At 33.2% G+C, this 288358-nt stretch overlaps 7 protein-coding genes and 4 long non-coding RNA genes across 21 annotated transcripts; 7 read left to right on the top strand and 4 right to left on the bottom strand.

The window, feature by feature from the left end:
* Positions 1 to 25303: 25303 nt before the first annotated feature.
* LOC143043058 (uncharacterized) lies at positions 25304 to 26446 on the top strand. Its single transcript, XM_076215552.1, has one exon. It carries the CDS (start codon positions 25418 to 25420, stop codon positions 26360 to 26362), a length of 945 nt encoding a protein of 314 aa, XP_076071667.1. The 5' UTR covers positions 25304 to 25417; the 3' UTR covers positions 26363 to 26446.
* Positions 26447 to 45955: 19509 nt separating this feature from the next.
* Positions 45956 to 50762, bottom strand: LOC143084823 (uncharacterized). Its single transcript, XR_012981176.1, has 3 exons — positions 50589 to 50762; positions 48786 to 48987; positions 45956 to 47866 (listed from the first exon to the last, which is right to left on the bottom strand). It is a non-coding gene; the product is annotated as an uncharacterized LOC143084823 (long non-coding RNA).
* Positions 50763 to 68478: 17716 nt separating this feature from the next.
* Positions 68479 to 71345, top strand: LOC143084822 (uncharacterized). Its single transcript, XR_012981175.1, has 2 exons — positions 68479 to 68611; positions 70481 to 71345. It is a non-coding gene; the product is annotated as an uncharacterized LOC143084822 (long non-coding RNA).
* A 16079-nt stretch (positions 71346 to 87424) lies between these two features.
* LOC143084821 (putative divalent cation/proton antiporter TMEM165) lies at positions 87425 to 96880 on the bottom strand. Its single transcript, XM_076260885.1, has 7 exons — positions 96577 to 96880; positions 94626 to 94851; positions 93389 to 93487; positions 91371 to 91447; positions 88715 to 88891; positions 87997 to 88102; positions 87425 to 87493 (listed from the first exon to the last, which is right to left on the bottom strand). Exons 1-7 carry the CDS (start codon positions 96712 to 96714, stop codon positions 87426 to 87428), a joined length of 891 nt encoding a protein of 296 aa, XP_076117000.1. The 5' UTR covers positions 96715 to 96880; the 3' UTR covers position 87425.
* Positions 96881 to 97113: 233 nt separating this feature from the next.
* LOC143043057 (uncharacterized) lies at positions 97114 to 100265 on the top strand. Its single transcript, XM_076215551.1, has 3 exons — positions 97114 to 97218; positions 98755 to 98805; positions 99662 to 100265. Exons 1-3 carry the CDS (start codon positions 97183 to 97185, stop codon positions 99770 to 99772), a joined length of 198 nt encoding a protein of 65 aa, XP_076071666.1. The 5' UTR covers positions 97114 to 97182; the 3' UTR covers positions 99773 to 100265.
* A 16298-nt stretch (positions 100266 to 116563) lies between these two features.
* On the bottom strand, positions 116564 to 133759 carry LOC143084818 (uncharacterized). The gene is made up of 6 exons (XM_076260883.1): positions 133663 to 133759; positions 126625 to 126690; positions 125044 to 125252; positions 123440 to 123735; positions 120341 to 120398; positions 116564 to 119800 (listed from the first exon to the last, which is right to left on the bottom strand). The coding sequence occupies exons 3-6, from the start codon at positions 125219 to 125221 to the stop codon at positions 117702 to 117704; spliced, it is 2631 nt and encodes an 876-aa protein (XP_076116998.1). The 5' UTR covers positions 125222 to 125252; positions 126625 to 126690; positions 133663 to 133759; the 3' UTR covers positions 116564 to 117701.
* Positions 133760 to 133766: 7 nt separating this feature from the next.
* LOC143084820 (lipoyl synthase, mitochondrial-like) lies at positions 133767 to 155841 on the top strand. Its single transcript, XM_076260884.1, has 11 exons — positions 133767 to 134004; positions 136298 to 136530; positions 136970 to 137063; positions 137658 to 137738; positions 148994 to 149150; positions 149962 to 150019; positions 150685 to 150813; positions 151412 to 151557; positions 153675 to 153745; positions 154299 to 154410; positions 154869 to 155841. Exons 1-11 carry the CDS (start codon positions 133936 to 133938, stop codon positions 154940 to 154942), a joined length of 1224 nt encoding a protein of 407 aa, XP_076116999.1. The 5' UTR covers positions 133767 to 133935; the 3' UTR covers positions 154943 to 155841.
* Positions 140976 to 144840, top strand: LOC143043056 (uncharacterized). The gene is made up of 5 exons (XR_012968164.1): positions 140976 to 141094; positions 141603 to 141756; positions 142760 to 142836; positions 143294 to 143491; positions 144059 to 144840. It is a non-coding gene; the product is annotated as an uncharacterized LOC143043056 (long non-coding RNA).
* A 7823-nt stretch (positions 155842 to 163664) lies between the features above and the next one.
* Positions 163665 to 262805, top strand: LOC143084815 (uncharacterized). 9 transcript variants are annotated; one of them, XM_076260873.1, is made up of 37 exons: positions 163665 to 163756; positions 167413 to 167516; positions 170033 to 170133; positions 170927 to 170992; positions 171656 to 171740; positions 174048 to 174440; positions 186973 to 187245; positions 187689 to 187854; positions 188497 to 188622; positions 189641 to 189766; positions 191927 to 192161; positions 192741 to 192861; positions 194251 to 194381; positions 201968 to 202132; positions 202395 to 202412; positions 205637 to 205775; positions 206722 to 206843; positions 207725 to 207745; positions 213832 to 213865; positions 214251 to 214368; positions 215090 to 215116; positions 228705 to 228765; positions 232570 to 232672; positions 246754 to 247504; positions 247750 to 247872; positions 248567 to 248668; positions 249195 to 249355; positions 250060 to 250121; positions 251133 to 251234; positions 252064 to 252213; positions 254266 to 254334; positions 254782 to 254902; positions 255408 to 255552; positions 256541 to 256675; positions 257086 to 257238; positions 258644 to 258676; positions 260515 to 262805. In XM_076260873.1, the coding sequence occupies exons 2-37, from the start codon at positions 167445 to 167447 to the stop codon at positions 260763 to 260765; spliced, it is 5061 nt and encodes a 1686-aa protein (XP_076116988.1). In that variant the 5' UTR covers positions 163665 to 163756; positions 167413 to 167444; the 3' UTR covers positions 260766 to 262805. The 9 variants fall into 9 exon arrangements, with proteins under 9 accessions (XP_076116988.1, XP_076116987.1, XP_076116994.1 ...); XM_076260872.1 differs by having other exon boundaries at positions 163750 to 163886; XM_076260879.1 differs by lacking the exon at positions 189641 to 189766 and having other exon boundaries at positions 163750 to 163886.
* Positions 234587 to 244868, top strand: LOC143084817 (uncharacterized). 2 transcript variants are annotated; one of them, XR_012981172.1, is made up of 5 exons: positions 234587 to 235169; positions 236391 to 236454; positions 242634 to 242715; positions 243409 to 243542; positions 244291 to 244868. It is a non-coding gene; the product is annotated as an uncharacterized LOC143084817 (long non-coding RNA). The 2 variants fall into 2 exon arrangements; XR_012981173.1 differs by lacking the exon at positions 242634 to 242715 and having other exon boundaries at positions 234591 to 235169.
* On the bottom strand, positions 236731 to 242306 carry LOC143084816 (integrase/recombinase xerD homolog). Of its 2 annotated transcripts, XM_076260881.1 has the most exons (2): positions 241138 to 242306; positions 236731 to 238827 (listed from the first exon to the last, which is right to left on the bottom strand). In XM_076260881.1, the coding sequence occupies exons 1-2, from the start codon at positions 241607 to 241609 to the stop codon at positions 237836 to 237838; spliced, it is 1464 nt and encodes a 487-aa protein (XP_076116996.1). In that variant the 5' UTR covers positions 241610 to 242306; the 3' UTR covers positions 236731 to 237835. The 2 variants fall into 2 exon arrangements, with proteins under 2 accessions (XP_076116996.1, XP_076116997.1); XM_076260882.1 differs by lacking the exon at positions 241138 to 242306 and having other exon boundaries at positions 236731 to 238950.
* Positions 262806 to 288358: the final 25553 nt, after the last annotated feature.

Here is a 288358-nt window from a genome sequence, read left to right as displayed (position 1 = left end):
TTATCTATCCCAAACTCATGTATTTGGTTTTGATGTTATATTTGTTATTCTCATAGGATTTTGTCTAATGCTTAGTCCGTTTCTGTGTGTGTTACATTTTAATGTTGTGTCGTTGTTCTCCTCTTATATTTAATGATTTATGAGTTTCGAACAGCGGTATACTACATGTTGCCTTTATTTACACGAGCGACACACAAAAATCAAATGGTGCAAAGTAAAAAATCCTATGTTTATCAGATTTGTTGTGGGCAACATAGATTGTCTGCTCTGTATCATCATCGTTTTTTTTTAACAAATTAAGATTTAAATGCCGCATATATATTTCCCAAGATTATTGAAGATACTCTTCGATTTCAATTCATTTGATACTTAATGACATTTATACAAGAAAGGGTATGTCGAAGGAATAGAAAATACTCAAAATCAATATATTTCTGGAATATTTACACCACAAAAGCACTTTTAGGCAGAACAAAAACATTGCATTTGATAAAATGGAGAATATCAATTTGGTTGAATACCTTCTTGTTTAACCATTTGTCCTCAGTACAGGTATAATGAAAAGTATTTATCTCTGTCTATATAACCCTTTGATGTTCCATTTAAATCTTTTCAGCAGGCAACAAAGGATTAGTGATGATAATAAGGATTGATTCTAGATAATCCAGAGAATTCAATTTGTTATTCGTCATCTCTTGATTTTTTTTCCACTTGCTTTTCAAGTAAAATTGATATTCTTGTATTTTCATTGCATGGTTCCATAACAATCTACAAGATACAATAAAAGTGCAGTGTATTATTATTTTGCGTTGACAAAACGAAGACAAAATTCAAAACCCATTAGACGTGATAAACTTACAATAACATAACAAAAATCATACGAAAATACAAACATTATCACAAAACACTACCTAACTAAATGAAGTCAAAAGAAGTGTTCAAATATATGTCGGTATTTCTTTTCTAATATGACTAGACATTTTATTCGATTTACCTTATTTTGATGTTAGTGGCATATAATTTCTAATTCGATTGAATTCTTTATTGATTGTGCAATATCCGTGTTTTATATGTTGTGTCTGTTGCTCAATCATTTTCATATCTTAATGAATAAAACATGTTTAAAATAAAAACCTTGTTTGAAACAGAAATAGTGTTTATGATTTAATAAGCCGTAGTTATTTAGAGTACCTGGTTTCTTATTAATATATAATACGATAGTAAATTAATGCTCTAGCAGGCATTGTATTTCTGATCTCTGATATAAAATAAAGAGTTTTGTATACAAACTTATGGAATCATATGGACAATCAATTTAACTGGATACAATAACATTTGTAGAAAAATGCAAATAAGCTGATACGGAATCAAATATTTCAGAAGCTTCTATAGATATATGGGTATTGATTCATATCAATTTAACAGCTTATTGATAAAATTACAGTTTTGATGATAATTCAACAACCTTTGCTTCCTGTGTCGGGAATATCAAGATCGTAGAATCATTCAAACTTTAAGTAGAAAGATTGCAGTGAAATTATGATTATGAATAATGATCATTGAAGATACTCTTTGCTTTCAATTCATCTGATACTTAATGACATTTATACAAGAAAGGTATGTCGAAGAAATAGAAAATACTTAAAATCAATATGTTTTCTGGACATTTCTGAAATACTTATTCGACTAGATCCGGTAAAGACAAATTATTTGATCTGGCAGCCAATGGCGATGATTTTCAGTTGGTTGTGCTTACAGATGTCTCATTTGGTTTAATAGTCATGTTTAAAGTGACGTCTAATATCTTACAAGAGCATTGTCTTTCATTCAGACAAAAAAGGATTTCCTTTGCCTTTTAAAATTAATTAACGCGGAATTTGTAAATGATGTGTTATTTTGAGTAGTCAATTTCATCCGACTGTCGTACAAGAGAAACAGGAGATACCAGAAAGACATTTTAACTCATAGATAAAAAAAAATGACAATGCCATGGCTAAAACAGAAAAAGACTTAAAAAAACCAATATAACACAAGACACAACAGTCTTACAAGTAAAAGGTTTAGCTAGCTATAAACCAGGTTTAGTTCACATTACATGAGAAAATGACTGTACCAATTCAGAAATATGACAGTTGTTGTATATTCGTTCCATGATTTCTTTTTTAATCTAGAACATATACATGAAATCAACAATCCCAGAAAAATCGGCGTTTTACCAATGCAACAGGGATGATGCTATCATAAATAGAATTATTATTTTTTTTTAATTCTAAAACTTGTACATGACAAATGTGATGAATAAATCATTTGAAAAAAAGTTTATGTTGTTATGGAAACTATCCATCCACAAGTATATGGTAATTCTAAACATAAATTATTAATAATCAACAGTTACATCAACCCTTAGTTGCCAATGTAGGAAATCTCATTTGTCGGGGAAAAAGAAATCAGGGAAAAAACTCCCATTATACAAAATTAACATCTATCTTATTTATTACCATCTATCTATATACAAATGTAAATGTAATTATCATCTACCTACATATATGTAAACATCACATGATACATAATCATTTGAATAAAGTATTTTATCTGTATATTTCTTTTTCTGACAAGAACTAGCTGTATTTATTAAGCAGTTTCAATTTATAGCAATTCACCCCGTTCTTATAATATGTTAATTTCTATGACAAATGTTGATTATATATTTTACCTCGACATTTTTCTTATATCTAAAATTACATTGCTTTAAACTGACAATGAAATGTGAGCGAAAATATGGTGTGTGGGTTTTGATATATCGCAGTTTACATTTCTTAATTCTGAAATAGTTTATTTATCATAAACCTCCCTTTAAATATATATTTTGATGTGTTTTTTTTCAAAAAGAAAAGGTATGCTAAACTAGATATAAAAAAAATTGATGAATTGCATAATGTTTTATGGTATTTTTAAAAATCTTTGTAGTTTATTCGAAAACGTGCCCATAAAAAATAAAAGGGTCTTCTCTTTAGTAGGTTAATGTCTTTTGAATTTAATTGTCAACTTTTTAAATATGTCTATGTCATGTTTGTTTACCTTCTTCGCAACGTATCTTTAGTTCGTGGTTGAGATGCAAATTCAGTATAACTTCATATCAGTATGACCTCTTGCCTCCATGGAACTCAATTTCTGCCATTGTTTAGGGGAAATTATAAATACTTATGAAATAGTACAGCCGAACAATGTTTGAATTCAGAAAATATTTCCGTATCATGAATTTGACATTGTTAAAACTTCATATAGTCTTAAAGCTTGTTTCTCAGCTTAACTTTTGGTATGTACTTTTCAGAAGTAATATCTCTATATAAATGTGGTATAGAGAAGAAAGCCTTAACTGTCTCAGTCATTACAGCTGAACGGACGTGCTGGGCCAGCTCTCCTTTACCCGCTATCTTCGATGAGGGTTTACAGTTAGATATCAACGACTTACTACTTAAGATGACAGAAACCGATCCATGCCGTACAGATAGACGTAGTAGTTGGCGTACCCGCGTTAACATGCACTCCAAAACCATTGTATTATGGGGAGTGTTATGCCGATTAACGTCCGAGGGCTGTATCCTAGGCTGTTGGGTGATACGACCTTCAATTCACTGCCTCACGGCTTTGGTCCTGATAATGCTTCCTGTCATCTTTCGAACTACGTCCGAGATCATCTACCAGTACTCCATCATCGAGGCTAGCGGGCTGCCAAGCTGACCAAACTGGCCCTGAAAGCAGCCGTTAGTGAAGAATAAACAACAAAATAGTCAAAAACCAAAAACAACTCACCAAAACCAAGATGGCGGCCTCCATATTGCGACCTCCACTACTTGTTCCTGACCCATGGCTCCAGAATATTTAAAGCTCACCAAACGCCTTCGGGCACTGAGCCGACCGTGCGAGGGCTGAAAGGCCAGTCAAGGTCGTTAAACACCACCACATATATAGCCTTAACTGTATTTTAAACTATTTAGTTAACTAAAATGTTATGAAAATAAAGTTGTATGGAAGGAATTGATTTTGTTTTATAAATAAGGCTATATATTTATAAAAATAAAAGAAAAATGAAAAATATCAAAATACCTAATTCCATGGAAATTTTGAAACGAAAAGTCCTTTATCAAATGGCAAAATTAGAAGCTCAAACACATCAAATGAAAGGAAGTTGAAAAATAGACTGCTGATTGCTTGCTTACCGCCCAGAAGTTACTTATTTTGTAAAGATTATATTTATATGTAAACAGGTATATTCTTAATAAAAAGTCCTCATCTTTCCATTAGGTGTGATAGCTAGCTGTAAGTTTAAGAAAAGGATATAACAAAATTATTGAACTTATTAGGTTGAGGATGTTCACATATACCAGCCTCAGGCATTACTCTTCGAAATGTCCACAAAAAAGTAAAATAACGAAAATAAAGAACTCTAGGGAAAATACAAAACGGAGAGTCTCTTATCAAATGACGTAGGCAAAAACTAAAACATATCAAACACCTGGATAACAACTGTCATATTCCAGATTTCGTACAGACATTTTTTATGTAGAAAATGTTGGTATTAGAATAAACCTTGTTTTCTAGCTAGCTAAATCTCTCACTTGAATGACAGTTGCAAATAATTTGTGTGAACAAAACGAACAGACATAATAGGTAAAAATGTCAAAAATAGGGGTACAGCAGTAAACATTGTGTTTTTATTACAACTGGAAATCAATGTTATTCATCGCAACCAATGTAATAATAATGTTTATCTTTATTATTATAAAGTCTCTTATTTTTTAACCCTACTTGCAGCGATCTTCTACTATTGCCTTTTATTTACTCCACTTAAATTAAGATTAAACACAATGTTGACTGCTGTACACCATGTTGTCTTCAAAGCAAGAAATTACAACAGTAAAAAATCGAATTATCAATTATACAATTCATTTGCATAAATACATTTATTTGTACCTTTCAATTAAAAATGTTTTAAATGACCCACTAGAATAGTTAATAACTAAAATAGCATTCTTTCTCTTACGAACTACTAATTCTCAAATTATTATAAGTTATTCCCACTTGCATCATACAATCTTCCACATTGCACTACAAAATCCATTTACTACAGATTTTATCAATTTGAATCAAATCAATTAGATGATATGTTTTATTCATATATTAATATCTGAATGCTAGTTGGAAAATGATTCATGCAAGAACAATTCTAATAAACTTGTTCGATCTAGGTCAACAGGACATTGTTTTCATGTCAGGAATGTTCATAAACCGATGATTTTAGATAATACAGCAAAATGTTTATAGACTTTAATATTTATAGGTAAAATATAAAAAAACATATTAGTTTGTACCGTCTAATTTGTCATTATTTGCACTTTTGATGATGGTTCCTCCGAAACTAAATAGTTTTAATCTGCGATAGATGTTCTTTTTATGAATCACAGATGAACAATTTCCTTCTTTTCTATGAAACCTCCAGATAAAAATGATAGGTGGTGGAAAAATAACACAGCATTTGTTGAAATACTCTTGTCTAGAGAAAAAAGACGACGGAAAATACTGAACTCCGAGGAAAATTTAAAACGGAAAGTCCCTCATCAAATGGTAGAATAAAAAGATCCTACATATCAAACAATCTGTAAAAGGTAAAGGGTAAACATTTTCAGAATGTTGACCTCTACAAATTGACTATATATGTAAAAACTGTCAGATGATTTTCTGTGTGAGTAATTGCCCTTCAATGACAAATTTTACAACTTTTATTTTCATTGTTGACTATAATCTTAAAAACTGTGATACATAGAGAGAAAATTATTTGAATTGCGAGAATGACCAGAAGAGTTCTACAAAAAGTCTTATAATTGAAATCATCAGTTGACTCCGTATTAGGGTTATTGCCCTTTGATTCTGATTTAAAGATCAAACAAATAAAACGAATAGATAACAACCGAATATTCCTGAATTAATCATTTTGAGAAAAAAATCACTGACTTGATTTCATCTCTGATTAGTTTTTATCCCATTAAATAAAATGTTTTGTTATATTTTGTAATGTAAAATTTAAATTGAAGAAGGTTTAAGAAAAAAATAACATGTTTACCTACTTTGTAATAATATTGAACCTTGTAAGGCGTTTAATGTTAATTTTTCGTCTTCAGAGGGAAATGATTTATATTCAATTAAAAGCGAATGAGTGATTATATAAGAACTTTTACAAATGAAATTTAATATGTTTTTACAATGGCGATATTAATATAGTTATAAAACGTATGCAAATTTTTATCTTAACAAATGAAACGCATAATGTTCAAGTTGTATGAATTCATGGTTCATATTTTAAGTTTCAGTTCTAAAGATATCAATGGTTTTAGATTTCTTTAAAGCATTTGATTTATTCCTTAGTAACATTACATAACAAAAATACTGAATTCCACGCTAAATTTAAAAAAAACCGGTAATTTGACAAATATGTCCGTTATATCACCAAATTCTGTGAGCAACCCAATTGCAAACATACATTAGTTTATGTGAAAATTATTGGGATCTAGCAGCCTAAACTGCATAATCATAAATCGCAAATGCACAACATAATAGACATAAACATGAAAATATAACCAACCTCAAATCAAGGTTTCTGAAAGAAGAACATACTAAAAGATCACTTCATGATACTGTCGTTTTGTTTTCTTAGTTAAAATCATCGTTTTCGTACTGAAGTAATTTTCCTTAACTTATGAATACCGAAATTTAATCAATATTTTACAGCGTGATTTTGTTATTTGTTATATTTTTAATGTGGTAGGGCATATCTGACAGGCGACACTTCGATGCTCCGAAACAAAAGGCAGTAATCCCTTTTAACAAATGTTATTCTATTATAGATTTGTAATACTAAGTCAAAGTTATCTATAATTATAAATCTACTATTCATCGTGTATTGAAACGTGCTGATGCATTCATTGCTTTCAGTGATCTATTTTTCGTTGTTTTCCTCTTATAGTTTGTGTGTCCCTCGGTTTTAGTTTGTGACAGGGATTTGTTTTCTCGCAATCGATTTATGACTCTCGATCAGCGGTATACTACTGTTGCCTTTATTTAAGACAAAAATTCTCAATATCCATAAAATAATTGGAAAAATTTCTCAATGTAGCAACATTTCAGCAGCGCCTGCATGTATAGACTATTTCTTCCAGTTGAACAGATAGTTTAGACATGAATATTTTAATTATATGGTCATTTGTTTAAAAAAATTTATGTTACAAAACTATTAACTTTTCGAAAAACTAAGGATTTTCTGATACCAGGAATAGATTACCTTAGTCGTATTTGGCACATTGTCTTGGAATTTCGGGTCCTCAATGTTCTTCAACTTTGTACTTGTTTGGCTTTATAACTATTTTGAACTGAGCGTCACTGATGAGTCTTATGTAGACGAAACGCGCGTCTGGCGTACTAAATTATAATCCTTGTACCTTTGATAACTAATGAGGACCATTTTAAACTAATAAAAAGTGCCCTATCTGCTTTCAGTAGAACAACCTTAGTGTTTTAAATTAATTAATAAAAGTGTTTTAGCCGGAAATAACCAAAAAAAAACATCATTTATGCATGCAACAAAACCAGGTTCAACCCACCATTTTTTTAAAATCTCCTGTACCAATACAGGAAATGGCCATTGTTAAATTATAGTTCGTTTCTATGTGTGTTACATTGTAATGTTATGTTTCTGTGTCGTAGTTCTCCACTTTGATGTGTTTTCCTCAGTTTTAGTTTGTAACCCGGATTTGGTTTTTTTCTCAATCGATTTAGGAATTTCGAACAGCAGTATACTACTGTTAACTTTATATATATATATGAAGGCTACAATGAATATCATCGGGGACGAAACATCCATCAGCAGCGGTAATGACCAAATGTTTTTTACAAACCTCATAAAAAATGTCAAACTCGTATCACGCTGCGCTTGTCGCGCCTTTGTCTACATTAAACTTTCCAGCGATGCTCAATAAAAATTGTTGAAAATTAATTAGATCTGATTAATATAGATAAACTCATCGTAGATATCATGATTGAAATTTCATTTTTACGCCAGACGCGCGTTTCGTCTACAAAAGACTCATCAGTAACGCTCGAATAAAAAAATGTTAAAAAGGCCAAATAAAGTAAGTAGTTGAAGAGCATTTAGGACCAAAATTCCTAAAATTTTTGCCAAATACAGCTAAGGTCATCCTTTCCAGAGGTAGAAAAGCCTTAGTATTTCAAAAATTCATAATTTTGTTAACAGTAAATTAATAATTACGAACACATCAATGATAACTCAAGAATAGTCTCATCTGACCTAAAGATTACAAGATTCTAAAGTCTAATTAATGTTATCTTCAAACTATATTAAGTAGACCACGATTGTCACAAATATTTTATTCCAAACTTTACCTACCAAGGAACAACCACACGTGAAGCGACTACCTTACTAGACCCCAAGTTACAAGGACTAATATCATCGGTTATGTATAATCTATCAGATTAAATTACCCCATCAGAACTATAATTATCCTTAACTATAACTTATTAGTTCAAGATTGTTTTTGAAAAAGGTGTTGACAATGACTAACGAAAATTAAAACCTTATTTGTATTTAATGAAAGGAAAAACTATCCATTGTGTGTTATACAGATGCTATATGAAATATAATTATTCATCTTAAAGAGTTTTCTAATTTTTAAATGTGTATTTATTAGATAGCATCAGGTTAAAAAACTTTCTCACAATCATACAGTTGACATAAGAACCATTAGAGCGGAGTAAAAATTTAAAAATATAAAAGAAGTTCATAAATTGACTACTTTTTATATAAGTTAGATGGAGGAACAACGGAATGAATAAGTCTTATATAGCATGTACCCAGTAATAACGGTTGTAATATTGCGTATTCTATAAAAGTATTTATTAACTGGGAATGTTTAAGTTAGAATTCTATTGATTGCTATCGACATTGTACCTGCGCCGTGGTACATTTGTGAGCTCACTTATTAATGAAGAAATCAATTAAGCAAGTGTCAATCTCTTCCTGTCATTGGATATAAGTAGACTCCAAAGCACATTCCGAGTATACTATGAAATATTCCGAAAGTGTATTAGAAGAGGTATTCCAATCATCGTGATATTATTTCCTCAGAACCTCATGCAGATATTTATAATACTATTGTCATCCAAGATATGGAAATTTGATGGCAACTGTTTCAGACTTTCTGCTCTGACGAATTACAACAAAACTATCAAATTGGAATCTACAATGACTTATTGAATTTTTTTAGTGACTGTGTTTCATCTATTAAAAGCCTTGAAACCTGATTGAAATTGAGATTACAAATCTGTAGTTTGCAGTTTAGAAAAGAACTATTACATAAAGTTATTGGAAATTGGTTTAAATTATCTCCGACACTACATGATGCGAATAACAATAAATGTACAATCAATGTGCCAAGGAATATATCAGATTTAAGAGAAGGAAATTACTTTAAGCTTCTTTTTATTTGACACTTCACAAAGAATTAATTACAAATTGCTGCAAACATTTGAAATAATCGTGCTAATTACTCGTCTGAGCTAAGCAAAGTAACTATCATACATAACTTAACAATATGACGATGACAACTAAAGGCAAACACAGAGAATTGCGAGTAGAAACCAGGTCTTCTTCTAGACAATCAAATCACTCAGGAATGTCTTCTCCAAAATTATTATCCCCAAGGGATAGGAAATTTAAAGCAAACTTTCCTTTATCGCCTGCAATGGGAACAGAACTTGAAAGACTTAAACAGGCATACACTCCAGTGGAAAAGGTGGCTAAACCGGAACCAGAAGAACGACCTCTAATACGAAGTTTCTCAACAGTTCCGCACCGTGTGCCGGGAACAGCGACTGTCAATACAAAATTCCGCTCACTTGGTGGAAAAGTTACAAACCTACTTCGTGTAAGAAAAGCTTTTGCAACATCAAAGAAAGATGAGGATGATATTATTACTTCAAACAAACATCTGCCTAAAGAACCAAGATTCTCTTCGTCACTTTCCCCGGCAGCACAATTCGCCATGATGAAAGGATACGAAGATGCCGTGTATGAAAATCTATGTAAACATTACCCTGCCAGCAAACTGTTTCTAAAAAGAAGTAAAACGCCCCCTAGGGGTTATATTGATATCGGAAATGTTGGAAAATTATTGCAAACTACGATACCCGAGGACGGGCAGAATGATTTTGGTAGTGAAAATGCCTTGAAGAAACTTGATATTACCATGGAAAGTCGATGGGAACGTAAAGAAAGACTCACTAGAATGAAATCAGAAACACATGCTAATGCGTCTAAAGATTTGTTAAATCGTAGGGCTAATTTTCAAAGGACAAAAAGTATGCCTTTAGTCGTTATACCTTCCGTTCCTCGAGAGAAACGATTGATCTTGTCTCACCGGTTACAAAGTGCTATGGATATACTAGACACTGTCCGGGGTAATGTCGGACAAAACTCGATTTCTCCTCGGATTCATAGTTATCCAAGACAAATTCAGCCGGTGTCAGACTTTAATCAGTGGTCGTCCATTTGGTCAAATGAATTTAAAATCAGTAGGACCACCGGTAAGACTTGAGATTCATTTGGTTATATTTTGTTTACATAACTATACTTAAGTATAATTATATTTTATATCAATTCCAAATTCGATTTTATACTTTTATTGTGTTATTTTAATTAAAATTTATACAGGAGTAGATGTGGTTGTTATTTATTTAAAAGATCAGAAAAGCAGGGAGTAGATTCAAAGATATGATATTCATCTACATGTTTCGCAATTAAAATAATCAAATAGAATTATGAATTGGTTTTTAAAAATAAAAAACGAAAAAAAAAGGGAATGACAACATTTTACAATACAATAATACTAAGAATATATAAAAAATAAAGCATAAACAAAAGTTACCTGGGATTTCATACTGTATTTTTGAGAATTGAAATATGTTAATGATTTATAAGATTACTGCATCAACAATTATGACGAAAACCCGGCTTCAAATCTAAATTTTACCAATACAAAAGTTCTCATCCGTTACAGATAGAATCTTTTTTATACACGTTTAATCAAACCGGTGATTATTTAGGTATAACATATTACAAACATAAACGGGTGCTTTCAACATAGATGTTATTTGATCAAATAATTATTCTAAAATATGTTTTATGATAAAAGGAATCTTCATATTTACTTTATATACATATGATTTAGAGTCTATTTAATATACAACGTATAATTTAGTCAGTTTGTTAAATGGCTAGGAGAAAATGAAAAATAAGTACTAACACTTTTTGGTAATGATAAATGTTTCTATGTTGATAGTAGTACTTCTCAAAAGTCACTGTAATTGTGATTTATACTTATTTCAAATCAGCGTATAATATCATTTAATCATCTATGATGAGTTTATTTACAACCACTGGGTCGATGCCACTGCTGGTGGAGAGTTATTTCCCCGAGGGTTTCACAAGCCCGGTAGTCAGCACTTTTTGTGCTGACATGAATTGTCATTGATATGGTTATATTTATGAATTTACTGTTAACAAATTTTTGAATTGTTTTAAAAACTAAGGCTTTTCTACCTCAGACATCGATTACCTTAGCTGTATTTGGCAAAATATTTAGGAATTTTGGTCCTCAATGGTCTTCAATTTCGTACTTTATTTGGCCTTTTTTGCTTTTTTGGATTCGATGGTCATTGATGAGTCTTTTGTAGACGAACCGCGCGTCTGGTGTATATACTAAATATAGTCCTGGTATCTATGATGAGTTTATTTAAATGCATGTAGAACTATTTTTCAATTTGTTCTTTTGGTTGATATTTTTAGCGTTTGATTTCGTCAGTGTTTATAGTCTCCACCCTTTTTGAATTTACCATATTTAAACGTCAATGATGTACACGAACAAGACAAAGTCCAAAAGTTATCATATGACCTGAAAGGACCTAAATAAATTCACATATAATTATTTTTCTTCTTTTTAATATGCCTAAGGTATTACGTATACCAATTATGTGAAGTTCTTTTGCTACTATAGCTGTTCAAATCTTTCGACTAAATAATTTTCAAATATTTGATTGTGAGCTTTCCTGGTAATGATGAATCCTGAAAGGAGCTTCGGGCGCATGGTATTTATTTAAGGAATGACTATAATATTTTTTCTGTCTATGAAGAAATAACATAAAAAATGTGGTGCACACTGAATAACGCGCGTAGCGGGTTATTTAACAGTGTGCACCACATTTTTTAATGTTATTTCGAATAGACTAACAAAATATTACAGTTATTTCTTATAATTTGATACTTAATTCCATTTTAAACTGGCGTAAATCATGAAAAATTGTGTCGATGATATGATAAACAAAACGACGTCAGCCAATCAGAAGACGCGTTACATTCAAAATTAAATCATTAAGTGTTGTTTTCATTTTATCAATTCTTTTCCATAGATTAAATGACAACGACGAATTATTCGTTCACCGATTTTCAATATTATATAGGGTTTGACCTTTTTGTTTATTGATTTGATTTCAAAATGTAGGTGATATATTTGTGTGTTTAGGATTTTCCGCATTTGATCGTGAGACTAGTAAGATTGTCAACAAAAGACTAAGGCTATCAGAAAGATGACAGTATAACATAAAAAGATTCGTACGGCAAAGCAAACGCATTATGAAAGATGAATAAACTTAGAGAAATGATACGTATGTATTTATCCAAAAACAACGACAAGTCAGAGGGCAATCATTATAAAAAAAATACAATCACAAAAATACTTAACTGCGAGGAAAAGTAAAAACGGAAAGTCCCTAATCAAATGGTAAAATGAAAAGCTCAAACACAACAAACAGATGGATAACAACTGTCATAATCCTGACTTGGTACAGGCATTTTCTTATGTAGAAATAGTTATCAAAGGTACCAGGATTATAATTTAGTACGCCAAACGCGCGTTTCGTCTACATAAGACTCATCAGTGACGCTCATATCAAAATAGTTATAAAGTCAAACAAGTACAAAGTTGAAGAGCATTGAGGATCCAAAATTCCAAAAATGTGTGCCAAATACGACTGAGGTAGAAAACCAGTTAACATTGAAAAAAAACAAAAGACATTCAGACATTATCCGTATATATCATTTTTTTTTAAGAAAGCATGAGCCCCATAGAACATATTTTATTTTGTGCCTTAGAGTGTATTGTTTTAAGCTCATTGCTGTCCAATTAACGTTTATCCCTCATATCGATTTATTCAAATCTTATTGCTTGGGCACTAGTACACATACCGGGATTATATGAAGTAAATGTCAGATATGACAGAATCATGTCAGGAATACGACAGTTGTTTCCCATTCGTTTGGTGTGTATGAGCTTTTGATGTTGTCGTTGATTAGGGATTTTCCGATTTGGAATTTTCCTTGGAGTTTGGTATTTTTGTTGTTTTACTTTTTATATATTTATTATATTTGCTAGCTTTCATCTGTCTGATGCATTAAATTTAAACCTAGAAAGACTAGTTTAACAAACACTGAGTCAATGTCACTACTAGTGGACATTTTGTACCCAAGGATATCTCCGGTCTTGAAATCAGTGCTCGTGTTCGACTATAAATTATCATTGTCTTTTTAGATCTGTCGATAACTAGTTTAATAGATATTCTCTTTTTTGTCCCATGAAAAGAAGTCATCAGCCAGCTTCTGAAACATTTTTTTGGTTTGAGGTTTTTACTGCAATTCAGCTTTGTAAATGATTTCCATTAGTTTCTATTCAGTACCACTGGGGAATTCTATGCAGATAAAACGTGCATCTGGTTTATTAGACTATTAGTATTATCCTGGTATCGTTGATGAGTTAAACATATTGATTGATAATATTCATTTTATAAAGTCATCCTATTATTTCTTTTCTTTCTTTTTAGAAATCAAAATGAAATGAATACAAAGTATTACAACATTTACAAAGTTGTTTTAATACTATAATTATGAATGATAAAATTACGATACAATACAAAGACAAGCTCGGCTTCTATAAAAGAAATATACTATTGTTATGGACCATTAAACTATTAGATTACCTGAACGTTATGGTAATACAGTATAAAGACGATATGACATCTTTAAAATTAATTTTAAAATAAAAACTTAGCATTAAAATTAACGGTTTAAGGTAGCACAATACAAAGATTTTTCATCCCCAATCAGACATATTTAAACTGATGTAATTCCACTCATCTTTCTTTAAATTTTATAAATGAGGTACCAAAAGAAAGAAGAAGGATTAATCTTTCAAATTGTGATAATTTCATTATGACATAATTATTACATAATTAATTTGTTATTCATAGCATCCCAAAATACTTAATAGATTCTTGCACAACACAGTTTGACCTCCAAAACTGTGTCTCACATTTTCCCTATTGTATTTCATTCTCTCATAAATCTTCAATGAAGTTTGCAACATCAATTCATAATAGACCACTAAATGCAATTGGGTATAAAATTTGTTCTATTGATGTTTTTAGAAATCTGAGACACAGTTTTGGAGGTCAAGCTGTGTTGTACAAGAATCTACAAAATATTTTGGGATGCTATGAAGAACAAAGACGCTAAATTAATTCAAGTGTGGACATCACAATATAGCAACTAATTACATAATAATTAATTATGTAATAATTATATCACAATGAAATTATCACAATTTGAAAGATTAATCTATCTTCTTTCTTTTGGTACCTCATTTATAAAATATAAAGAAGGATGAAATGAATTTCATCAGTTTAAAGTTGTCTGATTGGGAGTGAAAAAATCTTTGTATTGTGCTACCTTAAAGGTAGTGTTATACCAGTTATACCTTAAAGTATAACTGGTATAACACTACCTTTAAGGTAGCACAATTTAAGGTTTTAATATGATTGTATTGTAAGTATTCCAACACTCTGTGTTGTTTATTTTAAAAAGATGTTACTATATTAAGATGTTTAGATTTTAGGTTACTTTATATTCTTTTAATTGAAATACACATATAAGCGACAAACACGAAATAGCTTTTAGCTTTAAAACTTAACCAGAAAAATAGGAGCAGAAAATACAAAATGGATTTCGGAACGTGTACGTCGAAAACGAACTGACAATTTCGTGGCTTAAAACGAAAAACGACAAGAAGGAAAGGTAAAAGTTAACCAAACACAATACAGAAAGCTAAAACTAAGCAACACGATTTCCTCCTCCCAAAGGTGATTCGGAAAGGTCTTCAGATTATGCAAGACATGTGGTAGCAGCCATGCTACTAATGTATGTACAGTTGCCCGGTGATAAATTTGATTTGGTAAATTTCAAAGAAAAGATCTCGGGATAGTGAATACAACAACTAGAACATAAAATTAATAAAGGAAATGGGGAATGTGTCAAAGCGACAACAACCCGACAATACAGCAGACAACAGCCGAAGTCCACCAATGGGTCTTCAATGTAGCGAGAAACTCCCGCACCCGTAGGCGTCCTGCCTTCAACTAGAAAACTGATATATCCATAACGGCCAGCCAGCTTGTGGTGGCACCGAACACATTTAAAAGAAACATGCAGAAGATAACAAAGGCGATTCAAACTCATAAGTCGAAAATAAACAACGCCATGGCTAAAACAAAAAGGAAAATAGACAAACAAAAGTACACAAAGCACAACATAAAAACATAAGAGAGACAATAGAAATCAAAACCAAGGATTAAACAAAGACTCATAAAACCAAAAGACATTTACATCAACAGTTACAAATAATAAATAAGAAACAACACGAACTCCACTAAAAACCGGGAGTGAAATTAGGTGCTCCGGAAGGGTAAGCATTTCCTGCACCGTATATGGCACCCGTCGTGTTATTTCTTTGTTCAGTTCGGTAATGATGGAAGGTTATTATGACTGAGGAAGAATATTAGATATGATTTCTGACACACTTTTGTCATAATGGCTAATCAGCTCAGTATGGCGACCGTAAAAATTTTTGAGTGATGACCTTAATTTGATTGATTCATAGCCCTGTCTTAGCAACTTTTAAGATAGCAGTAATTCTCGTTCAACAAAATCAACGTACTTTGAGCTAGCTCTAGAGTAACGTATCAATTGAGACACATATACTCCATATGCTGGTGCCGCTGGGATGTTGCTACACAGAAATGGAAAGTTGACTATATGAAAATTAAAATCATCGCGTTTGTCATAAACTTTGGTATTTAACATACCCTCAGTAGTCATTTCGAGAAAAATGTCTAAATATGAAGCAGATTTATCTGTGTCGGTAGTATCTTTAATTTCAATGCACTTGGATATATTAAATGTAAGTGGTCACTGAATCTGTTATTATTAGAGACAGTACATCATCAATATACCGAAAGGGAAATTAAAAGACTGGGCTAATTTCTTTTCTCCTTTCTGTACAAGCCTTTGGATACATTCTGCTTCATAGGAATACAAAAACAAATCTGCAAGTAGAGGAGCGCAATTGGTACCCATTGGGATTCCAATAGTCTGTTGGAAGACCAAACCTCCAAATTCAACAAATATGTTGTCAATTAGAAAGTCCAGCTTGGCAGTGATATCCTCGTATTTTTACGCTGAATTCCTGCCCCAAGACTAGATATTTAAAACGTCTAGGGCCCTTTTTGTTAATGAAACATAAAGAGTTGAAAAATCAAAGATTTTAATGTTGGAACAATGTTTTAATGATTGAGATTGTAAATTCACCAATAACTCTCTTGAATTTTTCAGTATCCACATCTGATTAACACCACTTCTTGAATATGCCATTTCGGAATATTTCTGAAATCCTTCTTTAACTGCAGTGAGTATGGCAGTAAGAACTTTAGAAAGGTGTTTAGTGGGACACTTGGAAGAACCTGCAATATACCTTTCCTTATAATGATTCTTGTGAAGCTTAGTAATCCAATATAAGGATTGAAGATTCTGGGGGTCATCCTTTGGATTAACACCAAAAGAGATTAGAACTGATTTGTGGTTTTCAATGATTTCCTTCTTCGTAAGCTTACTTAGTGTATATGTAGGATTTCCAAGTGTGTTATTTATCCCGAGTTCCTTAATCAGGCAGTCAATGTATTGTTTCTTGCAAACAAAAACAATATTGTTTGAGGCTTTGTCAGCTGGAGCGGCAACATATTTGTCATGGAGGCACGACAACTCCTCTATGACCTGAGGGTCTTTAAAGATGGAAGGAGCTTTGCTGCTCATTGACCCTTTAAGCTTACTAACTCTTATCTGAATCAATGACCTCACTGATTTTACCCACTTCGAAAGAGTGTCAACTTCAACCTTTTCTCTTTTTGTCCAGTCTTTTGCATAATCCTCAACAGAATCCGTTAGTAGTTTGAAGTTCTGCTTCCAATTGATTGGCTGTGGCTCTCTGTATTTCGGACCCTTGGACAAAAGTTGTCTCAACTTGTAGTTATAGACTATGTTAAGGTCTCCATAAATTACATGGCCAGCAGGAGTATACACGAAATGGGAATGTGAACAGGCACAATCAGGTGGTTTAGCTTTGAGATCATCAATATTTAGATTCTGCAACACTTTTTTGTGATTAAATTTTTTAGATGCAACAGGGTTGGTGTAGGAATACGATACTATAGGAGAAGAGTGTTCCTTAAGAATGAGCAACACGAACCCAACCAAAAATTTTGGGTGGTCACAAGTACTCCGGAAGGATGTGCAGATCCTGCACTATATGTGCCACCCGTTGTGTTAATCATATTAGTAAAAATAGTATACAAAAGTCTGATTCGGTCACATTCGGAGAAAACGGGACGCGACTGTAGTTATGGCAATTGGAACATATACGCTTTCATCTCTGAAAATGATGTTTCATAACGGTCAAATGTGATAGACAAAAGGTACTGAAATAGGAGGACTCGACGTAACTAAAAGCTAGGTCAAAGCCAGCTACAACTTTAATATAAAAAAAATCTTGTTCTCCCAATCTTAAGTATCAATCATTACAAATCCAACGATTTAGTGTAAAGACGTTATCACAGTTAAAAAAACGCATGAATTTGTGCATTGTCAAAATATGATTATCACAAAACGACAGGATGTAGAATCACACATAGCAATTTATGTTTAGTTAAAATGATTTAAATTTATGTTTCAAAGTGGGTAGACAGAGCATAAGTTAAACACATAACATGCACAAATTGTAGCTAAAACAATTAATATAGCGACATGGCTCGTTTAGCCAATTAATATGTTGTGGTTACGGATGGAAGTATGTTTTACTACTTCTTTGTAAAATAAATTAACCGTATTCCTTTATAGTAGTGTGAATGTATTTACTGTTTATTGCATTATATACTTACATTTTTGATCAACTTTATTTACTTGTAATGTTGACTCAATTGATTTAAATTACCAGTTTGAAATAACTTAAAATAAAAGTGCAATGCAACTTTGTTCTACAGTATTAAACTATATTGTATAAATCATTTATTTATAAAGTTTACTATTTAACAGAAGATTTGGGCGTTCCTGATGAATGGTATTTCGGACGCTTGAAAATTTTAAAGTGTTGAATTCATTTTTGTCGTTTGACATAATAGACTTAAGTAAGAAAAAAGCCTCAAGTTATGCTGTTATTTTCCAATAGTTATGACGGTATCAATTTTGGAAACAACATCAATTAGAGTATTCATCATAGAAAGTGAAAAAGTTGTGTTAACTTTCTATTTCTTAATACAAATTATGTACAGTGTATAAAAATAAATAGGGGTGGTATAATTGTTAATGAGACAGCTATCCACCTGAGTCAAAATGTTCTACATGTAAGGTCACTGTATGACCTTCAACAAGGTTTCATTTTGGAAATGCACAAGGTCGCGTTATAATGTCTATTTGATATAGTCCATTAGTCGAGATAGAAAGGGAGAGTGTGGCGATTGCAGAAACCCAATTGTAGGAATAATAATTTTAAATGTTGCACTTTGTTAATACAGCTGTTTCACGAACCGCGTCTCTTTTTAATAAAAAAAATATATGCATATACATTTTGTTTTGTTTACTAACTGGTTCCCAGATATGATCTTTATGCTTCATCTCGTAGTGATAAGAACTTGCGAATGTTACAAGTATAATAACATATGGATAGCGGCCACATTGAATCCTCAAGAATACCCAAAGTGAAGGAAGGGAAAGTACAGACTTTCAGTTTGAGTTTAAACTCTTGGAAGTTCAAGGCATATAAGTGATAAAAAGATATGCCACACAGCCCTATGTTTTGACAATTTTGAAAAGAAATAGTAGTGCATATAAACTTTCCATTCTAGGATATAATTGTTTACAAATCTTCATAATAAAAGTGGCACAGGTTAAGCCGTTAAGGGAGTTATGATAGGAATTTGCATTGTCAATATTTACAGAAGTGTAACTGATAGACGCTCCTCAACATGACTAAAACGTCTCCCAATGATACCGCGGAGGGTTATCATCTTTTAGGATGTAGTGAAACTTGTCTCTATGACATGTTTTAGGAATTATGAACCAAACTAATTTTTTTTCAATATGAAGTGTTTGTTCTAAGTTACATCGTTCAGAGTAGATACTTATCTTTAAGCATCTTTCAGATATACCCCGGAAATACTTTTAGTAAATTGAGATACTGTATTTTCTAGGCCCTAGCTCCCGGGCAAAAGATAGTAATGCAGTTCCCATACTCGTATATACTACATGACAATATACAATTCTCTGGTCATTCGTTTTCATATAAACAATACATAAGTTCAATTTGATTTCAATGCATACAGTAGATAGCTTGCTGTTAAAGTATTGCGCACTTGAAATTTACTCCAATGCTATTTTTATTTTATAATAAAAACTCGGATTCTTAGTATATCCAGTACCTATATCGTAGTTAGGTTATGTCAACATCATTTTAAATTAATGATATCGCCTCTTGTTATTTAATACAAATTTGCTAACGGGTGAGTTCAGGCCATTTAAAATAGGAAAATATTTATCTCAAGTGTCATTTAATATCAGAATTCAATCATAGGTAGCTGTGAAAAACAATCAGCTAAGTTCGATCTTATTGGTTTTATAACAGTAAACAATACTTCAGTACAAGTATGTGTCTGTTCATTGCAATAATATTATTGCATAGTTAATCAATCTGTCACCAATATAAACTTACTGTAATTTATTGTCATAGCGCGAGTAAAAGTTACAATTTCATAATTAGCATATATATTATATCAGATATAATACATATTGGGAATCCAGATGTGTCTCTTTTCTTCTTTTTTCCAGAATACGGGAGAAAACAGCAAGCATCATGAACTCGTGTAACACTCATACAATTTTGTTATTTTACAATATACCCGTTTAACCTGCCAATCAACGTCAATAATCATTGAAAACCTGAGGATAGAATTATAATGAAAGCCTGCCATCGATGTATTTAGTACAATAGTTATGTAGATAAACACATTTTAGGAGATTAACAATATTTATAATCACTTGTAATGATATACATTGATATAAGTGGCCTTCAGTAGATCCTCTATTATCATGGCTTACGTGTTGGATAACAGGTACTGCAGGACCCGGACAAATAGAAATATTTATAATTGTAATAAGTAAATTTAGATGGTTAAATTTGACATTAAAGTAGATGTTTTTATATATTGTCATTATTATTGTTCAATCCCATATATCTTGAACTGAATAACCTTGTTTACTTCTTACAGTAGTGAAATAAAATAAAAACTTTCAAACAATTTTTCAATAAAACTCTTTATTTTACGTTCATTAATTGACTTTAACTATGAAGACATTAAAGCAAGTATACGATAAGTTAAAAAAAAAAACCAAAAAAATGCAGCAGCTCATTAGAAATAATGTATGACGCGGATTAAAAACTAACTTATCATAAATTGTAAAATTGTGCTATATATATGGCACGCCGTTATTATATTTATTCAATTTCGAGATATCTTATTTAGTCAAATAAGATATCTTATAAATTAATTGAGATATCTTAATAACAAAATGAGATATCTTATATATTAATTGAGATATCTGATTTATTAAATAAGATATCTTATATATTAAATAAGATATCTTATATATTAAATAAGATATCTTATTAAAATGTTTATAAAGATATCTTATTAAATATATAAGATATCTTATTTAAAATATAAGATATCTCTATTAATTTATAAGATATCTTATTAACTATATAAGATATCTTTTATATAGTTAATAATAGAGATATCTTATTTACTTAATAAGATATCTCCATAAGTTAATAAGATATCTCTATTTGTTTATAAGATATCTCTATTACTTAATAAGATATCTCTATTAGTTTATAAGATATCTCTATTAATTAATAAGATATCTCTATTAATTAATAAGATATCTTATAAAGTATGTATTTAAAAGATATCTTTATAAAGAAGTAAGATATCTTATATACTTTATAAGATATCTTATTAATTAATAGAGATATATTATTAACTTATAGAGATATCTTATAAACTAATAGAGATATCTTATAAACTTTTAGAGATATCTTATTAACTTATAGAGATATCTTATAAACTAATAGAGATATCTTATTAAGTAATAATAAATATGCTATCTTATTTACTTAATAAGATATCTCCATAAGTTAATAAGATATCTCTATTAGTTTATAAGATATCTCTATTACTTAATAAGATATCTCTATTAGTTTATAAGATATCTCTATTAATTAATAAGATATCTTATAAAGTATGTATTTAAAAGATATCTTTATAAAGAAGTAAGATATCTTATATACTTTATAAGATATCTTATTAATTAATAGAGATATCTTATTAACTTATAGAGATATCTTATAAACTAATAGAGATATCTTATAAACTTTTAGAGATATCTTATTAACTTATAGAGATATCTTATTAACTTATAGAGATATCTTATAAACTAATAGAGATATCTTATAAACTTTTAGAGATATCTTATTAACTTATAGAGATATCTTATTTAAGTTTTAGTTATTGACCAAGCAAGTCGGTATATAGAATTGAATCTGCACAGCTCAGGTGACCCTTATTAACCCGAACGACGTAGGAGTTCGGGTTTAAGGGTCATCCTGAGCGCGTGCAGATTCAATTCTATATACCGATTTGATTGGCCAATAACTGTTTTAACACATGACGTCATTAATTTACGTGAACGTTTTAGATGTGGACGATGTTCCTCAATCCACGGAACCTAGGAAAGTTTATTGTAGGGTAAAGAAAGGGGGAAATACGACTTTCATTAATAAGTTTCAAATTGATAACTTTTTTGGGGGTTTAGACTTATTGTAAAATTGCGATTTAATGGTAGATTTTTTTTTAATGTTTCTGTTAAATCTATTCCCATTTTTATTTAATAAGTGACGTTTAAGACTTTGACAAATTGAGTACTTTCAAATCGTTGTATGAAGAAAATCATAACCGGAAGGGTTATTGAGTTTAGATTAATTGCTTTTGAATTTCTTTCCATCAATGATATGCTTTAATAGAGAAAGATAAACCGAGGAAGATGTTAGTTATATTACCTAAATTTTTAATGTTGAATAAACGGAAAATACGTTTCTCTTTCCAATGTTTTACTCCCCCCTTCCCCAAATTTCTTTGTATCTAGTGTATTACTTTTAAGACACGTCCATCTAAATGAAGTCTGATTGATCTCCAGCTAATCTCCCTGTTTTCAAACAAACTTAAATATGATCCCCTTTAAATTCGATCCAAAAATATGGGGAATAGATATTCAAAAAGTCGTTATAAATTCCATTGAGTCTAAAACTAATCCAAATCAGATTTCTTTTATTCGGATATTCTTAGATACATTTCTTTTTTGGCGGAAATTACCAAAAAATGTTTTAACTATCTTTCTGACTTTAAAACACTGATTTAAGATTTATGTTGTACGCAAAATATAATAAAACATTTTATGTTCAAGCTAAGATGTAAATAAAAGAATGAGAAACCTTTCTTTTTTCCTATTTTGAAACTACGATGTTTGTACAAAGTTCAATTGTGTCGTAATTTCAAGACAGATGGCGGATTCGGGGTGGGGACGAACATGTCGTTCACCCTAGGATTGGACAAAGTATCGTGTTTTGCCTTAAAATCGTCAATATTGTTTTTAGTCTCGCTACACTCGGTGATATATTTTTTTAATTTGATAGAATAACGCCCCTTTCAAAATCTAGGAACCGCCCCTAAAGGTAAAAATAGATTTGAACTGTGCAGTATATCAGAGGTAGTTAATGCACACCTTTGCTGTGCATTATCCAGATTATACCACAGTAAAAACAAAGAGATTTTACCCATGTCATGTGTTAATTGGTTATAAAGATATCTTATTTAATATATAAGATATCTCCATAAGTTAATAAGAAATCTCTATTAGTTTATAAGATATCTCTATTAATTAATAAGATATCTTATAAAGTATGTTTTTAAAAGATATCTTTATAAAGAAGTAAAATATCTTATACTTTATAAGATATCTTATTAATTAATAGAGATATCTTATTCACTTATAGAGATATCTTATAAACTAATAGAGATATCTTATAAACTAATAGAGATATCTTATTTACTTTCAAATTTAATAAGATATCTTATAAAAATTAAAGATATCTTAATACTTAATAAGATATCTTGTTAAATAAATAAGATATCTTCAAATTTGAATAAATATAAAAACGGCGTGCCATATATATATGTGGAGTAAGTCAAAAATTATTTTTCAGAATGCCGGATCCGATTGATCATACCAAATTAAAGCCTGGTTATTTTTTTAAATAGTAAATTAAAGTTGTTAGAATACTTATAAGGATATTCTAAATTTTGTGTCTAAGACATTGAAAAAAATTCTACACGTTAAGCAACATATACAGAAATCGACTCCAGAACGTAGGCAAATCTCAATTTAATTCACAGTTATCTATCATTTAAAGCTTCCAAATACATGTTTATACAAACACTGAATTGAAAATCTTTAAAGTATATCATAGTGTGAAACTAAAATTTTAGGAAAATATTGCTGTCTCATTGTTGAATGCCCCTTATCCCATTGTATGCAATGTGCATTATGAACTTATCGTATCAATAATTCTGGAATACATATTCTATATTAATCAATCGTCAAAATTTTTATTATTTTTGAGTTTTGAATATGTAGTTTCCAGAAGACAAATAATCTAAACAGATTGAAGTAAATACAATTTTACAAGGATACTGCAGGTTGGCGGAATATACCAAACAAATAATCAGACTCATAAATCGAAATTTAAACGAACAACTGACAATGCCATGGAAATCCAACTAAAATACAAACAATAGTCAACAAAATACAAGAAAGAAAACTTAAGCTTTTGATTATGAGTAACAGGTTCTCCAGAAGGGTAAGCAGAACCTACTCCTGGTTTCCGTCGTGTTGCTCATGTAATTACAAAACCGGTGAGACTTATTCGGTTTTGATTTAGTATTACTAACGCGTGTGAATACAAATACATCCTTCTTGAGTCGTGCCCGTTAAAAAGTCGAATAGGTTGTGGAATCATATAGAACTAATTTTAGGATAAACTATATGCCATCGCTAATAGCTGACAAAAATTTAGCGAGTGTTGCTTCGTCTTCAAAAGTGTAGTATCATATAAAATAGTCTACGTATATAATACATCTACTTTTAAATGTTAAAACTTAACCTTGGGTTTCTTTTGTGTGTAAAAGGGGGGGGGGTCTTGTTTCTGTTCAAAGAAAAGTATAAAACACAGCAAGCCATATGTATTTATCTATTTATTTCTGTTAGTCTAAATTATTGGACTGTTGTCTCATTCACATAATTCGAGTTCGCCTCCCTTATATAGTAAGATAAGGTAATGGCTTATATGAACCATCCGAGTGAACCAAATTGTGGTTAAGAAATATTTGTTAACAAATCTTTTTTATGAGAATACGAATTTGTATAAAAATCAAATTAATGAAATTTGAACTGACATTCAAATGGCAATGTTGAAAGTATTTTGTAAAATTTAAATATATATTTACACCATTATTTAAAGGGATTAAAAGTTTAATCAGAGCGGTAAACAATATTTTGATATCCATTTTGTAGGATTTTTAATTTTCAATTTACGTAAATACGATGTCATTTAAGTGTTTAATAAAGAAAATAAACAATTACTACATGCTTTAAGGCATATCGGTCAAACCTATATTTCGTTGACTTATATCTTCGGAAGGAGTGAAAAGAGAAGAAGCTTTAGAAAAGTTTTAACACTTTTTCATAATGGACACTAAATTGTTTTTGAATAAACGGACATCTGTGAGTATGGAAAAACGGAAATCTGTTGCAAAATTAATTATGCCACCAATAGCTAAATCGACATCAAAGAAACCAAGTTCATCAAACTCTCAACATATAATTGGAGATAATAAGAATTTTAGATCACTAGGAGGCAGGGTCAAGAACCTTATCCGATTCAACAAAGCGTTTGGATCAACGGGAAACGAAGAGGATGATATAATTACATCTGATAAACTTTTACCTTCGGAACCACGCTTTTCTACGTCACTGTCGCCTGCAGCACAGTTCGCCATGATGAAAGGATATGAAGACACGGTGTACGACAATATCTGTAAATATTATCCCGCCAGTAAGGTGTTTCTAAAAAGGAATAAAACGCCTCCGAAAGGCTATGCTGATATAAACAATGTCAAATTGACAGAAAACAAGACAAATCATGACGTCACTCAAACGTCTGACAATGCGTCAATGAATGCTGGAAACAATTCTGATATACCTTCTGAACATTCTGATCAGGAATTGAACCAGCAAAAGGAGTCAGAGAAAAACATCGATATAAATGGAAATATCATGAATCTCAAACTCGAACCATTAAAAAGGCAAAATTCACAAATGGGACTGAAGCCAGTGGGATCTGTGCAAACTGTAAGACCAAACAGCTTTCCCCTGATCAGTAAACCTGGTGTCCCCCGGGAAAAGAGACTTATTTTATCACATCGTCTACAAAGTGCCATGGACATATTAGATACAGTGAGAGGGAACTTCGGTTGTCATTCAATCTCTCCAAGGATCAAAGGTTATCCCCGGAAAATTAAACCCGTCTCCGACCGACTATTTGGTCTGATGAATTTAAAATCAACAGGTTTAATGGTAAGAAATAAAAACAATATTGATCAAAACTGTAAACATCTATATTTGTTGTATTGACTTTTTAATTCGGTGATTTTTATCATTTAATTTGTAAATAAATTGTAAATTATAATTGTAAATTAAAGTTCGTTCATACCAAAATTGTATTATTCTTTTAAAAGTTTGAACTTTTAAAGCAATCCTTTTCTGGATTAGTTACCATCGTGAACATATGAGGGGTTGTGACCTTTTTGGTACGTCGGAATCGGGTGTTTTTAAGTACGGAATTTCGGGATTGGTCCTTTCGTGATCCGGGAATTCTTCTTTCGAATTTCGGGATGTCGGGATTTAAATTTCTTTAAATTCATGTTTTTAAGCCCGGGATTTTGGGACCAGGACCCCATCGAACCCCCTCCCCTCTTTCACATATGGTTTGAAACCATGATGATAAAGACTATAAAATGTATAGATTAAGTGTTCTTCTTCATTAAAGTTGAATTGAAAAACATTTCAGGGGTAAATTATAACACTTATGGTCATGTGAATGTTAACGTTTATTTTTGTCAGTTTTTATGGACATCAATTTTGAATATGCCTTGAAGTTCGGTATTGTTGTTATACTTTTTTTCATGACGGTTTAAAGCGTACTATATAATGTTTATACACATAATCTGTCGATACAAATATTTTGGCATTACACAAAGTCTTTTTATTTTTCTGACTGTTAGTGACGTCTTTTGACTAAATTCATTGGATGTTGGATGTGTTCTGATTGATATGTTAGTCTTAGATATATGATTTTTGTTATGAGTAGTTATTGGCTTTGAACTACCTGCCAGAAACTCCGAGTACTCTCAGACCTTTGCTGTGTTTCTTTTTTGTTGTTAGGGATGTATAAATACCCTGCCACGCCCTGTCTGTGTTTTTCATAGATGTTGTTCTGCTTATTATTTTAATGAGTATAGCCCTTTTCAACTTAATTTTATAGGTTGTTCTTATGTTATGCTGTTACACCCCTATGAAAGGCCGATCATGTCAAAAACCCGATAAAGTAACGCGTTAACATTTAACGCGATAAAATCACATTTAACGCGATAAATACAGTTTTAACGCGTTAAAACAAGATTTTAACGCGTTAAGAAATCAATATATTTAACGCGTTAAACTTTGCAATTATCAAGTTTGGGATTTAACCCGTAGGTGAAAAAAGACGTTTATCGCGTTAAAATACCCGTTGCACTGGCCACATGTGTCATAATGAATCACATTAACGCGTTAAATTCAACACAATTACGTTGCTACGATACATTACTTTAACGCGTTAAAACATCATTTAACGCGTTAAAATATCATTTAACGCGTTAAAACATCATTTAACGCGATAAAACATCATTTAGCGCGTTAAAACATCGTTTAACGCGATAAAACATCCTTTAACGCGTTAAAACATTGTTTAACGCGATAAAACATCCTTAAACGCGTTAAAACATCGTTTAACGTGTTAAAACATCGTTTAACACGTTAAAACATCGTTGGATGGAGTTATGGAATAATGTTGCTAACGCATACAATGATCTGTTCGCATTTATTTGGAGTACCGTGGTGTCCTGGACATTACATCCTCTCACGATTAAACCATTCTCTTTAACAAACCAGATTTCAAAATAGCAAACACGGTTTGTTAACTGAAAACCATACAAGTTCTAATGTCCTATTTGTAACAGGTATCTTGAACAACATACTATCAAAAACAAGTGTTGCAAATGAAAAAAAAACACCACAAACACAAGAAGATGACACCAATGAAGACGATAACATTTTAGCACACTCGGAAATGAATTACAGCCTTCAACGTGTAGCCTTGGTTCACACCGAACAGCAAGGTATAAAGGGTCTTAAAAAAGACTAGTGTAAAACCATTCAAACAGGAAAGCCAACGGTCTAATCTATAAAAAGAAAATAAGAAATACTTATGAAGCACATCAACAAACGACAACCACAATACCAGGTACCTGACTTAGGACAGGTGCAAACAAATGCAGTGGGTTAAAACGTTTTAATAGGCACCAACCTTTGTCCAACTTGAAACAATAGTGTGATATCACAACGTAGAAAGACACACTTTAAAATATCAACTGAAATGGCTTTACTCAATCAAGTGACATATTAAAATAACTAATGAAGATACACTGAACGAATAAATTTGATCTATGACTCAATGTAAATACAAAATAAAACAATGGGGTTAGAGGCAAACAATATCAGAAAGACAATCATAACCTTAAACAAAATTCAGAACTGATAACGGACAGAGAAACGGACGGACATTCAGAGAGAGTCTCTTTCAGTTTCACAGGTAGGGCATTAATTATAGCGCCCATTTTAAGGGGAGGATAAATAATCTGTTCTCCATACATGCCATATTACAGAACAACGCAGTATTTAGAGGTAAAAATGTCGAAAATGAATGATTGCGCGGCAATAAAAAAAAACCCTACTTAATAAGTAGTAAAAATAAAGAATAACATCCTCTTTCCCCAATGGATATCAAATGGTCATCCTCTTACGTTTGGCACAGATTCATTACCTAATTGGGCATGGTTTGCTAGATACTGAATGCCTGCTCTTAAAAACCTCTTGTTTTAAATATGTTTAAACGATTGCTAGCTGATAAATTCATAATGGATACCAGGTTTGAAATTTTGTATTTGCGCCAGACGAGCGTTTCGTCTACATATAAGACTTATCAATGACGCTCGAATGAAAAACTAGAGGCTCGTAAGAGCCTGTATCGCTCACCTGACTCTACTTAGGTTTTTGAAAACGTATAAAAAAAGATTTTTTGGTTTAATATTGCATTCTGTTCTGTGGTTTTCTAAAAGAAGACATTTGTATGTATTTCACTTGGGTCCTATGTTAAACTAAGTCCCTCGCTTGCGGCCATCTTGGATGATGGATCGGCTACAAAGAAACAACACTTGGTCAGCACCTCATCAGGAACATTCATGCCATGTTTGGTTCTATTCCATTCCGTGGTTCTCCAGAAGTAATACAAATGTAAAAAGTTAACGACGACGACGACGGACGACAGACGACGGACACCAAGTGATGAGAAAAGCTAACTTGGCCCTGCGCGCCAGTTATTGTAATGTTTAACTGAGGTATGGTTGATAGATATAGTGAAGATATGTCATGTTTTCACCATCTGCAGCAAAAAACTTCACTTGTTAAGTAGAGACTTATGTAAGTATACGTCAAACTAACATAGTTTATGTTAAACCCTAATGTTAGATACATACACCAAAAGATGCAAAAAGACCAAGTAAATTATCTGAAAAACCTGACTTATAAACAAAATTTATTCAAGACGAAACGTAAAGACAGGTTGACAAATTTAAATTTAGCTGGCCTTTTTTAAATTAACATCATCAGTCCATGTAAGTAAGGTTGAATTAAATTAAACGTTGCTTTAAACGCGTTACAGTAGCTTTTAACGCTGTAAATTTGCATTAAACGCGTTAATAATAATAATAATAATAATAATAATAATAATAATAATAATAATAATAATAATAATAATAATAATAATAATATTTAAAGAGAGTAACTCATTTGGATTAAACTAATTTTCAATAAGGCTCTCTACATACAATGTTAACAATATGAATAAAAAATAATTAATCTACTATTACACACATGTAAACAATAGACGTATATAAAGTAATATAACAGCAACAACAAAAACAACTATGGTATACATTGTGGCTTAACTTATAAATTCAACACTTTTAAAAATAAAATGACTTGTAAGAGTTTTTGAATGCAGATATACTTTTTGATTTTTTAATTTCACTGGACAGTGAATTCCACACTTTTGGACCACTAAAAGAAAAACTTGATTTGTATAATTCTGTATTTGATTTATGGACAATAAAATTATCCGATGATGAAAGTCGAGTATTGTACGATTGTTTACTACTTGTAGGCACAATAACATTGAATAAAGTTTCATTCAACGCGTTAAAGTTGTTTTTAACGCGTTCAAGTTGTTTTTTAACGCGTTAAAGTTGTTTTTTGTAACGCGTTAAAGTTACATTTAACGCGTTAAAGTTGCATTTAACGCGTTAAAGTTGCATTTAACGCGTTAAAGTTGCATTTAACGCGTTAATGTTGCATTTAACGCGTAAAAGTTGCATTTAACGCGTTAAAGTTGCATTTAACGCGTTAAAGTTGCTTTTAACGCGTTTAAGTTGCTTATTACGTGGTAAAGTTGCATTTAACGCGTTAAAGTTGCATTTAACGCGTTAAAGTTGCTTTTAACGCGTTAAAGTTGCTTTTTACGCATTAAAGTTGCATTTAACGCGTTAAAGTTGCATTTAACGCGTTAAAGTTGCATTTAACGCGTTAAAGTTGCTTTAAACGCGTTAAAGTTGTATTTAACGCGTTAAAGTTGCATTTAACGCGTAAAAGTTGCATTTCACGCGTTAAAGTTGCATTTAACGCGTTAAAGTTGCATTTCACGCGTTAAAGTTGCATTTAACGCGTTAAAGTTGCATTTCACGCGTTAAAGTTGCATTTAACGCGTTAAAGTTGCATTTAACGCGTTAAAGTTGCTTTTAACGCGTGAAAGTTGCTTTTTACGCATTAAAGTTGCATTTAACGCGTTAAAGTTGCATTTAACGCGTTAAAGTTGCATTTAACGCGTTAAAGTTGCATTTAACGCGTTAAAGTTGCATTTAACGCGTTAAAGTTGCATTTAACGCGTTAAAGTTGCATTTAACGCGTTAAAGTTGCATTTAACGCGTTAAAGTTGCATTTAACGCGGTAAAGTTGCATTAAACGCGTTAAAGTTGCATTTAACGCGGTAAAGTTGCATTTAACGCGTTAAAGTTGCATTTAACGCGGTAAAGTTGCATTTAACGCGTTAAAGTTGCATTTAACGCGGTAAAGTTGCATTTAACGCGTTAAAGTTGCATTTAACGCGTTAAAGTTGCATTTAACGCGTTAAAGTTGCATTTAACGCGTTAAAGTTGCATTTAATGCGTTAAAGTTGCATTTAACGCGTTAAAAATGCTTGTCACGCGTGAAAGTTGCATTTTTCTTATCTTTTTACGCGGTAACCTTCTTTTAACGCGTTAAACCCTCTTTTAACACGTTAAACCTTCTTTAACGCGTTAATTCTTATTTCAACGCGATAAGTAATTAATGACGATGATATCAAAAATGTGCTGAAAATCAATAAACTTTATCGCGTTAATTGAAAAAGTTATGACACATGTGGCCAGTTCATTAAGTAAGTTTCGAGTAAAATCTGACGCCTTAAATTGTAGTTATGGTGAAAGAAGAAAGTATTTTCGGTATTTTTTTGTAGTTTTGTGCTTAACGCGTTAAAAATTATCTAAACGCGTTAAAACTGTATTTATCGTGTTGAATGTGATTTTATCGCGTTAAATGTTAACGCGTTTTTTTATCGGGTTTTTGACATGAACGGCCTTTCATACACCCCTATTCCAAGTTCATAGATGGTTGACCGCTCACAAACATGTTTAACCACTCCACATTCTTTATGTGTCTGTTCCTAGTCAGGAGCCTGTGGTTGAGTGGTTGTCGCTGCTTTATGTCTGTCATATTTATCGTAAACTGTTTTGTTGTGAATTAGACCGTTAGTTTTCTCAAGTGAATTGTTTCATATTTGTTTTATGGGTGGACCTTTTAAAGCCGACTATTTGGTATGAGGGTTTCACATTGTTGAAGGTAGAATGCTTGCCTATAATCGTTTATATCCTCTTCATTTGAACTTTGATTGATATTTGTCACATTGACAATCATATCACATCTCCTTTTTTTTACATCATGGTTTATTATTAATATTTCAATAAGTATTTTTAGAGAAAACAACACTTGCTGATCATATGAATAAAAAGTTTATAAACATACTATTTTGTCTTACACCTAACGAAATATAACACAAATCGGTTAGAACTACAGCACAATTCTTTGTTCTCATTGAATGCAACAAACACTTTGTTCTTTAAATACAACAATACGTTTCTTCTTGCTCTTCGTTGAATACAATCCACAGTTTCTTCATTGCTCTTCGTTGAATAAAATCCAGTTTCTTCGTTGCTCTTCTTTGAATAAAATCCATAGACCACAGTTTCTTTGTTGCTCTTCTCGGAATACAATCCACAGTTTCTTCGTGGACAACACCGCAAAAAGGATGGAAAAAAACATAGTAGAGAGAACACTATACAGAAACTAAAAATTGGCAATATAAAATATTTTTGATATGTGTTATATGCATATGGTGCTGTTAACTGCACAAAAATAGTAAGTTTACAATGATGTAAGTGGTTTAATCGTTAAGGTGTAATACCACCATTGGTTTTCCCCTATTAGTCTTTGTTAAATTGGCACTTTTAAAGAAATTGTACAGTATTTACCTTTATTTCAACCAAAGAAATACTTTGCATGTATAAAGTTTAATCCTTTCCAGTGCTACAGTGAAAATTTCACACTACATTTCATTGCATATAAGAAAGTAACCATCACCGAAAGTAAAGAACCCAATTTTTACACTGTTATTAACTGGTTACCTGCTTTAGTAACTATGTAACCTTAACTTTCCAAAATATTTTATAGGACCATCAAATAAAAAAGGAGTGATACTTTCAGACACCCAACATACATGTTTATGACTCAGAAAAATTTAAGTGCATTGAAATGCAGGGTTAATTTTCTACAACTGTCAAATTCAAGGGAATATTTTTTTAGACCTACTTTTGTATACAACCGGATGTGACGTACCATGATTTGGTGGTATTACACCTAAAGGAGACACTCACGTTCATTTTTTGTTGTTGTTTAGATTAAGATTATGAAATAGATGTAACTGTGTATCAGGAATCATGTGTTTCTATCAAAGATGAATAACATATACTTTTTCATGGGGTCAGCCAAAGAACGCCACGGGGTGCGGGATTTTCTCGGTGTATTGAAGACCCATTGGTGGCCTTCGTCTGTTTTCTGGTCTTTGGTCGGGTTGTTGTCTCTTTGACACACTCCCCATTTCCAATTTTATTCCTTACTTTAAAGCGGCCTATTCATGAAGATGTCTTATATTGATAAAGGGAGTAACCGAAGAGATGAATAACACTGTTATGTTCCTATTTCTGCACTTATAGATGTAAGATCATGTAAATGTGACCGTAACATTGGAATACCTCAGCTGGAAATAGCTTAATTAGGAACCTCACACTATGTTTCATGCGTTTTAATTCCAAATATTTTAAAATATCTTCCGACAAGTCAAACATTAAGAAAGGAGGAAAAAAAACTTATTTTGGAAGAACCTAAAATGTCGCCAAAATATTTTCGCTGGTCAGAGGTGGCTTATCAAAATTTTTGTATTTTGTCCACAATTTGTGTATCACATTAAAGTGATTTTTTTAATTACCTATATTTTCACACTTATTCAAACTTATCCAAATATTTTTACTTTGTTCAAAATTAATGTATCATATTATAAGAAGTTTTTATTTTTTTCGGCAAAATAGCTATATGTTTTTATCTTTAACTGTAACTACACAATTGAATTTTCAAACAACCTATGTTTCAGACGTTGTTTTATTCATTTAACTTTTATATACATCATGATTGAGTTAAGAAAGAAAACGATCGAAACGGTTTAAATACTTGACAGAAAACGAAACTGATAGACGAAAAAAGTATGCATATTCATAATTTTAAACCAAATTTTAAACTTCATACAGTTTGTGCATTAAGTGCATTTGAACGTTTAAACCATTTAAAAATAATAGAGCGTGATTAATAGAATTTATAATATGTGTATCAAAGAATTAATGGTGTGCATTAAAAACAGAAATTAAAAGATGCGTGCATTGCATTTATTTCTTTTTAAAAACGACTTCAATCTAGAGGCTCAAGGAAGCATGCGTCGCTAACCTTGGTAAGAGTTCCTATCATGAATGTTAATGAATCAGCTTTTATTTTTAAGTTTTGCTGCCAACAAATAAACTGTAGGTAGACCGCGTTCCGTACATTCCGTTCATTTTTCCTGCAATATTTGGCTAACATTGGCCTTTTTTTCAGAAGAGATGACGAAAACGCACGATTTCCAACATGCTTCACCCAAACATATGTGTCACCATGGCCACCAAATATGCCGTATTATTAGAACGAATGAAGAATCTTGTAGCGGGTCCCCAATCATTAATCCTCTAAATTTGAAGACATTTGACAAATGTAGTTTAAGAAATATTAACTTATTAGATAAAATTGAGAATGGAAATGGGGAATGTGTCAAACGACAACAACCCGACCATAGAACAGACAACAGCAGAAGGTCACCAGCGGGTCTTCAATGCAGCTAGTAACTCCCACACCCGGAGGCGTCCTTCAGCTTGACCCTAAACAAATATATATACTAGTTCAGTGATAATGAACGCCATACTAAACTCCAAATTGTACACAAGAAACTAAAATTAAAAATGATACAAGACTAACAAAGGCCAGAGGCTCCTGACTTGGGACTGGCGCAAAAATGCGGCGGGGTTAAACATGTTTATGAGATCTCAACCCTCTACCTCTAGCCAATGTAGAAAAGTAAAGAACCGAACCAACAATTCCCTCTTGTGGCAATGTTTTTCGACCGAAATAACTTCCCTACATTATTCCTGCATTGTTGGTTTTACCGCATGTTTTTGAGCAGATGATATACATGTGATTTCCAATATGTTTTAATGGAAACCTATATGCAATTGTAGCCACCATGTATGCCACCTAATAAGAACAAAAAAGACAGCCACCATGTATGCCACCTAATAAGAACAAAAAAAAGACATTTTGTACAGTGTTCCAATCATCAATTCTATAAAGTTTTAAACATTTTGCATCGTATCTAAAGAGGAGAAGGAATTTATACAAGTTTGATCAATCAGAATTAAAGAACAATATATAAACACTGTGCAAAATAAGGTTCGATTTGGCCCAGTAGTTTCTTGTAAGTTGATGCATTGTCTCACTGTAGACGGACGGACAATGGACGTTAATTAAATAATGGCAATAGCTCATATAGCCCTATTAGCCAGGTAAGGTAAAACGGTGAGGTATAGCAGTATCAATTTTTTATAATTTTAGTTAAACAATTACCGTACAGACTACGGTTTTGAGCAATAGACAGATACCTACATGTAAACGATATGTCAAGCTCGAAGTCACACTGGATCTTTAAGTAGTTAAGAGTGGTTACCACACATCTGCAATCAACAACAATTCGGTATGAATCGTAATATGCTGGGTGTTTTTTATATTGAGTTTTGTCTGCGAAATAAAATCCATTTTAAATATTGATTTAAAAACTCTTTCTATTCAATTGATCAAATTCACTGTGGCCAGTTTCAGATATTGATTTAAAAACCCTTTCTGTACAATTGATCAATTTCACTGTGGCCAGTTTCAGATATATGCGCAACATGAATGCAAGAGGATTACCCACATGTTCCTTTAGAAGGTTAAGTTTTGATCGTTTACATAGAAGATCTTTCCAGAAAATCTCTTCGAACGCATAAAATTTGTAAAGTGTTTTTCCGAAGTGTTCATTCCTTCAAATAAGATCGGTTGCATCTGATCATTATTACAAATGGACGTTTAATCATAATTAATCCCCCATCAAAGTGAAAATAGACAAAATGCATGCTCTTACAACATCTAGTTATATTTAAGTTCTAAAAATATAGAGACCGTCTTATTTCCATCTATAATTCTAATCCGTCAGATGACGCAAGAAATGTTTCAGTTATTAACGTTCCATACAATCATACAACTTTAAGAGTTATTTATAGTATGATGAGGATTGGTCAAAGTAGTAAAGCTTCACTTGACCTTTATATTGTTCTATCAATTGACGCCCATGATCACTTCAGTACAAGAATTACGACAACTTTACGTAAATATTTGTCATTTGTCTATTGGGTTTTATATACCAGTGCTGTCATTTAAACTTCTTTTGTTATATAATGTATGTATGAAGTTTAGCAGAATAAGGTAGTATTTTCGTAGACGTGTCAAACTTTTCAACCAATACTCAATATTTTTTTTAATTTTATATTTCAGAGTTACCCAATGTTCATTGTTCTGGGCAATATGTTATACATATATATATATATATATATATATATCTCAAAAGCACTAAATATAGATAAAATGTGGTATGAGTGCCGAGGCAATTGTCCATCCAAGTCAAATTTGTTAAAGGTAAACCTTTATAGGTCGAAGAACGGCCTTCAACACGAAGCCTTTTATCCCACCGAACACCAAGCTATAAAGGGTCTAGGTTGGTCCCCGTCATAAACTATCCAGTATGCCTTCGGAATATACAAATATTAAAGTATTGTCAAGAATTTCAATAACGACCTGGAAACAGACTATAAAGGGTCAAACATCCCTAGCGAAAACAATTCAAACAGGAAAAACAACAATCCAATCATCTATATTAAAAAAAAATACGAGAAATGAGAGACACTTATGAACCCCCCCCCCTTCCCCCCCCAACAAACGACTACTACTAGCCAACAGGCTCCTGTGTTTTCATTGTCAATTTTCCTTTTGGAAAAATGGGGGACTGTTAATTTTACTTTATAAGTTGTTTTTTGTTATATAATTTCGTCTTTGCTTCATATGTATTTTCTAATTCCTCTTATTGTTATCAAGTTTTATAATTTTTATTTTGCTTCCCGATTTTAAGTTAAGAAATAAGATCAAATATGCATGTCACCTCATAAATTATTCACAGGATTCAATTCCAGAGTCCAATAAAAGTTATTATAAACATACAATGTCCGAAATGATCAATATTCTATACTCGTAAAAGACATTTATTTTAGTCGTTTATGGATATTTATATGTTCGCGGTATATACTAAGTCTTTAGCAACGATATTGCGATGTTGGAATTCCTTTCAATTTATCATAATAACACATGATCTGATGTCGTTCTAATTCTATACATTTGTTAGTGTTTGTCTTTGTTGTAAACAGTGAAAGCAGTAAAGTTTGAAGCTACGTGTAAAAGACCTCTTTTATTAAACGGACGTTTTGGTTAGACATAAATTTTCAACTTACTCTAAAAGCCATAATGTGCACGTGATATGGCTCCGTTTTAATTTAGAATTCGAGAGATAAATGTATTTACATATTTTGCTAACGTCAGTTGATTGATCATGGAATTTTTCTAATCGGTTGTTCATCCGTAGACAGTAATTTATATAATTAGTACTTTGGGTTTCTATTCGATTATTTTCTCATTGATGTTGGCAATGAACTCAAAATTTCTTGTATTCGTATTTGTTTGATTGTCGAACACCAGCGAAATTGTGTCGGTCATGGTGTGCCAGAGGAGAGGAACGCCAATCTACATCTTTGTTGGGTTTTCTTTTTTGGTTATTTTTGACAAATGTCCTACATTTATTAAAAATTTTATGACTTATCGACATGTTCCCATTACTTAGAATTTTGATTTCCTCAAATAAATGGGAAAAAATGTAGTTCCAATTAATGAAACACCTCATACTATTTCCTGTTATTACGAATTCAATTATAATCAAAGCAGAAATGATTTAGTACTGCAATCATACAGATGTACTTATTTCCTATTTGATTTTTTTCTATCGTTTAATTAAAACTGATTACTGGTTTAGATGTCAAAGAGGATATGATGTAACGAGAGATTAACCATAAAAGAGGGACGAAAGATATCAGAGGGACAGTCAAACTCATAGATTGAAAATAAACTGACAAGCCCATAACTTTTATCTGGACAAAAAAGGAGATTCCTTTAAAGTGATAATTTGTCGAAACATAAGTCGCCAATACCATGTGTAGGGTCCAGGTATATGAATGTACAGAGTAGCAGTATACACCTCATTAATAGTAGCGGCAATAGATTGTTGGAATTTCAACCAAAGATGATGATCTAGATGTCCCATCACTGTATTGGATACATAAACTACATAAATGTATCTGCAAACAATGGTATATTGCTGGGTCTTCCATGTGCTCCACGAAACCTCTTTCTAATTCTTTAACATCAATTTATCTGCGATCAAAGCTATTGTAAAACTTCCTATTCTGGAGGTGGCGTGAATTAGATATGGATACTAAAATTTTCCAAAGATCTACTAGAGCTCGGACTTCTTAAGAAGAAAGAACATTTAGCAGTATCCTTTAACTTCACTTTGCGTTATATAGATCATGCTCTCTCACTAAATAATTCAAAATTTGGTGACTATGTTGAATGCACATATTCCATCAAACTAGAGATAAAATGTAAAATCACAATAGTACTGAACTCTGAGGAAAATTCAAAACGGAAAGTCCCTACTCAAACAGCGAAATAATAAGCCCAATCACATCGTAGGAATGGATAACAACTGTCATATTTCTGACTTGGATTGAACATGGTTTTATAGCTAGCTAAACCTCTGACTTGAGTTGCATTAAATTCAAATATATTGACAGCGATGTGTGAACAAAACAAACGGACATAATAGGTACAAATGTCAAAAGTAGCGATACAGCAGTCAAATTGTATTTAAATCTAGTCACTATAAAAACAAACAAATATATCAACAAAGAAAAACAAAAAAGACATGTCTCATTGGCAATTACATCTTCCTATATCTATATATAGACAAAACACATAAGAAAAAAAAGACTAGAATACAAAATATAACCATAGCACAATAAAAGCGCTTTTATAAATTTTCCTTCATTTGGAATGCTCGTATCAAAAACTTAAAGTATGTATTGGATCTGTAAGCTTCAATTTGAACGTGTTTTCGCAAAGATCGCGCCTGATTAACATCAACACAAAAATACAGCTGGTGACAACTGCTTTGAAAATTTAAACCAGATAATTTTAGAAATTAATGTTAGTTATAATGGCTCTCTCAAAATTAATTAATTTCAATAATATTACATTTAAATCTAAGGAGAGAACGTTTGTCCTTGATGAAAAAATAATTATTTTCGTCGAACCTGGGAGTTTTGAATGCAGATGTTGATTAAATATTAATGAATAGAGATATGCCTGTTTTCACAAACACTAAAATTCATTTATATATATATCGTAAAAGTACATAGACTTATTTTTCATTACCTTAAGTAAATCAAATAGCATATTGATATTTTGTTTCAGATATGAAATGGTACATATAACGTTGTATAATCAGGAATTGAAAATCACAGCTGTCAAAAGGACTAGACAGAGTGGCCGTGGTATATATATGATCATCAACTTTGTTCTTGATATGAATTTATTTTTTTCATACAAGTTTACCAGTCTAATGTAGACGAAAAAACGCGTCAGAACACAACATGTTAAGCCTGGTATCTTCTTTAGATATATACACAGCAATACTTAAAACAAAAAACACGTATATCGGTAATAAATATATATCAATATTCTTAGAAAATAATGAGTTTCGAACAATATTAACAACAAAATCACAAAAAAATGCACTGGAATCTTTTTTTTTTTAAATATGGAACTAATGTTTGCTGTCAATATGAAAGGAATAATGAAACTGTGGCCATCAGTGACTTATTTTTCAGGGAATTCTGTTTCTGTTTTTGGTATGCTATTTAATCTTAATTCTGTCAGAAATTCTATGTTTATAGTCTGCCATCAATATCAGATTTAATATATGACTCTGGGTCTATAATCAGCAATCCTTAAGAAAGTTTTGGCATAAATCTGCTATCATTCCTAAATTCCTAAATGATTTCTGTGATTATTATTTGTTTGAAAAGGATAAATGCCTAAATAAATTGAGTGTTCAGAAACATCCGTGAAAACTTCCTAAAAAAAAGTCTCTTTTAATAATCTGCTATCAATGATAATTTCCAAAAAGAATTTTTTGGTTTATAATCTATCATCAATGATAATCTCCTGATGGACCTCATGATTATTTATTTGCGTCTACTGCTACATTCTTACTTCTCTATAGGCTGGGATCAATATCATATGTATCTGTTTATGATAAGGGTCTTTGGAGTTATATAAAACTGCCCTCAATACCAAAATACACTTCGACCCGCTCTAGCTCAAACTTTTTGTTTGTTTAGAAAAAGGCAATTATATTAAAATCTTTTTCGTGGTTTATTAGTTCATTTTATAGTAATTACAAATGAATATAGGTTACATTTGTTTTTTTATTTCATTAAAGACCGCGATTATTATCATTAGCTATAAAATCATCCTTATCATTCAAATATATTACATTAAAGTTAGTTTTTATTTTTTCTTTCATATAATGTACGACCGATAAGAGTTTTTAAAGGCAATCTCCGTGATATTTGTGACCTAATATTCAATCGTTGTTCATGAGGATTTCAATTGCTCTAATCGTATCTTCTATATATATATATATATATATACGTATATGAATTTTGAATCGTAGTTACGTATTTTACCCGTACGTCAAAAATAAATTATGCAACAAAAAAACCGAAGTCGAGAAAAAATCATACCGGGAAAGTCCCTTATCAACTGAAATGATCATAAGCACAAACACATCACACAAATGGACAACAATTGTCAAATTCCTTACTTGGTACAGGCTAGCTAAACCTCTCACTTGCATGACAGTCTTTTACAATTTCAATATATTGACAACAATGTGTGAACAAGAGAAACAGACAAAGTAGGTAAAAATGACAGCAGTTAATAATGTGTTATAATCCTAGTAATCACTGTAAAAAAATATATCAACTAAGAAAAACAAAAAGGTATGTAGACAAAACACATTTGCAAAGAAGAAAGAAAAGAATACAAAACTTTATCATCATATAATAACACAATGACGAGATGTTTAAGTACCGAACAACGTCAAAAAGATATTCCCAAAAAAAAGCTAAAAAGTAAAAGAAATAATTAACAAAGACAAATAAAAGAACACTATAATACGTTATTAAGAAGATGACAAACTTCAGTACCTAGAATCTATACTTCTTTACTTGTGAAGTTGATAATTAAATAAAGAAAGGAAAGGATTTTTTATTAGCAAGGTCTTGATATCTTCCAATGTTTGTTTTTTTTTTTTTTTTTGCTTTTTTATAATTTTGGAAAAAGGAAGAGACGTTCTTTGACATAACCGTAAACTTTCTGCTCAGACACAGGTGACGTTTGATAAAGTCCTAAAAGCTGCTGCAAGCTATTGGATTGATAATATAATAATAAAAATAGTTTCGTTTGTCAGAGTCTTGTATTGAGACCGATTATGTAATAAGATTCGAGGCAGACGTCTTAAAATGAGGCAAAGGAAGCCGTGTTTGTTGTTTTGTTAATTTCTAGATCTAGAGGATTTATTATTGGAAACAAGTTTAGATTGATAAAAGAGAGAACATCATCAATATATTTGTCCCTTTAACATATACTATGTTTTCAAGGCGATCCATAGAAACAGTCCTTAGCGTAGCCTTCAATTTAATAATGAATATTTAGAGAAAAAAATACAGAGAAGACCATATGCAAGAGTTTACTGTAAATTCCGTCATGGATCTTGATGCCTTTCTACACAATCCCTTATGTGTTGCCCGACAGCACTAAATGGCTTTCTACAAAACTCTCATGTGTTGCCCGACAGTACTAAATGCCTTTCTGCAACACAATACCATGCGTTGACAGACTGCACAAAATGCCTTTCTACAAAACTCTCATGTGTTGCCCGACATCACTAAATGCCTTTCTACAAAACACTCATGTGTTGCCAGACAGCACTAAATGTCTTTCTACAAAACTCTCATGTGTATGCCCGACAGCACTAAATGCCTTTCTACACAAACTCTCATGTGTTGCCCGACAGCACTAAATGCCTTTCTACAAAACTTTCATGTGTTGCCCGACAGCACTAAATGCTTTTCTACAAAACTCTCATGTGTTGCCCGACAGCACTAAATGCCTTTCTACAAAACTCTCATGTATTGCCCGACAGCACTATAAATGCCTTTCTACACAAACTCTCATGCGTTGCCCGACAGCACTAAATGCCTTTCTACAAAACTCTCATGTGTTGCCCGACAGCACTAAATGGCTTTCTACACAAACTCTCATTTGTTGCCCGACAGCACTAAATGGCTTTCTACAAAACTCTCATGTGTTGCCCGACAGCACTAAATGGCTTTCTTCAAAGCTCTCATGTGTTGCCCGACAGTACTAAATGCCTTTCTGCAACACAATATCATGCGTTGACCGACTGCACAAAATCATAACTTTGGATACTAGAAACAGGTAAAGTCCCGATTCTAACTATAGTTTTATCTGTAAAGAACATATGTGTTTCGCTCTATAAACATCAATAATCAGTTTCTTTTTTACGGCGCCAATTATTTTTATAATGGGCGTAAACAAAATTCAAGTGCAATATTTATTCTGTTCGTCTGAGATAAACACACCAGTGTCATATCGTATTGATCTGATGTACCCGGACGCCATTAGGCATGCCTGTATGATTACTTTTCTAAAACATTTTAAATTTATTTTTTATTTCCCCCATAAGAATCGATGAGGCTGATATTTACAAACGGTTCAATACAAATATGATTTATATGTTCTAATGAACTCCGCTGTAATGAAGTTTTGGTCGTTCTTTTATAGAATGTAAATATAAAGGTAGATCGGCAATACAAAACAACTTTAACTGATGCATTTTCAATTCGTTTACCATTTTGGCTGACACTAATGTAATATGTTATTAAGGATTTCAATACACTAAATCATTCTTATTGTTGATCATCCTTTTTGTAAGTTTTCTCAATACCACTTCAGCTTCATGCCATTAAGACTTGACTATAGTGTAACACGGTCTCCTTTGTCAAGTCAATAATTGACAATAGTTACACGTGTCTCCTTTGTCAATTTATTTACTTAAGGTGGCACGGTATAGTAGTATTTCCTGGCCCATAAGGGATAATGATAGCCTTTTTAGAATTTTCACCACTTTCTAACACTGCAAAAAATTCTACATTCACAGTTAACTGAAGTACTTTCATTTTACCATTCAGAAATGAATTTGAATATGTGTCATGACCGTTTACTTTTTTTGCTATTTTTAAAAACCTTAGGCCACTAGTACTTTTAGGTCTTTTATGGTGCAGTGAATACAACATTAAAAAAAATTCTCAGAAATTCATTTTCATCTGTATGTAAAATCATTTCATATTTTTTTACACCTGATTCATCCCTCAGTTTGGGAAAGTATGTTCAGTTGATACTGTATTTTTGTCCAATCACACTGTTTTGATACATTAACCTAAGTAGGGTACACAAAAGAGCAACCTAAATTCTGGAATGCAAATACTACCGTGCCACCTTACTAAGACCTGCAACTGGAGTATATATCTTCTCCAAAAGATAAAAGATAATCAAAAATAAAGTTATAAATAAAGACCAAAAAATATATTAACTTTGATAAATTCTTGGAAGGGTTTTAGGAACATGATATCACAATTGATTTACATAGAAATTACATTGTCTCGTTTGACTATTTCTGACCACCTGAATTAACCTTACCTGTGCTCTTGTGCAATCTATAGTTTTCTTAATATTGATTTTATGACTGTTGTTTTGGGTCTGATTGTTTCGTCATTTTGTCTGTTGGTCATGTTTTGTGTTGTTTTTACAGGTCCTTTTTAGTACCCTTTGTGTATCTCTGCTGGTTTATTTCTACATTCCTTTTGTAGTGTTTCATATTTTCTTTTTTTCAATACTGTATTATTGATATATATCCTATACATTTTTTATTCGTATTTTTTTCTAAAAAGTGTATAGAAGTATTCCCCCTTTACTTTCAGAAAGAAGATTTGCAGTGACCCTTTTTAATATGTCAGCTCGTATACTAATGGAATGTACTGTAAGCATTTAAAAATGAATAAATCACTTAACCAATCGTGTAACAACTACCTAAAAGTACTAAAACAGCATATAATGATGTATCCAACACGGTTTTATAATTGTTTAAATTGAGTGTCATCGTAACATCTTATAAAACATATAGTTATTTAACCATATTAACAAATAAGAAAGTACGAAACGTATCTCAAAAGTAATTTGTATATAACCAAATGTAAGGAAGAATATTTAAATTCTGATAAACAACCGAATATAAATTGTTGATCAACACCACTTTAACAGTATGTGAGTAATTAAATGTCAAATAGCAGTAAAATGTGAAAAAAGAAAATGTACTTCTTTACTGAACCGATCAAATTGTTTTAGATTTAAATGGCTATTTTGTGATAATATTATGAATTCATTTAAAGTTCAAGTGCCAATATATGTTATGGGTTAACCTCCTTTAAAATACTTACTCCCCAGAGTTTCTGAAAGATAAGTATTAATTCAATTTATACATTAACAGATATTGAATAATTGGAAATATCATATAAACTGTTTTTCCAAATTTTGTTAATTGTAATTGAATACTAAAAAATAAAATTACAAAAATACCGAATTCCAAGAAAATTTAAAACGGAATTGTCAAATTCAAAAGCTTTAAAGACACCAAACGACTTATTCCTGAATTTGTAAATGCATTTTCCTTATGGTTTATTAAACTTAAAGCTTGTTTAACCTCTCACTTGTATGACAGTCGCATGAAATTCTACATTACATATTTTTTAACTTCTTTCGCTACTAATTTCATTTACCATTAATATTAACATAAACATTCTAACACGAAGAAGACACTGTTAAAAATTGTCATCATACTTATATAAGCATATATATCTGAGGTACTCGTTAATTAGAAACAACCCAAAAGAAAAGATACACGACACAATTGGTCTTCACTTTAGACATTTTAGAACATACATATGAAGATAATGTGCTTACAATGCAGCTTGTCATGATTTTATGGATTGTGTCGTTAAACTATAATCATTAGCTCATATTTACGCCTCAAACGCTTATCAAAGTACTATCTTAAAGTACAATGATCACAAACTACTTACATTTCTACTTCAAGTTCTGATCTTACGTAATGCCTTATCTGTATTTCTACTTCAAGTTCTGATCTTACGTAATGCCACATCTGTATTTCTACTTCAAGTTCTGATCTTAAGTAATGCTATATCTGTATTTCTACTTCAAGTTCTGATCTTACGTAATGCCACATCTGTATTTCTACTTCAAGTTCTGATCTTAAGTAATGCTATATCTGTATTTCTACTTCAAGTTCTGATCTTACGTAATGCCACATCTGTATTTCTACTTCAAGTTCTGATCTTAAGTAATGCCTTATCTGACTCGTGTAAAATGAAAAGGAGATTTCGCTTTCAAAATGTGTTGCACTTAGTTAAATCAGTGTAAAACTACTAATAATATTTCAGTTTGAGAAGTTCTCAAGTAGGACCATATTGTATTCGGATTTCTATATTTGTTAGAGATCTCATTTATTTGTAAATCTGTCTGGTGTTAATCAATTATTCAATGAACTGAGGTTAAGTAAATTTCTTTGTAGTATTTAATAAAATATATACGTTTTACGTGTAGAAGTAACTGAAAAGTTAATGTAGAAGGTGAATGTCAAAACTGCTCAAGAAAATATGTTTCTCTAATGAATTAAAAGGCGTGGTTGATGTTAAACGAACGACATGTGACATAACATTTATTCTTACGTAATTTATTGAGTTTATTTTTCACAATTAAAATGTTAACAATGCAAGTAGAGTTCATATAAAGTGCATTTAAAAAAAAATTAAAAAACATTCAGAAAATAAAAGTTGCAGATGAAAATAGTGTTAAACTTTTAAAACGCAATAGAGATAAAGAAGTGATTAGACGTCGTGGGCAAAACACTGTCTTCAATCAAAAAGAAGCGTCCAAATTATATATGTCAAATTATGAACTGTTTCATTACAAGCCGTGATTAGTTCAATAGATTACCGAAAACAAATAAACTATGATTCAAGAACAAAACTGAACAGAATTAATAAAAAAACGACAAGAGATACACAACACTTTACCACAATCGCGATTTAAAAGTAAAGCTAGGATAAATGTGTATTCATTTATCACATGAATAAAATGAAAACATTTTTTTCAATTTCAGAATTTCCCTTTATCAGGTCCTTTCAAAACCGAATATTTGAATCGATCGGAACATCTGAAGAGCTAGATGACCAAAAAAAAGACGTTAAAATTATTAGCAAGTCAACGTCGTCTGACGAACTTACTAACCTAGGTTCTAAGATAATTTCTAAATCTCTAACCAAAACCTAATTAAAGAACCTTGTTCTTTCTTATTCTTTCCTCAAGTATCTGGAGTGCCACTACTTTTCTAATGTAGCACGGATAATCAACTTGTATTACTGTATTACTGGTTAGCTTGTCGAAAAGATAAACAACGATTATAAAAGAACATCTAGATCGGAATCAAATATTCTAGAACAGATATAAAATTAGGTGTATTTCTAGTAATGTATGATACTCATGAATAGCTCTAGTTGTTGCTATCATCAGGTCGATGTTACTTGATGTAATATCAGTTGTGCAGTTAATCTCTTATAATATACCATTATAAAATATCAAAATTCATTCATAACACATGGGAGTTTTCTACCACAACACTAGAGTTGGTCTAGGCCAGATTCTTGTTGGTTTTTTTTAACTCTTAAGCTTCATAATTCTGGTTTTCCAACAATGTAATTGTCAATATACAGCAATTATATATGACTTTTATAGCAGTAAGAGGTTTAACTAGCTATACAATCAAACAAAAAGTCCCTAATCAAATGACAAAATCAAAAGCACAAACGAATGGAAAACAACTGTCATATTCCTAACTTGGGGCATGATCAATTCATCCTTTTCTATTTATGTTTCCATTCGTTTGATATATTTGATCTTTTTAATTCGCCAGTTGATACTGTATTTTCTGTTTAGAATTTTACTGGAGTTCGGTATGTTTACTTTTGTACTTTTAATCTATATAAATGGGAACCACACCTGTATATAGAATACAAATTATCACTCGAGTTTGAGACACATCTTTATAAAAACGAATAATTCCTCAGACTTATCTAAATAAGTAATACTGTAAACCAACTTAATTTCGCGAGCGATTATTTTCGCGACTTTCGCGAGTAGAAAAATAACGCGAAATTAAATGGCCGCGAATATGTATAACTGGGATCTTTCCTTATTAAACTACATCAATTTAATTAGAAAATCGCGAAATTAAATCGCCGTGAAGTAGACTAGCTGGATATAAACGCGAAATAAAGTATCCGCGAAAATAAGTTGGTTTACAGTATAGAATTCAGATTAATTATAAAAAAAAATATTCAAGGTTTGTTTTTTTTAAATATATTCTTGAAATGTTCTCAGAAAGCTTTACAGCAGCAATAATTAGGCCCACACTGGTTAGGACTCCAACTACATCCTTTACTTCCATATCCGTAAGTTATCATATTCACTTTTCCGGCATCGGGTTGGGTATTAGAACTGTCAATTTGAAGACGTGCATGCTGCTTTCTAACGTGGTATGCATCGAAACAAGCAACGCTAGAATAAAAACCGGTTTATAATATAATAGACATGGATTAAAATCAAATTTCTCCTAACCTTGATTACTAAACGCACAGAACAAATAAGAAACACTAGCTGTTCGAGTGAAATTTTGAAACTATATCACCTTTGATGTATTTGAAAAAAAAATAAAGAATCTTGGATGGAGAGTTGTCTCATTGGACCTAATACCTCATCTTCCTATGTCTATTGAACTTCGTACTTTATTTGACCTTTAACTTTTTGATTTGATAGTCATGGATAAGTCTTTTGTACATCTAACACATTTCTGGCATACAAAATTTGAACCCGGGTATAAATTATGACTTTACTAAGTAGAGTAGTAAGGGATATGGGCCGTATGAAATGGAAAAGTTCGGAAGAATTATTTTTTTTGTCATTGTTCTTTTTACCATAATATATTTATATTTCAAAAACCGGAATGAAACGGATGAAATGTATTTTAGTACGTGTAGCTTTACTCTATTAGTTGATCTTTTGTATCTTTTAACTTGTGTGGGTTTTTTTTTGTTTTTTTAATTTGTCACATTCATGTATTCATTCTAGCTTTGAACTGTTCATTTAAATAAATCCTGTTTATGTTTTCAAATAATTGTATTATTCAATGATAACAAAATAACAAGACAAGTAAACTTATCGGTTCTATTCTGTGTATGGAAGTGTGTTAATTCAGGCAGCACTATCGAAAGTTTACTGTCTGTTTGTATATAAATCATTCAAATAAAACTGCAACTACTTTTTTTTTCTTTCGCTCGAAATTGGAATATCAATGTATTTTTTTCAGACATTGGTAGACCTTACTAAAATGATAATGATAAATCCCATATTTTCTCACATAGACCATCAGGGTAAAGAAAAAATCATTATATTGCATTATAATTGGGAAAATAAATACCTGTTTCCTTGGTTTTTGATTGAAGTAAGCATATCATGTTTTGCTGCAGTACACATAAAGTTACAGGTTGGTGCTGTTCCGTTACAATCTCTTCTTATTGCAAATACCCAGTTACCTACGCCTTGAATTGTGCAGTAGGTCTGTGCCATCTCATCGAAGTAATTATAGCTGAGACCAGATGCATCACTTGATGTAATAAACACTGAAATATGACGAGTTGACAATTTAAAATCTGGTGGCAAGAAATATAATGACACAAACATCGTTACATATATCCCTTTATTATTTGACACGTTCCTTTTGAAAACCCGGTATTTTTTTTTCTCCATAGATTTATGAGTTTCAAACAGCGGCATACTACTGTTGCCTTTATCTGGCAGTGATAATTTTTTATTATAAGTTAACAGAAAACGTTCTGTTGAAAGAGTTTCCTCTTAAGAAATTGCTGTTTCTCAATGCCCTTCACATTTGTATTGTTTTAGTCCTATTATAATATTTCATTTGTTTGAGCGTCGCTGATGAGTCGTTTGAAGATTAAACACAACTGTGGCGTATACTATTTAATTTTGGCATATCAAATGAGTTCGTTAATATGAAAAACTATCAAGAGACAGATTTTGGTATTGTAAAAAAAGAAATAGACAAAATCGATTGATATGCAATCTATACTATTAAACGGGAAGACCTCATTGTATATGTCGCTTTTCGTTCATCCACAATAAATTAATCATCATGCCTCTGTGTTCTGTAGGTACCATACATAGTCGCATTTGTCATCTGTTCTTATGACTATTCAGTTTGGGAGAAATACGAACATTAGTGTCGTCCGGATATTGTTTCCGTCATCAGACAAACTTTTAAGTCATATAAGACTCCCGTTTTTAATCTTGCACATAATTTTCATAAGAGTACTCTTGACAGGACTATAATGTTCGTGTTGATAGATACTCTCTATATAATATTGCAGTGATCGCCGTGGAGAAGAAACTTGAAATTGATAGTAAAAAAACTTCTTTATTGACAATATATGTATGTTCAAAGTATACAGAAACGCGCAAATAATGAAATTTAACAGAAAACAAAAAAATAACGGACTTTAGAAAAAAGGGAGAGGGCTTTAAAAATTGTTCTGTTTCCAAGTACCTATGAATTTTGATACATTTTCTTAATTTCTGTACACATAATATCTTTAACAAAACATCTCCTTACAACAGTTAACATAATTTTTAAAAGTAAAATCACAAAAATATTAACTCCGAGGAAAATTCAAAACAAAAAGTCCCTAATCAAATGGCAAAATCCAATAATAAAACATATCAAAAAATGAACAACAACTGTCATATTCCTGACTTGGTACAGGCATTTTCAAATGTAGAAAATGGTGGATTGAGCCTGGTTTTATAGTCGCATCAAATTCAACAAAGCTCTAAATGTGCGCGATTTCGCGAGTGTGTTCTAGTAAAGATTTAAATTACTAGGCAAATCAAATTATCATTGTTCACGTAATTCTAAAACTTGTCTTAATGCTAAATGTCTCTTTACTTATATTTTATATTGGACATGTTGATACCAACATTGAATTACAGTGACAAAAAAAGCAAGAACATATTTTTTTAATAAGAGTAATGCCATACTAGTAATAATATATATATATATATATATATATATATATATATATATATATATATATATATATATATATATATATATATATATATATATATATATATATATATAATTAAACACAATGCATCAATTGAGATAGACAAACATTTGTTTAAATAGTAAAAAATATATACTTACTTGCACATAAACCGGTCAACAAAATATTAGAAAGATACATCATTGACAGTGAAATCTGTATGAAGTAATACAGTTTGTCATTTTGTAGACTTATTTTATACCATGCAATATCCTGAATGATTTCGTTGAAACAATCTTTCATACAGACTGACATTTACGAGATGAGCCATTTCCAAGAAAATATATTCGGATTTCTCAGTACAGGTGTTGGTAACTATGTCACAAGGGAAGATAACGGGAATTACATCATATTTCGTGTGATCATAGTTCATGTACATGCTATAATGATGAATACAACAATATACGACAGTAAAATAATTATAGAAAATAAAAATTAACCACATGCTTTGATACCGGGACAATACAGAATTAAACATTAGAGATCTACGTTTATAAATGTCGGGAAAAAATTCCATTTGTCAAATGACAGAAAAAAAGAAAAAAAGTACAATAAGAATAGATTTGATAACGATAGTTGTTGGTGGTTATGTTTTGCTATCTAAACAATACGGAATTCTTTTTACCTAAAATAAACTCAAATCATTTTACTTCTAGGTATGAAGTCAATAACACAGGGTAATTCCGGTAGTTTTATCTTCAAAGGACAGACAGTCTGCTAAGAAAAAGAGTTTATTCCGTATGTCTGAATAAAAAATGAGGCGCTTGAGTTCATTTCCTATTTTCAGTAGGGGCTCGTAGGGACTCGTATTTGCAATAATGTAGTTTTGTCAGAAAAAGCATATAAGAAACTAGTCTAATTTTAAAAAACAATCCTACGCTCAACTGAAATTTTGCCAATAAGGTAAATATTTGTGTTAATTTGGTATTAAATGAAAGTTTTAGGACTTGGGATCACTGCATGCCACTCGTTGACAGTTTATTTTGAATAAGAAAAAAAATATATGACATTGCATATTATAGTGATATTTATAATATATAATAGGAGGGCAATTAGTCCTGTTTTTCAGATTGGAAGTTCCTGTGTTTTGCACTACGAAGCTTTCGAGAACAAGTGCGCTCTAATATACAATTAAAAGTGTATTGACTGTTCAGCACAATTTAGGATAGGGTATAGTTTTGAAAAGAAATGACTAATAAAGTATCACTTTATTGAAATTTCAGAAAAAGTAACCAAAAGTGCTTCAAATTGCAGAATTCAACATATAATGCCATGGGCTATGCATTAGTGTTTTTTCTTCTTATTAAAGGCAAAGTCCACAAAATACTACACATTCAACTATTGCTCAACAGAACCTATTAGAAACCTTCCTTTATCTATCATATTGCCAACACCAACTAATTGACATGTACGTATATGCTTGTAATAAGTCTGTGAATTCAGTCGGGGCCTTGATTATTACAAAAACAACTTGTCCTTTGTTAGCTTTAAAAAAGTCTGATTTTAGAACCTTAACTAATTTATAAAAGAGGGACGAAAGACACCAAAGGGACAGTCAAACTCGTAAATCTAAAACAAACTGACAACGCCATGGTTAAAAATGAAAAAGACAAACAGAAAAACAATAGTACACATGACACAGCATAGAAAACTAAAGAATAAACAACACGAACCCCACCAAAAACTAGGGGTGGTCTCAGGTGCTCCGGAAGGGTAAGCAGATCCTGCTCCACATGCGGCACCCGTCGTGTTGCTTATGTGATTACAAATCCGGTAAATAGTCTAATTCGGTAGGTCAAATTCATGAAAGGGAAGGGGATTGTAGTTACGACGTAAGGAACATATCCGATATCATTTGTGAAACGGTCATTCCATAACGGTCAACCAACTCGTGATGGCGTCCGTAAAATTTACGAACTATAACTATTGGATTGTCATTCGACGAATTTTGTATCAGGAAATACTTTTGTGGATTTAGAAATAAGGGACATAAAAAGTATTCTCGTCTGGATATTTTGTTATTTTATTTGTTTTAAGAAACAAGAGAAATATGATGCAGATTATATAAGTGCACCAGACATTTTTGACACAATTTTGAAAGATTACAACATCCTTAGAATTGAAAATGAGAGCGAATTAACGTGTTTTAATCTGTCAGATTTACTTGTATTGCCGGTACCAAGTCAGGAATATGACGTTTGTTAAACCTGGTACCTTTTGTAAGCTATTATTCGTGTGTTTCTCTGTCCTATATTTTCTCTCATTTATTTGTATTGTAGGTCTGTCATGTAGTGTTGTCATTTTAATGGTATATTTAACATTGCCATTAAAGCGGGAGGTTTGGAATGCCACAAACACAGGTTCAACCCACCATTTTTTTCTTAAAATGTCCTTTACCAATTCAGGAAAATGGCTATTGTTATATTATAGTTTGTTTCTGTGTGTGTTACATTTTAATGTTGTGTTTCTGTTGTGTCGTAGTTCTTCCCTCGCCGGATATTCGAACCCATGCTACTGAGATATCGTGACACCATATCGCCTCCACTGTAGCTGTCCCGCTAGACCACACGACCACCTGGGCTTCACAAAAATAAAGCTTAAGGTGGCCGTGTGTTGCCTTTCCTCGTTTATATATATATATGAGGTACTCAACAATCAGACAGAACCCCAAAGAAAAAATACACGACACAATTGTTTTTCATTTATGACATTTTAGAACATTCATGTAAAGATAATGTGCGTTTAATACAGTTGTCAAAACTACTCTTATGTATTAGTATTGGATACATAAAAGCAACAGTAGTATACTGCTGTTCGAAATTCATAAATCAATTGAGAAAAAAAATGAGAATATCAAATGTATAGCTTAATGCTTTTGTCTTATTTAAGACTTTGATATTGTGCTTGTCATGATTTTGCGGATGGTGTCTCGTTAAACTATAAATATTAGTTCATATTTACGCCTCAAACACTTATCAAAGTACAATCTTAAAGTACAATGATCACAAACTATTTACATTTCTACTTTAAATTCTAATCTTACATAATGCCATATCTGTCTAGTGTTAACTGAAAAAGAGTTTTCGCTTTCAAAGTGTGTTGCACTAAGTTAAATCAGTGTAAAACTACTAATAATATTTAAGTTTGAGAAGTTCTCAAGTAGGACCATATTGTATTCGGAATTCTATTTTAGTTAGAGATCTCATTCATTTATAAATCTGTCTGGTGTTAATCAATTATTCAATGACCTGAGGTTAAGTAAATCTCTTTGTAGTATTTAATAAAATATATACGTTTTACGTGTAGAAGTAGTTGAAAAGTTAATGTATGATGTTAATGTCAAAACTGCTCAAGAACATATTTTTTCTCCAATAAATTAAAAGGCGTGGTTGATGTTAAACGAACGACATGTGACATAACATTTATTCTTACGTAATTTATTGAGTTTATGTTTTACAATTAAAATGTTAACAATGCCAGTAGAGTTCATATAAAGTGCATTTAAAAAAAATTAAAAAACATTTAGAAAAGAAAAGTTGCAGATGAAAAAAGTGGTAAACTTTTAAAACGCAATAGAGATAAACAAGTGATTATTAGACGTCGTGGGCAAAATACTGTCTTCAATCAAAAAGAAGCGTCCAAATTATATATGTCAAATTATGAACTGTTTCATTACAAGCTGTGATTAGTTCAATGGAATACCGAAAACAAATAAACTATGATCCAAAACCAAAACAGAACAGAATTAATAACAAAACGACAAGAGATACACAACCCTTTACCACAATTGTTATTCAAAAGTAAAACACGGAGTAATGTGTATTCATTAATCACATGAATAATATGAAAACAACATTTTATTTTAATTTCAGAATTTCCCTTTATCAGGTCCTTTCAAAACCGAATATTTGAATCGATCGGAACATCTGAAGAGGTAGATGACCAAATAAAGACTTTGAAATTATTAGCAAATCCATCGTAAGTCAACGTCGTCTGAGGGACGTACTAACCTAGGTTCTTAGATAATTTATAAATCTCTAACCAAAACCTAATTAAAAAACCTTGTATTTTTTTATTCTTTCCTCAAGTATCTGGAGTACCACTACTTTGTAATGTAGTACGGATAATCAACTTGTATTACTGGTTAGCTGGTCGAAAAGATAAACAAAGATTATAAAAGAACATCTAGATCAGAATCAAATATTCTAGAACAGATATAAAATTAGGTGCATTTCTAGTAATGTATGTTACTGCTTGTAATATCATTTGTGCAGTCAATCTCTTTTAATATACCATTATAAAATATCCAAATTCATTCATAACACGTGGGAGTTTTCTACCACAACACTAGAGTTGGTATCTGCCAGATTCTTGTTGGTTTTTTTTAAACTCTTAAGCTAAATAATTCTGGTTTTCCAACAATGTAATTGTCAATATACAGCAACTATATGTGACTTTTATATCTATCAAGATGCTTTATTTCTTGATTGATAACATATTGGTTACGTTCGGAGGATGGTTTTTTTCAACAGACTGTTGGCATCCCAAATGGGAACAAACTGTGCCCCTCTATTTGCTGACTTGTTTCTTTATTATTATGAGGCTGACTTCATGCAGGAACTTCTTAGGAAGAAAGATAAGATGTTAGCAATATCCTTTAACTCTACTTTCCGCTATAAAGATGACGTTCTTTCACTAAACAATTCAAAATTTGGTGACTATGTGGATCGCATCTATCCCATCGAATTGGAGATAAAGGATACTACAGATACAGTTAAGTCTGCTTCATATCTTGACTTACATCTAGAAATTGATAATGAGGGTCGTTTGAAGACAAAACTTTACGAAAAAAGAGATGAGTTCAGCTTTCCAATTGTGAACTTTCCATTTCTAAGTAGCAACATTCCAGCAGCACCTGCATACGGAGTATATATCTCCCAATTGATACGGTATTCCCGTGCTTGCATTTCCTATCATGATTTTCTTGATAGAGGGTTACTGCTCACAAGGAAGCTATTAAACCAAGAGTTCCAAATGGTGAAGTTGAAAGCATCCCTTCGTAAATTTTACGGACGCCATTACGAGTTGGTTGACCGTTATGGAATAACCGTTTCACAAATGATATCGGATATGTTCCTTACGTCGTAACTACAATCCCCTTCCCTTTCATGAATTTGACCTACCGAATTATACTATTTACCGGATTTGTAATCACATAAGCAACACGACACGTGCCGCATGTGGAGCAGGATCTGCTTACCCTTCCGGAGCACCTGAGATCACCCCTAGTTTTTGGTGGGGTTCGTGTTGTTTATTCTTTAGTTTTCTATGTTGTGTCATGTGTACTATTGTTTTTCTGTTTGTCTTTTTCATTTTTAGCCATGGCGTTGTCAGTTTGTTTTAGATTTATGAGTTTGACTGTCCCTTTGGTATCTTCCGTCCCTCTTTTATACCAGTAAGAGGTTTAACTAGCTATAAAATCAAACGAAAAGTCCCTAATCAAATGACAAAATCAAATGCACAAACACACCAAACGAATGGAAAACAACTGTCATATCCCTAACTTGGTGCATGATCAATTCATCCTTTTCTTTTTTTGTTTTCCATTCGTTGATATGTTTGATCTTTTTAATTCGCTAGTTGATAGTGGATTTTCTGTTTAGAATTTTACTGGAGTTCGGTATGTTTACTTTTGTACTTTTAATCTATATAAATGGGAACTATACCTGTATATAGAATACAAAATATCACTCGAGTTTGAGACACATCTTTATAAAAACGAATAATTGTTCCGACTTAACTAAATAAATGATATAGAATTCAGATTAATTATAAAAAAAAATATTCAAGGTTGGTTTTTTTTAAATATATTTTTGAATTGTTCTCAGAAAGCTTTACAGCAGTAATAATTTGGCCCACAGTGGTTAGGTCTCCAGCTACATCCTTAACTTCCATATCCGTAAGTTACCATATTAACTTTTCCTGCATCCGGTTGGGTATTAGAACTGTCATATCGGAGATGTGCATGCTGTTTTCTTACCTGGTATGCATCGAAACAAGCAACGCTAGAATGAAAACGGGTTTATTATATAATATTCATGGATTAAATCAAATTTCTCCTAACCTTGATTACTTAGCACTCAGAACAAATTAGAAACAATAGCTGTTCGAGTGAAATTCAGAAACATTAAGAATGTTCTACCCCAGAACTATATAACCTTTGATGTAATTGGAAAATAACCTTTAAGAATCTTAGATGGTGAAGTTGAAATCATTCGTAAATTTTACGGACGCCATCACGAGTTGGTTAACCATTATGGAATCACCGTTTCACCAATGATATCGGAAATGTTCCTTACGTCGTAACTACAATCCCCTTCCCTTTCATGAATGTGACCTACCGAATTAGACTATTTACCGGATTTGTTATAACATAAGCAACACGATGGGTGCCACATGTGGAGCAGGATCTGCTTACCCTTCCCAAGCGCCTGAGATCACCCCAAGTTTTTGGTGGAGTTGTGTTACTTATTCTTTAGTTTTCTATGTTGTGTCATGTGTTCTATTGTTCGTCTTTTTGTCTTTTTCATTTTTAGCCAGGCGTTGTCAGTTTATTTTCGATTTTTGAGTTTGACTGTCCCTCTAGTATCTATCGTCCCTCTTTTGTCTCAATGGACCTCATATGTATCTTCTTATATCTATTGAACTTCGCTCTTTATTTTACCTTTAACGTTTTTTTTATTTGAGCGTCATCGATAAGTCTTTTGTACACTTAACGCATTTCTGGCGTACTCAATTTTAATCCGAGTATATATTATGACTTTATTAAGTAGTGTAAGGGATATGGGCCGTATGAAATGAAAAAGTTAGGAAGAAGAATTTTTTCTCATTGTTTTTGTTACCATAATATCTATATTAATTTTTTTTTAAATCCGGAATGAAACGGATGAAATGTATCTGTCCACGTGTAGCTGTATTTTATTGGTTGATTTTGTATCTTTTAACCTGTGGGGTTTGGTTTTTTAAATTTGTCACCGGCATGAACTGTTCATTAAAATATATCCTGTTTATGTTTTCTAATGATTGTATTGTTCAATGATAACAAAATAACAAGACAAGTAAACTTATCGGTTCTATTCTGTGTATGGAAGTGTGTTAATTCAGGCAGAGCTATCGTGTTTTTTCACGCATCGTTGTAAGTATAACAGAATTTGATGAGATTGTCGTACAAATGAGAGGTTTAGCGCTATAAAACCAGGTTCAATCCATCCTTTTCTTTCTACATTTGAAAATGTCTGTACCAAGTCAGGAATATGACAGTTGTTGTCCATTCGTTTGATGTGTTTTGTCATTTGATTTTGCCATGTGATTATGGACTTTTCCGATTGAATTTTCCTCGGAGTTCAATATTTTTGAACATTACACCATAAAAAATCAGCCTGTCATAAAACATTTTTAGTAATTTTCGTCATTTCTAGAGATAAACTTACCAAAATGTTAACTAAATGCAACTGGTTTTCCCCTTTCATATTTTCCCGGAAAACATACATCACAAAAAGTTAGTATTACAGAGATATTATGAAGTGTATTTTCAGGTTGTTAAGTTAAATTGAGGTTGTAGTGACTTGCGTAATGGATATCTATGTACAGCTGGTGATTATTGTCTAAAGCAATCAGGCCTTCTTAATAAAATGACAGGGTCATCGATTAAAGATTAAATACAAATATACTGAACTCAGAGGAAAATACTAAACGGAAAGTCCCTAAACAAATGGCAAGATCAATAGCTCAAAAACATCAAACGAATGGATAGTAACTATCCCTGACTTGGAACAGTCATTTTTACGTAACAAATGATGGATTAAACATAGTTTTATAGCTAGGTAAACCTCTCAATTGTATGACAGTGACATACAATTCCATTCTGTTGTCAACGATGTGTTAACAAAACATATAAACATAATAAGTTAAAATTGCAAAATCATATGACAAAACACATCAAAAACAAATGGACAAGAACCGTCATATTCCTGACTTCGTACACGCATTTTCAAAAGTAGAAAATGGTGGATTAAACCTGGTCACCAAATTCCTTCATATTTACAATGATGCGTACTCTAAACAGACATTATAAATAAAAGAGCCAAAATATGGATACAGCAGTCACCATCGTGTAACAAATTTAAAAGGAACAATTTAAAAATGGATACTGTCAAAAATATGCTAAACAGTAAAATTCATAAAGTGCAAGGAAAATGAAAAGACCATAGAAAGTTGAAGTGGCACCTTCAATTAGAGTGTACATATCCAATTCTCATCTAAGATACAATGTTCATAAAAATGTACGCCACATCCGTGTCTTTTTCTATATAAGAGGCATCAGTGATTCGTTAATCAAATCAGTTAGAAAGCCAAATAATACATGACGTTAAAGTGCATTGAAAACCATAATTTTGAAAATTTATTCGACAGAGACAATAACAATAAAAACCAAGGAGTAAACAAAGACTCACAAAAACCAAAGGACATTTACATCAACAGTTATAAATAATAATTAAGAAACAACACGAACTCCACTAAAAACCGGGAGTGAAATCAGGTGCTCCAAAAGGGTGAGCATTTCCTGCACCGTAAACGGCACTCGTCGAGTTATTTCTTTGTTATGTCCGGTAATGATGCAAGGTTATTATGACTGAGGAAGAATATCAGATATGGTTTCTGACACACTTTTGTCATAATGGCCAATCAGCTCATGATGGCGACCGTAAAATTTCTTGAGTGATGACCTTAATTTGATTGATTCATAGTCCTGACTTATCAACTTTTGAGAAAGCAGTATTCCTCGTTCCACAAAATCAGCGTACTTTGAGCTAGTTCTAAAGTAACGTATCAATTGAGACACATATACTCCACATGCAGGTGCCGCTGCGATGTTGCTACACAGAAATGGAAAGTTGACTTAAGGAAAATTAACATCATCGCGTTTGTCATAAATTTTGGTATTCAACCTACCATCAGTAGTCAATTCGAGAAAATGGTCGAAATATGAAGCAGATTTATATGTGTCGGTAGTATCTTCAATTTCAAGTTCACTTGGATATATTAAATGTAAGTGATCACTGAATCTATTATTATTTAGAAACAGATACCGAAAGGTGAAATTAAAAGACTGGCAAAATCAATATCTTAAACACATCAAACGAATGAAAAATAACTGTTATACTCCATCCTTGGTGCATTTACTTAGAAATTCCTTAATCTTTCGAATAATTCAACATTATATAAACAGTTATTTAAAAGAAAATAAACATATCAATGTACATGGTAGTAAAAATATCAACGGTAAATCTTTTTACAGCATTTCAGAGGGACATTCAAATTATACACGGAATGGAACGTTTACTATTGGGAAACCTAAATCATCTTCTTTGTCGTAAAGTTTTGTTTTTAACCAACCTTCCTTTTCAATTTCTAGTCAAGATGTGAGGCATGCTTAACTGTATTTTTTGTAAACGTTATCTCATGTTCGATAGAAAGATAAGTTCAACATTGTCACAAAATTTTAGATTATCTAATGAAAGAACGGCATCATTATAGCGGGAAGTTAATTCAAATGATACTACTAACTTATGTTCCTTCTTCCTAAGAAGTTTCTGTATGAAGTCAGTTTCATATGAATAAGGAACAAGTCGGCAAAAAGCGGTATAATTGATTACAATAGTAATGCCGTTTGTTATTTAATAATCACGTCCTCCAAACGTAACAAATATGTTGTCAATCAAGAAATCAAGCATCTTGGTAATGTCATTTTCAGAAAACGATTTGTTTGAATCAGACTAATTTTTTACAAAGAAGTATTGATCCCTCCCTCTGACAAGATCCTTGTCTTTATGTTGGTCATTCATTTTTTAAGAAACACAGCATAACTGACTCTTAATTTGTCATTTAGTTTGAAATGGGGAGTACCTGTGTAAAGTGTAAAAAGGTGATTGTTTTAATACTATTGAAAGAGTCTTAGATTATATGTATTCAACTGATTTCTAACCGGTGTTATTCCGGTGAATTTCAATCTACAAAATATTTTTTATTTTAATGCAAGTACCAAAGTACTGGCTTATGTGCTATCAGAAATATAGACTCAGGGATAGTAAAAACATAACAATACAGTGGTGTAACACCTATAGGCTACGTTTTACCTCAATGCTACTATATGCTACCTCGATTCCCCCGAACCTACGACACACTATCACTGGTGCAACAACTTTTATAAGCTACGACAAACCTATATCTCAGAAACTTACGACACATGGTCAGAGGTCTCACAACTATAGGCTGTGCTAACCTAAATATCACAAACATACGACACACTGTCAATGGTTTAACAACTATAGACTGTGTCTAACCTCAATCTCCCAAACATACGAAACACTGTCAATGGTTTTACAAATATAGGCTACGTCTTACCCCAATCACCAAAACATACGACACACTGTCAATGGTTTAACAACTATATTATAATTCTGGTACTTTTGATAACTATATAGGCTGCGTCCAACCTCAATTTCCCAAACTTACGGCATAATAAATCTTTAAACATTTCTAAGATCGGTGTAAAATTGTGCCTCGATACATTGATATTTCTCACTCTTCGTCGGTACAACATACCCCTCTCATTATGTATGATCGTTGAAACAGAAAATGCAGTGCTAATAACTGGACATTGCTTAATTTATCTTTCTTCTACCTAAATGAGAAAATATTAAACAAAACGAAAATCAGTCACCACTTTGTCTCAGTGAGACCTATCCTTCTCATCTGTGTGATATTTTTCTGAGTGGGTAGTCAACTATACTTGTTCATTACAAACTATATACCCTCAACGCATTTGTAGCTCGACAACCAAGCTTATGCGTGAATAGGCTAGTATTTTGATTTTTTACGAAATCAATATGGACTTACTTATACTACAATTTAGCAGTATATATCCAAATATTTGAAGATATTTCCTATCTTCATTAATACGAACAGGTTGTTTATTTACACACTCTATCATGCCTGATCTCTACATTCTATTGTGAGAGATCATGTCTCGTGGCAACAGACACAGTGGTTGCGATCTCCACAATTACGTTGTAACTGAATGCTATTTAAAGGCACTGATATAAATAAGAATTTGTATATACAGATTTATATTTAAATATTGAATATGAACATTTTACTGTTTTTCTTGAAATTACGAAAAAATAAACCAAGTAATCTGTTTTACTGAAATATTTGATATAGTGCAAATATATATATTCATTTTTTTTACAATAACTATAAATGAGTTATCTCCGTATTATTGAACAAATTGAAACAACTAAAAAGGGGAGACTATCACAACAACCAACAAAAATGTTTAAATGTTTAACATAGAGAGAACAGAATTCAAATATACGCTCAGTTCTCAAGTTTAAGAAAACAAATTTAAACATAAGTGAAAGTCCCTAGTCCAACGCTTTTCATTTTCTTTTAATTTTGTGTCAAAATTGGTAACGAAAATATATGAAATTAATGGAGATCGCTAACAGAGAGTTAAAAACGGTTATTTTGTTTTTTAAATCAGTATCTTACTAAGTATTTTTTATGGTTTTCAATGCACTTTAACGTCATGTATTATTTGGCTTTCTAACTGATTTGATTGATTCATAGTCCTGACTTATCAACTTTTGAGAAAGCAGTATTCCTCGTTCCACAAAATCAGCGTACTTTGAGCTAGTTCTAAAGTAACGTATCAATTGAGACACATATACTCCACATGCAGGTGCCGCTGCGATGTTGCTACACAGAAATGGAAAGTTGACTTAAGGAAAATTAACATCATCGCGTTTGTCATAAATTTTGGTATTCAACCTACCATCAGTAGTCAATTCGAGAAAATGGTCGAAATATGAAGCAGATTTATATGTGTCGGTAGTATCTTCAATTTCAAGTTCACTTGGATATATTAAATGTAAGTGATCACTGAATCTATTATTATTTAGAAACAGATACCGAAAGGTGAAATTAAAAGACTGGCAAAATCAATATCTTAAACACATCAAACGAATGAAAAATAACTGTTATACTCCATCCTTGGTGCATTTACTTAGAAATTCCTTAATCTTTCGAATAATTCAACATTATATAAACAGTTATTTAAAAGAAAATAAACATATCAATGTACATGGTAGTAAAAATATCAACGGTAAATCTTTTTACAGCATTTCAGAGGGACATTCAAATTATACACGGAATGGAACGTTTACTATTGGGAAACCTAAATCATCTTCTTTGTCGTAAAGTTTTGTTTTTAACCAACCTTCCTTTTCAATTTCTAGTCAAGATGTGAGGCATGCTTAACTGTATTTTTTGTAAACGTTATCTCATGTTCGATAGAAAGATAAGTTCAACATTGTCACAAAATTTTAGATTATCTAATGAAAGAACGGCATCATTATAGCGGGAAGTTAATTCAAATGATACTACTAACTTATGTTCCTTCTTCCTAAGAAGTTTCTGTATGAAGTCAGTTTCATATGAATAAGGAACAAGTCGGCAAAAAGCGGTATAATTGATTACAATAGTAATGCCGTTTGTTATTTAATAATCACGTCCTCCAAACGTAACAAATATGTTGTCAATCAAGAAATCAAGCATCTTGGTAATGTCATTTTCAGAAAACGATTTGTTTGAATCAGACTAATTTTTTACAAAGAAGTATTGATCCCTCCCTCTGACAAGATCCTTGTCTTTATGTTGGTCATTCATTTTTTAAGAAACACAGCATAACTGACTCTTAATTTGTCATTTAGTTTGAAATGGGGAGTACCTGTGTAAAGTGTAAAAAGGTGATTGTTTTAATACTATTGAAAGAGTCTTAGATTATATGTATTCAACTGATTTCTAACCGGTGTTATTCCGGTGAATTTCAATCTACAAAATATTTTTTATTTTAATGCAAGTACCAAAGTACTGGCTTATGTGCTATCAGAAATATAGACTCAGGGATAGTAAAAACATAACAATACAGTGGTGTAACACCTATAGGCTACGTTTTACCTCAATGCTACTATATGCTACCTCGATTCCCCCGAACCTACGACACACTATCACTGGTGCAACAACTTTTATAAGCTACGACAAACCTATATCTCAGAAACTTACGACACATGGTCAGAGGTCTCACAACTATAGGCTGTGCTAACCTAAATATCACAAACATACGACACACTGTCAATGGTTTAACAACTATAGACTGTGTCTAACCTCAATCTCCCAAACATACGAAACACTGTCAATGGTTTTACAAATATAGGCTACGTCTTACCCCAATCACCAAAACATACGACACACTGTCAATGGTTTAACAACTATATTATAATTCTGGTACTTTTGATAACTATATAGGCTGCGTCCAACCTCAATTTCCCAAACTTACGGCATAATAAATCTTTAAACATTTCTAAGATCGGTGTAAAATTGTGCCTCGATACATTGATATTTCTCACTCTTCGTCGGTACAACATACCCCTCTCATTATGTATGATCGTTGAAACAGAAAATGCAGTGCTAATAACTGGACATTGCTTAATTTATCTTTCTTCTACCTAAATGAGAAAATATTAAACAAAACGAAAATCAGTCACCACTTTGTCTCAGTGAGACCTATCCTTCTCATCTGTGTGATATTTTTCTGAGTGGGTAGTCAACTATACTTGTTCATTACAAACTATATACCCTCAACGCATTTGTAGCTCGACAACCAAGCTTATGCGTGAATAGGCTAGTATTTTGATTTTTTACGAAATCAATATGGACTTACTTATACTACAATTTAGCAGTATATATCCAAATATTTGAAGATATTTCCTATCTTCATTAATACGAACAGGTTGTTTATTTACACACTCTATCATGCCTGATCTCTACATTCTATTGTGAGAGATCATGTCTCGTGGCAACAGACACAGTGGTTGCGATCTCCACAATTACGTTGTAACTGAATGCTATTTAAAGGCACTGATATAAATAAGAATTTGTATATACAGATTTATATTTAAATATTGAATATGAACATTTTACTGTTTTTCTTGAAATTACGAAAAAATAAACCAAGTAATCTGTTTTACTGAAATATTTGATATAGTGCAAATATATATATTCATTTTTTTTACAATAACTATAAATGAGTTATCTCCGTATTATTGAACAAATTGAAACAACTAAAAAGGGGAGACTATCACAACAACCAACAAAAATGTTTAAATGTTTAACATAGAGAGAACAGAATTCAAATATACGCTCAGTTCTCAAGTTTAAGAAAACAAATTTAAACATAAGTGAAAGTCCCTAGTCCAACGCTTTTCATTTTCTTTTAATTTTGTGTCAAAATTGGTAACGAAAATATATGAAATTAATGGAGATCGCTAACAGAGAGTTAAAAACGGTTATTTTGTTTTTTAAATCAGTATCTTACTAAGTATTTTTGCACCTGTCCCTGTTTGTTCATCTCCCGGATATGTATTGTTTATAAAAATTATGTTATGCGTAATGGGGAAGATTTCACATCCTTGTACTAGAGTCTTTCGGGTTTTAGCTGTTTAAGAACATGTTTAGATAAATCCACAATATCTGATACCAAGAATCTTTATACCAGAGATCACATATAAAGTGATTTACATCATACAAAGAGAGATAATCGTACTATAACTTGTATCAAGTACAATCTTTAACATGAAAGAAATACTGTTTCAACATTAGAAAATTCTATTTTTGTCGGAATATTATTCCACCAAGCCCAACGAATATGTTGCCGCTAAAAATTATCAGGATCTTTATGATTACATCTTCACTGTATTGGTGGCTCTTCTCAAAGTACGATTTTTTACAGTTCTGATTTTTGTATGAAAGGGTACTTTTGAAAGAAGAGATGACGTAGCCATTCGTTCAATTGTTCATGGGGGAATTATAATAGAATGTTGAAAGTCATAAGATATAATATCATGCAAAGTTGAATATATAATAATTGTGAATGGCGATTTCGAAGCTGATAAGTTCAAAATCCACATCTGATTGATACCATTGGAAAACTATATATTAACATAATATTTTTTCAAGTCCTTCTATAGTATATGTAAATGGTACTAACACCATTAGAAATTAGTCGAATATCTAGACGACTTAGTTTGAATAAAATTGAGAATGGAAATGGAAACCCGGAGGCGTCCTTCAGCTGGCCCCTGAACAAATATATACTAGTTCAGTGATAATGAACGCCATACTAATTTCCAAATTGTACACAAGAAACTAAAATTAAAATAATACAAGACTAACAAAGGCCAGAGGCTCCTGACTTGGGACAGGCGCAAAAATGCGGCGGGGTTAAACATGTTTGTGAGATCTCAACCCTCCCCCTATACCTCTAACCAATGTAGAAAGGTAAACGCATAACAATACGCACATTAAAATTCAGTCCAAGAGAAGTTCGAACAATTCTTTATGATAAGAAACAAAACATATGACTAGATAATAATAACTAAAACAATTCTTACAGATGTAGCTCAAACATGTCAAAGTGGGAGTATTGTTTGGAAAAGAAAGATGCAGGTTGGAAAATTGGCTTTCTTCATGAATATGTATGTGTGAGATAAAGACTTTCAACCTATCAATTTATTTAAATGACCTTTACCAAGTCAGGAATATGGCAATTGTTATCACATATTTCGTTTCTATGTGTGTTGGCGTCTGTTTTTGTTGCACTTTGGTGTTGTCGTTTTTCCTTTGTTTACCTTGTATAGTTGATATGATTCCCTCGGATTTGTTTTTCTCAATCAATTTATTACTTTTAATCACTGGAATATTACTTTTGCCTTTTTTTAACAATAAAAAAAATTGAAGGAAAAAAAATGTTTAATTGTCTTTAAAACATGATATCGTTCCATAAAACTATAGAGGCTTAGATAACGACAGATAAATGACAAAAAATACAATATATGTAAAACTTCAAAATATGGAAAAATAAGAAAATTATTATTTAAAAAAAACTGTATAGAAATAAACGTATTATAGAAACAAGGATCGAAATTTTGTATTTGCACCAGACACGCGTTTCGTCTACAAAAGACCCAACAGTGACACTCAAATTAAAAAAAGTTAAAAAGGCCAAAATAAAGTACGAAGTTGAAGAGCATTCAATTCGAGGACCAAAAAAATCGTAGACAAATTTCCCAATACAGCTAAGATTATCTAGTCCTGAGGAAGAAAAGACTTACTATTTCAAAAATTTTAAAGTTTCGTAAACAGTGAATATGACTATATCAATGATAGTTCTTGTCAACAAAGAAATACGGACTACTGGGCTAGTAATACTCTCCGGGAATAAAATTTCAAGCCACAGTGGCATCAACCCAGTGGTTGCAAACAAAACTCGTTATAGAAATTTGGTGTTTTAGCCAGACTCGTTTTTCGTCTAAAAGACTTCTCAGCCACGCTCGAATAAAAAAGGTTTAAAAAGGCCAAATAAATTACGAAGATGAAGAGCATTCCTAAACGTTTTGCCAAATAGGTAATCCTTTCCTGAGGTAGAAAATCCTACATAAGTATTTCATAATATTAAGGTGTTGTAAACAGTTAATTCATAATATTAGAGTTACAATGATAATGCATGTCTACACATAAGTGCTGACTACTATAGAAAGATTCTTATCAAATTCATGTATTTGCACTTATTTGGCATGATAAACATATGATATGAGCGTCACTGATGAGTCTTATGTAGACGAAACGCGCATCTGACGTACTAAATTATAATCCTGGTACCTTTGATAATTATTTACACCACTGGGTCGATGCCACTGCTGGTGGACGTTTCGTCCCCGAGGGTATCATCAGCCCAGTAGTCAACACTTCGGTGTTGACATGAATATCAATAAAGTAGTTATTTTTACAAATTTCATGTTTAAAAAACTTTGAATTGTTCGAAAAATCAAAAATTTTCTTATCCCAGGCATAGATTACCTTAGCCGTATTTGGCACAATTTTTGGGAATTTGGGATCCTAAATGCTCTTCAACATTTTACTTATTTGGCTTAATAAACATTTAAAATGAACGTCACTGATAAGTCTTATATAGACGAAACGCGCGTGCGGCATACTAAATTATAATCCTGGTACCTTTGGTAACTATTTGCCAAATATCAATAGATTGATATGACTTGTGGTAAAATTGTTCAAATTAGATTATTGGTATATATTTGGAGACTTTATTTATTTATCTTTTAAATAATTAGAAATGATTACGTCATAACTTGAAAACTGTGAATAAAGTTGCTGATTTTTTTCGGAGTTCATAATTTTAGTCATTTTACTTTTTGAAAATGTTTGCTATTCTATTCACTTAAATGGAAAATCTTTTTCAATAAAATCACTGCAGAGTAATTTTACAGTTATCATCAGTTCAATTTCTACATTTTTTACTATAATAACAGTTTCAATCAATAGATTTTTGTAAAAATATCAAGGTATATTATTTTTCGAAATATGTTATCCTTTCTTTCTTAAAACTGCGACTTAATTATTCAATTTGTTTACCATATATTTACTTGTTATAGTCCGTTGTGCAAATCTATGTTTCGTATCATATTTCAACAAGAATACACATTAAGGTGATCATTGGAGCATTACATTTCGTTCAAGATAAACATTTCATATATAACGTTTATTCTACATATTTTACCTGAAGTAAATAATAAATCTTTTTTCGCCATTAAATCGTTTTACCTGTAAATCGAATTACATATGCACAATTTTGATTGCCAGTTGATTAATATAAATCAGAATATATCCTTAGGCTAAGAAAACCTGTTTACAGAGTTAATTTTGAATTTAAAGTTTTATTGTCAATTGATACAACTTTAATTTTGTATCTTTACCTTCAATCCTTTAATACAAAGATGATCGCCCTACTAACCGCGACCGTTAAGTTTCAATGCTCCTTTGTGATTCACACCTGTATAATTTTGTTTTGACTGAACAATCCCACTAGAAAAGGTGAGGATACTTTAAAAAGTGTTGTACATTTATTTCTGAACGTAAACATCTGCAGGTAGGTTTTATAAGTTTTACTATGAAATAAATAAATAAGTTTTATATAAAACATAGCAGTTCATCTGTAAATTATTGTATTGATGATGATCTTATAAGTATATTTACTAAGATTATGTTCCTCTTTACAATATCTTACAAGACTGGGCGTGAACTACGTTACTTCAATAATTACGTGCATGCATGAATATCTTATATACTTTTACAATTGTGACCCGGATTTGTTTTTTTTTCTATCGATTTATGAGTTTTGAACACCGGTATACTACTGCCTTTGTTAATCATCTGTACAGTTTTCTGTAGTTGTGTTTATGAATGTAGTACAGAATTCACGTTCTACGATTTCTGCGATCCCCTCAGTTTCGAATTTTTCAGTTGGATTTTTTTCTTCCTCTTCGATTTACGCGATTTGAAAATCGCTGAACTACTGCAGCCCTAATTTGGAGAAAGTGTCAATAATTTAGTTCAATGCCCCTATATATAGAACCCCAACGAAGCACAATATATACTAGTTGATGAGCAAGCATAAATCAATAGCCATTGTAAACACGTAAGAGGTATCACGGTAGTAATTGCATTCCAGAATTTAGGTTGCTCTTGTGTATCCTTCTTAGGTAAGTGTATCTAAACAGTGTGATTGGACAAAAAATACAATATCAACTGAGCATACTTTCCCAAACTAAAGAAAAAACATGAAATAGTTTTACATACAGGTGAAAATGAAGGTTTGATGGTTTTTTTATTTTGTATTAACTGCACGATGAAAGACCCAAAAAGCATTAGTGGCCTTAGGTTCTTAAAGATATCCAAAAAATCAACGGTCATGATACATATTCAAATTCATTTCTGAATAGTTTAATGAAAGTACTTCAGTTAACTATTGATGAAGAATTTTTGGCAGTGTTAGAGAGTGGTGAAAATTCGAAAAAGTCTATCATTATCCCTTTTGGGCCAGAAAATACTACCGTGCCCCTTAAGCAAGTGTTTTAGCAAGTTACATTGTTGAATATATATGTGATTTCAATTCTCGTTCTTTACGACTTGTAACCGAAAGGTAAATTTCGTCGAATGTCCTATATATGACTGGTGGTGATAGTGGATATAGTGATTAAGATTATAACACATTGTTGACATTTTTTCTTTTATGTCTATTTGCTTTGTTTTCACATCGTTGTCAATATAATGGAATTTGATGAAACTGTCATACATATGAGAGGTTAAGCTAGCTATTAACCAGATTCAATCCAACATTTTCTGTATTACACTTAGGTATAAATAAGAGAATCACTTTCAAATCTCTATATCAGCTTTTCATATGATGTAGATAGCTTTAAATTTTATTGAATAAACTCTTTGAATTATTTCATTCCACATTATCGGAACTGTGTTGATGGTTTCGCTTTACTTTTAAGATTAAATAGTTGTCCATTTAATTTGGGTTAAGTAACATAAACTATGTCACTTGTTTGATGCATTTGATTTTGCCCTTTGAATATACTTTCTGCTTGAATTTTACCCCGAGTGTTTTTTTATGATTTTCTCTTTTTTCTTAGACTGCAATAGTCAAACTTATATTATAGCAGACCTGTCGTGTTCCTGTTTTTTGTATTTTTTTAAACCTTTTCTCAAGAGTACCGGGTATTAGTGAGAGTCGTATGACGGGTACATTCATACGCAATAGGAATGCACTTATCTCTTTCAAGGTACATAGTTTCACTTCGGTTTGTGTGTGAATGCGTCTATTATTTCGCTTGTTTCACTTGTATATGTACGTACATACCTTTAAGAACAACAATTTATATTTTCAAATATAGCATGAATTGACACTTGATGAAATATATCATTAGTGCTATGTTTGACTCTCTTGTAGGTTAAGATGGTTACAAAACTATTGCTGTTAGTTGGATTAATTTCCATGGTTACCTCTGAGGAATATACCTGGATGTCTAATGGCCTATTTGGATCGTCACTTGAGCTTTCCTGTAATGACTCCAGCGTAATGATCCAATCAGACGACAAAGTTTCCTGGAAAACCCCGGATGGAAAAAATGTGACCGGTGGATATACTGATTCTGACTATAAGGTCAAAGGAGGACAGGGAGAAATACTTCTCATAGAAAATCTCATGTTTGCCAACATGGGGATCTATACATGTACTGTTACCAAGTCTTCCGATGGTATGGTACGTGCCTATCGGTTACGTGGAGTCAATCTTGATGGTCCACAATTCGCTAACTTAAATGAAAAATATGAAGAAAACATCACAGTTGCCTTCATTGCTTCGTTAGTATTTGCTGTACCGTTGGTAGGAATAATGGTTCTCGAGAAATGCCGATATGAAAAACGGAACGAAGACAAAACAGGACAAGCCTACATGGTGCCTCAAGAGAAGAAAACTCCACCGCAAGTGGTTGTTACTGCCTACGATAATCCGGCGTGTGATAACCAAATAGATGACTTTTCAACACAGCTGTAAAGTCACACGTCTCATAACTATCTTAAAATTATTAATATGTTTGTTATACATATGCATACACAATTTGTTATTCTCATACCTTTACATGTATTATCATAATGTATACTTTTGTATTCCTTTACGACAACATGTGTCTGATTTAGGGATACGCGAAATGCAAGTGAGTGAGAGAGGGACTATTCGTTTTGATAGTAAAAATATAATCAATTTCAATTGTATCCATGTTTTTAGTATATTTCTCAATAAATAATAGTTTTAACCTTTTGCTGTTAAACCGTAAAATTTTAAAGAAAAACTATATCGTTGAGTTCCAAAGTTCCTTTAATGTGACAATAATTTATCATTCTAAAACTGAACTCTAGGGAATATTCAAACCGAAAAGTCGATTATCAAATGGCAAAATCAAAAGACGAATTGACAACAGCTGTCATATTCCTGACTTGGTACAGGCATTGTCGGTACTTATCTATCCCAAATTCATGTATTTGGTTTTGCTGTTATATTTTTTATTCTCCTATGATTTTGTCTAATGCTAAGTCCGTTTGTGTGTGTGTTACATTTTAATGTGTCGTCGTTATCCTCTTATATTTAATGCGTTTTTCTCAGTTTTAGTTTGTTACCTCGATTTTTTTTTTTCATGGATTTATGAGTTTTGAACAGCGGCATACTACTATTGCCTTTATCTGCCATACATTTTATATTGTTATAAGCTTTATTCCTGTTGTTGATTCACCTTTTGTACTGTTCAACATCTTAATATCCAGAGTTTGCTTACTAAACTGTATTGGTATTGATTGTTGTTGGATGCTGCATAGTGATAGTGACTTTGGTTAATAACATCCATGTTATTTGGTATTTTGGTAGATAGTTGTGTAATAGTAAAAGTGTTTATGCACTTTGTTTCAAATATCCTATGATCTGTTGGTAAAGAGTGGTCTCATCATCATTTGTGTATACGTTTTGTACCAAGCATTCTATGCCATATGGTCTTTTGGTAGAGTTGTGTTAATATATATAAAGTACTAGAACACACCCGTGATATCGCGGGTCCCGTGACTGAATTAAAGTATAAAACAATGCGTAAGCCTTATTTTAGTATTGGTATTGTCATCTGATTAAGTCCTACCGACTATAAGATACACAGTTGTCTCTGCTTTTCTGTTTGAACCCGTCGACCTGGAACTTATCAATTATTGGTAATATTAATTATTTGCAAAACAAAAGGTCCTGGAATGGAGTATCTTTTAATCAACAGCATTGTCCTATATTTATTCATAATTAAAGTTGAATTCTAATATTCGCTGTTTTACGTCATTTTCGCTAACAAATTGAAAACTGTACATATACGCCTTATTTCAAGTCCAAATTTTTAGTATTCTTATTGTTATCTTAGAAAGTCTTACTGATTAAAATACTATACAATAGGGAACAATTTGACCCCGTGATTATGACCCGTGTATATAGCAAAATCCTATAAAATACACCGTTTGGTGGTGCAAATTGAAAACTGTACCTATACCCCTTATTTCAAGTCCAGATTTTTAGTATTCGAATTGGTATCTTAGAAAGTCTTACTGCTTAAAAAAAGAGGGACGAAAGATACCAAAGGGACAGTCAAACTCGTAAATCTAAAACAAACTGCCATGGCTAAAAATGAAAAAGACAAACAGAAAAACAATAGCACACATGACACAACATAGAAAACTAAAGAACAAACAACACGAACCCCACCAAAAACCAGGGGTGATCTCAGGTGCTCCGGAAGGGTAAGCAGATCCTACTCCAATACTAAAGATATAAAATACTACAATAGGTAACAATTTGACAATTTAGTAGTGTCAACCCTGTGATTATGACCCGTGTAAATTGCATATTAATCCTGAATACACCGTTTGTTGGTGCGCCTGTCAGATGCAGAACGTACAGATAAGGTAATAGGTAACAGGTGAATATACTATTGGTATCTTTATCGGACTCGACCCGGAACTTCTTAATTATTGGCAATATTGTAGTAAATGTCCGGAAAGTGATTGCTACAACCATATTTGTTACCGGAACTTTAATTAGTATTAACTGCGCAACCTCGCAGAATATATCCAGAGCTCAGACGACCCTGGGATTCCTGCCCTATCAGTATTTTCTACCAAGACAACATCTTATATTAGGAAAGGTATATCAAATTATTGCACCTTTACAACATTGGTGTCAGAAGTCGATTCGAATTTACTTTAAATCGACTCGAGACATTCATTGTTTCCTGACATTTTGGCGGCAAAACTGAAAAATCACAACAAAGAAAACAAATAGTTATTGTACCTACAGAAAAGAATATAACATATTTCATGAGTATAATAATCATGGAAATTTAATGTCAGAATTTCTGACAACCGATTGCCCATACATCCATTTGTTTTCATAGAAATATCTACTTTGATAATATTTGAAAATTTTCAAAATTCCTGGTGTCAGTTTTACTGACACTCCGCAATATGGCTAATCATTAAACAATTATCTTATCATTATAAATCAGTGTCAGTGTTACTGACAATCCGCTATTTTGTTATTCAGTAAATGATAAACTGCATATTTATATAATTGTGTCAGTGTTACTGACAGATTGCGACAAACCGCTACACGGTTATTTAGTACATAATAAATCGCATAATTATAAATATTGCGTAAAAATATAATAGCGAAACCGATAAATATAAACAAAGCTAACTTTACGCAGTTAAAAGCGATTAAAATGATAGGTGAAACTAGAGCCTTAGCAATAATTGCAAAGAGAGAAGAAGAGGGATTACTTAATTTAGATAAACTTAAAGAGATTTCAGAAGCACCCCAATCATTGTGGACTGCACTGTTGAATGAGAAAATAATTTGTTTTGAAGACCCAGAGGAGTCTGATGAAGGTCAAGAGGTCCTAAAAAACACTATTGAGTCATTACGTCCTAAGATTTTGTCGGTAGAAAAGTCGAGAGACTTATACAGGATTAGTATCTGTACGTTCTGCATCTGACAGGCGCACCAACAAACGGTGTATTCAGGATTAATATGCTATTTACACGGGTCATAATCACAGGGTTGACACTACTAAGAAATTTGGAGCAGTTATTGATATGGCAAACTACACAGTCCACATAAACAATGAGGCTATACCAGCGGTCTGTTTTGTTGGGAACGAGGGAGAAGAAATAAACTTATACAGGATTAGTATAAAAAAGAAAACAGTTGTGCCACCTCATAGTTTAAAAATAGTTGATATGGCAGAGACTAGTTTAAAAATAGTTGATATGGCAGAGACCTTTCAAACAAAAATTGAGAAAATTTCTGAACAGAGTAAAGCACAGATAGAAGAACAGAGGCTTATTTTTGAACAACAAAGAGACATTTATACAAAACAGAAAGAGGAACAAATTGAACAAATGAAAGAAATGATTAAATCACCGAATGATGAGATTAAAGATATACATGAATATTCAAAGAAAATTCAAACTCAACTACAGCAGAAAGAAACTGTGCTTAAGGTAGAAAAAGTAATAGCCGAAAAAGAGGCAAAAAGTAGTCCTGGTCAATTATTGAAAGGAAAATATAATGCTTATGATCATAAACATTCAGATTATGGTGGTCCCACAGCACCAAAGATGTCAACATATGATGGTAGAAATGACTGGCGTCCTTATTATCTACAATTTAGCACTATAGCTGATAGATGCAAATGGCAGAGTGAGCAAAGGTTGTATAAATTGATTGAATGTTTGCGAGATAAAGCTTTGAAATTTTACAGCTCAAGACCAAAGTTAGTACAAACTAATTATGAAAGCTTATGCAAGAAAATGGAAGAGCGTTTTGGTAGAAAGGAACCGCCACACATTGTAAGAAGACTTTTACAAGATCTTAAACAAGAGCAAGAGGAATCGTTAGAGGAATTTGCAGAAAGAGCACAGGAGCTGGCTACCGATGGCTACCCGGATACACCAGATAATTTCGTACAAACTTTGGCAACAGATGCTTTTCTTAAAGGTTGTGTAGACAAGCGTGCAGCTTTGACTACTATGGACAAAAATCCAGATGCTCTGGATCAAGCGGTACAATCTGTACGAAGTGCAGTGGCGAATCAAAAAGTCATAAAGGGTACACGAAGAGCAGAAATTAAAAGGGTTTCTTTTATGGAGCAAAATGATGAGAATGAGGATACACAGGAAACATCAGTACGTGCAATTATGAAGTCTGACGAAGGAACAAATAAGATGAATGTGTTCGAGAAAAAATTACAGAAGACAGAAGATGATTTATTCGAAACTAAGATCATGGTAAAAAAAGTATTGAGCATAGTCAGAATATGAGGTCAAGGTCACCACAAAGAACAGATTGAGCTTTTTCGCCACAAAGAAGGTACAATAGTCCTGCAAGAGGTAATTGCTACAATTGCGGGGAAGAAGGTCATTTTAGTAGGGATTGCAAGAAGCCCAGGAACAGTTCTCCCTATCGTAATAGATCTCCATCACCAAAAGCTTTAAACGAATCAGGGCCAAGGATGTAGGCCAATCCTTGACCTTTTCAGATGATACAGGCCAACCGCCAACAGAAATGTCTAGTCAAGAACAGAAGTTTCCGATTCAAGAAATTTTTTCATTTGATAAAAGCAAAAAATCAAAAACTTTGTTCATTGAGATGAAAATTTTAGGAAGAACATTTAAGGCTGTAATAGATAGTGCAGCACAAATATCTGTTTTGAGTACTTCAATTTTACCACTTTTGCAGTCAACAATTAAACTAAAGGAACATTTAGTTTTGCGAGGAGCTGGAAAGAATTCTAAAATTGATGCTAGATATACAGAGGAGATACCTATCGAAATAGGGAAGTTAAAATCAAAATGGAGGTTTGTAACTGCTAACATAAATGATAATATCATTCTGGGTATTGATTTTTTGGAGAAATTTGGAGCAGTTATTGATATGGCAAACAACACAGTCCACATAAACAATGAGGCTATACCAGCGGTCTGTTTTGTTGGGAACGAGGGAGAAGAAATAAACTTATACAGGATTAGTATAAAAAAGAAAACAGTTGTGCCACCTCATAGTTTAAAAATAGTTGATATGGAAATTGATCACCCCCCAGCAGATGATATCATCATTCAGCCGAAATCCAATTTAAAAGGTCTTCTGTCCCCAAATGCTTTAATTGCTAAGGATGAAACCGTGAAGGCTGTATTTCGAAATGACACAGACACTTTTATCACATTGAAAGGGGGTCATAAATTTGGTATTGGTATGGAGATATATAATGTTGTAGCTGATCAGGGTGATTTGGCTGAAGACCCCGAAGTATATAGTGACAGAGTTTCTGTCAATGTCGATAATCCAAATTCGTGTAAAACGTCAGAAAACATAAGTGACAGACTTTCTGTCAGTTCGCCAACTGGTAATTTCGAGACTTTGGAAAAGGTACGTGTAGGTGACAGGGGTTCTACTGTTCCATCCCAAGGTGACAGATTTTCTGTCAGTCCGCCTCAAGGTGACAGATTTTCTGTCAGTCCGTCCCAAGGTGACAGATTTTCTGTCAATCCGCCCCAAGGTGACAGATTTTCTGTCAGTCCGCCTCAAGGTGACAGATTTTCTGTCAGTCCGCCTCAAGGTGACAGATTTTCTGTCAAACCGTCCACAGAAATTCGTACTATACTAAAAGATGGAAATTCTGTAAATAAACTAAACAAATTAAAAGAACTCAATTCTAAGATTCCAGAACACCTAAAAGATTTGTATACTCGAACAGTAAAAGATTTTGACATAGATCGTAGCATAAAGATTGCTGAAGTATTCATTGAATTTCAAAATATTTTTTTCTAAAGGCGACATGGATCTGGGATTGTTTAATGGGGATATTAAACATCGAATTCACACAGGGGAGGCAGCTGCAATTAAACAACAAATGCGTAGAACTCCACTGAAATTTGAAAATGAAAAAGAAAAACATCTTAGTCAAATGTTAGATAAGGGGGTTATTAAACCTTCTATTTCAGATTGGTGTTCCTGTCCTGTTTTAGTAAGAAAGAAGGACGGCAGTCTGAGGTACTGTATTGATTTTCGTCCCCTTAATAAAGTGACAACTAAGGACGTGTTTCCTTTGCCAAAGATTGAGTCTTGTATGGATACTTTGAGAGGAAGTGCCTACATGAGTACGTTGGACATGGCTGCAGGATATTGGCAAATAGAGATCGATGAGAAAGATCGACATAAAACAGCTTTCGTCACGAAATATGGACTGTTCGAGCATGTCCGACTGCCTTTTGGATTATGTAACTCACCAGCTACTTTCAGCCGAGTCATTCAGTTGGTTTTGAAAGGTCTGACATGGAGAGAATGCCTTGCATATTTGGATGATGTCATCGTTTTAGGTCACAGTTTTGATGACCATTTGATTAAACTTCTGCACATCTTAAAAAGATTTCAGTACTACAATTTAAAACTTAAACCGTCCAAATGTTTCTTATTTCAAAAAGAAGTCAAGTTTTTGGGGAAAATTGTAAACAAAGATGGTATTTCAGTAAATCCAGAGAATATGCAGACTGTAAAAAGTTTGCCAAGACCAAAGAAAAAAAAGGAGCTGGAATCTTTTCTCGGGTTCACAAACTACCACAGGGAACACATAAAGAATTATGCTGAGATTGCTGTGTCTTTGCATAAATTAACAGGAGGAAAATCAGAGTTTGTATGGACGGAAGAACAGGAAAATGCTTTCGAACAACTAAAAATAGCACTAGTAAATTCTTCTGTTTTAGCCTATCCTGATCCAGAAGCTACCTTCATACTTGATACTGATGCCTCGGACAAAACCATTGGTGCTGAACTTAGCCAACTACAAGATGGAAAAGAAAGAACGATAAGCTTTTCAAGTAGGGTTTTAACACCAGCTCAGAAAAAGTATTGCACAACTCGAAAGGAGTTATTGGCTATTGTCACTTTTACAAGGCAGTATAGACATTATTTACTAGGTAACCAGTTTGTTGTCCGTACAGATCATAATAGTCTTACTTGGCTGTTAAATTTCAAGAATATTGAAGGTCAACTAGCTCGGTGACTTGAGGAACTATCACAATACAACATGTTAGTTCAACATACACCAGGTAAAAAACATGTAAACGCAGATGCTCTTTCACGAATCCCAGATACACTTAATGAATGCAATTCGTACTTGCCAAGTGTTCCACTTAATAATCTTCCATGTGGAGGTTGTAAATACTGTACAAGAGCCCGGAATCAGTGGTCCACATTTGAAGAAGAAGTAGACTTTGTTAAACCACTAACCGTACGTGCTGTAAGCATTAAAGATGTCACATCCACAAAAGGGAAGATATTACAGCCTTATACTGAAAATGAATTAAGAGACGCACAAAAGAATGACATAGATCTGAGTACTGTTATTGCCTGGTTATCTATTGATTTCTCTCCTTCAAAACAAGACTTACAGATGAGTAGCCCATTGGTAAGACATTTGTGGCAGTCAAAATCTCAACTTGAGTTTAGAAATGGTATACTCTACTATTTTTGGGATGATGCAGTCGCACCAAGACTCTTGTTTATAACACCAAGGAAATTAAGACAGGAAATGCTTCATCTTTGTCATGATTTGCGATCAGCAGGACATTTAGGACAAGATAAAACCTTGGCAAAATTAAGACACACAGTTTACTGGTATGGAATGACAATGGACTGTAAACTTTATGTTTCGGCATGCCATATATGCAATAGATACAAAAAACCTTTGAAGAGAGCCAAAGCAGAATTGGGTAGGTACCATTCAGGCGTTCCCTTTGAACGTATTCATTTGGATATACTTGGACCATTGCCAGTCACTCAACAGAATGATAAGTATGTTCTGGTCATCATAGATCAATTTACCAAGTGGTTGGAATGTTGTCCCTTGCCAAACCAAAATGCTGAAGTGGTAGCGAAAGCTTTGATGGATAGTACTATATCTAGATTCGGTTGCCCCATGGAGCTACATACAGATCAAGGCAAAAACGTAGATGGGAGGGTTATTAGACAACTATGTGATCTTCTTGAAGTTTCCAAGACAAGAACATCTGCATACCATCCTGCTTCCAACGGTCAGGTAGAGAAATATAATAGAATAATTACTCAATTAATCCGTTGTTTCTTAAAGAAGAATCAAAACAGATGGGATATCCACCTACAACAACTAGCAGGTGCTATCAGAGCAACAGAGAATCGACAGACTGGTTTTACACCGAATTTCATGGTTTTCGGACGAGAGGTAAATCAGCCTATTGATCTGGTTTTAGGACAAATAAAGGAACGTTTTCCAGATCAAGATATTTGTAAGTATGTTCAAAGTTTAAGAAATTCTTTAGAGGACGCTCATGATATCGCCAGAGATAATCTAAAATCTGCGCAGAAACGTCAAAAGCAAGATTATGATTTAAATCTCAACTTTAGAAAATATTGTGTAGGAGATATTGTACTAAAATTAGATACAGCCAGGAAAGTAGGGATATCCCCAAAATTAAAAGCTCCATGGAAAGGTCCATATGTGGTTATTGAAGTTAAGTCTCCAGCATTGCTAAAGATTAAAGACAGAAAAAGAGAGGAAGTCGTGCATCATGATAGACTCAAGCTGTGCATTGACAGAGAAATACCGTTATGGTTACAGAGACTTAGAAATGATATTCTTGGAAGAGCTGAGAATAAATTGGAGCGAGACACTAATATGGAGCTGGAGGATTTATATCTGGATATTTTATTTAGTGGTGAGAATCAGAATACTCAAAATGGTTTGAATCCTCTGACAGAATCTCTGACTGACGATCTTGATAACAATGATCCCTTCTTGGTGTCAGATTCTCTGACAAACAATTATAATAATGAACAGATAATTCTTAAAGATCTTCATTCGCTTATTGATATCCCGTCCGATTTAGACGCAACACTCGCTTATGACTTGAGTCAAAATTCGCTGCTTCCGAACAGTGATGATATAAATCGCGATACAGACAAATTAGATAATGGGTCCAAACAGGGACAAGTAGGTAGGCGCAAAAGACAAATGCCATCCTACTTACATGATTATGTACAGTAGATATTTTGAAATAGTGTAAATAGGATTACTATGTATATATTTACATGTTTGTTAATTTATTTTAAGTATGGAGGATGAGCTTGATTATGGTCCATTTGATGGGGAAATCCCTGAAAGATTAGAGGAAGAGGCCAGGATAAAAGGCAGTAGTAGGAATCTGAGTAAGGCGAGACTCTGTCCGGTATGTCCAGGTCGTTTCACTAATGTAAGAAGGCATGTATTTCACCAACATTTGCCCTGGTACACTAATCCACTAACTGCATGTTGGACTTGCCATAAACAATTTGGTCAGAAGAAGATGTTAGAAAATCATTGCCTTGAACTCCACAACTGCAATATTGCTGATAATATATTCAAAGAAGAATACCAGTCAGTATGGACAGAATTGATGAATGGTCTCCTATTGGAACTTTGCCAGCGCTATGACAAAAAGACCCTTGATCATCTGGTGGAGTATGTACGAACAGAAGATGTCTTTAAACAATGTCAATCAGCTGTATTCCATTGGACAGATATACCCTTACTGAATTTCTACAATAAGAAAAACAGATTCGATGTGGAAGTCATTCATGCTGTATTTCCTCCATCTGCAATATATTCTTTGGTACATTGGAAAATTTTGGCTTTATTATTAACAGGAACTGAGGATGCCGAAAATCTTATTACATTTAAAAAGAAAATATCCCTCTATCAATGCAGTATCCAAAAGGTTATTATGGTTACTGATTCTCATTTCCATTTGGATAAGATGAAACAACAAGCCAGATTTTCTGGCTTACCGATCTACAAATGGAAAGATGGAGAATCACTATACCAAATAAGACATCTGATAGCTAACTATGCCTTCCCAAGACGCTGGCCAACAATAGAAGAGATGGGTGAAATCAGGAGAGATCGACGTATAAGAAGTACTGCTGGAATACATCCACGGATAGTGAAGGGGGAGGAGATGAGTGTACTGAGTTCATGGATTACCGATTTAGAGATGTTAATCTGTGTGAACAGAATGATTGCAGTTGGAGAATGTGGGTTAGACTCCTCTGATAAACCAAATAGCAAAGAACTCAAGAAACAGGTCCACGTATTTGAGGAGCAGCTTAAACTAGCTAAGAGGCAACATCTTCCTGTGGTGATTCATTGCAGGGGAGACAAGAAAATAATGAATATGTGCAGGGATTCATTAACCAATTTCCTAGAGGAAGATCATCCAATACATTGGCATTGTTTTAATGGGGACACTGAAGAATACAGACAATGTAAAGCCATGTTTCCAAACGGTAAATTTGGTATCTCTCCGTTCCTACTCATGGATAACAAGTATCCAGGATATAGAGCAACCGTTTGTGAAATGAAGTTGGAGGATCTAGTTTTGGAGACCGATTCACCCTATCTTAAACCTCAAGGACACCACGAGGCATCTCCTGGACTACTTAAGGAAATCATCTGGAAGCTCGCATCCATGTTTGACGTATGCTCCGAGGAAATAGCTAGGGTGACTACTCGGAATGCCAGTCAACTGTATAATATAGATTAAATGCAAGAGGAAGGAATTTGTAAATATGCTTTTAACCTGATTATTGATTGATTGACAATTATGAATTTGTTTTTTGATTCGGTGAAGGATTTTAGCATATCGTTATTAGTGTCAGCATTGATGGCTGACGTTTTAATAAAACGGGGAGGAATGTAGTAAATGTCCGGAAAGTGATTGCTACAACCAGATTTGTTACCGGAACTTTAATTAGTATTTATTGCGCAACCTCGCAGAATATATCCGGAGCTCAGACGACCCACTTGTGGTGAACTCCAGCCCTGGGATTCCTGCCCTATCAGTATATTCAACCAAGACAACATCTTATATTAGGAAAGGTATATCAAATTATTTTACCTTTACAACAATATTAATTACGTGGAAAACAAAAGGGCCTGGAGTGGTGTAATTTTTAATCTACACCTTTGTACTATATTACTTATACAGTATATAAAGTTGAATTCTTTGATTCGTCGTTTTTACATGATGACGGCTGACAAATTCGACTTCGTAATTTTAGTATTATAGATGTGCGAGCATTGCTTTTCGTACATTCTTTTATCTTTTGGTAGAGTTGTGTAATTATAAAGTGTGTGATTGCAAGGATTTAGTGCCACACATTCTATTGTCTTTTGGTAATTTTTATGATATCATTAAGTGTTTGAATGCATTTTGTAGCATGTATTTTAGTCTTTTTGGTATTTAGTTGTGTTATTATGAAGTGTCAATGGATTTCTTGCCATACATTCTATGGTCTTTTGGTAGAGTTTTGTGATATCATCAAGTTTAGTATGCATTTTGTTGCACGCATTCTAGTCTTTTCGTAGTTAGTTGTGTTATTATCAAGTGTAGAGGGAATTTGTTTCATGTGTTCTATAGTCTATTGTTAGATGTGAAATTATGTTAGCATTTGGCGGAGTGTATCATAACATCTAATCCTGTAATTCCACATTTATATAAACGGAGTTTGGTTCTTGTGTTCTTTAGGGTTTTTTTAATGTTGTTGAGGCGTTTGTTCTCTCATACATAAGGTGATATTTTGCTGTGTTGATTTATTTGTTTTACTCCACTTTCAGCACTTATATGCAATTTCCTGGAATAGATTTTATTGGTGAAGGATGCCAATCTTCTGTAGGAAAACAACAAATTGAAGTTTTTAACGACCTTGACTGGCTATACAGCCCTTGCATGGTCGGTGTAGGAAAACTGACAGTCATTTTCAATTAAGAATAGAGCAGAGAGCATCTATCAAGTGCAGGATTCAAACTGGCCCGTGAGTTATTAGAGTAACAAGACTACTCAGACAGCCACTAAGACCCCTGTCGTGTTGAGTTGTTCATGTGGTCGAGGAAAAGCTTTCTTATAAGTACAATAATGTTTATACCATATGCTTCCCTGTGATTGTGTATATGCTTTACAGTATAGGGACCATAATGAGTTCCAATATTATTAATGTGTATTCTCTCTTATAAGCACATGTATGGGATATCTATAAAAAAGATAAAACTTCTCTTGCTTTGGTGTATTTTCATCCAGATAGTTTTTACCATCAGTATTATTTGCCTATTTGTACTGTTTTCCTTTCCACCTGTAATTAGCTACCTTGAATCTTAGTGTGTCTGAATATTTGTTGTGTTCCTCTATTTTAAAGTAAATTATCAGACAATTTGACAGACTTTGTTAGATTTCTTTACTATGCAATTATAGTCTGAAACTTATTAAAAACGTTTGGCACATCCATTTCTGTATTGTTCTATAAAAATCTCAAACTAAGAGCCCTTTTATATTTTGACAATTATTTATAAATTTTTTAAATGAGGTATGTATAAATGAAGTATATATAAATGATATAAATGTTAAACAAATGATCAATAATGATAATAATAACACTCTTAAGTCATTCATCCCAAAATCTTTTATTTTTGAAATCTTTACTGTTCACTTTTATTCTTGTTCTAATGAAACATCAGCATTCTTAAAATCTTAACACAACAGTTTCAATAGAACCATAATAACATGCATTCACTTCATGAGATCAGAATAGCGTATTAAAATTTGCAGTCATCAAGTAAAAATCAAGTCAGCAAATCTTCACACTCAAAACTGCTATCTCAATTCTAATGCAACTGAAAGAAGACTCGGTTAACTCATATGTTTTAAAATCATTACTTGACCTTTGTGCTAGCCTTTTTTAATTTCAGATAATCAATCATGAAACTGATGTCCTGAAATCGTGGTATTATCCAATCAAAATGAATGTTACAAACAGTGTTGCATTAGAATTTTGTTCACACTGACAGATATAATACACCTATCCACTTACACTCACTAACACATATAAAAGTACTCAAAACAATTACCTCTTTATAGTATATCCTCATCAATTCTTATATATATCTATATACATTGTACATACATGAATGCTTCATAAGCTTTCACAAGGTGAGTCCAGCTCAAACACTGAACTTACATAATTATAAGTTACATATCATATTCATAAAAATTATAATGACCAGTAGCACTTTTCACAAAAAATCTTAAGTGTAAAATTAATCTTATGATAAAAATATTAAGTTGAATTGTTCAGGAATATTTGAGACTTACGAAAAATTTTACACTTTAAGATTTTTTGTGAAAAGGGCTACAGTATATTTGATAAGCCTTAGACATAACACATCAGAGTATTTATAATTCATGGTGTGTAGTTGGTTCAGGGTAAAGTTTATTATTAATATAACGTTTACATACGTCGTGAATTTATGTGAACTGAAAAATTTATTTAATTTGAAATTCAGTACAAACAACATTTTTATAATTATCTGAAAATAAAACTTTTTGGAAGAACTGAAATATATTGGGGAAGAATATTATTAGTCTGAGACACAGGCAAGCAATTCATCTTACATTTGATAAACATACTCTTTTCTTTCAATATCGATTTTGAGAAAAAGTGTTCTCAACAGTGTCAACTCCAACTGCAGAAAATTAGTGACTATACACAAAGAGAATTCAATTATAAATCAATTGATAATGAAAATCTCCATGTACATTGGAAAAAGACAATCATTAAACAAACAGCTATGCTTATTATTAAACACTAATGTAATAAAATTGACACACTGGAATGTTAAATGAAAAGTACCATATTTAATTAAAATATACTGATATCTATTTTTGTAGATTTGTAATGTAGGGTTTTTATAATTAATGATGAAATTAATAAATAAGAAATGATTAATCTAAGTACTTCCATGTTAGAATAAATATTAATACTCGAGATGAAATGAACTTTAAAGGAAAATTTTCATTTGAGAATCAAATAATACCTAAGGGCATATATTTATTTAAGTGTCTTTTTTTTTAGTAAAACATTTTGTAAAAGACATTAAATTCAGTAAAATTAGGCAAAAACCTCAAACAAAACCAACCTGAAAATAACCCTATATTTATAGATTGTTGTTGGTTATCTCAATGAGATTGATTTTTTTCACTGGAGCCAGCAACGCAAAAGTGAGAAAAGCAATTGAATTGAGATGACCAATGATAATCTTTTTATCACTATTTTACCTATCTTTTTATCACTATTTTACCTATGAAGATGTTGTTAATTTTCTATAAATAGCAATAAAACATAAAACTGTTTTTTATAAATAAATAACTTCAATGGGATATATCAGTAAGACACAAAATGGTGCAAATAACATGACAGTTTTTAAATCTGTTTTATAAATTTACTGAATGTCTAGGAAAGTGATATAGATTTCAAAATTTAAATTAAAAATTATTTCTTTTGGTGTAAAAATATGATAATTTTGTGTCATTTAATTTAAAAAGTGTGAAGTAGATTTTATTTTTCATATTTGAAACAAATTAAAAATGGAGTTTAAATGTCTATGATATCAAATAAGTGTGAACAAATCAAAATCAATTTGATTCAGCCTAATTTTCCATGATGCATTACAATTGTAATTAATTTTTACAACTAAAACAATCTCAAAAATTATTAAATGTACTTTTAAAGTATGATTATTTTTTACCAGGCATAAATGATATCTTAGGAAATTAATGCTCTCTATGAAAACAAAACAATAATTTCTAACTAATGCAGCACTCAATCACATCACAGAAATAACAATAATAAATACATTACAAACATTTATGAACTAATTAAGGTGGTACCTAACACTACAGGGAGATAACTCTGTAAAATCAGCTAAACGTTTAATAACCTTATATTGTCAAGGGAATATTAAGCTTCCCTATGATCAAAATCAGTGTTTGTCAAATTGCTATATAACCAGTGTAATATTTCTGACAAAATGGTTGGTTCAAATGTTTTGATTTTTTAAAATTTTTGTCAAAGGGTCAAAGTAAATACTTTATCAAAATTTTATGAAAATTAAACAAGCCAAATTAATTTTAGTGAAAGTGTTGGGTACCACCTTAAGTGACAATATATGAACTGTAAACCAATTATACATAAGGACTGTTCACAGATTTATTAGGGGGAGGGGAGCCACTCAGATGTATTCATTTTTACATATGGTTGCATTTTACTGAGAAATTGCTATACAAAAATATCTATTTTACGGGTGGTCAGAGTTGTATAAGAGTGACTCTCACACTCCCCCCATGCTTTTATTTCTGGAACCTCTAAATGTATATTTTGATGAAAACAAATATGTAAAAAAAATCTAGTACAAGCTTTTATACAATTAAAAAAAATACCATAAGAATTTAACCAAAATCTGAACAGTTTCAATAAAAACATATCCATATGGACATTTTCAATATAGAACACAATCATAATGCTGGTAATCTACCCAATTCATGTTGATGGCTGATTATTCCCCTTTGATTTCAATATGTGGTAAACTATAATTCACATCTCGAAAGAGTTTCTAGAAATAATGGCAGGAAGAACAATACTCAATAAAATGCTGTGCCTAGTGAAGAAAGATAAGGACAAAATATGACATGACTGCAAGGGCCTATTTCAACATAAGTAGGTCTCAAATTGGCATGGTTCAGTAAAAATTGTCATGAGGAAGAATATGTCCAAGGTCAAGGCCATCAAGAAAATAACTTAAAGTTTCTGGTCTTTTTGTCAAAAACTAATTAACACAGGCATAAACATTTATTTTACAAGATTTAACTTATTTCATTTTCATTTGGCAAGGAATATTCTATAGACATATTGAAGGTGACTTACAATGTATTAACATGTCAAACATTTTTCTTCATGGGTTGTGAAACTGTAGATAAAGTGATAAATGGTGTTTTAGTCCATATCATTTCTTCATTACAGTTACCATATTGGTTGATTGTTGCCAATTTTTTAGTTAAACTGGTTGAATGATTAACAAATGATTAAAGAATGAGTTTTTTTAAAAGTATCTTCTTTTTATGGATAATCCAATTCACAAATGTCTTCAGCTCATGTGAAAACAAACAAGTGAAAATGTAATATGCGATTTAAGATAACTGTAACTTATGCTGTCACTCATGCTATGGGTATTACCAATGGTAACAATTGTTAACAAACTTAAAACATGTACATCATGGACGAATATAATAACATGTTTTATTATTAATATCTAAACACACATACATCATGATTAAGATGTAAAGGACGAACATATTAACATGTTTTATTATTAATATCACAAACATAAATAATAATCTCTAATCTTCTCTTCTTAAGCTTATTCTGGCATCACAAAAAATGCTGACAAAGCAAATATTAAAAATACAACTCCACCAATCAGAGTCACTGTAACAAAAAGAATTCATCATCAAATACACTGTAACAGAATGATATTTTGTCTTGGAAACATGTTTCTTTTGTTAGTTGTTGTTTGCTTTAAACTAACTGTAGCTTCTCTGTACTCATACACAAGACACTCCTCCAATCAAATTAAGTGTGATTTTTTAACAGTATCAAAAAAAGACACATCAAACTTCTAGTACAAACATACTCAAACAAATTATAGATATTGTAATTCAAAGATGTTGACCTGCCAATAATTGTCAGTGTAACAATGTTGTCCCACTTCAATATCTGATAGTATTTTGTCTCATTATTTATTACCTTATTGCATTCTTTCTTTTTTTCTTTAAATAATTTTACAAACTTGTATAATTGTTTCTCATTGCACCATGTTATAGAAATGAACTTTCACCCAATCAGATTACAGATATTAACTTTCATCCAATCATATTATAGATACAAACTTTCATCCAATCAGATTTGGTTCTGAATATCTAATCACTTACCTGTTCTTACAGATATTTTTTGAGCTACCATTCTTCCTCCTAAAACAGCTATTCCAGTACAAATAAAATGGCCTATACACCCTCCTATAATTACACCAGCTATATTCTACAACAAAACAAATATTATACCTGTTATCACAGTGACTCTAACAAAACAAGAAAACATGTATTTTACAGTATAGAAAACACCTGATTTCTGTATCAACTGAGTAAGCATTAATTAATACATTGAACAGTGTGATTGAGTTTTGTATTTTATTATTGTAGTTTTAGTTGTCTGTTATACTGTATATCTTCCCTAAAATCCCTCAAACAGAATTTTAAATTACAGGAACATGAGTCTTATTGGTATCTCAATATTTGATTAATGGAATGATTTCTCACCAGAAAATGTTCTACCCATGTGTTAATGCAGTTTGCAATAAATTACAAAATTGGAAATAAAGTTAGAGATTGAAAATGGATAAAAGATGAATTAACATGCAAGAAAACACTAAACAAAGTTGAAATTTCATGGATATTTGATTTAATAGTTTTGCTAAAGTCTGCATAAAACTTCATATATAATTTATCATGTCCATATAATAATGATTCAACAGTAGATATGATTCCTGTATACAAACAGCCCTATGATGTCCCCCCCCCCCCCATCTTACATATAAATGCTGCCTGATAACATTTCTGCCAGATAAATCTTTGTATGTTAATGAATAGTTACCTCTCGAGCCCCTAAGACTATTGTTGCTATTTGAGATCTATCACCCCATTCTGCTAAAAAGTTTAATGTAAATGATTGTAAAAATACAGTTCCAACTAGTGCATGGAACCATTTCCGACCAGGTGTCCGTATTACTCCAGTCTCTATATCCTGGGTTCCTAGTCGCTCTTTTTCATACTGCAATACAGGAAGACAATGTAAACACAATGAAAGTTATCTATGAATATGGAATCAATCTAATCTGCAGTGATATTGTTGTTGTTTTTTCAAAACTACTTGTCTTCTTCTGTATTTTTTGCGGGAATTGGAAAATTTCTTTTGGAATTTGTAAATTTGTTTATATTTTTTAACACATCTCCCATTTTTTTGCTGACCCTTGCTGCCTTTATTATACAGTTTATTCACATATTTATATTTTGATTGTCAGACATTTTTAACATGAAAGTTTCTTAATACAATGAAAACTACATGTCTTACAAACTTATCATGACTAGGAATTAAAAGACTTTTTAACATATATCTTAATCAATCCCGCTGCAATTGTTTTGCACCTGTCCTAAGTCAGGAATCAGATGTTCAGTAGTTGTCTTTCATTGATGTGGTTCATAAGTGATTCTTGTTTCTCATCTTTTTATTTAGATTAGACCATTGGTTTTCCCATATAAATGGATTTACACTAGTAATTTTTTGGGGCTCTTTATAGCCTGCTGTTCTGTGAGAGCCATGGCTCCATGTTGAAAACCATACCTTGACCTATGATGGTTACTTCTATAAATTGTGACTTGGATGGAAAGTTACAGGTCTCATTCGCACTCATATCACATCATTCTACTGTATATCTAAGCATTAGTTTTAATTTTTGTTTAAGGTCCTACAGTGATCTCTTGTTAAACATCTTTATCCTTTAATCTCTAGTGGATACATGTAGTTATATCTCATTGGCAATCACATCATGTGTCATCATTTCTATATTGATTGATTGTTTGGTCATGTTTCATGCAACTTTCAGTAGTATTGACTACTGTAAACCAACTAATTTTCGCGAGTGATTAAATTTCGAGACTTTCGAGAGGAGAAAAATAAGGCAAATTTAAATAGTCGCGAATATGTATAACTTGGATCTTTTTTTATTTTACTACATCAAATAAATTAGATAATCGCGAATTAAATTGCCGCAAAGTGGATTAGAAAGGACTAAACGCGAAATAAAGTATCCGTGAAAATAAGTTGGTTTACAGTATACTCTAAATCAATTTTTATAAGATTTTTAATTTAATTTTTTTTTAAAACTGACACTCTTAATAGGAGAACCCCCTACCATGTACAGGATTCAAACTCACAAACCCAGTACTGTTGACAGGCTAGCGTAGTGTATGCCCTTATATTTTCACAGTTCAGGTTTTTTTTGCTTGTGAGAGAACTTTCTTCTTATTCTAATATCATGATTAATGTTCTATTTCTTGGTCTGTTGTGTAGAGTTATCTCATTGGCAATCATGCCACATCTTCTTATATATACACTAGATGACCACTTCACCATATTTTGATAATAAGGTCCATACCTTCTTAACTCTCATAAATCTTCCCTACTTTTTGTGGTAAATAATTGCAAGACTATAACTTATCACATTAAAAAAAATTATGGACCTTGCAAACTTGTAAATGATGGACAATGTCAAGTTAAACTGAATCAGTTCTTAAGAGTGTACAGATATATGAAGAAAAAAAATCATTAAGAAACTAAGTTCAACTTTTGAAGGCAAAATTGATAAAAAAAAATTCATATAGTTCCTTATAATACATTTTTTGCTATCAATTTCTTGTGTTTGAGAAAAAAAATTATCAAGAGGTCACTTTATTTATTAAGTGTTATTTTTAATTTATTATCAGATTAATTATACACAAAAGTTCAACTTCATCACTATAGTCCGTTTGACTTCTATAAATCTTCAAAAAATAATTCTTAAAATTTCATTTTTAAAGATAAATATTTTTTTTCTTCATGTATGTTAATGTATGATATATACGAACTCTGACTATGAATATCATAATTTTAAACCTATAATCAAGAAAGTTACTCATTAGGTCTCTATGTTACTTCAATTTATTTTAATATAAAATACTCAATGGAGTACGTATGAGTAGTGTAACAGCCTTCCATTCAAAACAAAAACATTAGACATGTGCTCTAAACCTGTTTTATTGTACCATGTGACTTTACTCATTTAAATAACTCTGGTCATGTGATTACTGAGCTTTCTGTATTCAATGAGAAATACAAAAGCATGCACACATGACCAGAGTTATTTAAATGAGTAAAGTCACATGGTACAATAAAACAGGTTTAGAGCACATGTCTAATGTTTTTGTTTTGAATGGAAGGCTGTTACACTACTCATACGTACTCCATTGAGTATTTTATATTAAAATAAATTGAAGTAACATAGAGACCTAATTTGTAACTTTTTTGATTATAGGTTTAAAATTATGATATGCATAGTCAGAGTTCGTATATATCATACATTAACATACATGAAGAAAAAAAATATTTATCTTTAAAAATGAAATTTTAAGAATTATTTTTTGAAGATTTATAGAAGTCAAACGGACTATACTACACATTACTGTTAAAGGGAAATAACTCTTGTTGATATTACCTCCTCTTCTTGCTTTTTAATGTCTGCCTGCACTTCATCCATTTCTTCTTGGCCTTCATCGGGGGACATCTCATAACCTATAAAACAGATATTTTATGATCCTATTAAATCAGGGGACATCTCATAACCTATAAAACACAGATAATGTATGCTCCTATTTCAAATCATAGTCAAAGGACTAAAAGTTGTTTTCCTAACAGAATATACATTTTGTAAATTGTCATTAACTGCATAATCAATATGTTAATTTTGGTGTCATTTGGTCTCTTGTCCAGAGTTGTCTAATTCAATCATACTACATCATGTACATTTTCATATTTTTATGTAGATCATCAAGTTTGTTAGCCCTATTCATACCTTATTTCCTGCCAAGTAATCAGTCAATAATTTTCATTTCTTTGCCTGTTTTGAGAATATTTTATATTACGTGTAGTGTTCATTGTTGACGTAGGCAGCCTGATTAATGTCAAGTTCTCTATTTCCCTAATGCCCCTTATAGTGGTTTGTTCAAGTATATATCAAAATGTAAACAAACAATGTCTGTACAATGATATGTTTCTTTTTTCATTAATTGACTGAGCTTCACCATTGGTTGTGTTTTGTTAAATCAATGGAAGTATTCAATGCTAGCAAAGAACTTATTTCCAAAGAAGTTTCTTGTGTGAAAAAAAAGAATAAACTAAAAAGATAATTTTTATCACAAAGGGCCCTCTGTGCCTTGTTCAATTGGGGTAAATTTATTCTCACAGCGTACCCTGAAAATTTCACCACAAAATGTCTAAGTTTCGAGACATAAGGTATGGGTAGATGAATAGATGAAATGTTGGGGGTTTTTGTTGGGTTTTTTTTATCTAAAATCTGATTTATTGCACTATTGCTGTTATAATGAATACCGTGTCTACAGCATTTGACAGGGCACCCCTGTAGTGTTAGTTTTACTGAACTAACAAGGAGATTGTTCAGTAAATTATTAATAATAAATTGTTAGATTTACATTGTACGTATCAATACAACAGATTACTACAGAAATTAATTTCCGGAAAAAATTACATTCCTGGACCGCTTCAACTCTGTATTTATTAGTTGACCTGGTCATGACTACTCAAGAGTGCATGGAAAAGTTAAAACTCTTGTAGAAAAATTGGCACTGACACCACTAGAAACTAAAAGAAAAATAGTATGTATAATGCTCCTTCATAAAGACATCCATGAAAAGGCTACCTTTTCCATCGCACATTTGAAAATCAAGAAGAACTTCTAGACTCCATCAACCGAACACTAAAAGATACGTACAAATTAGACCAAACAAAGATATTTACAACTACAGCTTTTTTCCTCGGACCATCAAAGACTGGAATAAAATACCAGACATACTATTAGAGATTGAGAGCAGTAAGGAATTCAAGACTAAACACACCAAGCTTCTCTGTAGTGGCTGACCAACGTACACAATCAATAGATAGAAAATATTTTTAACCTGCACCTGTATATAAATTTTTAGCACAATTTGGAACTATTGTTTGTAAATGTTATATAGAAAGTTTTTTGTAATGCTGGAAGACGTCAAAGTTAAATTCATACTTGAGTGATGGGTCAAAGTACCTTTTTCGAGTGACAACATAGCTTTGCTTTGCTATGTCGTAGATGTAGTAGATGACCTGTTGTTCACAAGATGAAGATAACTGGTGAAGTTATTTGTACTTATAAATTATGTAGGTATACATACATGGTTGCGAATTGAAGTGTTTATATCAGTTTAGTTGTTTATGAATGTGTGATTTAAATTAATTGATGAAATGTTAATGTTACCGCTTTTGTTCTGTGTTAGATAAAGTTTTGCAGTAAATTTTTTCATTTGGTTTTGTCAATGTAGAAAGGTTGTAGACAGGTTGTGTAATGATTCAACCTCTCATCCATTAAATAAATATTGATAAAGTAGAGAAATATATATATAAAAAAAGAAGATGTGGTATGATTGCCAATGAGACAACTCTCCACAAAGAAAGTCTTGTTCTTACCTTCCTTTATCATCTTGAGACCAAACACAGCAAATAATGCTGAGGAGGCGTAATATGTAAACCATCGTGGAATAATAGTCGTGGCATATCCCATTATAGCTGAAATATATAAATAATATGTAAACCATCGTGGAATAATAGTCGTGGCATATCCCATTATAGCTAAAATACATGTATAAAATAATATGTAAACCAACGTGGAATAATAGTCGTGGCATATCCCATTATAGCTAAAATATAAAATAATATGTAAACCATCGTGGAATAATAGTCGTGGCATATCCCATTATAGCTAAAATATAAAATAATATGTAAACCATCGTGGAATAATAGTCGTGGCATATCCCATTATAGCTGAAATATAAATTATATGTAAACCATCGTGGAATAATAGTCGTGGCATATCCCATTACAGCTGAAATATAAAATAATATGTAAACCATCGTGGAATAATAGTCGTGGCATATCCCATTATAGCTGAAATATAAAATAATATGTAAACCATCGTGGAATAATAGTCGTGGCATATCCCATTATACATGTAGCTGAAATATAAAATAAACAATACAGAGTGTTGGTTAAAGCATTAATACATATCCCATTATACATGTTATAGCTGAAATATAAAAAATAAAATTAACAATACAAAATGTTGGTTAAAGCATATTCTTTGGGAGCATTGGAAATCAAATTGTCCAAGTAGTTTATCTACTGTATCTCTAGCCTGTCAAGACTGAGTTAATGAGTCCTATTTATATCACTGTGCATGTTTAATTGATTGGCATTTTCCTGCAGAAAGTTGTAGTTTTTTTACACTTCAACCTCTTCCACTGATATTGTCTATAGTGTTATAAGGTGTTGTTAAATACTAACAATCAATCAATCATTTTACAAGTTAAACTATAGATACAATTCTACATGTACTTTGATTACAATGAAATGAAAATAAATGAGAAAGCTTTTCATTTTGGTACTCTTACATATTTTATGCTGTTTTAATTTCTATTCTTTATTTTTTGTCTACAACTCCCAAAAGAAATGATTTTCAACATAAGAAATCAATGAAAACATTGACTAATATTGTCTTTAAATCTAAAATTTATTTTAGAACTTAAATGTACATGTTATAAACTACAAATACAACTTTAATATGTAGCTTTTGTCCATGGAATCATGGATTAATGTGCTCAGAGGTCGATCCCCTGTGACGGAGCTCAATAACTACAGATAAACATACCTGATAAAATAGTCATCAGCCACAACGAGGATATAGCACCAGCAAACACAATAGTTCTGGAATGTCTCATAGCCATGATAGCTGCTATGAAAAATGTCTTATCACCAATTTCCGATACGAGAATCACAGATAATGAAGCCAAAAATGCATGGAGAAATCCTAAGTTTCCACTCTTCTTTCTCAAAGCGTGGAACATGGATCCTTCATCAGAGCTTTCTTTCTCATGCTGAAAAAAATATAAACAAAACCATGAGTGACGATGACATGTATAATGTATAAATCTTTGTCTTTATCCTAACATGAACCATCATAAATTGTAAATATTTGTATCAGGACATCATTTTTAACAATGTCAACTCCTAGATAACTGACAGACTTATCAGTTGAAATTGACAGAGCACAAACAACTACAATGTATATATTCATTTCTCTTCCTTATAATTTATGAACAAATTTTTGGTAAGTTTTTGAATTTAAGAATTCAAAGAAGAAGAATTCTGAGAAATGTGTATCACGTCAGATATTTATTTCCTGTTGTTAATGGTTGTGGTATGTAATTCTAGTCATCTAGTATACACTTAGTATATGCTGAAGGCATGTAGATAATATTGTTTATGACAGAAACATAAAATTTCCCACCTTTTATTTAACTTTAAGGCTGATTTAAATTAATTGAACCATATTCGCCCCCTCTTCAATTGTCCCTTTATATTTTTTTATTTTTTATTTTTTCGATTTCAGAATTCTGTTCCTGCATGATGGTATATATATTTCTTTTGAGTAAGTTAATCAAAGTCACTTCAGACTATGCGAATGAATTTTATTTTTACAGGACATTCGGTCTGGTAAGCATCCTAGCTTTACCAGACCGAATGAAATTTTACCAGACCAATTTTTTTTTACATCTAATTGTATATTATCCGACAAAAAACAACAAACATATGTATGACTTTGTTGTGCCCTACTCCTCCCCAAAATGCAAAAATTAAAACAAAATGATGTAACAAGAGGGGATATTGTTATGAAAGTTGTGCACAATTGCTTGAATGCATTTCAGTGAAGAGTAATGTCCCATTTTATTGGATTTTGACAATGTTTGTGAACTAAACATAATTTAGAGTTTCTGTATAAAATATTATTTCCTGTTTCTTCTTTCTTTTTCATATATCTTTTGGTTTTCAATTCTTGTGGTTATATTTCATAGCTAAATTTTGTGATCTGCTTGGATTTTTATTCATTTATTGTATTTAAATCGGCAAACCCGGAATTATCCTTATCCGTTCCCAGAATCTGATCCGGTTTTATTTACATTTCCGGTTGTGCCAATGATGGCATCCATTGTTGTTTTTGACAGTCAGATATGTTTTTACCCGGATTTACACATTACTGGTTGTCGATGTTCGGCATAAAGCTAGCGGTTGAACAAAACAAACATCGCTGTGGTGAATAATAAAGATGAAAATGAATTTGAGATCGTTTGGCAATTTTGCTAGAATGTTCCATAAAAAAAACACCGGACATTCGGACCGGAATTCAACAAAATTTTACCAGACCGATCCATTATTCACCGGATTTGTCCGACGGTCCGACGTATTTCGCATAGTCTGAAGTCTACATATTCTGCTGCTCTATAATGACAACACTAATTATAAATATATCTTTCAAGAGCAAAGAATGATGTGAAGGGCATGAAATACATTTGTATTCTAATTTCTAGCTACAACTAGTAGACAGTGTGACTGTGTCAAAAGGCAAACAACACAATTAACAGTATGTGATAAATTCTAATGATGGGATGTTTTTATTAATACAATGACTTCGTGTCAGGTTTAATTTTTGAACTGTGAATTATGATATCCACAGCGATAAATTAAACTACATGTAATCATGGTAATTAGATAGATGCCTACATGGCCTATGATGATGTTTATGAAATTTTGAAGCAAATTACCTCACTAGATTTGTCCTCGTTTTTTCCTTTGATAATATCTTTCACAATATCTTTTTGATTTTCACATAAAACTTCAACAATAGAGACGCATAATATTGTCCATGTAAAAATAAACAGAAACCGTGTAAACAGTTTCATTTTGTCTCGTAAAGTTTTAAGTGTAAGGGTTTGAAATGGTTTTGATTTCTATATACTACGACTAGAGGTCACGATTCAACTTCTCTATAAAATCGTAAATAACAGCTCTGTATCCGTCTTTTTATTCCAAACAGTTGTCACGTTGACGTTTTTGATCTAGCTTGTCAAGTTTGAAGAGGACTTCCGGTTAAACAAAAATGTTTTCCGGTTTTAGTGATTTCGTCCTTTTTTTCTCGGCCCTATATTTTAATTTCGCAAAGACTCGTTGAAAGTCGTCAAAACAAAGCATTCATTTGCTAATTTGTCTTAATTCTAACTTAAAACGAGACTTAATAACACTAAAATGCACACTTAAATATATCAAGTATTTGTGGCGTGAATTTTATAGAGAAATAGAAAACGGAAGTAGCTACTTTCACTTTTAGATTGTTTGTGTGCCACGCCCACACGGAGACATAAAAATACAAAATGTCGAAGAACGAATGGCCAGAATTAGTGGGGATGGTAAGAAATCCTGTGTTTTGTATAATTTAAAGCATGTCTTTTGGTTAATACCGTTGATTTATTTTTTAGAATTGCTTTTAAGCAATGGACATTATGAACCTTGATCTTGTCCAAAAGTGATAGATCAACATTTAATATGTAAATTGAGGTTAAGTGCTCATACTTTATCTATTGAAAAAGGGCGATATCTAAAAATACCAAAGCAGAGTAGGGTATGTCTTTTCTGCAACAATGGAGACATTGAAGATGAACTTCACTTTCTTTTAAAATGTTCCTCCTATAAATATGTGAGAGATAACCTTATTAAAAAATTAAATAATGTTATATTGAACAACAAATTTCCTTCCTTATCATATAACTTGCTTATATCAATTCTAAATAGTAATTCCCAAACAATATTAAAAATTGTTGTCAACTATTTGAATGAATGCTTGTTGGTGAGAAACTCATTATTAAAAGGTACTTGATTTCTGTAATAATGTATATGCTTCTCATTTATTTTTTATATATTTCTCTCATAATTATCCACTGTCACTCCTTCATTGTATATATGTTATTGTAGTTAGTCTTTAATTTGTTGCCATAACCATTTATTGTCAATGTGTTAGTGCTAATAAAGTTATCTTATCTTATCTGTCCCCACTGCTGCCACCAAACATGCAACAGGAGTGGTCTACTTTTATCTGTTTATATGTCATACGAAGTAGAATTAAACTGATATGCTTTTTTTGAAAAAAAATTCTCCAATCAACAACCCTTTTCAATTTAATAATCTATCTAATACACACCAAACCAAAGCAATCTATTTAGATCCAAATACCGTTTGGTTTTTATGATTTAAATCTAAAATATCTATGACATAATAGATTCCTTTGTAAATAATCTCCAATATTATATGCATTTATTAAGGTTATAAACTTAGGAAACAACAAAAATGTATATATTTAGTCCTAGGTAGTGCTGTACATAGGATTCATAATTTGTTGTATACATACATGATGAAGATATTCTCACAGTTAAAAATTGACTGTCTAGGTTCAAAATTTTATTTTCAATCACACGCTTATTTTTTACTTGAAATTTCATTATGATTTTACTGTGAATGCTTAATCTACTGAGCCAAACTAATCATGGCTTACGAAGATAGTGGAGTTCTAATTTATCTTAGTAGACTGAGTGAGTACGTAATTACTAATGTTCAGTGACAATCTTTGTAGTGAAAATCGTTCTGAAACTGTAACTAAAATAAACAATGAATTTCGCCATAAAAAAGAATTATGGGTATACTTCAATGAGACAACGGTCAAACAAACAAAAATTAAGACATCTGGTTGTTAAAAGAGGGACGAAAGATACCAAAGGGACAGTCAAACTCATAAATCTAAAACAAACTGACAACGCTATGGCTAAAATGAAGAAGACAAACAGAAAAACAATAGTACACATGACACAACAGTTAAGCTGCATGTATTTTCTTTTTGCAATTCTGTTTATTATCATAATATAAATCTAATTAACAAATGTTTTTTTTTAAAGACCTGGCAAGAAGCTGAAGAAAAAATTAGGAATGAATATCCAAATATGACAGTAAGTAGACAACTGGTCAAGGAAAATAGTAAGAATGATAGTAGATTATAGTAGGTAATGGAATTTAACATACAATACACCCAGAAGAAAACATTACTTCATCCGTTTTCCATGTTTTCGCTGAACTGAATGTGAAGTCTGCATGCACTTCCTCTCAGATTTAAACCTTTTTAGCCAAGGTTTTCATGTATATGATGTTACATACAAAAATGTCGTTGTTTTGTTACCTAAAATCGATGAAATGCATACACTTAATAAACTAATGGAAGGAATTATGGTCTGATCCTCGTTTTTTAATGAATAAATGAGCGATTGATGAGTGACGGCTTAATACTCCAACTTCAAATATTATATGCATAAGCTTGCATGTTCTATACTGACACTGGATCGGGTTTGTCATGGTAGCTAGCCATGTGAGTAATCACGACATATCACATTTAAAGTGACTTTGTCCCCATTAGCCATTGTTCTAACCTCTGTATTCCACGTGCTTGGCGGAGAAGCAGGTTTTATCATGTTGGCTTGGACATACATTGATTGAATCATTGACCTAGCTGCACTTTGAAAGATACAACCATGCTTCCGTGATTCGATGCAATTATAGTTCCAATTTAATCATGAGTCAATAACATACTTAGCTGTCATGTATAGAACATCTATAATTAAACTCAACATCGATATCAGGATTTAAATTTAGTATAAGCGCGTTTCGTCTACAAAAGACTCATTAGTGAAGCTCGAATACAAAAATGTTAAAAGGCCATTGAGAACAAAACGTTCCTAAACGTTTTGTCATATATACATCTTAGGTTATCTATTCTTGAGGTAGAAATGATGTCAATATTTTATATTTCAGATTCAAGTTTTACCAGAGAATTCTATGGTAACAATGGACTATCGAGTTGACCGAGTTCGTATATTTACTGATGCTGAGGGCAAGGTCGCCACAAAACCTACTATTGGATAAATAGGACGCCATGGCAATTAGATAATGATTAAACATTTTTTTGTAATTATAGGGGAAATATGTATACGATTTTGTAAATTTGTTGTTAAACTAAGATTGCTTAACGTTTATATAGAACCATGAGCAAAATCCTTCGTTGTAAGAGGGCAGCAATAGATATGGAATACATCAAAACTTGGTAACTACTCTTGTAATTGTAAAAGAAGTAGAATGCCCACATGGTCAAATGCTTACTATTTCTACACCTTCAGCTATTTGTTATTATAAAGTATGAAATGCTGTATATAAGTAATCACCCACTTATGTATGTGTTGCTATTTAGGCAAACATTGTTACGTTTTCGTTGATTCATTCTTCCATAATTTGTCTGTTTTTTTTCTCATTGAAAAATGTTTCGTTCGTTTCAGTTGGCCGTGACAAGGTTGTGTCTTTGTTCCATAATAATTTTGCCACGATGAAGAACTTTTATATTATTAAAACTCTTTTTCTGTAACTCGTTATTTTATCACAAATGGCAAGAAAAGCAGAAGATAGTGCCGGTCAATCAATCAAACCACTGAAGACAAATATCAACACACAGAATTATTTGTTTAATAAGAAGCGTAATGGAAGATCCTTTGCAAGCCAGAAATCACTGTGCGTGGATTAATTCTAAGCAGACAAAAAATCTAGCACAAACATCAGTGGCGGATCCAACCTCCATTTGAAAGGGGGGGGGGGGGTCCCAACCCAGGACAAAAGGGGGGTTCCAACTATATGTCCCTATTCAAATGCATTGATCGTCCAACAATGGGAGGGTTCCAACCCCTGGAACCCTCCCTCTGGATCCGCCACTGGACATACACATTTAGATAGACAAAAATGTAGAGATAGTCAACAACAAACGAGAATATATCTTAATTAGGTTTTATTAAGTCCGTTTAGCTTCTTATCCTTGCAAAGTAATATTTTAACTAAAAATATCTCAACTATATATATAAAGCAAAGAAGATGTGGTATGGTTGCCAATGAGACAACTCCCCACAAGAGATCAACATGACACAGAAATTAACAACTATAGGTCACCGTACGGCCTTTAACAATGAGCAAAGCCAAAACTGCATAGTCAGCTATAAAAGGCCCCGAAATGACATTGTAAAACATATCAAACGAAAATATATATACGCAAGTGATTAAAAAATGCATTACTTAATTAAAAGTAAAACATGAAACCTTTAATAAATATAAAAAGAACATTTCTCTCACATTCTTTACTCATACATCTTAAGTGACATTTGATATCCATTTTAGCCATGACATTTGATTGACTTAAGAATACATTATAATAACACAAATGTTGATTCAGGGCTTCTTATTTGCATACTATAATTTACATACTAGTAGTATAATGACTTGATCGTGTATTGCGGTTATGGAGTTCACTGTATTTTGAAATTTATTGGACAAGTGTATTATTTAAGATCTTGTGAACCTGATTCTGACGAAGTTGTTTTAAAAATCTAGTATTAAACATTTAAAATTTCTTAACTAGATAACTGTTTGTTGAATATACCATGTATACTATAACAATTTTATAGTAGTCTCAGTATTAACAATTTTTTACTCAAGGGGGACAGGGGACATTAAGTTTTGCCCTTGTTCATCAGAACGTCCGTCCGTCCGTATGTCCCAAAATTGGTTGCTGTTCTCTAACTTAAGTTTGTCTCAACCAAATGTTATGAAACTTACAAACAATGCTTATTACCAAAAAAACACAAATCAAGTATAAATTCTGGTGTGGTGGCGTCACGTTTAATGTTCTAGAGTTAGATATATGTCCTTTACAAACGGAAAAATGCTATTTTTTCATTTTATTCAAAATTAACAATGATGCCAATGTTCAAGTAATTTTCAAAATTGGAGATATCTTCCTTTGTCCATGATTATAGTTGAATTAACTACAATCAATGCTGTATACAATGCAATGCTTAATTTTGCCTTTCAGTGTTACAGCGGATTCCATTGAGTGTGTAGCGAAAGGTAATATATTTAGTTAGGTTAGCTTGCTTGTTAGCTGAACCGCGAAGTCATTGTTAGGTTAGGTAAAATACCCTACTTTAAGAATATACTAGTCTGACAGAAAACCAACCGTTCTGTCTGTTGGACTATGCTTCTTCAAAAGGAGGGAGTATACTTGACCTAATAATGACTTCAGGGTTCAGCTAACAAGGAGGCTAACCAAAGATATTACCTTTCCCTACACACTCAATGGAATCTGCTGTAAATTAAAACAATTTTCCAGTGTTAAGTAAAACAATGTTTACCCTTCAGTGCAAACATGCCCTTAATTAACTTTATATGTGTAAGCGGGGGCATCATCTGTGCCCAATGGACACATTACTCATTAATTTTGTTTTGTGCCACTTGTAATTTGTTTATCAAGGCTTGAGACATATACCAGTATAAAATGAGGTAATTTGGAGGTAACTTTATCGGTGCAAATCGTGTCTCATTTCTTTATATTTGTATAAAATTTGGCACATAAAAAACCGCAAACGTTCACTAATTTCAATAAATATCATAGCTACAAGTGTGGACACGCTACAATGTCTCGTATGCTTGACTGGTGATGAATGAACATCTTAATGACATATGGATACAGACATAACTTATAGTAACAGTGATATAATAACTAACATAGGAACACAGAAATATCCACTAGTATCGGGGGATAAAATAACTTTCCTACAGATACAGACATATCCACTATTGTCAAGGGACATAATAACTGACATACGAACATAGATGTATCCACTAATGCCAGGGGATATACTAACTACCATACGGATACAGACATATCCACTAATGTCAGGAGATATACTAACTGACATTCGGATACAGACATATCCACTAGTGTACTGACATAGGGTACATACATATCCATTAGTATCAGGAGATACACTAACTGACATACAGATACAGAGATATCCACTAGTGTCAGGGGATATACTAACTGACAAAAGGATACATACATATCCACTAGTGAACTGACATAAGGATACATACATATTATCCATTAGTGTTAGAGGATATACTGACATAGGGATACAGACATACCAACTAGTGTCAGGGAATATACGAACTGACATACGGATATAGAGGATGGTAATAACGGGCGATTTGAACTCTGACTTACTTACTACGCATAATAACAAACTGATTGACACATTAAATTTGTTCAATTTAACCAATGTTATTGAATTACCTACTAGAGTAACGGACCATAGTAGTACTCTGTTAGATCCGATTATTATTAGTGACTCTATGTCATGTTCCTTTTCAAATGTTCTAAAAACTCCATCTGCAATTAGTGATCATGATGCACCTGTTGCATTTCTCGAATGTCCAATGTCCGATTTTAAATCTTTTAAAAAAAGAGAAGTATGGCTATACGATCGGGCTGATAAAGCCAAATTTGCTGAGAAATTAGACGAAATAGACTGGAATACTATGCTTCCCGAAAGTAAAACCACTAATGAGATGTGTGAATGTTTTACAATAGAATTTTTGAAAATAGCTAAAAAATGCATTCCTACTAAAATAGTAACAGTACGACATAATGACAAACACTGGTTCAATAATGACATAAGACGTGAAATTCGAATCCGAGACAGATTAAGAAAAAAAGCGATTAAATATAATTGTGAAAATAATATTATGAAGTACAAAAAACAACGAAATAAGGTAAATAATATGAAAAAAATCGCCAAAGAAAATTTTGAAACAAATTTGGACTGTCTAATATCAAAACAACCCTCAAACTCAAAAACGTATTGGAAATTAATGAAAACGTTAATTAAATCCAAAAAAGGTTCAGAAACCATACCCCCTCTCCAAAATATTATAAATGATAATGAACTGAATGATACTGTATATGAAGATGAGGAGAAATGTAATTTGTTGAACAAATATTTTAGTATGATTTCAAAATTAGATGAGGATCATGTTGATTTGCCCGAATTTGATACAAAAACTAATAGTAAGTTTTCAGAAATTCAAGTAAATATAAAAGAAATAATAGATATTATTCAGATATTAGATCCAAACAAAGCATCTGGTCCTGATGTGATCAGTCATAAGATGCTAAAGCTGTGTCCAGAAAAGGTAGCAGTTCCACTCCATATTATATTTAATAAATCCTTAAGAGAGGGAATATACCCAACTAGCTGGAAGATAGCAAATCTGATACCCATTTTCAAAAAGGGAGATTCATCCTTGCCATCAAATTATAGACCGATATCCTTAATTAGTTGTGTAGGAAAAGTTATGGAAAGAGTAGTGTACTCTCTTATACAATCATTTAAAAGCTAATAAATTAATTTATGAGTATCAATCAGGATTCCTTCCTAAAAATTCAACTGTTCATCAACTCTTAGAAATATATAATTGCATATTAAACTCTTTGGAAAAAAAAGATATAAATTGTTTTGTATTCTGTGACTTCTCTAAAGCTTTTGACAAAGTTTGGCATAGGGGTCTTATATATAAAATGAAAGCTTATGGTGTTGACGGAAACGTATTGAATTGGTTTCAGGATTATCTACACGACAGAAAACAGAGAGTAGTATTAAATAACTCGTCTTCTTCCTTCTGTAATGTCTCAGCTGGTGTCCCCCAGGGATCAGTTCTGGGCCCTCTTCTCTTTGTCTTATATATTAATGATATTGCTGATAAGCTTACTTCACTGTGTCGGCTATTTGCTGACGACACATCATTCAACTATTCTGGTAACGATGGAGAACAGATTAGATCTGTTATTGATCGCGACTTGAAAGAGCTGGATGTTTGGTCTTCTAAATGGCTTATGTCATTCAACCCAGATAAAACCGAAATTATGATTTTTTCAAATATTGAGACTCCAGACCTCAGCTTTTCCTTAAATGGTAAAAATATACCTTTAAGTACATCTCATAAGCACCTGGGAGTTAATTTCAGTAGTGACGCAAAATGGAACAATCATATTGAAAGTATAATTACAAGTGTAAAGAAACACTTAAATGTTTTACGTAAACTTAAATATCGATTATCTCGAAATAATTTAGAAAAACTATACTTAGTTTTTATTAGACCCATTTTCGAATATGCCACGGAAGTGTGGGATAATTGTGGAATAGGCTACTCAAATAAATTAGAAAATTTACAATTGGAGGCCGCAAGAATAGTAACAGGTCTACCAATATTTACAAAAACTGAAACTTTATATTCTGAGGTTGGCTGGGAATCTCTTTTTGAAAGAAGAAGAAGAAGAAAATTACAGATGTTTTATAACATGAACCAAAAGCATGCACCAGAATATCTATGTAATCTTGTACCTCCTTGTGTACAAAGTACAACCAACTACCCGTTGCGAAATGGTCAAGATATTATTGTTCCATTTTGTAGACTTTCCCTTACTACTGAATCGTTTATTCCCTCTACTATACGTGAATGGAATAAACTTGATCCAAAAATTCGCAGTGTCGACTCTATTTCTAAATTTAAGAAAGAATTAAAAAACGATAGTCTAGTATGTAAAATTGAAACGTTTTATTTGTACGGCCCAAGGAAATTAAATATTATCTTAACGCAATTGCGATGTTCCGCTTCATCCTTAAACAATGACCTATTTAGAGCTAACATTATAAATGATCCCTCTTGTCATTGTGGGTCCGATATTGAGGATGTCTACCATTACTTTTTCGTTTGCCCAAAATACACATTATGTAGGAAAAACTTATTCGATAACCTTAACTGGCTATCTGAAAACTTTGTTTTAGATACAAAACTATTAATTTGCGGACACTTGGAACTTTCGAACGAACAAAATATTCAAATTTTCAAACATGTTCAGAATTACATAATAAGGTCAAACAGATTTCTTATGCCTTGATAGAGCGTTATTATTGCTGACACAGGACGTCATCGTTGCCATCAATCCACAAGTCATCGTCACAGAAGTATACGATTTTTCAAACTTTCTTTTTCCTTTTTTACTTTGTCTCCTCTTTGTTCACCTATGAAAGCTAGTATTATATTGTATAAACTGTTTGTTTTATATGCATGTCCATTATATTATACTATTATTGTAACTTTATATTGTATTATGGAGAAGACTTCATAAGTATGATTTACTTGTGTCTAATCCATTTTGCTTTAATTCAGCAAATAAAATATGTTTAAACTAAACATATCCACTAGTGAACTGACATAAGGATACATACATATTATCCATTAGTGTCAGGGGATATATCAACTAAATATGGATACAGACATATCATCTAGTGAAAGGGGATATATTAACTGAGATTACATTCATATCCATAAGTGTCAGGGGATATACGATTTGACATACGGATACATACATATCAATTAGTTTTAGAGGATAATTTTATACAAACTGACATTCGGATACAGAAATATCCACTAGTGTCAGGGGATATACTAATTGGCATACTGATACAGATATATCAAATAGTGTAAGGGGGTATACTAACTGACATATCCACTAGTGTGAGGGGATAGACTTCCTGTCATACGGATACAGACATATACGGTGACATTACTGTGTCATTTTGGTCTCTTGTTGAGAGTTGTCTCATTGTCAATCATACTACATCTTCTTTTTCATATATCCACTAGTGTCAGGGGATATACCAACTGACATACGGATACAGACATATCCACTTGTGTCAGGGGATTAACTAACTGACAAACAGATATCGGCATATCCATTAGTGTCAGGGAATATACTTACTGACATACGGATACAAACATATCCTATAGTGTCAGGCGATATACTTACTGACATACAGATAAACACATATCCTAAAGTGTCAGGGAATATAAAAACTGACAAAGGGCTACAGACATATCCTCTAGTATCAGGGGATATAATAACTGACTTACGAGACATATCCTAAAGTGTCAGGGAATATACTAACTGACATACAGATTCAAACATATCCACTAGTGTCAGGGGATATACTTACTGACATACGGATATAGACATATCCACTAGTGATCTGAAATACGGATACATACATATTCATTAGTTTTAGAGGATAATTTTTTACTAACTGACATTCGGATACAGAAATATCCACTAGTGTCAGGGGATAAACTAACTGGCATACTGATACATATATATCAAATAGTGTAAGGGGTATACTTACTGAAATATCCACTAGTGTGAGGGGATAGACTTCCTGTCATACGGATACAGACATATACGGTGACTTATAATTACTGTGTCATTTTGGTCTCTTGTTGAGAGTTGTCTCATTGGCAATCATACCACATCTTCTAAATTTACATATCCACTAGTGTCAGGGGATATACCAACTGACATACGGATACAGACATAGCCACTTGTGTTGGGGTATATACTAACTGACATACGGATAAAGGCATATCCACTAGTGTCAGGGAATACACTTAATGACATACGAATACAGACATATCCATAAGTGTCAGGAGATATACCCACTGACATACGGACATAGAAATATCCTCTTGTGTCAGGGGATATATGAACTGACATACAGATACACACATATCATATAGTGTCAGAGGATATACTAACTGACTTAAGGATACAGACAAATCCTATAGTGTCAGGGGATATACTAACTGACATACAGAAACAAACATGTCATCTAGTATCAAGGGATATACTCACTGACATACGGATGCAGACATATCCTATAGAGTCAGGGGATATACTTACTGACATACAGATACAGACATATCCACTATTGTCAGGGGATATACTTACTGAAATACAGATACAAACATATCATTTAGTGTCGGGATATACCAACTGACATACAGATACAAATATATCCTATAGTGTCAGGGGATATATTAACTGACATACAGATACAAATATATCCTATAGTGTCAGGGGATATACCAACTGACATACGAATACAGACATTACCACTAGTGTCAGGGTATATACTTACTGACATACAGATACGGACATTTCCACTAGTGTCAGGGATGTACTAACTGACATACAGATACAAACATATCCTATAGTGTCAGGGGATACACTAACTGACATACAGATACAAACATATCATCTAGTGTCAGGGGATATACTAACTGACATACAGATACAAACATATCCACTAGTGTCAGAGGATATACTAAGTGAAATACGGATACAGACATATCCACTAGTGTCAGAGGATATACTAAGTGACATACGGATACAGACATATTCACTAGTGTCAGATGATATACTAACTGACATACGGATACAGACATATCCAGTAGTGTCAGAGGATATACTTACTGACATACGGATACAGACATATCCACTAGTGTAAGAGGATACACTAACTGTCATACGGAAACAGACATATCTACAAGTGTCAGAGGATGTACTAACTGTCATACAGATACAGACATATCCACTAGTGTCAGAGGATATACTAACTGACATACGGATACAGACATATCCACTAGTGTCAGGGGATATACTAACTGACATATGGATACAGACATATCCTTTAGTGTTAGAGGATACACTAACTGACATACGGATACAGACATATCCACTAGTGTCAGAGGATATACTTACTGACATACGGATACAGACATATCCAGTAGTGTAAGAGGATATACTAATTGTCATACGGAAACAGGCATATCTACAAGTGTCAGAGGATGTACTAACTGTCATACAGATACAGACATATCCACTAGTGTCAGAGGATATACTAACTGACATACGGATACAGACATATCCTCTTGTGTCAGGGGATATACTTACTGACATATGGATACATAAATATTCACTAGTGTCAGGGGATATACTTACTGACATATGGATACATAAATATTCATTAGTGTTAGGGGACACTATACTTATTGATATACGGATACAGACATATCCACTAGATTCAGAGGATATACTAACTGACATACGGATACTGACATATCCACTAGTGTCAGGGTATATATACCCTATCCTGACATATGGATATAGAGATATCTACAAGAGTCAGAGGATATACTAACTGACATACGGATAAAGACATATCCACTCGTCAGGGGATATACTAACTGATAAACGAATACAGACATATCCACTAGTGTCAGTGGATATACTAACTGACATATGAATACAGACATATCCACTAGTGTCAGGGGATATACTAACAGACATATGCACTAGTGTCAGTGGATATATTAACTGACATGCGGATATAGACATATCAACTAGTGTCAGGGTATATACTTACTGACATATTGATACATATATATATATACACAAATGTCAGGGGACACTATACTAATTGACATAGGGAAACAGACATATCCACTAGTGTTAGGGGATATACTAATTGATATACGGATACAGACATATCCACAAGTGTCAGAGTATATACTTACTGAAATATTCAGATACATACATATCCACTAGTAACAGGGTATATACTTACTGACATATGGATACAGACATATCCACTAGTAACAGGGTATATACTTACTGACATATATGGATACAGACATATCCACTAGTGTCAGGGGATATACTAACTGACAAACGGATACAGACATATCCACTAGTGTCAGGGGATATACTTACTGACATATGGATACAGACATATCCACTAGTAACAGGGTATATACTTACTGACATATATGGATACAGACGTATCCACTAGTGTCAGGGTATATACTTACTGACATATGGATACATACATATCCACTAGTGTCAGGGGATATACTTACTGATATATGGATACAGACATATCCACTAGTGTCAGGGGATATACTTACTGACATATGGATACAGAGATATCCACTAGTGTCAGGGGATATACTAACGGACATACGGATACAGACATATCCAATTGTGTTAGGGAATATCCATAACTGACATACGGATACATACATATCCCCTTGTGTCAGGGGATATACTAACTGACATACGGAAACAGAGATATCCACAAGTGTCAGGGGATATACTAACGGACATACGGATACAGACATATCCACTAGTGTTAGGGAATATACTTATTGACAAACGGATACAGACATCCATAAGTATTAGGAGATATACTCACTGACATACGGACATAGACATATCCTCTTGTGTCAGGAGATATACGAACTGCCATATGGATACATACATACCCACTAGTGTCAAAGGGATAAACTAACTTACATACAGGTACAGACATACCCACTAGTGTCAAAGGGATAAACTAACTAACATGCGGATACATACATATCCACTAGTGTTAAAGGGATAAACTAACTTACATACAGGTACAGACATACCCACTAGTGTCAAAGGGATAAACTAACTAACATACGGATACAGACATATCCACTAGTGTTAGGGAATATACTTATTGACATACGGATACAGACATCCATAAGTATTAGGAGATATACTCACTGACATACGGACATAGACATATCCTCTTGTGTCAGGGGCTATACGAACTGACATATGGATACATACATATTCACTAGTGTCAGGGGATACACGAACTGACAAACAGATACAAACATATCCTATAGTGTGAGGGCATATACTGTCACATTGATACAGAGATCCACTAGTGTCAGGGGATATACTAACTGACTTACGAATACGTACGTATCCACTAGTGTCAGGGGATATACTAACTGACTTACGAATACGTACGTATCCTATAGTGTCAGGGGATATACTAACTGACATACGGATACAGACATATCCACTAGTGTCAGGGGATATACTAACTGACATACGGATATAGACATATCCACTAGTAACAGGGGATATACTAACTGACATACGGATACAGACATAACTTATAGTAACGGGATATAATAACTAACATACGGATACAGACATATCCATAAGTGTCAGGGGATATACTTACTGACATACGGATACAGACATATCCTCTAGTGTCGGGATATAATAACTGACATACAGGTACAGACATATCAACTAGTGTCGGGGATATAATAACTAACATCCAGGTACATACATATCCTCTAGTGTCAGGGGATATAATAACTAACATACAGGTACAGACATATCAACTAGTGTCGGGGGTATACTAACTTACATACGGATACACACATATTCACTTGTGTCAGGGGTATACTAACTAACATACAGGTACAGACATATCCACTAGTGTCCGGGGATATAATAACTTACATACAGATACATACACATCCATTAGTGTCAGGTGATATAATAACTAACAAACAGGTACAGACATATACACTAGTGTAAGGGGATTTAATAACTTACATACAGGTACAGACATATCAAGTGTCAGGGGATATACCAAATGAGTATGGATTCAGACATATCATCTAGTGTAAGGGGATATACTAACTAACATACGGATACACACATATCCACTAGTGTCAGGGGTATACTAACTAACACACAGGTACAGACATATCATCTAGTGTAAGGGTATATACTAACTGACATATGGATACACACATATCCACTAGTGCCAGGGGGAATACTAACTAACACACAGGTACAGACATATCCACAAGTGTCAGCAGGTATACTAACTGACAAACGGATATAAACACATTCACTAGTGTCAAGGGTTAATCAACTGACATACGGACATAGACATATCCACTAGTGTCAGGAGGTATACTAACTGACATACGGACAGACATATCCACTAGTGTCAGGAGGTATACTAACTGACATACAAACATAGATATATTCACTTGTGTCAGGGGATGAACCAACTGACATACGGACATAGACATCTCCACTATTGTCAGGAGGTATACCAACTGTCATACGGAAACATGCATATCCACTAGTGTCAGTGATATACTAACTGACATACGAACATAGACCTATCCACTAGTGTCAGAAGGTGTTCTAACTGACATCCGGATATAGACGTATTTGTTAGTGTCAGGGAATGAACAAACTGACATACGGACATAGAAATATCCACTAGTGTCAGGGGATTAACCAACTGACATACGGACATAGACATATCCACTAGTGTCAGGGGATTAACCAACTGACATACGGACATAGACATATCCACGAGTGTCAGGAGGTAAACTAACTGACATACGGATACAGACATATTCACTAGTGTCAGGGTATGAACCAACATACATACGGATACTAGTGTCAGGAGGTATACCAACTGACATACGGATACATGCATATCCACTAGTGTCAGGGGGTATACCAACTGACATACGAACATAGAAATACCCACTAGTGTCAGGAGGTATACTAACTGACATACAGACATAGACGTATTCACTAGTGTCAGGAGGAATACTTACTGTCATACGGACATAGACATATCCACTAGTGTCAGGGGATGAACTAACTGACATAGACATATTCATTAGTGTCAGCAGGTATACCAACTGACATACGGACATTGACATATCCACTAGTGTCAGGAGGGATACCAACTGACATACCGATACATGCATATCCACTAGTGTCAGGGGGTATACCAACTGATATACGGATACATGCATATCCACTAGTTGCAGGGGGTATACTTACTGACATACGAACATAGACATATCCACTAGTGTCAGAAGGTATACTAACTTACATACGGACAAAGACATATCCACTAATGTCAGGGGATGAACTAACTGACATACGGACATAGACATATCCACTAGTGTCAGAAGGTATACCAACTGACATACGGATACATACATATCCCCTATGGTCAGGATATACTAACTGACATACGAACATAGAAATATTCACTAGTGTCAGGAGGTATACTAACTGACATACGGACATAGACGTATTCACTAGTGTCAGGAGGTATACCTACTGACCTACTGACATACCGACATAGACAAATCCACTATTGTCAGGAGGGATACCAACTGACATACGGATACATGCATATCCACTAGCATTAGGGGATGAACCAACTGACGTACGGATACACAATCACTAGTGTCAGGGGATATTCTGACATTTGGATACAGAGAAATCCACTAGTGTAATAAGATATACAAATTTACATACAGATACAGACTTATTAACTTATTATTAGGGGATATACTTACCTACATAATTATCTGTACATATCCTCCAGTCCAATGGGATAAACTTATTAGCATACAGATACAGGCATATCCACTTGTGTCAGGGATATACTAACTTACATAGGGACACAAATATGTTAACTATGCAAAGAGATATTCTTATTCAAAAACGATTAAAAATATATCCACTAGTGCCAGGGGATATACTAACTGATATTAGGATACAGACATATCCACTTGTACCAGAGGATATTTATTGACATACAAATATAGACATATCAGCTAGATCCAACCGAGGCATAAACTAACTGAGTGACTGGCACATATATATGAAGTAGGTTAAAAGGGTGTATACTTTTTGTCATTCAGACCTTACTCCTAGTGTCGGGGGGAATAATAGCCAGTATATCCACTTTTGTTAGGGGATCTACATGCTAACAAAAGAATTTAATTGTTCAACAACTTTGCATGTCAGACTATAGAAAATTTGTACTTTACAAGTACAAATTTTCTATAGGCTGGTATGCAGACTTTAGCAAAACCACAAAATTTAGTTTCCACAAAAAAAGAATCCCCAGAAATCTAAGATCCAGAAAAAATATTAAATGAAGAAGAATCACAGCACTATCTTTGTATTCCTGAGATAAAAGTTTCCATGTATAGAGGACTTGGGATGCACAACTGTTTCTCATACATATTTAAAAATACCCTTATGATCTTAATGCTTGTATGGTCCAGTTTATTAATAATAAATTGAGTATAAACTCATATGCACCAATAAGTATGTACACAAACCCCATTTTAAGTGGTCAGAGTGAATGCATAAGCATTCCCCATATATATTCTTTTGTACATAAGGTTTAAAACACAACAACAAAACAAAGTTAATTTTATTGTTTTAAATAACAACACAAACAAAAGTAAAAGGAGAGGAATGAAACAGTAAAAATCTAATTCATCAACATTGCATTATGGATCGTTTTCATTAGGATTGCACAAAAATAAGTTTCATTGACATTGCAGAATAAATAAATTTTATCAACATTTCAGAAAAGAAAAGTTCCATCAATATTGCACAAAGGATTTCCATCGACATTGCACAAAAGAAAAGATTCATCAAGATGGCACATAAGATAATCAAGAGATTCATTAATATTATTACACTAAAGTTAAACATTTCCCCTTTTCATCAATTATTATTACAGGAGTTGTTTCCCCTTTTCATCACTTATTATTACAAGAGTTGTTTCCCTTTTCATCACTTATTATTACATGAGTTGTTTCCCTTTTCATCACTTATTAATACAAGAGTTGTTTCCCTTTTCATCCCTTTTTGTTACAAGAGTTGTTTCCCTTTTCATCACTTATTATTACGAGAGTTGTTTCCCTTATCATCACTTATTAATACATGAGTTGTTTCCCTTTACAACTAATAGTTTTTTGTGAGGTTCACCACAAACTCTTTTGAGTCAACGGAACATAAAATTCAATTTTGCCCTTTACTTTACTGTATGTATTTTAAAATCACAAAACGTTTTTTTCTTTGAAAGTACTTCCAAAACAATTCTATTGAAATAAAGATGCCCTAGGGACATGAATCCCCTTGTTCTGTGCTACAGATATTTTAAAAACAATTTAGTAAATTAATTCGCTTTGCCTAAATAACATTTTCTATTCATTACAAACACAACCATTATACCTTACTAGAACTTTAAATGTGAAAACCTCTAGTTTTGGAATAAGTGTAATGGGACTGCACACATACAAATTTCCAATGTTAACATATAAAAAGGACTTTCAATGCAGGAGTGTGTTAGAACCAGCAGGAAAACATGAATAGACAGAAGAAATTGATTGACATGTATAATGATGAAAAGGGATCTAATGCCCCAAGCTCCTCTGTACATTTTTGATCCAAGAATTCTTACACAAAGGGGAGATAACTTGATGAAAAGATGGAATTGTTTAAGTAAAAAATGTATATAATCTGACACATTTACATTCAATTACTCATTTCTCTAATACAATTTAACCAGTTTCATGGCTGTCTATGGCTTAGTACAATGCAGTAGTCTATAAAACTATTCACAATCATCAAATAAAACCTATAAATTCAATAATTCAATAAGTTTGTAAAAGTATTCATGCTATACATGTTATAACAGTAAATCATCATTATGTGTAGTTGTTAAAATGGGTAAGAAAATGTTAGAAATGTGTGTTAAATATAAATGCTTCATTATCTAGCTAATCTTAAAAGAGATCAATGCACCAATAGAAGAGCATCAAATGAGATCACTGTCTGAATTATAAACAAATTCAGCAATGTACAATATCTTTTTAATGAATTACAATGTTAATGTATATGAAATTTATGACTAGGAAAAAAATATAAATAACCAAATGAGGTGACAATATATGACACAGACTCTCCTTGAGATTGTGTGTTAAGCCTGAATAACATCAATCTTTGAAAGAAAATAATAAATTTTTCATCACCAGCAAAATAAAAAGCAGAATCGTATATTTGTACTTACAAAAAGTGTACACATTTCTAAAATAACTCAATGAAATAAGATATCAAGATTACAAAGTATGTAAATCAAGTAATACTAATAAAGGTAGACATTATACACACTCATATGTTATTATTTTTATTGGAAATTGAGCATTTCAAGCAGTATTAAAATACTGCCACTGCAAACCATGTGAGCTCATAGCAACTCAAATGTTTTTTTAATTTCTTTCAATTATCACCTTTTAACATGTTTAATATCTTCTGTGTATATATACTATCATGACTGTCGCTTGCACTGATCTTCCATTCACAAAACTAAAAGATTTCTTAAATGTTAAAAATTGAGCAATTTTTACTGTCAATTAATTTCAGAAACGTCTATGAAGGCTAATAAACCAATAAATGTTGTAAATGTGAGAGGCACTTTTACAGCTTACAGGTGATAAATAGTAGTAATAATCAGTGATAAAAGTTAATCGGTTGGGGAAAGTATAAATCAATCTAGAATAAAAATGTAAAAAAAATCTCAATTGATTACTGTCTTCAATTTTTGTTTATATGTTTTCTATATCATGTGAAACAACATATTAGAATATTCATGATATTGATAGAGTTATCACCCCTTCAATGATCTTCATAACAAACATGAAAAAAAAATTGAGAAGACTAATTATAATTACCTATTATAAATCCTACTGAGGCTTAACTATTTGTCAAATGAAGGCAAGAATGTGTTTGATTATTTTCTAAGGCAGTAATATTACAGTGTAAATCAATAGCTAAAGAAATAATTCAATCAAAAATAAATAAATTTATATTTGCTTTAAATAAATTATATCACAACTGAAACTATCACTTCTAAAATTTATGAAATGATTTCTTCTAAAAATAAATTATACATCTTATACAAAGCTGATTTATACTTCTAAAAATAAGAAGATAATAATTGGCAAAACAATATACATGATACAACCATAAATACATTTGACTATAATGTATATCATATCTACAATTATAAATAAAATGCCCGTTAAATAAATAAATAAATCTAAGTGAAAGTTTCAAATAAATAGATCAAGTTTACAAATTTATTATAAACAAAGGCTGTCTACCAGGAAGACATGTACCCCTTAAACTGTCAAAAACAGAACAACATGATGGAGCATTTTCTAAATCTTTGAGAAAAAAAATCAAGGAGGAGGGTAATGTACATGTATTTCAAAATTGACTAGTTGGGACTGAAAGTTTAAGCAATCTAATGTTTGCATTAATCTTTATGGATCATGTGATTTAAAGATAAATAATAACATTACATGATATGTTTTATAAGATTCCATTGTTTTGATTGGTGTAACTATAGTTAACTTTTATGTCCCAATAAAATATAACATCTATGATCTATTGAGCTTTCAAAAACGTTACAGCAATGATTATCATGTTACTCAATTCTAAAATAGACTTATCATGATTAATCATGATTATGATGATTATGTTAGAGATTTTATAATAATGATTAAGAATGATCATGATGATAGAATACATTGGAATAAGTTTGATAGCAGTATACTGAAAGAAAGTGTAGGACTGTGTATAAGTAGAAATAGTCATACCATTAAACAAGTCGTGAGCAAAAGTAATATAAATCAATGTAAATATCAAATAGGCACAATGCAGGAATGTTGTTGGAAAAAGTTTTTAAATAATAAAAGCTTACAAAAAACGATGAATGTATATAAATAGTGAGATAAGTACTAATGTTCATTATTTTGATTAGATGTACAATGTAAGTACACAATGTTGATCATAACTAGAGAATGTTTCTGTTTGACCTTTAACCTAAAATTATTAATCATTGCTCTGTCAGTCAGTTCACCAAGATGTGAAGTAGTTCTTTTGTTAAATGAAATATATCATGCATCAGTCTCACAATGAAAGAATTAAGAATCAAGCACTTGTTAAAAAATAAAATCAACCATTTCATTAATACAATCTAATTAAAAATATATAAAACATTCACTCATTTGAATTTCCTGAGTTTAATGTTACAACTGGCACAACCCTATTTTTTATTACAAAAGTAAATCTCACGATAAAGGTATTTACTTTAAATGTGTTTTGTCATTTCACCATGATCACAATATCACTTTTAACAAAGTAAACATGGTAAAGGAAATTTCAAGTACATCAGCACTTGTCTTTTCTTGAAAAATGTTTTCAGTTACACAATTTGTAGAATATTTAAGAAAAAGTTCAACAAATGTGTAAAAAAGCATTCTGTTTATCTTCATTTTACTATCCTACCAAGCACCAGTTACCATGGAAACATTTATCTGCTACAATTGTTTCATGCTATCAAACATTATTTACATCACTATCTATTTTCTCAGCAATTAAGCACCAATTACCATGATCATATGTGCAACTAACTATACACAAATTATCTACATATTTAAAAATCAAGTCAGACAACTCTCCTTGTTTGAAAACATGATAAAACCTACAGAGTCTAGCGGTTGACATTCGGAACTCGTCTTCTGTCATTGTAGAGGATGAAGAAGGCACATAATTAGCACCATTGCGTAAGGTGTCACATGATTTAAAGGACTGTTGATTAGAAAGACGACTAGAAGATATGTTTTCTGAGCTTCTGATATGATTTTGATTTCTATTAACTCGGCTATTATCGTTGTGGGTTGTTCCATTCTTTTGAAATATTTCATCACTTTTATTTTTTAATGGAGAATTGTTTTTGACACTGCTCTTCCCATTTTTACACTCAGATTGACTTGCATATTCGTTTCCACTACTTTCCCTTCTGTAATAGCAATTAGATGTAGTGTTTTGACTGTGGGTTGTCTCCCTTGAAATATTATGTTGAGTAGTTGTCTCCCCTGAAATACTGTTTGTTTCTGTTGTTTCTGTTGTTTTTGTTGTTTCATAATACTTTTTGTGGCTGGATTTATCACATCCATTCTTTGAATTGTTTTTTAGGCCATTATGAATCCCTGAGTCTGTTGATCCATTTTGTCGGTGAGACAGATCATGGTCACATGGGATATCTCTGTCATGTGACCTCCTTCCTGAAGTTTTAGCGTTGAGAATATTTGACTGAGAATTGTCTGAATGACTGATATTGCACATCCCTCCTTCATGTTCTTGTTGTTGTTTGTGACCATTTAAATTTACAACCTTATTGCACTGTTTTTTACTTGCACCATTCATCACCTTGGTAACATCCTGACTATTTGTTTCCTGATGACCATTAATTAAAGTTTTATTGCACTTGTGTCTTACATTTTTATCAATCTTCTTGTGAGACTTCTCTAGATCATAACGACTATTTTGTTGAGAGTTTGAGATCGAAATAGTAGAAAGACCTGAACTATTTTGAGGGTCTTTAACGGATTGGTCATATACACTAGTATTGACAGATTGTCTTGAATCACTATCATTAGCTACTGTTGACAACCATGATGATGTCTGTTCCTTTTGTAAATTGGTTGAATAATTCTGGAATTGACCGTTGTCATAGATACGTTCTGCAGGTTGTGTTGTATGATGGTCAGGATCATGGAAACTTTGAATGCTGTTTTGATCCTGAGTTGAACTCAATGAATGTCTGTAGTTATGACAGCTGCTCATTGGAAATTCTCTAACAGCAAAACAAGCAAATGTACTCTGTGAATTCACATCCTGTATATTTATGTGCCTCCCTGATTTGTTTTCTGATGATGTTTTCCTCTTACTTGCTGACAGCTCATGATCTGTAGGACTTTTATTTTCAAATTTCGAGTCTATAAATTTAAGGAAACGTTTTTTCATTGTATCAAAGAAAGACATTTTTTTAGTTGGCTTCTCATTATTATTAGTCACTATTCCTGTCTGATCTAGTTGACTATCAGGAGAACCTACATTCGAATTCACATCACAAATATTGTGAGTCGATGCTAAATTTTGACTTGGTATCTGACAAGGTTCATTTGAAATCTGATTGGATATGTCAGTTTTTTCACAAGCAGAAATTTCATTCTCTCTAGACAAATCGGAAATGTTTGAAAAATGTTTTGATTCAAATACAATCCCATCTTCATCATTCTCATTCGTTGCACCATTACAGAATACTGAATCATTTGAAGCACTCAAGTGATTATGACTAGCAGACATTTCTCTAAGAGACATTTGTAGTTTTCTACATTCTTCTTGTATCTCACTTTCATCGTCATGGTTACCTGTCAAAGCCTCTAGTGACGATGGTAGAGTGTTGGACCGTTGCCTTGCTGACAGAGGTTTAGAGGACAAAAGTTTGTTAATCAAGGTTGTTTGAGAAGGTTGACAGCAGGGACAGGAAGGATCAGAAACAGTTCTCTGGATGACATGTCTGGTAGAATCAATGGACTCATCTTCACTAATTGAACTTGTACTTGATATATCCTGGTCTGAATTAAACAATCCTGAAATACATCAAAATAAACATATCAGAGTGATCCTCAGACTAAAATATATCATTCTTACCCCCTTTATTGTTTGCCCAGTATTTGGTTTCTAACATAGTTCAAATGAGATGCATTACTGAGAGTTCACAATATTTTTTCTAATTTCATGTGAAAAATTGAAACAAGGTAGGTTTTGCAAAATTAAGAAAACACATTTTTATAGCCTTACTGGTATGCAGTATTTTCTGAAATCACTATGGTAACTCCTGCATTTATGCATATTATGAAAATAAATCGCAACAATAAATGAAAGCAGCAATTTCCATTAAAATGTTAATTAACCTACAAGTTGAAATGACTGTTTCATGTAGGCCATTTTGGTTTTTAAACTCATACATATAATATATATTTTTGGATTTTCAATCTATGAAAAATGTTAACAGCTGATTGATTTGTTTTGGTTTTTATTTAGGGGTAATTAGCACCTTAGAACTGGTAATGGATACAAATGATCAACAAAATAGTAAGATACAAGATTGTCAATGCATTACTGTCTACCTTTTTGTGTGACTTTCTTCCCAGCATGCCACGGTATCAACACATCTTGTCCATCAAACTGTAATATTAATACCAATAAGTAAATTCATTTTTTTCAAAGCAACAAGCAAAAAAAAACTCAATTATCATACATTTTCAACTGGTTTTTGATTTTGGCATTTAAGAAGCATGTCCTTGAGGTCATAAAAAGAATATATGCTTTTCTTGTCCTCACCATACCAATCCAGAAAATACCTGCCTCAAAATCTGTGAATTTATTTTAATCAGATAAGCATGATGACTGACACATGTCTGATACTTATAATTCTATTTTTAGAAGAAAAAAATGCCTACCTACCAACCCACTGTCTCTACATTCAGTTAGGATTGGGACAACCCAAAATATTTTCAAATGTTGCATGAGCCTAAAAGTTATTTTCTATACATCACAGTCTTCTACTTTTTATCTATTTACATAATGTGTGTTGATGTCAGATCTTTGGTTATTACTGTGGAATGTGTGTTGATGTCAGATCTTTGGTTATTACTGTGGAATGTGTGTTGATGTCAGATCTTTGGTTATTACTGTGGATTGTGTGTTGATGTCAGATCTTTGGTTATTACTGTGGAATGTGTGTTGATGTCAGATCTTTGGTTATAACAGTGGAATGTGTGTTGATGTCAGATCTTTGGTTATTACTGTGGAATGTGTGTTGATGTCAGATCTTTGGTTATTACAGTGGAATGTGTGTTGATGTCAGATCTTTGGTTATTACAGTGGAATGTGTGTTGATGTCAGATCTTTGGTTATTACTGTGGAATGTGTGTTGATGTCAGATCTTTGGTTATTACTGTGGAATGTGTGTCGATGTCAGATCTTTGGTTATTGCCGTGGAATGTGTGTCGATGTCAGATCTTTGGTTATTACTGTGGAATGTGTGTCGATGTCAGATCTTTGGTTATTACTGTGGAATGTGTGTCGATGTCAGATCTTTGGTTATTACTGTGGAATGTGTGTCGATGTCAGATCTTTGGTTATTGGTTATTACTGTGGATTGTGTGTCGATGTCAGATCTTTGGTTATTACTGTGGAATGTGAGTTGATGTCAGATCTTTGGTTATTACAGTGGAATGTGTGTTGATGTCAGATCTTTGGTTATTACTGTGGAATGTGTGTTGATGTCAGATCTTTGGTTATTACTGTGGAATGTGTGTTGATGTCAGATCTTTGGTTATTTCTGTGGATTGTGTGTTGATGTCAGATCTTTGGTTATTACTGTGGAATGTGTGTCGATGTCAGATCTTTGGTTATTACTGTGGAATGTGTGTCGATGTCAGATCTTTGGTTATTACTGTGGAATGTGTGTCGATGTCAGATCTTTGGTTATTACTGTGGAATGTGTGTCGATGTCAGATCTTTGGTTATTACTGTGGAATGTGTGTCGATGTCAGATCTTTGGTTTTTACTGTGGAATGTGTGTTGATGTCAGATCTTTGGTTATTACTGTGGAATTTATTGATGACTCAGTGGAGGTTTATATGTTCACCTCCCCCTCCTTCTTCCTTCCTGTCCTTACCAAAGACCTTTATAACTAGAGGCTCCAAGAGCCAGTGTTGCTCACATGATATTTTTATTTACAATTGATGCATGCAATAATGCAACATTTATACTTTTGCTCTGGTTTCAGAAATTCAAGTCAAAAACTGTATTTCCCCCCTATGTTCTATTTTTAGCCATGTCTGCCATGTTGGTTGGCAGGCAGGGTCATCGGACACATTTTTAAAAACTAAATAATGCTCATGTATGTATGTTCTGTATCTCCCTCCTTTAGTAGGAGCACCACCATGGGTTATGGTGTGCTTATTTGTGGCCAAGTTTGGTTAAATTTGTCTCAGTTGTTTCTGGAGAAGACTTTTGTAAAAGATTACATAAATTTAAGAAAAATTATTAAATTTGACTTTAACAGGGAATGACTCCTTATGGGGTCAATTGACCATTTTAGTCATTTTGACTTATTTGTAGATCTTACTTTGCTGAACATTATTGCTGTTTACAAATTATCTTTAAATATAATAATATTCAAAATAATAAATAACCAAAAACAACAAAAACTTAAATTACTAATTCATGGACAGCAACCTAACAACAGTTTGTCTGATTTGTCTGAAAATTTCAGGACAGTATATCTTAACCTGATAAACATTTTTAACTACATCAAATTTGATCTAAATGATTAAGTTTCAGAGATATAAGTCGAAAACTGCATTGTATCCCTTTGTTCTAATATGTCGGCAATGTTGGTAGGCAGGTGGGGTCATCGAATACCGTTTTTTAACTAGATACCCTAATAATGATTGTGACCTAGTTTGGTTGTTTCAGTAGTTTCAGAGACGATTTTTGTAAAAGTTAACGACTAAAAACTTACTACAAAGGACAATAACTCCTTAAGGGGTCAATTGACCTTTTTGGTCATGCTGACCTATTTGTAGATCTTACTTTGCTGAACAATGTTGAACATTATCGTTATTTACAGTTCATCTTTATCTATAATAATATTCAAGATTATAACCTAAAACTGCAAAATTTCCTTAAAATTACAAATTCTGTGGCAGCAACCCACTATGGGGTAGATCGTGACCTGGTTAACAATTTTACCCATGTCAGATGTGCTCTAAATGCTTTGGTTTCAAAGATATAAGCCATAATCTATATTTTACCCCTATGTTCTATTTTTAGCCATGGTGCCCATTTTGGTTTGTTGGCCGGGTCATCAGACACAAGTTTGGTGAAATTTGGCCCAGTAGTTTCAGATGAGAAGATTTTTGTAAAAGTTAACAATGACAACGACGACAGACGCCAAGTGATGAGAAAAGCTCACATGTGAGCTAAATAGGTTTTCTATCTGAAGATAAAATACATGTACAGTAAAAACAGAAATTTTCCTGGAGGATTTAATTTCTGTTTTTCGTGGACATATGATACTAAATATAACATCACTATTATTTACTTTAAACCACGAAATTAAATCCCCATGAAATTTTACATAGAGACAAAACCACAAAATGTTAACCCCACACAAAATTAATGTTTCTACAGTATATATAACCACAATGGCCTACCCTTCTATGTTTCTGTTCATAGGCCCAGACGTATACCAGGAGTTTTCCACCTGGCCTTAGTATTCTACACAGTTCTTTTAATGCCTTTACCCTCCGTGGCTCAGTAGAGAAATGATGCAGCACCCCAACAGAGATAACAGCATCAAAGGCTCCATCTCTAAAAGGTAAAGACTGATTGTCAGCAACTAATACTTCATATCCCTTCTCTCCAGACAGCTCAACTAAAGGATAACATGCATCGACTCCAAACTTATAAACTGATTTATTAATGTGAAGATATCTACCATTACCACAACCTGTAAAAAGATAAACTAAAGGATAACCTGCATTGACTCCAAACTTATAAACTGATTTATTGATGTGAAGATATCGGCCATTACCGCAAACTGTAATAGTAAAAATGTGGTATCTTTTGTTAATTTACAAATCCTGTCACTCAATTTTAGGTAATCAAACAAATAATGATGATAAGTCTCATAGATTGTCAAATACTCATCAATGTTAGTATAAAAACTATAAACAATAATTAAGTCAAAATGAAACTTGACAGACTCGTTATTTCAATTTATGTTTTTTCAATTTCAAATTGCCTCTGTCACTTTGATGTGATACTTCAGAAATAAGACTTATCATTGTATATTTACTTCAAGGTAAATCAAGACAGGTTCCACTAATGAAGCAAGAACTGCTTACCATTCTAGAGCACAAAGGTTAAACAAGACAGGGGCCACTAATGAAGCAAGAACTGCTTACCATTCTAGAGCACAAAGGTTAAACAAGACAGGTTCCACTAATGAAGCAAGAACTGCTTACCATTCTAAGAGCACAAAGGTTAAACAAGACAAGTGCCACTATTGTAGCAAAACTGCTTACCATTCTAGAGAACAAAGGTTAAACAAGACAGGTGCCACTAATGAAGCAAGAACTGCTTACCGTTCTAGAGCAAAAAGGTTAAACAAGACAGGTGCCACTAATGTAGCAGGAACTGCTTACCATTCTAGAGAGCAAAGGTTAAACAAGACTGGTGCCACTAATGAAGCAAGAACTGCTTACCATTCTAGAGCACAAAGGTTAAACAAGACTGGTGCCACTAATGAAGCAAGAACTGCTGACCATTCTAGAGCACAAAGGTTAAACAAGACAGGTGTCACTAATGTAGCAGGAACTGCTTACCATTCTAGAGCACATGTTTTCACTCCTAAAGTTTGTGTTGCTAGTTGGACTGTTATTTGTTTGTTTGTCAAGTGTGAAATACAAATCATCCTCCTTTTTACTGTTCACTGGTAGATTAACAAATAAATCATTGATACCCTCTTAGTTTTTACTTCAAATGCACAGTGGTCATTATGTAGTGTTTTGTTTACCATTGTTTGTCTTTTTTGTCATGTTTTTTTTTGTTTTTTTCCATGACGTTTTGTCAATTTGTTTTCAACTTAATAGTTTGAATGTTCCTTTGTTATCTTTATTCTCTCTTTTATTCTTTCTTTGTTATCTTTATTCTCTCTTTTATTCATTCTCATGTTAATTCACTATTCCTAAAACTTGTGAAAGTGGAAAGTTTGAAATAAAAACAACCATAATACTTCTATTCTTATATTATTTACCTATATCAGCAACCAGTGATCCTGGATGTAAATTTTTGATAAATTTTTTGACATTTGGCCAAACTTTCTGTGGTATTTCATTAAAACTTGGTGCAATTGTATCATAAACTTTTCTGACATGTTTTTCCTCCAGATAACGTCCACCTTTCATTACTGATGGTAACCACGGTAATGTCATCCATTGGAGATCACAATCAACTTATAAACACCTGAAGAAGAAAAATTAAAGTTATCTGGTACTGTGGATTCATTTTTTTTGTGGGTACAAATATTTGTGAATTGAGGAAAACTTGCATTTTGTGGATATTTGATTGCATGGTTTTGTCTTTATTCTTAATTAAATCCTTCAAACAATTTGTAATTCATTGAACATTTAATTTGGTGATTAAACTGTACCCATGTAAATAAGTAACTAACAAATAATAATGAACCCACAGTATTCCTTTATAATATTGTTACATGAACCCACAGTATTCCTTTATAATATTGTTACAAAACATCAATGAACCCACAGTATTCCTTTATAATATTGTTACAAAACATCAATGAACCCACAGTATTCCTTTATAATATTGTTACAAAACATCAATGAACCCACAGTATTCCTTTATAATATTGTTACAAAACATCAATGAACCCACAGTATTCCTTTATAATATTGTTACAAAACATCAATGAACCCACAGTATTCCTTTATAATATTGTTACAAAACATCAATGAACCCACAGTATTCCTTTATAATATTGTTACAAAACATCAATGAACCCACAGTATTCCTTTATAATATTGTTACAAAACATCAATGAACCCACAGTATTCCTTTATAATATTGTTACAAAACATCATTTATGTTAATTAAAGACACAATTAAATCCTTCTGTCAATTAAAAGATAAGCATTATATATATAACTATATTGAATTAAGAAATAAAACATGCAAAAAACAAATTCTTGTCTATTCTTTTAAACTTTCCATGATAATTTATTCCCAACACGTTTTTTTTCTTCAAATTTATCCATCGTGTAATTTGACCATTAATACTAGATTTAATAGGTGTGTTGTTCTACAGATCAATGGTTCCAATCAATATGTCTAAATATATTCTAAGGACAATTAACGATTTGTACTACAACTCGATTATCGTGAAGATATATAAAGGAAGGGTTACAATAACAAATTTATTTTGATTTGGTTTAATATCGTTTAATGGTGAAGGTAATGGAACAAAATCAATATTTAAGTATACAAGTAAATAAAACAATCAATGAAGTATTTAATGGTGAGAAAAAAAGATAATAAAATAAATACTTTATACAATTGTTTTATTAGGTAGCTGTCACATTGATATATATCCCATGTCTCATTTTATTCAAATTTAATGTATGAAAAATTATAGAAAAAACAAATGTGTTACTCCTACATGTTTTTTCTGTAATAAATAATTTTTCATCATAAAAGAAATTTGATATTTAATTTCAAAATTCACCCTCCAAAAAAACAGATTGACAAATAATTGTTTGTTTGTTTATATTGACATAATAGTTTCAATATGAATTAATGAGATAAATATTTAATATACCTTGTAAAATCTGTCATGATAGTCTCACGTTAAATCAATGTTACGTCTTTAAGCCACATCTCTTACCTTAAATAGATATAAAATAGGGTTGCCATAGAAACAATGAAGTCAGAAATCGTCATGGATTAAACAACAATAAGAGTTAATCAATGAGGACAGACAACCACTGCTAATTAAGGTGTGGGGAAGTTATAACAAATTAACAACCTACCATCACATGACCGTACACTTGGCTTTTGAAATTGATGGGTGACAATACATTGAACTATTGGTTTAAATATCAGTAGGTGTAATTCTTAGATGATAAAAATTTGGGTAAATAGAAAATACTTGAAGTGCAAAAAAGCAACGAGAACTTTCTGAAACGATATACCAGTAACTTATCCTTCTCAATATATGATAAAAAAATATAAGATAGATATTCTATTCTCTATATGTTTATTTTTATAAGTCAAAGGTAGAATATTGAAAATCAAGGAGGGGTGTTAAAAAGGTGAATAAATGGAGTCTGGGTTCAGTGGGTTGTCACATTATTACAAAATTTGGTATATTTTGGTTTAACTAAATATTGTTGAAAAAAATGCATTAAGGCCATAAGTTTTCTCTCTTGTTATAAATTTCGGGGCCTTTTTTAGCTGACTTTGAAGTATGTATTTGCTTGCTCATTGTTGAAGGCCATACGATGACCTACATGTATAGTTCTTAATTTGTGTGTCATTTAGTCTCTTATGAATAGTTGTCTCGTTGGCAATCATATACAACATCTTTGTTTTATATTGATCTCATTTTTTCAAGGAGAATGTATACATTTATAGAATGCAAGTAAAAAAAATGCAAAATGTTCCTTCAACTGTTGGAAAATCACAAGCTAGGGTCATCAACTTTGTTTTTTATATAATATATTCTTCATTTCATAACAATATAGATTGTGTACTCAGAGGTAATTGTGTACTCAATGGATAGTTAAATACATCTGGAAATAAGACCCAGGCAATTTTGGTCTAGAAATAAGACCCAGGCTAATTTGGGCTGGAAATAAGACCTAAGCTAATTTTGTCAGTTCTTTTGTGTGTATTTTAACACCAATTTCATCTAAAATGATTTAATAACTTACAACAAATTTCAGTCATGTTATGATTATTAAATAAAGTTATCGAAAAGAAAGTTAATGATCCGTAAATGATATGTCATTTTTAAAGATTCATATGGTTTTGGATGATTGCAGATTTCAAGATTTTACATGTATATATTTTATCATGTTTATTTTAAAGATATTTTATCTTGTTTATTTTAAAGATATTTTATAATCATATTTCTGTTAATAAAAGAATAATATAAATATATACTTTTTAGTCTTCATTTTCAATATGCCAAAAACTACTTGCATCAGTGGCGGATCCTGATGGGGGGTTCTGGGGGTTGGAACCCCTCTTTTTTGGGGGACAATCAATGCATTTCAATGGGGACATATAGTTGGTAACCCCCCCCCCCCCATTTTCATCCTGGGTTGGGACCCCCCTTCCCCCTTTTTAAAAATGGCTGGATCAGCCTCTGAGTATTACTTGAATTTTAATGCAAAAGCATACTAAAATCTGAAACACTGTCTATGTCTCATTATTCAGTTAAACACAATAAAACTCCTTTAAAGGGACAACATAGGATTTCTTCAACGTTGATTGATCATCTTTTATCTATTACAATTTCCACAAAATATGCAAAAACCACTTTTGTAGGATGAAAATCATCGTTCTATGGCATTAACTTCTATTGGTAAAAAAAACAATGCCATGTTGACTGTTGTAGATTTTTCAGTTCTGGTCATTTTTTCTCTTTCTGTTACTGTTTTTAGGTAATCACCAACAGATATGAAATTTTCAAAAGATAACATATCACGGACAATGACTTCCAACTTGGTCTTCTGATTTTTCTGAAAATTCCATGTAATGAACTTTGGCCTGCTGGTTAATTTAACCTTTAACAGTTTTGCTTTAACTGTTGTAATAGGTTATGAGATATAAAAAAAAGCTGAAATTTGCTAAAATTAAAAAAAAAGACATTTCAGTAGCAATAACTCCAAAACAGAGCCTCCACTTCTTCTGAATAATTGACAGGAGATGGACCTGCTTTAGTGCTTGAAATATAAGCTTCTATGTTAAATGATGGATCAATTTGCATAAGTTACATTTAGGTAAAGTTTGGTAACATTTTGCTGAGTAGTTTCAGAAGAGAAGATAACATTTACAGTGTCAGACTACAATCATGACAAGAGAGATGAGCATTTTTTATATTCGATGATTGTATATTCAATTATTGGTAAGCAAACCAATCTATTTTTAATATGAACAAGAACATCTAGTTTTATGAAAACAATAGTGCACACGCTGAAATGTCTCGCCTTCTATACTAATCATTGATATTATGTTGATAGTCCTAAGTATAAAGTTAAGCTTTATAACAACTGTCACATAAACTTAACATTAACCAAGATAACTAAACAAAGACCAATGAACCTTGAAAATGAGGTCAAGGTCAGATGAACCATGCCAGGCAGACATGTACAGCTAGCCATGCTTCTATACAACATATATAGTTGACCTATTACTTATAGTTTAAGAAAAATAGACCAAAACACAAAAACTTAACACAGTGCAATGAACTGTGAAAATGAGGTCACGGTCAAATAAAACCTGCGCAACTGACATAAAGATCATAAAATATTTCCATACACCAAATATAGTTGACCTATAGCATATAGTATTAGATAAAAAGACCAAAACTCAAAAACTTAACATTGACCACTGAACCATGAAAATGAGGTCAAGGTCACATGACATCTGCCCGCTAGACATGTACACCTTACAATCATTCCATACAACAAATATAGTAGACCTATTGCATATAGTATGAGAAAAACAGACCAAAACACAAAAATTTAACTATAACCACTGAACCATGAAAATGAGGTCAAGGTCAGATGACACCTGCCAGTTGGACATGTACACCTTACAGTCCTTCCATACACCGAATATACTAGCCCTATTGCTTATAGTATCTGAGATATGGACTTGACCACCAAAACTTAACCTTGTTCACTGATCCATGAAATGAGGACGAGGTCAAGTGAAAACTGTCTGACAGACATGAGGACCTTGCAAGGTACGCACATATAAAATATAGTTATCCTATTACTTATAATAAGAGAGAATTCAACATTACAAAAAATTTGAACTTTTTTTTCAAGTGGTCACTGAACCATGAAAATGAGGTCAAGGACATTGGACATGTGACTGACGGAAACTTCGTAACATGAGGCATCTATATACAAAGTATGAAGCATCCAGGTCTTCCACCTTCTAAAATATAAAGCTTTTAAGAAGTTAGCTAACACTGCCACCGCCGTAGCCGCCGTAGCCGCCGCCGGATCACTATCCCTATGTCGAGCTTTCTGCAAAGTTGCAGGCTCGACAATTATTTGATAACAAAATTAAAGCAGATGGTACCATTTTTTTCATATTGCTCTCATTGAGTTTGTAAATATAAATATTTGCAACAATAAATAAAAATTTCTGACCAGCACTTGAATAGATTCATATATTCATGAAGTTATCTTTTTTATGATGTTGTAAAAACTTAATATGACCATTCAATATCCCTATATTTACACTTCAAAGTGACTATGATATCTCTCAATCAATAAACAAATAATCATGCAATAATTCAAGTTTTTAAAAATATTAAGACAACCAGAATTATAAGAAATTTATGAATACAAGTAGTAGTCATATCAATTAAAAATATCAATAACAAAAAGGGCAATTTATGAAATATATTTGATAATAAAGTTGATTTACTCCACATATGTGTATATATGTATTAGAACAGATATTGATTTGATATAAATCATGATAAAGATTTAATCTAGAACATGTAGAATTAAATAAAGTGATGATATATAAAAGTGGCTTATGAAAGAGACTATTGAGAGAATAAAACACTAATCTAGTAAAAATATCCCATTTTGATATATGAAACTCTTACTGAAATTGAGTATGTTGATAACAACAGAAAAGTGTGATATGCTTGCCAAATGTGCCAATGAGACAGCCTTCCACCGTAGTTCAAATGAATTGGAAAAAATATGAGTTTTCTTAAAAAAAATAATATAGATCTCATTTTTCTGATATTTTTTGCTATTAAAATTTTCCCTTCAACCACTATCATGACTATAGTTTTACGCCAATAATGCTAAACATTGTCAAAAATCATCACTCAAGGATATAACTCATATATGTTGACAACTTTGGCCACTTTAACTTATAAGCAGGTCATCAGGTGTTTAATATTTACAGTTTTCTTCTATTATGATTTTTGCAAACATGGGAGAAAATCATCTTTCAAGGGCAATAACTCCTGTACGGGTTCAATTGGCAATTTTGCTGATGGTGACTTATTTGTAGATTTCATATTTTTAACAAGGTTGATTTGACAATTTCTCTCTAGCGCTAACAATTTTTGCAAAAACACAAAAAAATTGGATAAAAACCTTATGATACTGTGGATTCATTTATTTTCGTGGGTATCAATTTTCGTGGATTGAGAAAAAGTTGCAATTATTGCATATTTGATTTCGTGGTTTTCTCTGCATGCAAAACCTATAGAACATGTAGAAAATCTGTAATTCATTGAACATTTGAATTCTTGGTTCAACTGACGTACCCACGAAACCCTCGAAATTGGTATCCAACGAATAATGATGAATCTCAGTAGTAGTTTTTTTTGTAAACGGTTAACCAAAACTTGAATATTTTATTAATTTTAGTTCTTTTAACATGTTACATTAACCCTTTCCTCCATTGAAATTTATATTTTGCATACTTGATTCGCATAGGATTTTTCAACAAAATATTGAAAATATGATTTGAAGTATAAATGCATTGCCAAAAACAAATATTCCATCAAATAAATTTTAGTCGGATATTCTTATGAATATCCTTTTCATATTGGATACAAATTTTATTAAGTCTGATGCAGACACTTTGTAGTCAAAGTGTTTCAACTGAGGTACTACACAGGCGTCAAAAGGCGTCAAAAGGCGTCATAATGGAGTTAGGGGGGTGGCGTCAAAAGGCGTCATTATGGAAGAAAGGGTTAAAGTTTTAAGTTTTGGATATGACGTCTATTTTCACTGAACTAGTACCCATTTTTATTTAGGGTCCAGCTGGGGCCCACCTCAGGGTGCATGATTTTTTCACTGCATTGTAAACCCATTGGTGGCTTACAGCTGTTATCTCCTTTCGGTCAGGTTGTTATCTCTTTGACATAATCCCCATTTCCAATTTCTCAATTCTATTGATTCATGGCATCAACAGAATTTGTAATGATACTTTCAATTCATATACTTGTAATTTATTAACGTTTAAAACGTTTAGAATGATTAATGTTCAGTCAGGGGTACTACTTGTACAAGTTATTTTTAACTACTTGAAGAAGTAATAGTAATATACTTATATCAGTAAATTTGTAGGATACTTATACAAGTGAATTTTATTTATTTGTATAGGTAAAAAAAAGTATTGGCTGAGTTATGTCCCTTAGACATTCAGATTTTTTACTTGTATAGGTAAAAAAGTCATCCTATCTTCTTTTATTGAATTCTTATGATTTCTTTGCCCTTTGAAGATGTCTTTACTTATCATTTAAGTGTAATTTCATGGACAATGAAAATCCCATTTGTCTGTTATCTTCAGAACACTGCTCATTTACAAGCCCCCATGGAGCAATTTTTGAAGGCCTTGTGCAAATACTTAAGATCTTTGACAATCAGTTTCTTTGTTGAATTAATGAGATGAAACATTAAACTCTAATAAAAAAAATTGAGCAAACCTAGGAAAAATCATTAAAGGCATGATTTAACATCTCAAAACTTGAGGACTTTTGTGGGATTGTAAGAAAAATTTACTTATACAAGTAAATTTTTTAGAAAATTAAGGGGAGAAAATTTTACTTCTTCAAGTAAATAAAAATAACTTGTACAAGTACATGTAGTACCCCTGACTGATGTTATAATGGTTATGTAGCAGTTTATTTATATTTTATTTGAAATGATTTTAATGACTGAAAACTGTAAATTTCTCAAGATTCCATTACACTTTTTTCAGTTATGAGAAATTAAACAAAACCAAGAAGTTTTTCGAAGTTATAAATCATAAATTTTAAGTCCAGACTTCTTATTCCTTTTCATTCTTTAAAATGTCTAAAGATTCGCTATCAAGTCACACAAGTGCCCAAGCATTACTTTATCAGTCAGAAACCAAATTGTTACTAATGGACAACAGGCAAACAGTGCAAGTACAAGAACAGACGGACAAACATGAATATCACTTAATGCCCCGGATTTGTATAGGGGTACCTTTATGACAATTTTTTATAAACAAATTAACAATCTTGACAAATGACATTAACGGTCATCTTTGTGCATTACAATGAAATGTACACTTTCTTTCAAACAATAAAAAAAAATCAACTGATTTTGACGCATCACATTATTTTTTTGCTAAAATACAGTTACCATTAAGTATTGGAGACCTCTGACGAAACATGGTAAAGATGTTTTTACAATCTCAATTTAAAGCTAACATAGTGTAAAATGACCTCTTGACACCGGACGGTAAAGGACAATCCTATGATCCTTTAAAGCCTCGATGACAAAGCTGAATTAAATTTCTAAAATTTTGGGGGGAGGGGGGTGGTCGAATATGCGCACCAAACCATGGCAGAATAATCAGTCCGTTGATTGTGGCCATTACCTGGCAGAAGCAGAAGCAGAATCCACCTCCTCTTTGAAAAATGTGTATAAAGATAAATAGTAGAGCAATGATATTTTTAGTATCTTTATAGTTAATACAGTTTTCATATAAAGAATAGAAAAATTCTTGGGTCTTTTATTTCAAAACTTCTTGGACTTCAATCTCTTAAACAGGACATGCCTGCATCATGAATCAATCATGCTGTATCAAAATATTAGTAACAAATACTTACATTTAACAACAACAGATACAACAACTGTCTGAATCTTTCTTGGCTTTGTTGTCTCGTACCGTCAACGTTCCGGAAATTATAATTTTAACCGGAAGTTGGACGTGAAGGACATTGCGTAACTTTTTTTCGACCTACTGTTCTCTCTTCTGTAAATTTTATGGTCACTTTTAACTGCGAGTGACGAAGATCTGTTTTAAAGATTTTGTCCCAAGGATGTCCAAAGTGTAGTTACAAACGCACAAAACATTGACAGTTCAATGTCAATGACCTAAAATGGCTACCAAAACAAAGTCTGGTTTCATTTCTTTTGCATCAAGACTAAAGAAACCACTACTTATAGCTGTAAGCAAACTCAGAAAATCTTTGTTTTCATACATTTATAGGTCTGTTATATCACTTCTATGAGAATTTTATACCATGTTTATAGACTGAAAAAAGTCATGAAAGTAGAGCTATCATCCATCATCTGTACCCCATCATTGTCATCATTACTTTTACTTTATACCGCAGTCACACTAAGCCAAAATCGCACTACAATCTCTGAACAAAATGCTAATTTTGACAATCATAGTGTGATTATGTAGATCTCAGTGGTACAGTAGTGGTGAGGTCTTCATGATCGTGATGAGTGCATGTGGCCAACTTTGAACATGTTCAAAACAATGTGTTGTGGTTGTAGCGAAATCAGGTCATAGAAGAAGTGTAAAGAGAGCACAGTCAGGTCGTGGTAATAAGATATACCAGCTTAGGGAGAGCGTAGCGAAAGTGTGATTCTAATCGAGAGATTGCTTTTCTATCTCACAGTAACGTAACTACGACCTCACTACAACCATCATGTTCTCCCCTCGACCCAACAACGCTTCCACTACAAGTATATCACATTCATACTATGCTTTTCAAGACCATTGTACAATACCATTACACTCATTCTGTCCTGATTAGGCTCGTCTTAAGGCCTGACTACATTCATGCTGCGACCATTTCAAGTTCTAATAGTGCTCATTGTCATTGTCACATACATGTATAATATATTTTTTTGTTTGTCTGTATGTAATTTGGACCACATGTTCCTTATTTCGAACAACTCAACCATGCTTGACACATCTGTATCTTTCCCACTTTTGTTTAATAAAATATCTTCATTTGATCTTGATGAATCAGCAATACGTTGTGATTCAGGTTGGATTGGTTGATCTGACATCTCTAATGGATCAGGATTTGTATCACAGGCCCCTCTACAGTCTACATGTACCTCTACCCCTACCACCATGCCAACGAGTTCTAATAGATTTTGGTGGCTTGTCTGTGTTGTTTTCGAGAAGTCTACGTGTTTATCATGTTTATAAATGACAATTAGATAGAATGGAACAGTATTTATATGAAACATGATGTTGATGTTTTTGCTGAGAGTGTAGTTAGATCGTGGTATGAACATTGTAAGATAGTAGAATGATTGTGGTAAGTGCATGCTATAATTGCAGAAGAAGCGTGGTCAAAAATCAAATCACAAAAATACTGATTTCTGAGGAAAATTCCAAACGGAAAGTCCCTAATTAAATTGCAAAATCAAAAGATCAAGCACATGAAACGAATGGATATCCATGATAACAACTGTCTTAACTGGGCCTAAAATAAAATATTGTTTGTTTTCCCAATCCCGACTGACCCTGCAAAAATGGTCCGAATTTTATTGTCAAAACTAAATAAAAAAAAAATTGTTTTATTCATTTCCAATTTTCAGACTTGCCAGATGGACTGATATTGTTCCAGCTTTTTGGAAAAATTATTTCCCTACCTTTCTACCCACACCTGGCATGGAAGGGTCGGGATTGGGGAAACAAACAATACATTAATTTAGGCCCTGGTAAAATCGTGTTGCAATTGGATAAATCGTGGTATCAACGTAGTGAGAAAGTGATGAGCGTAGTGATATTCATAGTGACGTCCAGAATGAGCATGGTGAGAAGGTAGTATTATCATAGTGGGATTGCTGTAGAAGTGTAATGATGAGGACATAGTAGCATCGTGAAAACAACAAAAATCTGCATTTGCATGCCGCTCATACACAAACTTCACCACGATCTGAATTTATTTTAGATCAAGGAGAGTGTGGTGTGATCGTGGACTAGTGTGACTGAGGCATTATTGTTTAATGTTTCACAGTTCCTTCCTCTTTCTGTTTCATGTCTGGCAAAGAACTATATCATGTATATATTCATTGAACATATTATTATTAAGTGATCCTGAAAATAGTGTGACAGGATTGCTTCCCTTTAATAGTTGATACTTGGTCAGCTGTAATAAATGTATGTCATAGTATCTGTTTGCTGTAAAACCTGTTTGCCTTTGTTTTCATGAATTTCTAGAACTTTTACTCCATGTTAATATATGATAAAGTTTATTAAACTTTAATACCCTAAATATTAACAGACATAATAAATTCTCTGATATTGATATTTTTGAATAAAAGTAGGAGGATGACCCTACTCATACTACTGCTAACAGAATTTATCTAGGGTGAACAGACCCAGGGCGAACGAAACTGATACCTGTTTGAGCTTACATGGTATATTACAACTAAAACATAAACCTGTTTCCATAGCGATTTAGCATAGTTATTTACTTTTCATTTCAGATAAGAGAATACAACAAAAACTTGACCTATAGACAGTACTCTGTTCTTAGTAGTGATCTCCGTAACCATAGTGATATAAAGGATGGGAAATATTCCCTTGTTGACAGTAGAGAATATTCTAGTCTTACTCAGGATAAGAAAGACAAGATAGCCAATGGTCCAGATTTGGGAGAGTTTATACAAGATAGTCTGGAGGAGCAACCAGAAAATATCAAAAGGAAAAAAGGAGAACGGTAAACAAAACTATCGGTCATTGTATATAACTATACTTTAGGAGATTTATATTAAAAAGTCTGAATCTGTTAGACACTACATGTATCAATATAGAAAAAGAAAAGATATAGAATTGTTTTGTGCAGCTTTTAAATTTCAATTGACCCTTCAGCTTGAAGAAAAAGCTGATCAATGTTAATTTCTTAAATTAGAAGTAGTGAAAAGGTAAAAAAAGGAACTGAATTCAATATTGATTTAGTTTTAACTTAAGGAGTTGTGGTATGATATGCAATAAAATAACAACATGAGACCAAATGACATGGATGTAAAGGAAAAATAGATTACTACCATTTGATCACATGTGCAGCTTTTAACAATGAGCCAATTGCAACTTTTCAAATTAATGTTACATTTGTGTCCATAGACAGTTATAAATTATTCCAAAACCTTTTATTTCAGATTGCGGTTACCACCATGGCTGAAAACAAAAATCCCAATCGGTAAAAACTACCACAAACTGACCTCTGACCTCAGACAACTAAACTTACACACTGTAAGTATCAATGTCATGTGATAGGGTGAAGTTTTCTTTTAAGTATTATTTTACATCAGTTGAAGATAAAACAGTTATTTGTGACCTTTAACTATGGTGCTGTTATTCCTATTGTAATGCAATACAAAGTACTTTAGAGCTTTTAAAAAATGTATAAATTTAAGATAAAATAAAATTCTATGAAACTTCAGGAATAATTAATTTGGGGCCTAAGCAAGACATATTAAAAATGAAAACACTCAAACTGAAGGTTCTTTCTTAAAATGTTCCATTTAAATTTGTATATTATCTCATTAATGGTGTATTTTGGGAATCTGTTGTTTTATTTTCGATTATATTGTATTTTCCAAAATTTGTGAATTAATTCCAGAAATTGAATTACAACACTCAAGACATGTCAATTAAATTGACTACACATTTTAGCTATTTAAAAATTGTTTACATTAAGATTGCTTTTATATTAATAATAAATATTTTCGGTATAGACAAACAAGTTATTGATATTTTCTTGAAACTGAATTAATTCCCTTGATTGTTGTGATATTGAAGTTCCAGTATAAATGACTGAATTAATGTATTGATGTTTTATTTTAGGTTTGCGAAGAAGCAAAGTGTCCCAATATAGGAGAATGTTGGGGAGGTGGTGACAACGGTACTGCTACGGCTACTATAATGGTACACTATTATGTTTTCTACTGCAACAAACAAAATGTTTTCTACTGCAACAAACAAAATGTTTTCTACTGCAACAAACAAAATGTTTTCTACTGCAACAAACAAAATTTGTTAATAACTTGATATTAGTTCAACAAAGCACCTGATAACAATATAAACAATGTTTTTATGTACACTTTGTCAAGGCTGTTCAAGAAAAAAACTGTGCTACAAGGGAATCAGGAGACACTAGTATGGAGTAAGATTTGTTATGATTGGCATTGAGACAGCTATTCACCTGAGACCAAATGCCATACTATACTGCTATCAACAATGAGCAAAACCTATACTGTATAGCAAGCTGCATGTATAAAATACTCAAAATGACAAATGTAAAAGATTAAAAACAAGAAAACTAACAGCCTGATTTATGAACAAAAACAATATTTAAACATATATGATATACAGCAACAAACTCAGGGGCGTAGCGACCGGTACGGCAGGTACGGCAGGCGCCGTACCAATAATTATCGTTGGTACGGCATGCCGTACCTAGAATTCATATTAAAAAAAACAAAAAACAAGGTTTTTGCACTGCAATAAAGAAAGCAAGTTTGTTTTTTACAGAAAATAAAAAAATTATACTGTTACGGTATGCAGTATAGTGTACATTTATCGATACCGGGTAACGTTCGACAACTCGCATGACTGGTATATGCGTTGTACGAGTAATCGACCATGACCCGGTATTAATTAAAGAACGGCATCGTTTTACTTATAACTAATCCCGGGTAATTAACCTAATTAACCTAATCTCGCAAAAGATTTTGATAAATCATGGTTATAAACGAGCATAGCATCACAAATATGTAGCATCATCTAGGGTAGATCTATACAGATTTCACAATATTAGTTAAAATGAATGACTTGTAAAAATACTACATATGGAAGAACTAAAGTTAGCAATTTCCAATGGAGACGTAAACTTTGTTAGGCAATTATTTGCCACAAAAATAGTCACTTTGCCCACACAACAAAGTAAACATGAAACAATTATAATAGATGAGTTGTCCGAAATCTTGATTCCGGCCGACCTACCTGCAATAGAGACAAACCAACGATTTATAGCAGTGAAGACGAAGGGCGATGGCAATTGCCTTTATAATGCAGCTTCCCAGTGTATTACAGGTAATAATGCATATTATAAGTAAACATTGATTAGGGGGGGGGGGGGGGGGGCTTGCATTTCACTGTGTTCAGAGGCAGGCTATTTCTGTTCTGCCCCTCCACAAATTATTGACACAAAAACTGCCTCTCCCCTCGAAATCAACTAGTCATATCTATCGTAACTTTTGTTTTATGCATATATCAACTTGAGTTTAGATATTCAATCATAGAACTGAACTCAGTAGGCGATAATATACTTTTTTAATTGCGGCAGACCAGCGAAACGAACAAATTTTCTTTTGAAGTATTGAATGTTTGGGGTCAGAATGTTTATATTTATATGTGATTAGACATGAATGATTTGTTTTACCTCAATGTAGGCAAGTGAAGAATATTATTACATATCCAAAATTTGCCAGCCTTCCTTTTCAATATGATTTGATTGTCCCCTTAAACTGCATATGTTTCTGTTTCTAGTCACCAGGTACGATGGGAATATAAACTAATTTAACTCGCAACATTCTGTATGATGTAGGTGCCTGCAATTCAGTGATTGTCGATTGTTATTTGTACATTTTTTGTCATAAATTAGTCTTTAGTTAGTTTTCTAGTTTGAATTATCATTTTGGGCCTTTTATAGCTGGCTATGCGGCATGGGATTTGTTCCGTACGGTGACCTAGAACAGTAAATTTCTGTGTTATTTGGTCTCTTGTGGAGAGTTGTCGCATTATCAATCACATGATCATCATATTTTTTTTATATTCAAACACACTTTACACTCATTTCTTAGCACTATACAACTATAAATCATTCGGGAAAATTTAAACGTAAAATGCATGAATATAAGCACATTAGCAGAGCACAGCACATCCTCAACTCCGCTGTTTAAATTATTCTTTTAAACAAATCACACGGAAAAAAGAATGACGGTAATTTTATCTTGTAATTCTCTTCTGATAGGAAAATTAACGAATTTATCGTCATTTAACAAAACGATAAAAACTAATTAAAAACAGTTTTTAAACGCTTTGTAAAATCATTTTTATTGAAAAAAGACCAAATACGCAAAAGTTCCGTGAAGATATATATTTGTCGTAATGGGTGGTAGTGAAAAAAAGAGCTGAAAGTAAGCGTTCCGTAGCGCTTAAATCTGAAAGCACACTTTATGAATATACGCCGTAAAAGTTAATCCAGCAGTCTTATAGTCGATGAGCCACCCTTGCCTGTTTCTTTAAGAATAAAGGAACATAATCATAGACCAGCTATGGCCTCTTTGACTCATCATCATTTCTTAGTCTCTGTTTTATGGCTTGATTAATACAACGAAGTAACTTAACGCTATATGAACATTTTGTTCTATTTTATTCTCAAAACACATCCAACTCTGCATTTCCTTCCCATAACCAACTTTTTCCTGAAACGTGTTTTCTGCATTTAATAAATGAAACCAACTTTATCCATATTTCTATAAATATTTTTTTTTTTTTTTTTTTATATATATAGATAATGAAACATTAGCCAGCGATTTGCGATATTTGTGTGCAGCTGAACTTTACGTGAATGCAAGTTTCTACGCTAATCTAGATGCCTTTGGTAATGATGGTGAATTTGGGATGTCTCTTACTGGATCAGCTGAAAATGTTCTAACTTCGACAAATGACAGGTACTTTTCAATAGATTCCTTAATTTTAACATAGACGTATTATGAGTGTGTTGGATTATCGACATGTGATATTTTGTACATGTTTCCGACAGACCTACCGACAGACCAACCGATCGACCGACCGACCGACCGACCGACCGACCGACAGACCGACAGACAGACCGACAGACAGACAGACCGACCGACCGACCGACAGACAGACAGACCGACCGACAGACCGACAGACAGACAGACAGACAGACAGACAGACAGACAGACAGACAGACAGACAGACAGACAGACATAAATGATATTTTTTTTTTTATAAAAATCTATAGACAGCTTTTGAAATTTAAAAAGGTTTAAGTGCAAAAAATAAGTTAACTATGCATATTGCCATAACTTGAGATAATATTAACTGGACACAATTTCAGAGAATCATCAATAAGCCATGAAGCACTGGAAACTTGCTGCATTATTCCTAGACCTAAGTGGAGTAGTTTGATTCACATTGCAGCCCTGGCAAGTGTACTCAAAAGACCAGTTTATTCTGTATATCCTAGTAATGTAAGTCTAAAAAGTAAAATCACAAAAATACTGAAAGGGAAATCCGTAATCGAATGACAAAATAAATAAGCTCAAACACATCAAACGAATGGATAACAACTGTCATATTCCTGAATTGATACAGACATTTTAGAAATGGTGGATTTAACCTGGTTTTATATAGATTGATAAACATCTCCCTTGCATGATAGTTGCATAAAATTCCACTGTCTCGACAACGATGTGTGAACTATACAGTATTCGTTTTTACTAATGTTTGAGAATGGCTTTCGTGTTAATTAGTTTGTATAATACATGAATGTTCCTGGATACACACATATAATATACTAGACAAAAGAAATATAAACTAGAAAAAAATCATATAACATTTACGTTCTGCTTTTTGAGCAATCGTCATGACTCATATAATAATATCAGATGCACGGGATTACCAAGCGGTAGCATGTATACACATATAACTTTTTTCACCTTTTCAACCTTCTTTGTTATATTTGTTTCCTTTTTTCAGACGGGATTTCCATACAGATATATATTCCATCAACAGTTTAATCCGAGAGATTGTGTACTATCGTCTGATCAACCAATTTATATCCTGTGGTCTGTTGATGGTGGTCTACCTAATGGTCCATTTACTCCAAATCATTTCGTATCTATTTGCCTTAGTAAGTATCAAATATAAGGTTTTTCCCCAAATGTTCGACCGTCTTTTTGTTTTGTCCATCTCAATCTTTACAGAGGATAATTGTGAGGGCATTCCGGTGTATTGCTGTCGCCTAGATCTCAATTACGTAACTGTCGTGTTCGTTTTTTTACCGATCTATAAACATGATAAATACGCCGACATCACCGAGTGCAAACCAGCATTCCTTATCGCTTGTTATGAATTGGTTTCTTCAATAAATACTCATCAAATATTTTTTTATTTTAAGTAAAAAATATTTAATATCTATGCACACGTACAAAAAATTGTGTGAACACATGCAGTAGAATATCTGAAGAAAGATTGCAATCTCCCATGCATAATTATCGGTCCTTGCTCTCTCGTTTCGCGGAAAAATATAAATGCAAACTCAAAAAGATTCGACCGTCACTGATGAGTCTTTTGTAGACGAAACGCGCGTCTGGCGTATATACAAAATTTAGTCCTGGTATGATGAGTTTATTCAAATTCCATCTTAAATGAAAATCGAATTAGTACAGAGGAGTGTCCACTATAACTTGCACTGCACTATTGTTATTAAGTAGAATAGAAAGACATACAAATGGATGAACATTATAAATATACATGTAACTGTAATATGCAAATATCGATATAATAACCAGAGTATACTGATTTGTCTCACTACAATATAATAGTTATACGCAGGAACTTGTCTCAGAAAACAATTATAGCTGTACATTTACCTCAGTTTTGGATATAGAGATGTGATTTTTTTGTATGTAATGACTATTTAACTTTAAACCATCAAGACAATAATGTAGAAGAGCAGATGTCCTATACAAAAGGCGCAAATGTCCTATGGAAATGCTCAAACGTCCTGCGCCGGCACTGTGACCTATAATTAGTAATGTATGTGTAAACTTAAAAGTGGTCTCTAATACATAGCTGCACGTCTCATTGGCAATCAAACCTCATGATCAACTTCAATGTTATACTTTATTTAGGAACAAGTAACCCTGAAAATAAAACTCTCGCAGAAAAGAACAAGAAACGTACAGGAAATTTGACAGATTACTTCGCGGTAAGTTTACTAACAAAGTTTTAGTTATGGTTATTTGCAAAATAAACGTGATGTTGTGTATTTATATGATTTATGTTAATTTCTCCTATTTCGCAATAAGTGTTTCAGTGAAACTTTAGCGTATTAAGTATTGCTAAGGTGAACTTAGGGTAGGTCTTTCTGTTTGACTGAGAAAATGTTTTGTTAATTCTTATATCAACCTAGGTGTACGCGTTCAAGTTTATTTGTGTTATTCTATCATTCATATTTTATCAGGAATTTAAATGAAACCATGCAACACTTAAATATCTTCTAAGATTGCAACTTTTTGTCTAGACTAATTCTGGTTGGCTCATCTATGGAGTGTTGATATGCTCATGGAATTACCTTTGCTCGTTTGGACTTATGGGTCTTGTCATATTTTGAATGTTTTTGTCAACCAACTTTATTTAAAGATGTATATAAATATTTGTTGTAGCCAAAACGGACAAAACCTGGAACCGTTCAGTCAGACGAAAATGCACCAGAAAAGGGGAAACCGCAGTCAGACGAAAATGCACCAGAAAAGGGGAAAACGCAGTCAGACGAAAATACGACAGAAAAGAGGGAGCCATTTACTTACTTAACTGATGAGCACAGGACGTCTTCGACTACTGCACCAGGCGCTGAATTAATTGTAATTATTAAAACCCAAAAATTATTAATACCCAAAAAGTGAAGGACCAAGTTTTCCTTCATAAGTCAAACTCTCGCTGTATTGTCTTTGAGCAATTAAACTAACCAAGGCAATATTCATCAGTGACGGTAGAATTAAAATAATTGTATTTAAGGCCAAATTAAGTACACTTAGTGTGAGAGCATTGATGATAAAAAAAATCAAAAGTTTGTCATACACAGAATGTCAAATACGACTAAGGTAATATAAGGCGATACCATAGGTCGAAATCCTAAGTATTTCGTATAATTTACAGATTTATATTTATGCATAGCAAATAATGAAACTAACTTAATTTTTTCTGACTGATCAGTTTGTTCTCTGGTATCAACAGTCGCCTACTAGAATGTGGAACTTTACAAATACAATTTTTGTGCAGCCATTTCCGCTCATTGAGGCTTTTGTATATATACTAATATTGCTATACATGCAACAAAAATAATGTTATACCATAGCCACATATGTTTTCCTGCAACATGTAATACTGCTTGTACCCACATTTGTCATTTCTTTTTCATTATGTTGTAGGTTGAATCAGCTACTATCCCGACTATGCATGAAATACTAGATTCTCGAAGAAATCAAGACTCGTTAGAAAATCAACAACCTAACCAGCCCAGAAACTTTAAATTTCCGAAAAGACCTTTTGGAAAAAAGACAATTGAGTACAGATCTTTTCAACCGACCTGGTTTCATAAGTTTAAATGGATTCATTATGATGAAACCCTAGATAAAGCTTACTGTCATTTATGCCAAACTGCTTCCAGAAGAGGTCTTGCTACATCATCAAAAAATAGCCAAACATTCATAGCAACAGGATATACCAATTGGAACGATGCTAATAGGGGTTTTATGAAACACGAACAATCAGATTGTCACTTAGAGTCTGTACAAAGATTGAATTTAGACAAATCAAATAAAGATATCAGTATTGCTATTACAGCACAGGTCAGTGATTTGAGGGAAAAAAATAGGTCTTGTCTTCTGACCATCATATCAAATCTGAAATTTCTAGGTAGACAAGGCTTACCGTTAAGAGGGAGAGCTGATGACTCGGACTCTAATTTCAATCAACTGAATGTACTTAGATGTGAAGACAACCAAAATTTTAGAGAATGGTTATTGCGAAAAAGTGAGAAGTACACTTCACCAGAAATACAAAACGAATTGCTTAAGATAATGTCTCAAATTCTTGTTAGAGGTATTTCCGAGGACATTCGTAACTCATTGTATTATGCTTTGATGGCAGATGAGACCACAGATGTAAGCAATAGAGAACAATTAGTAATATGCATCAGATGGATAGATGAGCTGTTAGAAGTTCAAGAGGATTTCATAGGGTTATACCAGATAGATGACACTGGCGCTAAAACAATTTCTGATTCAATTCAAGACGTTCTTTTGAGACTTAATATAAGTCTATCTCAGTGTCGTGGCCAGACATACGATGGAGCCAGCGCTATGTCAGGGCAGAAAACCGGGGTTCAGAAGAGAATAAAAGACCAGCAACCAAAAGCCCTGTATAATCACTGTCATGGCCATCGCCTAAATTTAGCATGCTCTGACAGTATCAAAAGAGTAAAGATTATGTGCGATGCTTTGGATACAACCCAGGAAATAACCAAGCTGGTAAAGAAGTCTCCCCAACGTGACACCAAGCTCGAAAAAATAAGAAAAACTGCAATGTACGAGTCTGAAGATGATTACATGTATGCTGGGATACGAGTTCTGTGTCCAACCAGATGGACCGTCAAAGCAGATGCTATGATCGCGATTATTAACAACTATGAGTCTTTAAAAAAGTTATGGGAATGGTCACTAGAGAAACTTAAGGACACTGATATGAAGGCGAGAGTAAGGGGCGTCGATGCACATATGCAAAGATTTGACTTCTTCTTCGGGCTGAGTCTGGGGGAATGTCTTCTTAGAAACGCAGACAATCTAAGCGCAGGCCTTCAGACCAAGGATTTATCCGCTGCGGAGGGGAAGGTAATGGCCCTTAAGACTGTAAAGGCAATTTCCTTAATGAGGACTGAAGAGGCATTCAGTCTATTTTGGCAGAAAGTCATTACCTTTGCCGAGCAGAGAGGTGTGGATAAGCCATGTCTTCCTAGACACAAAAGGATGCCTGCTAGGTTGGAGACCGGGAATGCGGAACCATATTACCATGAAACACCAGAAGGGTATTTCCGGCAGATATATTTACTAGCAATAGATCACATGGTAAATTCTATTACAGATCGGTTTGACACACCTGACTTTGACATGTACGTCAATGCAGAATCAAGTGCATAAGAGGTGACGAATTTGAGGGTGAATTGCATGCCGTTACGACATTTTACGGGGATGACTTCCAAGAAGATAATTTGAGATGCCAATTAAGGATGATTTCTGCCAACTTTGAGTCTGACTGTAAAAGAGAGGATGCTAATTTTGCTGACATTGTGAAATATGTCAAAACACTGTCAAAGGGAGAAAAAGTGTGGTTAAATGAAGTCGTTAAGTTGATCAAGCTTGTTCTTGTGATGCCAGCAACGAACGCAACAAGTGAGCGATCTTTTAGCTCCCTTCGTCGAATGAAAAGCTACCTGCGTTCTACGATGAAACAGGAGAGATTGAACAGTTTAATGTTTCTTAATGTGCACAAAGACAAAACTGATGGACTGAACATACATGATGTGGCTAGGGAATTTGTATTTAAAGAAAGCAGATACAACACTTTTGGAGAATTCTAAATTATTTTTGCTTAAATTTTTGTATTAATTAAGTCATATGTAACTTTGTGTTGATATTATAATGCTAAACATATGGAAATTTTATAGAAAATCCACAGCCTTCGATTAAATCATTGCTAGCATTGCACCCCGTCTATCCTATCTGCACTGGATTTCCAAATATGAGAGTACAAGTAGAAAGACTTTAAGTTTTCTTGTTACGTACTCTCATATTTGGCAATCCATTAGTGTTGCACACATGACTAGCAATGATTTCATTAAAAACATTTTTATAAATCTAGATAAAATGGTTAAAACAAATATAAATATGGACCAATATATATATAGGACTAAGGTACTATAGTCACGCTTTCTAGGTTGACTTTAATGACTCGATAAGCAATTTTTTTTAAAGGAATTTATAGATTGTTTAAGACTTTTTGTAAACAATAAACGCTAGCACATCATAGAAAAACAAGTGAGTAAGATATGTTTAAAATTCTTTAACAAAAAAACTCATTTCTAAAGTCTGTGTATTTTCTACAAAAATCTTGGTTTCATTTGTCACAAAATCTCCTTTGACTTTGATTTTTTTTGTGTACGTAAACCTTGCAAGCCTTATTCAAATAAGTTGTTTGGACATTTGTCCTTTTATTTCTCAGTCTTACTTTTTGCACATGGAGTTTTGATAATCTGTTCATCGTCCTCAATCTGATCATAGTTCATTTTACGGAAAACCCTGTGACTTTGTTTAGCGAAAATTTGATCGTCTATGATTGAAGTTGTAAATTGTCCTGCATCCAGTATACTGTTACAGAATTGCACGCATTTTTTTTCTCTAAAACTTTCCCAGGAAGAGCATGCCAAGCCCCGGCCTAGCAAGATGTCCGACAAAAAGTGAAACTATTAATTTTGAATAAGATTTTCCACCTATTTCTAACCAGTTGACTAATTGTCCTTTTTTGACACATTTCACGTTTCTTATATTTTTCAATCACATTTACATTTCGTGGTATATTCAAACATAATAGATGAATAAAAAAACACATTTTTAAAAGCATGTTTTAAGCTTTAGAGATGCTTGTGAACAGAAAGTCCAGTAACATTGCTGTGGGAGAGCTTGCTAGCTGATTTTCCTATTTATTTTCCTATTACTTGATCAATATTTTAAAACATTGTTTACGACTGTGAGGTTTGAAAGAAGGATTATTATTTGATGCAATCATACCTTGTAAACAATTACGTATTTCTTATGTAAAAACATGATACTGACTCTAATATAGATTATATTCCAATAGAGATTAAGTTACCAAATGTGGACTAATCACTTGCTTCTTTGTGTAAGTTTTTAAAAAAAAAAATATAGGAAAGTTAGTCGACATTTTGGAATAGACTGAAGGACACTTCAAACAATTTCTTAGAAAAAGGGGAGTAAAGTTCTTTTTTTTCTATAAAAAAAATGTTTTAAAAAAGGCAGATTTTAAAACTTCAGGTTTTTTAAAACGGAAATAAGCATTCATTCTTTAAAAGTGAGACAGACATTTAAAAAAAAACATATAGAAAGATCTGAGCGTCTTTGTTTAAATTGCTCACTTGGTAAAGTTGAAGATGAGCTTAATTTCAAGTTTGTTAGAATACCCACTTTGGGAATATTTATTTCAATAAATTGTTAACAATTTTTATAATTCTAAATGCTTCAATAATCTTCTAAATTTTTATGGCTCTTGACCCAAGAAAAATTAAAATGGTGTTGTTATTTTTGGTGACTATTATTATTTCAAGGAGATGATGATCGGGTATGAATATTGACACTAACTGATGTCAAATAAATGATTTTGGAATGGCTGTGTTATATAATGTAAAAAAAAATGTTATCCAATATATATACTATTTTGGCTCTGATTCCGACAAATGCTAATATACTGACACATGTACACTGTGATTTTAATTGTTGTGATTACCAATAAGTCAGTCAAGTGTATATAATTGTATGCCCTTTATGGGCTCTATAATTTGGGAAATAAAAATATTCGAATTTTTACTATTTTTATTTTTTTTTTGAAGTAAACTTTGAAAAAAAATGTGTCGTAGGTAAAACTATTGCTGACAAAATAGGGTTTTCAAGAATGAAATATAAGTGTCAGGAGAGGGTCAGAATGCAGGATTTTGCACCATTTATCAAAAAGTTTCCGGGGGCCTTAAGCGGCCCCCGGACCCCCTGCCGAAATACCGCCTCTACGAGGCGGGATGATTCGCTTCGCGAATCATACATTCTGCCGTACCAATAGAAAATTCAGCGCTACACCTCTGAAACTACAGCCACTGAATAAAAAGCCCCTGACTTGGAACAGACACTCTCCTTCTAACCTATTACAGTGTTGTAACAGTATAACATAAAAGCAAATTATAAAAATCAGTTGAAAAGAGCTCATCTCATTAGATCAATTCAAATCATCACAAAAACAACTTACATAAATATTAAAGACACAAAGTTCATATCTGAAAGTACTTGCAGTGTCCAAAAGCTAGTTCAAAATCAATAACAACTTATAAAAATATCATGTATCTTAGACTCAAATATCAGTCAGTTTTCACCCTTGATTGTTCAAATAACATTCGAAAAAGAAGTACTAAATGTAAATTTATTTCTCAACCAAATTTTTGTGATTTTGTAGATTTTTTATTTTTAAGTTATCGTTATGTTAGATATTGATTTTATACTTCTCCATGATACTTTTATTGTTATTAGGTATTAGGAGATACCTGTACAAGAGGATGTCGTTTCTGTTCTGTAAAGACAGCGAAGAGTCCGCCCCCTCCAGATCCAATGGAGCCTGTCAATACAGCCAAGGCGATAGTGTCATGGGGACTGGATTATGTCGTCTTAACTTCTGTAGACAGAGATGGTGGGTATACAACCTATGTACTTACTTATAAGAGCAGTATATTTTATATTGATTAAACATCTATGGACAGCAATAAAACAACACAAATAAGTCAAAAATAAAAATCATCAGATGTCATCAATAAAATTCCCAAACAAAATGGTGACAAATTCCCAATGTCTAATATCAATGATTAAGAAACCAGACAGACACACAAAACAAAAGTTGCTATATAGCCATAATTATGAAATCAAGAACAATCATATGAGATCCAAATTATTAATATATATTATCATATGTAAATGTTTAAGATATATAGCAATAAATAATTTCAACTTTCCTGTATTCATTGTACACAAGCAAATTATAAAACAATATTTTTAAACAAAACAAACTTATAAGAAGACAGAAGACAGTTGTATAAAGGGAACTTCTGTTAAAAATGTAACATGTGTTTGAGCTTTTGATTTTACCATTTGATAAGAGACTTTCGGTTTTGAATTTTCCTTTAAGTTATTTTGCTTTTTACTGAAAAGAATCTTGGATGATGACACTGGATATTTTAATGTCATCAGCAAGCTACTGTATTCATGTAAAAGTTTAAGCTAAATGAGCATTTATACAGGATATATGCAAAGTTTCCAAACATCATTACCACACTATGTTATGGTATCATCAATGGTATTTCTAGTTTTGAAGAATTTGAGAAATTTTGAGACCACTTTTGCTGTACATTTACCAGAAGTATAAAAATTGAACACACTCAGTCCTATTTGAACTTGATTGATTGATTGATTTTATATTATTTTTCATGATTTATCTCCCTTTACAGATATGCCTGATGGTGGTGCATCACATTTTGCAGAAACTGTCAAAGAATTAAAAAAAAGGTATGGTGATATATTGTTAAAGAAAATATATAGTTAGACATCTTCAAAATATTACTGTTCATGAATAACATGGATATAGGTAAGAAAAAGAATTTTTAAAATCTTTAACGAATTAAAATAATTATAGGTTTGCATGCAAACTTTGGCAAAACCAGGAAATCAGATATTCTCTTAATACAAGTTTTGCTTGGTCCATAAAATATTTGTACAAGAAAATAAATCAGTTAACAGTATAACATTTAAGACAGCCCTCCATACTTGTAGAGATGATTTACACTGTTTGTTTTATGTTTTAGACAGCCCTCCATACTTGTAGAATGTTTAACACCAGACTTTAGTGGAGATTCACACTGTTTGTTTAATGTTTCAGACAGGCCTCCATACTTGTAGAATGTTTAACACCAGACTTTAGTGGAGATTTACACTGTATATTTTATGTTTCAGACTGCCCTCCATACTTGTAGAATGTTTAATATAAGACTTGAGGGATATTTACACTGTTTGTTTTATGTTTCAAACAGCCCTCCATACTTGTAGAATGTTTGACATCAGACTTAAGTGGAGATTAACACTGTATATTTTATGTTTCAGACAGCCTTCCATACTTGTAGAATGTTTGACATCAGACTTTAGTGGAGATTCACACTGTATATTTTATGTTTCAGACAGCCCTCAATACTTGTAGAATGTTTGACACCTGACTTTAGAGGAGATTTAAACTGTGTAGAGACTATAACAGATTCTGGATTAGATGTTTATGCTCATAATATAGAAACTATTGAAGAACTGCAATGGTAAAGATATAAACTGTTAGGACATTAAGTATTCCATGTTAAGGATTTCCCAAGACTTGACTACATATATAAGGAATTGTACATAACAAGTCCTATATAGGAACCAGATAATATATAAACATAAAGTAACTGGTATAATTATCAGCCTACAACAAAGCAGCCACTATTGATTGGCGTTTAACTATGACTGTCTATTCCCACATTTTTGTGTTGGCAGTGCTAATACTCAACACTGAAAAGAAAAGTGTTCCTGGCTAAATTTTTATTGAAAGAAATGGTTTGTTTCAAATTACAAGGTCAAAGAAACCTGAAGGTCCAATCTGACTTAAAAGAGAACCTGTCCTCAAAAAACATCACATACAACTGGTTCTTGAGCAACTTAAAGCACCAAAAAGAAAAAGAGAACTCAAGGTGTCAAGAAGGTTGGCAGTTCAATGAAGTTTAAAAATATGTTAGTCAATTTCCAAAATGTTAATAATTATATAAAGATGAAGAATTTTAGGCTAAATAAAAAATAATTTTAGATAATAAGATGGGGATAAAATCTAGGAATTTGTTTAATTTGGCCTATTTTAAATTAATATGTGCATTCTTGTAGGCTGGTTCGAGATCCAAGAGCTAATTACAAGCAATCTATGGGTGTGTTAGAACATGTGAAGAAATATAAACCTGATATGGTGACAAAAACCTCTATAATGGTGGGACTTGGAGAGACAGAAGACCAGATATATAAAACTATGGAAGGTAAGAAAGATGAGTGTTCTGTGTGTCTGTGATTCGATGATGAAACATCGATATTAATATGTTATACAAAGGAATTGGTTTAATAATTCTTCTGTTAACTTATTACTGGCTTTGAAAAGAGTATTGTCATGATTAACATTACATAGTTGAATGGCCTTATTGTTTTCATTAGGTTCATATCTTGTCTTCAACCCAATTTTGTTTTTCATATAAGAAAAATCTCAGCATATTGTAAGAAAAATACCAAACTTTACACATGTATGATAATTGTACACAGCAAAAATTGCATACCCGTTCTTCATGCGTGAGGTACCTTTTATATTAAAATCATTTCACAAAGGTCAGTAAAATTTTATATGGAAGTTGTATGTGATGACACCGTAGACTTTTTTGTCAAATAACAAGACTATTTTTTGCCTTATCATATTTAATTTATAGGGTCTGTTTTTATGCCCCATTTATGGGCATTATGTTTTCTGGTCTGTACGTCCGTCTGTCCGTTCGTCCCAGGTTAAAGTTTTTGGTCGAGTTAGTTTTTGATGAAGTTGAAGTCCAATCAACTTAAAACTAAGTACACATGTTCCCTATGATATGATCTTTCTAATTTTAATGCCAAATTAGAGATTTTCCTCCATTTTCATGGTCCATTAAACATAGAAAATGATAGTGCGGATGGGGCATCTGTGTACTGGGGACACATTCTTGTTTTCCTCTGTGTTATTTATATATCTGTCTAAAAATTTTGTACTAGGTTTTCAAGAATGTAATAAAACTAGGAGAGCTCCTGCCATCACTTGGCTTCATTAGTTATTAATTATTATTCTTGTGATATTGAAAAATGCCAGGACACAAATAAATGTTCAAAATATGGTTTGCTGTCACTCAGACAGCCTCTTGTCAAACTTCTCATCCTGAGACTGAAATAACTGAGCTGATTACAATCAAACTTGTGGACAATGATCTTTAGAGTATCTAGTATAAAGTTTGAAGAGTTTTTGTCAGCCAGTCAACATACATGGCCTCCATGGCTATAAATAAAACAACAGATAAAAATGTAAAAAAAGTTTAATATCTTGAAAACCATTCTAAACAGAGAAAAATTTGAAGTGTGAAAATTAGTAGAATATCAATGTCACTTTTTCACCAACAACCTTTTACATTGTATTCAATTTATTATACCCCACGCAACGGGTTGCGGAGGGTATAATGTTTTTGACCTGTCCGTCAGTCCGTCCGTCCGTCCGTCCGTCCGTCCGTCAGTCCGTCCGTCAGTCCGTCCGTCAGTCCGTCAGTCCTGTTTCTTGTCATCGCAACTCCTCTCAAACCACACAATAGAATTTCACGAAACCTTTTCAGATAATAAGGACATACTATGTAGTTGTGCATATCGACAGGAAATTGCGATTCAATTTTTTTTCTAGGAGTTACGCCCCTTTGAACTTATTTACTTTAATGTACTACTGCAACAGTTTGTCATCACAACTCCTCTCAAACCACACAACAGAATTTCACGAAACCTTTAAGATAATAAGGACATACTATGTAGTTGTGCATATCGACGGGAAATTGCGATTCAATTTTTTTTCTAGGAGTTACACCCCTTTGAACTTATTTACTTTAATGTACTACTGCAACAGTTTGTCATCGCAACTCCTCTCAAACCACACAACAGAATTTCACGAAACCTTTTCAGATAATAAGGACATACTATGTAGATGTGCATATCAACAGGAAATTACGATTCAATTTTTTTTTGTAGGAGTTATGCCCCTTTGAACTTATTTGCTTCAATGTACTTCTGCAACAGTTTGTCATCTCAACTCCTCTGAAAACACACAACAGAATTTCATGAAATTTTGTAGATAATAAGGACATACTATGTAGATGTGTATATTGACAGGAAATTATTATTCAGTATTTTTTCTTATACAATTTTTTTTTCTTATACTTATTTAATTTCTCCAATGACAATGTGGGGACGTGGGGTATGTGAGCGTGCTCACTAAGGTTCTTTAATTTTGAGCAAAACAGGCTCCACCAATCTGTGTGCTGATCTGAATCATTTAGAAGAAGAACATAAATAATATTAATAGTAATATATAAATTCTGTATTTCAGATTTAAGAAAGATAGATGTAGACTGTTTAACCTTAGGACAGTATATGCAGCCTACTAAAAGACATCTTAAGGTTTGTATAACTTTAGGGCAGTATACGCTGGAAAAAAAAAGACACCTCAAAGCAGAATTATGCTATATATGTGGGATTGATAGAGGAAGTACAGAGGGTTAAATGGGGGGGTGGGAGAAAGTGGAGAATAGAATAGATATGACACATTTTTATGTGAACATTTTCTTGATGGAATTTTTGTTTAATTTCAAGAAAACAAAAACTCATAATTCTTGTTAATGAGAGAATCAAAATTCATTAATTTAATTACAAAGAATGCCAGGGTAAAAATACCCTGCCTGGTAGGGTAGGCAGCTCATTTGCAGTAACACATGTCAATTAATTAATTAAATCTTGTATTTAAAATTCACAATTTATTCACTTGAAAGCATTAATTTAAACTCCCATTAACCAATAGAATTCCTGAGACCATGCATTCATATTCCGGAGAACAAGTACTTCCAAACAAAAAGCTGGGCATTTTTCAATCACTTATTGATTATTGTTATTTAAATTTCCAACAGAGCAATGTAAACATTTGTACTCATACCACATCTTCTTATTTATATTTCAGGTGAAGGAATATGTCCATCCAGATAGATTTAAAAGATGGGAAGAAATGGGTAATAAAATGGGATTCCTATATACAGCAAGTGGGCCTCTAGTAAGATCTTCATATAAAGCAGGTAGGTTTACACTGATTAACTCAACTTAGTTTTGAAATGTTCTCTAGATATAAGGGATGGTAGATTTATCTTATAAGGAAGTTCTGGGCATGCTTGGATCTTTTTAAGTGGGTACATAAATTATCTGGAATTCAGCTGATGAAGAGATTTGAATATGTACTTACAGTTTGAATCAATAACATAAATATGTGAGATGACTTTGTTAACAATGACTTTGTAATCACATTTCTTTTATTCTGTACATTGTACTCTATGGAGTCAAAAACATTTTTCTGTTTATAGTTGAATGACAATAAATGTTTAAAGAGTAGTTCATATACAGTTGTCAACTTATTTTTTTTACAGAAAACAGTTATTTGTGTAAATAGGTTCTGTCCCTTTGATGTATACACCGCATCTTATATTCAAATTTAGTCAATAGAATTTGTTCTAAAGAAGAATATATATATATATTTCAGGTGAATTTTTCTTGACGAATATAGTTAAAAATAGACAGAAGCCAGAGGAAGAAGAAACAAAGATACAATGTTAATGAATGATGACTTTAATTTAAATAAAAATAAATCTCAGTAGTAAAGTATGGGCAGGTTAAACTTTCCAGCATCTACTCAAATCTGTTTTGCCTTGTCAAACTTGTTGAATCTTGAAAAACTTAAGAATTGTCTTGTATGGTTATAAAACATAAATGTTCTACTTTTAAAGATTTGTTTTATTGTCTGTTATCAATGGTAATGTATTGTTATTTGCTGTCTGTTTAAATTTTGAGTAGATTGTATGATTGTGTTACATCTGCTTCCTTTAAACTTTTGGTGGATAGTTGTCTCATTTGCAATCATACCACATCTCCCTATTTTCATATTAGATTATTTAACTCGTTATAAATATCATTTTATTCACAATAATGGATAATCAATCAGATAAAGTCATTAGGTAATATGCAAAGAAGGAGTTTGTTTTACAGATCTGAAAAGTTCAAATGAGTCGACCCTACTTGAAAATCAGATACTTTTGCCATGTTTTATTTTTTTCTTAAAAAATGTGATAGGATAGGTTTAAAAATAGTTAGAACTTTGTAAAATTATGCATATGCACTATTTCCTGAAATCACAATAATTAATATCACATTATTGTGCCTTTTTTAACATTGGCTATAATAAATGCCAAACTAATTTCTGAGTTTACAGTATATGTAAGGCGCACAGAGGGGAAGACAATTTAACATGGACAGGTACCCTTTATAAAATGGTATATTGAAACATAATTAATAAATCCTTTCTCTTTTATTTTGTATCTCGTTAAATGTATTGATTTAATATGCATTGCTTTATTTATTATGTATGTTTACTGGTTTTTGTTTCTTTAATGAAACCTTTACAAATGGTAATCTCTTTTGTATTTAATGTTATTGAAATTAAAAATAATATAACATGATTAGCTAATTACTATTTCTGATATATTAAAATGGTTATTGAAGGAAGATTAATATAAAGTTCTAAGATTCCAGTCTCATTGTGATGTTTTTATTACTGAGGAGATTGCATTATGTGTGTGCAACATTTCCTAAAATCTGATATCTAATAGTTAATCTACCTTTTTTAATTTTTTATCAAATGCAACATTAAGTTGGGCATAAATTTCTCAATTTATAAGATTGTAAAATGGTAGATTTCTCTCCTTAATGAGAGCAAAATGTTTACACACCAAATTCTTAGATGAAATAAGTATACAAGAGGGGGAAAGATGCCAGAGGGACATTCTAACTCATAGATCGAAAACAAACTGACAACACCATGGCTAAAAATAAGAAAGGCAAACAAACAAATAATAGTATACAAGACAAAAAATAGAAATCTAAAGACTTAGCAACACAACACCACCAAAACCTGTGGGTGATCATGGGTGCTCCGAAAGAGTAAGCAGATCCTGCTCTACATGTGGCACCTGCTGTGTTGCTCATATTATTACAAACTCGGTAAATAGTATAATTTGGGTAGGTCATATTTGTGAAAAAGGAACAGGAATTGCAGTTATGACATAAGGAACATATCTGTTATCATCTTTGAAACGGATATTCCGTAACAGTCAACTTAATTGTGATGGCGTCTGTAAAATTTATGAAGGGATGATTTCAACTTCACCATTTGGAACTCTTGGTTTAGTAGCTTCCTTGTAAGCAGCAACCGTCTATCAAGGAAATTATGATAGGAAATACAACCCCTGGAATATCGTATCAATTTGGAGATGTATACTCTGTATGCAGGTGCTGCTTGAATGTTGCTACATAGAAATGGAAATTTCACAATTGGGAAGCTAACATCATCTCTTTTGTCATAAAGTTTTGTTTTCAACTGACCCTCATTGTCAATTTCTAGATGTAAGTCAAGATATGAGGCGAACTTAACTGTGTCTGCTGCATCTTATATCTCTAGTTCAATGGGATAGATGCATTCAACATAGTCACTAAATTTTGAATTATTTATTTGAGAACATCATCTATATAGCGGAAAGTAAAGTTAAAGGATACTGCTCACTTCTTTACTAAGAAGTTCCTGTATGAAGTCAGCCTCATAAGAATAAAGGAACCTAGTCAGCAAGAAGAGGGGTACAATTTGTTCCCATAGAAATGTTGATGGTTTGTTGAAAAACACGTCCTCCAAACATAACAAATATGTTGTCAATCCCGAAATCAATCATCTTGGTGATGTCAGTTTCATAGAATTTTTGTTTGAATTGGATGGATTCTTTACAAAGTCGAATCTACCCCTCCCTAAGACAAGATACTCACTAGAATACATCCAATCTAACTAGAGCGTGTGTTACTTTGTTTATATTGTATCAACAATAAATAACAATTGATTTGATTTGATTTGATTTGTATCTATATTGGCCATTATTTTTTATGAAACATGAAAGCAATATCAACACTATCAATTTGTCTTAGTTTGGAATGAAGAATAAGTGTAGAAAAGTCAAATGTTTTAATACTATTGCAAGACGAAAGAGTCTTAGCCTGTATGTACTCTAAAAGATCTTTGGATATTTTTAGTAATTTGATTGACGTCACCTCTAGAATAGGCAGTTTCCAAATAACTTTGAAGCCCGGCTTTGATTACTGATAAAATTAATGTTAATAGCGTAGTGAGAGGTTTTGTGGAGCACTTGGAAGACCAAGCAATATACCGTTGTGTTAAGGACAATTTTGTAATTTAAGTATCCAATACAGTGATTGAAGATCCAGTTCCATAGGAAAGTAGAACAGACATATGATTATCCAGGATTTCCTCTTTGGTAAGTGTCATGGGGGTATATGTTGAGTTTCTAAGTGAACTGTCAATAACGTATTTGCGGGAAAATGTTATTGACAATGTTAAGGTCGCTGGTAATAATGTGACCAGCTGGATTATATGTGAATTGGGAACTAGCAGCACTGGTGAAGTCGTCAATATTGAGATCCTGCAAAATGTGTTTGTAATTGGAATCTTAGTTGCAACTGGTTTGGTATAGGTATAAAAAATTATTGGTACAGACTGATCTTTAAAATAGGGAGGTATTTTCGATTAAATTAATTTATCATGAAGGATATTGCCCAAGTTGACGCCATCGAGATAAGTTTGTTGGGAAAGGAAAGATTAAGAGAAGAAATTTTCTCCTTCTCATCTTTTCCAATGCGAACTGGTTTGAAAAGTCTGCAGTGACTAGCAATATCCGAAATGATAATTGTAAGTTATTATATCTCCTCTTACATTTGATGTGTTTCCCTCAGTTTTAGTTTGTAACCCAGATTTTTTATTTTTTTCTAAATTGATTTATGAATTTTGAACAGCGATCGATATACTACTGTTGTCTTTATTTAGAATGAGGGTTTGTAACAGTGGTTTCCGAATATAGATTAAACAGAGAATAACATATTGAAAGGGGTCATGAATAAAGTGTCTGGCGAATGTGATGAATACCTAACGGCTTTTGTATCAATGGCATTGATAATAATAATAAATTCTTTATGTAAAGAGGGTAAACACAGTTAGTTACAATTACTAATCTTCATAAAACATAAAAGATATTAACACAATCGTCTAGTCAAGATAGTTCAATGTACATAGAAAATGTTTATCAAACACATAATAGATCTATCTAAAACAGATACACAAGAATATTCAGAGGTGCAAACATTGATAGGATCACTAGCGAAATTAAGAAAATGAATTTAAGAACATATAAGAACATCATGGTGGAAATGATATAAGTGCTGGAAAATCCCTAAAAGATGTAGAAGAGGACAATGAAAGTCTAATCTGGGCAGCTCGTTCGTGCAGCAATAAGGATTGTAACCTCATAGTGTCAGGACTCCCCCAAGAAATAATGTAAAAATTGTGTCAGCAATTTGGCCGGGTTGGTTTTTATACGACCACAAAAACTGAAAATGTTTTGGTCGTATATTGGTATAATGTTGTCGTCGTCGTCGTCTGCGTCGTCGTCGTCCGAATACTTTTAGTTTTCGCACTCTAACTTTAGTATAAGTAAATAGAAATCTATGAAATTTAAACACAAGGTTTATGACCATAAAAGGAAGGTTGGGTTTGATTTTGGGAGTTTTGGTCCCAACATTTTAGGAATTAGGGGCCAAAAAGGACCTAAATACGCATTTTCTTGGTTTTCGCACTATAACTTTAGTTTAAGTAAATAGAAATCTATGAAATTTTGACACAAGGTTTATGACCACAAAAAGAAGATTAAGATTAATTTTGGGAGTTTTGGTTCCAACAGTTTAGGAATTAGGGGCCAAAAAAGGGCCCAAATAAGCATTATTCTTGGTTTTCGCACCATAACATTAGTATAAGTTAATAGAAATCTATGAAATTTAAACACAAGGTTTATGACCATAAAAGGAAGGTTGTGTTTGATTTTGGGAGTTTTGGTCCCAACAGTTTAGGAATAAGGGGCCCAAAGGGTCCAAAATTGAACTCTGTTTGATTTCATCAAAAATTGAATAATTGGGGTTCTTTGATATGCCGAATCTAACTGTGTATGTAGATTCTTAATTTTTGGTCCCGTTTTCAAATTGGTCTACATTAAGGTCCAAAGGGTCCAAAATTAAACTTAGTTTGATTTTAACCAAAATTGAAACCTTGGGGTTCTTTGATATGCATCTAAAAATGTACTTAGCTTTTTGATTATTGGCCCAGTTTTCAAGTTGGTCCAAATCGGGGTCCAAAATTAAACTTTGTTTGATTTCATCAAAAATTGAATAATTGGGGTTCTTTGATATGCTAAATCTAACTGTGTATGTAGATTCTTAATTTTTGGTCCCGTTTTCAAATTGGTCTCCATCAAAGTCCAAAGGGTCCAAAATTAAACTAAGTTTGATTTTAACAAAAATTGAATTCTTGGGCTTTTTTGATATACTGAATCTAAACATGTACTTAGATTTTTGATTACGGGGCCTAGTTTTCAAGTTGATTCAAATCAGGATCCAAAATTATTATATTAAAAGTATTGTGCAATAGCAAGAAATTTTCAATTGCACAGTATTCAGTAATAGCAAGAAATCTTCATTTGCACAATATTGTGCAATAGCAAGAAATTTTCAATTGCACAGTATTGCGCAATAGCAAGAAATCTTCAATTGCACAGTATTGAAGAAAGAAAGATAACTCCAATTGAAAATTTCTTGCTATTGCACAGTATTGTGCAATAGCAAATATTTTCAATGGCACAATATTGTGCAATAGCAAGAAATTTTCAATTGGAGTTATCTTTCTTTGTCCAGAATAGTAGTTGAATCAACTTAAATCATCGTTATATACAATATACAATGTATACTCACTTTTACTACCAACTGATAAATTAAAACAATCTTTACCATTCAGTGATAACAAGCACTTTATTTTACATTTTAATATTTTATGATGTATTTAAATGAGTAGTTATTGTTGCAAACTCCATTAGAAATTTTAATTGAGATCAGTTTTGGAAAAAGGGAAAGGGGGATGTGGAAAAAAATGGGGGGGGGGGTAAATTTTTCTCATTTCAGATTTCATAAATAAAAAGAAAATTTCTTCAAACATTTTTTTAGAGGATTAATATTCAACAGCATAGTGAATTGCTCAAAGGCAAAAAAAATATGTATTAAGTTCATTAGACCACATTCATTCTGTGTCAGAAACCTATGCTGTGTCAACTTTATAATCACAATCCAAATTTAGAGCTGAATCCAGCTTGAATGCTGTGTACATACTTGCCCCAACCGTTCAGTGTTCAACCTCTGCGGTCGTATAAAGCTGCGCCCTGCGGAGCATCTGGTTATACAACAGTATGATATGTATATCAGTGACAGTTTCTTTATAGAGACGTCATGTAGTAGAGTTGGTGATGTATAATGACGATGACCATGGCATGACTAAGTTGAAAATTTTCATCACTGCAGACGGAGTATATTTCTCCCAGTTGATACGATATTCCAGGGCTTCATTTCCTTGATTAAGGACATTAAGGGTTGTTTCTCATTAGGAAGTTTGTGAACCAGGAGTGTTAAATAGAGAAGTCAAATTCAACCCATTGTAAGTTTTATGGACGCTAAATTACAAGTTGATTGACCTTTATGTAATGTCTGTTTTAAGGATGACGACGGATACTGTTCCAATCGTTGTAACTACAACACCGTCTCATTTCCCAAAAATGACTTACAGAATTAGAATCATCACCGGGTTTGTACTTTTATGAGCAACAAGACGAGTGTCACATGATGAGGATCAGAATATGCTTTCCCTTCCGGTGCACCTGTGATCAGCCCGGTTTTAAGTGAGGTTCGAGTTGCTCAGTCTGTAGTTTTCTGTTTTGCGTTTTTTGTACTGATTTTGTCTTTTGGCCTCTTTCTTTTTTAGCCATGGCATTGGCAGATTATTTTCGACCTCTGGGTTTGAATGTCCCTTTGCTATCTACCCCTATGAGTTTATTCCCTGTTGTACTAAAAACTCAAAAGTAAAATGTAGATAGCTGGTGTTCGGACTTTGACGACTCACTTATTGGGTTAATCATTTTCTGAAATAATACTGGATCATATCTTGTAAATTCTGAAATAGTAGTGAAGCATATCTTGTTTATTCTGGAATGGCAGTGAAGCATATCTTGTATATTCTTGAATGATACCGAAGTATATGTACTGTATCTTCTGGAATAATAGTGAAACATATCTGTATATTCTAGAATGGTACTGAAGCATATCCTGTATATTTTGGAACGATACCAAAGCATATCCTGTATATTCTGAAATGATGCCGAAGCATATCTTGTATATTTTGAAATGATGCCAAAACATTTTTTGTATATTCTGGAAGGTATCGTAGCATATACTGCATATTCTGAAATGTTAGTGAAGCAAATACTACATATTCTGGAATGATGCCGAAGCATATACGGCATTTTCTGGAATGGCAGAAAAACATATCCTGTATATTCTGGAATGCTATTAAAGCATATACTGCATATTCTGGAATGTTATCAACGCATATACTGCATATTCTGGAATGATACAGAAGCAACTCTTGTAAATTATGATATAATACAGAAGCATGTCTTGTATATTCTGGAATGGTACCGAAGCGTATACTGTATATTCTGGAATGGCAGTGAAGCATATACTGCATATTCTAGAATGATACAGAAGCTTATCTTGTAAAGTATGATATGATACAGAAGCATATCTTGTATTTTCTGGAATCCGGGGCGGATCCAGCCATTTAAAAAAGGGGGGTCCCAACCCAGGACAAAAAGGGGGGGTTCCAACTATATGTCCCCATTCAAATGCATTGATCGGCAAAAAAAGGGGGGTTCCAACCCCTGGAACCCCCCCCCCCTCATGGATCTGCCAATGGGAATGGTAGTGAAGCAGATACTGTATATTCTGGAATGGTACCGAAGCATATACTGTATATTCTGGAATGGTACCGAAGCATATACTGTATATTCTGGAATGGTACCGAAGCATATACTGTATATTCTGTAATGGTAGTGAAGCATATACTGTATATTCTGGAAAGATAGTGAAGCATATACTGTATATATACTGTATATTCTGAAATAATAGTGAAACATATCTGTATATTCTGCAATGGTACTAAAGCATATCTTGTATATTCTGGAATGATACCTAAGCAAAAATGATACTTTATTATGGAATCCTATCAAAGCATATCCTGTATATTCTGGAATAATGCCGAAGCATATCCTGTATATTCTAGAATGGTACCAAAGCATATCCTGTATATTCTGGAATGATAGTGAATCATATAAGGCAGCAACCATTTGATTTTCTGGGGGGGGGGGCTATGGTTTTTTTTGGAAAAAAAAGTTTGTTTCCAGTTTTTGGAGAAAAAAATAATTTGTTTTTGATTCTGAGAAAAAAAAAATTGTTTGTTTCACCCTCAGCTGCCACTATATGTAATGCTAAAATTGAAAGAAAAAAATTGTTTTCGACTTGTCGCGAAAAAAATAGATTGTTTTTCGCCGCAGGCGAAAAAAAAAGTTTGTACAGAAAAAAAAACCATAGCCCCCCCCCCCCCCCCCCCCCCAGAAAATCAAATGATTGCTGCCTAATTGTTTATTCTGGAATGGTAGTGAAGCATATACTGTATATTCTGGTAGTGAAGCATATCCTGTATAAGCTTGAATGGTACTGAAGCATATCCTGTATATGCTGGAATGGTACTGAAGCATATATATATCCTGTATATTCCTGAATGGTCCTGAAGCATATCCTGTATATTAGTGAAGCATATGTGTAAATTCTGGGGGGGGGGGACTGAAGCCTATATCAGTGTCACTGACTGCCTAAGAGAGGGCCCGCTTCAGTGATTCCTTATATAATCAACCAAATCAGTTTTCATAGGAAAGGGGACCCACGCCCTCCCCCACACACCCTTATTTAGTATTGTAGCATATCTTTATAGTCTAGAAATTCTGGAATGATTTTGAAGCATAGCCTGTATTCTGTAATGTTACTGGAGCATATCTTGGCTACTCAAGCATATTATGACCCCCCCCCCCCCCCTCCCTCTAAAGTTTATTTTTGATAATCTTTTGGTAGAATTTTTGAATATTAGTTAATAAAAAAAAAGTAGAACAATGGACTCGTATTCTTGCTTATGTTCGATTTTCCCAATGAAAGGCGGGTTATTCGATTTATTCAGAGGAGCTGAGCAAAAAAATGAACAGATTGTTTCTCGTTAAATCACATTTTTTGGCGGGAACAGTAGCCTTCGGAAGTTACTTCCGATTGAACCACGTGATGAAGCTTCCCTGTTGTCAAGATACGCTTGAATGTTCATTAGGTGAAAAGATGTATATAAAGGTAAATTAATTGATCTATTATAACCGAGAATTGTTTGATTGCTGTTCCCACAAACAACTCTAACACTTGGAGATTGAATTAACGGAACATTTTGGCTGAATATTTTGACGGGCACCTGTTGTGAATGGAGGTTCGTTCGGCTCACGTCTATATAAAGTGTTTTAACTTTTAGTCGGTGAAGTTAAACTATATATACGATAACATATAACATATGATGAGCTTTTAATAACTGCATAAAAAAAACCAACTGTACAATTTTAAACATATGTCATGCGTTTTTTGATTGAGTTTAAAGCCTACCAATTGATATTTTATAGTGATGTGTGTTTTTCTATGTTGTGATTTAGAAAAGGGAGAAGGTTTGGTACCATTCAGAGGCAGATTTAGAGGGTGGCCAGGCTTTTTTTGGGGGGTGCTTATATAGGGAATCACTGAAGCATGACCAGAGCGGGCCCTCTCTTAGGGAGTCAATGGGCCCCCAATTTCTGGATCTGCCAGTGCCATTAAAGCGTTTAATCCCGCTGCAAATCATGCACCTGTCCTAAGTCAGGAATCTGATGTACACAGCAGTTGTCTATTTATGTAATTCATACGTGTTTCTCATTTTTGTATAGATTAGACCTTTGGTTTTCCCGCTTGAATGGTTTTACACTTTACAGTATATACATGTAGCTTACTGTTCGGTGTGAGCCAAGGCTCTCTGTTGAGGCTGTACCTTGATCTATAATGATTTACTTTTATAAATTGTATTTTAGATGGAGAGTTGTCTCATACCACATCTTCCTATATCTATAAACATATTCTAGTGTCAATTTGAGTACACATGCAACCATATGATATTTAGCATGTTAGTTGGTACATGTATATACTGTATGTAGTCTGAGATTACTCTGAGGTCTCGTCTAATGGCTGTTTTGCCAGACAAGCTCGGGCTGTGGGTCCCACGGCCCCCAGCTTGTATGGCAAAACATCTGTTAGACGTCAGAGTAGTCTCGGACTAGTATTTATGGTAAACACAGATGGAATAATAATGACTATGACTGTTGGTATCATTTAGACCATATCTGGTAATTGGTCATGACTGTTGTTATCATTTAGACCATATCTGGTAATTGGTCATGCTTTTCTCAGAATGTTTACTTTGCACATAACGGCTGTTTTGCCAGACAAGCTAGGACTGTGGGACATTAAAGCTTGTCCCATATAAAAAAATGGATATTTGCCCATCTAAAATTGGTCCTCAATTTGTTCATTTTTTGTTGAGCCTTTGACTTTAGTGGAAAAACCAAGACCATAGTGATCCTACATTTCCGCGGCATCATTGGTCCACAAATATTCACTCTGTGGTTAAAGTTTTTGAAATTTTGATAACTTTCTTGAACTATCATGACTATACTGGATTTCAACCAAACTTGGACAGAAGCTTATTTATGATCATAACATATATAGTATCCAGAAGTTAATTTTGTAAAAAAAAATCCATTTTTTCTCTACTATACTTTTAAATGGACTTAGATTTTCTGCCAGGAAACAACACATTCACTCTGTGGTTAAAAGTTTTTAAAATTTTAATAACTTTCTTATACTATTTAGGATTTGTACCAAACTTGGACAGAAGCGGCTCAAGTAGGATATACGGTACTATAGTTCCGGCTTTTGCAATAAATTAATACGCGTATGTATTCATGGGTAATAAAGTTAAAACTGTTTAAATTTTACATTAAACTGAAATAAATGAGTAATTTACAGGTTGACAAGTCGACAGGTTGACAATTTTAAAAACGTTATGGTTGGAATAAGTGGTTGACAGGTTGACAAGTCGACAGGTTGACAATTTAAAAAATGTTATGGTTGAAATAAGTGGTTGACAGGTTGACAAGTCGACAGGTTGACAGATTGATAAGTTGATAATTTAATATAATAACAAGTAAGTTATGGTTGACAAGTCGACAGGTTGACAAGTTGACAAAATAACAGATTGACAACTTCAGAGAATTTATAAAGTGTAAAATAGTATTATTAGTGACTGGTAGACAGATCGACAAGTCGACAGGTGTACAATTTCATTTTGAGAAATGTAAAATGTACAAATGGTAAACAGATTGACAGCGAACAGATATAAAAGTTACAAGTCAATACTTGTAAAAAAGATTAAAAACTGAAGTTAATTTTATTTTACTTAATGGATGATGTACTTTTATTTACTTGTTTAATTGTAAAATTAAACCCTTCAACCTGTCTACCTGTCGACCTTAACATTTGTCAACCTGTCAACTTGTCGACCTTAACATTTGTCAACCTGTCAACTTGTCGACCTTAACATTTGTCAACCTGTCGACCTTAACACTTATCAAACTGTCAACCTGTCGACCGTAACACTTGTCAACCTGTCGACCTGTCGACCTTAACACTTGTCAACCTGTCAACTTTTAAACTTGTCGACCTTTAAAGTGTCAACCTGTCGACCTGTCAGTCTGTCAATTTATGTTCATATAAACCGATTTACTTCTAAAGTTAAACCGATTTATTACTCTGTTCTTCCGAAGGAACTACAGTACCGTTTATCCTACTTGACCCGACAGAAGCTTGTTTATGATCAAAAGCTAGTATCTAGATTAGAAGGAAATTCTGTTAAAATTTTGTACCTGTGTATCTGTATTTTACTTATAAATGGACTTAGTTTTTCTTCCAGTTAACATTATTTACAGTCTGCAGTTAACGTTTTTAAAACATTTATTAGATTCATAAACTATAATCCTGGCTTTTACCAAACTTGGACAGAAGCTTCTTACAATCAAAAGATAGTACCAAGAGGAATTATTTTATTGATTTTTTTGCCTAATTTTTGTTGGGCCTGTGATTAACAGCAAAAGTAGGCGAGACACTGGCTTCCGCGGAACCCTTACAAATTTTTCATTTATGTAAGTTTCACCTACATTTTGTACCTGCCACCCTTTATTTTCTTATATTTTGAACTTGGACAGAAGCTTCTTACAATCAAAAGATAGTACCAAGAGGAATTATTTTATTGATTTTTTTGCCTAATTTTTGTTGGGCCTGTGATTAACAGCAAAAGTAGGCGAGACACTGGCTTCCGCGGAACCCTTACAAATTTTTCATTTATGTAAGTTTCACCTACATTTTGTACCTGCCACCCTTTATTTTCTTATATTTTGAAAGTTATCACAGTGACCCATCGATTCCTGCATTTTAACTTTTATTTTCCAATGGTTGAATTGTAAAGTCATTTTTCATAAATCAGCTCCCACATTATAAAATAATTCAATTATAATGCAACATTGTTTGTAAATGTGCCCCTAAATTGGATAACGTCACCAATTTTCATGACCTCAATTAACAATTGATGCTATGAAAATGTACAGACAATCAATGTAAGACAAATTGTAAATGTATATGATTTGATTTTGACTTTGTGATCTGTCAGATTCATAATAGAATGGAGATAATGATATTGTATTTTAAACTCTCACTGCTTTGTGACCATCAAATCACCAATTGATGACATTGGAGCTTAATAAATACAATACAGTTAAAATTAAGTTATCTCTTAAGTAATGTCTATAGGCAAGTATTGGTACACATAGTAGGATTTGGATTTTGTTTTGTCAATTTATGGTTTGAATATTTAATTTCAGGATAGTGAATTGTAATCAATTTATTGGACAAAATGGGAACAATGATTTTGCAATCCCAGATTGGGGCCCTGGAGAATGGACTGAAAGATTTACGTAAATCCAGGGTAAGGATATATATGTATGTCATGTATGAGATTTATAAGTCAAATAGAATTGGACCACCAAGCATACTACATTATGTTCATATCTGCTTGGTTATTTAGTTCATGTAAGGCTGCATACTTCAAGAATTGGCAGTTGTTTCAGATGCTATGACCTAAAACAAATGAGTATTGAATGCTGGTAACAATAACAAAATGATCATTTCAAATGGTATTTTTAAAAGAAATATGCCCAAGTAAGAAGTATTAGTTATGTTGGAAATGCATTGGGCCTAAAATAAAATTTCATTTGTTTGGCATTGCCGCCCGACCCACTGAAAAACTTGCCGCCCAAATAATTTTATTTGCGTTTCAGAAATTTATTTTTTTTTATTTAAAAAAAAATCGAAATTGTGCCGGAATTTGATCGTATCCGCCGAGTTTGTTCCTGGCTTTACTTATTTCAAATCACGATCTTAAAAGCGCTTGCCTTACACAGTATTGGGAGCAAACATTTAAATGACATGGAATAGAAAAAGTTTGCCAAAAGTAATGTCAAAGAGGCCGGCAGGGGAAAGCATCAATGCATTGGTTAAGGGAGATGAATTTTATCAAAAATCAAATGTTCAGCTATTCTTTGAAAGAAACGTTCTGAGAGACCTTGTAGAGGACTCAAGTTTTATCTTTTGTAAAGGCTAAAAGCAGAAACAGATGATTTCTGCTCGACTTTGTCGCTTCATGAGATAGAAGTTTTTCACCGGGACATCACAGAACAAATATGCGTGGCTCTTACATTTGTTGAACTTATTAAATATTTGAAATGTATCATTGACAAATTTTCCCTTGAACCAGAGAACAAAGTATCTACTATAGTCAGAACCACAATGATGCATTCAAGATAATTATGGCTGTAAGCACTAAAGCCCATAGACCAAAACGGTCCCAGATTTACAGGTTTATAGTAGTTTTGTACCAGTAGATGGTAGCCTGGTACAAAACATACATATTTTAAAGACTAGCATCTTGTGTCAATTGAAGTACTTCCCCCTTTTCTTGCCTTTCTTCTTAACATGAATAAAATAATTCTTAAAACATAAAAGATACTGACAGAAACATATTTATAAATGTATCTAGTGTACTAGTGATGAATAAAATCCCTTCCTTTTCCACAATTCTAAGGGCTCATTAATTTATCTGTATTCATGTAATGCATGTCCAGATTTCTGTTAATCAAACAAGCATTACAACCCATAATTTATTTATCTGCAAAAATTGTCTGTCCTGCTGCATATTTCCATTTTGAATTTATCATACATTTTAAACCTATAGCCCTGAAAAACCTTGCACTAATGGATAATATTAGTATAAACACCATGTCTATTTGTGCCAACCTTCCAAATTTTTAATATTTGCTATCCTTATTTGGTACAGATCCTATATCCTCAAAACTTATCAGGGGCAGTAGGCGTGTTTGTATGGTAGTTCGTCACACCTTTCATGTATGATTACTAGCCTCTAGGTATTGGTTTGAGCCCTAGTTGGGCAGTTGCAAAATTAAGGTTTGATTTTCATGTCATATGTGATAAGGTTAGTCAGTTTCTTCCCGCAGGTTGCCGCCGTTTTCCTTCAAGTACTACGGTTTAATAGTATGCCAACAAAACTGACTGCCATGAAATTACATACGGTGTAGAAAGTGATGTTTATAAAACCAAAGCAAACAATAAAAGTTTTAAATCTTTGTCCATTTGTACAAGGAGCTGTAGTGGTTGAGCCATTTAACTTATGGTAATTTTACCAAACTGTGACCACAAGATGTGACATCAGGCCTCTGTTCAATTGGCAGTCCCACAATAAAAGTTCAATTTTCACGTCATACATTGTACATTTTATATGGTTAATTTGTCAGTTTCCTGCCTCAGTTCTGTGTTTTTTTCTGGGTCCTTTGGTTAACTCTGCCAACAAAACTGACTGTCTTACATGAAATTATCCATATGATGTAGAATGTGACATTGACGGTTGACCCCGTTCAAAGAAACCACCAGCATGTACACACAACAATGCTGCAATGCTTTAGACAACATTGGTCTAGAGACTTCATGATTTACATGTATAAAGCTTTTAAATGTAAAAAAAAAAAAAAAATCCCTACCTACCTACCCACCTGCTGATAGTGTGGGTCGGCAATGCCAAACAAACATTTTTTTAAGGGTGGCCTTGTATTTGCTTTAAAGCTTCATTTCTCAAAGATATTGGTAAAATGCTTTAACATACACAAAAAAGTTGTTTAGTTAATGCCCTTGAATAGACATGTGCAATGTGGGGACATTGGAACTCCGTTCTTATATTTTACTATACTGGTATTTCTAGTTTGTACTTTGCTTTTCACATGTAGATACTTGTGTAGTACTGAAAAATGGTTTTCTCCATTAGTATTATATATGCAATTGGTCATGGTGGAATATACATTTTGTATTACAATTTTATGATTTGTCTAGAAAGTTTTTTTTTAAGACACTGACAATGAGAATTTATCTTCACAGTTGATGCAAATACGAGAATTTAAAGACATGTATGGTGCTATAGAATGTCATCACAGAGATTTAAGATTGGCCCATCTCACTGGTAAAGCCAAAGATCTAATGTAAGTTGTGTCATCTTACTGGTAAAGCTAAAGATCTAATGAAAGTTGTGTCTTCTCACTGGTAAAGCCAAAGATCTCATGTAAGTTGTGTCATCTCACTGGTAAAGCCAAAGATCTCATGTAAGTTGAATTTATGGCCAATCTCACTGGTAATGCTAAAGATCTAATGTAAGTTGTGTTCATATTAGAAAGTTTACAATCAAAACATAACAAATTTAAGATTTGCCCATCTCACTGGTAAAGCTAAAGACTTTATGTAAGTTGTACTAATATTAGAAAGATTTGTTCCCACTAGAATGTTTTCCATAATAAACATTATATTTTGAAGAATATACATGGTCTTTGACCTGTTGACTATACAGAGAGTATATGTTACCAATAAAAACACTAGTGTGAAACAGAGTAATAGAAAACTAACTTACATTACCTCTTACTGGCCATGGGAAGATAACTCCTATAGAACATGTAAGAGGGAAATAACTTTCTATACATCTGACTGATCATGGAAAAGTAACTCTTGCATACTGTGTAAAGGCAAACAACTTTCTTTATCCCTTAATGACGAGGACATATGATATAGTCCTATTCATGATCATAACAATTGGATCAAAAGATTTTTAATTATGCAGATATGGAAGTGTAATTGGTATGGATTATAATTTTAAACAATAATGGCCACTACACTTACAGAAAGTGTTTGTCTACCTTTTTTGGTTGATCAGGCTACTGAATTTTGTTTTCATTGTTGCACATTTTATGATGAGATAATTAACTGTTAATATATTTATTTTAGGGTACAGGCCGAGCAAGACACCAGATTTTTTCATATTTTGATCAAAATGATGTGTGAAGTAAAACAGTAAGTATCATTTAGAATATTTGATAGATGAGCTTCATTGATATCAGCTATTTTTTTTCATCAAATTCTCCATATTTTCTTTTGTTCACTGCCTTTAAATCTTTGTTCTGAATGCACTTTTCAAAAAATGTCATGAACAAATTAAAATTTGACAAGTTAAGATTTATAGATTTGTGGTTAGTTCTGTTCACACTGTTGTAAACACTACTGGTGGCCATGTATCTTTAATTTAAAAAAAATGATTGGGGGTATATCATAAATTTAACACCCTGTCCATCAGCCTGTCTGTTTATGTACCTTGAAATTAAAAACCTTCACACAGTTTTAGTACTCCACCTGAAGTTAGTCATTAATGGAAATAATCCTGGTCCAACTTGCTAAGGGGAGATAATTGACATTCCTTTCTTCAATAAACTAATGATCTTTCTATTTTAATTAATTGTTTAGAGATTGGTGATTCCAATTCTCAAAAGACACTAATCAACTCAAGTTTGATTTTTAACTAATTAATTTCCTCAAATTTTTTAGAGAGGCCTGCAGTTAGAGGGTGTTTTGAAGAAGGGGAAAACAATCAACTATGGATTCTCTGTAAGAAGTATTTTTATGCATGTTTCCCTTAAACAATTAGAAAAGCTGATTTTACTATTATTTTTTTATTTGTAGGACTTCTTCAATGAAACAGAAAGACTCCCTGATTAAGGTCCATCATTGGTACACTTCCAACAAACATATTCTCCATACAGCTCCAGTAAGTATTGTAACCTCCCACTTTTTGTTGTTTGTTGTTTTTATAGTAATTAAGATGATAACACAATGTTGACTGCTGTACCCCTATTTTTGACATTTTTACTCTGAGTATGTTTGTTCACGCATCGTTGACAATGTAATGGAATTTGATGCGACTGTCATACAAGAAAGAGGTTTAGCTAGCTATAAAACCAGGTTCAATCCATCATTTTCTACATTAGAAAATGTCTGTACCAAGTCAGGAATATGACAGTTGTTATCCATTCGTTTGATGTGTTTGGACTTTTGATTTTACCTTTTGATTTTGTACTTTCCTTTTTGAATTTTCCTTGTAGTTCAGTATTTTTGTGTTTTTACTTTTTTTTCCCCAACAAACATATTCTCCATACAGCTCCAGTAAGTATTGTAACCTCCCACTTCCAACAAACATATTCTCCATACAGCTCCAGTAAGTATTGTAACCTCCCACTTCCAACAAACATATTCTCCATACAGCTCCAGTAAGTATTGTAACCTCCCACTTCCAACAAACATATTCTCCATACAGCTTCAGTAAGTATTGTAACCTCCCACTTCCAACAAACATATTCTCCATACAGCTCCAGTAAGTATTGTAACCTCCCACTTCCAACAAACATATTCTCCATACAGCTTCAGTAAGTATTGTAACCTCCCACTTCCAACAAACATATTATCCATACAGCTCCAGTAAGTATTGTAACCTCCCACTACCAACAAACATATTCTCCATACAGCTCCAGTAAGTATTGTAACTAACCTTCAATGTACACAAAGAGCACATGTTTTGTTCTTGTCTTCAAATATTATTTTTTAGGAATTACAGTAATTTATTTAAAAATATGAGAGGAAAAATTTTAAGTTCAGGAAATGAAACTATAAAATAAAATTGAGAATGGAAATGGGGAATGTGCCAAAGAGACAACAACCCGACCATAGAAAAAAACAACAGCAGAAGGTCACCAACAGGTCTTCAATGTAGCGAGAAATTCCCGCACCCGGAGGCGTCCTTCAACTGGCCCCTAAACAAATATATACTAGTTCAGTGATAATGAACGCCATACTAATTTCCAAATTGTACACAAGAAACTAAAATTAAAATAATACAAGACTAACAAAGGCCAGAGGCTCCTGACTTGGGACAGGCGCAAAAATGCGTAAATTTCATCATATGAACATCAGGCACAATCCTTCCTGTTAGGGGTTTAGTATCATACCATCATAACATATATTAGAAGAACATAACCCGTGTCATGCCAACAACTGGTTTTTGAATAAATGTGTTTAGTTCCGATGCAAAGACTCTATAAGTGAATCGATATTAACACCAAAATATGCAATCTTTAATGACCTGACAACAGTATCGTAACTATATCCCTTCTTAATAAGTCTATTCAAAGGTTTTGTTAGTTTTTGAGGTGAATACTGACACCTTTGTGCTTTATAAAGAATATTACCATAAAAAATTGGATGTGAAATACCTGAACGTACAAGAGGTCTGCATGTTGAGCTATATTTACGAATGATGTCCTTATACCGATGATAAAATTTAGTAAATGTTTTGACTAGTTTGTGATATCGAAAACCCTGGTGTAATAATTTTTCAGTAATACATAAATTTCTCTCGTTAAAATCTAAAACAGTGTTACATACACGAGCGAATCGTACAAGTTGAGATATATAAACACCGTATGATGATGATCTAAAAATGGATACTTAACGATAGGAAATGAAAAAATCATCTCTTTTATCATAAATTTTAGTATTCAGCTTTCCGTTAGTGATATAGATATCAAGATCGAGGAAAGGGCAGTGGTCATTGTTAGTATTAGCTTTATTTAAAGTAAGTTCAACAGGATAAATTTCTTTAATATACATACTGAAGTCGTATATTAAATGCAAGTTTATAATTTTGGCTATAATGAAAACAATGCAAACATTTTTGAATTAACAGAATGCCATTATAAAATGGCCTTGGGTGTTTTTGGTTGTACCCAGATCAAAGTCAGGTTGGATTCTGAATAAAGAGCCCATTTCATGATGGTATCTTTTTACGAAATGTTCCCTTGTAAGCTAGAATGTTAAAATATCTGGCTCATTAGTTGGATGTAGCACAATGAATCCCTAAGACATTAGTATGTTAATTGTTCTACAACTATTGATGTGTTTAATACCTTGACTAACTTTGAAGGTATCACTTGGTCAAAACCATTATGCATTGATTATGCAAATTTCATTCATGTGTTATTTGGGCATTGTTGTTGTCATGTAAAATCTAATGATTTTTCAGCGATTTGGGAAACAAAGAAAAGACTCAGCGTCCAGTAAGACTGCAGCACCACGGGCAAAGACAGCCTCTGCTAAACGTACAAAGAGTACCAAGACACACGCCCCTCCCAAACAACAGGAAGTGGAGACAACTACAGTCAGACTGGCATCAGCTGACGGATCTAAAAATAGAATCTTCTGTGAGACCCCATCTATTAGAACAGAATCTCCCTACAAAACAGGAACCTTTGACCTTGACCTTCTGCCATCTAATCAAGATTATGTAAATGATTATTTGTCAACAAATTACCTTCCTGATGGAGATAATAATAAAATGTCATCACTACAACATTTCCTGAATGACCTACCCGGTCCCAGTGACACAGGATCTCACCTTGCTGGACAACACTTTCAGGTAATTATTATTATTTTATTAGTTTATTGCATCTGGTAAAATGTTTTTGACCTGTCTGTACGCCCTTTAGTCCAGTACTTGTCATGGTAACTCCTGAAACCACACAAACAGAAATTCATGAAACTAAAATTACTTTGTAGATAATAAAGACATACTAAGTAGATGTGTATATACGCAGGAAATTGTGATTCAATTTTTTTCAAGGAGTTACGCCCCTTTGAACTAATTGACCTCTATATGCTGCTGCAACAGTTTGTCAACACAACCCCTCTGAAACCACACAACAGAATTTCATGAAACTTTGTAGATAAAAAGGACATACTATGTAGATGTGCATATTGACAGGAAATTTGGATTCAATTTTTTTCCAAAGTGTTATGCCCCTTTGAACTTATTGACCTCAATATACTACAGTCAGTCCTGTTTTTGTCATTGCAACTCCTCTGAAACTACACAATAGAATTTCATTAAACTTTGTATTTAATGTGGACATTATATGTCAATGTGCATATCCACAAGAAAATTTTTATCAGTTGACTTTTGTAGAGTTATGACTCTTTGAATTTAGGAATTGGGTGAGATTTTATTTGTTCAGTGACAATGTGGGGGCCTTTTACATGAAGTGCACCGTACTGTATATGAGGGTAGTAATGGGGGTACCTTCATGACGAATAACGGTTAAAATTTCTTGCCAAATGACGTTTTAACAGTAATTTTTGGTGCATGATGATAAAATGGACACTTTCTTTTAGACGATAAAAAAATCATCTGATTTTGACGCAGCACAGTATTTTTTTCCAAGAATGATGCTAACGCTATTTATTTGAGACCTCTGACTGTCTGACAATGATATTTTGACGAATCACTGTAAAATTTTAACCAATTTAATGTTAACGGTAGCCAAAAATGACTGTTTGACGGCTGACGATAAAGGGCATTACTACCCTCATACATATACTGAGGGTATGGCATTTTCAAGAGGAGCATATTTTGTTATTCTATACTTAATATTGTTGAGATTTATTGAAGTAATACCATGCAATTACTGGTGATATGTTTCTAGTGAAAAAGAGAATGATAGGCAAAGTAAGTTGGTAATGGTTTTATCTATGTGTTCAGGTGGTTTTTATGCCCAACCTACAATAGTAGAGGCACATTATGTTTTCTGGTCTGTGCATCTGTTTGTTCATCTGTCCGTCTGTCCTGCTTCAGGTTAGAGTTTTTAGTCAAGGTAGTTTTTGATGAAATTGAAGACTGAACAACTTGAAACTTAGTACACATGTTCCCATTGATATGATCTTTCTAATTTTAATGCCAAATAAGAGTTTTTATCCCAATTCCACGTTCGAATGAATGAATGAATTTTATGAATGAATTTTTTTTTTATTCTCATCAACTTATGACATAGTTATAGAGACATAAGTATATACAACAATATAATATACAGTGCATGTATGAGGAAAATGATATACATTAACCAGGAGGAGAGACTTTCACATTAACAGCTATAATATATCAACATAATTTTTCTAAAATTGTAATATTATTTGAGGAAAACAGATTACATAATTTCAAGGTATTTGGATTTATCCAACAAAATTCTGGTAAATATATTTGTCTTTCATTAACGAAAGATTTACAAGACAAAATCTAAGGATACTGGTCATTGATTTCAGCCGAGCCACAGATACGACACAATCTATGATTTCTCGACAGATTGTGCCATCTCCCTGTCTCAACTGGTGGCTACCACATCTAAATTTACAAAACAAATACATACAATTCAATGGTAAAATTGATATATATTCTTCAAATTTAAATTTTGAAGAATAAATTATGTTCCACTGAACATAGAAAATGATTGTGCAAGTGGGGCATTCGTGTACTATGGACACATTCTTGTTATTTATGTGTTCAGGTGATTTTTATTTAACTTCCAATTGATGAGTGTTACCTTTTCAGAATAGTTCCCTCCACATATTTCATATAGCATCCTGGTAAACAGGGAAATTTGAAATACCATCTTGTTTCTAAAAATATAGCATCAAATAGATAATACAAGTTATAAGAAAGTAAATTCAGATATCATCACATTATCATGATGCTAAAAGACTCTTAGGAGAACACTGAATAAGTTATAACCACATGACCACTTATCATGCAGGGTTAAAGGTTACAACTTACTAGTCCATGACTTATTGGTAGCAGTTATTTACTAGTCATGTTGGAAGAACTGCCTAGCAAAATAGACCTGCTAGCCTGAGACTTTTTATTAGATTGATTTAGGGGGAGGGGAAGGCAATATTCACAAACATTGATTCTTGTTATAATACCATTGTCAACACCCATCCTTTACCATGGGAATCTCTCTGTCCAAGATAAAATAAATGTTCTTTTCCCAGTCATAGGCATTTTTACTTTTTGATGACATATCAGCTCTATTTTTCCCTTCTTTACAGTTCTTGGTTTCAAAACAGACCATGTTTCTGGGGTGTCCCTACTAGAAAAGTCTAGAATATTTGGCAATACTATGTTGCATGGTTTTGTGTTGTCTGCCATGACAGGTCATATCGCCAGTCCCATCAATTCTCCGTTTCGGAATCTAATGCATTCTGGGTAATATGGGGACAAAGTCCCCAATTACGGTAGAAAAATCAATAAAAAAAAAAAATCAAAAATTTCGGGAAAATTTCCCTAATTTTTCATTCTACTAATGAACTCAAAATCGTTAACTTTTTTTTCAGATCTACTTCCTTTTCCGGTCTGCATCTGCACACAAATAATTTCCGTTCGGTCTTGTTTGCATGAGACTTTGAATAAAATGTATATTTATCAACATATATCAACAAATATAGGAAGGAATTCAACACCCATTCATTTTTAATAATTGTTTGATATGAAAAAAGGTTATCTGATAACAGCGTTTCTTTGTTTACATTGAATATGACGTCATAACTTAAATAACGTCACAACTAAATCCCTAACAACAGAACCAATATCGGAAACGTTACGGTATTTCCGTTTCTTTTATCAACATGATTGAATTAAAAAAAAATTAATACAGACTTCGTCCCTATTTACAGGTAATGCCTGCCTCATATTATTTTTAAGACGTACACCAGAAGGTTGTGATTGGTTTAGAATGTTCTAAACGATGGAAATTAATCCAATGGTGTAACGTTATTTTCATTTTGGTGTACAAACAATGAGATAACCCAGTCCTTTAGATTCTAAAAAGGCCAATTGAAAGTGACTCGGCATGAGCAACGTTCATGTACCTGTAACCCTACCCCAAGTACAGAGAAATCTTTATTGAAAGTGACTCGGCATGAGCAACGTTCATGTACCTGTAACCCTACCCCACGTACAGAGAAATCTATATTGAAAGTGACTCGGCATGAGCAACGTTCATGTACCTGTAACCCTACCCCACGTACAGAGAAATCTTTATTGAAAGTGACTCGGCATGAGCAACGTTCATGTACCTGTAACCCTACCCCACGTACAGAGAAATCTATATTGAAAGTGACTCGGCATGAGCAACGTTCATGTACCTGTAACCCTACCCCACGTACAGAGAAATCTATATTGAAAGTGACTCGGCATGAGCAACGTTCATGTACCTGTAACCCTACCCCACGTACAGAGAAATCTATATTGAAAGTGACTCGGCATGAGCAACGTTCATGTACCTGTAACCCTACCCCACGTACAGAGAAATCTTTATTGAAAGTGACTCGGCATGAGCAATGTTCATGTACCTGTAACCCTACCCCAAGTACAGAGAAATCTATATTGAAAGTGACTCGGCATGAGCAACGTTCATGTACCTGTAACCCTACCCCAAGTACAGAGAAATCTATATTGAAAGTGACTCGGCATGAGCAACGTTCATGTACCTGTAACCCTACCCCACGTACAGAGAAATCTTTATTGAAAGTGACTCGGCATGAGCAACGTTCATGTACCTGTAACCCTACCCCAAGTACAGAGAAATCTTTATTGAAAGTGACTCGGCATGAGCAATGTTCATGTACCTGTAACCCTACCCCACGTACAGAGAAATCTTTATTGAAAGTGACTCGGCATGAGCAACGTTCATGTACCTGTAACCCTACCCCAAGTACAGAGAAATCTTTATTGAAAGTGACTCGGCATGAGCAACGTTCATGTACCTGTAACCCTACCCCACGTACAGAGAAATCTATATTGAAAGTGACTCGGCATGAGCAACGTTCATGTACCTGTAACCCTACCCCACGTACAGAGAAATCTATATTGAAAGTGACTCGGCATGAGCAACGTTCATGTACCTGTAACCCTACCCCACGTACAGAGAAATCTTTATTGAAAGTGACTCGGCATGAGCAACGTTCATGTACCTGTAACCCTACCCCAAGTACAGAGAAATCTTTATTGAAAGTAAGGGATTTGTAATCAATACATGATACCTGTCCAACCAGTTATTCTTTCTATTTTTAAAAAAATGTACAAAATCAGTTTAAATTCCTGGAATCCAGGATTAAGTAACTGTGTCTGATGGCTAAGATAAAAATAGTGAGAAAGAGATTTTCCACTTTCTATTTGGGAAATGCTTAAAAAAAGTTTCCTAGTCCGTTTGGCATATGTGATTACAAGCTTTAATTGCCCATGGTGTAAATGTTCTTGTCGTAGGTGTCGGGCTAGTGGATTTTTAAATATCTGTCATTGTATGTTTTGCTCTGGAAATAAAAGAAGTCGGCATTTAGGTCACCTATTTTATACACCCATCAGAGATAGAATACATGTATGGTATATTGTTGTTTGAATCTCCATATGACCATTAGTCCACATGTAGAAAATGTTGTGGGTGAATTTCACGAAAACTGTTTGTAATATTTACACCAAGGTAGATTTAGAGGGGGGCCAGGGTGCATGAGTCCTCCCTCTTGGGGGAAAAATATGGTTGATTATTTAGGGAATCACTAAATCATGACTGGAATAGGTCCCCTTTTTAGCTCACCTGGCCCAAAAGGCCAAGTGAGCTTTTCCCATCACTGTGCGTCCGTAGTCCGTCGTCGTCCGTCGTTGTTAACTTTTACAAAAATCTTCTCCTCTGAGACTACTGGGCCAAATTAAACCAAACTTGGCCACAATCATCATTGGGGTATCTAGTTTAAAAAATGTGTCCGGTGAGCGGTGACCCGGCCAACCAACCAAGATGGCCGCCATGGCTAAAAATAGAACATAGGGGTAAAATGCAGTTTTTGACTTATAACTCCAAAACCAAAGCATTTAGAGCAAATCTGACATGGGGGTAAAATTGTTAATCAGGTAAAGATCTATCTGCCCTGAAATTTTCAGATGAATCGGACATTCCGTTGTTGGGTTGCTGCCCCTAAATTGGTAATTTTAAGGAAATTTTACTGTTTTTGGTTATTATCTTGAATAATATTAGCTCACCTGGCCCGAAGGACCAAGTGAGCTTTTCTCACCACTTGGCGTCCATCGTCCGGCGTCGTCGTCGTCGTCGTTAACAATTTACATTTTGAACTTCTTCTAGAGAACCACTGAATGGAATGGAACCAAACATGGCATGAATGTTCCTTATGAGGTGCTGACCAAGTGTTGTTACTTTGTAGCCGATCCATCATCCAAGATGGCCGCCAGCGGGGGACTTAGTTTAACATAGGACGCTACGGGAAATGCATACAAATGACTTCTTTTTGAGAACCATTGAATGGAATGAAACCAAACATGGCATGAATGTTCCTTATGAGGTGCTGACCAAGTGTTGTTACTTTGTTGCCGATCCATCATCCAAGATGGCCGCCAGCCGGGGACTTAGTTTAACATAGGACCCTATGGGAAATGCATACAAATGACTTCTTTTAGAGAACCACTGAATGGAATAAAACCAAACATAGCATGAATTATCCTTATGGGGTGCTGACCAAGTGTTGTAACTTTGTAGCCGATCCATCATCCAAGATGGCCGCCAGCGGGGGACTTTGTTTAACATAGGACCCTATGGGAAATGCATACAAATGACTTTTTCTAGAGAACCACTAAATGGAATGAAACCAAACATAGCATGAATGTTCCTTATGGAGTGCTGACCAAGTGTTGTTAATTTGTAGCCGATCCATTATCCAAGATGGCCACCAGCGGGGACTTAGTTTAACATAGGACCCTATTGGGAATGCATACAAATGACTTCTTCTAGTGAACCACTGAATGGAATGAAACCAAACATGGCATGAATGTTCCTTATGTGGTGCTGACCAAGTGTTGTTACTTTGTAGCCGATCCATCATCAAGGATGGCCGCCAGCAGGGGACTTAGTTTAACATAGGACCCTATGGGAAATGCATACAAATGACTTCTTTTAGAGAACCACTGAATGGAATAAAACCAAACATAGCATGAATGTTCCTTATGGGGTGCTGACCAAGTGTTGTTACTTTGTAGCCGATCCATCATCCAAGATGGCCGCCAGCCGGGGACTTAGTTTAACATAGGACCCTATGGGAAATGCATACAAATGACTTCTTTTAGAGAACCACTGAATGGAATGAAACCAAACATGGCATGAATGTTCCTTATGAGGTGCTGACCAAGTGTTGTTACTTTGTTGCTGATCCATCATCCAAGATGGCCGCCAGCCGGGGACTTAGTTTAACATAGGACCCTATGGGAAATGCATACAAATGACTTCTTTTAGAGAACCACTGAATGGAATAAAACTAAACATAGCATGAATGTTCCTTATGGGATGCTGACCAAGTGTTGTTACTTTGTAGCCGATCCATCATCCAAGATGGCCGCCAGCGGGGGACTTAGTTTAACATAGGACCCTATGGGAAATGCATACAAATGACTTCTTCTAGAGAACCACTAAATGGAATGAAACCAAACATGGCATGAATGTTCCTTATGGAGTGCTGACCAAGTGTTGTTACTTTGTAGCTGATCCATTATCCAAGAAGGCCGCCAGCGGGGGACTTAGTTTAACATAGGACCCTATTGGAAATGCATACAAATCACTTCTTCTAGTGAACCACTGAATGGAATGAAACCAAACATGGCATGAATGTTCCTTATGTGGTGCTGACCAAGTGTTGTTACTTTGTAGCTGATCCATCATCCAAGATGGCCGCCAGCGTGGGACTTAGTTTAACATAGGACCCTATGGGAAATGCATACAAATGACTTCTTTTAGAGAACCACTGAATGGAATGAAATCAAACATGGCATGAATGTTCCTAATGTGGTGCTGACCAAGTGTTGTTACTTTGTAGCCGATCCATTATCCAAGATGGCCGCCAGCGGGGGACTTAGTTTAACATAGGACCCTATGGGAAATGCATACAAATGACTTCTTTTAGAGAACCACTGAATGGAATAAAACCAAACATTGCATGCATGTTCCTTATGAGGTGCTGACCAAGTGTTGTTACTTTGAAGCCGATCCGTCATCCAAGATGGCGGGGACTTAGTTTAACATAGGACCCTATGGGAAATGCATACAAATGACTTCTTTTAGAGAACCACTGAATGGAATAAAACCAAACATGGCATGAATGTTCCTTATGAGGTGCTGACCAAGTGTTGTTACTTTGTAGCCGATCCGTCATCCAAGATGGCCACCAGTGGGGGACTTTTGCATGAAATTAAACATGTTCCTTTCCTTATAAATGAGGTTGTGTTGTCACTTTTAGCCAAATTTTATATTTTTTTTATATGATTTCAAAAACCCAAGTTGAATCAGGTGAGCGATACAGGCTCTTGAGATCCTCTAGTTATAGATAGAGATAAACTGTAAACAGCAATAATGTTCAGCAAAGTAAGATTCACAAATAAGTCAACATGACCGAAATGGTCAGTTGACCCCTTTAGGAGTTATTGCCCTTTATAGTCAATTTTTAACCATTTTTCGTAAAATCTTTTACAAAAATCTTCTCCTCTGAAACTACTTGGCCAAATTAATCCAAACTTGGCCACAATCATCATTGGGGTATCTAGTTTAAAAAATGTGTGGCGTTACCCTGCCAACCAACCAAGATGGCCGCCATGGCTAAAAATAGAACAGAGGGGTAAAATGTAGATTTGGCTTATAACTCTAAAACCAAAGCTTTTAGAGCAAATCTGATGAAGGGTAAAATAATCTATTAGGTCAAGATCTATCTGCCCTGAAATTTTCAGACAAATCGGACAACCCGTTGTTTGGTTGCTGCCCCTGAATTAGAAATTTTAAGGAAATTTCACAGTTTTTGCTTATTATCTTGAATATTATTATAGATAGAGATAAACTGTAAACAGCGATAATGTTCAGCAAAGTAAGATTTACAAATAGGTCAACATGACCAAAATTGTCAGTTGACTCCTTAAGGAGTTATTGCCCTTTATAGTCAATTTACTAAATATTTTCCTCTGTTACTAATGGGCCAAGTTCATTGTAGATAGAGATAATTGTAAATAGCAAGAACGTTCAGTAAAGCAAGAACTTCAAACACATCACCATCTGACATCAAAACAGAATTTTGTCATGAATCCATTTGTGTCCTTTGTTTAATATGGACAAACACCAAGGTGAGCGACACAGGCTCTTTAGAGCCTCTAGTTAAACAAAAATTTCTGGATCCACCCAAAATATTAAAGACGGTGACATACTATTTTTTGCACTTTGTATCTGTCTTATAAAATTTGTTGTTACAAATTCTCAGGAATTGCAAAATAGACCATCCTGTATCAGGCTTTATGTTAGCATGTCATACTGTGTGGTCAGTTTTCAGATTCATTGCTCTTTAACTTCCAGTTTCAAATACTTAATTTTGTAAACACATACCAGTAATCTTAATTCATCACATGAACAGTTCTATTTAATAACATTACCTTTCCCTCAAGATTGATTGATTGATTGGTATTTAACACCACTTTCAACACTATTGTGCTATTTCATGCTGGTCAGTCTTTATTGTTGAAGGAAGCTGGAGTGCTCAGAGAGAACCAGTGACCATTGCTCTTCACTCTAGATTGAAGCAGGATAATAAAAAAACTTTATATGTACCAGTGAAAATAAAGCATTCATTTAATTTGTATACATAACCTGTACAATAGCTGGCAGATGACAAAAAAGTAAACAAATGATGTCCATGTTATATAAGTTAGATTTAATTGTACTTTAAAGTCATTATTGGTTTCATTTTTGATAAGAAATTTTAAATAAAGAGATATTTAATTACTCAAAGTCAATGGTGTGTTTAAATTAATTGAAGTATAGAAAATCATTAACTGACTTTAAAGTTCCTTTACTGTACAATGAAATGAATCCATTGATCTTAACCCTGCTTTTGTTTTAGAAATGACTTCTGTTTAAACTTAATCATTTGGAGGATTTAATTATGTTTTTACAAGGATATACACTGTGCATTATTTCCCGTTTGGAACCTCAAAAGTGAGAATGCATGATAACTAAGATTGCAGGTGATGCCATACCTGAACTAAGATTGCAGGTGACTTCATACCTGTGACAGGTGTAATACTTTTACTTGATTAATTGTCTCCAGTGATAACCTAACATTTTTGTTTCTTTTCAAAGTTTGAAATTTATTATATTTTTCCCTTTACAATTTGTTCTACCTACAGAGAGAAATATAGATGATTTATTTTAAGTTTGAGACGATGTCGATGATTATATCAGGATTAATGGTCGGTGAACGTTTGTACACTGTGTTGACAAGAAATCTTGTGTCAATAGTTATAGTGTAAATAGGAACAATTATTACAATGAAGTAGAAATAATGGAATAGAATTGACAGTGCTTTTAGATTCTCAACATTTTACTATTATAACCGTTGGAGTAAATAAATTCTCTCTATAGTAAGTTACACGTTAACATTGTATAGTCAATACAAACTATCAATAGACATTTATATATTTAACTAGAATTGGACAGAAAATAAACATTTGTTAGGAAAGGTATGCTTCAGTGGAACAATTGACAGATTAAGCAACTCTTACTAAGCCAAGGAAGATAATGAAGAATTACGGGATAAAAATTAAAAAAGTTGTTTGGTAAAGGTGTTGTTAAGAATTATTTTGGGAAGAACTATATAGATAAATATTTCTAGTTATTGAGTGACTGTAAATACAGCATTGAAGCATCAATTGATCATCCATCAATATAATAAATCAATATATGTCTTCTATGATTGTGTAACATAGATTCTAATAGTCAACTTTTCTCTGAATTCATGCCATGATAGAGCATCTAATTGCTTCATTATTCTGTTCGTCCAAAAATATTTTTTTCAGAAGATAAGTTAACTTTGTTTTGACCAATATCCCTCTTTACAAACACACAATAGATATTACCTCAGTTTAGTGAATAAAGATATGAATAACATAAAGAAAGACACATTTTCTTTTCCTCTTTTAAACTATAGCCAGACTGACACAAAAATGTCAACTTAAACTGTATAGCCAGACTGACCCAAAAATGTCAACAACCAAAAACTGTATAGCCAGACTGACCCAAAAATGTCAACAACCAAAAACTGTATAGCCAGACTGACCCAAAAATGTCAACAACCAAAAACTGTATAGCCAGACTGACCCAAAAATGTCAACAACCAAAAACTGTATAGCCAGACTGACCCAAACAACAACCAAAAACTGTATAGCCAGACTGACCCAAACAACAACCAAAAACTGTATAGCCAGACTGACCCAAACAACAACCAAAAACCAGAGGAAAAGGCTTAAACTTATTCATTCAAATCTAACAATATGTTGTCACAATTCTTCATTACAACTGACTAAGTTTAAATTTTATCCCCCCAATAAAACAGGTAAAATTTTCCTACCATTACGTAAATATGATTGGTTTTCTTGTTGCTCAAAATTTGCGCTTTCTGTGTGTAGTAGTTGTGTCAAAAAATGTCCTGTATCCAACAGACATTATGCTGTGATTAAAACTTTTTTCATAATCTACATGTTAAAGTTTGTTGTAATAATAGACCACTTTCGAGTTCATCTGTGACCTGAAAAAACTCGTCAATTATACACGCTTTTGTGACGTCATTTACCAGATAGAGGGGATCGCCTGTATCTCTGCACTAAAAACGTTCATCAAGCGTCTTAGTGATCGTCATTTTGCAGGATAAACTAGAAATAAAGTTTGTTGGGTAGGTACTTAATCACAATTCCCTAATGACAGCTGTGGAGATTGTCAATAATTAGAATTTAATTTACCAAATAATTCTTAGCAATATAGCTTTATAGTTTTTCAACTACTCCCTCAACATGGAAACGGAAGTCACAACGCACCTAAACGCACAAGTGACGTTCACCAAAACCAAAGGTTTTGACGGAAATGCATCGAACTCGAAAGTTGTCTATTAAGTCAGTCTAAGGAGACCTATTCATGATATTTGGTATGGAGTTGTTTGTCAGGACAACATCCATTTAATATGAAACAATTCTAGGTCTCAAAATGTCCATCTACTTCAACAGTTTTATGTCTTGCATGACAACTATGAGTCAAAAAGGGAGCATGATGTATGCTGTTTTTGTTTTCATGTTTAGTTAAAATATATTTTGTTTTTCAAAAACGTGAAATGGATAAGACACAAGTCTTTCAACTTTGTTTTCATGGATAGCCATAGTGCTAAAGGCTTATACAAAATATCATTGACTTATTGTAGTTCCCCCTGAAATGACCTAATCACACAAGGTATAACAAATTGCTGACAACGGTGAGGCCATTTTATTATCATATTATAAATAGATGAGACATATCTCTTTGTCCACAGTTTATGTTTCTCCTGATTCATTTTGAAAATTTTAAGTTTACTCAAGATTTGTTAGAAGTGTTTTCACCTGAATTTAAATTGTTTAAGATAGTTATGTAATTATGTTTGTATAAGCTACCTAATTATCACCTATCATGTCCACACTTCACAAGGAGGTGAAATTTGTTTTAAATAGGTAAACAGTAAACATTGAATCGTGTCTTCCTAATCCTTATATACTAGTAAACAGTGTGTAATAGCAAAACAGTAAACATAAAATTGTGTCTACCAAATCTCTATATACAAGTAAACAGTGTGTAATACCTTATTCAAATTTGGAAAAGTGACCACAATGATGGCCATGTAAATATCGGATAGAAAAATTGTTTACAGTTCACCCATCATCTTGTTATGAAATTAAAGTTTCTTCATAATATAAGTTCCAAGTGGAAGAAATATTACAGAATTTGTTCCTCATACAGAATAAACAGACAAGGGTTATACTATATACACTGATCATGGATGTTTATACCATATTATGTGAATATTTTTGATATCATTGATATTGACATCTGGGTAAGTCTTGAAAAGGTTTGCTAAATATGTTGTTTAGCCCCTCACAACCCAAATCTCCAATAGACTGGATGAGTTATTTCTTTATTAAATTATGTTCTATTATCATGGAAACATTTAACATAGTTGCATATATATAGATTATGTGGCAGTGAGTACTAAATATATTATTATCCTGTTTACAGATACACAAATCTCCTGGTTCTCTTGGTGATAGTGGAGACACGCCCCCTGGATCCCCTCGAGAAGATATAGATGGTTCAGCGGTCAGTCCTAACTATATTGACAGTTTAATTAACTACAGTCATAAGAATGAGGATGACGATGAGGGACCAGAGTTTGAAGTAGAAGTTACAATTGGACCTGACGATTCAGACATGCACGAGTCACGAAGAAAACTGTCACGGGGTAGGACACCATCGGCAAGCTTCAGAAGAGATCAAGTTTTATCAGATCAGGTTAGTACAACAACGTATTTTATCAAAACATTAAAAGTTTATTCAAAGAGCTTTTTTAACATGGATAGAAGCATTATATGTTTTGCACTTAGAAATGTTAAGTAGGCATCAAAGTTGAATACATAGTTAGATCAGGTGACATTGCATATAGATATAATAAGATGATGTGGTATGAGGGCCAATGAGACAACTCTACATTCAAATCACAAATTGTAAAAGTAAACCATATGCATTAAAGGTCAACACAGAGCAGTGACTCACATGGAAAAGCAATTCAAACAGGAAAACCAATGGTCTTATCTATATAGAAAATGAGAAATGAGAATCACTTATGAACCACATCAACAAATGACAATCACTGAACAACAGGTTCCTGACTTAGTACATAACTTTTTTATATCAGCACCTGTCTCTATAATATATTACACATGTCTATGTTTCAGTCATCAAATATATCCATAGCGTTACCTAAGAAGATGATTCACCCTATCGCTAGCTTGGTGAACCCCCATGCCACCCTAGCGGCAGCAGAGGCTAAGAGGGCCGAGGAGGAGTATCTGAATTCTAGGCAGGATGTTTACACTCCATTGAGGCCAAGCAGACATACAAGTAAGATTTACATTGAAGATTCTTCTGATCATGGTGAAGTAATAATTACAGCATGAATATTCAGTATTAAACTAAAGTTATCTCAAAATGTTACAGATCAAAGAATGAATCTAGCATCTCTTAAGCTTTATTTGGTCTTTGAATTAAATGATAGCCACACATCAACTGTTCAGTTTATTTTGAAGAGATTGCTTACATTTGTTTTGCACACACATATGTATATCTATTGGTTGTATATTTATATTTAAAAAAATCATGGTGATAGTAAACTTATGTTTTTTAGTAGCTTTTCACATTATGACATATTGGAACATTATGAAACATTTAGGTATTGCAAAACACAACACTGCATTTAATTTTGTATACTGGGTGGTTGTTCCACTTGAACACTATATTGTCATGGCTATTCCAGAAAGAAAATGTATAAGGGTTGGAAGACACTTTGAATTGATTATGTTGCAAAGGAGTTCGAAACAGTCTTTGCAATTTGAATACATATTTGAATTTTTTTTTTTGATTATATAAGTTATAGTTCATAAAAAGTGTCTGCCATTACCCCTATACATTTTCCCTAGAATAGAAAATAGCAAGCATATAAGTTTGTTTACATGGTGGTAGATGATATATACACATTGTTTATAGGTGCACAGATAAGAAGTCACATGACCACACCAGTTGGTGGACGACCTCTGTCTAACACAAGGGCAGAGAACCTCAATCAGTGGAAACACTTTAATCAGGATTTCTCCTACGGTCAGGATATATTAGGTATTGGAAGATATAAACCTTGTTTTTTAAAGTGATGAATTGTTATTTAAGTTCTCCAACTTTGAAAAGCTTAGAAGGTGGATTTTTACAGGACATAATTTAAGAGTTATCCCCCCTAAACGAAAGTGTTGTATACCTTAAAATTAAAGTGTTTTTAACTGTGAATTATGGAAGAAAAGCTAAGAAAGCAGCATATTACAATATAATTTCATAGGAACAAAGTAAAAATTTAATGATGATTCATTGAAGTATCAAATTTAAAATGAATGAAATTTGAATTTTGAATCCTTTATCAAATATTCAGACATTATTAAGCTCATTATTAAATTTCATACTTATTATCGTGACTCCACTTAAAAATGCTTGGAAATGAAATTGAACTCTTTTCCATCCAAAGAGAGTTTCTTAGGTTACTAAGCGTTGACCAAATCATTTAAAATTTCACATATTTTTACTATAAAACTTCTACACTAAAGTAGAGTTTGAACTTTACATTTTCACATTAGGTGTTGTAAACTAATCCCATAATGATTGATATAATTGCCAGTTATATATAAGCAACTTTTAAGAATTTCTCTTCATAGCAAAATGTTTATACTATGTTATATTTTTAAGTAAAGAGACAACTTTTGTATAACTTTCTGTTCTATGCTAACTGTCTTTCTCCTAAGCTTATATTTATCATTTCATTTTAATTATCATTTTGTTTTGTTTGAAAGAAACTGACTCTAGCTATTTAGATTATGGTTCAATTGCTATGCTTGATTATCTTATGTTTTTACAAGATTTCTTTTTATTGTGGTTCAGTGTGCCACTTAGATAATACTTCCTCATTAGGATCATAGCTTATCACCTATCAGATATGTTTGCTTTTTTATTTGGGATGGAAATTATATTGACCTTTTTCATAGGAATTTCATTTGATAAGAGTCAGTTTCTTTCACTTATATGCACTATAATCCTGATTTTTTAACTGTGTAAACCTCTTATTTAACCAATGATTTATTTGTAAACTAAGGAAAGCTGAACTTTGTTGGTCGCAGTGGAACAGCGTTAGATGTTCGTTACTCATCACATGGACATGGCGAGTCCCCAGAGAATACTACTCCATATGTACTGGCTTATCTGGCCAACCAATCACTTGGTATACTTCGTTTACTTTTTGTTAAAAGCACATTATAGATTTATATTTATTTGCATGTGGGATTTAAGGGAATATATTGGTGTGAGGCACCTCCAAAGTATAGTAAGAGCATTTGGTTTTATTGGCTTTTAAGTATATTTATATAAGCTGTATATTGAAGTTAGGCACACCCAAGTATAGAAAGCACATTTGGTATTTTGGCTACTGCATTATATAGATATTTAAGCTGTATATCCAAATGAGGGACTTCTCAGGTTAATAAAGCACACTGGTCAACATTGTATACAGAAAGGATTGCATATTACCCATAAAACATTGCATGTTACCTTTAAAGAAGCAGGGTTGGCAAAGTATTATCCGTCCAGGAAAACCCAGGTCCGAGTTTTCCCGGACTGGGCAATACTCCCGCAAATGGGTAATACTGGGCAATAGTGGGCAATATGATTTATTAAGCTTATTTTAACACAAAATAGTAAAGACTTGTTGTAGTTTCATAGTAATATAGCTAAATATATACTTTTTATACAGATAACCATTGAGAGTCATTTCTATAAGATTGAAAATTCAAATTAAAGTATGTTTATAATATTTCATGTCTTAAATGTATTGCATTTGTGTTTGAACATTGATTCTCTCTTAAATTCATCCCAATATTTTATATTACCCAGTATTGCCCAGTATCACCTGGTAAAACCCTGTAAAACCCGGGTTTTCTTAGTATTTCCCACTGGGGTGGGCAATACCCATAAAACCCGGGGTTTTGCCAACCATGTAAAGAAGGCAACAGTAGTATACTGCTTTTCAAAAGTCTAAAATGGATAGAGAGAAAACAAAACAAGGCTACTAAACTAAAACCGATGGAAACACATCAAGTATAAGAAGAAACCAACAGAACAACAAAAACACTGAAGTGCAACAAAAACAAACGTAAATGGATTATTTGATAATAACTGCTATTGCATATTACACAGAAAGTATTACATATTACACACAAAGTATTGCACATTATACACAAAGTATTGCATATTACACACAAAGTATTACATATTATACATAAAGTATTACATATTTCAAAGTATTACATATTACAAACTACCCATAAACCATTGCACATTACCCAGAAAGCATCACTCATTACCCATAAAGCAATGCATTATTTCAAACATATGATACAGATTTGCACAATCAATATACACATACAGGTAACAACACACTAATACACACTAATCACTTTATAACACAACTTACTTCATAATTACTGATTCTTTTCTTCATCTGATTATAAAAAACATAATTTTCATTTAGTAAACACTTCACTTTATAGTATAATGCTTTCATAGTATCATGCAATTGAGAATATACTATCAATAATATAACACATTTTGAAGATTGCAAATTAGTATTTCAATAAACTTGCTAATTTTATGCGCTATTAAAGATGACAATGATTTGTAATCTAAAGGTATCCATTTGGTAGGTATGGTCATCAAATTTAATTTCCGTAGCAAAATCATAGTTTGTTTAAAATCATGAGAAAAAACAAAACGTGAAAGAATATTAATGCATATATTACTATTATATTAGGCTTTACATAATCTTAGATTATATTATTAACCAAATTATTTTCGTTATATTTTTTTAATTTCATGTGCTCTATAGGTGTATACTACATACATTACCTTAAAAAGGACAGGATTTAAAATGTTTTAAATGTATAATGACTTTAATTTACTTATTGTTATCTTTGTTAAAAATAAACCAAAAGAATATAGATAACATTTGGGTTGCCATGTTTTAATGTTCAAATATATTTCTATTACTTTATGATAATGATTTCTATTGTGGGAGGTTCAGTGATTAATTGAAATATGAAAAATAACGAAAACAATTTGGTTTAATAAATTTTATGCTTTTACACTGTTTAACAAATATTTATTTTAATTTATCTTGATGATTTCTGTTCGTCTCATAGAACCTCATTTAGTTTCTGTTTTTATCTTAAATTAGTGGTCATGTAAGTTATTATTCAGATTATTTTCTTGCAACATTTTTTTTCTTTAAGTCAGAAATGTTAAATATAATGGTTTAAGTATAGGTTTAGTAAAAATCCAAGCTATGCATTCACATATATTTGAATTATTTATTCAATTACTTATTAAGTGATGCAGTCAGCCCCAATCCAAGTGGACAAAGAAAATCGCCTTTTAAATCGGCCACTGGAAGAGTTCTATGAAATGGCAGAGGATTATTGTCCATCTAAACTTCCTAAGTGCCATCATCCTGTGGTCAGCAAACCTCCGACTCAACCGAAGTCAGCTCCACCAAAATCTTCTCGGTCAGATGGAACCAGTAAATCAGCCAGAACACATCAACTTGGTAGAAATCTACTGGAAAAGTGAGTCAGTCAAACAGTTCATTATTATTGTTTTATAACATTAATTAATATCCTTGTTTGATATACATTTGTGCTGTCATAAAACCAGAAAGATAAATGCCTTTGGTTAATATCAGTGACTCTTTTCACAAAAAATCTTACGACCTAAATTGATTGAAAGTTATACTGAAATGTGTAGGACTTGTGAGTTCTTTTTACTCTTTAAGATTGTTAGTGAAAAGTGTTGTTGATCTTTAACAATTTTAACTTTGATGTAACTTCTCATATTTTGAAAGTGATTAGAGTCAGCTGTTATAACTGATTTGCATGTTAATTTTTTTTCTGAAGATTTGCAGCACACTTCAAGTAGACATCAAACCACCAACGAAAATAATTAATCAGCATCTAAAGGTCAACTGAGTCAGATTCTGTTAAGAGATCAAGTAATCTTATGTGTAAATTTTTCTTTGGAATATTTTCTTTTAAAAGAATGGAAGCTTACAAGACTCAACTGAAAATTGACAAACAGAAAATAAATAATGTTGCAAAGTCTAGAGATAAAAAGATAAGATTGTGTTTTTATTGTTTATTTAATAACAGGGATGATAAGAAGTCAGAAGTCAAGGACAATGATAACAGAAGTAGGTCAGAGGTCAAATTAGATGTGGTTGTCAACATGATAGAGTCTGTATCAGAAGATATGGTCCATTTTAAAGAAAAGGTAAAAAAAAAAAAATCCTTTTATTAAAAAATGTACGGTATTCAACACGGAGCACAGGCTCACACAGAACAGCAAGCTATAAGGGGTCCCACGCATTACTAGTGTAAAACCATTCAGAGTATAGTATCCCTCAAGTGATCTCCCCCAAACTAATGATATAAATCAGAGTTATCTCCCCTAGAGAACAATTTATTTTAAATGTAAGAAATAATTGTGCTCCTTAGAGTTCTCTGCCATTGTGTTAAAACTATAAAATACTACAACTTTTATAGATATTCAAACCAGGGCTTCCAAAACAGTCATATATTCCGGACATTTGATTAATGTCCGGTAAAAGTCCGGCTGGGCAAAGATGAAACGGTCATATACATTTTAGTTTTCAAGGCTTTTTCGGTCATTTTAACATAAGTCACGATCTTTTTGACCCAACCTTTTGCCTTTAACATCTACACATTTCCGGTCATAAAAGTGACATGATGATTAATTACTATCAAAACAACCCCTACTTCAATACTTTCTAATTTTAATCAAGGCTAATTAGTTGTTGGACAGGTGATATCTACCTGTTCAGGTGACAGGTAAACTATGTTCAGTACCGGACATCGTATAAATTGATTGGTCTATTCACAATTATTTTCTTACATTTCAGTGGTTTGTAGCTAATTGATTTAGTCCAAAAGATTAAAATTATAAGAAATTAGTTTACCTACATGATTTGATAAAAAAATTTAAAAGGTTTAAATGAAAAATCGTCAGAACTACGTCAAATGAACTAGAACATGTGTGCGCATGTGCAAAGGTGGGAAATTTTATTATGCATCCTTTATTTCTTCAAAATGCTAAAATTATCATTGATACCTGTATCTAAACGTTCATTTCAAGCATTTTGTTGAAGAAGTAACGTGGAAAGAGCTTCTTCACTCAGTCATGCTTTGCAAACGTACACGGATTTTACGTATCCGTTTACGGTCCATGGTTTACCATTGTCAAGTCAACATCGGGTTTTAGAAAAACGTGATTTTAAAAACGAAAATGAAGTTTTTGACATGTCATTTTGCACAAAAAAAGAGTCTATGGCAGATATGAGCACGCTGATGTGCACACTTTGAATGATGCACTGCCAATTTAACAGTTTACATCCAAACATCCAAAACAAAGTAAAGTTTAAAATCGTTTTTTAATCTAATGTCATTATCATTGGAATGGCCATCTGATTACCATAATTGCATTTTGTGACTTAGTCTTAAGGGATTAAAATCGGGATCAGATATAAAATGTCCGGCTGGCTCAAATGTTTTTTGGAAGCCCTGATTCAAACCACTTTACAAATACTAGACTTAACAATATCCTCTTGAATTTCTATTTATTATATGAACTTTATACTTCCAGCTTGCACCTCAGCCTGTTGCAGGATTCAGACAGCCAGCTAGTACAGGTGTGTCTATGAAACCTTTGTCCAGACCAGCAACAGCTTCAGGAATCAGAAGTCCAAGCCCTATGATGAGGACTAATTCTCCAGTGTAAGAATTGATGTACCATCACACAATTTAGATATTTACTGCCTATTGGGTAGCCCCTATTTGTTGTAGTCCTAGCCCTATGATGAGGACTAATTCTCCAGTGTAAGAACTGATATACCATCACACAATTTAGATATTTACTGCCTATTGGGTAGCCCTTATTTGTTGTAGTCCTAGCCCTATGATGAGGACTAATTCTCCAGTGTAAGAATTGATATACCATCACACAATTTAGATATTTACTGCCTATTGGGTAGCCCATATTTGTTGTAGTCCTAGCCCTATGATGAGGACTAATTCTCCAGTGTAAGAATTGATATACCATCACACAATTTAGATATTTACTGCCTATTGGGAAGCCCATATTTGTTGTAGTCCTAGCCCTATGATGAGGACTAATTCTCCAGTGTAAGAATTGATATACAATCACACAATTTAGATATTTACTGCCTATTGGGGAGCCCTTATTTGTTGTAGTCCTAGCCCTATGATGAGGACTAATTCTCCAGTGTAAGAATTGATATACCATCACACAATTTAGATATTTACTGCCTATTGGGGAGCCCTTATTTGTTGTAGTCCTAGCCCTATGATGAGGACTAATTCTCCAGTGTAAGAATTGATATACCATCACACAATTTAGATATTTACTGCCTATTGGGTAGCCCATATTTGTTGTAGTCCTAGCCCTATGATGAGGACTAATTCTCCAGTGTAAGAATTGATATACCATCACACAATTTAGATATTTACTGCCTATTGGGTAGCCCATATTTGTTGTAGTCCTAGCCCTATGATGAGGACTAATTCTCCAGTGTAAGAATTGATATACCATCACACAATTTAGATATTTACTGCCTATTGGGGAGCCCATATTTGTTGTAGTCCAAGCCCTATGATGAGGACTAATTCTCCAGTGTAAGAATTGATATACCATCACACAATTTAGATATTTACAGCCTATTGGGGAGCCCTTATTTGTTGTAGTCCTAGCCCTATGATGAGGACTAATTCTCCAGTGTAAGAATTGATATACCATCACACAATTTAGATATTTACTGCCTATTGGGTAGCCCATATTTGTTGTAGTCCTAGCCCTATGATGAGGACTAATTCTCCAGTGTAAGAATTGGTATACCATCACACAATTTAGATATTTACTGCCTATTGGGTAGCCCATATTTGTAGTAGCTGCCACACCCAGTGTAAGAATTGATATACCATCACACAATTTAGATATTTACTGCCTATTGGGTAGCCCTTATTTGTTGTAGTCCAAGCCCTATGATGAGGACTAATTCTCCAGTGTAAGAATTGATATACAATCACACAATTTAGATATTTACTGCCTATTGGGGAGCCCTTATTTGTTGTAGTCCTAGCCCTATGATGAGGACTAATTCTCCAGTGTAAGAATTGATATACCATCACACAATTTAGATATTTACTGCCTATTGGGGAGCCCTTATTTGTTGTAGTCCTAGCCCTATGATGAGGACTAATTCTCCAGTGTAAGAATTGATATACCATCACACAATTTAGATATTTACTGCCTATTGGGTAGCCCATATTTGTTGTAGTCCTAGCCCTATGATGAGGACTAATTCTCCAGTGTAAGAATTGATATACCATCACACAATTTAGATATTTACTGCCTATTGGGTAGCCCATATTTGTTGTAGTCCTAGCCCTATGATGAGGACTAATTCTCCAGTGTAAGAATTGATATACCATCACACAATTTAGATATTTACTGCCTATTGGGGAGCCCTTATTTGTTGTAGTCCTAGCCCTATGATGAGGACTAATTCTCCAGTGTAAGAATTGGTATACCATCACACAATTTAGATATTTACTGCCTATTGGGTAGCCCATATTTGTAGTAGCTGCCACACCCAGTGTAAGAATTGATATACCATCACACAATTTAGATATTTACTGCCTATTGGGTAGCCCATATTTGTAGTAGCTGCCACACCCAGTGTAAGAATTGATATACAATCACACAATTTAGATATTTACTGCCTATTGGGGAGCCCTTATTTGTTGTAGTCCTAGCCCTATGATGAGGACTAATTCTTCAGTGTAAGAATTGATATACAATCACACAATTTAGATATTTACTGCCTATTGGGGAGCCCTTATTTGTTGTAGTCCTAGCCCTATGATGAGGACTAATTCTCCAGTGTAAGAATTGGTATACCATCACACAATTTAGATATTTACTGCCTATTGGGTAGCCCATATTTGTAGTAGCTGCCACACCCAGTGTAAGAATTGATATACCATCACACAATTTAGATATTTACTGCCTATTGGGTAGCCCTTATTTGTTGTAGTCCTAGCCCTATGATGAGGACTAATTCTCCAGTGTAAGAATTGATATACAATCACACAATTTAGATATTTACTGCCTATTGGGTAGCCCATATTTGTTGTAGTCCTAGCCCTATGATGAGGACTAATTCTCCAGTGTAAGAATTGGTATACCATCACACAATTTAGATATTTACTGCCTATTGGGTAGCCCATATTTGTAGTAGCTGCCACACCCAGTGTAAGAATTGATATACCATCACACAATTTAGATATTTACTGCCTATTGGGGAGCCCTTATTTGTTGTAGTCCTAGCCCTATGATGAGGACTAATTCTCCAGTGTAAGAATTGATATACAATCACACAATTTAGATATTTACTGCCTATTGGGGAGCCGCTATTTGTTGTAGTCCTAGCCCTATGATGAGGACTAATTCTCCAGTGTAAGAATTGATATACCATCACACAATTTAGATATTTACTGCCTATTGGGTAGCCCATATTTGTTGTAGTCCTAGCCCTATGATGAGGACTAATTCTCCAGTGTAAGAATTGGTATACCATCACACAATTTAGATATTTACTGCCTATTGGGTAGCCCATATTTGTTGTAGTCCTAGCCCTATGATGAGGACTAATTCTCCAGTGTAAGAATTGGTATACCATCACACAATTTAGATATTTACTGCCTATTGGGTAGCCCTTATTTGTTGTAGTCCTAGCCCTATGATGAGGACTAATTCTCCAGTGTAAGAATTGATATACCATCACACAATTTAGATATTTACTGCCTATTGGGGAGCCCATATTTGTTGTAGTCCAAGCCCTATGATGAGGACTAATTCTCCAGTGTAAGAATTGGTATACCATCACACAATTTAGATATTTACTGCCTATTGGGGAGCCCTTATTTGTTGTAGTCCTAGCCCTATGATGAGGACTAATTCTCCAGTGTAAGAATTGATATACAATCACACAATTTAGATATTTACTGCCTATTGGGTAGCCCTTATTTGTTGTAGTCCTAGCCCTATGATGAGGACTAATTCTCCAGTGTAAGAATTGATATACCATCACACAATTTAGATATTTACTGCCTATTGGGTAGCCCTTATTTGTAGTAGCTGCCACACCCAGTGTAAGAATTGATATACCATCACACAATTTAGATATTTACTGCCTATTGGGGAGCCCTTATTTGTTGTAGTCCTAGCCCTATGATGAGGACTAATTCTCCAGTGTAAGAATTGATATACCATCACACAATTTAGATATTTACTGCCTATTGGGTAGCCCATATTTGTTGTAGTCCTAGCCCTATGATGAGGACTAATTCTCCAGTGTAAGAATTGGTATACCATCACACAATTTAGATATTTACTGCCTATTGGGTAGCCCATATTTGTAGTAGCTGCCACACCCAGTGTAAGAATTGATATACCATCACACAATTTAGATATTTACTGCCTATTGGGTAGCCCTTATTTGTTGTAGTCCAAGCCCTATGATGAGGACTAATTCTCCAGTGTAAGAATTGATATACAATCACACAATTTAGATATTTACTGCCTATTGGGGAGCCCTTATTTGTTGTAGTCCTAGCCCTATGATGAGGACTAATTCTCCAGTGTAAGAATTGATATACCATCACACAATTTAGATATTTACTGCCTATTGGGGAGCCCTTATTTGTTGTAGTCCTAGCCCTATGATGAGGACTAATTCTCCAGTGTAAGAATTGATATACCATCACACAATTTAGATATTTACTGCCTATTGGGTAGCCCATATTTGTTGTAGTCCTAGCCCTATGATGAGGACTAATTCTCCAGTGTAAGAATTGATATACCATCACACAATTTAGATATTTACTGCCTATTGGGTAGCCCATATTTGTTGTAGTCCTAGCCCTATGATGAGGACTAATTCTCCAGTGTAAGAATTGATATACCATCACACAATTTAGATATTTACTGCCTATTGGGGAGCCCTTATTTGTTGTAGTCCTAGCCCTATGATGAGGACTAATTCTCCAGTGTAAGAATTGGTATACCATCACACAATTTAGATATTTACTGCCTATTGGGTAGCCCATATTTGTAGTAGCTGCCACACCCAGTGTAAGAATTGATATACCATCACACAATTTAGATATTTACTGCCTATTGGGTAGCCCATATTTGTAGTAGCTGCCACACCCAGTGTAAGAATTGATATACCATCACACAATTTAGATATTTACTGCCTATTGGGTAGCCCATATTTGTAGTAGCTGCCACACCCAGTGTAAGAATTGATATACAATCACACAATTTAGATATTTACTGCCTATTGGGGAGCCCTTATTTGTTGTAGTCCTAGCCCTATGATGAGGACTAATTCTTCAGTGTAAGAATTGATATACAATCACACAATTTAGATATTTACTGCCTATTGGGGAGCCCTTATTTGTTGTAGTCCTAGCCCTATGATGAGGACTAATTCTCCAGTGTAAGAATTGGTATACCATCACACAATTTAGATATTTACTGCCTATTGGGTAGCCCATATTTGTAGTAGCTGCCACACCCAGTGTAAGAATTGATATACCATCACACAATTTAGATATTTACTGCCTATTGGGTAGCCCTTATTTGTTGTAGTCCTAGCCCTATGATGAGGACTAATTCTCCAGTGTAAGAATTGATATACAATCACACAATTTAGATATTTACTGCCTATTGGGTAGCCCATATTTGTTGTAGTCCTAGCCCTATGATGAGGACTAATTCTCCAGTGTAAGAATTGGTATACCATCACACAATTTAGATATTTACTGCCTATTGGGTAGCCCATATTTGTAGTAGCTGCCACACCCAGTGTAAGAATTGATATACCATCACACAATTTAGATATTTACTGCCTATTGGGGAGCCCTTATTTGTTGTAGTCCTAGCCCTATGATGAGGACTAATTCTCCAGTGTAAGAATTGATATACAATCACACAATTTAGATATTTACTGCCTATTGGGGAGCCGCTATTTGTTGTAGTCATAGCCCTATGATGAGGACTAATTCTCCAGTGTAAGAATTGATATACCATCACACAATTTAGATATTTACTGCCTATTGGGTAGCCCATATTTGTTGTAGTCCTAGCCCTATGATGAGGACTAATTCTCCAGTGTAAGAATTGGTATACCATCACACAATTTAGATATTTACTGCCTATTGGGTAGCCCATATTTGTTGTAGTCCTAGCCCTATGATGAGGACTAATTCTCCAGTGTAAGAATTGGTATACCATCACACAATTTAGATATTTACTGCCTATTGGGTAGCCCTTATTTGTTGTAGTCCTAGCCCTATGATGAGGACTAATTCTCCAGTGTAAGAATTGATATACCATCACACAATTTAGATATTTACTGCCTATTGGGGAGCCCATATTTGTTGTAGTCCAAGCCCTATGATGAGGACTAATTCTCCAGTGTAAGAATTGGTATACCATCACACAATTTAGATATTTACTGCCTATTGGGGAGCCCTTATTTGTTGTAGTCCTAGCCCTATGATGAGGACTAATTCTCCAGTGTAAGAATTGATATACAATCACACAATTTAGATATTTACTGCCTATTGGGTAGCCCTTATTTGTTGTAGTCCTAGCCCTATGATGAGGACTAATTCTCCAGTGTAAGAATTGATATACCATCACACAATTTAGATATTTACTGCCTATTGGGTAGCCCTTATTTGTAGTAGCTGCCACACCCAGTGTAAGAATTGATATACCATCACACAATTTAGATATTTACTGCCTATTGGGGAGCCCTTATTTGTTGTAGTCCTAGCCCTATGATGAGGACTAATTCTCCAGTGTAAGAATTGGTATACCATCACACAATTTAGATATTTACTGCCTATTGGGTAGCCCATATTTGTAGTAGCTGCCACACCCAGTGTAAGAATTGATATACCATCACACAATTTAGATATTTACTGCCTATTGGGGAGCCCTTATTTGTTGTAGTCCTAGCCCTATGATGAGGACTAATTCTCCAGTGTAAGAATTGATATACAATCACACAATTTAGATATTTATTGCCTATTGGGGAGCCCTTATTTGTTGTAGTCCTAGCCCTATGATGAGGACTAATTCTCCAGTGTAAGAATTGATATACAATCACACAATTTAGATATTTACTGCCTATTGGGTAGCCCATATTTGTTGTAGTCCTAGCCCTATGATGAGGACTAATTCTCCAGTGTAAGAATTGATATACCATCACACAATTTAGATATTTACTGCCTATTGGGTAGCCCTTATTTGTTGTAGTCCTAGCCCTATGATGAGGACTAATTCTCCAGTGTAAGAATTGATATACAATCACACAATTTAGATATTTACTGCCTATTGGGTAGCCCTTATTTGTTGTAGTCCTAGCCCTATGATGAGGACTAATTCTCCAGTGTAAGAATTGATATACCATCACACAATTTAGATATTTACTGCCTATTGGGTAGCCCATATTTGTTGTAGTCCTAGCCCTATGATGAGGACTAATTCTCCAGTGTAAGAACTGATATACCATCACACAATTTAGATATTTACTGCCTATTGGGTAGCCCTTATTTGTTGTAGTCCTAGCCCTATGATGAGGACTAATTCTCCAGTGTAAGAATTGATATACCATCACACAATTTAGATATTTACTGCCTATTGGGTAGCCCATATTTGTTGTAGTAGCTAGCTGCCACATAAAGTTATAGTACCCCGTTTCATATTTTATATCTATGGTCTTTTTGAGTCTTTGATCAAAGAATTCATAACAATTGTTTTATCTGTCTGTCATCTGTCTATTTGTTTGTGTGTTCAAAACAAATTGTATACGAATAATAACTTGATTGTCCCCTCCTTGATATAAATAAAACTTATACAGATGAATGATATAGAGAAAGGGAAGCCAGTTGTTATGGGGGTCTACAGGTCAAAGGTTTAGGTCAATGATACCTCAAATTAGAAGAAATTGAAAAATACTTTAACTTTGATCAGACTTGTACTAGTAGTTAAATCTTTTATTCATTGAATATAAACTCTTAATAATATTGAAGCGAGAAAAAATGATGTAATTTATTTTCTGTGACTAGAACCACTGATAGGTCAAATAGGTATGGTGACCTCTTCAACCTATATTTTAGGATTCATTTGCCCTCATTCCTAAAGATACAGTATAATTTTAATTTACATCTTTGTAACATTTTGATAAATACTCTTTATTTTACAGTGGTAACCACGACAACCTTGCACGATCTCAGTCCAGCCCTTACCTGTCAGAGGATATATTAATTAATGAGGACACGTCTAAATCTGCTCGTTCATTACCGTCAAATCGTGTAGTGCAGGCCATTGATTGGCGTGGGAAGATAGCTCCTGATTCTGTCAGATACAAGTAAGGATGTCATAGAGCTAGATTTCATTTGTTTAACTTAGAAATTTCTACTGATATCAATCTCAAATATGATTGTTTCAAATTTAAATTTACAGCTTAATCTCGTTTGATGATATTTTGATAATTGTCCCAGAAATATTAGACTTCTTCTATTTGTGGTGACTGAATGAAATAAGCTACCTTGACAATTTTCCGACCAGTATTCTTTGATTCATGAACATTTTTACACAGTTTTAAACTTATATTAAATCTACTTTGACAGTGAAAGTCAAAATGAAAGGTATTTTGTATATAATGATAGCTTTATAGTCTCTTTAATTATATATATCTATTTCTTATCCACTAACTCAATTAAAAAGAAGGAATTTTGATTGTTGGTACATATTAGAGTATAAGAAAATGACAATGAAGATGGTTTTAGAAATAAATAAAATAGAGAACTTAAGATTAGATAAGATAAAAGAGGAATTCCTGTAAATCAACTTATTTTTTGCAAATACATTTTTAGCTCACCTGGCCCGAAGGGCCAAGTGAGCTTTTCCCATCACTTTGCCTCCGGCGTCGTCGTCCGGCGTCGTCGTCGTCCGTCGTCGTTAACTTTTACAAAAATCTTCTCCTCTGAAACTACTGGGCCAAATTTAACCAAACTTGGCCACAATCATCATTGGGGTGTCTAGTTTAAAAAATGTGTCCGGTGACCTGGCCAACCAACCAAGATGGCCGCCATGGCTAAAAATAGAACATAGGGGTAAAATGCAGTTTTTGGCTTATAACTCATAAACCAAAGCATTTAGAGCAAATCTGACAGGGTTAAAATTGTTTATCAAGTAAAGATCTCTCTGCCCTGAAATTTTCAGCTGGATCGGAAAACCCGTTGTTGGGTTGCTGCCCCTAAATTGGTAATTTTAATGAAATTTTACTGTTTTTGGTTATTATCTTGAATATTATTAAAGATAGAGATCAATTGTAAACAGCAATAATGTTCAGCAAAGTAAGATTTACAAATAAGTCAGCATGACAGAAATGGTCAGTTGACCCCTTTAGGAGTTATTGCCCTTTATAGTCAATTTTTAACCATTTTTCGTAAATCTTAGTTATCTTTTACAAAAATCATCTCCTCTGAAACTACTGGGCCAAATCTAACCAAACTTGGCCACAATCATCATTTGGGTATCTAGTTTAAAAAATGTGTGGCGTGACCCTTCAAACCAACCAAGATGGCCGCCATGGCTAAAAATAGTACATAGGGGCGAAATGTAGATTTTGGCTTATTTCTCTGAAACCAAAGCATTTAGAGAAAATCTGACAGGGGATAAATTGTTTATCAGGGCAAGATCTATCTGCCCTGAAATTATCAGACAAAACAGACAACCTGTTGTTGGGTTGCTGCCCCATAATTAGTCATTTTAAGAAAATTTTGCAGTTTTTGGTTATTATCTTGAATATTATAATAGATAGAGATAAACTGTAAACAGCAATAATTTTCAGCAAAGTAAGATCTACAAATAAGTCAACATGACCAAAATTGTCAGTTCACCCCTTAAGGAGTTATTGCCCTTTATAGTAATTTTTTAACAATTTTCATAAATTTTTGTAAATTTTTGTAAATTTTTAGAATATATTTTCCACTGTAATTACTGGGCCAAGTTCATTATAGATAGAGATAATTGTAGCAAGAAGAATGTCTAGTAAAGTAAGATCTACAAACACATCATGATCACCAAAACACAATTTTGTCATGAATTTATCTGTGTCCATTGTTTAATATGCACATAGACCAAGGTGAGCGACACAGGCTCTTGAGAGCCTCTAGTTTTCCTTTGCTCCCTTTTAAGCCGACTTCTTGCGTTTAATTATTATGATATTTTTACTTTGTTTATGTATAAGATAAGATCCCAATTTTCATATATACACAGATATTAATATAAGTGTTATTCTTTTACTGTAGAAAATATTTAAATCGCTTGCGTAAATTAGTTGGTTCAAAGTATGTTGAACCTAATGCTGAAGTGAGGTGAATTTGAGATTTGATATGATTAATATTTGCACAGAATTATGGAAGCAGATCAAATTGGATAAACTTATTAAAAAACGAAAATCAAAATGAAGCTAATAAGATTACTGGTTTAATTTTTGAAAAGCTTCATATTAATTTGCAATTAATTAACTTCTTTTGGGTGTTTTTTTTTTTTATATGTATACAAAAATGACAGATATTTCAACTTCATTAACGTTTTATTGCTTTTATTCATCTTGTAATTTCCGGGACTATTTAATCATAATACTACCTTATTCCAATCTCTCTCAATACAACAATATCTAGTAGAAAAAAAATGTTAAATAGTGGTACTTTATATATGTTTTCTGCTCTCAAATCTATACACCTGTGTTTAATATGTATTTCTAATACTGTATAAACCACAATCTAAAACTTAGTATTCCCTGGATTATACGTGTTCATTGTTTAATTAGAGTTATCCCCCCTATATAGTAGAAGAAAATGTTTTTCTTTGTTACCTTAATACATCAACATATATCTTTTATAAGCTTGAAATAACTAATTGTATAAACTACACACCTAGCCATCACATAAAGGTAATAACATCACAAATGCTTATTGTACAAACACACTGCAAACAAATTGTTTTAACTCACCTGATAATTATTTTATTATTGTTTTACATGACACTTTTTCACTATTATTCTATTTTTTACATTATGTTTTCTACAATATTATAGGTTTAAATATCAACATGTTGAGTAGGATTTGTTCTCAAAAGCTTTAGATGTTATGCTGAAAATGAAAATTGAACTAAGAGAAAAATTGATAAATAAATCTTGATAGGAAGAACATTTATATTCTAGAGATGACCCAAATTTGATGGCCATATTGTAATTCAGACATTTTTATACTGTTTTTAATGTTTTTTCTATTGGGACAGGATAGGTTTGCTAAAAATAAAAACAAACATTTTTACAATCTTGATAGCATTATTTGTGTGGAGTATTTTTTCTTTAATGGAAACTGTGTCTTACACTTCTAAATCTGTTGTTCAACAATTGTGTTATCAAATGCATGCATACATTTAGGATTGTCTAGTTACAGTGGAGTTTATACTGTAAATTTTGTTCAAATTCAATGTTCTGAAGCTGGTGAATGACTGTTGAAGTAGTCAAATGATATGTGTTTACAATAATAATACACTATTTCAATGTGGGATAAACGATGGTTAATTGATTGTTTTATGCCTACATTTAGAAGATATTGATAGAAATAGACATAAACTATTGAAATTTTGATACTGAATTTTTTAGCAAATATTCTGCGGAAAACCCAAAATATAGATAAATGTAAAATTTAGGTGAATTAGATGTAGCCAAGTAGCATATTTAGGAGAAATGTTTGGTTAGAAATTTTGAATTCATATGTAGTTGAAAAATGCCATTCAAATTTTTCTGAATAAGTGATCTTTTGCTAAACGATGGATTAATTATACTTTGCAGATGGCAGAAAACTCAGTTTGGTGGACATACATATGTGAAGAAAATGCCAAAGGGTAAGAGACCAGTAGGAGCTACACATGCTGGTAACCGTCCTAAAACTGCTCCTGTCACAGCCAGGGAGAAATGGAAAACAGATAAGGTACCACACTCACTCCTCAAATAGTTGGATGTGTGCATAGAAATTTTCAGGAAATTGTCAATTTTTCAAATATTGAAACTATATGATCTATACATATTTGCCTACAAATTATTGCAGTTTCCTGATTTCCAAATTTTGGTACTTCTTGTACTTTAACCAATGTTAATTGACTATAGAGTGAAGATGTGGAAGTTAATATGTGACTATAAATATGTATCATTATCGCATCGCGGGTTAAATATCATGTTGTGATTGGTTTAATGCCGTCATGTGGTGACCCCCTATGAAGCAGTAGGGGGGTAGTAAATTTCATAGGGGGTTCATGACGCGTTAATGGTGACGTCCTCTATTAATATTGTTGTGTTTCCTTATTTATTTTTCAACATAACACAGCAGTAAAAGTCCAGCGTGCAATTAATTCGTTATACAGTTAACTACTGATCCCATACGAACCAAAATGGGTGAATAAAGTCCATAGGGGATTCGGCCTCTGGCCTGACCCCCTATGAATTTTACTAACCCTCTATGGATCTGTAGGGGGTCAGTAGCAAACCATATAACTTATAATATGTTGTTACTGTGTTGTCATCTGGATAAAATATTTAGTATTTTGTTTGATCTCAATTTTTTGCAATCTGTTAATTGCTTACACAACCTGTAAATTGCTTACACAGCATACAACTCAACATCGTTAAATTCCAGACCAATCAACCAATTGCTAACTTCAAGGCGATGTTGAGTTGAATGCTGTGTAAGCAATTTACAGATTGGCTTTGTAGTCACTTCCTGTTTTATAAACAATAATTGTTTTTATTTTTATTAACTTGAGAGCTCTAGTCTAAATATATTTTTTTTTTTGGAAAATAAATAAAAGGAGACATTGAGTATAACCTGATAAGACAGCCACTGATTCATCAACAACATCATCATTTTTTTTAATTTTTAGCCAAGTGATCACAACACCCGAGTTGAAGGCCAAGCTGCTACTAATACGATGACACAGGTCGACCAGAACGTTGTTGATTCTATGATGGTAGTAAACCATATTCTGGGCTCTAGTGATTCAAGGTAAATAGTCATTATAACACAGGCTCTAGTGATTCAAGGTAAATAGTCACAGCCCCCTTTTCTAAACTAGTTTGGGAGGATTTGTGTTTAATAATGAGTCAGTTTAAAGCCAGTAGAATTGGCACCAAAACTGTGTCCACACTTTTCTTACAATTATCTGACAATGCACTGTTTAACTTTCTGTCCACACTTTTCTTACAATTATCTGACAATGCACTGTTTAACTTTCTGTCCACACTTTTCTTACAATTATCTGACAATGCACTGTTTAACTTTCTGTCCACACTTTTCTTACAATTATCTGACAATGTACTGTTTAACTTTTTGTCTACACTTTTCTTACAATTATCTGACAATGCATTGTTTAACTTTCTGTCCACACTTTTCTTACAATTATCTGACAATGCACTGTTTAACTTTCTGTCTACACTTTTCTTACAATTATCTGACAATGCACTGTTTAACTTTCTGTCCACACTTTTCTTACAATTATCTGACAATGCACTGTTTAACTTTCTGTCTACACTTTTCTTACAATTATCTGACAATGCACTGTTTAACTTTCTGTTCTAAAGAATTTTTTAGGATCATCAGAACTTCTTGTTATGATTCAAACCTTTCAAAATTAAATGGAAGAAGAAATTTCATAATTATCAGAACAAAAATAGAAAGATGGTTTGCCAGATCCTTGTACAAGAAGTATGGGCATACTATCTTTACTTTAACCATATTGATTAACTGTTTCTTCTCTTAAAAGAAAGCTGCAATATATATTTAGTCAGTTTATTGTGATTAATTGTTTTACAAAAATATAGGTAACTATTTGAAATTGTTTGAAACACTTTATTTTTTCATGTGAATTCTGTTCTATTTTTGACTAGTTTACAGAGGTACTTTAAAGGGTAAGTTGCATGATCAATGTTGATATGCTAGTATAAAACACAAGTGGATAGGCTATCATACTTATCAAACTTATCACACTTATCATAGAAATTACAATAAAAGGTATCACCTAATAAACACTTTGTATGAATGGGTGTCAACCATGGCATTAAGGGAATTGTAGTATGCAGACTGAGGGATTTTAGGCTATCATTTCATTACACAGAGGCTGTGGACACCCATACATCTAAGACTACCATAGAACTGTCCTTACATGGTATCACACATCCTTATGAATAAGTCTACAGGAAACTTTCATTAACCCTTTCGCCGATGAGTCCCGGTTTACCGGGATTCACGCTTCAGACAGCTGACGATGAGTCCCGTTTTACCGGGATCGGAATACCTCTTTTATATTTCCCGCTCAAAACAGTGCAAACATGAGTTATCTTTCTTTGATGAATACCCGGATGAAAGTGTAAACATGGCGCTTCCGTTTGTTGAAAACCGTGTCAAAATCAGACAAAATTTACGGAATTTACGAGAATTTGAAATGAGGGAACATTTTTTTTGAAAGAATATGGAAGAATTGAAGAAAAACTAGTATACTTTTTTGACATAAAATGTCGTTTTATGTACAAAACACTTGGAATGGACATCGTTCAGTGCGAGGAATTTGTACAGCCTCATAAAATTTTTCAAAATTTTGCCGTTTTGGGTTAAAAAATTACGATTTGGGGTCTTAGAGCAGAATTTTGAGAATTTCACCTAGATAGTGCCGAAAATTTGAAAATTTGAATATTTTATGAAGAATAAATTACCAAAACATGAACAAAACTGTGAACATGATGTTAGTGAATGAAATAAATACACAAATATCTACTAACAAGTTTTTATTGACATTTATTATGAAGATCTCCCACTTGAGTAATAGTAGCCAGGGAAGCCATCGTCTCAGAGTAGCTTCTGTCTGGGCAGCAATCGGTGAAAGGGTTAAAACATTAATCCTATGTTGTTACATTTTTTTAATCATTAGGCCAAGCAAGGCTTATTGTTTGTTTGTTTCCTATCTTTAATATAGAGTTACAATGTATATACTTAAGGATTAAAATTTCAGGTTTTGGCACATAATCTTATAACATCATGATTCGACAATCTGTAAAACTATTAAAATGTTCATCAATTTTAAGAGACTCAATAAAAAGAACTTGTCTAAGATCATTATAAACAGGACAATGTAAAATAACATGATATTTATCTTCAACAGTATTTAAACAATTAAAACAACATCTCTCTTCCAGCGGCAAGTGTTCATATCTTCCAGTTTCCAATACATGTTCTACAAGATATAATTTTCAGTATTTTTCATGAAATGGAACATTAATTGTATAGCAAAGATATACAAAAATGTTTAAAACATATTTTTGTCACTGATGACATTACTTATAATAGAAGTATATTAGTAATATAATATATAATTGCATGCTAACTTTTGGTTACATAATGTATGAAAATGGTGTTACTCTACAGTAATCAGACAATATTGCATGCAATCATTAATCAAAAATACTCAAAACAGAATTTCTATCACAGGGCTATTCGATTTTTACATTCCAGATTTAATGAACTTTATTCATGAAAATTAAACATTATTCACCTGTTTCACTCCGACTCTAGTTATCTCAAAACTTAACACTGTTGTTCAGATTGATAAAAGGAAGATTGCTTTGTCGTGTTTGTCAGTTTTAAGGCAATTTGTTATGCCCTCGCCAAAGGGAAAGAAGCATTAAGTTTTTCCCTTGTCTGTACATATGTACGTACGTTGGTTTCTGTTCTCTAACTTTAGTTTGCTTCAATAAAATGTTATGAAAATTATTCAAAAAAATGCTTATTACCTAAAAACACAGATCAAGTTTGAATTTTGGGGCGTCACATTTATTTTATATGGCACAAACTAGCTCCAGTAGGCTTGGGTCAATTTACTATAAACTTTACACTGTTATCAGGTTTGGTGAATGCAGACTTGCTATGATTGAAAAAAACATAATTTTGTACGTCGTCTGAGAGTTATGGAACTTTTTTACAGTCAAATTTAAGGCAGTAATTATACACCAATGGATATCATCATGCATGTTGTCCTATAGTGCCATTTTACTAACTTCTAATAAGATGGACTCCTAATTTCTTTTGACACAAATTCATTATGGTACAATCAGGATTTGAAATCTGGTGAATGATAGATAGAAAGAATTCTGAAAGACAGTATTTGTTTAAAATATATATGACAATCCTGTACAGTTAATCTTGAGGTATTGTTATACCGATGAGAACAGGAAACAGTCAAATTTAAGAACCAAAAATGCTTGTCTAAACAGTTTATGTTAAGAATGTAAACAATTAAATGCAATTGAATAATCACCATATATTTTATAGGTTTACATATATTTACATATATTTTACCTACTCCATTGAATTTAAAACACTGATATTCTGTTTTTAATTTAATTGTATTTGGTTGAATTTAAATTTGTATTTTGAAATGAGGGAAACAATAGGGGGGTTAATTTACAACAGTTCTTCAAATTTAAACATGTAGTCTAGTTTTGAAATCTAAACTGTAAAGATGGATTTATCTATATTGAAGTAAGTAATAAATATTATATATCAACACTCATATATAGTGGCTGTATATTCACAGCTAGATGTCTATAGATTATTTGTGTTGTTGGGTTGTTGTTTCATTGAAGTTATGGCTGTGATCTCCATTTATTCATGCTACGGTTGTTGTCTCATTAAAGTTATGGCTGTGATCTCCATTTATTCATGCTACAGTTGTTGTCTCATTAAAGTTATGGCTGTGATCTCCATTTATTCATGCTACGGTTGTTGTCTCATTAAAGTTATGGCTGTGATCTCCATTTATTCATGCTACGGTTGTTGTCTCATTAAAGTTATGGCTGTGATCTCCATTTATTCATGCTACAGTTGTTGTCTCATTAAAGTTATGGCTGTGATCTCCATTTATTCATGCTACGGTTGTTGTCTCATTAAAGTTATGGCTGTGATCTCCATTTATTCATGCTACGGTTGTTGTCTCATTAAAGTTATGGCTGTGATCTCCATTTATTCATGCTACGGTTGTTGTCTCATTAAAGTTATGGCTGTGATCTCCATTTATTCATGCTACGGTTGTTGTCTCATTAAAGTTATGGCTGTGATCTCCATTTATTCATGCTACGGTTGTTGTCTCATTAAAGTTATGGCTGTGATCTCCATTTATTCATGCTACGGTTGTTGTCTCATTAAAGTTATGGCTGTGATCTCCATTTATTCATGCTACGGTTGTTGTCTCATTAAAGTTATGGCTGTGATCTCCATTTATTCATGCTACGGTTGTTGTCTCATTAAAGTTATGGCTGTGATCTCCATTTATTCATGCTACGGTTGTTGTCTCATTAAAGTTATGGCTGTGATCTCCATTTATTCATGCTACGGTTGTTGTCTCATTAAAGTTATGGCTGTGATCTCCATTTATTCATGCTACGGTTGTTGTCTCATTAAAGTTATGGCTGTGATCTCCATTTATTCATGCTACAGTTGTTGTCTCATTAAAGTTATGGCTGTGATCTCCATTTATTCATGCTACAGTTGTTGTCTCATTAAAGTTATGGCTGTGATCTCCATTTATTCATGCTACAGTTGTTGTCTCATTAAAGTTATGGCTGTGATCTCCATTTATTCATGCTACGGTTGTTGTCTCATTAAAGTTATGGCTGTGATCTCCATTTATTCATGCTACGGTTGTTGTCTCATTAAAGTTATGGCTGTGATCTCCATTTATTCATGCTACGGTTGTTGTCTCATTAAAGTTATGGCTGTGATCTCCATTTATTCATGCTACGGTTGTTGTCTCATTAAAGTTATGGCTGTGATCTCCATTTATTCATGCTACGGTTGTTGTCTCATTAAAGTTATGGCTGTGATCTCCATTTATTCATGCTACGGTTGTTGTCTCATTAAAGTTATGGCTGTGATCTCCATTTATTCATGCTACGGTTGTTGTCTCATTAAAGTTATGGCTGTGATCTCCATTTATTCATGCTACAGTTGTTGTCTCATTAAAGTTATGGCTGTGATCTCCATTTATTCATGCTACAGTTGTTGTCTCATTAAAGTTATGGCTGTGATCTCCATTTATTCATGCTACGGTTGTTGTCTCATTAAAGTTATGGCTGTGATCTCCATTTATTCATGCTACGGTTGTTGTCTCATTAAAGTTATGGCTGTGATTTCCATTTATTCATGCTACGGTTGTTGTCTCATTAAAGTTATGGCTGTGATCTCCATTTATTCATGCTACAGTTGTTGTCTCATTAAAGTTATGGCTGTGATCTCCATTTATTCATGCTACGGTTGTTGTCTCATTAAAGTTATGGCTGTGATCGCCATTTAATCATGCTATGGTTGTTGTCTCATTAAAGTTATGGCTGTGATCTCCATTTATTCATGCTACGGTTGTTGTCTCATTAAAGTTATGGCTGTGATCTCCATTTAATCATGCTACGGTTGTTGTCTCATTAAAGTTATGGCTGTGATCTCCATTTATTCATGCTACAGTTGTTGTCTCATTAAAGTTATGGCTGTGATCTCCATTTATTCATGCTACGGTTGTTGTATCATTAAAGTTATGGCTGTGATCTCCATTTATTCATGCTACGGTTGTTGTCTCATTAAAGTTATGGCTGTGATCTCCATTTATTCATGCTACGGTTGTTGTCTCATTGAAGTTATGGCTGTGAGGTGGTATGGGAGTCTAAATTAAAAATGATAGAATGTGTTCATACTTTGCCAAAACGTAGTATCTTTTGATATATGTTGAAAAATATAATAAAAATGATAGGTCACCGCGCATTTTCTCAAGCTACAGGTTGTGACAAAATAACACATTTTGTATGGATTATACAGGAAAAAACACCATTTTGTGATTAGAAACTAAACAAAATGATAGAATTGTTAAATACTTAAGGAAAAGATAGCTTTCAGACAATGCTTTGAGAATATCAAAAGAAAAGATAGGGTCACTGTACGTTTTTTCTGGCTAAAATACAAAATAGGAAAATTTCATGTAGAATCCTTCAGAAAATGCACTGTTTTAGAGTTACCTCCCCTTAAAATGCCAATTTAAAAAAAAATTAAAACAACCAAAACTAATCAACATTTGCAAAAATATTAATATTTGTAAGTTATATTCTTTTAAATGAAAATCACATTAAATATCTGTATTCCTGCATCCTATTTTGCTAACTTGATAGAAAATATGGACCTTTGGTTCTCTGTTTTTGACAATCCAAGATGGAGGAAGACACCCATACCACCTTAATCATGCTACAAGTATTGTTGTTATAGTAAGACAAACCTGATAAGGATCTATATATCAAGAGATGAGAGCTATGTTCCTTAAGGATCTATATATCAAGAGAGGAGAGCTATGTTCCTTCTCAGCAGTGGTTCTATTACACTTATAAGTTATGTTGACTTAGCAGAAAGTAAAATATCAAAAATGCCCAGCTCCGAAGAAAATTCAAAACGAAAAGTCAGTCATCAAATGGCAAAATCAAAAGCTTAAACACATTAAATGAATAGATAACAACTGTTATATCCCTGACTTGGTACAGACATTTTCTTGTGTATAAAATGGTAGATTAAACCTAGTTTTATAGCTAAGAAGCCATGGTCATAAATATTCCCTATTTTAGTCTTACTATCTAAATAAAGGTTAGACCTTTAAATTCATTCTAATTTCCAATGCATACCTATTTATCATTTAACTGTTTTCACCAGATGAGCACCACAATCCGTTCCAATTATATTTATATTTTAGTCATCATGACTAAAATAAAATGATTTAAATAATGTAAAAGCAGAGGAGGGTTTGGGATTGAATTTAAGATTTTATATAAACTTGCCAAAATTGTCCAGAAATATTTACTGATTGGTTTTAGAATCTATTAATTACTGTAATGCATGGTTCAAATATGGAAAAATTAATCTGCATAAACTTACAAAGATGTTTAACTATTAATTTTTTTGGTTTTACATTTTTTAGGTCTGGATCGTTTAATTCACTGTACTTAGATGAGGTGAGTGTTTAATGAACTGATGAAAAATAGAATATTATAATCTCAGAACATTATTTAGAAAGCCAAGAATATTATTGAAATTATTGGTACCGAAAGGTTTGTAACATATTTGAATTAGAGTGTAAAGTTGTTTATTGAGCAGTCATTTTGATGTTTGTATTAAATCACCAAAAATTAGTATGATGAGATGTATAACTATTTTTAGCCTGCTTTAACCTCCAAAATTATTTTAAATCCTGTGATAGAATGCTTTGTATATCTGATTAAAAATATAACTACCTTGACCTTAATTATTACTAACAGAAACTTTCATATTATGTTAAAGTAGTAAAAGAAATTTAACGAAATATAAAGCATATAATTAAAAAGTCTGTTTTATTTTCAGAATTTCCTAAAAACTTTTAATTCAAGAGTAATGTCTGCCAGTGGCACAACAAATACAAACACACCAGTACCTATGGAATATGTTCCTATTGTAGCAAATGCTCCAAGGTCATTGCCAGGTAGGTCAAAGTTTTCCAAATTACCCTTTTAGATATGTTTTCCTGACAACCAAAAGCTCCAAGGCCATTGCCAGAATGGTCAAAGTTTTGTATAATACTGCTTTAATATGTTCTCTTGACAACCAAAAGCTCCAAGGTCATTCCCGGGTAGGTCGAAGATTTCTATAATATTTTTTTGATATATTTTCTTGACAACCAAATGTTCCAAAGTCATTGCAAGGTAGGTCAAAGTTTTCTATAATAACTTTTTGGTATGTTCTCTTGACGACCAAATACTCCAGGTCAAATTTTTCTATAATATCCTTGGCAACCAGTGATACAATTTTGTGACTAGGTAAGCAGTAGACACTAGTTATGTCAGTGGCACCATGCAAACATACATTTAACTATGGAATGTGATTCTATTGCATCCAATGTTCCTAGGTTGTTACCAGTTAGGTCAAAGTTTACCTTTAGATTAGGTTTCCATGGTAAGCAAGAGTATGAAATCATTACCAGGTTAGGGATTAATCTTTAATGGTGAGTTCTTGAAGTCTTCAGAAAATTATACAATATGAATTTCTCCCCCCCCCCTCCCATAAATAGAAACAAGATTGTTACAAATTTTGAATGTTAAAAAAGTATATATACAAAGGGGTATCCATTTAGTATTGCTAGTTTGATGTGCTGCAGTTTTATATCAGTATAGAATTATTTGTAACTCTGTCTTTTTTGTTACCAGGATTGCTAGGTTATGAGAAGTTATGGGGTATATACATTTAATGACATTTAAACCCTCCTTCCTGCATTGACCTAACATGACCTGTTTTCTTTACAGGATTATTCACTTTTTTTTATTTGACATGAAATAAACATCACAATTAACTTTGATTTCTAGTCAATGACTTTACAAGAGTAACAAAGTTTGCACTGATTTGTTTTGTTTATATGTTGTCACACAAACTAACAAATTGCACATTAAGATATGATATCATGTACATTAAAGATCATGGGGAATTAGTGGCGGAGTGATCTAAGTATTCGTAGTTAAAGTTTTCTAATTGTGATCATCCATAACCAAGGGGTCTCTGTGTCAACTGTTTGTTTTTTCAGGGTTTTTTGTATGTTTGAAGTTCTAACTTTTTGTTGTTTATCCAATCTTCCCAATTATTTAAGTGAGTGCCATGTCTTTTTGTGGTTTATCCCCTCTTTTTAATTATTTAAATGAGTGCCATGACTTTTTGTGGTTTATCCAATCTTTCCAATTATTTAAATGAGTTCCATGACTAAGCTGAGAGTAAACATTATCAAAATCATAAATAACTGGGGGGTGAGGACTATACATAACTTCGTACTATTCACGGACAAATACGGTAACAGCTGCTGGTAGTCTCTATTTTAGGAGGAATGTGACATTAAATTGATAAACAGGCAATAATGTGTAATAGTGGATTGGTCACAGGCATGTGTAATAGTGGATTGGTCACTAAGGTTTTCTTTATTGAGATCATTGTTGGCCTAGAACTGTTCAAGTATACCTTATTTATTGCTTGTACATGTACTTTAAATATTAGTACATGTAATTGTGATTCTACCATCTAAAATTGATTGATTGATTGTTGGTTAGTTTAAACATATTTATTTATAGTGGATTGGGAAACAAGTTTTGCAACTTATATTAATCCCTTTCCACTTTGCGGGTGTGAGTGCTGCCTTGTAGCGGCATTAGCCTGCTCTTTTTCGAAATCTACAAGGGTGTCTTTAACGTGCAAGAGATATAGCTCTCTTAACACGGGTCAGCTATTTATCGTCCCCTTCTGACGGACTATCATTGTTTCCTCAAGACCATACTTGCAAATGGTGTCAAGGGAGAGCCGAAAATTAAGTCCCTGAAATTTTCATCCCAGACGTGAATCGAACCAGGGACCTTTCAGATTGTGTTGGTTGGTTGGTTAACATCTAGTCTACCTTCTAAGAAGGGACCACTTTCAGATTGTGTTGGTTGGTTGGTTAACATTTAGTCTACCTTCTAAGAAGGGACCACTTTCAGTTTGTGTTGGTTGGTTGGTTAACATCTAGTCTACCTTCTAAGAAGGGACCACTTTCAGATCACATGTTGGTTGGGTGGTTAACATCTAGTCTACCTTCTAAGAAGGGACCACTTTCAGATCACATGTTGGTTGGTTAACATCTAGTCTACCTTCTAAGAAGGGACCACTTTCAGATCACATGTGTTGGTTGGTTGGTTAACATCTAGTCTACCTTCTAAGAAGGGACCACTTTCAGATCACATGTGTTGGTTGGTTGGTTAACATCTAGTCTACCTTCTAAGAAGGGACCACTCTCAGATCACATGTGTTGGTTGGTTAACATCTAGTCTACCTTCTAAGAAGGGACCACTTTCAGATCACATGTGTTGGTTGGTTGGTTAACATCCAGTCTACCTTCTAAGAAGGGACCACTTTCAGATCACATGTGTTGGTTGGTTGGTTAACATCTAGTCTACCTTCTAAGAAGGGACCACTTTCAGATCACATGTTGGTTGATTGGTTAACATCTAGTCTACCTTCTAAGAAGGGACCACTTTCAGTTTGTGTTGGTTGGTTGGTTAACATTTAGTCTACCTTCTAAGAAGGGACCACTTTCAGATCACATGTTGGTTGGTTGGTTAACATCTAGTCTACCTTCTAAGAAGGGACCACTTTCAGTTTGTGTTGGTTGGTTGGTTAACATCTAGTCTACCTTCTAAGAAGGGACCACTTTCAGATCACATGTTGGTTGGTTGGTTAACATCTAGTCTACCTTCTAAGAAGGGACCACTTTCAGATCACATGTTGGTTGGTTAACATCTAGTCTACCTTCTAAGAAGGGACCACTTTCAGATCACATATGTTGGTTGGTTGGTTAACATCTAGTCTACCTTCTAAGAAGGGACCACTTTCAGATCACATGTTGGTTGGTTGGTTGGTTAACATCTAGTCTACCTTCTAAGAAGGGACCACTCTCAGATCACATGTGTTGGTTGGTTAACATCTAGTCTACCTTCTAAGAAGGGACCACTTTCAGATCACATGTACAATCTATAATTTCAACAAGTTTCAAAGTTTAAAAGTTGACATTTCTGTCACGTGCTAATTGTATTCAGACACAGATAATAGTATATTTATTTTACCCTTAAAAATATCATAAGATGATCCATGGCACATGTATTTCAACCACCTTAGAAAATAATTGGGCAAAATTGATAAATAAATCAATATCATTATCCATGCTTTCATTTCTATCATGTTAATCAATCATGTTAATCAGTTGATTTTGATACAAAATATTTTCCTATATATATTTAAAAAAAAAACCAAGAAGGCCTGAGTTTTTGGGGTTAATCTTATAATGAAATTTCTGTTATTTTGGCCTAGATACTTGTTCTATAAATATACAAACATTAAAATTTAAATTTAAAAGAGGTTAATGCTTAAAAAATCTGTATAAAACAAATGTAGATTTAATTTAAATAGATTACTGTATAGGATTAATGATTCAATAAATGCCAATTATAAATTCATTTGTGCACTAATCCGTCTCTATCTTTGTGTCAACCCAGGATTAGTTCAGAACCTTAAATTCTCAAGTAGTAACTCATTTAAATGTGATTTACGATAAATTGATTTTTAACAAATGCATCTTAAACACAAATTTATGATCCTTCAATTTTTCATTTTTGTGGTTGTAAGTACTTGTAGGTGATTTGTGTAATCAATTTCTATTTCACGCTGAAGTAGATCGTGAACGTCTATTTAGAACTTGTTACTTGACACAGAATTTTAAAGGTAAATTTTCACCAAATGCAATTTAAATAATTTGTAGTACTTAGTTTCAAGAGAAGTGCACATGTATATGATTTATCAGGAGGAATAAAACTAAAAGGGTCCTTCAGTTGAAAATCTGGACAAATTTACCGTAATTATATAACAAAAATAGAAAGTATAGATAAAGAAAATTGTTGATGACTTCTTGTAGAACAGTACATAATATTGTCATTACTTATGTATTTTAAAGTTAAGATGTACATATGTTAACTTAGATACTTTCAACATTGGTAATTCTGTTCAGTTTTTACCCAGTTTATATATTTTATAAAAGATGCTCAGGCCTTATATGCTGAAAGTTTCAGTGTGACATATTTAGGAGTTCTTAACCTTATTTCATGGTTCAAAGACTTGAGAAAATCTGTTCCAATTTCCTCAATTTGTGATCTTAATAGGTATTATAAGGGTTCACCTGACCTCGACCTCATCTTTATCATTATCTTATGATAAAACTTCTACTTAAAAGATCAATTTCTAATGTTCTGATGGGTAGGTTTTAGTAATAGGTCAAATACTTTTCAACCTTCAAATAATTGTAAATATGCTGAGGTTATTTTTTATTATCACTTCATTAATGATGACCTCATTTCCATGGTTGAGTGAATTGCTTTAACTTGGTAATCAAGTCAGTTTCAAATCAACTGTTGAAGTTAAAGTTAATTATAAATTTTCTTTAAAATATCTACAATGCTTCTGTGAAAGTATGAAATGTTTAACTTGACCTTGACTTATTAGATATTCTTTAAGTGTCTGTCCCAAGTCATGAGCCTGTAGTTCTGTGGTTGACCTTGACTTATTAGACATTCTTTAAGTGTCTGTCCCAAGTCATGAGCCTGTAGTTCCGTGGTTGACCTTGACTTCATAGATATTCTTTAAGTGTCTGTCCCAAGTCAGGAGCCTGTAGTTCTGTGGTTGACCTTGACTTATTAGATATTCTTTAAGTGTCTGTCCCAAGTCATGAGTCTGTAGTTCCGTGGTTGACCTTGACTTCATAGATATTCTTTAAGTGTCTGTCCCAAGTCATGAGCCTGTAGTTCCGTGGTTGACCTTGACTTCATAGATATTCTTTAAGTGTCTGTCCCAAGTCATGAGCCTGTAGTTCTGTGGTTGACCTTGACTTAGTAGATATTCCTTAAGTGTCTGTCCCAAGTCAGGAGCCTGTAGTTCCGTGGTTGACCTTGATTTATTAGATATTCTTTAAGTGTCTGTCCCAAGTCAGGAGCCTGTAGTTCTGTGGTTGACCTTGACTTCATAGATATTCTTTAAGTGTCTGTCCCAAGTCATGAGCCTGTAGTTCAGTGGTTGACCTTGACTTATTAGATATTCTTTAAGTGTCTGTCCCAAGTCATGAGCCTGTAGTTCTGTGGTTGACCGTGACTTATTAGATATTCTTTAAGTGTCTGTCCCAAGTCATGAGCCTGTAGTTCCGTGGTTGACCTTGACTTCATAGATATTCTTTAAGTGTCTGTCCCAAGTCATGAGCCTGTAGTTCTGTGGTTGACCTTGACTTATTAGATATTCTTTAAGTGTCTGTCCCAAGTCAGGAGCCTGTAGTTCTGTGGTTGACCTTGACTTATTAGATATTCTTTAAGTGTCTGTCCCAAGTCATGAGCCTGTAGTTCTGTGGTTGACCTTGACTTATTAGATATTCTTTAAGTGTCTGTCCCATGTCAGGAGCCTGTAGTTCCGTGGTTGACCTTGACTTATTAGATATTCTTTAAGTGTCTGTCCCAAGTCAGGAGCCTGTAGTTCCGTGGTTGACCTTGACTTCATAGATATTCTTTAAGTGTCTGTCCCAAGTCATGAGCCTGTAGTTCTGTGGTTGACCGTGACTTATTAGATATTCTTTAAGTGTCTGTCCCAAGTCATGAGCCTGTAGTTCCGTGGTTGACCTTGACTTCATAGATATTCTTTAAGTGTCTGTCCCAAGTCAGGAGCCTGTAGTTCTGTGGTTGACCTTGACTTCATAGATATTCTTTAAGTGTCTGTCCCAAGTCATGAGCCTGTAGTTCAGTGGTTGACCTTGACTTATTAGATATTCTTTAAGTGTCTGTCCCAAGTCATGAGCCTGTAGTTCTGTGGTTGACCGTGACTTATTAGATATTCTTTAAGTGTCTGTCCCAAGTCATGAGCCTGTAGTTCCGTGGTTGACCTTGACTTCATAGATATTCTTTAAGTGTCTGTCCCAAGTCATGAGCCTGTAGTTCTGTGGTTGACCTTGACTTATTAGATATTCTTTAAGTGTCTGTCCCAAGTCAGGAGCCTGTAGTTCTGTGGTTGACCTTGACTTATTAGATATTCTTTAAGTGTCTGTCCCAAGTCATGAGCCTGTAGTTCTGTGGTTGACCTTGACTTATTAGATATTCTTTAAGTGTCTGTCCCATGTCAGGAGCCTGTAGTTCCGTGGTTGACCTTGACTTATTAGATATTCTTTAAGTGTCTGTCCCAAGTCAGGAGCCTGTAGTTCCGTGGTTGACCTTGACTTCATAGATATTCTTTAAGTGTCTGTCCCAAGTCATGAGCCTGTAGTTCTGTGGTTGACCGTGACTTATTAGATATTCTTTAAGTGTCTGTCCCAAGTCATGAGCCTGTAGTTCCGTGGTTGACCTTGACTTCATAGATATTCTTTAAGTGTCTGTCCCAAGTCAGGAGCCTGTAGTTCTGTGGTTGACCTTGACTTATTAGATATTCTTTAAGTGTCTGTCCCAAGTCATGAGCCTGTAGTTCTGTGGTTGACCTTGACTTATTAGACATTCTTTAAGTGTCTGTCCCAAGTCATGAGCCTGTAGTTCCGTGGTTGACCTTGACTTCATAGATATTCTTTAAGTGTCTGTCCCAAGTCAGGAGCCTGTAGTTCTGTGGTTGACCTTGACTTATTAGATATTCTTTAAGTGTCTGTCCCAAGTCATGAGTCTGTAGTTCCGTGGTTGACCTTGACTTCATAGATATTCTTTAAGTGTCTGTCCCAAGTCATGAGCCTGTAGTTCCGTGGTTGACCTTGACTTATTAGACATTCTTTAAGTGTCTGTCCCAAGTCATGAGCCTGTAGTTCCGTGGTTGACCTTGACTTCATAGATATTCTTTAAGTGTCTGTCCCAAGTCAGGAGCCTGTAGTTCTGTGGTTGACCTTGACTTATTAGATATTCTTTAAGTGTCTGTCCCAAGTCATGAGTCTGTAGTTCCGTGGTTGACCTTGACTTCATAGATATTCTTTAAGTGTCTGTCCCAAGTCATGAGCCTGTAGTTCCGTGGTTGACCTTGACTTCATAGATATTCTTTAAGTGTCTGTCCCAAGTCATGAGCCTGTAGTTCTGTGGTTGACCTTGACTTAGTAGATATTCCTTAAGTGTCTGTCCCAAGTCAGGAGCCTGTAGTTCCGTGGTTGACCTTGATTTATTAGATATTCTTTAAGTGTCTGTCCCAAGTCAGGAGCCTGTAGTTCTGTGGTTGACCTTGACTTCATAGATATTCTTTAAGTGTCTGTCCCAAGTCATGAGCCTGTAGTTCAGTGGTTGACCTTGACTTATTAGATATTCTTTAAGTGTCTGTCCCAAGTCATGAGCCTGTAGTTCTGTGGTTGACCGTGACTTATTAGATATTCTTTAAGTGTCTGTCCCAAGTCATGAGCCTGTAGTTCCGTGGTTGACCTTGACTTCATAGATATTCTTTAAGTGTCTGTCCCAAGTCATGAGCCTGTAGTTCTGTGGTTGACCTTGACTTATTAGATATTCTTTAAGTGTCTGTCCCAAGTCAGGAGCCTGTAGTTCTGTGGTTGACCTTGACTTATTAGATATTCTTTAAGTGTCTGTCCCAAGTCATGAGCCTGTAGTTCTGTGGTTGACCTTGACTTATTAGATATTCTTTAAGTGTCTGTCCCATGTCAGGAGCCTGTAGTTCCGTGGTTGACCTTGACTTATTAGATATTCTTTAAGTGTCTGTCCCAAGTCAGGAGCCTGTAGTTCCGTGGTTGACCTTGACTTCATAGATATTCTTTAAGTGTCTGTCCCAAGTCATGAGCCTGTAGTTCTGTGGTTGACCGTGACTTATTAGATATTCTTTAAGTGTCTGTCCCAAGTCATGAGCCTGTAGTTCCGTGGTTGACCTTGACTTCATAGATATTCTTTAAGTGTCTGTCCCAAGTCATGAGCCTGTAGTTCTGTGGTTGACCTTGACTTATTAGATATTCTTTAAGTGTCTGTCCCATGTCAGGAGCCTGTAGTTCCGTGGTTGACCTTGACTTATTAGATATTCTTTAAGTGTCTGTCCCAAGTCATGAGCCTGTAGTTCCGTGGTTGACCTTGACTTATTAGATATTCTTTAAGTGTCTGTCCCAAGTCATGAGCCTGTAGTTCTGTGGTTGACCTTGACTTATTAGATATTCTTTAAGTGTCTGTCCCAAGTCATGAGTCTGTAGTTCCGTGGTTGACCTTGACTTATTAGATATTCTTTAAGTGTCTGTCCCAAGTCATGAGCCTGTAGTTCCGTGGTTGACCTTGACTTATTAGATATTCTTTAAGTGTCTGTCCCAAGTCATGAGCCTGTAGTTCTGTGGTTGATCTTGACTTATTAGATATTCTTTAAGTGTCTGTCCCAAGTCATGAGCCTGTGGTTCCGTGGTTGACCTTGACTTATTAGATATTCTTTAAGTGTCTGTCCCAAGTCATGAGCCTGTAGTTCCGTGGTTGACCTTGGTTCATATCTGTCATATTTGTTTTTCTGAATTTTTCGTAAATTGACTTGTTATGAATTCGGCTGTTAATTTACCGTTTAAATTGTTTCACATATTTTTTGTCAGGTCCTTTTATGGCTGTCTAGATGTTGTTGTTTTTCCTCATTGTTGAAGGCATTACATTGACCTATCATTGTTTACATCCAATTCATTTTAACTCTAATAGTTAGTTATTTCATTGGCAATCATACCACATCTTCTTTATATGTTTATATTGTAAGTTATTCCTTTTAGCAGGCAAGATTTATGCATGTCCACTCATGTTCCTATTTTGTTTTGATTTAAGACATGAAGATTTATGGTGAATATATCTAGGAAGTACTCTCATACGTATTTGCCTTTTAAAATTCCATCCTGTTTACATTTTTTTTTCAAATTTAATTTGCGCTACAGGCTTCTGTTATCCTGAAGAAGAACAGGATGTTTGTCAAATTAAATTCTATCTTTTAACACTTTTTGTCAAATAAAATCTATATTTTAACCATATTTGATGAGTTATTACTGCTATATCAAACAGTGAACTTTATCCTCCTAATATGTCTAAATACCAATAGATACCTTTTTAGATAAAATAAAAGTATAGTATGATCAGTACTGTTATTGATCTATGTAAATCTGACTTCAGAATAAAACATTACAATGTTAGATAAAATAGAGACGTTATTACTAATTTATTTATATTAATTTCTTATTCAGAAAATATAAGTTTCAAGTTTTTGTCCGATCGATCATATATTAGGTGAAATTGGCTGCTTTAACTTTGGGATTTATAGTTTATGTTTTATTTGAGAGATTTAATAACATTCTTATTCAGGTAAATATCAACCAATAATTTTTAAGTTAGAAGGTCTGAAAAAGACAAAACCCATTTGAACTTTTGTGGATAGTTGTCTCATTGGTAATCATATCTCCTTATTTTCATAGTATACAATATTTGACTTGTTTGAGGAAATATTTTAGTCCTTTACTAATATCATCTACATAAATTAGGTTTATTTGAAAGAATAAGGAGTGATATGGACATAATATGCAAAGTTTATTTCTGCCTTGTATAATTGCAAGACCAAGGGCATATATCCCTCTGTTTTATCAGAGAAAAACTTTTGGGGGGGGGCATGAAATTATTAAAAAAATGTTGCCTTAATATTTTTACCATTTCTGACAATAATGCCACACTTTCCTTAAAAACTGTGGATCAGAAAAAATATTAAGCAAATGTTAACAATTGAGAAATGTGTACATAGATATAAGAAGATGTGGTATGAGTGCCAATGAGACAACCTTCATACAAGTCATAATTTGTAAAAGTAAACAATTATTAGTCAAAATACAGTCATAAACACAGAGCCATGGCTCACACCCGAACAGCAAGCTATAAAGGGCCCCCAAAATGACTATCAGTGGTGTAAAACCATTCAAACGGAAAAAAACAATAGCTTAGTCTATATAAAAAACAAGAAACAATTATGAACAACATCAACAAACAACAACCTCTGAACATCATGTTCTTGACTTAGGACAGGAGCAAACAAATGCAGAGGTTTTAAATGTTTTAATACATGTAGATACCAACCTTCACCCTTACCTGAAACAAAGTGTGACATCACAGCATAGATTTGACTTGTTTTTATTGCTTTTTGGATTTTGATTTATCTGCAGTGTAAAACTCGTTCATCTAAAGTGTAACTATTTTATTTTTATTTTATGTAAATTTTAGTGTAATTTTTTTTTTTTATTAAACTCCAGCAGACAATTACAAAGTTATGAATTAAAGTATCTCCTGTGTCAAGTACAATCTGTTATTTAAAAGATTTTTTTACGAATAAATTTTGTCACTAAGATTTTCCATAGTACTTGTTGTGCAGTATAAATTACTAAAAGTCATAACACTATGTTTATAAAATATAAATCTGTGGTCTTTGTTGAAACATGGCAACCAATCGTCATTCACTAATCAGACCTATTGAATAGACGGAGCACTATTAAGTCAGAAAATCTCCGACTTATACTGCTCAGGTGTTTAAGGTTTAAATTAGTGTACAATCTATTACACATTGTCATAACCCTAGAGAGATTTCCAATTCAAATTTAGGTAATGTAATCAATTTACTTATAAAATATATTATTATTATTTATAAAGTAAATTCACAGCAGAAATAGATTTGAATAATTTGTATCTTTTTATATTGGTAAAAATTATCTGCGGTGCATTTATTAAATGGATAATATTTGTATTAAGAATAAATTAAGAATAAATTCTGTCGACAGTTGCAGCCTTGTTGCATTAAATACTGATGTAAATTATTCCACCTTTGGTTTTAAATAATACTTTTATTCATTTAATATTATTTTGTTAGCCAAATTTGTCTCTGAATGTTCAGCAAAGAACAATCAATCATTAAGAATATTCGAAATCAAACCATCAAAACTTTCTGTATTATGGTATTTTTGTTAAGATGACTTTAAAGGAACAGCCACTTTTTCCTTATTCCAATTCGAGAAGACCAACAATTGGTTTTACTTCTCACTTCCATTTTCTTACTGGAGGTGCAGGGTCCAACCCCAACTGATACAATATAATACTTACCCTCCATAGTTGACAGAAATTTAATTGTATGAGTGTATCACAGAAAAATGTAAATGGGGGTGCCTTCATGACAAATAACAGTAAAAATTCTTGCCAAATGATGTTAGCTTAAATTTTTTGTGCATAACAATAAAATGTATTTTTTCTTTACTATATTAAAAAAAAGTTAGCTGATTTTGACGAATCATGTAACTTTATATACTTTCCAAAAATAATGGTAATGGTGAATTATTTGAGACGAGATATCTAAAGGATATTTTGATGAATAACGATAAAATTTAACAAATTTAAGCTAATGGTAGTTGAAAATGGATGCCTGACGATAAAGATCATTCCTAGCCTCCTTTATCACAAAAAAAACTTTGAATTGTTGAAATAAAAAAATGTGAGAAGATGACAGGATGACAAATCAGTAATGTGCTTGACACCATGGGCACAACAAAGTTAGGAATTAGTGGAATTATGTTAAAATAACTGTCTCTTAAAAAAGCCTTGAAAACTAAAAAGAAGATGACCATTTAATGCTTTGCCCAGTCGGACAATGTCCGGTAAAAATATAAATGTCCGGAATATATGACAGTTTTGGAAGCCATGAATTAACCTGAAAACTGACATCTTTTTGATAAATTGTTTAATTTAGAAAGTTCATGACCTAAATATTGACCTTATTGACAAGTTTGATACATGTGTAGGATTATTAATTAGGTTGCTATCAGTGTTTAAGGTTTAGGATAATCTGTGGAAGGGATTAACATTAATACTGGTTAATCTTAGTTTACTGTAATCTAGTTGTCCAAAGGTAACATACACTGGATATAGATCATTCTGACTTCTAGTTTTATTATTTCTGTTTAAATATTTAAATGTACAAGTCTGAATTGAGAAAGTGTGTTTGCTTTGAACTTAAATTTATTTTGTCATATAAACAGATCAGCATCACCCTCAATTATAATGAGAAGCTTAACTAAAATATCGAAATAATTATTAGTTTTCTAATGGCTTAAAGCAAACTTTGTAAAGTCCAAAAAATCAAATATCAATGGAAATTCAATTTTTTTTTCTAAAATGCACAAAAAATTGGTACCAACGAAAAATAAATGGAAGCAGGTGTCAAAATGGTGATCAGTACCACTACCTAAATATAACTATTACATTTGTATTAACATATTTAAGTGGAAACAAATGGAAGCAGATGTTTTTAAGTCCTCATATAAAAAAGAAGATGTGGTATGCTTGCCAATGAGACAACTCTCCACAAGAAACCAAATGACAGAAATTAACAACTATAGGCCTATCTTATTAAAAAAAAAAATCACTTCAGGACAATAAAAGATTTTGAGTAGGCACCTATATTCTGGGAAGGAAGGGTTTAAGGGCATTCAAACATTTGGGTATGGCCGTAGTTAATTAGTAGTATAAGGTACTTGTAGTACAGTGTTGTTACCATGACAGTGATTTCACATTCTGATCATTGGTTTATATTTACTGTGGCCATACAATCAATAATTCTGGTTTAAAGCAATTAAATAAAGTATGTGATGTCATGAAATATTCATTAAGTTAGAATTAAAACTGAATTCTTTATTAACTGGTATCTTTATGATCAGATAAGTCGTTGTTTGGAAATGGAAATTTTGGTTTTTTATTCCATCAAATAATCAATATTTTGGTTTCACTTGAAGAAAAAGCTTGTTAGCAGGTCTTTTGAGAATACCTGTTGATGAATTTGTATATGTTGAACTTTTAAACCTTTTTTACAACTGTTGATTATATAAGGGCATCATTCTGACTTCGACAGTTGCTAACATCCACAACATTTGGACCTCTGGTGGAGAGTTGTCTGACTGGCAATCTTTCTATATCATTATATGAAAATAGTCAGGTTTCAAGAAATTGTAAATTAGATTTCCCTCAATATTTAGATCTACATTTTTCATTTCTAGTTGTTTGTTCAATGTCCAGTAGCAAATATTTCATGCTAATTCCAGTTGAGTACCGTTGATAATATATGGAATAAATAAAAGTTAGAGGGAGGTTGAGTGATAAGATATTTTGCCTGCTACTGGAGGCTGAAGGTAATTTAGGTAGGGTAAGATATTCTTTGACTCACAACAGAAATTTATGAAAATTTATAGAAGAGTTCTTTGATTTTCTTAGACTGTTGATTATGCTCAGAAGGTCAAATTTGAAAGCCCAATCCTGTCCATGCATTATAATGGTACTTTTATTAGTGTAATTATAGCACATTAGTATTTCTTGTTACAAAGAAAGATGGATCTTTATTGAAAACAATTATCTATCATGAAGATTTTCATTGATGTTTTTCATCAGAATTTTATGCCTATGTTTTCTAAGAATGTTGGCCTTTGATGGTTAGTATTAAGAATGTACCTTTAAGGTGTTTATATGACTATTGCATGTTTGTTTATTAAGTATATTTACAAATTGAGGATGTTTGAGAGAGTTTTGATTAGAATATGGCATGTGTTTGGTGATAAAGTGTGTTTAATTAAGTTTGTGAGGAAACAAATCAGTAAACATTATATATTATAAAAGATATGTTTTAGTCCAAAATTATTTGATGGATGATAAAATTAGTCTAAACAATAAATATTGTTAATAGAAAGCTGAAGAAAAAGCCAGCAGGGTTTGTCTTATTCTTAATCTAAATTTCCCTCTTTACTTACAGAAAATGTCAATACCTCCTCTTATATACCAATTATACTTATAACTCTCGCTTCATTTAAATAAAATCTAAATCAGACTCACAAAATAAACTGAGGCTTAGATTAACTTTTTAAAAAAGGGGGTCTGCATATGATTTTCCAAATGTTATTCGTATAAACATTGAAATAATATTTTAAGATTTAAAAAAAAAAAAATCGACTGTTTATTCAACAAAAGAAAGAATTTTGATACACATTTCATTGAACCAAACTAAACATTTGGAAAGTATTGCTATCAAAATATTGTTTGATTGTTTTGAACGATTTGATAAAAGTAGAAGTGATTGAGTTACACCCTTCCGTAAGAAGTCTATTTATTAACAGATAACATTAAAGTTTGGTCCTAACATTTACCCTTAAATATGTACAGATTTGTTTTTATATAAAGTTGTATATATACAGAGTTGTGACACGGATGTTTAAGTAATATTTGTGATTTATATTTATAGAAAGTCGTACACAAAGTCGTTTGACGAGGAAATCAGAGAGATCTGACAGTCGCATTCAAGAGTAAGTCATTTGTTACAATTTATTTGAATGAGTACAGTGGATTCATTTATTTTTGTGGGTACCAATTTTGTGGATTGACGAAAGATTATATGTTTGTGGTTATTTCTCATTGATTTGACAAAGTCGGCATACAAGCCTGTAGAAAATTTGTACTTCGTTGAAAATTTTAATTTGAGGTTCATTTTTAACCATGAAAAAATTGGTATCTGACGAAAAATAATAAAGAATCCACGTTATATGAAATGATGACAATTTCTAAACATCTATATTTTCTATTTAATCTTAAAATTTCCCATATTTCCAGAGTTAACAAGAACTTCTGTAGATCTTAGATATGAAAATGTTTTGGCTGTCTATATTTTGATTGAATATGTTTGATCAAATTGAAATAAATTATGAAGTTCTTTGGACTATAGAGGTCTTACTTGAAGATATAGACTATAAAGGTCTTCTTCGGGTAGTTTTACTGTTGTGTCTTGAAAGATATTTTGTTATTTATACAACTTTCACAATCTCATAAAAAATGTTGTTGACTTAAGAAAGTTAAATTATGAAAAATTAAAATTAAAAAAAATCTCCAATTTATGAAATTATTTAATAATTGTCTATGTGAATTTTGTCATAAGTATAAATTTTAAACTGCACTATCTAATATTCGATGGTTCCATACAAATATTTTAAAACAATTGTGTTGCTTAGGTTTAGCAAAAAAGAAATCTGTCAATAGTAAAGATCCTTGCTGATAAAAGGATCATAAGGATAGATACAAATTTTAAATACTGATGTAATTTTTTCTTCAAAATCTCAATAAATTAGGAATTTACTATTGTTTAAAAAATTGTTGTTCTTGTGAAACATTGATGGTAAACTTTTTACTGACAGCTATGGTTATATGCCTTGGAAACAGGGTGGACACAGTGGTCATTTTAGGCAGGTATTCCTTGTACAAGGGTGATAGCTCATTAGCTTGTTATTATAAAATCAGGCTACTATTAACACATCATTGTAAATAAGTTGTTATTAATTATATTAGCAGTGCTGTATACTGGTTGAGCTACAACGTGATAGCTGAGACATATTGCTTTGTATTTGTTTATGGTGTATTATGCCTTGGAATTGCAACTAAATTTAAAACATAAATGCACTGTTTCTTCTGTTTACTTCTATATCATTGTAAATATTTGGCTGTTTCTGTCTTCATTTGGTTGAGCTACAATATGTTAACTGATATATTTTGCTTCATGTTTGTTTATGGTGTATATAATGTTTGAATTGTGCCTTGAAATCACAACTACATTTAAAACATAATTGCACGATTTCTGTTGTATCATTCCTGATGAAGTAAATGAAGTCTAGATTATCTCCCCCTTTTAAACATTCCTGATGAAGTTGGAATGGGGACCCAGTTATTTGACCCATTGAAACGCATTGAAAGTCATAGTAAATAAATGGGGTGCTGTTTGTTAAAAAATTTTGATAGCCACCTTGGAACTTCTGTTTCATGTTAGGCATTAGGTTCCAAGTTTCTGAGGGCAATCTCAGTGCCTCATGACCAGGCATTCCATTGCAAAATTTTGTTTTGATTGACAACAGGGTCACTCAGTCTACTTCCGGTGAAGAATAAAGGCTAGAATTTAGACAATTAACTCTATGCACATTTAAATCAATCAATTTTTTTTCAGAAATTCAAACTAGAAAGCCTACCCTTTCAAATAAATCTACATTCAGTTACAGAACTTGTTTAATAATAACACTACACCATTTTAGAGAAAAGTGATAGTTTTTTTTTAAGAACTACATTCGTGGGTATCGGACTGGTTACAGTAACTGGGAATCTATTCCAGTTAATGAAGTATAGATTATCTCCCCCTTGTAAATATTCCTGATGAAGTTAATGAAGTGTAGATTATCTCCCCCTTGTAAACATTCCTGGTCAAGTTCGGATGGATATCTATAGTAGATGGGATTGACATGGTCATATATAACACCTGTTATGATTGGATATAGCTTTTCTGCCATTAACACTCGAGGAGCCCTGGGTTGTGACAGGGTTCTTAGAGATCGACTCGATATCCCGGATGTTATGACGTTAATCCAATCAAATTTGAATGTAAGCATATTCAGAGTAGGGGCCTTGTACTTCCAGTAATCTAGAGACCTTACTCTTCAAAATTATTTACCGTTCATATGGAACTCTAGTCAGAACTCGAGTTCCATCCGAACTTGGCCACTGATGAAGTTAATGAAGTTAAAATTATCTCCCCCTTGTTAACTTTCCTGATGAAATTAATGAAGTACAGATTATCTCCCCCTTGTAAACAAAAATCCAGGCCCTGTTTCCTACATGACTCTTTTAACATAATTAGTCCAATAAAACTAAGATCATATTTCTAATTTGACATTTATAATATATAGTGTTGCACTGCTAGCTGGCTAAAACTATGTTTATAAAAGATTTTCAAAGTTATGTATTTAATGAATTTGACCTCATTGCAAGAGTAAATAGAAAATGAACAAAACTACTAAATTATGTAGGAGCAGAAGAACTATCTTAATTGATTTTGTACCTGTATAGATTAGATAGGATAATTTATGTTCACATTTTACTACTCTCATAATGTTTTGTCAAATCATGTAAATCTTATGAAAGATAATATGAAATAACAACAAAAAGAAGTCTTTTTGTTCATATATAATATCAATTCATTTCATCTGTTTTGTAATTCATGGGACTCACTGTTTTGTAGTGGGTTTTTTTTTTTATTGCAACTACCATGTTTATTCATTGGGACCATTTTTTCCCCCTGAAAGCGAGACATAGGTATCCTACATTCTGTTGGTGGCGTCAACATTTGAATTCAGACATCAATAGACATGAAATTTTATGAAATTTGGACAGATGCTTGTTAAGGTCCAAAATACAGTTTCCAAAGCAAAATTTTGAAAATATTTTTTTTCATTTTCCATATTTTTCTGATAAATGAACTTAATTATGTCACAGTAAACAAGTTGATACTGAGGTTTGAGTTTATTACACATCAATACTCATCCTTCCTAGCAGAATAGGTTTTATAATTAAGGAGATAATGTCTGATGCATAGTTTTGCAAATATATTTTCATTTTCAGTATTTTCATTGATAGATGGAGTAATTAAAATTTTTTGACATGATTTAAAGTAATTTGTAAATCTTCATGAATTGTTATAAAACTTGAACAGAAGCTAATCATAAAGAATAAGATATAGAATCGAAAGAAAAAGATTTGATATTTTTTTTTATTAATAGATAATTTCAGTATTTTACTGATAAACGGAATCACTTTTGAAGTCACTATAAGACTTTTACATTAATAGCAGCAAATGTAAGCAAGACACAGGGTTCTATGTAACCCCTTACCATTTTTTATTTAAAGAGGGACAACAGTTTTGTGTTTATTTGTTGAATAACAGTTTTATAAGTTCTTGACTATTTGTTAGGTCCTGCAAAATAAACATTAATTTAAAACAGTACACAATAAATACTTTTTTACTTGAATCCACAAAAACAACTTTTTCTAAAGGTGTTAATTCAGCTTATCTATTTATTATTTTAAACTTATTCTTAAAACTGACACTTGAATGATAAAATTACAATAAAATATCATAATCCTTAATTAATCTCAGATATTGAACTAAGGTCTGTTCTTGACATGTTTGCAAACAGTGTGAAAATTGTTTCCCATAATTGTAATATATTATAAAGATTGTGGCTTTGACTGTTCCAATATAGTTTAAGAATATTTGACCTTGACAATTTGTACCCTAGGCTACTTCCAGAAGATGAACTAGATGACTATGTAACAGAGAAACAAGAGGCTGAAGAAGTTTATTCCCAGACAGGCATAGTAACAACTACTCCCGTAGAACAGGTAATTATACAAAGTTACAGAGAATATAATGTTTTGACCCCTCTTTCTGGTCGTCAGTCCTGTTCTTGTCATCACGACTCCTCTGAAACCACACAACAGAAAATTATGAAATTTTGTAGATAATAAGGACATACAATGTAGATGTGCATATTGACAGGAAATTATGATTCACAATTTTTTTCTACGAGTTATGCCCCTTTTGAAATATATTAGCCACAATATACTACAACAGTTTGTCATCATAACTCCTCTGAAACCACACAACAGAATTTCATGAAACTGAAGTTAATGAGAACACAATATGTAAATGTGCATATATCCACAAGAAAATTTTTATCTAATGACTTTTGTAGAGTTATGAGTTTTTAAATGTAGGAATATGGTGATATTTTGTTTGTCCATTGACAATGAGTGTGGGAGAGGGAGAGGGCATGGGGTATGTGTGTGCAAGCTCTCAAAGAAAGTTTTTTTTAAAATGATATATACATTATCTCCCCATGGTATTATTATCTATCTAGGTGTAATTGGGGTAGTACAGAATTTGACCTTTGTTGTACACACCTATTTCTCCTTTTCAATTTTCCTCTGTCAGAATTTATCAGAATGGACCATATGTCCTTTATTTTTGCAACTTTGTGGAACACGCTTTTTTCTCCTTTTCAATTTCTAACCTGTTTCTGTAAAAACGTATTTAAACCCCTGCCCACTTAAACCAGTTGTACACTACAAGATAACTTAGAATGGATGATTTTTAGGTTGGTCAATGTTTGTTATAGATACCATTGTTGGCAGAAAGTATTCTAACTAATATTTCTGCTATAATGACATAAGTGAATTAGATAATTTTAAACACATTCTTTTTCTCTATTGTTGATAAGTTTTAGAATAATCTGGACATAAATTGAATGAATGCCAGTGACCCAAGTTATATTTAATGGCCTTGACCTATCGAAATCTGGAATGTCTAGGTCATAACCAATGAATATGTATGAATATATACATCTCTAGTCTTATCTGTGTATGGGGGTTGTAGTTAGAAGTTCTAGTTCACACAATTTAAATCCATGACCAAAATTTGTGTCTTGACCTTAATCAAGGTCATTGCCTATAAAGAATATGAATTATGTACAAGCAACTTGAAATAAATTGGGCATGTACAAGACAACATTATAACAGTGGAAATTACATCAAGATATTTATAAGAACGCATATAACATAAAGTAAGCAGTGATGGTTGTTACATACAGAACACCAAAGTATAACATTAAGTTACACACCATTAGAAGTATAACATTAAGTTACACACCATTAGAAGTATAACATTAAGTTACACACCATAAGAAGTATAACATTAAGTTACATACCATTAGAAGTATAACATTAAGTTACACACCATTAGAAGTATTACATTAAGTTACACACCATTAGAAGTATAACATTAAGTTACACACCATTAGAAGTATTAAGTTACACACCATTAGAAGTATTACATTAAGTTACACACCATTAGAAGTATTACATTAAGTTACACACCATTAGAAGTATTAAGTTACACACCATTAGAAGTATTAAGTTACACACCATTAGAAGTATAACATTAAGTTACACACCATTAGAAGTATTAAGTTACACACCATTAGAAGTATAACATTAAGTTACACACCATTAGAAGTATAACATTAAGTCACACACCATTAGAAGTATAACATTGAGTCACACACCATTAGAAGGATAACACTGAGTCACACACCATTAGAAGGATAACACTGAGTCACACACCATTAGAAGGATAACACTGAGTCACACACCATTAGAAGGATAACATTGAGTCACACACCATTACAAGTATAACATTAAGGTATCCGACCCATAATAAAGATTTACGGAAAATTTTCCGGAGTTTACCGAGGTGTCAATTTTTTTCAACACCTCGGTATTTTCCGCCTAGTAAGCGAAAGTATAGTTATTATTTTTAAAATGACGATTAAAATATCAGAAAGGCTTAATTGAAGTATATTTTCATTAACTATAGAGTAAAGGCTCATTTTTTCGAAAAATTGTCCAATTTTGACAATCCGGAAACAGAAGTTATGGTAAACAAATATGGACGACTCGGTCGGCTGCCAAGACAGACGAAGGCGTTTTACCAAAAAAAGTACGCCGATTTAAGTCTCTTCGTCTTATCGTGATGCAGAAATAATGTGTGCAGTTTGGATGCAACTGGTTGTCAAATATGTTGTACCGGCATAGGAAGATTAGTTGATAGAAGGAATGTAAACACATCACGCACTTGTCCTTTTCATCTGGCGATCTGCTCTGGGAGACGATTTGAATGGATCGTTCATTTTTATGTTTTAAAGTTCTGTATTCATATGTTAAGTGTATATCTGGATGGAATTGAACCGACTTCCTTATGGTTCCTATTACATGGAGAACCTAGTAAACCAAAGGCCAAGCTGATGCCAAGCTTCAGTGTAAAACTTTGAGCAGGTGCCAGGTAATTTGCATTTACAAATCCAAACATTTTAAAACTTGAGTTGGACAACATTGTCATGTTAATTATGCCCCACTACACCAGCTTGTCTGGCAAAACAGCCGTTAGATGTCATAGTAATCTAAACTAGATACATGTATGAAAAAAATGATTATTTAAAAAATAATCCAGGTCTGTCAGTTTATATGTTTGTAATAATTTAGGAACAAACACCCAAGTCAAGGCAAAAAACAAATACAAACATATTGATAACAATTGCAAGAAAGCATTAAACAAAAGTGCAGTAGAACTAAATAGGAAAACATGCATGCTATCAGACAATTGAGGGATTCAAGCCAAGGCTACCCTTCAACATGTTCAAAAGTTGAATTGCCATGGTACACATACAATGTACATGTATGATCATTTTGTAGCATGAACCATCAATGGCTGTTAAACTTGTCACATTGACAGACACTGCCACAACACTAATTAATTGATACATGTATATACTAGCATGACTATAGTAATATATATTTGATAATATCAATCTAAAAATCATCTGATAATTTAATCAGTATTTGATTAAAAGTCAAATGCTCATGTACATGATGTAGGATACAAAGAAACATAAATAAAGAGCAAACAAACAATTGACCGTTCATACATGTACATGTATATATCTGGGAGTTTTTCTGTTTAATTTCTATGAATGTAAGAAAAAGTTGATACTTTACATGTACAAAACAATGTACTTGTACTTCCCATTTTAATCTGATATCCATACTATAATTCATTTTTTTTATACAATAACTAGTCGAAAAATTTAAATACAGACAAATATTCAACGACTGAGCGAATAAGACACAAGTTCACCAAGGTGCATTGTCCCTGAGTAAATTTTCAGCGTTGTAAGGTCACAAGTTGTAAAGCTTTTTAATATTTGAATTCTTTGATTATTTTTTCTTTTTATTACATCATGTACATTGTACATGAACATTGGCAAATAGCATTTTTACAACAAATATTATTCTATTATAAAATGTATGTGTTTTTTAATATATGTCCAGTTTTCACTTTATTATATTTGGTAAGAAAATTTGTATTATAAACTAACAAACATCATTTGTACATACATACATGTACAAATGATGTACATGTACATTGTACTGCTACATATATACATTCCTTATCTATGTGCTATCAAAACATTTTTGTAACAGAAATTTATATTTCATTTTTTAGAGAAACCATCCTTGTTAAAGATGTGACATTAATCCCTCCAAACCTACAAAACACAATTGATAAGGTAAGTTGCAGATTAATCCAGATACACTTGTTCTGGCCCCACCCACCTCCTCATGGGTATCTGAGAGAATTACATGTAAAGTATGTGTGTATGTAATATGCATCCAGCAGACAAGGCTATATTCTGGTCCATGCCCATAACACAATTGGTTGCAAGACCAGACCCTGAAGAGCTCATGTTTACTGAAGCCGAACAGAATCTTGTACTTTAACCGTTATGCACAGGCTGGACCAGATAATTATAAAACATATAAGTTAAAATGAGACAAAATACTGGTTTGGGCAAACTAACCACAGTTTTATTAATTTCTTTCATTATATAATAAACATGACAATGAACAATGAAAGAATCATAAAAAGTCAATTGTTTCGCAAATATCAATTCACTGATAAGTCTGTGGTACTCCATACAAGAAGCTGAAAGCCTAATGACAACTGTGGTTATCATGAAAATGGAAACTAATCTACTGATACACATTAAAAAATAAAAGATTTCACTAAAATACAATATCATCAAATAAACAAAAACTACAAATAGGTGACACATACAATGACAACATATAGTCATATACAAAAAACAAAATCAACATACACACGTACAAGTATTGCGAGGGCTGTGGTGGGTGGGAATAAAATAGAATTGTAACTGGAATATAAAAAGCAGCCTGCACACGCTTTGTGCAAATTCAAAAGTGATCAAGAGCGCTTGTGATAAAACAAAGACTGTAATTAACAATCTGATTGGATAATTTAAATAAATCAAGAACAATGATTGGCTAGCATCCTAGATACCAACCATACCAATTAGTAAAAGATTAGGGCTGCAGAAATTATGATTTCCAATCATGATTGGATAAAAGGAACTTCCTGGATACGGTAATTAATTAAGTAAGCAAATGCTATGTTCAAGTTCCCTCTGTATTAATACTTTATTTAATAAAAATAAGCACATTAATCCAGATACACTTGTTCTGGCCCCACCCACCTCCTCATGGGTATCTGAGAGAATTACATGTAAAGTATGTGTGTATGTAATATGCATCCAGCAGACAAGGCTATATTCTGGTCCATGCCCATAACACAATTGGTTGCAAGACCAGACCCTGAAGAGCTCATGTTTACTGAAGCCGAACAGAATCTTGTACTTTAACCGTTATGCACAGGCTGGACCAGATAATTATAAAACATATAAGTTAAAATGAGACAAAATACTGGTTTGGGCAAACTAACCACAGTTTTATTAATTTCTTTCATTATATAATAAACATGACAATGAACAATGAAAGAATCATAAAAAGTCAATTGTTTCGCAAATATCAATTCACTGATAAGTCTGTGGTACTCCAAACACTTGCCCAAACCAGGTATAATGTAGAGATAGGTTAAGTAGAAAGTTTTAGTGCATTAGCAAAAGTTTTCATAACATGCAATCTATATGAAGGAGAGGGGTCTAAATAGCCTTTATATGCATCACTTTTCCAGTCTCCTTGAGACTGAATTAGTTCCCCTGGAACACCACACTGAAAAGCAAATGTTGCCCCTCCTCTTCGAAAACTATGCCCAGAATAAAGTGAAGCATCAAAACCAATGATTGATAGGACAGTTTTAAGCCTAGCCAAAAACACTGCATAGGTTAAGGGGATAGTGTCCTCCCCATTTTGATATAAAAAGGCCGGGGAAGGAGTTTGGACAGCTGGTACCATTTTAAAATTTAATAATAAAGCCTGTGAGGGGCATAAAGGAGAGTTTTTTATAGCAGGAAGTGGAATATCTAAACAACGTTCTGCAAACTGTATAGTCTTAGATTTGGAAATGCGCAATAGGACACCATCTTCCCGAAAAAATACATTATGTCTACTTAAATGACGATCAGGGTCAAAATCATTTACAGATGGTGTCAACAAATTAGACTTTCTGAAAAAGGAAAAGAAAGCCACAAGGCAAGCTGCCCAAAAAGCTACATCTTTTGTGTCGTTAAAGGATATAATGGCAAAAATTTTAAACAAAATCTTGGGGGTAATAGGCAACTTGGCTGTGTTGACATCCCCCAACACTCTACGTGCACCTTTCAAAACATTTGAAACTAAATGAGTGTCAATCGGGGAGCTATACCCTGCCTCAAGATGCAAAATTCTTATTATGGATAAATAATTGCACAAGGAATTATACTTCAGTCGACGAGACAGGTGGGCAATATATCTTGCTAAATTCTCTTGACTTAAGGGAACCACTGGAATACCAATTAAATTACAAAAAGCCACAAAGGACTTTAAATAAGTCATGTAAGTCTTTTTGGTTGATTCTGCATAGGCATGGCATCTGAAGTCCAGAACAATATCATCCAATGCCGTCATCTCTTTGGAGCCCTGTGAGCCTATTCAAAAGAAAAAGGAGGGAGTGACTAGACATGTGGGATTCCAAGTGGTGCACAAACAGAGGATTAGGTAAATAAAAGCGCATGAACTTTATACTCATAGAAGTATCATGCAAACGCGAAATCATGTCGGCCATGACATTTGATTTACCTGCAATGTGCACAGCTTTTATGTGAAAGTTGTTAGAAGCTGACAACCAAAACAGCTCTCTTAAATAAGACATCAAGGTAGTATTCCTTGAAGAACACTTGTTTAAACAACTTACCGTAGTCACATTGTCACAAAAAATTAAAACACGCTTATTTTGCCATGCTTTTGCCCAACGCCTAGCCGCAAATACAACAGAAAGCGCTTCAAGCTCATTAATGTGCAAATTTTCTGCAAAAGGAAAATCACATTGCCAATTTACATAAAACCAATCATTATCAAAAAACCCACCAGCTCCAGAACGGCATGCATCTGTAGCTACTGATGTGACAGGATATTGATCTAAAATCAGTGATTTCCCATTGAAGGATGAAATAAAGTTATTCCACCAGAGAATATCTTCCGCAATATCGCCCTTAAGACGCGCTTTATGCCAATCCCGCTTAATACGCATAATGCAGTTGATAATTCGTCGAAGAAAAACTCTTCCGCCACGAATTACCGCAGACGCCCAGTTTAATTTCCCCGCTAGGGATTGCAGTTGCTTTTTTGAAGCATGGGAACGCTTTGTAAATGCAAGCAGCTCTGCTTTTAACACCGCCAATTTATCGCTTGGAAGTCTGACTTCCATAGTAGAAGAATCAATTTCTACGCCAAGAAAAGTGATTTGCTGACATGGATCAACCACTTTAGACCAATTTATCGCAAAACCTAAATAACGCAGCAAAGTAATAAGCACATTCAAAGCTTCTTTGCATCTAGATTTAGTCTGCTCGCATATGAAAAAATCATCTAAGTAAGCTACAATGGTAAAGCCCTTACATGACATAATCCTTCTTACAGCCTGGGACAAACGATGAAAAATACCAGGTGCTAATTTTGAACCAAAAGGGAGTTTGCGATCAAATAAGGTAAATTCTCTACCATCAGGGAAAGTCCATCTAAAACCTGTCACCTGCTGGCTTGTTTTACTTATTTGAACGGACCTATAAGCCGATTTCAAATCCACTTTTGCCATGTAGCAGTTGGCTGTTACAAGTTTTGTTGCATCATCTAAAGTTTGAAAAATTTGTTTCGATGAGTTACCTGCAAAGTCATTGACAGCAGAACCTTCAGGTCTACTACAATCATGTATGAGCCGTATACCGCCCCCCGGCTTAGGTATAACACCCATGGGACTAATAATTTTGGGTTTTTCATCTGCAAAAATATAATTACCATTTTCAATTTCAATCAAAACTTGTGCATGTGCTTTACTGTAAAGGGGGCCAGATGGACTAGCAGACGGGTGATTTTTTGCTTGAATATTTAAAGGGATATCAGAAGTATCAATAATGTCAAAGCCAAACTCAATACCGTGAAGAAGAAATTCTTTATCAAAATCATTTTGTAATTCGTTAGACCAGGCAGACAGGATGAGGTCACGTGTAGGCTTTACCATTATACCCCGTTTTTTGGATTGCCATGCAATGAGTTAGAGTGAGAATGAGCAGGATGCTTATTAGCACAGCCTGGTACAGCGCAAACATGCTCAAACCTACAATTTGACATAAAACATCCCTTCCTGCTGTTAAACCTTTTGCATATTTCCCGCCCACCTGATGTATGGGAAGCATATGAAATATCATGTTTAACCCCAGGTCTTGGGCCAGTGGTCTGATATTTGGAGCCTCCTGTCTGAGGCTTTACAAAACCCTTTGGACGTAAATATATGGAATGTAAATGAGGAACATCTGTACCCCAACGAAACTTGTGCTGTTTCTGCAGCTGCCTATATTCTCGGTCATAAAAAAAAACAGAAACCATGTCACAAGAAGCAACAAGATTGTAAATCCTTGCAGTATATGATAGGTAATCAAGTAACTGAGTCTGTGGCAAATCCCCAGAGGACAACAGTTTGTACATAATAGATAAATTCGCACTAGACCATTGACACAAACTCAGGGACTCAAGTTTCGGCTTGACTGGACCAGATTTGAAAATAAGCTGACCCCCCGAAGCATCTGAAATAAGTTTTTCCTCTGAAGTACCTGACATATGTACATTTACAAAATCAGTAATGTCATAAAAATTAATAGTTACATCATTAAAGGAAGATTTTAAAAATATTTGTGGGTCTTTCCACGAGATAATGTTAGAAACACAGTCAAAATCTTGAGTACCTTCAGGATGCACTGTTGATTGTCCTTGGTGTTTGTTAAGATTATCGCCCAACGGTAACGATTGTTGCTGTTGAAGCTGTTTTGTTATTGCTTGTACATATATATCACCACTTCCGGTTTGAACTGCACCGCCATCTATCGTCTCTGTTGCGCATGCGTTGAGTTGGGCTTGAATTGAAGTTGCCGGAAGTTGTTCATCCGCCGCCATGTTGGATTCGCTCCCGCTCTCCGCTGGAAACGTAGATTTTACTGCACGCAGCAGTAGCCGTTGTTGTCCGATTGGAATCTTTGACTTTGTTAAATCCTCAGGCAGGAGGCAAGAAAGTGCTTCAATGGAGTCATATCCTAGCCTGATTAACTCCGCCGCCGAATGTTCATTCACTTTTTTGCTGGCCGCCCACTTTTTGACCCGGTCAATGTCAGATAGTTCGACCATCGGGTTTCCGATCTCCTCGTTTTCCGATTCAAACATTGTTTAACTTAATAAACGATTCAAGTGTTTAAAAATAATGTAAATCCAATGTCTAAATAAAATATTTACGCCTGTCTGGAATATCTGTTGTGAATATTACACAATTTAAGAATTTCTCCACAGAATAGACATCCGTTGCATTGCGCTGCACAATCCATTCTTAATGTCCAATAAAACCTCGTTAAATTTCCTTCAGAATTCTTTAGTTCTCTGGCCACCTACCGAATTTCCGCATTGGAGAAAATATACCATTCTGGAATATTTAGAATGTTTCTGATTTGTTGTTCCGCACGAACATATGCACGTTCAGACGTCATATTTTAAACAAACATGTTTAAAAAACGTTCAGCTTTAAAAGTTTAAATAATAATTCCAGTAATAAATAAAATAGAATTGTAACTGGAATATAAAAAGCAGCCTGCACACGCTTTGTGCAAATTCAAAAGTGATCAAGAGCGCTTGTGATAAAACAAAGACTGTAATTAACAATCTGATTGGATAATTTAAATAAATCAAGAACAATGATTGGCTAGCATCCTAGATACCAACCATACCAATTAGTAAAAGATTAGGGCTGCAGAAATTATGATTTCCAATCATGATTGGATAAAAGGAACTTCCTGGATACGGTAATTAATTAAGTAAGCAAATGCTATGTTCAAGTTCCCTCTGTATTAATACTTTATTTAATAAAAATAAGCACATTGTCACTGTTAATTTAAATGTGCATTAGGGGTCAGTAAATAATCCAAACATGATACATGTATAAAGACTAATGGTGTGTATTTTCATTGAATAATACACAGGTTTTTTTTGGTGTTCAGATTGATAGCAATTTTGTTGTGAATTGTTGTAGTGTCATTGATAAATGAATGAATATGGTTGAACCTAAAATTATTTGAAACATGTCTGAACTTAACTTATATATAGATACAATTTACATTGTATTATAACCAATTTTTATTTACATTTGTACATGATCAATGTATCAATGATGACAAGGAACTTTTTATTTAAATTTCAGAGATGCTAATTAACCTTGTTAATGACTGTGGAGAACTCATGCTACATTTACCTAAAACACAGACGAACACAGATGGGCATAGGTAATAAATAGAGCAGTTTTCTAAGATACATGTTCATGTTTATTGTTATATCATGTATATTATGCCTTGTCTTTAAAAATTATAGATATGAAACATGAAAACATATGTACATGTTCCATGTTTACATGTATAAGAGAGTTATCTAACCTGTTTAAAAGCTGATAACTACTTAGTACTATCAAAATTTTAGTCTATTTGTTTCTATATTTGTCCATGATTTATCTTATAATGGATAGAGTTTGAAAATTAAATCTATAAAGTTGGATAAAATATTCACAATGCTTGCATTGGTACAAAGCCATTTTGAAAATAAGAAGATGTGGTATGATTGCCAATATGAAAACTCTCCCCAATACATGTACTTCACATGACATATAAAGGAACCACTTTAAGTCACCATACAACCTTACACAATAAGACAAACCCATACTACATAATCAGATATCAATTTAAACAATTCAAAGGAGAAGACTGAATACAACTACTGAATTATTGGTTATACAGCATTACAATACAACTACTGAATTACTGGTCCCTGACTTGGGACAGGCACATACAGAATGTGGCAGGGATAAACTAGATTGAACTTTATTAAAAAATTACCCATTATCAAACTAAAAATGCCTATTACTAAGTGAACTCAGATTACTCTGCTGTTTACATATTTGTTAAACTATAATTTGCTCCTTGTAGAAATTAGCCTGTGAGATCAAGATGCAGATATATCCACCAGATACCAAATGCCACACCAAAGCAGACATTTTCAAATGTTGAGAGACCTATGAATACATCTACATCCTTCTTGGGACTTTGAAACAACTGATTGAGTATGTTAGCTAACATTTAATCAATTATGTTTGAACAGTGCTACACAACAGCCTGGGTGGATTTTGCTTTTTCCACCGGCCCACTCCAACTTTAATCTCTTTTTTGTTAAAATATTGATATCTAATGCTTATCTGCTTTTTTTCAATTGATTGTACTTGCAAGTCTTTTGATTAAACAAAATAAATTGCATGCCCACTCCTATGGGTGGGCAGAGTTGACAAGCTAGAAATTTTGCCCACTCCCACTGTGGACGGGTGGACAACGCAAAATCCACCTGAGCTGTAGTGTATATTTGAAAGTCAATGACTTCTATTAAAAAAAAGAAAAAAGAAATCTAGAACTTTATAATCTTTTTTTTAATGCCCCTATTTATATACAAAAAAAGATGTCATATGATTGCCAAAGATACAACTCTCCACAAGAAACCAAGTGACACAGAAATTAACAGCTACAGGTCATTGTAAGGCCTTCAACAATGAGCAAAACCCATACTGCATATTCAGCTATAAAAGGCACTGAAATGACAAATGAAATATTATGCATGGTGGGGGTGAAATAAAAAGTGTCTTCTGACCCCTGATCCCCCTACATTTGTTTCTGGAACATCCCTCAGTGTTGCAACACATAAACACATTTGGTAGTCAGATTGCTTTCAACCATATACTATATAGTGATAGTTTTCTTCTTCAGAATGCTAAATTTAAAAGTTTTAATTAATTTGTGATGAATTTTCTTTTTTACTTCCAGTTAGGCAAGATGTTATCTCTCATATCAAAGAGATGGAATATGAAACTGGCAGCCAGTATTGATATAATGTGGTACTAAAAGCTCCAATACCATCAGGGGCTGAAGACATAACAGGAATTGTGTGGGATTTGACCAACCTTAGACTAAAGAGAAAAGTTGTTGCTGCATTACAGATATTTTGAACTCAGCAATTTTTATTAATGTTTTTAATGTTAATTCTCTCTCTTATGAATAATATGATATCTATACTTGCATTGAGCATGAATTGAAAGTTCTTCATGTCTGTAAAACTGGTTTCCCTTGACATTGACCACATTTCACGGATCGGTGAAAAAAGTTATGTACCCATGGTCAAGTCCATGTATCAGATTCAAAAAGCAATAGATCTGCTTAATTTGGTATACTGTATGATTGATCCTGATCTCATTGTCATGCTTTATTGATCAATGTTAATATTCAAAAGATTTAATATTGATTGTACATTGTATATATAGATATGATAATATTTATTTGTATCCTTTGAACCATCATGACCATGTTATACTTTCATGATAATGTACAAATAAATATTGAAATGTGCTAGAGTTTATTAATATCATCTAAGAATATTATTTCTATTATTTATTATGTGCATGAAGTAAAATAAACACTTTCTGAAATATTTCATGGGAGATAATTAACCTGAGTTCAATGTTGAACAGGAATAATGGGGTATTTTTTAATGAGCTCTAGTTAATGCTGGTGTGAAATATAAGAAAATGCATCCTCAGTCTGAGCCCTAATGCTTTCATGTGATGTCTGGTGTTGCACACTGGACAAAATCGAAAACATGTAGCAAAACCATAAATATTGTCCAACATGTTAAACCCCACCACATTATGTATGTATGTGTCTGTCCCAAGTCAGGAGCCTGTTATTCAGTGGTTGTGGTTTGTTTGTGCGTAAAATATTTGTTTTTTTATCATTTTTTTTTTAAATAAGGCCGTGTGTTTTCTCGTTTGAATTGTTTTACATTGCCATTTTGGACCTTTTAAAGCTGACTATGCGGTATAGGCTTTGCTCATTGTTGAAGGCTGTAGTTACCTATAACTTAATTACTGTGTCATTTTGGTCTCTTGTAGAAAGTTGTCTCATTGGCAACCATACAACATCTTCTTTTTATTATATATTTTTGAAATATGAGCAAAAAGGAGAGAATTTTCATATTTCAGGTCCTAAAATTACCTTGAACTTTGACCTTTTGACCTCAAGGTTGAAGCTAATCCTATATCTAATGCATATCATAAAGTTATCATAATTAACAAATGTAATGAAAGATTATAGTACATAAAGGTAAGTTTACTATAGAAAATTGAGCAAAAAAGGAGGTCATTGTATAATTTTAGCTCCTAAAATTACTTGACCTTTTGACCTGTTGACCCCTAAAGGTTGAAACCAAACCAAGATCTTTTGAATATCATCAAATGGTCTTTTATTTACAAAGGTTGTAAAGATTATGGGACCAATAGGTAGATACACTTTTGAAAATTTAGCAAAAAAGGAGATTTTTGTTGATTTTAACTCCAAAAATGACCTTGACCTTTGACCTTTTGAACTTTACATGTCATAAATATCATAGTTTATTCTTATTATAAGATTATATGAAGTATGGTTAGTTTTGCTAAAGATTTACATAAATTATACCAAAAAACATCAGAACAGGGATACCAAGTCTCCATTTACGAACTGTGACCTTGACATTCTAAATCAAAATTTCTTGAAATTGGTACGGTAAAAGTTTCTAAAAAATTTTTTTAGGATGGAACAATATGTAAAGTTAATTTAAATGTCATTTTTTAATGCTCTGCTAAAATATTCACTTTTGAACTAGTGAAGATATAAAATTGACAAATTTTAGACTTTTCTCCTTTTTCTATTATTAGTCACAATAACACAGTTCTAAAAATAGAATAGCAAAAAAACAATTTATTTTTTATGTTTAATTTTACAAGGTTACATGTAAGGTTCCTTTTAAAAGATAGATTAGTAAATTATACTCTATAGATTTCTTAAAATTACATCCTATTAAAACCCCTTATTTGGCATTTGAGGACAAAAAAGGGGGGGCACTCTAACCCAGCTCTGCTGTTAACCTCAAATAATTTGCGGATTTTTATTTCATAGTAAGAACTCTTAAACCCCCCTACTTACAATCCTTGATAAAAATGTAAATTATTTTGCTTGTTGTATATTGGCTAATTATGGGCCGAATACCTTAAGTCACACACCATTAAAAGTATAACATTAAGTCACACACCATTAGAAGTATTACACAAAACTTACATTTTAATCTGCTTTCACCAGTTTTTCAGCTTAAGAATATTTACCCTAACCAGAAGGTGTTCCTAATTTGAATTAGGAATGTATACTAACATAATAAATATGATTCAACTTTAACATTAAACTTGTTACAATTTACTTAAGGACAAACCAACAGATGAGGAAGTAGAATTACAAGAACAGGATGCAGAATTAGTGGAGACAGTAGAGAAGCAATCAGAATCAGTAGATAATCTTACAGATACTGTCAACAAGCAAACAGAATCTGAAGAGGAGGAAGTAGAAACTGCAGAGAAGGGAACAGTAACTGAAGAAACTGAACAGAATGTAACCCACCGATCACCTCACATTATACATCCTGTCCATTTCTCACAGGATTTACATAATGGGGATGTTCATTTAGAAGTTTTGGCTATTCCATCTGGGGGTAGGTTACCTTCAGCTCATCCAGAAAAACATGGAACAATCCAAGAATTGTCAGCATCAGAAAGTTGGAATTTTTGCCCTGATGGAGAAATAGTGGATGTAAAAGAGAAAAAGAAAGCCTATTCTAGATTATCTCATCGTGACGGACATTGGTTTAAGGAAATCGTAAAACCAGAAAATTATTGTTTTGAGTGTATACCTGATAGTATGTCGACTAAAGTGGGTCGTCAAGCTGGCAGGATGCCAAACGGAACACAAAGTGCTTCTTCACAGGTGCTACGTATGTCGAGGAAACAGACAGAATATTTTAAACATGCCCCGCCCCTCAGGACTCCTCCCTCTATTCCCAGTGCTTCACATCGACAGTCACAGTTTATAGACCAATCGCCCCGGTACGGACAGACATATAGCTCAGAAATAGAACACCATGCAAGGTCCACCAGAAGTCCAAGGCATTATATGGAGCAAGGTAATATATATGATAAGGATGTCATGAAGGTTCAAAATTGTCCAAGACATTTTTATTTATCTTCTATTCACAAATTTTTGCAATGTTATAGTCATGTCAGAAAAATAAAAGCTAATACATTTTATTATTTTGAAATCTTGGAACTTTGTAAAAACAAACAAAAACGAGAAAATATATGCACAAATAAAAGAATTATAAAATGACTCTCCCTCTCCTATAACTTAACATTATATTTTTTGTTTCAGTGGTTGATTTAAGGACAAATGGTATAAGATCAGCCCCTCCTGGCAGTCATTCTGGGCTAGATGGTTCATTATCATCATCATTACATGTATCAAGATTGTCATCCAGACAGAATACAATGATTGGTGAGTAATCTGAACTTGTTTATATATCACCTGACTCAGTGGACCATGTAAGCTCATGATTGTCGTCCAGACATAATACAATGATTGGTGAGTAATGTGAACTCGTTTATATATTACCTGCCCCAGGGGCCATGTGAGCCAGCACCATCACTTGACATTCATTGCTCTCCATCATGTTCTTATTTAACTGTTTCAAAGATTTCCTCTCAAAGCACTGAAGTTATTTCAGCCAAACTCAATGATCTTAGTGGTATTTCAGTATATAGTTTATGCTTTTTATTCTGGTCATTCAAGAAACATGGCTGCCATGGCTAAAAATAGAACATTGGTAAAATGCCAATTTAAGCTTATATCTCAAAAATTAACAAAGTTAGAGCAAAACTGACTGAGTTAAAATTATGAGCTGGTCAATTTCTATAAGTGAAAACAATTTCAGGCATATCATACAATTCAATTTTCTACCACAAAGATCTTTTATAATAATCTGTGCTCATATAAGATTGGCTATATAACTTGTTTCCCTTCACTGTAGTGTACTTCAATTGTGATCTTGAGATGATTCCATAACAACTATCATATATGGCTAATGTGTTTTTGTTTGGAAAGGTTAAAAAATATTAATTATTATTTTACAGAATCATCAAAATCTGTCATTTAAACCTGATTTGCTAATCTCATGTCTTGTATTTAACAGAAACCTCAAGAAGTGGTATAGAGCATGAGAAAACAATATACCCCAACAATGCTCACATAGAAATAGCAGCAGACGGCACTAGACATGTTGTCTTTAATGATGGTACTAGATTTGTTATATTTTTAATTTTACTTTATAGTGATCAAATATATGATTTCCATTTTTCCCAAACACTAGAACCTTTTTTACCATTTATATCATGAAAAGTTTGTTTAAACAGTATTTTATTTGAATAAATTGAATTGGATTAGGCAGCAGGCAAAGCCTATGTAAGCCCTCTCCATGATAATGCATTTTATGATTTCAAACCAGTCTGTTCTTTAATCTGGTTGTTTTCTCTCTGACACATCCCTGTTTCCATTCTCCATTTTACATGAAGTTCAAATTTGAAATGAGATTTGAACTGTGAGTTTAAATTAAAAGTAGGAAAAATCTTATTGAAATTACAATGTGAAAGTAGTCGCACTTATATAGTTGAAATAGATGTTGCAAAGTTTATAAAAATATACATCAAATTATATAAAATCTTTTAAGAGAATACAACAAATTGACAAATTTAATTGTCTTTCAAATGAATAAAGTACATGTATAATGATTCTAATGCAATGGATATTTGATATTTTTACAGAGAAATTAGAATCTGTGGCCGAGTCTGGAGTGGTCAATGGTCATGGTGAGGAAGCTCAGGACAGGTTTAAATCAGCGACAACGCAGAAGTCACGAAGATCTAACCAATCTATATCTCGTGTGGGCAGACCTATAGCTCATTATTATAACATTAAAGATCCTGTGAGTATTAGGTTCAAGGTCACTTGCTTAGAAATCTATCTTATCATCAATGATTTGACCAGTTTAACATTAAGAATCACAAAATTAACACTAGTCAATGCAGAGATGTTCTGTTTAAAAGGATGTAGAAATGAAAAATTGAATGCACATTAATGAAGAAAAAATTAAATATTTGCCTTACATTATACCATTAGGTTCTAGATAGGCTTTCATCTTGATACATCTCTCTTCCTTACATTATACCATTAGGTTCTAGATAGGCTTTCATCTTGATACATCTCTCTTCCTTACATTATACCATTAGGTTCTAGATAGGCTTTCATCTTGATACATCTCTCTGCCTTACATTATACCATTAGGTTCTAGATAGGCTTTCATCTTGATACATCTCTCTTCGAAAGAAATATAACTGTAGATTCGTTTTTATTTGTGGATTTCCGAAAATTCTTTACTTTTATGGATATTTAATTTTGTGGTTTAATCAAAGTATGTGTATACATGCCCTATAGAAAACATGTACTTCTTTGAACATTTCAATTTTACCATTACCTACTTAATCCATGAAAATTGATATCCAAGTAATAATAATGTATCAACAGTAAAAGAATTGAATTGATGTAAATCCTGGCTGTATCATATAAAACATGACCTTGATTATGACCTTGTTTGATAACTTCTGACGACAATTTTTATTATCTTTACAGTATGAAACAGCAGCAGCTTTCAAACTTCAGAAAGAGGCTGAAGCAGCTGTGGACATTCAAAGGTATGGTTGTGTTTAAGTTAATGTATTAATACAACTTGATGTCTCATAAAAGATCTGGAAGAGGAAGGAAGTCTTATTGATATTTATAATGTATGCTGACCTACTTACATAGCCATTCTTTCTAAATGTTACCCATTGGAACAAATAGATAATCTTAAGGGCATATCTATTTCAGGGGAGATAATTACTTGACCATTTTACTTTACTACCTAAGTACTGGGAACAGTATATCTAACAGGAAATGGATCTGATATTGATAAAATCATAGATACAGTGAGACTTATGGATTTTGATAGCGACTGACTGAAAAACTATCAGAACTATTCAATTAATTAACCACACAAGCATTAGCCTTTCAAAAAGGGCTAGTTGACTCTTAGCTGATGAATATGGAAAGTGCTCTCGCTTTGTAGATTAATTCATTTACTAGAATAGCCACGTGCATCAATCAACAAATTTTACCATACACGTGAGGTCACACGTTGTGAAGTAGTATATATCGTTTAACGTTGTTGTTTACGAAACTCCAGAAGATTCGACTATTTATAGATAAAAGTTACCTGTGTACCAATATCATGAATATGCATGATTAATGACCAGGCAAAATCTAATTGCTAAAATAGAGAGGACAAATCCGATACTCTACAGGATTGAAGGACATTTACTATACTAGGGTTGGAATGTCCTAACCAATCAATAAACTTTGATTATTTATGTCTCGTAATATCTTCCAATCAGGTAGTAAGAAAAATTCACGCACTGATTGTCCATCGTTCAATTCTAATATCGACTCCTAGGAGTCGATAATAATTCTAATCATGAATAAATACAAGTTTTATGATATAGTAGATATGTTTGAATACCCTTATGATATATTGCGCTACCATTGATATGCTTGTTTACCACAATTTATATTTTATTTATTAATGGTAATTTCTCTAATTACTAAAATAGAAATATATTGTTATAGTACTTTAGTTACCATAGAGATATCTTTATTTATATCCACAGAATATTCAGAGGATTTGTAGCCAGAAATATGTACAAGAAGTTAATAAAGGAAGAAAGAGAGATATTGGAAGACCAGAGAAAGGCTGCTATAGAAATACAGAGGTAATTATTAGAATACACTGTAGTAGTTTCTTGAGTTAATAAAGTTCTTTTAAAAAGTTACGGGAATTGTGGACCTTTATAAAGCCAGTATCTTATTATTCACCAATCTCACTTGAAAATAAGACATGTTTAGCATATTTCAAAGCCTAATTTTAACTTCTTGAATTGATATTTACCGTATTATATTAAACATGAGAACGACAACACTTGTGATGACGATGATAATGAGGAGACAACAAACCATTTATTTCATTCCTTTATAGTTTGATTCATTTGATTGTTGGTGTTTAGTGATATTTTGATTACACTTGGCTATGATGGCCGCTTGTTTTTGTTGGTGTAGAGATATAGATTCTACCACTGTATCGAGTGTGATACCATATTTATCCACTCGAGACAGTTAAATTTTCTAATTTAAAAAGTGAGGCTTGCCGAGCGTTTTAAATATTTAAAATTTAACTGTCAAGAGTGGATAAATATCGAATTACACGAGATTTGGTGGTAGAATCTGTTTCTCTAATGATTTTCAAACAACTTGCAGGCAAACTTATTCCTTCTTTACGAATGATCTGCAAAAAGATGTGTTCTTTCTATGTGACGTCATCAGGCATGGTTGCCTTTTTTTCATGCCGTCACATTAGGGAATTCAGAGGAAAGCAAGAAAATTCGATGTCATAATCGGATTTTAACCAATGATGAACTGAGATCAAACAAACCACACGTTGATTAATTTTTTTTTTATATGCAATGGGTGCAGAAAGGGATAAATTCACGAAGAATTAGAGAAAACTATTTATAAGTTGACACCATTGTTTTTATCATGTTGTAGAGTATACAGAGGACATTTGATACGCAAAACTAAAATACTGAATCGTCCACCCGTATCAAACGAATCATTGGAATGGGCAAGGGAGCTCAAAATAGTCCAAGCAGAGAAAGCTCAAAAACGACAAAACAAAATGGAGGCTCTATCCAATTTGTAAGTATTCTTTTGCAATTGTATAGTTAAGACTGGTTATTTTTATATTCAGGACTGATATGATAAAATTTCAGAATCTTAAGTTCAATGGAAAATAATTAGGTTCATAAGAAATAATATATATCAAAGTCGCATATAATAACTCTAAAAAAAAAAATCACTTCAGCCCCTATCTGAAATATTCTATGTGTATAAATCTGTGGTTTTAGAAGAAGTTGCCATTTTGAGGATGATACTATATATTTTTTTTTTATAAAAAGAAAATTTTGTTGGTTAATAGGAAAAACTTGATCAGCACATCAATGTATTTTGATAATTTCAATATTGTTTTAGCAGGCAATCATTTTTACATCATTTTATGTGGGTTATATTTATATATTTTTTTTATGATTTTTGCTCTTAACTACACTTTTACTCTGATGTTTCATATGAAAATTCTTTCTACAAAAATGTGATTATTTTTAATATTTTTATTTAACAGGGGTGACAGTTCCTTGAGTAAAACATCTGCAATAATTAAATATGCTTAAATGTCTTAACAATATGTTTAATGTCTGATATTTCATGCTCTGACAAAATGTTTTATTAATATAAAAATGTCTGATATTTCATGCTCTGACAAAATGTTTTAACAATATAAAAATGTCTGATATTTCATGCTCTGACAAAATGTCTGATATTTCATGCTCTGACAAAATGCTGTTAAACAAGACTTTGCTGTACATTTAAACATTTTAATATTCTGAGCTCTTTGTTTTTCTCATGATAGACTATAAATATAGTTTTGGCATATATAAATTTACCCTTGTTTATTAGCTCTATTGTCCATATAAATATATGTCCCAGTTTTCTAAGGATGTGTATTGAAATCGATTTTTAGGTCACATTGACCTACATTTTATGTTACAGTACCTTAAGTTCAATTTTGTTTGTAGACTAAAAGTTTTATGCAGTATTTCATTTATGTTAAACCATCCAAATTCTTTGTGACAAATATTATTCTTTTAGCATAATTTAGGTTGCTGTAATTGTTTTTATACCTTTTAAAGGATATCCTCTGCATCTTACTGGATCATTATTTTATTTCTTTACAAATAGCAGTTTATTATAAACATAACAAAACATTGAAATAGCAACTGTAGTGATAATACAAGAAATAATTAAAAATATTAATTATAATTATAATTTCTAGGTAAATTACAAATCTGTGTATAATTAATGCTTAATGTCTTGTAGCATGGGGAATTGTTGTGTGACTTTAACTTTTAAAACTTTGAACTTCCTTACAAAATCAACGTAGAGTTGTTAACTCATACTAAAACTTTTAACTGATATCTTATTTTGTCTGAAGATTTAAAACTAATGATTACACAAATGCAAAGTGGCTTGTCTTAAGAGCCAAAAAATTAGCAGGTAAAATAGTGATTTTTGTTATAATTCAACTCTGCAGTCATTGTATTGAGGTTAACTTAGGTCAATGTAACCTACATCTAATGATTGAACTCCCTTAAATGTCTTAGGTTTGTTTTTCATCTATAAATCCAACATTTGAACTCTTTTGTGTGGTACACAATGTTTTATTCTACTTTAAGGCAACTCTCAGTACACAATGTTTTATTCTACTTTAAGGCAACTCTCAGTACACAATGTTTTATTCTACTTTAAGGCAACTCTCAGTACACAATGTTTTATTCTACTTTAAGGCAACTCTCAGTACACAATGTTTTATTCTACTTTAAGGCAACTCTCAGTACACAATGTTTTATTCTACTTTAAGGCAACTCTCAGTACACAATGTTTTATTCTACTTTAAGGCAACTCTCAGTACACAATGTTTTATTCTACTTTAAGGCAACTCTCAGTACACAATGTTTTATTCTACTTTAAGGCAACTCTCAGTACAGATTTATTTCATATAACATGCACTAATAAAAATAAAGCTGTTGCTATTTTTGATTTTGAGGAGAAAATCTCTAAAATGAGTGAATATTTGTGAATAACTTAGCTGGCTTTAACTGCTGTATTAACATAACACTAATAATACTTATGTAGAAACACCCTGAATCATCAATCAAGTTCCTCCAAGCTGTCAACCATTGGACCTCACGTTGAGATATACCAGTAAGTATTATTTATCTTGTTTACGTTGTATATATAAAATGATATTTCTATGGCACTGAGACAGCAACCTAACAACACAAACAAAAAAGACATCATGAAGTTGTCAAATGGTCTTCTAGTGAAAAAGACCATAGGTTTGCCAGTGTTCTTGTTAGTACTGTGAAATCTGTATATTTATTAACGCTTTGAGATTTTGTTGGACTGGAGTTATTTAGTATTAAAAGAATGTTCAGCATTTGTATGTCATAAATTGAAATGATTTAGGTTTTTTGTCAAAGCCTAATGGTTTTGAGCTTCCATAAATAAACACCATCAAAATTGTAGTTGTACATGAATCTTATAGGCTGGTTTTTAGCATAGATTCACTTATTATCATTTAGTACTTTGAATATATAATATATATATACTGAAACTGAGACTTAAGATACTTATATATTTTGTTTATAGAATATACCACCCTAAACTAACAGGACCTACAAAGAAAGAACTCTATGATGCAGCTACTTCAATTCAGAAAAATGTCCGACGGTTCTTAGTGAGATGTCGATTTGACAGGCTCTATAGAAAGGTAATGAGACCAGGTTTTCTGTTTGTAGGTCAGGTTGCCATAACATTTTTCATTTACTGTAGAGTTAAACTTGACTTTTAGGTACAAGTAAAGCTGTACTAAATAACACCATTTTAAAGAATGCTCTCATTAACTGAAAGCAAGCTCAAAATAGGGTTCTTTAATCTTCATATAAATATCTTTTATTCTAATACTTGTAGTTGAACTTCAATGTAAATTCAGTTTAGCACTTTTAAGACTAATGTAAAAGACAAAAATAAAGTAAGATAGGTCAGAATTTCAGTTTTAGTTAACAAAAAGAAATATTTATAGTCAATTTATGTTGTTTCAGGCTTAACACAACATATTTCAAGAGTAATCCAAAAAGAAATGAATCACACACAATGATGGAACAATGATTATCCCCCTTTTCCTAAACTTTAAAAGGTCTAAATATTCTCAAAGAATGTTAAAACAAGATCAAACTCTTAATTCAATAGCAGTCATTCTTATTTCTTTGTTGTAGGCTGTTTGGTATGGGTCAACATGGCCAAAAATGGTAAAAGATTACAAAAATTCCTTGAAGAGATGTCAACATAGACACGGAGTAGATAGAGCTAAAACACCCTTCACTATAGAATATATGAATGATTACATGGAGTCGAGGAGAAGTAAGTTAGTTAAGGCTCTGACATGGAGTAGATAGACCCAAAACACCCTTTACCATAGAATATATGAATGACTACATGGAATCGAGGTACTGCTATAAATTAGGCTCTGACATGGTGTAGATAGAGCTAAAATACCCTTTACTATAGAATATATGAATGACTACATGGAATCGAGGTATTGCTATAAATTAGGCTCTGACATGGTGTAGATAGAGCTAAAATACCCTTTTCTATAGAATATATGAATGACTACATGGGATTGAGGAGCAGTATGTTATAAATTAGGGCTCTACTGATAAATAGGGTCTATAGTAATCAGCGTGGTTGTCCTTCACAAATTGTTTCCACTTTCTAACGTTGAAAGTCATTGTCTACAAATTTCTTCAACTTACCCACCTTTGTGCACTTATAGTGTTTATAATGCAGAATAGAAAACCCTTTATTAGAAATCTTAGTCAAATTTAGTTTAACCTAGCCACCCTCGTGCATATAATCTTGAATCTTTAAAAAACCTTTGTAGTTTGAAAATAAAACGTGATATTATTAAAATTAATCGATTAAACTCTACACAATGTTTAATAGATAAAACAATATAGAGTAACGAATAAAAAATAGAATCCACATTTTATTGATCGGATGATATTTTACGATATCTATATGAAGAAAACCCTGATAATCTGTTAACCGTTCTATTACTGAACTTTTCCCCCCTCTCTTAGACAGTTTTACGCTTGACAAAAGCAAGCTTGATATTTCTCCTCACACATTGTGATGTCGATTACTTCTCCTCTCACATTATAACGTTGCTGATAAAGCCTGCTCTTGTCTCCAAGCCATGATACCAGAATTAAGGAGTGATTGAGCAGGATTTTATAGGAATAACCATAATAACTATTATTGAGACTCATTTTACATTGTAAGACACACAGTACTATACGGAATAGTCTGAAATCAACACTTGCGTCATCATAATTATGATCTTGTTTAGGATTTGAGAGTGTATTTGACAAGAAGGCCTTCGCTGGAGAAATGGAGTTCAGTGAATTAGATCAGTTTTTCAGGGAGAGTGATTTGTACCCATCACAGTCAGAAATTGAGGAAGCTGTGGACGTCGTGTTTCAAGGTAAATATACCTTATGTTTGGTTACATAAAATGTTCATTATAATGCTTTATTGTTAAAAATTTGTTTAGTTTTTCCACATGTAATCATCTATAATAGAAGTTTTGGGGTGTCATCTCTCCAACTACAATATTAAATCACTATGATTCTGTGTTCTGAATCTATCATACAGACTGCAGTATCCTCACTCCTCATTATTTAGTTTCAATGTTTTGTGGAAAAAATACAGACTTCAGAGGAGAAAAGGAAAGTCCCTAATCCAATGGCAAATTCAAAAGCTCAAACACATTAAACTATTATAACTGTCATATTCCTGACTTGGTACAGGCCTTTTCTAATGTAAACAATAATAGATTAAACCATTTAAATAGTTTGTAAAAATGAACAAGTACAATATTGTTGTATTTTACAGGACAAGCCTCATCAAAGAAAGGTTTACGTAAAAGTGATTTATTAGAACTCGTGTGGTACATCTATGTACCCAAAGCAGCAGGTTTACCAAACATGCGACAGTCAACCTGGTTAAACCCAATCATAGATGGAGTGGAGGCTCGTAAGCTAATAGGTGAGTTTATCAATATATTGTATACAGATTTGTTGATATTATATATAGATATGGACTTCAGTGTATATATTTTATATTGAATAAGAAAGAAAACTCAATATTTTAAGACACAATAATACTAACTTAATACATATTTTTCACCATTAAGACACTTTGATATTCTGTTTATAATTGTTTGAAATGTATTTGACTAAGATCACCATATATGATTGAGTTATACACATATTTGACTAAGTAAACACTGCTGAATTATATCTAGACTTTAACTAGATAATGTTAATTTACTTTAACACAATTTTATTCTTATATTTGGTTATTTAATTACAAGTTAATACTCAAATGGTTGTTATACTTGTACATGTATTTCAAAATTATATATATAATTGCCAGATTGATGATAATTTACGCTGCTTTAAATGTATTCCCCCAGTTAGGAATGGAAATGACAGGGTGATTGTACATGAGACCATTTAAAATACCAAGAAATAATCAGTTTACCAAAATAGCAACATGTATTTCAGTTCTTCATCAGGATAGTAACTGAAAGTTTTTCTACAATGATCTAGGAAACAAAATCAAAGTTCCCCAAAGTCCACATCAAGTGGTGGTCCTTACATAAATTAGGCTGTAAGTCTTCTCTTTTGAATTGTTTTACATTTGTCATTTAGGTGCTTTTGATCTGACTATGTGGTATGGGCTTTGCTCATTGTTAAAGGCCATACGGTGAACTATAGTTGCTAATTTCTGTATCATTTGGGTTCTTGTGGAGAGATGTCTCATTGGCAATCATACCACATCTTCTTTTTATATTTATGTTCATTGATGATTTGAGAGAGAAGGTTTTATCACACCCGAGTCATTTGTCTTTTAGTATTTTGTGTCATTTGTAAGGGATTCACAAAATTTCAATTCATTAATTTGTTCTGGAAAAGTGCTTTTATTGCAATTTTCCATCTTGCTATTTACTGGAACATCTTCAATATTGAACTTGAGAAATCCATAATCCAATTGAATACTTATACCAACATTTCCTACCTCCTTAAAATGTATACTTGACCATACTTAGAACACAATCTCCTGTTTTTGGTAATTCCTATTTCTAACCATATTTCACCCTTTATATGGCATTTTGATCTTGTACACCTTTTCCTCATCATTTGATAATGTATATCTGTCTACATAGTACTGTTATGGTATTTTGTATTTATACACAACATTAAATATGGTAATTGATTGACATTATAACTCTTAAACACTTACTCACTCCCAACACACACACACACAACAAACATGTATGATAAGTTACAATTACACACATATTCCCCTTTTGACTGTATTTTATACTTCTGTATATAATTCACCACAATTGTGACTAATTTTAATGATTGTTTTTATTTAACACCAGCGGGCAAACCTAGTAAAAAGGGCGCCTTCACAAGTATGTTGCACTAGCCTGACCCTGTAGATTTTATTTATATATCATTTACCCATAGCTTTTGTCCACATTTCTAATATCATATTATTTATATATATATATATCAGTTACCAAAAGCTTTTGTCCACATTCCTAACAATATATTATTTTTTACCCACAGCTTTTTCTATGCATCTAAACTTATACCTTTTTTTAACTGTAGCTTTGTATAGATTAACTTTTTTTCTTTAGATATATGTATATGGTTCTTTTAAAGTTTCTGTAGTTGAATTCAACACCTTATTAGATATATGTTAACTTCATCTTTATAAAAATCTGTATCTGTATCAATAGTTCCTGTATTGTAGAACAGTAAAATTGAAATCACTAAAAAATTCTAGTTCAATAACATATTGTCTATATAAAAAAATCATGTTCAATAACATATTGTCTATAAAATATTTTTATTTCATTAACAGTGAATCTCAATTTTTTAGGGAAAGTATCTTTATATTAATTTTAGTGGTGCTGGATCTTTCAAAGAGACTTTTTTTAACGACTTATTTTTTCTATATTTTACTGATAAATGGACTTTTTTATAGTTATCAAGTAACTTCGGCTATAGTTGATACATATCAATTACTTTGTCAAAGCTTGATGTTTTTTTATGAACCTTTTGCAGAAGCTCTTTTAGGATGAAGATATAAATAAATGTCTGAAGCAAAGTTGTGAAAGTATATGTTTTTTAGTATTTTACTCTTCAACTTTGAACTTGTTTGGCTTTATAAATATTTTGATATGAGCGTCACTGATGAGTCTAATGTAGACGAAACGCGCGTCTGGCGTACTAAATTATAATCCTGGTACCTTTGATAACTATTTACACCACTGGGTCGATGCCACTGCTGGTGGACGTTTCGTCCCCGAGGGTATCACCAACCCAGTAGTCAACACTTAAGCGATTAAGTGTTGACATGAATATCAATAATGTGGTCATTTTATAAATTTCCTGTTTACAAAACTTAGAATTTTTCAAAAAAACTAAGGATTTTCTTATCCCAGGCATAGCCTTAGCCGTATTTGGCACAACTTTTTGGAATTTTGGATCCTCAATGCTCTTCAACTTTGTACTTGTTTGGCTTTATAAATATTTTGATATGAGCGTCACTGATGAGTCTAATGTAGACAAAACGCGCGTCTGGCGTACTAAATTATAATCCTGGTACCTTTGATAACTATTTACTGATAGATGGATTTTATTTTTTCAAGCTAACATTCAATTATCGAATCTCAAGAATTGTATTTTTATAATTTTCTGTATTTTATTAATCAATCAATTCACATTTTGCAATCAACATTGCACTGTTACACTGACTGAAGCAATTACAAATGGGACACATGTAGGGTTCTGCTGAACTCTTTACAAATATTTAGAATTGCCCATCTTTGTGGATATTTTTTAATTTTATATATCATTTGTCATGCATAAACTGTTCGAAAGATTTTTACTCAATTATGTGTTCAGATACTGTTAAGTTACTAAGAAAAGAAAATGACTTTTTTTGTGGCTTTGTCAGCCATAGGCATCTCATTAAATCCCCAAAATTCTTCGTTATATAAATTGAACTTCAACCAGAAAGCAGCTTTTAAATCAACTCTCCATTGTATTACATGTATTTATTTCTTTAATGAGTCTAATTATATTCTGATTTGCTTTTTTTTCACTAAAAGATTCATGATTTAGGTTTTAATAAATGAGGGAAATGTTTTCGAAGCAAGAAATATTGTATGATGGGGCTTACATGGAATGGAATTCATGAGCTTGTGAGATCTGAAAATATTTTTTTTTCTATTTTCTACAGGAAGTGAATATGTAGAGAAAGCTCCTTTAGAAGTTTGTGCAAAACTTGTTATTGACTCAAAACGAGAGAGACGAGAAAAAGAAAAGTTAGAAAACCTTAAACGTCAGGATGAAGATGCTGCCAAACTTAAGAGAGATCTTAGTGCATTCCAATACGAGGAGGAGGATGAAAACGAGGGAATTAAAGGGGAACTAGCTAGAACTAGAGAGAGGCTGTCTTCTACTAAGTCCAAGGAGGACAGTCAGAATTAGTATCAGATTAGCATCAGAATATATTTAAGTTTGTTAGAATCATGAGGACCCATGAATACCAGAATCAAAGTTATACATGACGTGCATGCCTTCAGTAACATGTGCACACATTTTTGACTGCCAGTTTTGTCAGAACCATAAGTTCAGATGACATGCAAGCCTCAAGCCTTTTAGATTGTCAGAATCAAGAACACACATTATTGCATGTCTTTAACAGTGTAGGACTCATATCTGCTTTTAGGACAATTTGGACATTTGTAAGTCTAACAATTGTTTCCTAAAGCAAATGCAAGACTTAGACATGTAAATTTCTCTCAAATTTATGTATTTTTTTAACAATGTGGATTTCCTGGTCCATTTTATTATTTGTTTCAATTGAAATGCAGGTTGGTGAGGAGAAGTAATCTTTTGACTATAATCTGAAAGTTAGAAATAAAGCAGAGCTATAAGTACCTCAATATATACTGAACAGGATATAAGAGGGATTTTAATTGAAAGGTGCCTTGATTTGAGGTGTGCATACTTCATTGTTAAATATCATAACTATTTATAGATTTTATATGATTATTTTTTTCAGTAAGCTTGATTTTCCAAAGTTTACATGTTTAGATTGTTCATTTATTTATGAGTCTAGTTAGACTAAATCTCATAAGTTACCTATATGTTTTCTCTTTAAGAATAAGAGTAAGGAATACATTTTATAAACAAAACACAGTAAGGTTAAGAAACTTAAGGCAGTAGTACCCATAACAATTCGAAGGCATAGGTCCAAAAGTATCAGAAAATTATAAGAAAAATTTGCCTGACAGTTGGTTATCAATACTACTTTTTGGTTTATACCATGACAATATTGAATGCTTGTTGTAAAATTGAATGACTTGTTTAAAGTGTATATTACATTTACAAGAAAGGAAACATGAACATGCAGGATGATTGATTTCACAAACATTCAAGTAATCACTGGCAGTTACCTAGTGGCAAAAAAAATATGTTTTTAACAACAGTAAAAGTTATCTTTTTTTTTTTAAATCTCATGATTGCAGTTAAGTTCTCCATAAATGTTTTGGACTGTGTAACACAAACAGAAAATACTAATAGTTTTTAGGGGATGGAACAATAAGGGGGAAACAAAATTGAAAAAAAAAGCTTGTCATAAGTGCAATACCAGAAATAAATGTAAAAAGATAAATAGTATCACCCTATCCCTTTTACCCTGTATCAATTTGGCTTGACCTACCTTCCCTTTTTCATTATTCTTTTTCGTTTTATATTTTGTTAAGATATATATACTATTTTATTTGTCTCATTATATGTTATTGTTTATCATCTGTGATATAAAGGGAGACAATATTATTGTTTATCATCTGTGATATAAAGGGAGACAATATTATTGTTTATCATCTGTGATATAAAGGGAGACAATATTTTTCCATGTTTATATTTTAGATAATTTTATTTGTGATATTTCAAGGTGTTTTGTAAAATAATCTGCAATTGTTTTAGACTTATTACTGCTGTTATATTGTTATGACTTTGTTAAAGTCCATTAGAGTTTTATAAGTGTTATGTTGACAAAGTTAATATGTTAGGTACATTTATAGTTGTAAGTTTTTACTGCTGAAGAGAGCTATTAATGAGGGTAGGAATGGCATTGTATATCCCTTTCGTTGTCAGTGTTAGCATTAAATGAGCATAAAAATTGTTTTATTTAAAACCAGTAACATTTATTTCATCCAAATGTTAACTAGATTGTTGTGTTGGGGTACCCCATTCCAACCCTCATTAATTTATTATATTTTTATTAAATTTATTCTATTTTATAATGTTTATAGATCACAATTTACATAATTTTAAGGAAAAGTATTTCTTTTCTTTTTTTTTATTAATTTTTTAAGCACTAATTGAATATTTGAAATTTTTTGATAGGTCACAAGGTATCTATTTTTAGAGACAATATTGTTGACAGTATTACCATTTGTAAATATTTATTTATTTTGTTTTCCTGCTGATAATAAAGCCAAGCTGTGATGTCGATCATTATCTTTTGTTTTATGTTTGTTTGTAAGTGGAATGGCGGATTAATGTTCTTTGTTCTATAGATCCTATAGCCGGTACTTTGATTCTAAAGCTGTAGATGTGTTATCGCCTGTGGTTAGGCCTTTGTTCTATAGATCCTATAGCCCGGTACTTTGATTCTAAAGCTGTTGATGTGTTATCTCCTGTGGTTAGGCCTTTGTTCTATAGATCCTATACCCCGGTACTTTGATTCTAAAGCTGTTGATGTGTTATCACCTGTGGTTAGGCCTTTGTTCTATAGATCCTATACCCTGGTACTTTGATTCTAAAGCTGTAGATGTGTTATCTCCTGTGGTTAGGCCTTTGTTCTATAGATCCTATAGCCCGGTACTTTGATTCTAAAGCTGTAGATGTGTTATCGCCTGTGGTTAGACCTTTGATCTATAGATCCTATAGCCCGGTACTTTGATTCTAAAGCTGTAGATGTGTTATCTCCTGTGGTTAGGCCTTTGTTCTATAGATCCTATACCCGGTACTTTGATTCTAAAGCTGTAAATGTGTTATCGCCTGTGGTTAGGCCTTTGTTCTATAGATCCTATACCCCGGTACTTTGATTCTAAAGCTGTTGATGTGTTATCGCCTGTGGTTAGGCCTTTGATCTATAGATACTATAGCCCGGTACTTTGATTCTAAAGCTGTTGATGTGTTATCGCCTGTGGTTAGGCCTTTGTTCTATAGATCCTATAGCCCGGTACTTTGATTCTAAAGCTGTAGATGTGTTATCGCCTGTGGTTAGGCCTTTGTTCTATAGATCCTATAGCCCGGTACTTTGATTCTAAAGCTGTTGATGTGTTATCTCCTGTGGTTAGGCCTTTGTTCTATAGATCCTATAGCCCGGTACTTTGATTCTAAAGCTGTTGATGTGTTATCTCCTGTGGTTAGGCCTTTGTTCTATAGATCCTATAGCCCGGTACTTTGATTCTAAAGCTGTAGATGTATTATCACCTGTGGTTAGGCCTTTGTTCTATAGATCCTATACCCGATACTTTGATTCTAAAGCTGTAGATGTGTTATCGCCTGTGGTTAGGCCTTTGTTCTATAGATCCTATAGCCCGGTACTTTGATTCTAAAGCTGTAGATGTGTTATCGCCTGTGGTTAGGCCTTTGTTCTATAGATCCTATACCCCGGTACTTTGATTCTAAAGCTGTTGATGTGTTATCACCTGTGGTTAGGCCTTTGTTCTATAGATCCTATACCCCGGTACTTTGATTCTAAAGCTGTTGATGTGTTATCGCCTGTGGTTAGGCCTTTGATCTATAGATCCTATAGCCCGGTACTTTGATTCTAAAGCTGTAGATGTGTTATCACCTGTGGTTAGGCCTTTGATCTATAGATCCTATACCCCGGTACTTTGATTCTAAAGCTGTAGATGTGTTATCGCCTGTGGTTAGGCCTTTGTTCTATAGATCCTATAGCCCGGTACTTTGATTCTAAAGCTGTTGATGTGTTATCTCCTGTGGTTAGGCCTTTGTTCTATAGATCCTATACCCCGGTACTTTGATTCTAAAGCTGTTGATGTGTTATCACCTGTGGTTAGGCCTTTGTTCTATAGATCCTATACCCTGGTACTTTGATTCTAAAGCTGTAGATGTGTTATCTCCTGTGGTTAGGCCTTTGTTCTATAGATCCTATAGCCCGGTACTTTGATTCTAAAGCTGTAGATGTGTTATCGCCTGTGGTTAGACCTTTGATCTATAGATCCTATAGCCCGGTACTTTGATTCTAAAGCTGTAGATGTGTTATCTCCTGTGGTTAGGCCTTTGTTCTATAGATCCTATACCCGGTACTTTGATTCTAAAGCTGTAAATGTGTTATCGCCTGTGGTTAGGCCTTTGTTCTATAGATCCTATACCCCGGTACTTTGATTCTAAAGCTGTTGATGTGTTATCGCCTGTGGTTAGGCCTTTGATCTATAGATACTATAGCCCGGTACTTTGATTCTAAAGCTGTTGATGTGTTATCGCCTGTGGTTAGGCCTTTGTTCTATAGATCCTATAGCCCGGTACTTTGATTCTAAAGCTGTAGATGTGTTATCGCCTGTGGTTAGGCCTTTGTTCTATAGATCCTATAGCCCGGTACTTTGATTCTAAAGCTGTTGATGTGTTATCTCCTGTGGTTAGGCCTTTGTTCTATAGATCCTATAGCCCGGTACTTTGATTCTAAAGCTGTTGATGTGTTATCTCCTGTGGTTAGGCCTTTGTTCTATAGATCCTATAGCCCGGTACTTTGATTCTAAAGCTGTAGATGTATTATCACCTGTGGTTAGGCCTTTGTTCTATAGATCCTATACCCGATACTTTGATTCTAAAGCTGTAGATGTGTTATCGCCTGTGGTTAGGCCTTTGTTCTATAGATCCTATACCCCGGTACTTTGATTCTAAAGCTGTAGATGTGTTATCGCCTGTGGTTAGGCCTTTGTTCTATAGATCCTATACCCCGGTACTTTGATTCTAAAGCTGTTGATGTGTTATCACCTGTGGTTAGGCCTTTGTTCTATAGATCCTATACCCCGGTACTTTGATTCTAAAGCTGTTGATGTGTTATCGCCTGTGGTTAGGCCTTTGATCTATAGATCCTATAGCCCGGTACTTTGATTCTAAAGCTGTAGATGTGTTATCACCTGTGGTTAGGCCTTTGATCTATAGATCCTATACCCCGGTACTTTGATTCTAAAGCTGTAGATGTGTTATCGCCTGTGGTTAGGCCTTTGTTCTATAGATCCTATACCCCGGTACTTTGATTCTAAAGCTGTTGATGTGTTATCACCTGTGGTTAGGCCTTTGTTCTATAGATCCTATACCCCGGTACTTTGATTCTAAAGCTGTTGATGTGTTATCGCCTGTGGTTAGGCCTTTGATCTATAGATCCTATAGCCCGGTACTTTGATTCTAAAGCTGTAGATGTGTTATCACCTGTGGTTAGGCCTTTGATCTATAGATCCTATACCCCGGTACTTTGATTCTAAAGCTGTAGATGTGTTATCGCCTGTGGTTAGGCCTTTGTTCTATAGATACTATAGCCCGGTACTTTGATTCTAAAGCTGTAGATGTGTTATCGCCTGTGGTTAGGCCTTTGATCTATAGATCCTATACCCCGGTACTTTGATTCTAAAGCTGTTGATGTGTTATCGCCTGTGGTTAGGCCTTTGATCTATAGATCCTATACCCCGGTACTTTGATTCTAAAGCTGTTGATGTGTTATCGCCTGTGGTTAGGCCTTTGATCTATAGATCCTATACCCCGGTACTTTGATTCTAAAGCTGTAGATGTGTTATCGCCTGTGGTTAGGCCTTTGTTCTATAGATCCTATAGCCCGGTACTTTGATTCTAAAGCTGTAGATGTGTTATCGCCAGTGGTTAGGCCTTTGTTCTATAGATCCTATAGCCCGGTACTTTGATTCTAAAGCTGTTGATGTGTTATCGCCTGTGGTTAGGCCTTTGTTCTATAGATCCTATACCCCAGTACTTTGATTCTAAAGCTGTAGATGTGTTATCGCCAGTGGTTAGGCCTTTGTTCTATAGATACTATAGCCCGGTACTTTGATTCTAAAGCTGTTGATGTGTTATCGCCTGTGGTTAGGCCTTTGTTCTATAGATCCTATAGCCCGGTACTTTGATTCTAAAGCTGTAGATGTGTTATCGCCTGTGGTTAGGCCTTTGTTCTATAGATCCTATACCCCGGTACTTTGATTCTAAAGCTGTTGATGTGTTATCACCTGTGGTTAGGCCTTTGTTCTATAGATCCTATACCCCGGTACTTTGATTCTAAAGCTGTTGATGTGTTATCGCCAGTGGTTAGGCCTTTGTTCTATAGATCCTATACCCTGGTACTTTGATTCTAAAGCTGTAGATGTGTTATCTCCTGTGGTTAGGCCTTTGTTCTATAGATCCTATAGCCCGGTACTTTGATTCTAAAGCTGTAGATGTGTTATCACCTGTGGTTAGGCCTTTGATCTATAGATCCTATACCCCGGTACTTTGATTCTAAAGCTGTAGATGTGTTATCGCCTGTGGTTAGGCCTTTGTTCTATAGATCCTATACCCCGGTACTTTGATTCTAAAGCTGTTGATGTGTTATCACCTGTGGTTAGGCCTTTGTTCTATAGATCCTATACCCCGGTACTTTGATTCTAAAGCTGTTGATGTGTTATCGCCTGTGGTTAGGCCTTTGATCTATAGATCCTATAGCCCGGTACTTTGATTCTAAAGCTGTAGATGTGTTATCACCTGTGGTTAGGCCTTTGATCTATAGATCCTATACCCCGGTACTTTGATTCTAAAGCTGTAGATGTGTTATCGCCTGTGGTTAGGCCTTTGTTCTATAGATACTATAGCCCGGTACTTTGATTCTAAAGCTGTAGATGTGTTATCGCCTGTGGTTAGGCCTTTGATCTATAGATCCTATACCCCGGTACTTTGATTCTAAAGCTGTTGATGTGTTATCGCCTGTGGTTAGGCCTTTGATCTATAGATCCTATACCCCGGTACTTTGATTCTAAAGCTGTTGATGTGTTATCGCCTGTGGTTAGGCCTTTGATCTATAGATCCTATACCCCGGTACTTTGATTCTAAAGCTGTAGATGTGTTATCGCCTGTGGTTAGGCCTTTGTTCTATAGATCCTATAGCCCGGTACTTTGATTCTAAAGCTGTTGATGTGTTATCGCCTGTGGTTAGGCCTTTGTTCTATAGATCCTATACCCCAGTACTTTGATTCTAAAGCTGTAGATGTGTTATCGCCAGTGGTTAGGCCTTTGTTCTATAGATACTATAGCCCGGTACTTTGATTCTAAAGCTGTTGATGTGTTATCGCCTGTGGTTAGGCCTTTGTTCTATAGATCCTATAGCCCGGTACTTTGATTCTAAAGCTGTAGATGTGTTATCGCCTGTGGTTAGGCCTTTGTTCTATAGATCCTATACCCCGGTACTTTGATTCTAAAGCTGTTGATGTGTTATCACCTGTGGTTAGGCCTTTGTTCTATAGATCCTATACCCCGGTACTTTGATTCTAAAGCTGTTGATGTGTTATCGCCAGTGGTTAGGCCTTTGTTCTATAGATCCTATACCCTGGTACTTTGATTCTAAAGCTGTAGATGTGTTATCTCCTGTGGTTAGGCCTTTGTTCTATAGATCCTATAGCCCGGTACTTTGATTCTAAAGCTGTAGATGTGTTATCGCCTGTGGTTAGACCTTTGATCTATAGATCCTATAGCCCGGTACTTTGATTCTAAAGCTGTAGATGTGTTATCTCCTGTGGTTAGGCCTTTGTTCTATAGATCCTATACCCGGTACTTTGATTCTAAAGCTGTAAATGTGTTATCGCCTGTGGTTAGGCCTTTGTTCTATAGATCCTATACCCCGGTACTTTGATTCTAAAGCTGTTGATGTGTTATCGCCTGTGGTTAGGCCTTTGATCTATAGATACTATAGCCCGGTACTTTGATTCTAAAGCTGTTGATGTGTTATCGCCTGTGGTTAGGCCTTTGTTCTATAGATCCTATAGCCCGGTACTTTGATTCTAAAGCTGTAGATGTGTTATCGCCTGTGGTTAGGCCTTTGTTCTATAGATCCTATAGCCCGGTACTTTGATTCTAAAGCTGTTGATGTGTTATCTCCTGTGGTTAGGCCTTTGTTCTATAGATCCTATAGCCCGGTACTTTGATTCTAAAGCTGTTGATGTGTTATCTCCTGTGGTTAGGCCTTTGTTCTATAGATCCTATAGCCCGGTACTTTGATTCTAAAGCTGTAGATGTGTTATCACCTGTGGTTAGGCCTTTGTTCTATAGATCCTATACCCGATACTTTGATTCTAAAGCTGTAGATGTGTTATCGCCTGTGGTTAGGCCTTTGTTCTATAGATCCTATACCCCGGTACTTTGATTCTAAAGCTGTAGATGTGTTATCGCCTGTGGTTAGGCCTTTGTTCTATAGATCCTATACCCCGGTACTTTGATTCTAAAGCTGTTGATGTGTTATCACCTGTGGTTAGGCCTTTGTTCTATAGATCCTATACCCCGGTACTTTGATTCTAAAGCTGTTGATGTGTTATCGCCTGTGGTTAGGCCTTTGATCTATAGATCCTATAGCCCGGTACTTTGATTCTAAAGCTGTAGATGTGTTATCACCTGTGGTTAGGCCTTTGATCTATAGATCCTATACCCCGGTACTTTGATTCTAAAGCTGTAGATGTGTTATCGCCTGTGGTTAGGCCTTTGTTCTATAGATCCTATACCCCGGTACTTTGATTCTAAAGCTGTTGATGTGTTATCACCTGTGGTTAGGCCTTTGTTCTATAGATCCTATACCCCGGTACTTTGATTCTAAAGCTGTTGATGTGTTATCGCCTGTGGTTAGGCCTTTGATCTATAGATCCTATAGCCCGGTACTTTGATTCTAAAGCTGTAGATGTGTTATCACCTGTGGTTAGGCCTTTGATCTATAGATCCTATACCCCGGTACTTTGATTCTAAAGCTGTAGATGTGTTATCGCCTGTGGTTAGGCCTTTGTTCTATAGATACTATAGCCCGGTACTTTGATTCTAAAGCTGTAGATGTGTTATCGCCTGTGGTTAGGCCTTTGATCTATAGATCCTATACCCCGGTACTTTGATTCTAAAGCTGTTGATGTGTTATCGCCTGTGGTTAGGCCTTTGATCTATAGATCCTATACCCCGGTACTTTGATTCTAAAGCTGTTGATGTGTTATCGCCTGTGGTTAGGCCTTTGATCTATAGATCCTATACCCCGGTACTTTGATTCTAAAGCTGTAGATGTGTTATCGCCTGTGGTTAGGCCTTTGTTCTATAGATCCTATACCCCGGTACTTTGATTCTAAAGCTGTAGATGTGTTATCGCCAGTGGTTAGGCCTTTGTTCTATAGATCCTATAGCCCGGTACTTTGATTCTAAAGCTGTTGATGTGTTATCGCCTGTGGTTAGGCCTTTGTTCTATAGATCCTATACCCCAGTACTTTGATTCTAAAGCTGTAGATGTGTTATCGCCAGTGGTTAGGCCTTTGTTCTATAGATACTATAGCCCGGTACTTTGATTCTAAAGCTGTTGATGTGTTATCGCCTGTGGTTAGGCCTTTGTTCTATAGATCCTATAGCCCGGTACTTTGATTCTAAAGCTGTAGATGTGTTATCTCCTGTGGTTAGGCCTTTGTTCTATAGATCCGATACCCCGGTACTTTGATTCTAAAGCTGTAGATGTGTTATCGCCTGTGATTAGGCCTTTGTTCTATAGATCCTATAGCCCGGTACTTTGATTCTAAAGCTGTTGATGTGTTATCGCCTGTGGTTAGGCCTTTGTTCTATAGATCCTATAGCCCGGTACTTTGATTCTAAAGCTGTTGATGTGTTATCTCCTGTGGTTAGGCCTTTGTTCTATAGATCCTATAGCCCGGTACTTTGATTCTAAAGCTGTAGATGTGTTATCACCTGTGGTTAGGCCTTTGTTCTATAGATCCTATACCCGATACTTTGATTCTAAAGCTGTAGATGTGTTATCCCTGTGGTTAGGCCTTTGTTCTATAGATCCTATACCCCGGTACTTTGATTCTAAAGCTGTAGATGTGTTATCGCCTGTGGTTAGGCCTTTGTTCTATAGATCCTATACCCCGGTACTTTGATTCTAAAGCTGTTGATGTGTTATCACCTGTGGTTAGGCCTTTGTTCTATAGATCCTATACCCCGGTACTTTGATTCTAAAGCTGTTGATGTGTTATCGCCTGTGGTTAGGCCTTTGATCTATAGATCCTATAGCCCGGTACTTTGATTCTAAAGCTGTAGATGTGTTATCACCTGTGGTTAGGCCTTTGATCTATAGATCCTATACCCCGGTACTTTGATTCTAAAGCTGTAGATGTGTTATCGCCTGTGGTTAGGCCTTTGTTCTATAGATACTATAGCCCGGTACTTTGATTCTAAAGCTGTAGATGTGTTATCGCCTGTGGTTAGGCCTTTGTTCTATAGATCCTGTAGCCCGGTACTTTGATTCTAAAGCTGTTGATGTGTTATCGCCTGTGGTTAGGCCTTTGTTCTATAGATACTATAGCCCGGTACTTTGATTCTAAAGCTGTTGATGTGTTATCGCCAGTGGTTAGGCCTTTGTTCTATAGATCCTATAGCCCGGTACTTTGATTCTAAAGCTGTAGATGTGTTATCTCCTGTGGTTAGGCCTTTGATCTATAGATCCTATAGCCCGGTACTTTGATTCTAAAGCTGTAGATGTGTTATCGCCTGTGGTTAGGCCTTTGATCTATAGATCCTATAGCCCGGTACTTTGATTCTAAAGCTGTAGATGTGTTATCGCCTGTGGTTAGGCCTTTGATCTATAGATCCTATACCCCGGTACTTTGATTCTAAAGCTGTTGATGTGTTATCGCCTGTGGTTAGGCCTTTGATCTATAGATCCTATAGCCCGGTACTTTGATTCTAAAGCTGTTGATGTGTTATCGCCTGTGGTTAGGCCTTTGATCTATAGATCCTATACCCCGGTACTTTGATTCTAAAGCTGTAGATGTGTTATCGCCTGTGGTTAGGCCTTTGTTCTATAGATCCTATACCCCGGTACTTTGATTCTAAAGCTGTTGATGTGTTATCGCCTGTGGTTAGGCCTTTGTTCTATAGATCCTATAGCCCGGTACTGTTGATGTGTTATCGCCTGTGGTTAGGCCTTTGTTCTATAGATCCTATACCCCGGTACTGTTGATGTGTTATCGCCTGTGGTTAGGCCTTTGTTCTATAGATCCTATAGCCCGGTACTTTGATTCTAAAGCTGTTGATGTGTTATCGCCTGTGGTTAGGCCTTTGTTCTATAGATCCTATAGCCCGGTACTTTGATTCTAAAGCTGTAGATGTGTTATCTCCTGTGGTTAGGCCTTTGTTCTATAGATCCTATACCCCGGTACTTTGATTCTAAAGCTGTAGATGTGTTATCGCCTGTGGTTAGGCCTTTGTTCTATAGATCCTATAGCCCGGTACTTTGATTCTAAAGCTGTTGATGTGTTATCGCCTGTGGTTAGGCCTTTGTTCTATAGATCCTATACCCCGGTACTTTGATTCTAAAGCTGTTGATGTGTTATCACCTGTGGTTAGGCCTTTGTTCTATAGATCCTATACCCCGGTACTTTGATTCTAAAGCTGTTGATGTGTTATCGCCTGTGGTTAGGCCTTTGATCTATAGATCCTATAGCCCGGTACTTTGATTCTAAAGCTGTAGATGTGTTATCACCTGTGGTTAGGCCTTTGATCTATAGATCCTATACCCCGGTACTTTGATTCTAAAGCTGTAGATGTGTTATCGCCTGTGGTTAGGCCTTTGTTCTATAGATACTATAGCCCGGTACTTTGATTCTAAAGCTGTAGATGTGTTATCGCCTGTGGTTAGGCCTTTGATCTATAGATCCTATACCCCGGTACTTTGATTCTAAAGCTGTTGATGTGTTATCGCCTGTGGTTAGGCCTTTGATCTATAGATCCTATACCCCGGTACTTTGATTCTAAAGCTGTTGATGTGTTATCGCCTGTGGTTAGGCCTTTGATCTATAGATCCTATACCCCGGTACTTTGATTCTAAAGCTGTAGATGTGTTATCGCCTGTGGTTAGGCCTTTGTTCTATAGATCCTATACCCCGGTACTTTGATTCTAAAGCTGTAGATGTGTTATCGCCAGTGGTTAGGCCTTTGTTCTATAGATCCTATAGCCCGGTACTTTGATTCTAAAGCTGTTGATGTGTTATCGCCTGTGGTTAGGCCTTTGTTCTATAGATCCTATACCCCAGTACTTTGATTCTAAAGCTGTAGATGTGTTATCGCCAGTGGTTAGGCCTTTGTTCTATAGATACTATAGCCCGGTACTTTGATTCTAAAGCTGTTGATGTGTTATCGCCTGTGGTTAGGCCTTTGTTCTATAGATCCTATAGCCCGGTACTTTGATTCTAAAGCTGTAGATGTGTTATCTCCTGTGGTTAGGCCTTTGTTCTATAGATCCGATACCCCGGTACTTTGATTCTAAAGCTGTAGATGTGTTATCGCCTGTGATTAGGCCTTTGTTCTATAGATCCTATAGCCCGGTACTTTGATTCTAAAGCTGTTGATGTGTTATCGCCTGTGGTTAGGCCTTTGTTCTATAGATCCTATAGCCCGGTACTTTGATTCTAAAGCTGTTGATGTGTTATCTCCTGTGGTTAGGCCTTTGTTCTATAGATCCTATAGCCCGGTACTTTGATTCTAAAGCTGTAGATGTGTTATCACCTGTGGTTAGGCCTTTGTTCTATAGATCCTATACCCGATACTTTGATTCTAAAGCTGTAGATGTGTTATCCCTGTGGTTAGGCCTTTGTTCTATAGATCCTATACCCCGGTACTTTGATTCTAAAGCTGTAGATGTGTTATCGCCTGTGGTTAGGCCTTTGTTCTATAGATCCTATACCCCGGTACTTTGATTCTAAAGCTGTTGATGTGTTATCACCTGTGGTTAGGCCTTTGTTCTATAGATCCTATACCCCGGTACTTTGATTCTAAAGCTGTTGATGTGTTATCGCCTGTGGTTAGGCCTTTGATCTATAGATCCTATAGCCCGGTACTTTGATTCTAAAGCTGTAGATGTGTTATCACCTGTGGTTAGGCCTTTGATCTATAGATCCTATACCCCGGTACTTTGATTCTAAAGCTGTAGATGTGTTATCGCCTGTGGTTAGGCCTTTGTTCTATAGATACTATAGCCCGGTACTTTGATTCTAAAGCTGTAGATGTGTTATCGCCTGTGGTTAGGCCTTTGTTCTATAGATCCTGTAGCCCGGTACTTTGATTCTAAAGCTGTTGATGTGTTATCGCCTGTGGTTAGGCCTTTGTTCTATAGATACTATAGCCCGGTACTTTGATTCTAAAGCTGTTGATGTGTTATCGCCAGTGGTTAGGCCTTTGTTCTATAGATCCTATAGCCCGGTATTTTGATTCTAAAGCTGTAGATGTGTTATCTCCTGTGGTTAGGCCTTTGATCTATAGATCCTATAGCCCGGTACTTTGATTCTAAAGCTGTAGATGTGTTATCGCCTGTGGTTAGGCCTTTGATCTATAGATCCTATAGCCCGGTACTTTGATTCTAAAGCTGTAGATGTGTTATCGCCTGTGGTTAGGCCTTTGATCTATAGATCCTATACCCCGGTACTTTGATTCTAAAGCTGTTGATGTGTTATCGCCTGTGGTTAGGCCTTTGATCTATAGATCCTATACCCCGGTACTTTGATTCTAAAGCTGTTGATGTGTTATCGCCTGTGGTTAGGCCTTTGATCTATAGATCCTATACCCCGGTACTTTGATTCTAAAGCTGTAGATGTGTTATCGCCTGTGGTTAGGCCTTTGTTCTATAGATCCTATACCCCGGTACTTTGATTCTAAAGCTGTTGATGTGTTATCGCCTGTGGTTAGGCCTTTGTTCTATAGATCCTATACCCCAGTACTTTGATTCTAAAGCTGTAGATGTGTTATCGCCAATGGTTAGGCCTTTGTTCTATAGATACTATAGCCCGGTACTTTGATTCTAAAGCTGTTGATGTGTTATCGCCTGTGGTTAGGCCTTTGTTCTATAGATCCTATAGCCCGGTACTTTGATTCTAAAGCTGTAGATGTGTTATCTCCTGTGGTTAGGCCTTTGTTCTATAGATCCTATACCCCGGTACTTTGATTCTAAAGCTGTAGATGTGTTATCGCCTGTGGTTAGGCCTTTGTTCTATAGATCCTATAGCCCGGTACTTTGATTCTAAAGCTGTTGATGTGTTATCGCCTGTGGTTAGGCCTTTGTTCTATAGATCCTATAGCCCGGTACTGTTGATGTGTTATCGCCTGTGGTTAGGCCTTTGTTCTATAGATCCTATACCCCGGTACTGTTGATGTGTTATCGCCTGTGGTTAGGCCTTTGTTCTATAGATCCTATACCCCGGTACTTTGATTCTAAAGCTGTAGATGTGTTATCGCCTGTGGTTAGGCCTTTGTTCTATAGATCCTATAGCCCGGTACTTTGATTCTAAAGCTGTAGATGTGTTATCTCCTGTGGTTAGGCCTTTGATCTATAGATCCTATAGCCCGGTACTTTGATTCTAAAGCTGTAGATGGGTTATCGCCTGTGGTTAGGCCTTTGATCTATAGATCCTATAGCCCGGTACTTTGATTCTAAAGCTGTAGATGTGTTATCGCCTGTGGTTAGGCCTTTGTTCTATAGATCCTATACCCCGGTACTTTGATTCTAAAGCTGTAGATGTGTTATCACCTGTGGTTAGGCCTTTGTTCTATAGATCCTATAGCCCGGTACTTTGATTCTAAAGCTGTAGATGTGTTATCGCCAGTGGTTAGGCCTTTGTTCTATAGATCCTATAGCCCGGTACTTTGATTCTAAAGCTGTAGATGTGTTATCACCTGTGGTTAGGCCTTTGTTCTATAGATCCTATACCCCGGTACTTTGATTCTAAAGCTGTAGATGTGTTATCCCCTGTGGTTAGACATTTGTTCTATAGATCCTATACCCCGGTACTTTGATTCTAAAGCTGTAGATGTGTTATCGCCTGTGGTTAGGCCTTTGTTCTATAGATCCTATAGCCCGGTACTTTGATTCTAAAGCTGTAGATGTGTTATCGCCAGTGGTTAGGCCTTTGTTCTAGAGATCCTATAGCCCGGTACTTTGATTCTAAAGCTGTTGATGTGTTATCGCCAGTGGTTAGGCCTTTGTTCTATAGATCCTATACCCCGGTACTTTGATTCTAAAGCTGTTGATGTGTTATCACCTGTGGTTAGGCCTTTGTTCTATAGATCCTATACCCCGGTACTTTGATTCTAAAGCTGTTGATGTGTTATCGCCTGTGGTTAGGCCTTTGTTCTATAGATCCTATACCCCGGTACTTTGATTCTAAAGCTGTAGATGTGTTATCGCCTGTGGTTAGCCTTTGTTCTATAGATCCTATACCCCGGTACTTTGATTCTAAAGCTGTAGATGTGTTATCGCCTGTGGTTAGGCCTTTGTTCTATAGATCCTATACCCCGGTACTTTGATTCTAAAGCTGTAGATGTGTTATCTCCTGTGGTTAGGCCTTTGTTCTATAGATCCTATACCCCGGTACTTTGATTCTAAAGCTGTAGATGTGTTATCGCCTGTGGTTAGGCCTTTGTTCTATAGATCCTATAGCCCGTTACTTTGATTCTAAAGCTGTAGATGTGTTATCGCCAGTGGTTAGGCCTTTGTTCTATAGATCCTATAGCCCTGTACTTTGATTCTAAAGCTGTAGATGTGTTATCGCCTGTGGTTAGGCCTTTGTTCTATAGATCCTATACCCCGGTACTTTGATTCTAAAGCTGTAGATGTGTTATCGCCTGTGGTTAGGCCTTTGATCTATAGATCCTATAGCCCGGTACTTTGATTCTAAAGCTGTTGATGTGTTATCGCCTGTGGTTAGGCCTTTGTTCTATAGATCCTATAGCCCGGTACTTTGATTCTAAAGCTGTAGATGTGTTATCGCCTGTGGTTAGGCCTTTGTTCTATAGATCCTATAGCCCGGTACTTTGATTCTAAAGCTGTAGATGTGTTATCGCCTGTGGTTAGGCCTTTGTTCTATAGATCCTATACCCCGGTACTTTGATTCTAAAGCTGTAGATGTGTTATCGCCTGTGGTTAGGCCTTTGTTCTATAGATCCTATAGCCCGGTACTTTGATTCTAAAGCTGTAGATGTGTTATCGCCTGTGGTTAGGCCTTTGTTCTATAGATCCTATACCCCGGTACTTTAATTCTAAAGCTGTAGATGTGTTATCGCCTGTGGTTAGGCCTTTGTTCTATAGATCCTATAGCCCGGTACTTTGATTCTAAAGCTGTAGATGTGTTATCGCCTGTGGTTAGGCCTTTGATCTATAGATACTATAGCCCGGTACTTTGATTCTAAAGCTGTAGATGTGTTATCTCCTGTGGTTAGGCCTTTGTTCTATAGATCCTATAGCCCGGTACTTTAATTCTAAAGCTGTAGATGTGTTATCACCTGTGGTTAGGCCTTTGTTCTATAGATCCTATACCCCGGTACTTTGATTCTAAAGCTGTAGATGTGTTATCTCCTGTGGTTAGGCCTTTGTTCTATAGATCCTATAGCCCGGTACTTTGATTCTAAAGCTGTAGATGTGTTATCACCTGTGGTTAGGCCTTTGTTCTATAGATCCTATACCCCGGTACTTTGATTCTAAAGCTGTAGATGTGTTATCTCCTGTGGTTAGGCCTTTGTTCTATAGATCCTATACCCCGGTACTTTGATTCTAAAGCTGTAGATGTGTTATCTCCTGTGGTTAGGCCTTTGTTCTATAGATCCTATAGCCCGGTACTTTGATTCTAAAGCTGTAGATGTGTTATCTCCTGTGGTTAGGCCTTCCTGTTAATATGGCACTCTACAGTCTGTACATATTGATAGAATGGGGACTCTTAAAAAACTGGGTTATTTTCATAATTATAAAAAAAGGAGATGTGGTATTATTGCCAATGACACAACTCTTCACAAGGGACTAAAATGACAAAGAAATGAACAACTATAGGTCACAGTACGGCCTTCAAACGAGAAAACTAAGGTACAAAAAATGAACGAAAAACAAATTTGTAACACAGCAACAAATGACAATCACTGATTTACATGCTCCTGACTTTGGACAGGCACATGCATACAGAATGTGGCGGGGTAAAACATGTTAGCAGGGTGTAACAGTACATCATAAGAAATAGAAATACATCTAACAAAAACACAGAGTGAACTTGGCTTGTTACTAGTACATCCCAACAACTGAGAGTACTTGCAGTTACTGAAAGCTAATCCAATACCAATTAATAACAACTAATTTTAAAAAAAAAAGATCATGCATCTTATGATCTAAGACTAAAATATCAATCAGTACACATCCAACATCCAATGGATTTAGTGTATATACGTCTTAAAGAGTCTGAGAAAAAGCATTACCAAGATACAGGTATAGACAGATTGTAGATCTATGAAAGTGCATAATGTATATAACAAGTTTTGTTATCTGTTGTCGTAGCCTTGATGAGATTGGTGGGATGGCAGGGTTAATATGACAATTTTATAGAAGTGAACAACAAAGTCCTATAACTAATGGTTGAATAGTACAAACAGGCTTGATATTAAATTACAATATGTTTTATATACTGGTAGCAAGGACAGTAGATATGTATGTTTGAAACAAATAGAAGGCATAGTTCTTAGAATGATTCAGGTAAATGGTAGTCCAGTTTATAGGATATTGTACTCCTCTTACTTTCTATTCCTAATCGTTCCTATTGTGATTATTTGAAGAGTAAATAAAGGCAACAGTAGTATACCGCTTTTCAAAACTCATAAATCCATGAACAAAAAACACACATACAAACACAGAACCGGACTAAGCATTAGACAAAATCCTTTGAGAATAACAAATATAACATCAAAACCATAGACATGAATTTAGGATAGATAAGAGAACTTCCCTAAGCCATTAAAATATGCACATCGATTTTATTCTCCAATGGGATATTCAAACTCTAATAAAAAAAAGGTGAAATCTAAACTGACATAGCTATGGCAATAAACCGTACACAAGATAGGACACTAAAGACTGAACATGAACCAAACTAAAAGGGGTGATCTCAGGTGCTTAGGAAATGTGAGCAGATCCTGCTTCACATGTCCATCCGTCTTGTGTCTCATGTAGTTTAGTAGGTCACATATGAGGAAAGACAACAGGACTGGGATAGCAAAAATTAAAATATATCTGTAGTCGTTTTTGAAGCAGATATTCCATAACAGTTAACAAAGTGGTCATGTCATCTATTAACTTTTCAAAGTGGTGATTTCAACTTTGCATTCCTTCAATGGAACTCATGGTGTAACACTGTAAATTCAGGAACTTTTGCAGTGATTATTTTATTAGAAAATTCACACTTGGAAAGCCGTAATCATCTCTTTTGTCCTATTTTTTTTTTTTTTTTTTCTCAACTGACTTTCGTTGTTAATTTCTAGATATAGTTAAGTCAAGATAAGAGTCAGACTTTACTGTATCTGTTGTTTTCTTTTTTCCAAAATTCGTATTTAGTTGTATTTCTATATATTGGAATGTTAGACGATAATTCTAGCTTCTTTTCATTTCTGTATGATCAGCCTTATATTAATAAACTATTAGTTCGACAAGGAGATGAGCATAGTTAGTTCCCATGGGAATGTCAATTGTTTGTTAAAGAACCAAATGTCTAAATATGTTGTCATTCTAGCTTTAGAAATCAAGCATCTTGGTAATGTAAGTTTTGGAGATTTTTATGTTTGAATCAGTGATATTTTAACAAATGAGGAATTACCCCACCCCCCTTATGACAATTTGTGAATCTTTTTAAAGTTATGAGACAACGCATGATCAATTCCTTTATTTGGTAGAGGTATTTTATTTTATTGCAGAAATACAAAAGTATATATTGACTAGAGACTCCATTTTATTCACAAATTTTCTAGACTTATTACTGGTGTGTTCAAGCTTAGTTGTGCTCAAGATGTCTGTTGTTTATTGTGTGGTCAGGTTATTGTCTAATTTATATACATTCCCTGGTCTTTAATGAATAATTAGGATGCATATACTACAAGTAATATCCCACTAAACACATAACGTTCAAAGAACGTTGTGGATTGGTTCCTGTAAGGTTATTTCGGACCCTAACGTTACACGAACGTTGTGAGAACGTTAAAATGAAACGTTACAATTCAACGTTCTAGGAACGTTTTGTTTTAACGTTGTGTGGAAGTTTCAGATTGGTTATGTTACAAATAATACGTTGTAGAAACGTTTAATATTAGTTACTTTTTTACGTTACTTTACTAACATTCTTAAAACGTTCGAATAATGTTCCTCATTTTTTTGAAAAAATAATCTTTCCAAAAAAAAAAAAAAAAAAATAGCAAATTAATAGCAAAAAATGCAAGTAAGATGTTTGCCGTCTTGCATGTTAATCAAACCTTTATTTTGTTTCAGAAAGTGAATGCTGATAGTTTTTAAAACTAAAAAACCGACACTGCATTAAGAACAAAATAACTTTTTATTCCTTAAACATATAGATTGCTCGATTAAAAGTTAAAATTCATTATTCTCATTATTTATTATTACTTTTTTCATTCAACTTTAATTTGTGAAACATAATTAGCAATTATAACATGTATAATACATAATGATATTTGATACAGCCATTATGTTAATCAAGCATATTCTGATAAGGTTGACCTATAGAATGATGTTGACCAGATGTTAGACAAATTTCAAAGATAGTTGCTACGGTAATTAAGGTTATAGGAAATCTAAGTGTAATGGGATAGTCACTTTTGAGACTATTTCCTGTCGTGTATTTGTAAGAAAGCAGTGATAACAAAGAAAACAAAAGAGAAAATCGCATCATCTAAAGAGAAAGAAACATGTAAGTTGATTGATACTTTAAACATTCTGATATACGTATATGATTATGAATGACAAATAATACATGTTTTTTAACCACAAATAAAACTTATTTTATTTCTGAAATCTTTGTTAAATGTGAAGATTGCATTTATAACCCTTATCAATGGAAAAGTGTATTTTCGAATTTTCCTTGTTACATACTGTTTCAGAATGTTGTTTATTTTTAGGTCATACAAATTTAAAAGAATTGGACAAAATGCACAATAAATTACTTTAAGTAACATAATAGCAATCCCTAATGCCACATCGGATTCGAAATTTGAAAATATATACATGATATATGCATAATTGAAATGTTAAATTTTATAATACCGATAATGCTGTTGTATTTAGATTTGATTTAGATTTTTTACTAGAATTATTCATTTAGTTAGAACATTTTTTTACATGGTTCTGTTTCCTGTATCCATATCTACCCTCAATTTTCCGGCTAAACTTAGCTAGCACAGTGAAGTCTAACAATCTTAATAGATGTTGGAAGATGTGGTATGAGTGCATTATCCCTATGGCATCGCATTGTATAGTCTAGTTTTAAACAAGAGTCTTTTAGGATTTATTATATTCATAAGAAGTATACATTGAGTACTCATTTGTTCATTTCTTTATTACAGGGGCAGTAAAATAATTTTTATGAAGATTTGCTACACTGGATAAGAATTAAACAAAAGACATATTCAGAAAAAAGTTCCAAATGAAAGTGTAGCAGAAAACAAAAGGAACACTCTTGTGAATACAACCCATGTTAGATTACAAAACTAGGAAATAACTGTATAAACCTAATGAAGTGAAATTACAGAACTAGGAAGTAAGTGTATGAACATGATGAAGTGAATTACAAAACTAGGAAATAATTGTATGAACCGAATGAAGTGAAATTACAGAACTAGGAAATAACTGTATGAACCTAATGAAGTGAAATTACAGAACTAGGAAATAACTGTATGAACCTGATGAAGTGAATTATATAACTATGAAATAACTGTATGAACCTGATGAAGTGAAATTACAGAACAAGGAAATAATTGGATGAATCTGATGAAGTGAATTACAGAACTAGGAAGTAATTGTATGAACATGATGAAGTGAAATTATAGAACTAGGAAATAACTGTATCAACCTGATGTCAGAAGTGAATTACAGAACTAGGAAATAACTACATATGAACCTGATGAAGTGAATTACATTTACAGAAATGAAACATCATGACTATACTTTATAATTATCATTCTAGATCTGATGTTGCAACGTGTAGATACATAAAATTAAACTTTTAAGAATTTGCTCCTTGTCTAGCTAAAATAAATTATGTATTGGTATCATATCTTTTTATTCATTATTTAAGAAAAATAGGTAACATGGATGTGTTGATTTAATTCATTCAAATAAGGGTACAATTCCTGGAGAGAAATATTAATTGATTGTTGTTTGCTAAAATGTCCAGTGGCAAAATGTTCATGCATGTTCAGGAAGATGGAGAGAAAAACAACGTTGAGCCAATGAATGTAGATACGTTGGGCCATTGTTGTGCCAACATACAAATGTTGTCTGGGACTAGGTTAAATTTGGGTTCCAGATTGGTAAAAAATGATTATATTAAGGTTCCAGATTGGTTACACAAGGTTCTATAAAGGTTTCTGATTGGTTACACAAGGTTCTATTAAGGTTCCAGATTGGTTATACAAGGTTCTATCGAGGTTCCAGTTTGGTTACACAAGATTCTATTTAGGTTCCAGGTTGGTTTTCCATAACGTTATATCATAACGTTCTTACAACGTAACTGGTAGTCCACACTTTTACGTTCCTACAATGTTAAATCACAACGTTCTCACAACGAAACAGAAACGTTCCTGGAACCTAAACTATTTCTTGATATATCATCTATATATGGTAAAAGGCTATACATTTGCCGTAGTTGTTTGCCTACATTTTCGAAAGTCAACACAAATTCTTGGGTCAACTTAAACTTACCCACTCTTCATGTCACAGGAACTAAAGTAACAAGATTTCTATAAATTGGTTAATATATCTTATTTCATATGTTCATGAATATATATACATATGTAGTTGTTTGCTTACAGTTTCAGAAGTCAACACAAAATCTTCAGTGAATTCTTTTTATATAATCGTCCATTATGATTTGACAATACCCACTTGTCATGTTACATGAACTAAAGTAACTAGCTATCTATAAATTGGTTAATATATCATATTTTATATGGTCAAGGCTATACATTTTTCGCAGTTTGCTTCGTTTTAGAAGTCAACACATAGTCTTTAGGGTCAACTCTTTTTATCTACTCGTCCATTATGATTTGGCAATTAACAAGCTTTTCATAGATTAGCTAATAAATCATAGTAAATAAGTAAAACTGCTCTCAATTTTACGTAGTTGTTTGTTTAAAATTTTTAGAAGTCAAGTCTTTTGGGCCACCTCTTTTTATTTTATCGTCCATTATGATTTGATGATACGATTATTATACCCGTTCTTTAAGTTAAAGGAACTTTCTAAAAATTAAATAATAAATTATGTCATTTATAGTAAAGGCTTTACACTTTTCGTAGTTGTTTGGTTACATTTTCGAAAGTCAACACCAAGTCTTAGACTAACCCTTTGTATCTTCAGTTTAAACTGGAGAACTCAAAGTTGGCCATAATTTCTGGATTATGTTGGCAGATCAAATGTCATCAACTGCTATGTCAAATATTTTTCTTTTAATGCAGTGAATGAGTATCTATAATTTATTTTAGAGTTTGGTAGCAAGTAACAACTAATTTAAGTTTATATGCTTGCTTAAATAAATTCTTTATATTATATTTGTATAATAGTATATTGCTCATTGGCAAGATTTCAGTCGATAAGAGCCTCCCTTTTAAATATTCTTTCTAATTATTTTATTCAATAGCTATTAATAACCGAAAAAATATTTTGACATTCCCTCTCCAGAACAGTACTTCATATGTTCCAAATGTCTTATTGTACAGGAATATAAACACCATAAACCAGCATAATAACACATTTTAAATTGACTGGATACGTCTTCAAAATACGTTCATCCTATAGTTAAATCTATAGTTGATGGTCCTATGATTGTCATTCATCTTACAATTATACTGGACATGACATCACAATGGACAAGGTGGTATGGTCTCAATAAACATGTTGTCATCATTCAGTGATATGTGACATCATAATGAACTAGGGAGTATGATTTCCATCTTGAAGGTTTATGGTCCTATGATTTCGTACTTCAAAGCCATCTGTAATACCCTCTTCATGAAGAATGATCATTTCTTGGTTAGGGTAAGGGTATCGAAGTAAGGAAATAATTTTGAAAGCTCCAAATTGACCAATGAGCCATGAAAATTAGGTCTAGGTGAGTTTACTTTAACCATCTTCAGATGGAAAAGTACACATATAATTCTACACAGAGTTTTCTTTTACTGGATGTATTGTAAACATAAATGGACTTAATAGCAAAAACCACAATGACAAGGTTAGGGTTATATAATCCTGTCAGACCTACATGTACACTGTTCAATAATTATCTACACTAAATATAGTGGAATTATTAGTTATAGAATCTAAGAAACCCAACTAATTAAGATCCTACTGTTGTTCAACGCACCGTGAAATGACGTCTTGATTAGGTGAAGCAAGTCTAACCAACAGAAACAACTTGCAATGATACTTTAAACCAAATATGATCCTTTATTACTTAAAACTGAAAAATGCAAGTGATAAAAAACAGTTGAGCCCTGAAAATATAGCCCAAGACACTGAAAATATTCCACACAGAAACTTCACACCACAAGGGATCTGAATACCAAATATATATTTAAGCCTTATGATATATATGAAGCTTTATACAGAAAGCTCTCTTTGCCAGATTAACATCTTATTCTAATCTAAGGTGAAAGTGTTCCATTTTGAGGCAAATCAAAAAATGTCAATCTCACAATCCCTGCCAAATTTAACCCAGAAATATCTTCAACAAGCTGTTCAGCAAAGAACTGAAGGCCAAATTCTTATGGGCCAACTAGAAAACTTTGTCCTGATCAATAAAACAAAAACACTTCTATTTCTGTTTTTGACATTTTTTTGTTTTTATTGCATGAGAAACTACTGCTACGAAAAATGCAATGATAAGCAAAAACAGAAAAAAATGAAATGGATAGTCCCATCCAAAAATGTATCAATATTATAATATATATATAATTATATAACAGAGGTCACAAGTTAAAGCACCTGCAGGTCAGAGGTCATGTAATGCCTAACTGACCTTTACGATAATTAATTAATTATAAATAGGAAATATAACCATTCAAATCAATCTATACATTCACTTCAATTCAAAATAAGTATTTACAAAAAAAACGGGAAATGAAAATGTGATCTTGTCATTACAGATTTATTCAATAAATAAATTTACTCCTTTTGCACTTAAAATATTCTTACATAAATTTTTACTCATTTTATGCTGCTTTTTCATCATGTATAAATGTTTGAGTTGCATTTTTTATTGATTACTCATATATGTTATTTCATAGAAATAAAACCAATTAAAATACATTAATGGCAGAACATGACCTCTTGTTTCTGGAGTTCAGCAGTCAAACGGAAGGAAGAAAATTGGAATGAAAGTTAATATAGTGTTATAATATAGGAAAATACTTTTACAGAATGATCGTCCTGATCAAAAAAGGTCTAACAAAGAGGCTTCAAAAGGGAGAATTTATTACAGAAAATACTTTCACAATATCCTTTATAAATTATATACAAAGTTCCATTTCCCTTAGGTAGAGTTGACCAAGAAGATTTTGGAAGATTCATGCAGCTCCTCAAGTATTTTAACATTCCTGACTTGAAGATAAATAACATAATGACCATTCAATAATAGACCATTAGACTTTTTTGGAATAGATTGGAATTACTTAAAAAGAATAGAATGGAAGTATCATTATAAAATATCGAAATAAAAAAGGTTTTAAAATGTAGGGCTCTTGCTTTAGGCAAAATAATTTCTACATATACTTAATCTTTCTAGTAAAACAAGACAACATGAGATACATTCTGCTTAATATAAAATTCATTCATTCAGATTAAATACTTAAATAATGCTGTACACTGATTGAAATAACTCACAATTATGCAAATAATCACAGGTTAAAAAAGTTTTTTTAAATTGCGACAACTATTAGAGACAAGACAATAATGATGATTAACTTATTTCATGTCCCATTAATAAACGATGAGATAATATAACTGAGGGAAAATGGTCTAGACTTATCAATATTATGTTATTTGTTTCATATAACTGAGGGAAAATGGTCTAGACTTATCAATATTATGTTATTTGTTTCATATAACTGAGGGAAAATGGTCTAGAATTATCCATATTATGTAGTTTGTTTCATATAACAAAAACATGTTCTATCAATTAAAATATTGCCATAGTTATGAATGAATACGTTTTTATTTTAATACAATAACATTGGAAAAACACAATTTCAATGTTGTTATTTAATGTCATGTGAGCGTGAAAATTTTAATGAGAATTTAGAAAAGTTGATTCAATATTCTAAAAATGTAATTTTGAACCTATTTAGAATTACAATTGTTTGAGCACCTCAGATACAACCAAAAGTTTGATTTAAACATAATCAAATGGGAAGTGACCTCACATCTCACTAGTTCTGTATTTTGTGACTGGAATGATTAATAATGTTAAGGTTTAATCAAATAGCTTGTTCAGCATCTATGATTTATAACAATTAAAAAACACAATTTGGTTAAAAAATCTTTTTTCTTCAATTTTTTACTTTACCTAATCAATTCATTCATTTATACTTTGAACTTTTATTTCATATATTTTTCTATCTAAATAGTTTTCAAATCTTATAGATGATAATTATACAATTTAAGTGTATTTACAAACAATATATATATATTACACACATTAACAACTGAAATAACAATAATAACAAGTAAAGCCACACATCAAAACTTGTACACAGGTCAAAACAAAACTCAATAACATGTCAAAACAAAAACAATAATGCAATCAATTTTCACAATTTGTTGTCCTGTTTATAGGAGATTAACTGTATTCACCAGAGTCAACACATCTTGTTCTCATGAGAAGAAATCATAGTATTAACAAGAATCATCATTGGGTAATAAAGTCTGATGCTGCATATTTAAAAAAAAACTAAAACAGAATCATTGCAGTGGCATGTTGACCTCTTGGTTGAGTTTTCTGTAACATTCAGAACAATCACACATGTCCCAGATGGCGAGGTTTTATATCGTATATGAGAACATTATGTGGTCAAGGCCTTAGAGTGAGGTTTTATTGTATTAATCAGAACCAACACAGGGTCAAGGTCTTACAGTGAGGTTTTATTGTATTAATCAGAACCAACACAGGGTCAAGGTCTTACAGTGAGGTTTTATTGTATTAATCAGAACCAACACATGGTCAAGGTCTTACAGTGAGGTTTTATTGTATTAATCAGAACCAACACATGGTCAAGGTCTTACAGTGAGGTTTTATTGTATTAATCAGAACCAACACATGGTCAAGGTCTTACAGTGAGGTTTTATTGTATTAATCAGAACCAACACATGGTCAAGGTCTTACAGTGAGGTTTTATTGTATTAATCAGAACCACCAAAGGTTTCGGGGCCTATCATGGAGGTTTTAATGTTTTAATCAGAACTATTACACTGCACATGACCTGGTAGGGAAGTTATTTTGTATTCTTAAGAACCATAAAACAAGAAACATGACCTGGTAGGGAGGTTTTATTGTATTAATCAGAACCCCCACAAGGTCACATGTTTTCTTGGCAGGATCCTAAATGATGAACACAAGTTTGAGATGACCTTAAGAAAATGTAAACCTGGTCTGCAATGTGTATAATATTAGTTCAGGTATCCTAAATGGAAAAAAAAAACAAGATTCAAAATTAGTAAAAAAGGACAACATGCTGCCAATATTTTGTCAAATTTAAAGTATACACATGATTTCTGTTTCCTTAACAATTCTTTCATTCTCAAATCATATATACAAGATGCAGTACACCAGTTAATTCCTCACTAAACCAATAAACAACAAAATCAAGGGATTCAATTCAAATTATCTGCCAATGGCAGTAATTATTATTCTAAATAAATCAAGATCAAATCTACTCTTATAAAATAGAAGTCACGTCTTAACAATTGTGATGTCTCAATTTCCTCCAAAATGATCAACAATCATAAGATTCACAGGACACTGAAAGTGACTCTTTGTGTACACTAAAAAATAATAAAACATACATAACTAAACAAAATACCAATGAAAAAAATTGTTTTTAAAATTATTTTTACTACAGAAAAAAATCATCAGCAATTCCTTGATTTCAAAATGTAGTCTAGAGAAATAATCAAATTGCTTCATTTTAAATCAATTAGCATAAAACAATTAATATAAAAAGACTACTGATATTCTAGTCTGATTAATATGACAATAATGTATCAGCTAACAATATAATCAAAATAAAACTGTTTAATATCCAAAACAAGATAAAATGGTTGCCATGACAATCATATTGACCTGAATAAAGATAAAATAGTTGCTACGACAACAAAGCTATAAAACAGACTAGTAGAAATGTTTACAACAAATGCATAGATATGAAAGACTTCGTGATGAATCCCCACCCTTATCGTCAAATAAAACACTTTATTACAAATCAGAACACATATGCTAGAAAAATGTCTTTCTATCTAAATGATGGTTTAAACAGAATTTCCTTTCAATTTTTCTTTGTTTTCTGTGTTATAGATAGTATGCTTACTTTCAATCTCAACTCTCTTCTGTTTCAGCCAATTTAAAAAGTCATTATTTTATCTTTTTTTTCTTAATATTTTAAGAAATTAATACAAATTGATGCCCGACAATAAGTATGATGAATTTAATGCCAATAATTTTCAAACATATATAAATATATATCAAAATAAGTTTCA

The sequence above is a fragment of the Mytilus galloprovincialis genome, chromosome 8, assembly GCF_965363235.1.
Source record: "Mytilus galloprovincialis chromosome 8, xbMytGall1.hap1.1, whole genome shotgun sequence".
In the NCBI taxonomy this organism is placed as follows: domain Eukaryota; kingdom Metazoa; phylum Mollusca; class Bivalvia; order Mytilida; family Mytilidae; genus Mytilus; species Mytilus galloprovincialis.
The sequence above is the reverse complement of the archived record's forward strand: the minus strand, read 5'-3'. Positions and strand labels throughout refer to the sequence as shown.

Coding starts and splice junctions, on each gene's coding strand:
- LOC143043058 (XM_076215552.1), top strand. CDS start 25,418: ATGGACACTAAATTGTTTTTGAATAAACGGACATCTGTGAGTATGGAA.
- LOC143084821 (XM_076260885.1), bottom strand. CDS start 96,714: ATGAAACTGTTTACACGGTTTCTGTTTATTTTTACATGGACAATATTA. Junction 88,103..88,714: donor TAGTCTTAGGGGCTCGAGAG/GTAACTATTCAT, acceptor GTTTTGTTGTAG/AATATAGCTGGTGTAATTAT. Junction 87,494..87,996: donor AAAAATATCTGTAAGAACAG/GTAAGTGATTAG, acceptor TTTTTGTTACAG/TGACTCTGATTGGTGGAGTT.
- LOC143043057 (XM_076215551.1), top strand. CDS start 97,183: ATGTCGAAGAACGAATGGCCAGAATTAGTGGGGATG. Junction 97,219..98,754: donor GGCCAGAATTAGTGGGGATG/GTAAGAAATCCT, acceptor TTTTTTTTAAAG/ACCTGGCAAGAAGCTGAAGA. Junction 98,806..99,661: donor ATGAATATCCAAATATGACA/GTAAGTAGACAA, acceptor TTTATATTTCAG/ATTCAAGTTTTACCAGAGAA.
- LOC143084818 (XM_076260883.1), bottom strand. CDS start 125,221: ATGACATTACCGTGGTTACCATCAGTAATGAAAGGTGGACGTTATCTG. Junction 123,736..125,043: donor ATCACTGGTTGCTGATATAG/GTAAATAATATA, acceptor ATCTTTTTACAG/GTTGTGGTAATGGTAGATAT. Junction 120,399..123,439: donor ATGAACAGAAACATAGAAGG/GTAGGCCATTGT, acceptor TTAATATTACAG/TTTGATGGACAAGATGTGTT.
- LOC143084820 (XM_076260884.1), top strand. CDS start 133,936: ATGGCTACCAAAACAAAGTCTGGTTTCATTTCTTTTGCATCAAGACTA. Junction 137,064..137,657: donor GACAACTAAACTTACACACT/GTAAGTATCAAT, acceptor GTTTTATTTTAG/GTTTGCGAAGAAGCAAAGTG. Junction 149,151..149,961: donor AACTTCTGTAGACAGAGATG/GTGGGTATACAA, acceptor CTCCCTTTACAG/ATATGCCTGATGGTGGTGCA.
- LOC143084815 (XM_076260873.1), top strand. CDS start 167,445: ATGGGAACAATGATTTTGCAATCCCAGATTGGGGCCCTGGAGAATGGA. Junction 194,382..201,967: donor ATGAGGACTAATTCTCCAGT/GTAAGAATTGAT, acceptor TTTATTTTACAG/TGGTAACCACGACAACCTTG. Junction 248,669..249,194: donor ACATGTTGTCTTTAATGATG/GTACTAGATTTG, acceptor ATATTTTTACAG/AGAAATTAGAATCTGTGGCC.
- LOC143084816 (XM_076260881.1), bottom strand. CDS start 241,609: ATGTTTGAATCGGAAAACGAGGAGATCGGAAACCCGATGGTCGAACTA. Junction 238,828..241,137: donor ATCAACAGTGCATCCTGAAG/GTACTCAAGATT, acceptor TCTTTTGAATAG/GCTCACAGGGCTCCAAAGAG.